This window comes from Typopeltis vanoorti, chromosome 16, assembly GCF_054136105.1.
Source record: "Typopeltis vanoorti isolate ZY-2024b chromosome 16, IOZ_Tvanoo_1.0, whole genome shotgun sequence".
Classification (NCBI taxonomy): domain Eukaryota; kingdom Metazoa; phylum Arthropoda; class Arachnida; order Uropygi; family Thelyphonidae; genus Typopeltis; species Typopeltis vanoorti.
The window spans coordinates 62599543-62887900 of record NC_143564.1 but is presented as its reverse complement, the minus strand read 5'-3'; the positions used below and the strand labels follow the sequence as shown (position 1 = coordinate 62887900).

The 288358-nt window shown below is 34.7% G+C and overlaps 1 protein-coding gene across 8 annotated transcripts; it reads left to right on the top strand.

The window, feature by feature from the left end:
- Positions 1 to 80721: 80721 nt before the first annotated feature.
- LOC150098069 (synaptotagmin-5-like) lies at positions 80722 to 252851 on the top strand. Of its 8 annotated transcripts, none has more exons than XM_090406699.1 (7): positions 80722 to 80761; positions 228317 to 228789; positions 229022 to 229233; positions 235956 to 236111; positions 241876 to 242142; positions 244195 to 244312; positions 245504 to 252851. In XM_090406699.1, exons 2-7 carry the CDS (start codon positions 228390 to 228392, stop codon positions 245815 to 245817), a joined length of 1467 nt encoding a protein of 488 aa, XP_090262825.1. In that variant the 5' UTR covers positions 80722 to 80761; positions 228317 to 228389; the 3' UTR covers positions 245818 to 252851. The 8 variants fall into 8 exon arrangements, with proteins under 8 accessions (XP_090262825.1, XP_090262827.1, XP_090262832.1 ...); XM_090406701.1 differs by lacking the exon at positions 80722 to 80761 and adding an exon at positions 171906 to 172118; XM_090406700.1 differs by lacking the exon at positions 80722 to 80761 and adding an exon at positions 184868 to 185052.
- Positions 252852 to 288358: the final 35507 nt, after the last annotated feature.

The following is a 288358-nucleotide window of genomic DNA, read 5'->3' as shown; positions in this document are numbered from 1 at the left end:
CTCAGATCTACTCGCTAATTAATAGAAATAGCAAACTCAGCAACAGAATCAAATTGCAGCTATACCAGATGACGATTCGTCCTATAATCACCTATGCCTCTCTGGCCTGGAGCCACACCTCTAATACTAACATTATTAAGATACAGCGAGTGCAGAATGAGTGCTTGAGAATGATTTTGAACGCCCCGTGGTATGTTAGAAACAGCCAACTCCACAGAGATACAAATATTCCCTATATTCTCTCTTATCTACAATCCTTAGCTTCCAAATTTTTTCTAAAGACGTCCACACATCCCAACGATTTGGTTCAACAAGCTGCAGCATACGAGCCAAGGGACATATTTAAATATAGAAGACCAAAAGCTATATTAGCCTCCTTTAGTGATGCATAATCTCCATGCCCCTTCAGGGCGAGCAATCTGCTCATAAATTTTACCCTCACTGTAACCACGACAGATAGCGGGGAATATGAAAAGCATTTTGCTTCACCCTTAAAGAATAAATGTCAATTGTCAATTGTGTCTTAGCGTATTAGCACGTGAGGGGTATAAAAGCGTGGCTTTTTGAACTCACTTCCATAGTGCATACTTATCACTTCAATTGTAAACTTGTGTCACCTACCACCATTAGTTTGTTAAAAATGGTAGAGCAACATGATATCCTGGAATCCATAGCTTGGAGAGCCATTGGCGATTAGAAGCTGGACAAACGCAGCAAGTTGTCGCTCAAGAGTGTTGTTTATATGAAAGCTTAATTTCGCGACTTTGGAATCGCTTTCTCGAGACGGAAAATGTTTGCCGAAGACAAGGTCAAGGTCGCCCATCATCAACAACTCCAATAGACGATCAGTATTTGTCATTACTTGCCAGAAGAAATTGAACATTTAACGCAACACAACTTCGAAGCGAACTTCCCGCAACAACAGGGAGGTTGGTATCGAAACATACAGTACGAAATAGTCTTCACGTCATAGATTTATATGCTCGAAGACCAATGGTTTGCATTCCACTTACTGCAAATCACAAAAGAGCCAGCCCAAACAATTGGACAAATGAGGATTGAGCTCGTGTACTTTTTTAGTGACGAGTCCAGGTTTAGTCTGCAACCAGATAATCAACGTATCTTGTTATGGCGTGAAAGTGGAACAAGAAATAATCGACAATTGGTTCGTGAAAGACGCTAACATCAAGGTGGGAGTTTGATGGTATGGGCTGGAATAAGTATAGGTGACCATGCTGATCTCTATTTTATCAGAAACGGTTCCTTAACAGCCCAAAAGTATCGCGATGAGATTTTGGAACCTACAGTTCGTCCATATGCTGCTGCAACTGTCCAAGAATTCATTTTTATGGATGACAATGCTCGTTCACAACCTGCAAATTTGGTACAAGAGTGTTTTGAGGAAGAAGGTATTGAACGAATGGACTGGCCTGCGCGTTTCTGCTCGTCTGGTGCCACCACGATCGCTCCAAGAGCTCGAAATTGCTTTCACAGAAGAGTGGAGAAATATTATTATTATTATTATTATTATTATTATTATTATTATTATTATTACGGGCAACTCCAAGGAGTCCTTAGACTCGAGGGAGGCCCTAAACATCATATCAAGAACAACTATTCGGCATTCGCGCAGTATCTATCATACTTTGCTTTGAACTCATTTAGTCATGGCACCCACAAAAAACTATGGCAGCTTATTCCACTCATTCATCACTCTCCAAGTAAAAAACCTAGTTCTAACACCCTTACTAACTACACTGGCCCCCTAGTTCTCCCATCACCAGACCTGTTCTGAAAAATTTCCTCTGATTTAATCTTGTAAAAACCCTAATTTGAATGTCTGATTCCTCCTTCTTCAACCCCTTCCCCTTCTTCAACCTGTTCTCGTAAGGTTCATTCTATAGACCAGCTATCATCTTGGTCACTCGCCTCTGGATCCTCTCTATCTCCTCCCCATCAAGAAGAAACCCAGGGGCCCAGATCTGGTACAGTAGTCAAGATGGGGTCTTATCAAGGCTCGATAAAGAGGAACAATAACTTGTTTATCTCTGCTCGTCAAAGTATTCTTCAGTAACCAAGTGATCTGATGAGCTGATTTAACCTCTTTTGCTTTGTGCCTCCTAAACTTCAACTCCCTATCCACCAACACACCCAAATCTCTGGCTTCGTCAACCTCCTGGAGTACAGTTCCACCAATGTGATATACTGCTGCTAATTTTTTCACCCCAAAATGCATAACCTTACACTTTGCTACATTAAACTGATATCCATTCTCATTAGCCCAGACCGCCAATCTCTCCAAATCATCATCCTGCAAAATTTTGATATCACTATTGCTCTACCCAGCTTTGCATCATAAACTGTTTGATCATGTTATCCGGTCCTGCATGCAATCAAGATGTACCGCAGTTTTAGCTGTTAATGGAGACCATACGCCCTATTAGAAATTACCAAAAGATTTTTTTTTTTTGGCTATTTTTGTTAAAATTATTTCATGCTAAAATGTACAATTTGTCAAATTTGTAATACATATCGATTATTTAAACAATATATTATCAATCCATAAGCAAGAAATATTTATTCATGTTTAAAGTGCCCAATAGTTATAATTATTTGCAGAAATTTATAATTATCCGACAGAAACTAAAAATTATTATTATTATTATTATTATTATTATTATTATTATTATTATTATTATTATTATTATAACGGTGTCTCCATGGAGTCAAAAGACTCGTCGTGGGAGAGCCTACATTGAAACACTAATCATTATTTACATAATACCTGTCATACTTCTTAAATTCATTCACAGACGAAGCATTTACAACCCTTCTGGCAAAGCATTCCACCCATTCACAACCCGTAAAAATATCCTCTAATTGTTTTCAGAACAGTGTGTGTGTGTGTGTATATATATATATATATATATATGTAGAAAGTATTTTTACCTTGGGTATAAATATGTTAAAGATACCAAGCAATTTTACACCTGGTTTTACTCCATTTCCCAAGTAAGCAAACAGACTAAAAGTCAAGTTTGCGCCTGCAATTGATGCAAGTCTAACTGATCCCACAGGTAGTGCAGGACCAGGGCAACTCGTGGCAAAGGTGGAACAAGCTCCGATCACTAATCTTAATATTTACCCTTAATGCCAAAACACATCTCCAAGAAGGGGATGTATGATGTTTTGTATTAAAGGCAAGGGGCCACTACCCAGACCGGTTTCGACCTTTATTGAGGTCTCGTCAGTGGGAGCTAGGCTTAGAAATACCAAGATTTAGTAATACAGGTCCTGCACTACCTGTGGGATTAGTTAGACTTGCATCAATTGCAGGCGCAAACTTGACTTTTAGTCTGTTTGCTTACTTGGGAAATGGAGTAAAACCAGGTTTAAAATTGCTTGGTATCTTTAACATATATATATATATATATATAATGGCGTAGCTAGAGCTGTTGCCGCCCGGGGCGGCCTCTGAGTTTGCTGCCCCTCTCAATACATACCAAAAATATTACACCAAAAGTCAAAACGACGTATAGGGAAATAAATTAAAACACTGTTTATTTTTGAAGTAAAACTTTAATTTCAACATTCTAAAATGTTATTTTCTTGCTTTTCTGTTAGCAAAATCGTCGATGACATTGGCGAAATCTATTTCATAGCAATTTTGGTAACTGTTAATCAATTTTATTAAAAACTCCTCTCACAACTAGCAACACTTACAGCAATTGTGAGGAAAATTCGCAGTAGTATTACAATATTTGGAACTGAGTTCTCGAGAGTATATTTTAGAATTAACTGCAAAAGTTCAAAAAGGTTCAAAGTGTCGCCCAGGGCGGACTTCCCCCTCCGCACCCCCTATATATATATATATATATATATATATATATATATATATATATATATATATATATATACAACCCCTAAAAATATTCACTAATTGTTTTGAGCAGTGTATATATATATATATATATATTTATATATATACACACACACACACATAGGGTGATTAAAATTAAAGTATTGCTGTTTGAGGACTTGTGGAGCGCCATTCACTAATTCAAATGCTGCTAAACTTCGCAGGAATACAGCCGTCATGCGGAAGCGATATCTGAGAAAAAAAAAAAGTACGTTCAAAATTCACCACCAGGGGCGTTGTAAACACCAAATTGATGAAATTTGCATATCACACAACTCAACAGGTCCAGGAGTGTTTAAAAAGATGGACACAGGATTTTACATTTCATTCTGGTTGTTAATACCGTCGACAGTGATACTAACCTTACCCTAACGTGTTTTGCTCATGAAACTATACTACCTAAAAAATTGCAGTGGTGTTCCTGCATCATCGCCTGAACATAGTCGACGAGATCCACTATCTCGATATGCTCTGTGACGAATGATTAGCCAGTTTGAAGAAACGGGATCGTTGGGAGTTAGACCTGGGAGAGGTCACAGACCAATCATTTCACAAGTGAATGTAGTTGCTACTGCCGTTGTGGAGCAGGCCATGAATAACGGTGTTCGTTTTGTTCCTGCGTGCTCTGCTGTATCAAGACACATGGATGTGCTTTACACAACTGTCAGGAAAATTTCTAAGGAAAATGTTTCATTTCGACCAATTCAAGATAACCCTTACACAGGAATTGAACCAGCAGGACTTTGAAAGTCGACTGACATCAGCTTTAACATCCCTTGCTCTAGTGGAGTTGGATGCTGCATGGCTCTGGATGATTTTGTGGTGGAGGTGAGGATCACATTCCCCTGAACGGAGCTGTGATTACCCAAAATTGCCGGGTATGGGCTACGACAAACCCGCATGTAATCAAACAAATTCCTTTGTATTCACCCAAACTTAATATCTGGTGGAAGCTTGACAGCTTCGTTTATCATTGCACATTCTTCTTTAATGACATTCTCGGTCAGATCCAGTGACTGCCTTGTGGTATTGCGATATGATAAACAATTTTGTTGTGCCACAGCTACAGCATCACCTGTACATGGATTCAGTAATTTTCATGCAGGATGCGGTCTCTCCACACATTGGTCGATCCGTACAGGGGGTTCTTTGAGAACATTTCACGACAGCCAGAATGGTCAGCAGTGCGTTTCCCATTGCACGCCTGCATCGTTCAACTGATCTGAACCTAGTGATTTCTGGCTCTGGAGGTTTCTTAAAGACAGGATTTATCGGGATCATCCTGATAATTGCCAGCGTTGAAAGACAATATAATGCAGCAAGTGCGAAACATCAGTCCCGACCAGCTGCGTTCTGCCGTTGAACACACTGTGCAAAGGATGCAGTTTGTGGCATACTGGGAAGGGCAGCACATTGAACAGTGCAGCCAGAGAATGCATAATGGAAGTGAATACAAATGTGTTATTTATGCTTGTGTCGCTTTCTCCTTCTTACAGACAAAAAATTACTCCATTTGGTACACTATACGGCGCCCCATGGTAGTGAACGTTTGAACTAATTTTTCCCTCAGATATCGCTTGTGCGTCATGCAAAAGTTTCCTGTAAAGTTTCGCAGCATTTGGATCACTGGGTGGCGCTCGACAAGGCCTTAAACTGGAATACTTTATATATATATATATATATATATATATATATATCATTGCTCCACTGCTGGATGAAGACCTTTCTGAGAAATCTGTCAGTGGCTTTTCCTCCCACTGTTGCTCAATCCAGAGGGATTTTGTTGGTCGTCATGGTTGTTCTACTTCTCGTAGTAGTCCAGTGCATTAATTCTTTTGTCCATCGTACTAATTATTTTCGAGTAATTAATGTGTTTTATTTCGAGTAATTAGAGTTTTAAATGTGTTCTTTCCATTTCCATTTTAGACGTTTCCTTGTTTATATTAGGTTAAAGATTTTGGTTTACAGTTTGTTCATTTTTATTATTTTTGTTTGAGCAGAGCTTTTAGGTTTAACATTAAGCTATTTATATTCCTAGCAATGTACACTTCACACACATTAGTTCTTTCGTTCGTCTTGACTTGAAATGAAGATAAGTATGTTATTTGAGAAGCTCAAATCCTTCCAGTTTTTCTTGATTACCTGCCAATCAAGAATTTTGAATATTTTTTCTACATATGTTGTGTATAGTTTAGTAGGGATTGTAGCATCGCCTCTTATTCCTCTTAGTATTTCCACAAGCGCGGATGTTTCCTTTAAAATAAATTGCTGCCACTGCATTAGTGTATGTGCTAATTTAATGGTTCCTACATATGGCTCCTCCACTTGTTTGATTCATGACAGCTTTCGACGGTATTGAGAAATACCTTGCCCAATAAATTTCCCAATATATGGCAAATTCTGTGCAAAAATATATATTTTTACAGAAGATTTGCCATGTGTTGGGAAATGTGTGTGTGTGTGTGTGTGTGTGTGTGTGTGTGTGTGTGTGTGTGTGTGTGTGTGTGTGTGTGTGTGTGTGTGTGTGTGTGTGTGTGTGTGTGTGTGTGTGTGTGTGTGTGTGTGTGTGTGTTCTCAATAAAATTGAGACTTTTCGACTCTGGCAGTCGCATGATATCTTCGGGATTTTTCAATGTACATTCCTGACTTAGATTGAAAAGTGAATTTTTTTTTTTTCGTATTTAAAAACAAAGCATCGTGACTCAAATATTGTGATTTTATTTTTATTTTTTTAACGAACTGTAATAACATTTTATTTATCATCATACAGAGTATTTACATGTATACAATAAAGTGTACTATTACATTTTATGTTCAGTACAAATGTAGCGTACAATGCTTTTTCTAAATATAAATTTACATAATTTTTTTTTCAATATCAATATCATAGCTTATTATTATACAGCATATTTACATATACACAATTATTATTATTATTATTTAATGCCAGTATCTTTATTATTGTCATACTGTACACTTTACTGACTGTTTTGTTACATAATCTGTATTCTTTGATTATAAAGATTACGTGTAGATGAGTGAGGCGATTTGATCCCACCTACTTCGAAGTTTGGGTTAGCTTTTATGAAGAGAGTGCGATTTAGCCTTCACTTTTTATGTTGTTGTTACTGTTTATATATGAGATGTAGGCATTGGATGCTGGTGATTTGTGATATATATATTAGTTTTAATGGTATATTAACTTTGTTAGTATATTTTCCAGAGTTCGTGTTTTAATTTCTTTAGTTATTTATGTGTTTTAAATTTCTTGGTAGGTTGTTGAGTTGCGTGGGTATCTGATGTGATCTCACAAAAGAGCCGTATGAGTTGTTGGAGGGTGTAGGGATGTAGAGAGTTGTTGTAGGTCGTGTTATACGATATGTGTCTCTGTTGTTTCGATAGGTGATGTTGAAGTAATTCTTTGTTAATATTATGTAATGTTTCAGGTTTTTTATGCTCAGGATTCTGTGTGTCGCCATGTGCTGGTCGGATATTGGCTATTGCGTGTAAGGTGTTCAAATCACTGTTGACACAATTTTCCTATGTAATGTTTCTAATTTTGTTAGGTGGCTGTTTGGTGTGTTTGCATAGACTGTTATACCCTACCTGAGTAGGGATTCGCAGATACCGTGATATAGGAGTTTTTTTATGTTGAGTGGAATAATGTCTTTAACTTGGAAGAGTTTTGCTGCGATGATCCGGGGTTTGGTATGTAGGTATTCTATATGTTTTGTCCATTTAAGATGGCAATCTACTTAGAGACCAAGATATTTTGCATGTGTTACCGGTTTGATTTCGGAACATTGGCAGGTTTTTTTTGTTGTTTTTGTTAATGCAGCGGTATGTGTGATAGTGTATCGATAGTGGTGCGGGGTGCATGATTCTTGGGTTGTGTATTATCAACATCTGTGTTTTGGTGCCGTTGATTACAATTGCGTTTTGGTAGAAGTATGTTGTGATTTCATTCAGGTCTTGTTGTGCTTTGGAGAAAGCCGTGTTGATGTCTGTGTGGATTGCTAGTAGTGCGGTGTCATTTGCGTACTGAAATATTTGACCTTATGGCCATGTTATGAACATCGTTAATGTATATGTTGAATAGAGTGGGTGATAATATGGCGCCTTGAGGAACACCGTGTTTTATTTGTTTATCCCGGATGTGATATGTACCTATTTTTGTTACTTTTGTTCTGTTTAAAGTTAGTTCTTGAATCATGTATGCAGTGTTCAAGTGTATCAAATGCTTTGGTTAAGTCAAGCAGTATAAGGAAGGCGTACTTGTTTTTGTCGAGAGCTTTGTTTATTGTGTCGGAAATTTCTTCTTCTTCTAATAATAATAATAACAATAATAATAAAAGAAAATAAATAAATACTCTACTGCCATTTAATTTCAACGGAAGTAAACTGAACTCTTGTAGCTTCCATTTTTTTGGTTTTTTGATAGTTGTGTGTAGATTCAGTATTATCAGTGAGATTTTCTCGTCATCTGCATCATCATTTTCCCTCACCGATGATACAGCCTCCCTGTAACTAATTTCTTTTTTTTTTTTTTTGAAGATTAATGGCAAGTGGTCTTCACTCAGTGAAGACACACTTCCTCCTCACTGACAACTTCTCAGCTGTGAGTGAGGAGGAGTGTGGAGTTTAGTTGCTGCTGATTTTCCAAAAAAAAAGTTGGAGCTACAAGAGTTCAGCTTACTTCTGTTAGGAATAAACTGCCATAAAGAATTTATTTTATTATTATTATTATTTTATGATTTGTATCAATTATTTACATAATTGTTTACATAATTATTTACATAATTGATACAATACAAGTCAAAACAAGATATCATATAAATAACAATTTGACTTGTGATACAGAACAATTCAGATTCTACCCAAGAATCTAAGAATAGTCCGTCAGGTAGCGTCGTAAAATATCGACTGTTCCAGATTGACAGATTTCGATATTTAATAATTCTTTCCAGTTCTTTATTGTTAATGTTGTTATCACTGGGTACTGCGATATCGATAATCCAAACCTGTTGATGTTCGATAATTGTGATGTCAGGTCTTTTGTGTTCCAAATGCCGATTAGTTTGTATTCTAAAATCCCAGAGAATTTTTGGTGTTTTGTTTTTTAGTACTATCGCTATTTTATGCTGCCACCAGTTATCAGGAGTAGGAAAGCCATATTTTTTGCATACATGTCAATGAATTATTTTGGCCACTTGATCATGGCGGTATTTATGGTTGGTTTGAGGTATCTTGCTGCATGTACTGATTAGATGTTCTACAGCCTCATCTTTATGATTGCATAATCTACATTTGCTGTTATTATTGGTGTTCAAAATTTTTGCTTTCATTGCATTACTTTGTAATGCCTGTTCTTAAGCTGCTAGAATAAATCCTTCTGATATACATTATAAATACACATTGAAATATCTCGAATTTGTGATTGAATGGCCAAAATGGAAAAATATTTTTATTCAAAGAAACACACATTTCCCAATATATGACAAATATTCTGGAAAAATGAATATTTCACATTATTTATTTATTTTAAATGTGGAATTGTGCAGGAATGGTGCAAGAATAACCCAGCAATCCTCCTCTAAAAAACAAACTTGGAACTTTTTTTTCTTTTATTTCAGGCCTGCAGCAGGCAGGATGGTGGGCTCACACCGAGCGATTCTACTGCATTACCTAAAGACATTTATAAGCATGTATATACAGTAGGGTCTAACCTACAACTTATTGGTTTGAGATAAGGTGTGATATCCACTTGACTAACGAGTATTAATGACATTCAATATCTTATTAGAGGATAACAAAATAAAGAATTTCATAGTCTCATGATATCATGATACTAGATCATTTGAAGGAAGACTTTTGTGAGTTCTTTTCTAGTCACGAATAACTTTTTCTATTTTTTTTTTCCATCTGCACACTCGGTTCCACAATTGGCGGAAGTAAACATGTTTTTTTATCCATGTTTTATGTCCATGCTTTAGACCTCCATACAACTAAGGAAAATCCACCAGAGAACACGTACCGATTTAGGATTTGAGACATCAGTTTACCTCGAGTTATTTATTATATCCTTGTTAAAGTTGCTGTATGCTCACCAGTAGAGTAATTTTCCTCGAATGATGAAGGGTATAGATAGGCTGTTTATCATGATGGCCACCAACATAGCGTTTCCTAGATGCTCAAAAAAAAAGTTAGAACTCGATTATGTCGGTCACTCCGTTTAGAGAATATAAACAAGTGAAGGTCTCTCTCTCTCTGTTTTAAAAAAGTATGAAGGGCTCTAGTTTCTGTGAGAAACAAAAAAAAAAAAAGAATGAGGGTTAACTCAATGTAAGTGGGGAAACTTATATTCGCCTGTATATGGACTTGGTGAAGTTTTTTTTTTCTCCCTCTCTCTATGTTTATAAGATCATGGCTAGAGGCTTCGCAGCTAAGTCGTTACGACGTCTTAAACATCTTAAGACATTTTATTGCAAACCCCCCAGATGTCTCAAATGGCCCAACCACCGGGATTACTGACTGACGTTAGCTTTACCATGTGTTAAACACGTCACAGACAGAACAACCATGATCTTGAAGCAATATAACGTGTAAATACCCTTCACCCCACTGTACAATGTCTCCACGATTTTATGGGCACCTAATCCACCACATCAGTCCTTAAAAACAACGGGCTGATGGGATGGTAGAACATGGATGTTTGGAAGGAAAGAACACATAAACTGAGCCATACGGTCCACACTAGAAGTGAATGTCATCGTATTCTTTGGTAGTAAACTAAAATGAGATACATTATGTAACAACTGTTGCATCCGAAAATTTAAGGAGGTATGTGGCATGATACGCATATTTACACATAAAATAAAATAAAAACCAATGCCTTATTCTAAACCATGTTGGTTCTTACATCATTAGGCAAATGCACCTCGAGGAGTTAAGATGTTAAGTTGAAACCTAAGATGTTAAGGAGTTAAGTTAAAACCTGACCATGGTTTTTTATTTATTTGTTTAGTGATGTAACATTAGTAATTAATTGATCATTCCATAAGGTACATGAAACAGATAAAGTTAATAAATATCTTAATTACGGTATCACTGGAATTATTTCGGAAATACTTTTAACAATAATTTCTTCATGTCTTGATCAATTTAATGAAAATTGATATTTCAGGTCACAGTTGAAATTTGTCGTTTCAACTGAACCGGTTTAGTGGCGAAATTACTACACAAGAACTCTATGAAGAAATGAACTTTTTTTTCATATATATGTTACAATTTGTTTGCATTTTTTTTCTTTACTGGTATTTCTGTATTTATGAGTGCTATCCAAATGTCCCAGGACTGGTCACAAAGGAGTGTATTTGGCTATTTGGTAGAATTTCAGGCATTAAATATTATATTACTCCACTACTGAGTGTCCGCATTACAGCTTGCTCTGCTTTCCTTTGAATATTATTTAATTGCTTAGTTATTTATTGCATCATGCAATATTCGAAATGGATGATGCGTTTTAGAAATGTTACAATGAATTGTAGAAGTGTGTAAATTGCATGTATTTTCCTGACCAGTTTTTTTGGTTGCTGGACGAAAAACATGAGTTTACAAGAGACTGGTTAACACCTCTATTTGAGATGTAATGATGGTCGTCTTAGACTGGATTTGATCCTAGGTAATACAACCAAAGGGCTTCGTCTTAAATCGACTGAGCTACGGAGGCTCTTGAGAAAATGTGTAGATGTGTAGTTGACAAATATCCTGATCCTAGACTACCTTATGATCTTACTTATTTTGCGCATCATGTCTGCAAATGCTTGTCCTCTTAACTCATGACATTCGTTCCGTTGTTAACTGTATTTTGCGAAATGTGTAAGTAATTACGACATCAGAAATTGTTCTTTCGTCCATACGCACATTATTTCTCTATTCTGGCCGAAGATCTGAATCTGATATATAAGATTTGTTTAATATTGTCTCAATTTGTTGTTTTGTTCGGACCATTTTTATCCTCAAAATTATGCTAAAATATTCACGCCTAATATAAACGAAAAACGGCTTTAATTTCATATACTAATATTTAATGATGTCACTAAAAATGCTATTCTAAATACACTTTTTATGATTGTCCCCTATAATTTCCATACTTATTTTTTTATCATCATCATTATATTTTAACTTCAGTTTTGTAATATTTTAATTATCGTATTTACACATTACTTGTCCATGATCTGAGAGACAGCAATATGTTCAAAATGTTCAAAGGATCTCTACCGTCATTAATTCTCGACTAAATAACAATGTTTTAATTGTTGCACGTAACGTGGTGAGAGAGACACATAAATGCACTATGGAGAGATTGGCGAGAATTCAAGAAATGACCACAATATGTTTCTCTTCCATGCCGGAGTATTTGATATAAGATACGGTACAAATTTGTATTCCACAGAGACTAGTAGGTAGCTAACAGAAATGGTTGGAGTAGGAATACTAATGCTCATTCCTTGTTCTCTCACACACAGCCATTAACAGGGAAAGATAGCTATTATCAAATAGACATATCAAGCGACGTACGTAGGGTATTCTTAATATACTGTAATGTAGTTAATATCAGACAAGCCGCTGTTGGCTAATACGATGTGCTCACTTTTGGAAAGGTTTGATTTATGTGAATTCCATCTACGAAAAGTTGTAAATATATCATTACGTTTTACTGCTACTATGGGTTAAGAGTTAGATCATTTGGTTCCCTAATCTAGAGAGCAAAATGGAACTTTTTTGTTTTCCTCAAACCAACTTTATGCCTTCAGTAAGCTGGGTAATGTTCTCACACCGAACGACGAAAAAACATCTCTCACGTAATTTCAATTCCACAGCGGATCTGCAGAAGTGATGAAATTGTGGCAAGCATTTTGTTTCAATTTTAACCATTTATGAAGAACCTTCGTTGTTATAAAAATATTTTATCACATCCGTCGAAACAAAAGGAATTATTTCCAACATTCCGATGATGTCATCATTTTATATTTCTCTTTCCTTCCAATGTTGTTTTATCCATATTGAAATATGCGTTTCTGAATCGCATTTATACATGAAATCATAAAACTACGCTTAATTGGTTACGTGAAAAATACACCTCCGTTTGAATTATTCATTATAAACTTTCGATGTTTCTTAAACTGCAGGTATATTGAAAGTTTCTTTATATAAACTGTCTACGTCTTATAACTTTCCAGTAAGTAGGTTACAAGCAGCAGAAGTTAAAACAAAATAAGGCCTACATGGCAGAGTAATACAGAGTTCAAACAGGATTGCATTTCAAATATGTAAAACATGATGAGAGGATGGATATGAAACTTTTGAATGCCACTTTTGAGAAAGTGCATGGGGTTGTCCATGATTTTAAAGATTCATTCCAATAATCAGACATCATCTATTTTCACCCCCTTCCTCCCTTTAGAATGGTGAAGTGCATCATTCTGTCTGTATTCCTGTAATCGTTGTTACCAGCACGCTAACTCTCTCTCTCTGCACTTATGGAGTTTATCACGCAAGAGTAGTTATGGGAATTCTAGTGAATTTCAGCCTGAATGGCTGCGGTTTTGAAAGCTCAAGGAGATACCAAACATTAGTATATCTACTTTCTAGGAAGATTCGCATGTCCTATATTTCTGTCGTATGCTGCTGTCAAATTATGTATAAAAAAAGTGCTTCAAAAGTTTTACTTAAATTTGCATATTGGCAGGTTCTACTCACTTGGAAGTAATCTGGTTGTTTCTGCGTGTGAATAGCTTGCGGCAATATTTTCCCCATTTTCACCAATTCATATTGGAAAGTGAGTGTTGCTTCTGACATGGTGGAATCTGTATACACACTCTGTAACGTTTTACTATGATGTTGGTCGTTTATTTCATAAATGCAACCACTAGTCTTGAGCATGGTTCATTGACGTATAAGGGCAAAGAATTATTCTATCATAAGTATTTTGGAACTGCAACGAAATGATACAGATCAATCATTTAATTTTTATTACAATGCAATTTATCCCTTTCAATTTTATTTTATAATAATACAGTGATTTTGGTGGTCTGTATTGTCCATTCGATTTCGATATTCCATCAGTGTTTTTTTTTTAATAAAAATATTTACTTATGTGTTCATTATTTAGTTTATATTACACATGAAAAAAAAGCCTAGTCCTTCAACGTTGTCTAGCATGTTATTGCGTTTTCAGTATCATCCAACACACCCAACCATTGGATACAGAGAGAAATAAGTTATAGTCTACAAGAAAAAAATGAATAAAACTGAATACTATTGCATTAAGTAACAGATTTAGTAACTAAGATAATTCTGTAGGTACGCATTCAACATGAAAATGCTGACAATTATTATTATTATTACATACCAAATTCCGAATCATCGCAGCAAAACTCTTCCAAGTAAAAGACATTATTCCATCCAACATAAAAAAAAACCTCTTATATCAAGGTATCTGCGAATCCCTACTCAGGTAGGGTATAACAGTCTATGCAAATACATCAAACAGCCACCTAACAAAATTAGAAACATTACACAGGAAAATTGTGTCAACAGTGATTTGGACACCTTACACGCAACAACCAACATCTGACGAGCACATGGCGACACAGAATCCTGAGCATTAAAAACCTGAAACACTACATGACATTAACAAGGAATTACTTCAACATCACCTATCGAACACAACAGAGACACATATCGTATAACACGACTTACAACAACTCTCTACATCCCTACAGCCTTCAACAACTCATACGGTTCTTTTGTGAGATCACATCAGATACCCACGCAACTCAACAGCCTACCAAGAAACTTAAAAGACACGTAGATAACTACAGAACATTAAAACACGAACTATGGAAAATATACCAAAAAGTTAAGATACCATTAACACTAATATACACATCACAAATCACCAGCATCCAATGCCTACAGCCATGCATAAACAGTAAGAACAACATTAATAGTGAATGCTAAATCCCACTCTCTTCATAAAAGCTAACCCAATCTTTGAAGTAGGTGGATTAACTTGCCTCACCCATCTACACGTAATCCTTATAATCAAATTCAGAAATGTAACAAAACAGTCAGTAAATTACATAACAATAAAGAAGATACTGATTATTATTTGATAATATCATTAATATAATATTACTATGCAACATGAAAAAAATAATGTAATAAATTATTCTTATTATTAAAAAATTATGTAAATAATGAGTTGCATTGTATTTTGTGAGAATGAGGAATATAATATTTGAATTGCACATGTGTAAATACTGTTGTATAATCACACTTTCTCAAACTTTGAAAAATAAAATAGTAAACTACATGTAATATTATATAACTTGTGTAACTCTGAACTATACAATTGTAAATCATTACTGCGATTGTTATTTTAAATGATAGCAAAAAAAAACTATGTCATCATCATTATTATTGAAATCTCATTATATGTAGCACTTAGTGCTGAACCTTGTAAAATAATATAATGAATGTTACTCAAGATGATCATTGTATATATGCATATATTTGAGAGATCAAAAAAAAAATGATTAAATCGGAAACTCTGTCCTGCATTTACGATCTTGAATCAGTCAATGCTCATTATGATAAATCTTTGAATGGCATCGGTAAATCGAACAATGAAACGGCCAAATCATCGAATGCTACTTTATGGTATGCTCTTGTATTACTAAGTAAACATTTTACTTGACAAATAAATTTAAAAAATGGTTTTGTTGATTCTATAAAGGATCGAAAGGCAGTTAACCCCCATAATTAATTAAACGCAATATTTTAATCATTTCATTTAATGACTGAAATATTATTTAAAATTAGCTGATAAGGCCTATAGGTAACAGTAGTCCTTATTAGCTGACTGATATTATTAATAATGTATCCATAAATTAGATATATTGAAAGTATTATCATTTCAGAAAGAAATACATAAACTACCTTTCTACACTCATTCTAGCACACGTTTGAGATGACGTAATCGTCATCCCAAACGCGTATTAGAAAGAGTGCAGGTACTGTGAAACGATTTTCCGCTAAACAAAGTGTGATGATTATCTGGAGTTCATCGGCAACATTCTCCGAACTGATCCAGTTATCCCTTAATTTAATCAACATTTGATTGGATAGCGAAAATTCTCTTTGGACACAGAACATTAATCGAATTTACGGATTAACAAATTTATAATGGAGTAACTCGATAACGGGATGATAAGGCTTATTTCACTATCAGGTAAAGATGTGTGAGCACTTGACCTGAATCTCGAGTCCGCCCTAGCACTACTTCGTTCGCCTTGTATTCACAGCGGCCGTGATTCCCGAGAGTTATAGGGTATTCCCACCTTATGTGACCGCTAATTCATAAGCAGTATAGAAATAGAAGACACGACACAACAGAAATAAAAGACATGAATTTTAATTGGGAAAAGATTTTTGGAAAATTTTGTTGTGTTTTTTCCTTTTTATTTAGGGATACCAGAGTCCCTTGGACCCCCTCTGTGTGAACGACTGTTATCAATTTATGTTTCTATATCCACAGAACTGTATTTCTTATTTTAAAAGATTGTATCCTTCGCTACGAATGTTAACACTACCTACCAGTTTGCACTCGTCAGGAATGATTGGACAACAGTTTTTGTGGAGTCGTGAATACAACTAATCAGCTTACATCTTCAAATGTTGTACTTCAAGGATTATTTCTGAAGTGTGATGCGTGATGAGAACAACCCTGTTACTCTTATTCTCTCCACGTTCATCGTACATGAAGAAAATTGGTTGTTTAGGATGCTTGCAAAGCTCTTGAACACTTCGGTTTCCTGATCGTGGTTTTACCCTTAACAAGTTCCTTAACTTTTAGAAGGGGTACCACTTCTCTGCATTCATATAACTCTCATTTTGACATCACCTACTAATTAAAGAAAGTGAATTTATTTGCTCATCACTTCAGAAACGTGCTCCCATTTACGGAACAACTGTGAAAAAAAAAAAAAAGAAAAGAAAACGAGAATTTCTAGATGCGTGTGTCAGAGAGAAAGAGAGAGAGAATTTTCTCTGATGTTTAAATTGACTTCATTCGGTACTTTCGAGAAAGTTTTCTTGACAGTTTCTTACTCTACCCTCGATTTACATTCCGTTTCCTATTTTTCTATCAATTTCGTTTTCTAGTTATCTGAATCATACTTATTTATCTGGCAAACTTTATCTCCTGTGAAGATAAATTTTCGCGGAGTAGAATATGAATGAAATGTATTTGCGTGAGAGATGGGGAACATTTCGAGTGACGAAACTTCATTCTGTTAAGCCACGAACTGACAAAAATATGATTGGGCTTACAAATGAAATTCGAAAAGCGTGTCTTGAATTATACACAATTTTATTGAATGGAATGAAAAGAAATGGTATTGTGAACGTCGAATAGTAAAAGAAAGGTTAAAATCTTTTGTGGAACAGTGACTGGTTATTGGTTATTCAGTGACAGCTAGCTTTGTCATCCTTTGTAGAAATACCTTAGTGAATACGGGAATGAAAGAAATGCATCATTTTTTTTATATTACGTGCGAGCTAAATAAATCATTTTATTTGTTATTATTTTTTTGTATTTAATTTACATAAAATATTTAATTTCAATAGCAGTGAAATGTTAGGATTGCACTCAATTTTATAGATTTATTCTTGAAATATTTTGATCAAACTGTATTTAATTTTAGAAGAAAATTTAATTGAATATAAAATTCTTATTTACACCACTATTCTTTTTGATGTATTTAGTCACCCGGTTTAGAGACCAAACATTGAACATTTTCAAACTCCAGCTCTCCGATGAGGAAGGTCTCTCGCCGGTCAAAGAAGACTGTCCACCAGCTTTAATGACTACTGTACAATGGGATTCGCACCTGTTGACTGGGAAGCGAAGATGCTAATTAATCTAAAGAGTAATAATCAATTACTCTAATAATATCCCAAGAAGTTACTATTTTGGCTTTGCATCTGTCCAACAATGTCCTAAATGGACGTCCGTCTTCGTTTTTTCTTGAGAAAATGAAACAGTTAAGAAGTTGTTTTGAATTTCTGATGATATATTAATACTCTCGAGCATCTTCGGTTTATGTTGTTGGATGAGTTTCGTGTTACTTTATTTCTCACACATTTTCAAGCAGTTTTTCTTGTTGATTTAATGTTCAGTTATCGCAGTTCCATGAAAGTGAAGAAGATACTGAAGTATTATCACTTTTCGACATGTTTACCATGTTTGCTCTTAAAATTTCTATTGGAAGCAGGATTAACATATTTTCAAGTTTCTGCCCTGCCGTTGGAATAACTGTGACTTGCTTTCAGACCTCAGTGATGATCGAACTCTCTTCAGTGTGTCGTTTTTACTGGCAAGCAATGCTACCACGCTTGCTTTTTTGCTGTCCAGGATCATTTGTTAAGATCTTCATCTACTACTTTCCGATAGCGAGACATTCGTGTAGAGCAGTCTCCCTTATGGTACCATGGGAAAGTTGCATATTAGTTCCAGTTGTTTATGAGAGATCTATCTCTTAGACTGCTGTGTCGACATGGTGTGATGATATAGACAGGCACTCAGTCCTTCTTCCTTCCATTAAACATTTCCAACCATATTTTAATCAAATGTTTTAACATATTTTAAGTAATAGATTTTTAATGATATGTCCCAGTAAGTCAATAAGAGTTCCATTAAGTGATAAAACTGCGGATTTATGTTTTCTTAAAAATGTTTTGTTTATAAAGATATTTTTAACAAATAAAAATATTTTATATTCTCCAATCTGATGCTACTCGCAGCAGACTGGAGAAATTTGAGTTGCAGTGTCTTACACGAGAAGGTGAAATTTATCTGGCATCTCAAGATTTTTCACAAACCCTGTGTCTGCAGCATGATTTGAAAAAAAAATCCATTCGTTAGAGATTGTGTACTATGTGCACCAACCAACCAGACATACGATTTTCATTTGTCGTCCACATGAATATTTGAAAACAGGAGCAAACTACAGTATTCTGAAACGAGCCCTAAGGTTGCATTGTGAAAGAGAAATGCGCACACTGCACAAATTGAAGTCTACTATACTAACTGGCTTCCACTTCATTCATTTTTGCACCATCAAATTCTGATGGTGTATCGTGTGTTTGTGTGTGTGTGTTTTGTGTGTGTATCTGAACTACTGCCAATAGAGTAACAAATTAACATACAATAATTTATGATTGTCATCATAAGATAAGCTCTGCTCAAGCTTCGAGCATAAACACAATTGCATTATACCTCATCTAGAACCAATATTCATGGATATCACTTGTAAAAAATATTCAATTTTTCTAAAAAAGTGTTTACCTACTGTATTGTAGATATAGAGTTTTAAATACGTTCGTAAAATTGCAAAATGCAGCACTGTTATGATCATTTATGCAAAAATAGTTACCTAGCATTTTGTGCTTTATCTGAATTGCATATTTATAAATATTCTGGATATACGACGATGATAATAAATTTATTGTAAAATAAATAAATAAATCAGCTAATGTCTTTTATTCTGTAATAAGGAGTAAGAGAGGACTTTATACCCTATCTAGCTTTTGGAGACTGAGTGGGCAGTTCAATCTCCAACGGTAGCTAATTAGAGATAGCTGACACATGTCTATCACTAATTATAGGCGGCTACTGATGAAGAACAAGTGTTGCTATCTCTTGGTGCCTACCCCTAACAGGATATATTATTGTCTGAAATAATGTGGGTACTACGGTCGATTTTCTTCAGTTTACGAGACGAAAAACCCAAATTTCTGGGAGGAAAAACCCACCTGACAGTGCCAGAGATCGACTAACCGATCGACGATAGGCTTAGAAAAAGTTCCTCCATCGGCGACTAGACTTGAACTTAGGTCTAAGTTCAAGCGGCCAAGCGCAGAAGACGCAAGCACCACTTGCACTAAACCTACACAGGCCTTCAAAATTTCTTGTATTGTATTATAAAATTATTATTATTGTATAATTACTGTAACATGTAATTTTATTTAGTACCGAAACCTGTACGATGGTGGTCTGAAAAGTTCTCGGCCTCGAGCATAGATGGCAACACTATCGGCACAGTTTTTTTGTTCTAGGTTGGTACATATATCTTAAGCATCGATATGAAATTCCAAGTCATTCTCTCAAGTGGTTTGTTTTATACAGCTGTCTGAAGCAAAAGTATTGTCTGTATCCCATGAAATGGATAAATTGAGTATCGTTCGGTTATAAAATTCTTTGTAAAAGAAGGTTTAATGCCAAAAGAAATTCATTCGAAGTTCACAAAAGTTTATGGGCATTCGTCTCCTTCGTTTTTGACAATTAAGAAATGGGCTGCCGAGTTTAAACGTGGTCGTACCTGCCTTGAAGATGATCCACGTGAAGAACCTCTAAAAAGTGTAACAACACCAGACATTATTGATCAAGTGCACCATATGATATTGGATGACCGGCGAGTCAAAGTGCGTGAAATTGCTGAGACTACAGGCATTTCAAAAGAACGTGTGGGATATATTTTGAATGAAGAATTACAAATGGAAAAGCTTTGTGCAAGATGGGTGCCGCGCTTGCTCACAGCAGATCAAAAACGCACTCGCATGAAAATTTCTGAACAGTGCTTGGAGCGTTTTAACAAGAATAAAACTGATTTTGTGCATCGTATTACTATCGATGAGATTTGGATTCACCAGAATCAAACAGCAGTCAAAACAGTGGACAGAAGCTGGTTGTTCAGCCCAAAAAACCCCATATCAAAGAAGAAATCGGTGTTTCGGGATGCTAAAGGCATTTTGTTTATTATTTATCTTGAAAAGGGTAAAACAATAACCGGGGAATATTATTACAATATTTTAACCAGACTAGACGAAAACATTCATGGAAAAAGATCCGGTTTGCAGAAGAAAAAAATCATATTTCATTAGGACAATGCACCTGACCACAAAAGTGTTTTGGCAATGGGAAAATTAAAGGATCAGCACTATGAATTGTTGGAACATCCGCCCCCCTATTCCCCAGATTTGGCTCCTTCTGACTTCTATCTCTTCCCCAAACTAAAACTCTTCCTCGCTGGTCAGCATTTTTCTTCGAATCAAGAGGATTGCAGCTGTAGAGTGGTATTTTGCATATCTTACTGATAACCACTACAGTCTTAACTGCATTAGTCTTAAGGGAGATTAGGTTGAAAAATAAAAATAATTTTTAAATTCTAAATTCGTTTTTTCATTGATAGGCCGAGAACTTTTCGGATCACCCTCGTATCATGATATTATGTTATGTTTCTCTTCCTTACGTGTGATGTAATTTCACTGGCAGAAAATTAGAAAAAGTGAAAAAGTAAATTTTAAAAATATTATTATTATCATTAATAGCAGTAGTATTTTAAGCTATTTTTCCTGATTTTTTAAAGCTATTCTTCTTCTTCAACCTTCTGGTTCTGTCCATTGCTGGACGAAGGTCTCCCCCGTAATTTTCTAGATCACTCGGTTTTATGCCTCTCCCATCCATCTCACTCCTGCAATTTGTTCCAGTTCATCTCTCCACCTTCTTCTCGGTCTTCCTCCTTGTCTTGCTCCATCCATTGGTCTCCACTCTGTTGTTTTTCTAGTCCATCTGCCGTCACTGCATCTGGCAATATGGCCAGCCCGCATCTCCACTTAGCCTGTTTAATGTATTTTACAATATCCATGACACCTGTTTGAGATCTTATCCAGATATTTGTCTTCCTATCTCTTAATGTTATTTTTAGCATACTTCTCTCCATGCGATGTTGTGTTGTTCTCAGCTTTTTGTTTAGAGCTTCTGTTAAAGTCCATGTTTTTCCTCCATATGTTAGGACAGGAAGTACGCACTGGTCGAAAACCTTCCTTTTTAGACTCATAGGGATGTCACTTCTGAATATATCTCTCATTTTCCCATAAGATATCTATCCAAGGTGAATTCTTCGTTCAATCTCTTTTATTTGGCACTCCTCAAAGGATAACAATTGGCCCAAATATACATATGAAGTAACTTCATAATATTAATCCATTTCAAAGAACGAATAATTTGTTTTCTTGCTTGTTTGCCAAATCAACCGTTTTCTCTTTAAAGCTTGTGAGTATGTTAATGTTTTCAGGGCCAAAACATTTATTCGCGTCTAAAATCTAGATGTTTTATTTATTTTAGTATCGAATTCCTATCAAACATTGGATGGAAGAGTTGTATCTACTGGTCAACGTTCACTTGCTCACGTATCCTCTAATGAGAAAAAAAAAGAAAAAAAAATCCCACACGCGCCTGTTCGTTTGTTTTCTGAGTGTTAGAAGAAGAATGCACGATGTCTTTCTTTCCTTTTTTTCCTTCTTTCGGGAAAGCGTAACTAAGGTTAATCTAGAAATAGCTACGATCAAGATCTTCGACACTACTGTCAATGTAGGAAGACAATTGCCATCGCTAAGGCGGAAATATTGTCAAGAAAGATAAAGAAAAACAAAAACGACCAAATGAGCATAACAACAAAACTGTGTTACTGCTTTAGTCATGAGGAGTGTAAAAGTACGTTGCAACTAATGACAGTAATAAAGTTTAGAATTAAACCTTAAAAAATTACAGAATGAAATCAAAGATTTCTGTGGTTACAAAAAACAATTATGCATCTTTGAATGAAACAGCAAATCAGTTAACTGTAAGATTTAAATAAATGATACGTAGGTATCATATGGTTGGAAAGACTAAGATTCGAATCTCTTTATGACTAACCTTTATTAGGTGTTTTCTGTGAAATGAGTTAGCTGGTCTCATACAAATGTTGAGGGATTACATCCTGTAGACTCGGGTTTTGTTTTTAGTCCTTCAAAACAAGCAAACTGGCCAGAAGAACACAAGCAATATATAGGCATAGAACACCACTGGAATAAGGATTAATCACCCTATTCCTTCGGATTTGGTTTCGAGTGCCTACACGGTAGAGTGTGGGTCTACACGTAAGCGTAAATCAGTACGAATTAACTGATCCATCTGGCGGAGCATCTACCGAAGCGTCTGTTTTATCTATTTTCTAACTAAACTAAATTAATCAGTAACAGCTCGTCATGAAGAGGAAAGTGGATTTAGTCCTAGACAGAATTGCAGCAATATTAATTCGGATCCCTGATTGGAATGAATTAAATAATTGCGATTTGCATTAAATTCTTTTCTGGTTATATTAATTTCGTATATCCTGTTAGCAGTGCTAACCCAAAGAGTTTTTTTTTTTTAATTTAAATCCGTTTTGTCGATTTCTCCGATCAAAGGGCATCTTCCACACCGACTGAGCTACATAGGCTCTTGTGTTGCACAATACTAATCGCTAAATGTGGGCCTTAAGAGGCAAAAACAGACATTATAATCACCCTGATCTGTTTAATAAAATACTCAAGCAATTAATATAATATATCAAAAAAAAAAAAAAGAATTAACAGTCCGTTTTATGTAAACTTCTTCCCAGCTAATTTACATATTCATTTTCTTCGTAATCATTTATTTATCGTATGGCTATTACATCGCAAGAAAAAGAAGCATATACAGTGTCGGTGACAACTATAACACTATGTGTATAATTAAAATATAAACACACACACACACACACACACACACACACATATATATATATATATATATATATATATATATATATATATAATCTAAACTCGACATCTCACTCCAGTAGAAATTACAAATACGAAAATTAAGATTCTCCTATCAGTTAGATATTACAAGTTTATATCTAAGTTATTAATCCAGTCAATAGTCGCAAGTGTTGGAACCAGGAAATCTTGTTCCTCTCCTTCGTATGCTCTCAGTGGGCATTCTTGGAGAATATGGCGAATGGCGTGCTTCTCACTTCCCCAGTCACATTGTGGGGGACGAATTTTCTAGCACTTGTAAAAAAGTCTGCTCATCGACCGTGGTTAGTCCTTAGTCGATTTAGAGTAATCCATGTTTTACGCGGAATGTCATATCCAGGTGGTTGTTCTTCAATGCACGGAAGGTTCTGCAGGTCTGGATCTTCAAACACCTCCCATTGGCATCTCCACTCTTGATTGATGTCAAAATTGTCCTCTAGCAGTCTTATAGCAGTACTAACAGGAGGATATCTCGATTTCAGTCTATTTATTAAATTTGAAGCTTCTCTATGCACTGGAAGATGGAGGTTTTCCTGGATCTTTCTACTCCCTACATAAGGCGTTGGCCCTACTTAACGGTGGGGGAGGAATATGGCTTAAAATAGGGAGCCATTCTATAAAAGTACTCTTGATTGTCCCTGAAATAAGACGTATGGTATTATTGAGCTGTTTTTTCAACCAAATGGGTGTGTGCGCTCTTAATTCACACGGGAGCTTCATATTCGGCGTTGGAAAATACAAGGCCGAGAGCTGAGCATTTAAGCGTCGTCGCAGAAGCTCCCCAAGATGTTCCTCCGGTCAATTTGTGAATTATATTGTTGCGAGTCTTAATTTTAGCCGATGTGTTCAAGAGGTGTTTTTTAAATGTCAGAGACCTATCAAGAGTTATTCCCAAATACTTTGGGTTACTGTTGTGTCGAAGAAGTTGTTCATTAAGGTAAACCTGAAGTTCTCTGTTGGCAAGTTTATTATTAAGGTAGAAGCAGCAGGTCTCAGAGATTAGTTGGTATTCGGTTGAAGACGCTAATTTCTGCAATATCTACCAAGAAAGTCCAGGTCAGTCGTCAGTGTTGTCTCTGTAGTTTCTATTCAGCCACTACTTGTTGCCCAATCATCTGCATATCCAAATTCTCTGGATATGCAGAATGATTCTTCGCAGTCAATAATTGCCATCTCTTCTTGTAGCGATTTATGGGGATTAGGTTGGGATTTCTCTCAAAATGATTTCAGAAAATTCGTGTATTTTAAGCAATACAAATGAAACGAAATATATCATACACGTTTCTTATGTTTTCATAATTTCATAAGTTAATAACTTTATGCAACATAAGAAATGTGTATGATATATTTCGTTTCATTTGAATTTTCATTTGTATCGAATCATCTGTTTTATTTTTTTTTTTTCACTATTCTAGCCTAACAACATCAGTGTATTAATAAGTAAACTCTTAAATGACAATCGGGTATTGAACTGAAAGTCTATAGCTGAAAATTTGTTAACTTTAATTCTAATGAATGAAAGCAAGACATGCTCTCATAATTCATGTCTATGAATTATTTATAATTTTTTTTTTTTTCAATGCAGATAACTTCAAACTGAAGACAGAATTCTAGTCCTTCCTTTACTTTGGTCACGCGTCAAAAAAGATTGGTTCTCCTACCAAAATATTGCCATCATTTCACCAACGGAGTTAATCCCAAGCGGAATCTCTATAAATAAACTCGTTTGGAAATAACAAACATCAGCTGATTTCAAGTTATTTGCTATAATCATTCTTTAATGTATTCAATAAAGACAGATTTGTTACTAACTAAAAGTGTATTTCTGGTATCATTAAAAGGGATCATCGTGAAAGCGATGAAGAAAAGAGATTTACGAGATGAGGAGTGGAGAAATCGTAAAAAGTGGAGTCTGAGAATAGACAGCTGTTGACAAGTAAAGAAGCCAGCAAAAAGAAAAAAAAAGGGATATGACGTGGACAAAGTTGTAGAGACATCCAATATTAAATGGAATCAGGCAATAACATGTGAAAGGAATCGAAAATAAATAGGCGAGAGAGCACTCCCGGGAAAGAGAGTCTACATTATTTGTATGTGTGTGTGTGTGTGCGTGCGTGCTTGTGTGAAAATGAACTAAGGTTATGACTTAAAGGACTTCGCAAAGGATTGATAGTAGGAGTTAGACGGGTCATTATTCAATTGGTCGACATTGTATATTTCTGCAATCTTTCTTTTCTTTACTATTTTTTTCTAAACATATTTCCGTTAAGCTTCACCAGAACTCCTAGACATGGCAAAATCAATAAAATATTCAAACATTCTGAGATAAACTCTATATAATGATCATCCCAAGAGGCTTACATCCTATATTCCTTATTGGTTTTTTCCAGGATCTCTGACGTACATTTTTAAAACTCTCTCTCTCTCTCTCTCTCTCTCTCTCTCTCTCTCTCTCTCGTACTCCCATAATGCAAATCTCTTAGTTTAGTTATCGGTTTCAGACATGAAATAATATACAAATCTAAAATAATACGGGATAAAAAAAATAATACGGGATTTACTATCCCCCTTAACTTAATATACAAATCTCTTGCTCTCCCAGATAAATGCGCTAAAGAAGTTTTTCTTTATTTATTTTATTTCTTTTCCCAATCATCGTCTTACTTATGGATGTAATATTTCGCAAGCTTATTTTCCACTGAAGAGTGGCATTCATACTTCGTTCTGAGAGCGTCCATTTATTTTTATGTATTAACTGGACATACAAGAGAAAGAATGCGTGTCAAATAGGGTTTATCCGCAATGTTCTCGTTCGCTTATTTTTTTTTTTTTGCAAGAAATGTTCAGCACCGTTACGTAATATTTTCATTTCTCCGTGCAGTTTGATCGTTCAACCTTCTATCTTTTAAACCCCGAAGGTATATTTATACTGAGATAGAAGATTTACCGATGGCAATTCTTATATGGCTCGTTAAACTTAAATTGTTTTGTTTTCCAGTGTTCAAGTTGAAGAGTTAAAACAGAAAGCGTCACGTAGTGGTGAATCACAGAACTATACGCTTTCACTTGGAAAATTTAACATCTGTACTGGTAAACTTTTCCAGTTTTATTATTATTATTATTATTATTATTATTATTATTATTATTATTATTATTATTATTATTATTATTATTATTATTATTATTCGTGACACCTCCAAGGAGTCCGAAGACTCATCGCGGGAGGACACCTACAACTGTCTCAACCACTACACCGAACCTCTACTGCGAATCATCTCCATCAACGCCATCTACCGCCCACCTCCACCACTACCACAACTAGTATTTTTTGTCTGTAAATTGCGTGTGTTCTGAAGCGGCCGATTTGTCTGTATATATAATGAATATAATTAGTAAATATATCCAGTGAACATAAATGCAACACTTCATACATTCCGTCTTTTAAAATAAATATTATTTCAGTGAAACAAGCAATGTGCATTAATTACTGAGAGTAGTTTCTCAATCTAGAGCGATATCTGAAGAATTTAATCGATGCTTCTTTGTCTTATTTATGGCAGAAATAGGAAACTTTGCATGAGATTACAAAGGACGATCAGGATGTAAGCTTGATTTGCTGATGCTCAAGTATGGAAGTAGAAACTGAAGCTCCGTGTAAGAGGATATACAGTCTCAGCTACGAACTGAGATCAATAAATTTAATTTAAGAGAGGAAGAGAGAGAGAGAGAGAGAGTAAAGATTACTGCATTTGTTGTCAAAGATAGTTTAATATTGGTACTGCTGCTGCGTATGTCAGAACTGACATTTTAGCAGGAAAAGTAAGGTAGATGTTATCTCTTATCTTAATACAATAGTGAGTTTTAATTAACTTTAAATATACAAATAAAACATATCTAATAAGATTGTCATAACGTCTTAACTCTAATAATGCTATTGTCGTCTTAGATTGTATCACTGAATACATCGAAAGTCAATATGCAACATCGACATTCTTTTATTATTTGTGATAGCTTTATAAGTTTTTAAAATCGTTTCAAATCTTTGATAGAAAAATTAGTTGCCTTTCTCAACTATCTTAACAGCAATATTATGTTCTAATTACTTACATATTTCTATCATTCAAGACGTTCGTTTAGTTTTCTAAACAAACATGCTTCTGTAAATCAGATCTGATGGATAACGAGGGTTCTCGTGTCCACGATTTTCAAGAAAATATGTGGAAGAAAAATAATATTTTTATGGTTAAGATATAATTTTGCCGGATATTTTTTCTGCCCTACAAACTTGTTGCTCTCCTAGGCATTACCTTGGTTGCTTATTGGGTTACGAGCCCTTCTCATATCCTTTGAAACTGACAACTTTGATGAGAGTCATTAAAAAAAAAATGAAACTTTTGGTGCTCATTTTGTTTTAGATGAAACAGTATACTTGGTTGTCAATTCCGCCTCCTTGTCCTTGATTGCCTGAGGAAGTTTCCAATTAACTGTGAGTAGTGGTTGCTTATAACGGTAGCTATTCGTTATAAGCAATCAACCAGCAAGGTCCCTTAAGAAGTTCAGAAAATGGACTGCATCGGTTTGTCCAGCGATGCAGTGATATGAAATGATTCTTGGGAAACGAAGTTATGAGTTTTCAATCTAAGCTTTTTTTGCAATATAATCTCAGAAGTGAATAAGAAACGCATACTGCAAACGCATTTTTTAACACATATAATTTTCACAAAACTGTTTAAAATTTGCTGCTGATTCTCTGAATTGCTGCCATTTTTAAATCAGTTAATATTTGGAGCATCATCCAAGGTTCATATTATGATTGAGTATTGCAATATATTAATACAGACAGACAATTCTTCGTGCCTTTAAGCAAGACAGAGCTTATGAAGCTCTGTCTTGCTTAAATTCAGTACAACATGTTACTGAATAATAACAGAATATTCTAAATCAAAATCCTCCGATATACGTTTACCATACGCATATGTAATGGTCATGCTTCCAAATGCAAGTGTTTTTTTATTACAAATTTCTGGTTTTTTTATTTTTATTTTTCATTTTTAAATCAGATAACGCCTTTTATTTCCCAATAGGGAGTAGGGGAGTCTGTTTTAACCCTATCTCACTTACGGATACTGAGTAGGCAGTTCATTCTCCACCAGTAGCCAATCAAAGATACCAAGACTATCACCAATTGTAAGGCTTATAAAACACCATTCAAATATAAAATAAAGCAATGTTTATTCAATCCTTTGTTACATACTACTGCAAATAATAATATCTGTACTTACCATCCTGACCTGCCCAAATTGGTTTTCATAACCATAAATGTAGGATAAGGCTTTTAATCTTATTCTTAAATATATACTTTCGTATGTTCTTCTGGGCTTTTTTACTAGCTCCGGGTTAAAAAGAACCGGATTCCATGAAAATAAACAAGTGCCACCTTCGTGTAAGACTAGTTAACTCATCTTCAGTCGAAATGCTGTTATAAAAGACGACATTCAAATTCAGGTTTTCTTTTCGACCGAAGAACAGACCGAGTTACTACGAAGGTTCTTCGGATATACTACATTACAAGATTATGTTTCTATTTAACATCAATTCTTTTCATTATTTTATTATTAAGAATTCAGTTGATTAGAAAGGTTTAACGATATATCATACCCAGTTAAAATATAAAATCTTAAATCGATCCTAAAAACCGATAATAAAGAATTTTTTATTTTTTGCAGTGCACATTTTATAGCTCCTGCGTAGTGCAATCAGGGAAGTATAGGAAAATGATGAAATCTTGATGAATACAGAAGAAATAGGAGAGAGAGATAGACAAGATTCTGCTCAGAGTTATATAAGACACGGGGAGATGTTAACGTCCAAAAGAGGTTAATTGATGAATTGAGTTAAATATCACCGCTAAACACAAAGGGAGAAACAGATATCCCGAGGGATGAGGTTGGAAAGGCAGTAAAACATCTGCAAAAACATAAAAGCTTCGAGAATGATGAGATCACTGGAGAGATAGTGGCGAGGTGATCATAAACGAACTATACCGGTTGTGTAACGTTGCAAGAGACGATGGCGAAGCACCAAAAGAATCGATAAGGTCAGTCCTAGTACCCATTCACAAAACAGAAAGCAAAATGGACTGCAAAACTACAGAAAAATTGCTCTAACAAGTCATGTGGGAAAGTACTTATGATGATATTAAGAGAAGGAATGAGGAAACTAATGGAAGAAAATCTAGAAGATGGGTAAGCAAGATTTAGAAGAGACAGAAGTACTGTGTAGCAAATATTAATGTTAAGTGTAATTGTGAGGAAAGCTCTATGTAAAAATAAAAATGTTTATCCACGTTTTGTTGACTTCCAGAAAGCATTTGACAGCATTGATCAGAAAGTGGCATGGGCTGAATTCGTATCTTATAGAGTGGACAGGAACCTGATATGTCTATTTCAGAACATTACTGACAAAGTAGAATCTGCTGTGAAAAGTTGTTGAGAAATAGGAAGATGGTTCGGGACAAGAAGAAGAACGAGACAAGGAGACTCAATATATTCAAGTATCTTTATCATGAAAAACAATGATATTCGAAGAGAAGAAGATGAAAAAAGCTAATAAAAGTCAACGGACAAGAGCTGGAAGAGATTAGGAACTTCGCATACCTAGGGAGATGACAGATGATTTTCACTGTAAAAAAAGAGATATCTTAGATAACAAAAGCTAAAGTAAACATATACAGGCAATGGAAAAATAAATCGGCGAGCTGTTGATTAAAGTTGAGACTGCTGGAAACATTCATATTTCCCAAGTGCTCTCTATGACTGTGAGACATGGGTAAAGGTGAAAGACTCTGTGAGACAATATTTGCTTTCGAAAGAACATGTTATAGAAAGAATCTAGTTTTGGACGGGTGCAAAAGGTAACAAATGAAGAACTGTAATTCAACGTAAACTGCAGAGAGAATATAATGCGGAAAATAATTCGAAGGAAACTAAAGATTTTAGACCTATATGCAGAACGGATAAATAACAGCAGAAAGATCAAAACTTCGATGTTTCGTACAATTGATGGTATACATAGAAGAAGATGGCCAAGGTGAGAGTGGGTAGATAATGAAAGAGTGGCGGGGAAAGAGTTTGCAGGTTTAATCACCTGGCAATGGAAAGAGTGAAATGCCAAAGAAAGGGGGAAACAACCATCATACACCAATGGGCATTAGACCCAGGTAGCGATGATGATGATTAATTTCATGACTTTTGCAAATAGTTAATGGATAGGTATCAGAATTTAATAGCTTCTGAATTGTTATTATTGTCTTACGGGTATGCTAAAATGCATATTGGTATTTTAAATAAGGTCAGCGAAAGAAAAAGAAATCACCTATTCTTTCTTTTCACACTTTTATGCTTGTATTTCTTACTCGCTTGCTTTGCCTTCTTCAGTTCACCACAGTAACTAACAATCAACTACTGCTACTGCCCTCTATGAGCTAATTTGATTTCGAACGAAAGACGCTGAAGGACTTAAAACAAGAAAGTAAGAAAAGCAAAACAACATCTTTCCAAAAAATAATAACGGAACAGATCATTACACCAAACTAAAACCATAAAAGGCTCCAGAGAATGACTTCAGAACTAGATTCGTGCACATGACCAGTAAGAAAGCAAAAATATTTACTAGAATGAACATTTACGAGGTACTGGAGATAGTTTAAAGAAAAAAGTACTTCAACTTAATTTACTTAGTATCAAAGAACGCACGTAATGGAATATACGAGCAACTGGAAAATGAAGAAAATAGAGCATCGCTATAAGTAAAGTATCCAGGCGGATCAGATTTGCATTGGTCTTTAACCCATAAAGCGATGAAGAATGTGAATTTACTTCTAATCCATTACTGGTTGTTGATATGAAACTTATAAAACATTTCAAGAAATTTTCGCATCCGCTTGCAGAAGATCCGAATAATCGTTTCGATTACACGCATTTTTAATACGAATTATGCTTCGTATTAAATAAAAGAAAATACATCTTTAAATAGAGAATAATGTTTTGTTTTCATTTTATTAAGAGTTCAGATGCTTTCACAAAAGTTTCGCTACTTCTTCAATTACATTCAAGATGGAAAAAAACATGGCAAATTGTCTTTAATACTTTTTCTATCACTCAAAAAAAGTGAAATGCAACCACGCACATGGATGATTGTTAATTGCGATTAATCTCTCGTGGTTCATATGTTATGAGTGGCGAATAACCCTTGATACTGAAAGGAAATTTTTGCCGGCTCCATGTGATACCGTTCACCAATTTGTTTTATTATTATTTGGAGAGTTATTATAACGCTTCTCCTCCTCCTTCAATGACGTGAATCGAATCCAGGTATATTCAATCTGGTTTGCTTGCCTGGTTAATCGAGTGGTTAGGATACTCGCTCTCCAACCAACATACTGTGGATACGAATCCGACACCGACCGTGGACATTTAGAATGTCTTTAGGTAGGAGATGAATTCCATTGCCGATTTGAGAATATTGATCCTCTTATTAAATGCCTGAAGTAACTTAAAGCGTTCCGTATTTAGCCTCTAGAGCAGGTTTTCCTAGATCATATAAAATATAAAATATATAAAAAAAACACCACTTTGCTCAACCAAGGCTGCATTGCAGGTTTAGAATTTTTAGTAGTCTGGAGTCACATAAAAAAAAGGATTACACTGCCTTTGAGGTAACTGATCAATAATTCTACTTTGTTGTTCAAGTACCTCATTTTCAGGATGGCTGGGAAATGATTCAGAGTATGACCAAGATCTAGGTGGATTGATGTATTAAGAAGTGCCTGAAGACCGAATCTGATCATATTGGAGCCCTGATACAACATTTATTTCGAGGAAAATTATTAGTAGAAAGTTAGTAATCATATCAGGAGTACATATCAGGGCATTTATTATTATTATTATTATTATTATTATTATTATTATTATTATTATTATTATTATTATTATTATTATAACAGAAAACTGGAAATACTATGATCCTTCCCGTCTTCAAAATGGCAATATTAATGAATGTCAAAACTATAGAGGCTTAGCCTTTTAAACACCAGATATGAAATATATTCACGTCTCTTAAAGACTAAATTAACCAAATATTATAAAAATAGTTTTGGAGAGGAACAAAACGGTTTACTTAAAGGCAGATCCTGCAGTGACGCCTTTTTCACTCTCAAGCTTCTGATAGAAAAAAGAAGAGAATTCAATTGAAAGACCCACATATTATTCATCGATTATAAAAAGGCTTTTGATAAACTCAATTTGTAATAAGCTGCTGTAAATTTTACAACATTCCAAAACCAGTTAATTAAAACAGTTTTCAATATATATATATATATATATATATATATATATATATATATATATATATATATATATATATATATATGTATAACCTAATTAAAATAAAGAGATAGTCGCACAAAAATCTGAATCACAGAGCATTAATGCAGGTGTCCGACAAGGATGTATTCTATCGCCACTCCTCTTTAATATCTATATTAATAATATTATAAGAGAGTGGAGGGAAACAATCGGTTTTGGCATTCACGTAAATAATTACACCAACATTGATACAGTTTTAATCGCCGACGTTCAGGTTCTAATTGAAGATAACGAAAATAGCAAAAACATACAATACAGAAATCTTCTCTTCCAAAACCGAATGGCATTTAAAGGCCGAGACGCAATGAGAAGCAAAATTTGCATCAACAATGATATTATAGAAAGGGTTAATACATTCAAATATCTAGGCTACCATCTTATGAAAGAGAAAAAGACAAGCAACATAAAATAATCAATGATATAGGAATAACAAATTAATCAGATATTCAATCCAAATTTAATAAGTAAAAAAACAAGAATAAGAATTCATAACTCAATAGCAAGACCTATCCTAATATATGGTTCAGAAGCCTGGACCATAACTCAAGTAGATAGAAAAATACGGTTGACCCTTGAAGAACGCGGATTGTACTGCACGGTTACACTTAAACGTTTTTTTTTTTTTTTTTTTTGAATAAATATTTTGGAAACAGTTTTGGGGATTTGTGACAATTACAAAAAACTCACAGACGAACCGCGTGGCTTAGAAATATCGAAAAAATTGGCCTAGTGGTTAGTGTATCCGCTCTCCAGCCAAAAGGCTGTGGGTTCGAATCCCACCGTTGGCAAGGATGTTTGTGATTGTCTATGGAAATACTAGGATAGTGGGCAGTAGATGGCATTGGTGTAGATGATGATGGTAGTTGGGGTTTGCTGTAGTTGTTGGATTGAGTAGTGGAGATGGAGAGTTGTGGAGTGAGTGCCGTCCCTCGATGAGTCTTCGGACTCTTTGGAGATGTCATGTCATAATAATAATATTGATGTAGATACTGACAGACAGACAGACGATTCATCTTGTAAACAGACGAGGTAAACTTACTGTATCGATAAATACACTGCAGTAAATGTATTTTCACTTCCTTATGATTTTCTTTAATGACATTTTCTTTTCTCTAGCTTACTTTATTGTAACAATGCAGTATATAACACATATAACATACAAAATATGTTTAATCGCCTGTTTATGTTATAAGTACGTCTTCTGGTCAACAGTAGGCTATTAGTAGTTAAGTGTTTGGGTTATACGCGGATTTTCGAACAAACAACGCGGGGAATCAGTACCCCTAACCCCCGCGTTGTTCAAGGGTCAACTGTATAATTCTTTTTTTTTTTTTTTTTACTGAACTGCGCAATGCTAGATAAATTTAATCAAATTCTATTTCATTTAAATAGAATTTAAATGAAATTTGTCAAACCAAATAATATCCTTATTTAGCGACGATCGGGACATTTATGACCACAAAAAAATTTGAAACAATACAAATTAAGATTAGTATCCTCCGTATACCAATTAACCTTAGTATTGTGAATTTTAAAATATATTTATTTATTTGACAGAAATGTTATATTTTGACATAAACATACAAAAATATAAAATGTGTTTCCTAGGAGATGCGAATCAAACAAAACTACGCTGAAAATTCAAATTCAAAAGCAAAGATATTTCTGAGCAACACTTCATAATCAAGCACAAAAATACAACAGTCCAAGAGGGAGGTGGGGGATATATTGCTTTTCTTTATAATGATTTCTAGGTATATTTTAAAAGTAGTATACCGGATGCTTCAAAATATGAATTTATTAAAATCAGCCTAACATGTTTTGATTCGTTTAATTATATATTATCGTAGTTGCAATGGCAAATTTAATTCTCCTCAGAATAGTCTTTCTACGTGAAAGTTACTGCGTATTTATTGATCAAGAGCAAACGTATTTACAGACATAAAATATGCCACCTGCGAATCTGGAAAGTGTGTGACAAATAAATAGATTTAATTAGAGTGGGGCCATGCAAGATGAGATGAAGGGACGCAATTCTTAGTATACCAAAGAACATTTATTTCCTTTCCGAATATTAAATTCTCAGTTAAACTATCTGAATCCATTACATAAATATATTCACTGGTACTTGAAATGATGCACATGTCCGTTTATTTCTATGACTGTGTTAGCAATCATGATAGGACAGTAATATAATCGCTGTTCTACCTTAAGCTACTTATCACAGAATAATTGAACAAGCCAAACGGAATAAAAATAAGGTGATCATGTAGTTTTTTTAGAGAAAGTTCCAAATAGACATTAACAGGACTTAGCCGTATAATTAATGGTTAAAATAAAGGAGACTTTATTAAATGTTTCTTGTGTCCCAGGACTGATTTAGAATTTTGTGTTTGCTAAAGAACGCGTTGTCACTTATGTGACTTCATTTATTGTAAAATTCGACAGTGTTTTAATGGGAATAATCATATAAAAAAGGAAACTAAATGATACCTCAGGACCTATGAAGATTACAATGCAATAACAGCGCCTCATCGCGAAATGTAACATTTCCGATGAGACGATGCACAAATTCATCTGACGGCGCATTGCAAAGTAATTCTGGAGCGACCACAACGCAAAATCCTTCATCGTGTGTCATAACACAAATACCTGATGCCAAATGAAACAAAGCAACAAAAACGCCTTTGGAAAATGTTGTCGCCAAAGTTTTCATGACTACAGAGTGTTGGGGGAGGGGGTAGGAGCAGGGCTTTCGTAACTCACTAAGAGCGGTAAGTTTGGAAAAAACTTGCATTAAAACCATAAAAAGACAATTTTTTAAAAATTATTTCCTTATAGTGCTTGCTTTGGAACCGCATATACCTTGACAACGATCTGTGGAAGGGAAGAACAAATTCAAGTTATTGCTAACTTTTAGAATAATCCGTTTCAGTCTGATTTTATATCTGGAGATGGTGTCCGATTAACCATCTAGTTGCAATCATCTTTGAGATAACTGGGAAGCTAGGCCTGTGTAATGTAACGATTGCCACTAATAATGATAACAAAAGCAAAATATATTTTGCTGAATTGACAATTGATATTTATGTCTTTAGTGGTGAAGCAAGATGCTTTTCATATTCCCCGCTATCTGTTGTGGTTACAGTGAAGGTAAAATTTATGAGCAGTTTGCTAGCCCTAAATGGGCATGGAGATTATGCATCGCTAAAGGAGGCTAATATAGCTTTGGGTCTTCTATATTTGAATATGTCCGTTGGATCGTATACTGCAGCTTGCTGAACCAAATCGTTGGGATGTGTGGACGTCTTTAGGAAAAACTTGGATGCCAAGGATTGTAGAAAAGAGAAAATATAAGGAATATTTGTATCTGTATGAAGTTGATTGTTTCTAACATACCACGGGGCGTTCAGAATCATTCTCAAGCACTTGTTCTGTACTCGTATCTTGATAATGTTAGTATTAGAGGTGTGGCTTCAGGCTGGAGAGGCACAGATGATTATTGGACGAATCGTCATCTGGTATAGTTGCAATTTGATTCTGTTGCTGAGCTTGCTATTTCTATTAATTAGCGGATAGATCTCAGTTTTTTTTTTGCCGAATAAATTTTCATTCCCTATTTATTCTAATTTTTGATCAGATTAAAAATGGTGTATTAAGAAAAATTTCTTAATACACCATTACTTAATTCATCATAAAAATTACATTTGCGATAATAATTACATAAAGGCTGTAATTAAACAAGATTACTATTGTATTTCATGAGACAAAAAGAAAGAAAGAAAGAAAGAAAGGTGAATAATTCTGCAATTTACTTGTAAACCATATTTAAAAAACCAGAAATAAAAATTCTTTTTTTTTTAATTTCTTTCCAGTTTAATCAAAAAATAGTTAAAAGCACATTTATTACAAAGAGAGGCTGAATTATGTCCAAATTCCAAAAAAAGCAAACAATAAGAAATACCAAATTACCTATATATATATTTCTTACTCTGCAGTCGTGGCAAATATCTACTTCAAGATACATAGGTTCGATTTTATGAGTAGTGCATTGGATTTAGAGATCAGGAAAGTTATTTTGACAATAAAACAGTTTATTCATCACTAAGTAAAGATACGATACACAATTTACAGATATTAAATTCACTGAATTTGTATAAGTAAGCTCTAACTAACAAGTCTCTAAAGTTATCCAATCATATCTCTCAACCATCTGAACATTTCTTTTTTAGGACCACGTGTCTAGAATTGTACCTCCCCCCCCCTCTTAACTGTATATACATTCCGATCGTCAACATATAATAAGAATATTATATGTTGACGATCGGAATTTCTACATTAATAAACTCAAGCATTTCGCAATAATTTGAGCTAGGCTTTTTCTTACATAGAATTAATTAATTCAGATGTTAGCTCAAGGCCCAAAGTCCTGCAACATTAGCTTTAACTTCATCAATTCAAACCACCGTCACAATCTAAGTTGGTTTCTGATTAAATAATGAAAAGTTCTTACTTTTCACGAAGTCTGGTCCTCTCAGGTTGAATCGAGCGATTATCTTTCTTATTCCCGTTAGACATTGTCACTGCACTAGAACATCCCTTTCGAAAATTGCGAGACTTCTTCCTTGTTATCAGCGGACAAATTAATTCCTACAGCTTGGACGTTTGACCTCTGGATCCTCTTAATACGACTTGCTTTAGCTGCATCGTTCTCCAGGCCTTTGCTTCTTCAATGAAAGTCTCCGATTGAGATAACGATTCATCACTCACCATTCTAGTGAGGCTTAGTTGCCGTTTCCGAACATCGTACTTTCCGCAGAACACCTCCACTTACGGTGACTTTGATACCGTCATGAGTCCGAACTCTCCCACCGGAACTCCACGTCACTTCCTTGTCCACGAACGGAAATCCACTCCGGAACGTACCCAAAATTCGAACTCCCAGGAACGGAAAAAAACAAAAAAAAAAAACCCCTTCTCGACGTAGCACACTGCTATTTATTTGGTTCCGTTGACCTTCGTCTTTTCTTATGTAGTAATCCCCTGGGACCCTTGATGCCATCAACACAAGTTCACAATCATTTTATCATTGGTAAAATCACCAATAAAAGTCTTAATGCAATTAAGCACGACCCGTGACCTTGTCAACCAATCTAACAAGGACCACATTTTGTTAATTGAAGTCAGTCATCATCCGAATTGTGCTAACAACTCTGGTATCACTTCTTAATTACCGATTCATTCACTTTAGGGTTTCTCTTTCGTATTTCTGAAGAAGAAATTCTAGTGTTTTGTTCGGACGAAGTTCATTCATAGTGAAAAAAATCGATTGTTAACTTCGTTGGTTGATTTTTAAGGTAATAGAAGACTGCAGCTTATTAATATTTCATTCGTAAACCAAAGATCTCGACACAACTATGTTGAAACAAGCCAATATCTGCTAACTTTTTCATTAACACCAAACGAAGTCCGCATCACTACGTACAAAATTGTTTCTTTTTCAGTGATATTTTTGTTTTCAGTTATAACTAAGGGATTACGAAAATCGGAAATATTATAGCAATTAGTATGTTTTACAAATATTTCTTTATTTCTTTGCATCTGTTATTTGCGAGACTTGACTGAATAATTAGTTCAAAACCATCGATAAATTAATAGAAGATGTTATCAGGCATCTTTAAAATTCTGAAGGGTAAATCTTTTATGAATTAATTAGTGATGAAATTCGCTGTTTGCGGTATGGTTAGTGTTATAGCCGAAGGAACGACGGCAATGAGATCAGTGCGCGGTCGGTTATTCACATTTGACGTCCATCGACGCCGTATGGCCATTTTTGCACAACACCATAGGACCTCAGAAGTGAACTCCTTGCTGAAAGAAGTGGTTCAGTCTTAGATGCTGTTCCACACTGAATTAATAAGACAATCAAACATCTGCAGCCGTGGTGGAATTCGAACCCACAGCTTATTAGTTGGAAAGCAGACGCATATACACTCGGTCAAATAGGCTGCAGACCAAGGTGTTATGTCTTTTAATTGCGTATGTTCTACTGGTCAGTTTGTTTTGCGGGTGGGGAAAGAACTGAAATATCTGGATTACCATATTGCGCCTTCGGGATGAGATCAATAACGTAATCTAATACTGAAGAGTGGGTCCCTTGTAAAGATGGCTTTTGATCGTGGCATTGATGGTCAGCAGAGAACTGAGTGAAACAAGCGGAAGCCGATGACACCTAGTAATTATTCCTGCATCACTATAAGAGGATTTCGGATCCAAATTTCAAGATCTGTGATGAAAATCTATTAGAAAAGCACGTGCTCTATTGCATAATTTTGACTGACAAATGGATTCTTTGTTTTCCCTTTCGTTAATCAAAATTATGAAATACTTTCTAATATAAGTTTCTTATTAATATTTGGAGAAAACGATCATATTTCCAACCCTTTAAGACTATCATTACAGTGACGCATCTTTTGCCAATTGGAATGAACCAAGTTATTGTTCTTCTAAGGAATTTCCATTAAAATTACGTTAAGGCACGGTCACGAAGGGAGCACGTTATACCTCTCACGATCTGATTGAACGTTCCCTTCCACTTATCAGCTTTCACTTTAGAACTTTGAACAAATCGAATTTTAGGGAATCGCACACGCCAAATTTTCACATTAGTTTAATATCCGTTGCGATATGTGCGTAATCTGGACGCCCTTAAAACGTTAAAATTAAGTTTCAAAATTCTCATTTGTGCTGTTTTCCTTCTTAAGACTTCTCAAGGATCGGGAACGGTGGCCACGTGATAAATGTAATATACGGGTTGCAAGCCCATATTAAGATAAATAAATCAAGGAGATGTTTTATTTGTCGGCCTGGTTGGCCGAGTAGTTAACGTATCAGCGAACAGGCAGTGGGCTGGAATCTCACTGTGGCATTGCGATGTTAATAGAGGTGGTAGGTTAATCCTGTGCGAGACCACTACGAGCGCGTCTTTTATGAGCCTCTTCAGGCTTCCAATATGTTCTTTGTGATCGTTAAAAGAGTTGGTTTCCGAATATCTACATCTTAGCTCACCCCTGTTATTAATGTACTGCAAATTTACATTTTTGTTCTTTGACTGGATTCACATTCGCAACAGATTCAACCGCTTTACTGTCCACTGTCGAACCTCTCTCTGAAGAATGAGTTCGATCGACAGTTCAAGATGATAGCAATTGTAAGACGTGATAGACGGAGTCTTATGGACAACCCTTTTCGTCACTTTCTTTCCGTATTTCATGAAGTTCGTGACATCGTTAACGGAGGGTGTTCCAACTGCTTAATTTTTAGCCATTCAATAAGCCGAACACTCAGTATATATTACTGAATTTATTCGATATAATTCCACGTTATCTCCGTAGCGCAATCGATTTCGAGGTTGCCTTTTGTGTGAAGAGATCGGGGTTCGAATCCCGTCTAGAGCTAGAAAAATCTTCATAAGGAATTTTCATTTGAATTTAAGTTAGACGGTCTCCTACGGAAGTGTGTGCTCTTTTAAGTGTTTGCAAATTTTGAGCTTTTGCCCAAACTCGAAAGAAATTTAATACTCTTCAGTTCTTTAAGTTTTGAACTTAAACACAGTTCAACACAAATAACCTTCTTCTTCTTCTTCTTCCTAACATGGAAGAAGAAGAAGCCAGTCTCATGCCATCTCTTTCTTGGTCTTCCGATTCTTCTTTTTCCACTTATTATATATCTGTATAATCTTTTCGGAGTCGTTGTTGTCCATTCGATTTGAATGTTCTAGCCATTTTTGTTTATACTTATGTAGTAATTAATTGGTTTTATTTTCAGGCATTGTAAGATTTCTTCATTTGTTTTGTGGTCCCACTTGGTATATCCAGTTGTTTTTCTGAGGAACTTCATTTCTGCTGTTCGGATTCGTTTTTCATCTTTCCTTTTTACGGTCCATGTTCCGCTTCCGTATAGTACAGTTGGTTTTGAGAAGACATTATATAGTCTGATTCTAGGGTGTTTTTGTACTAGGGATGGCTTAAATATATTATTTATTATGCCATTTACTTTGACAAAGTTTGATATTTTAGTGTCTGTCTTTTTCTTCTTCGTATGATAAATCACATCCCAAGTATCTGAAAATGTTTACTTGTTCCATATTTTATTATCTACCGCTATTTTACTTCTTATTAGGTTTTTTCCTTTGAATGCCATTACGTTTGTTTTTTCTTTAGATATTGTCATATCATATTGCTTTGAGATATCATTTAATGATTTTAATGATCTTTGTAAACCATCTTCTGATATAGCTAATACCATTTGATCATCTGCAAATAGTAGTGTATCTATCTTCATTTGCGGGGTCATTTGTATACCAAATTAGCTATACTGTTTCCAGATTGTTATATATATATATATATATATTGAAAAGCAGAGGTGAGAGGGTACATCCTTGTCGTACTCCTCTTGATATATCTTTCCATTCTGAGGTGTGTTCTAATTTAACTGCTGTTTTATTTCCTGTATATATTTCTTGAATGGATTGTAAAAGTTGGTTTGGTATGTTTTAAACAAGTTTTGTCTACTAATTTTGTCAAAGGCTTTTTCATAATCAATAAATGCCACGTGTGTTTATTTTTGAAATTCTCTTCTCTTTTCTATTAATACTTTTAAAGTAAAAATTGGATCTATGCAGGATTGGCCTTTTCGGAAACCATTTTGTTCTTCTAGTAGTTTGTCCTCTACAATGCTGTTTAGTTTCTCTTTTACTATTCCTACATATATTTATTATCCTGTATTCAGCAGACTAATCCCCCTATAGGTATTGCAATCGTCTTTATTTCCTTTTTTATAGATTGGGATGACCAGTGCTTTTTTCCAAGAGTTAGGGGTTTTTCCAGACATCCAAACCATATTAAAAAATTTCAGAAATCTTTCATTAAATTTTTCACCTGCATTTTTGTATAATTCTATGCTTATATTATCTTCTCCTGGTGTTTTCCTGTTTTTCATCTTCTTTATTATATTTTTCAGTTCTAACATTGTGATATTTTCTATTAGGTCATTCTTTGTTTTATAAAATTTTATTTCATTGTTCTCATCTGTCCATTGATTTTGGAAATAGGTCACACATTTATTTAAATCTATTGTTTGTACTTTTATCTTTTCTTTTATTTCTTTATTCATGTATTTGATTACTTTATAGGTTTTCGGTTGTGGCTTAAATAAATCCTTTTCTAGTTCTGTTACGAAATTGTTCCATCTTTCTCTATGTTTTTTTCCTTACTTCTCGTTTTGCAATTGCACTATTTATTTTATACTCTATTTCGGCTTCTATTGTTTTGGAATTTAGCCATTTCCAGTAACTGTCAGTTTTTTGTTTTTATTATATTTTCTACCTCTTGGTTCTAGTCTCGTAGTCCTCTTTTTCTAACCCATTTATTCCTAAGATTTCTTTTGCTGCTTTTGTAAGAATTTGTTCCAAATTTTGCCATTCATCTTCTCTGTCACTTGTTGATTCATGTGTGGTTTCTGTTTTTAACTTGTTGCATTTTTGATGTTGTTGTCTAACTTGAGGATCCTGTAATGAAGAAATTTTGTAGCTTGGCTGGTAAGAATTTTCAATTTTATGTGTTTTTAGCCACTTTGGTTTAAATGGAATTTTTGATTTAAACTAAATGATCAGAATTTAATTCAAACCTAGATATGCTCTTACGTCTAAAATTAACTCCGCTAATTTAAAATTTGCGATAACGTAGTCAATTACTGATTTGTATCCTCTGGCTGACCAAGTATATTTATGTATTTCCTTGGGTTTAAACACCGAATTCATTATTCTCCTATTATTATAAATGACAAAATCGCGCAATCTGCGACCATTTTGATTACATGTATCTTCGCCAAATTTACCTATGTTTGTTTTGTATTTTTTGTTTCCTATTCTGGCATTTAAATCTCCTGCTAGCAGTAAATAGTCAGTTTTGTTTGTTTTATCTATGGCATTCTGTAATTCTTTATAAAATATATTACTGTCTTCTTCTTTTCCCTCTTCTGGTGCATATGCACCAATTATTGTTATGTGGCCTCTTCATGTCTTGAGTCTAATTTCTATTAGTCTTTCATTCAAATAGTTGTAATATACAATATTGTTCTTTAGGGATTTATGTACCATAATCATTATACCTGCTTTTGCTCTTTCTTCTTTTTTTACCCCACTGTAGATTTGTATATAGTTGTTTGTTTCTTTTGTACCTTTTTTGTTTTTTCTTTGTTTCTGTTATTATACATATCTTTATGTTGTTTATGAAGTTCTTCTTCTTTGTGTGCAATGCTTCTCACATTCCACGTTGCAATCTTCATTATATGTTCCTTTTTCCAATTTCGTTTACCGTTTCCTGAATTGTGGTCTTTTCCCTGATAGTCCGTTCGGCTTTTCTTTGCATGAGACTTGAAAGTATTTTGAATTTCCCCAGGGCAGGTTACTAACCTGTCGCTGGGTAAGTCCAGTGGTAGGGCTGCTACCTAACGCCTCTGGATAGGCAGAGCTAACAACATTTACCCTGTTTGGGTGTTAGGGTTATATCGCCCATAATCGGTCGCCAGTGCCTCGTTTGTACTTTTAGAACAGGATGGACCACTGGAAGGTGAGGTTGACATTTGAGTGGGAGAGGCTATGTATTGCCCTTCACCACCCCTTCCACCCCACATAAATAACCCATCGTCGAATTAGAGATATTTTATATCCGTTTACTTATAACTGCGAATGAACTTAGATAAAATCTGCCAAGTACGAAAGTACATAAGACTCGGGCGAGGCAGTTCTGTTCCGTTGATCGCGGAAGGGGAATTATTTATTTCGATACTTTGCAACGGGTAAAATAATGTGTAGTGGAGGTGAGAATACAGTGATATTTTAGATGTAACATTATAAAGAAATCTTTTCTCTGTCTTGCTAAAAGTAAGTCATGTTTATCAATCTCATTTATGTTTTGTAATACTGTTACGACTACGATAGAAAATGACTTCTCTTTTGGGGGGAAAAATCTGGCTTTGTGGATGGGAGAAACAATTAAGGAAGAGAAGGACGAGTAGAATTGATTGAATCTGCTGCGATATTCACACTTTTAATTTCAAAATCTGCATCATCGATGAGGTAAAAACAAATGACCCAACGCTGAACCGTCTGGAAACGCACTTGTTTTAGATGCTGAAATTAAAAGCATTTGGAAATGAAACAAATCTTAAAATTGGGGGCGGGGAGGAGTATTAAGAATAATGGGCAAGATGTGGCACGTCATGCAGATGAATGGGATACTTCGTTACTCAGGGAAATGTCTGTGGCATCTTAACAGATTAAAATTTGAAAAAGTTTCACGTCGGTGGATAAAAATCATGGATGATTACTAATTCTAGGAGAATAAACCAAGAATAATGGAAGATAAGGAAGCAGGAATATTACCCTACCGAATACGAGTTCGTCCACAAACTGCAGTATGATGAGGGTAGTTGCAGTTGGTGAATTGAGTGGTGGAGACAGAGTTATAGAGTAGGTGGCCTCCCTCAATAAGCCTTTAGATTCCCTTTTTGGAGTACAAAAACTGGTCAAGTAATAATAATATTTCAGTTCTATTCCAATGTTAATAAGGATATCGATATTATGATCGTCTGATTTTATGATCGTCGAGTATTTGATAGAAATGACAATTTTTGCAACATCAAATTTAATAAAATTATCGCAATATTGGAACTAAAATCAGTAAAATCATTAAGGGAGGGAGAAGAAATATAAGCTTGAGAATGAAGATAATACAAAGGAGATTAACGATAGGACCTGAAAGACAATTCAGGATGATAGTTAATGAAAACTCAAAAATAAAATATGTCCACGTTATTATTTTAATAACATGTAGTAGGTGCTTTAAAAAATTCCATTTAGATTTTACGCCATGAATCAAAAAAGTAATACGTTTGCAACAAAACGGTATCCTATTTTCACTTTATTCTGCAACAATTAATAATTAATAACAATCACTCATTAGTGATTGTTATCGACTATCGAACAATATCAGGCAGAATAATAGCCCTTTTGCACACAGTATTTGTTACGTGCTCAGTTGTCTCTTGCAAGTGAATCCGTTTCTACTAGAACTCAAAATTTCTATTTAATTCTTCTGAACTGTTTAATTTTTCAACGTTTAAAGCTTTCCAACTACAAAGTGACCAACAGAGTGAGTTTCCAGTCTTATTTATTACTTTAACTTAGGAAGTAATATAATCGTTTAAAACTGACCAACAATCTCGAATTTGGATTACGGAATTAGGAAATAATTTGCATTATTTAAAATGTTCGCGCTAATAATAAAACTTTCCTAAATAGATAGCTTTAGTTATAGTATATAAGGGAATTATTTTTTATTTCCACTTAGAAAAAATGGTGAATTGATGGATCTACTTAATATGATGCGAAACGGTCTTTTTTTTTTTTAATGAAATCTAGAGAACAAATAATTTTTATTTTCAAACAGGTTACAATATGCTACTTGAAATATTGGTGATTAGAAAGTCAAGTGACTTCAGTGTAACCATCAATATTACGTGAGTTAACAGGCTGAATTGCTTATGCAGAAATATTCTAGCAATCCATCTGATTGGACAGATGGACTGTTGTGGATGCGATCGCAGGTTAATCAAAATATAACAAAGAAACTGAACATTTATCTCGACTTACTACCCACGCCTAAGGCTGATTAACTCCGCTTCGTTTGAATGAGCTTCATAAAAACGTAACCCGCATTTTCAACAAGATTCAAATGGGGGGGAAGAGTTAAGTCACTTAAAGGCATAGAAATAAAGGGAGGATCGTTGAAGATGAAATAACAACAAAAATATTTTAACATTCATAATATAAAAATAATATCAAATACTGTATCCCCTTTCGTTGCAATTATTTTGAATACAATCATAATTATTAACAAAGGCATTACGCAATTTCTTAGGTCTTGCTAAAATAAAAGGAGAAAGAAGAAAACATAGTGACAAACGAGGAGCTATTCTTATTTTTAAAGATATAAGAAGAAAGCACGTTCAGCCGTAAGTACACTTAGAAAGATTTTTTAAAATATTTCCAGTGATATTTGAGATTTTATAAATACTACGTTAGTTACAAATGCAATATTGTATTTTGTTGTATATCAAAGACAGTTCAGTAGAAAATTAATTACTGTCAGTTTATTGGTCATCTTTTTTACACACGTAAATATTTCTATTAGTTTATCTCATTCAGTTAAAAACACAGATCTAATGAGGATTATTCTGGTATAGCGTGATGATCTCATAAAAAATGTAATTGAAATCCAGAGCGTTGTCAGTAAACAATCTTAAATGCATTCGACATGCATCAGTTTTAAAAGTGTAGGTAGGCAGAAATCGTAGAAATGCAAGCAAATCAAGTTTATAAAACTTTCAAGTGATAATAATGGATCTTCTTGTCATATTTTAATGTGTATAAAATTGATACAAAGAAATTATGCATATCTGCCAGATTAATAATAGTAACACACACACACACACACACACACACACACACACACACACACACACACACACACACACACACACACACACACACACACACACACACACACACACACACACACACATGATGTCCAAATTATCATATGAGAGCTTCCGCGCTATTAAATGAAAGTGTGCAACAACAAATCTTCAATTTCTACGACTGCAAGAATCTCACGATGAAATGAGGAAAGACAACCGAAACAATGAGAAAAAGGCCAATATATAATGATGGGATGCAAAGTATATACTTAGTGGGGAATCTTTAAAGGAAGTAGAGGAGATGAGAGATCTAGGAGTGATGGTGGACAAGGACCTGAAATTTAATTAATGATAATGGCTACGATGCAGAGTACCCTGACATGCAGAAATAGAGAAGTTATGATGCCATTGTATAATGCCTTAATCAGGCCTCATATGGATGTGCACAGATGTGGTCACTGGGTTTTCATGGTGATGAGGATATGTTGGAAAGGGTCCACAAAAGATTCACAAAGGTAGTCAGTGGTCTTTGTAATGTGGAGTACGAGGACAGATTGAGAGAATGTAAGTTGCAGAGCCTTTTGAATAGAGATATGATTGAGACATATAAGCTAGTCAGGGATTGTTATCAGTTTGACAATGAAGAGATTTTTCATAGAATGGGAGAGAGGGGATAGAACAAGAGACCATCGCTTGAAACTGTATAAGGAGGGTGAGTAGAGGAGTGAGCAGAAAGTTCTTTACATGCAGAGTGGTTGGTGAGTGGAATGCATTGCTTGAGTGTGTTGTGGATGTAGACACATTGAATCGGTTTAAAGCACCGTTTGGATAAGCATTGTGTGCATACCTCCCATGATGAGAGTCTGACTACATCGACGTCAGATGTTAATAATAATAATAATAATAATAATGATAATAATAATAAAGTTGGTTTACAACCTGCAGAGGATGGAGATAGATAGCATATTGGTTAGATGGATCAGAGATTGGCTCTCACCAGCAAGTTGTGTATGATGCAGTGTTTCAAAAAAGGAGGATAACTAATGCATGCTCCAGGTTTCTGTTTTTGGGCCCCCACTGTTTAACTTGTTTGTAAATGAAGATATCGTGTGGACTGACTGGAGAACTTCAGTCGTTTGCTGATGATACAAAGTTGGAAGGAATTTTAAGTGGCACTGCTGATATTAATTCCCTTCAGGAAGATTTGAATAGACTTTTGACTTGAACAAAGGAGTAGGGTTGTAGTTTTAATATTAGTAAGTGCAAGGTATTGGTTGCATTTTGGAGTGTAGAAATATAAGGCTGTTTACTATATTGATGGCATTGTACTGCAGGATGTAGATGAGGTTTCAGATTTGGGAATAATAGCTCATAGTGGGCTGAACCTGAGAGGGTTTATTCCAAGAGTTTCAAATACCGCACATCATAGTTCTGCTATGATAAAAAACACTAACATGTAGGGATAAGGAGGTGGCTGTGCCACTGAATAAAGCACTGGTCAGAACACACTTGGATTTTCTCCCTTAAGATTAATACATTTATTCCAGTGATGCTCCAGAGCAATTATCACATCCCTGTAGTGGCTCTCAGTAAGATCTGCAAAATACCCCTCTACAGCTGCAATCACCTCTTGATTTGAAGAAAAACGCTGACCGGCGAGGAAGAGTTTTAGTTTTGGGAAGAGATAGAAGTCAGAGGGAGCCAAATCTTGAGAATATAGGATGGCTGTTTCAACAATTCATAGTGCAGAGCCCTTAATTTTCCCATTGCCAAACCTTTGTGGGCAGGAGCATTGTCCTGATGAAATATGATTTTTTTCTTCTGCAAACCAGGACTTTTCTCATGAATGTTTTCGTCTAGTCTGGTTAAAATATTGTAATAATATTCCCCAGTTATCGTTTTACCCTTTTCAAGATATTTATTAAACAAAATTAATTTAGCATTCCAAAACACCGATGGCATGTGAAAAAATGGGTACCTGCCTGTGAGCAAGGCAGGTACCCATTTTGCACAATAAATTTTCACATGCAGTTCTTCATGCAAAATACATTCTGGACGTTCTATTGAAACGCTCAGCAATTTCACGTATCTTGACTGGCCGATCATCCAATAACATATCGTGCATATGATCAATGATTTCTGGTGTTCTTACACTTTTTGGACATCCTTCACATGGATCATCCTCAAGACTAGTACGGCCACATTTAAACTCGGCAGCTCATTTCTTAAACGTCTATGAAATTTGAATGCATTTCTTTTCGAGTTAAATCTACTTTTACAAAGAATTTTATAACGCAACGATACTCAGTTTTATCCATTTCAAGGGATGACAACACTTTTGCTTCAGATAGCTGTATAAACCAAACTACTTGAGAGAATGACTTGCAATTTCACATGGATTCTTATGACAGATGTACCAACATAGAAAAAAACAATTTCTATGTGGGTACATAAAGAGATGTTAACCTAACTGAACACACTATTTTATTCGGTATAAAATGCCTTAGAAACGTTTCTTGGCATCGTAGCATATTATGTGTAAGATTTATAATGTCTCAAAGGTAACGATATTTCGATATTCTTATCTAAAGTGTGTATATACACATAGAGATTGTAACCTAACTGACCACTCTCACTTAATTAGTATAAGATGTCTTGCAAATGTTTCTTGGCATCGTAGCATAATATATGTAAGAATTATAACGTCTCAAAGGTAACGATATTTCGAAATTCTTATCAAAAGTGTGTATATACACATAGAGATTGTAATCTAATTCACCACTCTCACTTAATTAGTATAAGATGTCTTGCAAATGTTTCTTGGCATCGTAGCATATTATGTGTAAGAATTATAACGTCTCAAAGGTAACGATATTTCGATATTCTTATCTAAAGTGTGTATATACACATAGAGATTGTAACCTAACTGACCACTCTCACTTAATTAGTATAAGATGTCTTGCAAATGTTTCTTGGCATCGTAGCATAATATATGTAAGAATTATAACGTCTCAAAGGTAACGATATTTCGAAATTCTTATCAAAAGTGTGTATATACACATAGAGATTGTAATCTAACTCACCACTCTCACTTAATTAGTATAAGATGTCTTGCAAATGTTTCTTGGCATCGTAGCATATTATGTGTAAGAATTATAACGTCTCAAAGGTAACGATATTTCGATATTCTTATCTAAAGTGTGTATATACACATAGAAATTGTAACCTAACTGACCACTCTCACTTAATTAGTATAAGATGTCTTGCAAATGTTTCTTGGCATCGTAGCATAATATATGTAAGAATTATAACGTCTCAAAGGTAACGATATTTCGAAATTCTTATCAAAAGTGTGTATATACACATAGAGATTGTAACCTAACTGACCACTCTCACTTAATTAGTATAAGATGTCTTGCAAATGTTTCTTGGCATCGTAGCATATTATGTGTAAGAATTATAACGTCTCAAAGTTAACGATATTTCGATATTCTTATCTAAAGTGTGTATATACACATAGAAATTGTAACCTAACTGACCACTCTCACTTAATTAGTATAAGATGTCTTGCAAATGTTTCTTGGCATCGTAGCATAATATATGTAAGAATTATAACGTCTCAAAGGTAACGATATTTCGATATTCTTATCTAAAGTGTGTATATACACATAGAGATTGTAACCTAACTGACCACTCTCACTTAATTAGTATAAGATGTCTTGCAAATGTTTCTTGGCATCGTAGCATAATATATGTAAGAATTATAACGTCTCAAAGGTAACGATAATTCGATATTCTTATCTAAAGTGTGTATATACACATAGAGATTGTAACCTAACTGACCACTCTCACGTAATTAGTATAAGATGTCTTGCAAATGTTTCTTGGCATCGTAGCATATTATGTGTAAGAATTATAACGTCTCAAAGGTAACGATATTTCGATATTCTTATCTAAAGTGTGTATATACACATAGAAATTGTAACCTAACTGACCACTCTCACTTAATTAGTATAAGATGTCTTGCAAATGTTTCTTGGCATCGTAGCATAATATATGTAAGAATTATAACGTCTCAAAGGTAACGATATTTCGAAATTCTTATCAAAAGTGTGTATATACACATAGAGATTGTAACCTAACTGACCACTCTCACTTAATTAGTATAAGATGTCTTGCAAATGTTTCTTGGCATCGTAGCATATTATGTGTAAGAATTATAACGTCTCAAAGTTAACGATATTTCGATATTCTTATCTAAAGTGTGTATATACACATAGAAATTGTAACCTAACTGACCACTCTCACTTAATTAGTATAAGATGTCTTGCAAATGTTTCTTGGCATCGTAGCATAATATATGTAAGAATTATAACGTCTCAAAGGTAACGATATTTCGATATTCTTATCTAAAGTGTGTATATACACATAGAGATTGTAACCTAACTGACCACTCTCACTTAATTAGTATAAGATGTCTTGCAAATGTTTCTTGGCATCGTAGCATAATATATGTAAGAATTATAACGTCTCAAAGGTAACGATATTTCGATATTCTTATCTAAAGTGTGTATATACACATAGAGATTGTAACCTAACTGACCACTCTCACTTAATTAGTATAAGATGTCTTGCAAATGTTTCTTGGCATCGTAGCATATTATGTGTAAGAATTATAACGTCTCAAAGGTAACGATATTTCGATATTCTTATCTAAAGTGTGTATATACACATAGAGATTGTAACCTAACTGACCACACTCACTTAATTAGTATAAGATGTCTTGCAAATGTTTCTTGGCATCGTAGCATAATATATGTAAGAATCATAACGTCTCAAAGGTAACGATATTTCGAAATTCTTATCAAAAGTGTGTATATACACATAGAGATTGTAATCTAACTCACCACTCTCACTTAATTAGTATAAGATGTCTTGCAAATGTTTCTTCGCATCGTAGCATATTATGTGTAAGAATTATAACGTCTCAAAGGTAACGATATTTCGATATTCTTATCTAAAGTGTGTATATACACATAGAGATTGTAACCTAACTGACAACTCTCACTTAATTAGTATAAGATGTCTTGCAAATGTTTCTTGGCATCGTAGCATAATATATGTAAGAATTATAACGTCTCAAAGGTAACGATATTTGGATATTCTTATCTAAAGTGTGTATATACACATAGAGATTGTAACCTAACTGACCACTCTCACTTAATTAGTATAAGATGTCTTGCAAATGTTTCTTCGCATCGTAGCATATTATGTGTAAGAATTATAACGTCTCAAAGGTAACGATATTTCGAAATTCTTATCAAAAGTGTGTATATACACATAGAGATTGTAACCTAACTGACCACTCTCACTTAATTAATATAAGATGTCTTGCAAATGTTTCTTGGCATCGTAGCATATTATGTGTAAGAATTATAACGTCTCAGAGGTAACGATATTTCGATATTCTTATCTAAAGTGTGTATATACACATAGAGATTGTAACCTAACTGACCACTCTCACTTAATTAGTATAAGATGTCTTGCAAATGTTTCTTGGCATCGTAGCATAATATATGTAAGAATTATAACGTCTCAAAAGTAACGATATTTCGATATTCTTATCTAAAGTGTGTATATACACATAGAGATTGTAACCTAACTGACCACTCTCACTTAATTAGTATAAGATGTCTTGCAAATGTTTCTTGGCATCGTAGCATAATATATGTAAGAATTATAACGTCTCAAAAGTAACGATATTTCGATATTCTTATCTAAAGTGTGTATATACACATAGAGATTGTAACCTAACTGACCACTCTCACTTAATTAGTATAAGATGTCTTGCAAATGTTTCTTGGCATCGTAGCATAATATATGTAAGAATTATAACGTCTCAAAGGTAACGATATTTCGAAATTCTTATCAAAAGTGTGTATATACACATAGAGATTGTAATCTAACTCACCACTTTCACTTAATTAGTATAAGATGCCTTGCAAATGTTTCTTGGCATCGTAGCATAATATATGTAAGAATTATAACGTCTCAAAGGTAACGATATTTCGAAATTCTTATCTAAAGTGTGTATATACACATAGAGATTGTAACCTAACTGACCACTCTCACTTAATTAGTATAAGATGTCTTGCAAATGTTTCTTGGCATCGTAGCATAATATATGTAAGAATTATAACGTCTCAAAAGTAACGATATTTCGAAATTCTTATCTAAAGTGTGTATATACACATAGAGATTGTAACCTAACTGACCACTCTCACTTAATTAGTATAAGATGTCTTGCAAATGTTTCTTGGCATCGTAGCATATTATGTGTAAGAATTATAACGTCTCAGAGGTAACGATATTTCGATATTCTTATCTAAAGTGTGTATATACACATAGAGATTGTAACCTAACTGACCACTCTCACTTAATTAGTATAAGATGTCTTGCAAATGTTTCTTGGCATCGTAGCATAATATATGTAAGAATTATAACGTCTCAAAAGTAACGATATTTCGATATTCTTATCTAAAGTGTGTATATACACATAGAGATTGTAACCTAACTGACCACTCTCACTTAATTAGTATAAGATGTCTTGCAAATGTTTCTTGGCATCGTAGCATAATATATGTAAGAATTATAACGTCTCAAAAGTAACGATATTTCGAAATTCTTATCTAAAGTGTGTATATACACATAGAGATTGTAACCTAACTGACCACTCTCACTTAATTAGTATAAGATGTCTTGCAAATGTTTCTTGGCATCGTAGCATAATATATGTAAGAATTATAACGTCTCAAAGGTAACGATATTTCGAAATTCTTATCAAAAGTGTGTATATACACATAGAGATTGTAATCTAACTCACCACTTTCACGTAATTAGTATAAGATGTCTTGCAAATGTTTCTTGGCATCGTAGCATAATATATGTATGAATTATAACGTCTCAAAGGTAACGATATTTCGAAATTCTTATCAAAAGTGTGTATATACACATAGAGATTGTAATCTAACTCACCACTTTCACGTAATTAGTATAAGATGTCTTGCAAATGTTTCTTGGCATCGTAGCATAATATATGTAAGAATTATAACGTCTCAAAGGTAACGATATTTCGAAATTCTTATCAAAAGTGTGTATATACACATAGAGATTGTAATCTAACTCACCACTTTCACGTAATTAGTATAAGATGTCTTGCAAATGTTTCTTGGCATCGTAGCATATTATGTGTAAGAATTATAACGTCTCAAAGGTAACGATATTTCGATATTCTTATCTAAAGTGTGTATATACACATAGAGATTGTAACCTAACTGACCACTCTCACTTAATTAGTATAAGATGTCTTGCAAATGTTTCTTGGCATCGTAGCATAATATATGTAAGAATTATAACGTCTCAAAAGTAACGATATTTCGAAATTCTTATCTAAAGTGTGTATATACACATAGAGATTGTAACCTAACTGACCACTCTCACTTAATTAGTATAAGATGTCTTGCAAATGTTTCTTGGCATCGTAGCATATTATGTGTAAGAATTATAACGTCTCAGAGGTAACGATATTTCGATATTCTTATCTAAAGTGTGTATATACACATAGAGATTGTAACCTAACTGACCACTCTCACTTAATTAGTATAAGATGTCTTGCAAATGTTTCTTGGCATCGTAGCATAATATATGTAAGAATTATAACGTCTCAAAAGTAACGATATTTCGATATTCTTATCTAAAGTGTGTATATACACATAGAGATTGTAACCTAACTGACCACTCTCACTTAATTAATATAAGATGTCTTGCAAATGTTTCTTGGCATCGTAGCATATTATGTGTAAGAATTATAACGTCTCAGAGGTAACGATATTTCGATATTCTTATCTAAAGTGTGTATATACACATAGAGATTGTAACCTAACTGACCACTCTCACTTAATTAGTATAAGATGTCTTGCAAATGTTTCTTGGCATCGTAGCATAATATATGTAAGAATTATAACGTCTCAAAAGTAACGATATTTCGATATTCTTATCTAAAGTGTGTATATACACATAGAGATTGTAACCTAACTGACCACTCTCACTTAATTAGTATAAGATGTCTTGCAAATGTTTCTTGGCATCGTAGCATAATATATGTAAGAATTATAACGTCTCAAAGGTAACGATATTTCGATATTCTTATCTAAAGTGTGTATATACACATAGAGATTGTAACCTAACTGACCACTCTCACTTAATTAGTATAAGATGTCTTGCAAATGTTTCTTGGCATCGTAGCATAATATATGTAAGAATTATAACGTCTCAAAAGTAACGATATTTCGAAATTCTTATCTAAAGTGTGTATATACACATAGAGATTGTAACCTAACTGACCACTCTCACTTAATTAGTATAAGATGTCTTGCAAATGTTTCTTGGCATCGTAGCATAATATATGTAAGAATTATAACGTCTCAAAGGTAACGATAATATTTCGAAATTCTTATCAAAAGTGTGTATATACACATAGAGATTGTAATCTAACTCACCACTTTCACGTAATTAGTATAAGATGTCTTGCAAATGTTTCTTGGCATCGTAGCATAATATATGTAAGAATTATAACGTCTAAAAGGTAACGATATTTCGATATTCTTATCTAAAGTGTGTATAGTGTGAAACATCTAACTGAATACACTCATTTAATTAGTATAAGATGTCTTGCAAGTGTTTCTTTACATTGTAGCAGAGCATGTATGAGGATTATTAGTTCTGTGATCTAAATACATTTTGATATTGTTACCTAAGGATGTATATGTACAGAGCTATGAACCTAATAGACATTTATTTGAAGCATTGGTTATTTTTTAACTTTTGGTTGATATCAAATAGATTATGTGGGTGAATTATGTTGTCTCAAGACATTTATATTACATGGTATTGTGGCAGTCGTCGTCTTCTTTGCTTTCTTGAAGTTAAATTTTTATTTTATTACTAAGCCTATAATGAGTAACTTGATGTAGGGAATGAGAATTGTAATATGTTTATATTTTTTATGCTGCCAGTTGTGTTGGGTTTACAGAAGCAAGAGTTCTTTATTTTCGAGTTTTCCGGAACTGTTATCTAATTACATTCTGTGAATAATTACCTAAATTAACAGGCATTCAATCAGGAATACTTGAAGTATAAAAAGCCATCAAAAGCCTGAAATGTGGAAAGGCAGAAGTAGATGATATCTGACCAGAAATGCTCAAGTGTGGAGGCAGAAAAGTCTTGTAGTAGCTGCACTGCATAGTTCAGAAGGACTGGACAGAGAGACGAATTCCAGATGATGGAGTTGAGCTCTCATAGTACCCATATATAAAACGGAAAATAAACTGTATGTGAGAATTACAGAGGTATTTCTCTACTGAGAGCCCTAGAAAGATTTACCCAAGGAAACTTGAGAGATGGTTGAAAAGGACTGTGGAAGGGAAGCTTGGTGAAGAACAAGCTGGATTCAGGCCAAATAGAGGCTGTCAGGATCAGATCTTCACTTTACGACAAATAATCGAAAGCATGGGAATATAACAAAGATCTGTATTTAAGTTTTGTCGATTTGGAAAAGGCATATGACAAGGTGCCAAGAGAGAAGCTATTCAATACGCTGCAGTTATATGGTGTCAATGGGGCATTATATCAAGCAATACTTAGTCTTTATTTGAGTTGTGAGTCAGCAGTTAGAATTGAAGGAAGTACAGGAAGATGGTTTAATATTAAATCTGGTGTGAAACAAGGATGTACATTATCCCCTCTGTTATTCATTATCTATATGGAACACATTATGAAGGGAAGTGGTATTAAACATGATATCAAAATTGGAGATGTCAATGTCAGCTTTTTGCTTTATGCGGACGATGTTATACTTCTAAATAAATCTGCTACAAGTTTGCAAGATTCTGTGAAAGAACTGAATAGCTGTTGTAATAGATATGGTATGAAGGTCAGCAATAAAAAAACAAAGACAATGAAAATAGGCAGAAACATCGCAAATATCAAATGCATTGTTAATGGATTACCTATAGAACGAGTAAAACATTTCAGCTACTTTGGCACGATTTTTACCGAAGATGGTAAATTAAATATAGAAATAGACAACAGAATTAACAAAGCTGGTATGGTAGGAAATCAAATGAATAAATTTATATGGAATAAGAGAGAAATTAGTGAAAACATTAAATTAGCTGTACACTCCGCAGTGTTCAAACCAATTTTAACTTATGGATCTGAGAGCTTGGTCAGAAATAAAACACTTGACCAAAGACTAGAGACCACAGATACGAGAGTCCTGAGAAAGATGAGGGGCGAGAACAGATGGCATCAATGGCATCATCATATTAAAAATGAGGATATTAGAAAAGAACTTGACATTGTCAGCATTCAGGAATGTGTTAGCAGAGTTAATCTCAGGTGGTATGGGAGAGGAAAGATTAGAAAAATAAGTGTTCTCTGCTAGGTTGGCAGGAAAAAAGCCCAGAGGAAGACCAGGATATAGGTGGATTTATACAGTAAAAAGTACATTAGAATATAGAAATATAAGTCTGAAGTGTTGGAATCTTGACAGGTATCAGACTAATTTGGAGGAAAATTGTAGGTAGGAAGTTTGCAATGAGGTTGGTTTTTCATGTAGTACACCCTCTGTCCAAAACGAAACCGAACTTTCGAACATTGAAAACACTAAACGAGCTACTTGTTGTATCTTTTTATTATCGAAAGCGGCAACCTTCATTAGTGTTGTCTCAACTGTTGATGGCATTTGTTTCATTAGAAGCCGAGTTATAGTGCCAGGAGTGGCAGTGTGTTTTGACGAACGGTCGGAAAATGAGTTTCAAACAGGTAGTTGCGATTGACGGTGATGAATGCTTATCCCGTAGTCGAGTTTACGAGTGGTTTAAGAGATTTCAAAGTGGTCGTGAGACGCTTGAGGGCGACGAAAAGCTGGACTATCCAAAAACTGGACTGAGCGAAGTTAACATCCAAAATGTTCACGGCTTCATCAACGAAAACGTGAAATGGTCGGTGACGTTGATTGAAGATGAATTGGAGATTCCAAAATCAACTCTGCACAACATTTTGACCGAGCGTTTGAGCCTTCGTAAATTGAATTCGCGATTTGTTCCCCACAAGTTGACCGACGAGCAAAAAATGTATCGAATTGAACAATGCAAGGACCTCATTAAAACCGCTCGTAAGGACCCAAACTTCCCTGAAACGATTTCGGGCTCATACTCAAAACATTTGAGTCAAATGTTTTGAGTATGAGCCCAAAACAAAGCTCCAGAATGCTGAGTGGAGACCACCAGAAGAGGGGCATCCGAAAAAAAGTCGCTTAGAAGTCAAAAGTAAAGATAATGCTGATTTGTTTCTACGATTCCAAGGGCATTTTCCACAAAGAATTCGTTCCACCTGGCCAAATGGTCAATGGTTAGTTTTATCCCGAAGTTTTGAAGCCATTGATAGCGTGAATGCGTCGTGTACGGCATAAATATCGTGACGACCGAGCGTTCGTCACGATAATTTTTGACTGTTCGTCAAAACAGTCACTCTTGGCACTATAACTCGGCTTCTAATGAATCAAATGCCATAAACAGTTGATACAACACTAATGAAGGCTGCCGCTTTCGACAACAAAAAAAAGATACAACAGGTGGCGCCACTAGGCTCTTCTATTTTCGAAAAGTTCGGTTTCGTTTTGGACAGAGGGTGTACTATCATATCCTGTACATCCCTTTAGAGTACATGTCAGGAATTTGATGATGATGATAATGATGATGATGAATAATCTTTTTAATTCTTTCTCAGCACAGTTGACACTTTCCTTTCTTCTGTTTTTAGTTTTAACTGAGATACCCCCCCCCTCCTCGTGATGATCACAATTAACACGTTTTTGTTTCTTGCTAGATCAACCTTTTTTAATGAATCCAGTCAGTTCAATACTAGTTAAAAGATTAACTTAATGTATTAATCTATATCTTGTTACTGTTACTGCAATCTTTATTATCATCTCATTTAGTACCTTATTAATTAATTTATTTTTCCCCCACCGATTTACATTGAGCTCTTACGTCATCAGAATGTTGAAGACGGAGAGGATGGACTGCTTTAGAAGAAGCCGTGTTCAATTATTTCTAGTCTTAAAGAAACAGACACTCAAATAACTGACCGACGAACTGCAGATAATTAGAAGTAATATTTTTTCTAATCTTTGTATAATATCTAAAATATATTTTTACATGTTTTGTTTAGCTAGACGCATTCTTACATCAATGTACAGTAATTATTGTTTTATGTTGTTATTTTCGAGTTGTCAGACTTCCTACGATTGTTCTGAAAACTTCAGTACAACATCCACATTTGGATTGCGTTCTTACGAAATACTTTGTTTATAGCAACATTTTATAGCTACTTTGAGATTTATTCGTAATCAGAGTGAAAATGAAACAGATTCTCACACATAGGGGTGTAGTCGGGCCAGGGCGCGCTAGGGCGACGCCCTGGTACTTTTTTGAAACTATCAAAAATTTAAAATTCATTATAATAAATTATGAGAATTATAATAATGATACTTATAATGCATTTTCAGCTTTCTGTCAAAAAATAGCAGCTTGCCACTTTTGTCATTTTCGTTTCAGGAAACAAGGCAATCTCTCTGCCATATGGCCTTCTCAATAATAATAATAATAATAATAATAATAATAATAATAATAATAATAATAATAATAATGCACTTCGTGCTCTGGATATTTGTTTCCAAGGTAGAGCCCTGGCACTATTTCTTTTAGGACTACACCCCTGTGATGTACATTCAAGTGAGTCAAAATCTTAAGATTTCAACCAGCGTTCTCATCGATAGCAAAAGGTAAAATTTCAAATATGTGCTCTTTGATAGGTTCTGTATCTTTTTTTATGCTGATTTGTTTTGAAGTTTGTGCAGTTTATTTTTTATTTTATGGTTTATTTCCTTTTAAACGAATAAATTTAGCATTTATTCGTTTATGAAATATTCGTCATTTGTTTAAATATTTGATTCTTTTCTGTTTTAGTTTTTCTTCCGTTGATTTTACTTTTAATTTTTTTAAAAAAATAATTTGTTGTTAATTAGTGTATGTTTTGCCTTTCTGGTAGTTGCATTTCACTATTTTTTAAAAAAAATATTTTTACATTTTCAAACGTAGTATTAATCGGACTTTGATTTATATAATGTTCGCTAAATTATTTTCAATTTATGTCATTTTTTATTTCTTTTATTTCTCTCTCTCTCTCTCTCTCTCTCTCTCTCTTTCTCGCTCTCGAGAAATTTGAAAATATCCATAAATAAGCAGAATTATTCTGTTTTACTCCTGTACATGCTTACGAAGTGCACCCATAATTTTCTGGTCACTATAACACCTTTTAGATAAATTAATATGCATATAAATTAGTTTAATGAAATACGTCATACATCCAACATATGCCTTTCTCTAAGAAATACTGATAAACAGACGAAATCCAGACTTGAAATGCACTTCTAATTATTAATAGTGTTAAATGAAATATTAAAAGCAATTCGTGGAAGTAATGTAAGTCAGTAAGCGGGTGGTGACAATTTTTTGTTTGGAGAGTGGTGAAGGGATGGAATGAATAGCCAGAATTAGTTGAGTGCCCTGACGGTCAATGAGTTTAAGAAGTATGATAGATTTTGGGTGTATAATAATTAGTTTGGGTCACCTACGATGAGTCTCCAGATTTCTTCAAGATACCGTATAATAATAATTTTTTTTTCAATCAATATCAGTCAAACTTTATTATTATTCACACATAATATTTACAATATATACTTGCACAATAATCTGCACATAGGTATTTAAACGTACTGCTAACTTAATTTTTTTTAAAAGTAATAATATGGGTTTTTTTTTTGCATACAGTTGCATGCTCTGTATATCCATATATGTATATTTACATTACATATGCATGACATATGATATTTATTCTTTAATAGTAATAACAGTTGACCTTGAAGAACGCGGGTTTGAACAGCGCGGGTCCACTTATATGTTTTTTTTAAATAATAATATTGGAAAAATTTTTGGCGATTTGCGACAATTTAAAAAAACTCTCAGACGAACCGCATAGCTTAGAAATATCGAAAAATGTAAGAAAAAGTTAGGTATGTCATTAATGCATAAAATATATGTCGATTTATCATTCACTATCAGAAAATATACACAAATCTACTCTATAATATAAAATGATAAGCCTTTTTTGTAAAGTTTTTGTATCACGTTTTTTTCAAGTTATTTGAAACGTTTTGAAACTCAGGGGCTACCCTGAGTGTCGAGTCTTCAAAATTCGAGTCATCAGAATTCAAGGAGAACTGGTCTACCAGTCCGCAACTCGGTTGGGTTAGGCGCCGTAGGAGCCGGGGGGGGGGGGGGACCTCCTTTCGAGTCTTCAAAATTCGAGTCTTCAGAATTGAAGGAGAACCGGCCTACCAGTCAGGAAATCGGGGGCGCCGTAGGTGCCAGGGGGGGAGGAATCCCCTTTCGAGTTTTCAAAATTCGATTAATCAGAATTCAAGGAGAACCGGCCTACCAGTCCGGAACTCGGGGAGTTGGGCGCCCTAGGCACCAGGAGGGGATGGCGCCCCAATTCGAGTCTTCAAAATTCGAGTCATCAGCATTGAAGGAGAATTGGCCTACCAGTCCGGAACTCGGGGGGTTGGGAGCCGTAGGCGTCAGGGGGGAGAAGCCCCCTAGTCTATTATAAAAAGTTAACATTTATCAACACATACGCACACAAACACTTACAGGCCATACATGGCGCCATTCGCAATAGAGAGATATGCAAACAATTTAAAGATGCAGTATTAAATCCTATCGCATAAAATTAACTGCTATTAATGAGTTAAATTAATTAATTATCATGAAATTAAAAAACAATTAACGATTCATTCATTAGTGTATAGGCTAGGCTACCATAAACCAATCATATTGCTGCTTCTTCGTTATCAAAGCATGAATCGTTATACTTGTAAATAAATATGAATAATTTATTTTTCACAGTATCTTTTCATTTTTGATGTGTAGTGTTAGTAATATTGATGCGTCTGACAGATATACGATTCATCTTGTAAACAGAGGACGTAAACATACGGTATCGATGAATGCAGTACCATACTGTAAATGTATTTTCACTTCCTTACGACTTTCCTTAATAGCATTATCTTTTCTTTAGCTTACTTTATTGTAAGAATACAGTACGAGTATTTTCTACATATAACATATAAAATATGTGTTAATCGACTGTTTATGTTATCGGTAAGGCTTGCGGTCTAGAGTAAGCTATTAGCAGTTAAGTTTTTGGGGAGTCCAAAGTTATACGAGGATTTTCGAACAACGCAGGTGGTCAGCGGCCCTAACCCTTGCATTGTTCGATGGTCAACTATACTGGTAAGCTCTGTAATGAGATTGCTGCGCAAAACAGCTGGATATAATAGACTAGACTTCAAAGGAAATAGCGATATATTAAAGAAACTTGAGGTGATATCTGTTTTGGATTGTATCGATCTTTATGGAGAGAGAGAGAGAGAGAGAGATGGAGACAACATACAGAAAGAATGAGTAAAGGAAGACTCCCCAGGGAGAGAGAGAGAGATTGGAATGGATTGTCTTGGCAATCCATTCCAATCACGCACCACTCTATGAGAGAAAAGTCTACATCCCCCCCACCCTTTCTTAGCGGCAATCATTCTCAGCTTGCAAGGATGCCCTCCTTTCCCCATCTTCCATAAAACAAAAAATTCGATCAACTGAAATCCTGTATGATCCTTTCAAAAGTTTGTAAGTCTCAATCGTATCATCCCTCTTTGTCCTGTTTGTTGCAGAAAAAAAAGAGGGATGCAGTCTACAAATTCTCTATCTGTTTTCATAATCAGTATTCCACAATCTTTATATCATTTTTAACATTCTCCTTTACTCTCTCTCTCTCTCTCTCTCTCTCTCCCCCCCCCCCCCCACTGTATCAGAATCAGCACGAACCAGGAGAGGATACCTGCGCGCAATAGTCCAATGGCGTCTTATTCAAGCGTTGTAAGCCCTCACCAGGGGCTTCAGCAATTTTGCTGGCCTGGTTGGCCGAGTGGTTAGCGCATCCGCTCTCTAGCCAAAAGGCTGCGGGGTTCAAATCCCGCCGGGGGCATGGATGTTTTCGATTGTATGTAAAAATACTAGTGGTGGTAGTCGGCAGTATTTGCGTCTTATTCCAATGGCGTCTTATTCAAGCGTTGTAAGCCCTCACCAGGGGCTTCAGCAATTTTGCTGGCCTGGTTGGCCGAGTGGTTAGCGCATCCGCTCTCTAGCCAAAAGGCTGCGGGGTTCAAATCCCGCCGGGGGCATGGATGTTTTCGATTGTATGTAAAAATACTAGTGGTGGTAGTCGGCAGTATTTGCGTCTTATTCCAATGGCGTCTTATTCAAGCGTTGTAAGCCCTCACCAGGGGCTTCAGCAATTTTGCTGGCCTGGTTGGCCGAGTGGTTAGCGCATCCGCTCTCTAGCCAAAAGGCTGCGGGGTTCAAATCCCGCCGGGGGCATGGATGTTTTCGATTGTATGTAAAAATACTAGTGGTGGTAGTCGGCAGTATTTGGCGTTCGTGTAGATGATGCGGTTTGATGTAGTTGGTGGATTGAATGATGGAGATGGAGAGTTGTTGTAGAGTAGATGCTCTCCTTCGATGAGTCTTTGGACTCCTTGGAGGTGTCACATAATAATAATAATAATAATAATAATAATAATAATAATAATAATAATAATAATAAATAGGCAAAATGACTTCCTTATTTTAACACCCTAAGGTTCGTTTCAGCATTGCAGTTATTCTCTGAGTTGTGTTTACAATGTTTGCTATATAACCCTTGAACTTCAATTTCCTGTCTACCAAATCTCCAAGATTCCTAGCCTGGTCACTTTCTTCTAGCATAATCGCACCAATATAATACGACATTGGATATCTAGTCACACCTAAGTGCATGTCCTTACATGGATTTATTACCATTGATCTGATAGCAATTTTCACATATCCACAATTCCATCCTGTTGAAATCATTCTGCAAGTACTGCATATCAGCAGCAGCACTCCTGATTACCCCCCCCCCACACACACACACCTATCTTTGTATCATCATCATATAGCTGTATGTCGCATGTCAAATCCTTCCCAATGTTACTAATATATAGATTGAATAAGGATAGACCAAGGACTGATCCCTGGGGCACACCACTCGTTACCTTGAATCTTGAAGATTCACACCCGCATATACCACTTTTTTGATATCTGTCAGTCAGCGGTCCTCTTATGCATGCCAATAGATTATAATTCAATCCCGTATTCCACAATTTATGCAACAGTCTTTCATGCTGTATTCTGTCCAAGCCTTAGCAAAATCCAAACGTATCATCGTGTATCCATTCCTTTTGTCGAACTCAGTGGTAATATTTTTATTGAATGTGAGTAAGTTGCTAAAACATGACCTTCCCTTAGTAGAAATGCTGGTCATTGCAAAGTAGAGATTCTCTGTGAACCCAATTTCTAACTGTCATCCCTGACCAACTTTTTCAAAATCTTCACCACGACTCCTGAGATACTGATTGGTAGATAGTTGGATACATCGGTCTTTGCACCCTTCGTGCAATGGAGAAACTTCCCTGTTCTGAAACTCAAATTATATAGCCTGGTTAAAGGAATAGCCAGTTCAGCTGAACACTCTTTTAGTACCTGCTGATATCCCCTCAGTTCATATTGCAAAATACTTATTCAGTTTGTGCAACAGCTCTTGCACTTCCTCTTCATCCACATGAGTTTCCCCCCATACAGTGAAGAAGTAGCGATGAGTTCAATGTTGCCTATATGCTAGGTTGATAGCTTTAAGCAAAATGTCTACTCATTACTTGAACAATCACTTTGGCCTCGGTGACCAGCATACCATCTGTATTCAGTAGATTTATTCTTTGAAATTCATTTTTTTGTTTTACTTTCAACATAAAGACAGAATTTTTAGGGTTGTCTTTAACTTGCAGATTCCGTTTCCTTTCATACTCAGACTTAACTTTCCATACAACAGTTGTGACTCTTCTGGCCTGCTGCTTATAACTTTCATAACGTACATCATCCCCATGTACATCTTCCACACCATCCTTTTCTTAAATATCTTGCATAATAAGATTACACATCCATTTGACTCTATCCTATTTATTCTTCGAACTCTAGGAACACATTCTTATATCGCACTATAAGATTTTTTTAAACACTTCCCACTCACTTTCGACATCCTTCTCATCAGAAAACTGATTCCATGCCGCAGAACTCAGCATTCTCCTCTGGTGTTCACAATTTCCTGCTTTGTATTTGAGCGTGTAACCTTTTCGGAATGGAACATTCATAAATTTTGCCGCTTTCCAAATGAGTACCGCATGATCACATCACTGTCACAACCGAAGACAGAATAGTTATGTTTTAACAGGAAATCCTCCTCTGACACTTATAATCAGACCTAGCACAATCGTGTACCACGAATTGCTTGTGCCACATGTTGATTGAAAAAATTGCGTCGCAGCAGTTCAATAAATTGATCCTCATTCTTCTCAAGCGATTTCATAGCTACCCATTCAACGTTTGGTAAGTAAAGTCCCACATTATGAATTCGACAGTCTATTCAAATTACTCTGTTCGCATCTATCGTATTTGTTTGGTGATGCACTTCGTCACTAACAAACGATCCACCAGTTCAGTAACGAAACCCCATTATGTATTTTATTTGTTAGATTCCACCTGACACCAGATGGCTTCAAATTCACTGCCACATGAAAAACTGTTACTAGTATTGCAGTAATAGGCGTCAACTCTAACTGCATTCAAGTCGTCTGCTATCATTAGCAGCACCCTTCTCCTCTTCTATTCTGTATATCCTTCCTAAAAATACTGTACCCATTACACTGGATACCAGTTATTACGTCTGATTCTGATAGCCAAGTCTCCATAAAACGTACAATATGAGGTCCCAGTATATTAATCAAAGCAACAAACTCTATTCCTTTGTTTCTTCGTCAGTTATTATCTAATTCCTTACGTGTGCATACATCTTTACACATGCTGGATAGTTCCGAACTGGACGAACACAGAATCGTTCTTTCTTCATAATAATTTCTATAATAATAGCCATTACCATTCTTAACATAGTTACCCAACATTGTCGCTCTTACACATATTTTAAGGATTCCTCCAATCAGAATTCAGTTTTCCTGACTCTCTGTGTTAGGCTTATATCAATTAATAATTTTTCAAGAATCCTGATGCCAAAGGCATTCAAGTGTAAGCCTTCCCCTCTTATAACAAATCTAATCTTCAAACTCACTCCAGATATCCAAAAACTGGCATCCATTCCTTCTACACAGCCTACGCATCGAATCGTTTGTCATCATAGTCCTTCGTAAGTCATTTCCATTATACCTCGGTAATATACTCATGATTTTTACTTTCCCACTCTTCACTGTCGCTTCTTCCAACAACCTTCTCATATTCTCTCTCACACACTGAATTTATCGGTAGTTAAGTCATTGGTACTTGCTAGAGTTGTGACCTCTTTTGTTTCTGTTTTTCAATTGTTCGCGTAATATTTTTAATTTTTGCTCCGGGAAAACTTGAAGTTATAATCCGCTCATCAATGGCATGTTTTATGATCGAGTCACCATACCAAATAATATCCTTCTTTACTTGTCAGATTTTTGTTATTACGCACTAACTTGCCTGATTCCGTGCTTTGTTGTTTTCCATTTTGCTGCTGTACTTTTTTTATTCTTCCTATGTTCCTGTAAACGCCGGTCGACTTTCTGTAATTCCTTCTTCGTCTGTCTAATAATCTGCTTTAACCTAGAGATTTCGGAGGTTGAATTATTTCAATATCTTCTTCAATATCGTCTTTAGTGGAGAAAATCTTCTTAGTCACTACTTCGCTGTACTTGTTAGCGTTCGTTTCTTCTGCGTTTTGGCGCCATTTTACAGCTGTATTTAATGGCACACTATGGCAATAAAGATATGTTAGAAACACGAAAATCTACTGTAATATACTATAAAACTAATTTTCTGAGGAAAAAATACAATAAAACAGATAAAATGAAAATCACCAATTTTACACGACCGCTAAATTACACTGACCACTCACCATTATTATTATTATTATTTTATTCACATAATTGATACACAGTCAACACAAGATATCATATAAACAACAATTTGACTGGTGATACAGAACAATTCAGATTCTACCCAAGAATCTAAGAACAGTCCGCCAGGAAGCGTCGTAAAATATGGACTGTTCCAAGTAATGCCGTTTTTTGTAGGTCATATGGGTATTATTATTATTATCGTACTTCAAACAGAAATCCGTCTACAGTGACAACAACATGATGGGTAATTCATGTAGTGAATAATATTCTTGGATAATAGTTTCACGAGTAGACATTATATTTATCTAATACTAGATGTTCTAAAAGTTGTTCATATTTGTAAAGGGAGGAAACTCTGCAGCCAGAATGAAAATTAACACCCATAGTCACAGTACGAGAATAATTAATTCGGTGCTGAGAAGGTGGGGGGGGGGATCAAGTTTAAGGTGAATCATGTGAACCGTAAGCTAAATACGCCATTTATGGTGATGCATCTCACCTGGCGTATCTACGAGGTGAGACTGATAACCTGACGGATGCTTTAGTTTGTGTATGTAACCTATTTTCTTCCTTTCTTTAATTCTCTCACATCCATTATTTAATTATTTATTTATTTTAGTTTGCAAGAGTTTATTCGCATAGACTATTAAAATGAATGGCAGAAGTTCCCCCTAGGTATTTTTTAATTGAAAGAGATAAGGTTGGATTGTTCCGAAAGAGATAAGGTTGGACTGGTCTCAATACACATCGACCGAATTAAAGTCGAAGGGTATTCAGGCCAGTGTGTTATGTCTGTAATTGCGTATATTCTTCTGGCAGGTTTTTCGTGTTTTGCTTGGTAAAAATCCGATTTTACCAAGCAAAACAAATTTGCTTGGTAAAATCGGAAATAAAATAATGCCAAATCCGCATGAAAACAAGTCCATCTTCATACGATGCGATAAAAATAAGGAAAAGTTTCAGTAAATAACGAAATATCTTCCGATCCTTCTCTAATACGACGAAACATCACTCATACGGTTCATGAAAGTTCTTAAAAGAACTGGGAGATGGACTGAGTCCTTGGCTCTTTATCCCGTCATCTGAATGAAGAAAATCTGTGTTAATGGGGTGTTATTGAGCTAAAAGCTCTAGTCATGGCTGGGTAATGGCAATACCCGAGCCTAAGTTAAAACTTCATTGGCTACAGCATTGCCATTCGTTACCCTGGGAGTCCTAAAAATGACTTTTCAATCATCTCTACCGTTATTCTCTCATGTTTCCTGTCATCAAATAATTTATATTTTCTATATCTAAATATATGAAAGGTGTGCAGCAAGATTTGTACTTTCTCAAGCATAGAATGTACGTGTATTTACGTATATTTATTTTCTTTTATTTACACTTTATTTGGATAAATACTGTATTTTGTGAATAGTGAAACTGGGTTTATTTTCTCTTTTTCTTTACTGCCATCAAAATTCTAAATTTCAGAGAAATTCTAGTTTATCAGCATGACTAACGGTTTTATTATTTTCCACCACATTTTGTTCAAATTGGTTACTTATATTTACTGTGCGTTGTCTAAAAATTGTATGTGAAATAAAACAATTTACTTTTGCCATTAAATATACAGCTACTTCAACACTTATACATGCAACTTATCTAAATCAGTAATATTCTACTCCTAGAAGCCGCACATTTTTCTTACTATTCTATGTTCTGTGTATGGTTTCTTTTATCCACGTACTTTAGGTTGATATCTATTCTGTGAATTCTTAAGATACATTTCTTTTTCTTTTATTTTCGTGTTTTCTTCACTGTCATCTAAATTCGAAAATTTATTTTATGACTTCAAATCTTACATTTCAGCATTTCCAAATGATTATTTTATTTTGTATATCAACACAAACTAAAACAACGTAATAATGCTGTGTTTTTTATTATTCTGAAATAAGAATACATGCTCGTAAAGCTGAAACCATACATCACAAATTACTTGTATTATTATCAAATCATTCACATGCGAAAGTCGTGCATGAATCATGTTTATGTTGCCGAGACTCATTTATTTTTTATATATTCGCTACATTGAGGTAAGAACTCGAGTAACGGGAAGGTGAATTTTTGTTATTGTTATAGGCTTATTGTTATGGATATTAACTGCCTGAATGGGGACATTTTACTGTAGTATTCTAGATCGGAAGTAATCTTTGAAAAAGTTTACTCGAAATAAAATATGCATTAGTATTCATTGAACAGTTATTTAATATTCCATATTTTTTTTAATATTGAATAATATAACGTTCCCTTCTTTTGTTAGGAAGTTCAGTTCTTCCTCTGCTACCAACAAAACATCGATTTCTTTATGTGGATAGTAAAAGCAAATTCATATGTTTTTATAAACCTGTATAGTTCGCACACGCTTATCATAATGATAAAAAATGACCTAATTTTTTAATGTCTTATCTGTTAAAATTCCATTTAAAACAACAACAAAAAAAACTAATATCCAAGAAAAGCCCATTTATTCGCTATACTAATTACATAAGTGATCCGGCAAGATTTTAAATATTTCTTTTATGAAAATCTGAAATAATCATATTTGATAAATATCTTTTTTTCAAAGTAATAATACACATCTTTAAAAATTAGGTACTTTGTTGTCTCTTTTACTTTATTTCATAACATAAAGGCCTGTGCAGACTTTCCGAAATGGGTTTGCATCCACAGCGTTAGACTGCCCAAAGAAAGACCATTCTAAACTCGATTCTCGCCAACTAGAGGAATTCTTTTTAAGCATTTTATCGACCAGTTCCTGAATTAGTCGATCTCTGGAATGGTCAAGTAAGATTTTCATCTAGAAACTCGGGTTTTTACTCTTGCAACTCAAGAAAAATGAGAGTGGAACTCACTATTTCAAATAATAATATATAGTGTTAGGGTGAGAGACCACGAGATAGCAGCAGTATTATCTCTATTCCCCAAGTGCTAATTAAAATCACTAATGGTCTAAGGCCGAATAGCTGTGATTGGCTAAGGGTGGAGATGGCCACACTCCCGTTTCTAAAAGTTGTTAGGTCTAGCTAAACGGATAAGCCTATTCCCTTTGGAGAATAAAAAAAGACGTAAGTGTATTTATTTATTTTTTTACTTCCTAACATAATTGAATTTCCCCCTTTTCCTTAACATGCGATGAAAAACTTGAAATTGCATTAGAAATTGGCTCTTTCTAAAGATGACAAATTATTAGCTTATTTTCCCTCATTATTTGTACTTTTTGCAAATACTTTTCAACAAATAATATCTTTCCTAATTTACGTTCTTTTTAAGGAATATTTATCATCAAATGTAAGTCTTCCGAATTTTTATGATTCAGAATTATGTTTGTGGTTAATGTTTTCGACTTTTGTACCCTCTCTCTCTCTCTCTCTCTCTCTCATAGCAAATAAATCTAAATTACAAATATTTTGTTAACTACACAAATATTTCTGATTTCGTACTACTTCGGAATTTTCCCATAATGCTATTTTGCATTTTACTATCCCAAACCGATTATTTAGTCATCATTCATCTATTTATTTATTTATTTTTGTAATCTTATACAGAAAAATAAAATAAAAAATGCTGTTCAACTTACAATAATGAATGTATATTCATTGTTGACAACAAATACTAGTGTGGATGATGAATAATGGCTTTAATTGCTTTAATTAAAGGGAAATGAATACTATGACACACACACACACGCGCGCACGCACACACACATATTAATTTAAAAGCAGTATGGGGTTACTTTTTGCCACCTTTGTTTCTGAAATTTTTTATTTAGAATAAAATTTTATTTTCGCTTTTTTTCTGATTATTCAACATTCATGAAAAAAAAAGGTAGATTTTTATACGCTAATAGAACATTTCTACGTATTCATTTATTTCATTGATAATTTAAAAAATCATATGCTGAGGTAAATGGAATTCAGAGTGTTAAAGATTATTGATGCTCACACCCCAACAAGGATGTGGAATAAAGTAAAAAAAAAAACATTTCTCATTTTCCTGCAATGATTACAAAATTTATTTATGTAACAAAATGAAATGAAAAAGTCCTTCCCTCCTCCCTCTCTAAAATGGTTCTTCTTCTACCATTAGATGCGTGATTGCAAGTAAGCTACACGCTGTGTGGTTATACATTGCTTACATTCACTCAGTGAATCTTTCCTTTGATCGCCAATTAATCTGCTAAAGCGTTCCTGTGTGTGTGTGTGTGTGCGCGTGCGCGTGTGCGTGCGTGCGTGCGTGCGTAGGATGTTCCACACCTGCAAATGCAGGTGATTGATGGCTTGCGCTTTGCTTCCGTAATTTTAGTAGATCATTCTGGAGACTGTTAGTCCGTTTGGGGATTAAGCTCAAATTATAGTAAGAAAGTTTCCTTACAGAATACATTTATGTGATAAATTAGCGGACAGATTATGATCATGTGATCCTTCAAAACTCTGTTAATAAGTATTGATAAATTATTTCCATCGAAAGTACTAGTAACCATTTAACGAACTTTATGTTTTACACTCTTGTATAGTTTTTTTTTTTTTTTTTTGATAGGCACCATAACAACTGATATTTCCTATGTTGGTGTGTGTGGGAAGGAATCCTATTAATCTTCTTTCTTTTTCTTTTTTCCTCTCTTTATTTTTACCCTAATGTAAAGTAAGTTTAGACGTGTACAATCATTTAACCACTCTGGCACTAAATGGATATTCTTATAAATCAAACTTTACCCAATTTTTATCATTCCGTTTCATTTTGGCCATTGATGGAATGATAATGCATAGCATAGAACCTCATCCAGCCAAGCCAGTCCCAATTTCGTTAGTTGAAAAAAAAAAAAACCTAAAGCATACCAAACACACCATAGGAAGTCGGAATTACTTCTACTATAAAGCAGTTTATTAATACATTCATAATATTAACACAGTTCCGAAGAATAACATCACCATGATCCATCCGTGATTAATCACAAAAGTGTATTCTGTAACTTTTATACCATACTTTAAGGTTAATCCCCAAACCAACTACGAGACTCCAGAATCATCTGCTAAGAGTGCAAGCCATTCAGTCCCACGCATTTGCAGGCGTGAACTTCCTACGCACAGACAGGGACACTAGGGGATTAATTGGCGATCAAAGGAAGCACTCACCGAGGGAGTGAATGTAAAACTACATGGTACGTAATCATCTAATAATACTAGAAGAATACAACCATTTTGGAGGGGGCGGAATTCTTCATTTAATTTTATTATATAAATTAATTCAGTATGCGAGAAAAATAAGTAACTTTATCTTCTTTCGCAATTCTCTGTCGTTGTTGAAGTCAGCATGTTAATTAAGCTTTAACACTCCTACAAATTGCATCTGTTAGTTGGCCTAGCTGACAGTGACAGAAACTAGATATTCCTGTTGAAATTGCCTGCATTTATGGAGCGGTAGGTTTACATTTCAGGATGAAAATCTCGACTTTATGGAATATTTCATTATATATATTGATGTAATGAAATGAAATAACTCTACAGAATGGCTTTATTGTTTTATCCTCAAATGGGAGAGGGTGAATTATTAAACTGGCCATTACCTAATGCATTTCCTCCAGGTTTAGTGTGATGGTGACCCATCAGGAGGCTTCCCAACAACCTAGCAGATAACTTTGCAGCGCAGATAAGGCACTGAGTTCGTATTTCACAGTTGTGTGGATGTTTATGAAATTTTTAGATAGTAGACGATTTTTATCTCTGGGTATTGACTGCCATCCTGCTTTCTAAAGAGCTCAAGTGAACTGAAAAAATTCCGTGTTTAATCTCATGAAAGAGAAATGGAGGTGAAATAATCCATTGAGATAATCCATTTGTCCTGATTAAGAGAACTGGATTATCTAGCCTTTGCGCAGACCGCTCGGTAGTAATAATAATATTCTATTGATTTACAGTCATTTATGGGTGAGGTTGATATAAAAACCACATTATGGGAAAGAAAATGAGTATTTTCTCGTATGGAAGCATATTTGTATTTCACCCACCGAGTGTTCCAAACATTCTTTGATTAAATCGTTTCTAACGCCTATGATGAAAGACAAGCTGAATACTTGTGGTAATATTGAGGATCGAAAAAGACATCCATAAAGCACAATAGCAAATAAATTAGTCAATAAATGCATAAAGATAAAAATAACAATATTATAACCAAAACATAAAGCAAATTAACATTTTTACCAAAAAGTAAATATTACAGACGGACATAAAGAACATGAAGACCTTATTATGTAACTTCCATTATTTATTACTGAGTGGACAGTTTCTTCCCAGATCGTTTGCCATCCGAGATGACGAAAGAATCATTTTCTTTAAATTTCCATACCAGTAGAAGGATCATGGACCTCAATCAAATGTTAATAACAGCGGTTTAATAGTAATACTACTACTAATAATAATAAACTATTACTGGATTTTTTTAAATATCACATTTGCGCAAATATTGAAAATAATTATCAGAGAAATTATAGGGAATTAATACACAGCAAGGTTTAATATGAAATATTTTGTTTCCTTTGTCCTTCAGTATCTTCTTGAGTAGCTGGTAGAGGTAAAGCGAGTTTTCTAGCATTGTTACATATTGTAGGTACAACGTACTGAGTTTGTCAGCATCAGTTTTCTTCAGCTTTCGTATAACATTGCAATTATCCATTTGAAGTAGCTGAAAAAACCGTTCATGTGCTACTGTAGTTTGTTTTGAAATTACGGTCGAAGCATCTAAAGCTATGACGCAAGTGTTATATGACTGTTAATTGCGTGTATTCTTCTGTCAGATTTGCCTGTTTTGTGAGATGAAAACCCAACTTTTATATGCATAAAAGTCGCAAAGGAATACTTTCATTTTTGTAGGAACGAAAAACGGAATAGCAATACTTTTCAAAATTGGTTTACCATTTGCTGTGGCACTTATAGCTTTCGAATTAATTCGATAGGCTATTCAGTTTGTTCAGTGTTAAATATTTGCATTTTATTACATGTTTTTTCCATGACGATTTCTATAATTGTACGATTTGGGTTCATTGATACAGCAATGAACCCAAAGATTTATTGGGTAATGCATCATCAAATTAATCTGTTAATTTCACAAAGCGAATGACATGAAAAAGAGAAAATTCTTCAAGTTTCTGTGTTAGAAACTCACTGATATTAGGTGACATTAGCGACATTCTGACTTACATAACGACTACGTCGAAATCTTGAATAATTTCTCAATTATGAAAAAAGTGTTCAATCAGCTGTTCATAGGAGGAAATATGTTTTTATATTTCATAGATACACATTATACTCAATGTGTATCTATGTGTAATTATTTGAAATAAATCTAGATGAATACTAATTTTCTGTTATAAATCTAAATATCTCTAGTAATGATTGTCTCGTTTACTTGGGGTAGGTTTATATCTCAAAGAGAAAATAAAAACTATCAGTTGGTCCTGAGATTCCATTCTTAGTTTTAAAAAAATAGTAAATAAATTCCATAAAATAAATTCATCTTCAAAAATTCAAATGATGTGGAACAGTGATATCCAACGATGTTAGGTTTAGTTGATAAACTAAATATATAATATACAAATATAATTGATTACGAAGATAGACATTATTTCAGCTACGATTATTCAACAAACAAACAAATAAAAAAGCAAAGCTATTTTTGGCAACAGAGCACTCCCTTGTTATTTATCGAACTAGGTTCGATACAGACAAGCTAAATAAATGGGATGACATTAAATATCAATTATTGATGTGACATATCGGTGTGCATTTTTTGAAGGTAAGGATGATAATAGTACTTGAGCCGGGACTTGATCAGACTGAGATAGTGTGTAAGTATAATAGAATATGTTGAAGGTGAAGAATGGACAATTTGAAAGTAGAAATCCTTATCAGATGACCAACAGAATGCCTTTAAAACGACTGCATTTCATTCTACTTATATCACTTTCTGCAGACTTTCGTGAATACATTTCTTTGGATTGTAACTTGTTCAATTAACATGAAAACTAAAACTTTAAATGCTTCAAAAGTTTTCGAGGTTTCTTTGTTTTCGTAATTAGCTAGATAATTATCATGTTATAATTACTTGGTTATGTCGATCTTCGAATTTCACTTTTATAAACAAAGAATTTCTGTCGATCATATCCCTCAACTAATGAGGGCGTTCTCTGAAATGGGCATCTTTTGAGGACAGCCATTAAAACGGAAACTTATGATAAATATGTTATTTTAATGAAATTGTATACCCCGTTGTAAACTTCTCTTCGTATCCTTGATTGGCTAAATGATTGCTTACGATGGTGGCACTCGCTGCAAGCAATCAATTATACGATTGCTTAAGCAATTCGGAAAATGGATCTCATCAGTCTGTCCTCTATGATTCGAAATATCTTGGAAAACGAAATGATCAGCGTTTCCAAGCTATTTTTAGTAATATAGTTTCAGAATTGAAATAACGAATTTTTACTATATTCTACAATGCTTTGTTCACTTTCCATCTCTCTTTCTGTTGACGGTTTTTTTAAGTCAGATAGTATTGGTGTCGTGGTATCCATAGGTTCAAATAATTATGACGGAAGTAATGTCATGAAAAAAAATATGCCCAATTTGTCTATGGTTTCTTTAGAAACAGATACTTTTATGCGCAACTTTGCCACGTTAAATTCAGCACAATCATTACTCTGCATTGTGTTTTAAGGCTGTGTTTTAAAGAGGTCTTTTACAAATATAACTACATGTTATATTTGTTTACACATATAACATTTAGTTACAAATATAACTAAATGTTGCAGCTTTTCAGTGTTTTTGTTACTGTAATTCAAGCATCAAAATCGATGTTTATGAGATAAAGTGAAAATGTAATGACTTCACTTTAATTCTTTTGACGCATTTTGCTTATAAATATTGGGCTAGTCTAAGTGCTATACCGATTATAATACCAATGTCGAAGTACGAACTTTTAAATTAATTCCGATAAAGAAATAATAAACGTTTAACTTCATCATGGCCATTGTATGGAAAAGGTTCAATTTTTTTAACGAAAACGGAAATAAAAGAAAAACATTGAGCACTTTTAAATCACATAACACGATGATGTTTCATTATGCATTTGACTCGAATATCATGGCTCTGTGAATAATAAATAGTTCATATCCTTAATTTTGCTATAGACCACTAAGTTTTCGGAGCTTCTAACATTGTTATTATATTGACCAGCGCAAGTTATGTTAGGACAGGAGCTTTGTATGAAAAATTCAAACTATTTTCTTTCCTTAAGCCGCCTTATATTATGAATTCCCAGTAAGTTTGTTTTCTTTCCCTCGAAGTTTATCATAGCAGTTCAAGAATCAGCTGCTCCACGGACTAGTCTTTCCAATGCAGAATTTTGAAGAACGTTTTTCTGTATTTATTTTTTATTATTTATATTTTTTTTAAAGTGGAAACAAATGTTACCAAATGTTAAGAACAGAACCAATCGTAAACCATAGCGAAGCCATAAAAATGCACCAGAGAATAGCTTATAAAATATATTCCGTGCACAAGATCAGTCAGAACGCAAAAACATTTATAGGCAGAGACAAGTTACAAGGTACAAGACGTCTGATAGGAAAAAAATAAAAAAAAATACTTCAACTTAATTCATTTAGACACGGTTTGAAGAGCTCGTAATACAATGCACGCTCATCAGGGAACTCAAAGAAATAGAGCATTTGTATAAGTGCTCAGTTGGAGAAAAAGTTCATCTGCTATCTAATTCTTGCGAAGAGTCAGATTGCGAATGTACTTCTTACCCATAAGTGTTCGCTGATAAGTGCTTGTAAAATATTTCCACAAATTTTCAAATTCGTTGGCTAAAGATCTGAACTGATTTTTTCCTTAAACACATTTTAAATATCACCTTAATCGATTCACGTTCATTTCTGTACCAGTGAATGCAATTAAAAATAAAAGATGTTAGTAAACTTATACATGATATATTCCCTGAATATATTAACAAGTAATGCAATGTTTAAGATATAAGAATCAATTGTCATTTACTTGGTACGCAACACTTGTTTTGTCTAACTATTCAGGTAAAAAAAGTCATTTATTTAAAAAAAAATAAAGACATAACGTATTCACTGAGATAAAGAAACGAATACCATTAACTCGATTGAGAGATCTACATCTACTAGCACGCTGTCGCATTTCAAAGAATAAAGCTTCGGCATGATACTTTTGAAATATGACAGTCAGATGTCTCTAAGTACGTCTATTAATATTCAAGTCTACATACATAGTATTATATATTTATGATATATTTCAAATTTTCTTAAACTTTGCGTACAACTGACAAACCACTTTGACCCAGCAATATATAAATGCAAAAGAAATTCTTTTTATCACAGCATGTCATATCATTCTTCAATACCTTTAAAATTGAAAAAAAAACAACTTAAATATCACTTCAAACATCGTTCGGTATTATATAAGAACTACGTTAGTAGTTGATGTGATGATTTTATTATCATAATTTTAGAAAAAAATATTAATTTTTTAAAGCGAATTCTAGTCCTTAAAGACAAATTGCGTAAGTGAATATTTTGCAAAGATAATATCAAAATATTATCTTTGCAAAATATTCTAACTATTAATAACTATTAATTTAAATATTTAAACTATTATCGAGAGTAAACAGTACTTCTTTTAAGCATTCTGAGTGTTTGTCACAGTACAAATGAACATTGAGTATTCTACAAGAGGAGCTATTTGTTCAAATTTCTGACTTTAATTCAAGAATATTACGTTAATTGAAACTTCTATTTTTGCATTGCTTAGCTCACAGCAAAGCATATATATATATATATATATATATATATATATATATCCCTTATTTTTGACTAAAATATCTGTTTATTCAATCTCAATAGTTGCACTCCTAATAATAATTAACGCCCAAAACAGTAACCACACGATTACGACCCATTTACAAAGTTAATCACGTTTTCAAGACAATCCCTCCACTCACCGAAAGATAAAAACACCTGCGACCCATTAGTACTACAGATTAACAGCGGACTAAGAGTTAAGATAATTCAAGAACGTCATTCTATCTCATTTGGTGATTACGCATGGTAATTGTTCTAGCTCCTTCAGCATTTCAATTTATTTTACTTCTCCTCAAACCCTTGTGTTCACAATTTCGGCACATCTGCTCTTATTATTATTATTAATGCAATATTAATGAATTACCTTGATTAATTAATGCGCATCTCAGTAGACATAGTGTTGTTGAAAGCGACCCGATATACTTGTTAGTGGGATGATGAATGTATTGATTATGTTGCACGTGTACGAACAAATGTCACAGAGATTAAAAAAAATCATTGGCAAATATTGTTTTGTTATTTTGCTTATTTCAGAATTTAAGAATAAATTAGCATTAATTCCAACCCATTCTCAAATGATTATTCTTCAATGAATCAAAAATAGTTTCTGTTGATTTCATAATGCTGCACCTCTTCCACTATTATACTATAAAATACACAAGGTCTTTCTATCACGAAGCATTCTTAGAAGGTCGCACTAAAACGGAGAACAATGATTCCCTTGGGCATGCATGCATTGGTTCCAAAGAGTTTTTCACCTCCGAAGCACTCCATGAAGTTTTAAAGAAAATGTGACTTGAGAGCTTTTATTGAACCGATTGCTTCAAATGAACTTACTTTCAGAATCTTTAAAGCTAGGAGCAGGAAAAAGTAGCAGAGAACGATTTTCTGCCCAATAAAAAAAAAACGTTCGCTGCAAGCGATTTGCTTTTAAGCTTTTCTGAGAATCTGAAATACGTTTTACCGACCCTCTCATCGTATTCCGAAATTTGTTAAATTTACTGAAATTTCCATATTCAATAATGAGGTCTTTTACTACCTAGTTAAATGTACGACGTTGGTTAGATAGAATTTTATTCAATCACTAATCAAGTATTATACCTAAGTGATGATTATAGTCATCCAGATTGCGGATCATTTCTAATGTCTCCTCAGTGATTCTGAGACCTCGAAAGTTCAGAAAAGGTTGTTGTAGATGTAGTGTCCTCACTTGTTTTTACTACTCTCCAGATAAAATTTAATGTATGCGTCTTGTTTCTTTAAACTTCAAATAAAGAACGTCCAGAACTGCAGGCGGTGTTTGAAACAAGTGATCAAGATAAAAACTTGTGTAGAGGAGATACTGATCAATGATGCACTCTCAAAAGTTTTTTGAATGACAATATCAGTCTGAGAACGTTTGGATCACACATGGGTTTATTAAATAAGTTTCGTGTTTGTTGCTGCAACAGAGATGATTACTTCATTTGCTTGGAGTATGGGGAATAGCAAGTGATATGAAGTCATTAGCCTCTATATACAAGTAGCTCAGACATGAATATATTTCAAGCGCAAAGCTTTGTTTTGCTTACTTGGGAAAAGGATTAAAACCAAGTATAAAATTTCTTGGTATCTTTAACGTATAATACACCCAAGGTAAAAAAAAAAAAAAAAAAAAAAAAAAGAACTTTCTACATCTTCCTCTCATCCAGAGATTTTTATTAAGAAGATCAAGTACCTTTTTTCCACTAGTATATGGGATATATGACTTCTGTATTACTTCAACCTTGGTATCTCTCCTGGGTCTGGCTCTCACTGAAACTAGGTCCGCCGCTGAGATTATGGCTCTGGCTGGTGGTGGGGTGAGACTGCCACTGGGTAGAGCCAACGCTGAGAAGTTCTCGGTGATGGAGTGAGTCTATCACTGAGTGGAACAACGCTGAGTTGGACGGTCTTTCGGCCACTATGGAGTGGTCTAGGGATCGTCCTAATTTTTAGAGAGGTCTTTAGTTAAATACACCTCAATAAAGGTAAGGTCGAAAACAGTCTGGGTAGTGGCCCTTTCCATTATGCATTGTATTGTACACGCCTGAAAGGAGGTGTGTGCTTTGCATTATGGGATACATACTAAGGCAAATAATATGAAGTTATTAGCCTCTATATACAAGTAGCTCAGACATAAATGTATTTCACGCGCAAAACTTTGTTTTGCTTATGTGGGAAAATGATTAAAACCAAGTATGGAATTTCCTGGTATCTTTAACATATATATATATATATATATATATATATATATATATATATATATATATATATATATATATATATATATATATAATAAAAACTGTGATTTCATCTATCTACTGCATAATACCATACGCGTAGCGCAAAACCAAATCATTCACCATTATGAGTTGAAATGTTTACACGTTACTGCAGCACGATAGCAAACAACCAGTATGCAATATTTCCAAAAATGCGAATGAGAATGGAAGGGATTTTAACCCTACTTTAAGGAACGAGTCTTATTTTAATGTGATAAGAAAGGTTTAGTTGAGCCTCGTTATATTCCAAGGAATTGTGGCAGTGTTTTCCGACCCTGACTAATCGATTAATGATTGAGCCCACAAAACAGTCATTCTCAGCACCTTTTTCAAATTGCGTTCTCCCATCCCTTCCATCGTCTTCTCCTGGATTTTGCCGGAGACACTAAATCCTCGTCTTCTCTAGGCACATCCGACTGTTATTGCCCTGCACGTGACTGACATCCCTCCCTTCTCCGCTACCAAACCACGTGATGCAGACGGTGGTCGCACGCTACCGAAAGAGACGCCACTCTAGTTTCCCTCCTGCGTTCCTAGTAAAAGGCTCTCCTTCCACGCCGTGTCAGGAAAACCAGTGAGAAAACGTTATTTCCTTCCTCACAGGATGTTTTAGTCGTTTTGCACGTGTGGCGGAGAATTCCCGGCAATGTCGTACTAAGGTGTGTAAAACAGGTAAGATTTTGTATATTGCAATTGAAACAAGAGGTCGTATGACACCGTGGAGTTTTGCTATTTTGTAATGAATTTGTTGTCGAATTATCACGAAAAAAAGGAAATGAGTTATGCAAATGAAGTGAAAAATCGAAAGTACTGGTGATTATTATTCTGGATTTTGTTTTAGATAATGATTAAGCTGCTGGTAATGCTGTCGGGCTCATCAGTAAATTGTGTAGTGTTATTTTTCTAGATTTCTAGATCCTTCATTCACTGTCACTCAAAAAATGTAACATAACAAGTTCCTATTAATAACAAAATATTGGTCCCTAAAGAATATTATTTCTGAACCTAACTAAAGGACCAGTGCGAAATGGAAGGGCTATGGATATATTATTATCGCAAACATCATCGTCTCATTGCTTTCCAAGGAAGAAGAAGAATCACCAGTCAAATGTACAGTAATGTAGACCAATTTCCTAATATTTATCAGGTAAAGGTTTGCTTTAAATCAGCTTTGGATCCTATTCATCCCTTTGATAAGAGTGTATATAGGTTTTACGCTTCAAACATTGATTAGAAGTGTCATTAATATATCATTAATGATTTAGTCGACTAAGCATTCCTATATTCACCGTGAACTGGTTCTCAGATTTATATTTAATTCTGTTTTTGCAAGCCAAGGCGAAGATTATCTACTTTAATTTCAATCTAAAAGATATCGAAAGTTTTAAAACCATTCATTAAGAAACACTTCAAAAATTGGTTTAACATTTCCTGTCGACTTTCATCCCAAAGTCTAAAACATTCATGAACTCTCTAATTATTTTACAATCATAGAATGTTTTTTTTTTATAACCGTGTAATATTTTTTTACCAAGTTTAGCTTTGTTTTTCTGGTTATTGAACAACTCGTTAATTACAAACTTTGTAATTTACTTTTTCACCTCGCCAGCCAAGTTGTTAGATCAGCACTCATCACGCCCTCTACGTCGCGCACAACCAAATAAAAGCGTAATAATTTTTATTTATTCATTCTTGAAAATATTAATTATAGCGACATTGTATTTAAAAAAAAAAAAACACTCGTCCAGTATTGGTATTTTGAAGACACCCATAACTCGAAGTAAATAAAGACATTTTCCCGAGGGCAATACATCATTGCTAGAATGACGTGCTATCGGAGATTATATAAATCGATAACTTTAGGATTAGTGATCCAAGACACGAATGGACATTAGAGAACAACCTCGTCGTCAAAATATTGTTATGTTTAGACAGGACCCGGAAGCTTCCGATGATTTATTACATCAAAGTAGGGATGAATTCTAATATCACAGAAAGAATGATGAATAAGAGTGTCAAGTTTAGAACTTTGGATGGTATTCGCATTTATTGATTTTTCTAGAAAACTATACTTGCGTTTCTCTCAGTTGTGCTGACATGCTAAGGAGTTTGTTTTCATCTTATATAAAAAGACTGTCCCGTAAAAGTTTCTTTTGTTTTACTGCACAGGTATATTATCACGAAGATGTTCGCCCAGTTCCATCATAGATTTATGTCTAGTTTTCTTGTCTAAATATTAACTTTCTTGTTTTATTATATTATTTTCTAAATAACTGGATTCCAATGTTGCTTTGATAATGTGCAGAAGGAAATAATATGTTAATTAGATCTTTAAATACATTCTAACATGAAAAGATTCAAAATGCACACAGATAAGATGACGTCATCATCTCATTTTATGCTTAGAAAAGAAAAATAAATAAATAAAGCATCAAGAATAAATACGAGAAATGTATTTAAACATGTCAGTGCACGTTGAAGGATTAATTAATTTTTAATTAGTCTTGAACATAATTAATTAATTGGGTTCTGTTTTAATAAATATGTGTCTGTACATTTCAAGTTACCTTTGATTTGTTATAATGGTATTGCATCTTTCTCCGAGTTTCGCCCAATGAACTCCGATTATGTTTCTGGGTGTTATTGTAAGCACAGACCTTCAGAGCTAGATGCATAACTACTTCAGAATTTTATTATATTTTTTTTATAAATCTCCTGTAGGTTGAATCAGCACGTTATTTTTTTTTTTCAGTCACTCTTGCTGATCACGTATAGAAATACTGCACATCTTTTTATAGACCAAGAGGGATTCAGATTAAAGAGAAAACAAGGAAAGATATAGTAAGAGGATGAGAATAAGAAAGAAGCTCATGCGATTTAGAGGCTTAACTTCCTACCATGTTGCCCTAGTACTGCCCTGTATTTTATAAGATTTATTACATAGGAATCTATTTTTATTATACACATACTGGGCACTGGATTAGAAACCTTTATTTTACGTATAGGCGAGCAATGCCAATACTGCTCCTCTTCAATTCCCTGCGCATAGTTCGGTGAGATATGATTCCCGGAACAGCCTTCATTAAATACTTCGGTCAATTGCTGCACAGAGGAAGTTCTGTTTGTCCTTACAAGCCTTCTCAAACGGTGATCTCGTTGCTGACAGACTGTCTTAGGACCACAGTTAGGCTTGAATATATGTATTTCAAGATATTGTGATTTACGTAAGCAAGAAATTAAAGTCCTTACATACGATCCATTTCAACTTAGGAATTATTATTATTATTATTATTATTATTAACGGCCTTTCATCAAAACATAAATCTATCTACGGTGGTAACAGCATGAACACTACGAATGAAAACAAATTCATATTTATACCAGGATATACACTGACTGATCCAGTATCGAATTATATAATGTTGGTTATATTTTTAAAAATGAATGTTTTTTTGGGGATTGTAATGTAGCCAACGAATCTCAAAGGGATCATTATGCTATACTTGCTGTTCAAGTTTTTGGCGCACTGCTCTCAAAGAAAATGCATTTCGGAATTTACAAACTAGCGTTGCATTTTCTACAATCAAGACACGCATCAATTTTTAAATAACCAAGATCATGGGCCCTTCATTAGTTTTTAGACTACAGTAAACAAAATTTATTTGTGGAAGATACGAACCTCTATTTTTGAATTATAATTTCTACAGCAACATTTAAATATTATTTTATTAATTCAAGAAATAAAATCCATCTATTTGCGCCGTTGGATACGAATGGAAGTGGAATTATTTTTAAAGATGAGATGTGCAAGGCGATTATTTATATCTATATCCAAGAAAATGGACACAATGCATTTTTATTTTTATTTATTTATTTTTATCGAAAATAAAATCTTGGTCTGAAAAACAGGAAAGAACAAGTGTTGTATTTTGTATATTGACAATATACGCACTTAACAGAGCAAATTATGAAAGGTATATAGTATATTATCTATCTTTTAAATAGTATTTATATCTCAGTGGAGCTCAGTGGAAGTGACGTTTGCATCTTCTGGGCTAGGACGCACGAAGATAGACTTATAGTTTGAGTCTAGTCGCCAACTGGAGGAACTTTTTCTTAGCCTTAAGCGTTTTTCTAAGACCGGTTTCCGAGTTAGTGGACCTCTGGCACGGCAAGCGGGTTGTTTATCCCGAAAACTCGGATTTTTCATCCCGTAAACTCAAGAATATCGACCGTAGAACCCACATTATTTCAGACAGTGACATATTCTGTTAGGATTAAGTACCAAGAGAATAGCAGCAATTATTTGCCGGTCTCATTATCAGTGGCTGCCTGTAATTAGTGATAAACATGGGCCAGCCATCTCTGATTGGTTGCACGATAGAGATTGAACTGCCCACTCAGTCTCCAAAAGCTTGATAAGGTTTAAAAGCCTTGCCTACTCCCTGTAAGAGAATAAAAGGCGTTAGCTTATTATTATTTTATTTATTTTATAATAATATTATAATATCAGAATTATTCTTATATCAGAATATATCTGATATTATAATATCAGAATTATTAATATAATTCTGCATAAAAAAGGTAATAAACAAGACATCAGTAACTACAGACCTATCTGTCTATTAACACACACACATATAAAATATTCGCCAGAATCATCCTAAACCGAATACAAACCTCCATCAATGAAAACAGCTGCAAAGAACAGGCGGGTTTCAAAAAAGGCTTTTCAACAATAGATCACATTCAAACTATTACTCAGCTAACAGAAAGATGCAGAGAATACCAGATCCCACTTTGTTCTTCTTTTTATAGATTTTAAAAAGGCATTTGACACTGTTGAGCATAACGCAGTATTCCAAGCTTTAATAGAACAAGGCGTAGAAAAAGCATGCATCCAATTCATAAAAGACATCTACAAAGAAAGCACAACAAATATCACCCTTTTCAATCACCCGATTAAAATTATCTTAAGTAGAGGAGTACGTCAGGGTGATGTCTTATCACCTAATCTCTTCACATCTATTCTGGACAGCATCATTCGAAAAATTGATATGAAAGATGGAATAAACATTGATTGTGAAATATTAAATATCCTATTATTCGCCGATCATGTGGTATCAATATCTCACCCATCCAAACTCTTAGAATCAACGCTGAATAACATAAGCCGAAACTACCAAAATATTGGATTGGAAATACACCCTGACAAAACAAGATGGATGAAAAACAAATACTGTAAAGATCATACAATCACTCTAGAATCCCACACCATCGAAAAAGTTGAAGATTAGATCTACCTCGGCCAGTCCATAAAAATGAATAATGATATATCAAATGAAATAACAAGGAGAAAAAGAGCTGCTTGGATACCTTCAACAAAACAAAATCAACATTACCCACCAAAACATAGATATAGACATAAGAGCCCATCTTTTCAATAGTCACATCTTACCAGCATTTACTTATGGCAGTGAAACATGGAACACAGCTTTAACAGAAGAACGAAACTTAATAACAACTCAACGTGCAATAGAAAGAAGAATGTGCAGTGTAAACAAAATAGACCACGTAAGACACACAGAAATCAGGAAGAAGTCTGGACTCACAGAAGTAATAAAAACAATCTACAACAGCAAAAGAAGATGGGCAGGACATCTAGCTACAACGACATACAACAGATGGAGAGTCAGAGTGACAAATTTGTATCCGATATATACCAAAAGGAAACCTGGAAGACCAGCCTTAAGGTGAGAAGACCCAATGATTAAGAAAGTTGGAAGAAAATGGAGAGGAAAGGCCCAAGACAGGAATAGCTGGACTATTTACGACCTGCAGTCATGGAGAAATCCGGAATGAAACCACGGGTCCATCAAGGTAATCAAGGTAATTATAAAGGGTGTCCCAAAATTCACGCAAGATTTAAATTTAGCGCCATTTGTGCGGTAAAGTGTTGCCAACGAGAAAAAAAAGATAGTGTGACAGCTGACAGTTCACGGTTATTAAAAATGGAGTGCTACACGAAAGAACAACGCATTTTCATTTTTGAGCAATATTTTAAAAATAATGAAGGTTTGGCAGCTACAGTTCGCAATTTTCGTACAAAATATGGTCGGAATGGTGATTTAACTTCATCAACTGTAAAAAGATTAATTAAGAAATTCAAGGAAACCGAATCAATTGGTGATCTTATACACTCTAGCCGTCCTTCAACAAGTCGTTTAACAGAAAACATCGAAGCAGTTCGTGAGAGAGTGTTGCTGAGAGTCCAGGAACATCAATTCGGCACCGTGGTCTTCAATTGAGTATTTCGAGAAGCTCTCTACAGCGTATTCTCACGAAAGATGTGCATCTTTATGCCTTACAAAGTTCAATTGACTCAAGAACTGAAGCCTACTGACCACACACAGCGAAGAGAGTTCGTTGAATGGATTATGGAACGACAACAAGTGGATGCTTATTTTTCGAACAAAATCATCTTCAGCGATGAAGCTCATTTTCATCTTGATGGCTTCGTTAATCGACAAAATTGTCGCATTTGTGGTTCAGAAAATCCACGAGTGATTGTTGAGAAACAAATGCATCCACAACATGTCACTGTTTGGTGCGGATTTTGGGCTAGAGGCATGATCGGTCCATTCTTCTTCGTAAATGCGGCTGGTAATGCAATAACAGTTAATGATGCTCGCTATCGCGACATGATAATCCAGTTTTTTGTGCCTAAATTGCAAGATATGGATGTGGACAACATGTGGTTTCAACAAGACGGTGCCACATGCCATACAGCCCGAGAAACAATTCAATTACTGCAGGAGTCATTTCCTGGTCGTGTAATTTCCCGTTTTGGTGATCAGAATTGGCCACCCAGATCATGCGACTTAACGCCGTTGGACTTTTTCTTTGGGGTTTTTTGAAGTCTAAGGTTTATGCCAACAAGCCCACGACTACCCACGCCTTGAAGGAGGAAACTGAGCGCTGTATCAACGAAATTCAGCCACATTTGTGCAAAATGGTCATGGAAAATTTCGACAAAAGAGTGCGTATGTGCCAGCAAAGCCGTGGAGGCCATTTACCCGATATGCTATTCCATGCATAACCCTATACTGTATACTTTATGAATCAATAAGAAATTACAATTTTTAATTAAAAACCTGTGTTTTCTATCAAAATTACTTCTTGCGTGAATTTTGGGACACCCTGTAATATCAAGTTTAAAAAATGCATTTTATTGAATGTTACGGATGAATAATATTTAATTATTAGATTTGAAAATGAGAAAATGGAACAGTGATCAATGGTGATTATGGACGGCGAAAACTTTAATTTGCTCCTGTTGGGAACATTGGTGAATATTTTGTGTGAGGTCTCGCTCGAAACATTTTTTTTAATATGTGAAATCTTTCTTGTGGAATTCTGTAATATAGACAACCTTGCTTCAAGAAAGCCAGTATTGCAACGTTTATAATTACTATTATCTAAGTAATTGAGTCATAAAATCATAATTTGATTTATGCGATTTAAGTTCAAAACGCGTTTTAATTTGACTTGTGATCACATCATTTTAAGATTCTTACATTTGGTATATAATGATTAGAACTGCATGAAAATATCTCTTCTTCAATGTGATTGTGTTAAAATCCTTCGTACATATTTTGTATAGTTTTTTTAAGTGATCACCAGACGATACTCGAATCACTGACACCAATTCGCCACAGAATTTTTTTTTTCAATCTGAAGTATTAAAAAGGCTTTTTAACAATGATTCTGACGTCAGCAATCCATAGAAAAATTCCTCCGTTTTACATTATTCGTGTTTATTTAATTTTTTTTGTCTGCGTAAGTTTTTTTTTTTGTGGAAATAAATTCAGAATGTAATCCCATAAAGCATGTTTTTAATTCGGAGAATAATAAAGATAATTAAACTGTGTGAAAAAAATAAAGAAAACCAAATTAACTATTGAGTGTAATTTAGTTGCGTTACGTTTCCATACATTAAGTGAGAAAATGCTGGTAGAGAGAGAGAGAGAAGGAGAGAGAATAAATCGTTACTTATCAGTATCATGATAAACTCCCAGAAGTTGTTTTATACTTCAACATAAAAACATTAATTAATTTTTTCATATTTTCATGCGATGCAAGCTAAGAAGATGGAATTCGTGCATGCATCGATTCCTACTTTTTTTGAATGTTTTGTTCTGCATTGTCACAGTCAATCTAAAGCTTACTTCTTAGCGAACATTAACGAAAATTTCATTCCCGATGGGGATGAAGGAACGCACATCTAAAATCTGATTATGTCACTAAAAACTTCGTGTCCCTTTATTTATAGCGTGTGTTAGCATTATAAAAGGCCATCCATCCATTTCGCTCGGTGAGTGATATGAATGGTTGTTAGCGTGGATCCATTTAAAAATTATCCCGACAGTAATTATCTCGCCAAGCTTGTTACGAAGTTTGCATTAAATTAGTTTTGTGAATACTCGTTAACACAATTATGTATTAATTAATGGGAATTTTTATACACGTGGTTGCAATGAATGGGATACAGCGCTTTCTGACTCGAGAAAAAAATACTGAAGAGTTAAATGAAAGATGGAGTCGTATTAACGGAAGGTGATGTCTAACGAAAACTCTGCCATCTTTGAAGTTGTCAAGCAGAATAATTTTTTCTAATTACTTTATCAGACCTCTCTCTCTCTCTCGCTCTTTCACACACACACACACACACACACACAGAGGAAAGATCTTATTATCCTTTCACTTTCTGTTCTTTAATTCATATAAGCAACTGTTAATGATGCATTCTGAAAAAAAAGTTCTTAGTTTCAAATATTGGTTGTTTTCTCTGTGGTACTTCTGCTGGGATAGATCCGTATCTCGGTTAGTTACGGTGATACTCTTGATTTGGATTCGAATCCTCAGATGGAATTCGAACTCAAGTCGTCCAACAGAAAGACATCATCGTTACCGTCGTTTCTTACGAAAAATCAGGTTTGTCCTAGCAAAACCCATGCCAACCCCTGCAAAACAATTAACTGTCATAAATAAACTAAACAGGAAGCCTGTTTTATCCATAATTTAAAATTATCCAGTCTTGCTTCTATTTTAAGAAACATAATGAGGAAATAGAATTGGAATATAGATTAATACTAGTCAAGGTATTTGTTGACATACTTTCAGGCGCGTTTTTCCTCGAAACTATTGCTTCTTATTCAGCTGATGTATTACACGTATTAGATAACTTTAATTTGAAAATAGGTTAAACTGTTCTAACCAATATCTTTAGGTTAATTTATTTCATATTTTCTAGATGAAATCAAGTTTGAATTAACGTGAATAAAACGTGAAAATATATTCGTATGACTGAATTCATTCGCCCAAACAACGGCTATCGCATGTTTTTATTTCTAAGAAAAACTCGAAAAAGACAATTAATAGTGTATATTAATATATATTGAAAGCGAATATAAGCTGTCATAGCAAGATACATTCGTATAAAGTTTGTTTTCATTGGGGATAAACTGCTTTATGCATCCTGTCAAGTTAATAATTAGGTATAGCAATAAAAGCTAATGAATAAATTATTAATTATTCATACTAAATAGTTAGAATAAATATAAATATTTTAATTGCATAAGATAAAATAGATCTGGGTAGTTTCGTGTTAGCTTTTACAGACTTTAGATCTGCAAAAAAATAAAAGACTAGTTTATCAATTTTGCTATATGAACTTTTTTTCCCAGACTTATTCTTCGGCAGTTGCATATCATCTTTGAAAGAAGCAAGGGATTTTGCCAATTAAAAAAAAAAACAAACACAAGTCAACAGAATCGACGTAAAATACACACAAGTACGGATAACGCACGCTGTGGGAATACACTCAACCTCAGGGATGGTGAGCGGAAGAAAAAACTTCTGTTTACTGATGTATACAAAACGTGAAGACGAAAAGAATGCCTCCTACTCACTTTAGGGAATCAGAAAGGCATGCAGGATTTATTTATTTATGTATTTAAAGAGGAGAATAAAATATAAAGCATTTCTAAAATATAATGCAATAAAGTGATTAATTTAAGAAATTCTTTTTACCAAAATATCACTATTAGTATTTTAATAATAGGATGTGATATTTGCATTGAATATTAGTTTTATATTTTTGATTATTGTCAATATTTACTGAATAAAAAGCAGAAATATAAAATATTATTTACATGCTGTTTACTGTTTCATAAACTGTTTAAAATTGAATTTCTTTTAATCATAATATTTGAATAAATTCATTTGAAATAATAAAGTTATTGACATTCCCAGATTAAAGAATAAGTAAATTACTTACACCCCCTCCATTAAAAAGAATCAAAAATCTCTCTCGTAAAAAACCATAGTAAAGCTTTTTAATGAAGACTGATTTTTTTCTTATTTAACAGACCTCTTTTAAGCACTTTACATATTCAACTACATGCAATGGCAAAGTGCTTCCTTAGAACACGTGTGTCTAATTAATACCATAAGTTGTTTATGCGAACAGTCACGCACAAACTTTCTTCTTCGAAAGATGCCGTGTCGGTTTCCATGGTAACGGTTAGCGTCACAGAACAAGTAAAAATTCTACTCTGGAAATAGCCAAGGGGAATAGAAAACATTAACGTTACTGGATGAAGTTCGTTGGATAATTTCAGTCAAACGCAGATGGCTCATCCCGGTATCACTAAAAAGGGTATTGCTGCTTTTAGAGTCTACAGACTCACCAACAGACGTCTATTAAAGAAATAACCTTCAGAATAACCCACTCTCGAATGCAGCAAACTGTTCAATGCGAAAGAGTTTGGCTGTCTAACGCTTTCATTTATTCTTTGTCGATAGACGATTCTTGATAGATGCGATGAGATGGATGAGAATGAGAGAGCAACTCTGTACACTTGATCAATGGTAATGATGTTATTTGTATGCTGATGGAGTTCTTCATTATGAATAATCATGTAATTGGCTGAGTAGCTAATTAAGCGCTAGTGAATTACCTAATGAGAAATTAAGTCATTTGGTGTAGATAGATAATGGGAGTCCGATTTTCTCCCTAAAGTGTTGTGAATTATAATTACCATGAAGCCTTCATCTTCTTGAAATTATTTAGAACATCGCGTCAAACAAATCACTGTTTTTTAATAACCTTCGAAATAAGTGCTTTATTAATAGATTATCCAGAGGCGAATTTGAAAAAATAAAGCTGAGCTAATTCTCTGAAATCAGCTTGTGCCATTTCCTCACTGCTAATGTCTCTATGATCGCCATAATAGGACTGGTCGACAGGCCCAATTATACTGCTTCCTCTTTCTGTAGCAAGTTATCGGATAATGAGAGCTGTTATTTCTTACAACTATAGCCTTCTAATCGTACGTTAAATTTATCACTGCGAAATGAATATCTCTATGTTTAAGACAACGTAGGTCAAACCAGACAAAGGAATGCAACTAATAAACTGAAGTTTCAGGAACAGTATTGGGAGAGCTTACAATTCTTACTATATCTTTGCTAGAAGTTACATCAGTGGACACCAATATACTTCTAAGAAGCAATCCTATTGGTTCAAACGCATTTATCCTCTCTTTAGAATGTATGTTAAGCTTAATCTTGCCTGATGGTTTTTGTTAGTGTTCTTATTGATGGTCCGAGGCTAGAACTAAAAAGTTAAAAGGCACGTATATTCGCAGTTTACTTTAATTGGACACAGCAATATAAACAGCAAAAGTGGTGGAAGAGGGGGCGCTCCTTTACGGCTGAAGAAATTAAGGCTATGAACCCAGCGAATTACGTCCGTAAATTACTTTTTTTCCGGCAGATCCACCTGCCTTTTGGAATGAAAAACCGAGTTTTAGGAAGTAAATTTATAAAGTCCTTTTAAAGGTTCTACACGTCTTAGAGGTAAAGTCGAATGTGAAATAGATAAGGCCAAATTAGCTTACCAAATAACTTTTTAAGTCAAAGCCTTGCATCTTTTTTTAGCTTATCTAAAGTTAGTACATGAAGCTATGAACATAGATTTTTTTTCGATTAGGCTTATTTCCTGCCTAAAGATTTTATAAGAGAAACTAATTCATGCAAGAGCATTTCATTACTCTACTCAGCGACTTTTACAGATATTTGAACTTTATAATATTGATCGACGATGGTTGAGCAATGGGAAAATGCATACGACATCCTCCACAAAGATAATTACTGAGATTAATTTTTTTCTATTTTTTTTTTTTGTAAATAAATTTACTTATTTATTTAATTTCATATCTAAGAAGTAACTCATCTTTAGTTTTTTATAGATATAGAACGCCAAGTATTCGTTATTAATCCTGCGATCGACAAGCTCTTTTTAAGTGTGTGTGTGCCTACTTTTCACAATTGCTTATCTCATTAATAATAAAAATAAATAAAGTTAAATATTTCTCGGATGATATTGTGACAATGGCACGAATCTGACAATAAGTTCACTGATTTGCCAATATGCATTGTTGACCATCTTTGTGTAAAATTTTCAAACAAATTCGTCAGCAAGACAACCAGTTATAGTAATTTCAATAGGGCGTGTATACAAGGCTGGATTAAGTTGTTTGGAATTGAAAGACGCAACCATGGGATCGGTGTAATATATCTATTAATTGAGCATATTCATCTGGTTGGCTTTCCTGTTTGCTACATGAAAAATATAAAGAATTCAAATTCAAGTCATGATAAGCAACAAAAGGACATCGTCGAAATTTACTTTCTTAGTATTCGAATATTAATTTCGAATATTAAATAATTTCAGCCAGAAGTTCGTTGCAACAAGTGCGATTAATCTCTCATCAGTACATAATGAAATCCGGATTTGTTCTGGGAGCATAAAACGCAAATGAGTCTCGTGTGACATTTTAGAAAGGTTTATTTCCAATTCTAAATCAAGCCTAATTAATACTATTGGCATTATCTGCAGTTCAAATTCATTTCTTGTAACTTCCGAAGAAGTCTGATCACAGTGCTCTCTTTCGGTGAAAGTTGACAGAGATGGCGTTACCTTTACTGACGAAAGTTTGTTAGTCCACACTTACATAGACTTCCTAATGTCATTATGCGACAAAACCTATCGAGACTACACTGTGTGTCCAACTTAGCTAACAGCGTAACGAACAACATCCTAAAACGTGATGTCACAAGCGTCTTGCCCTCCTTTTCTTTCTATTGCCTGAACATTTTTTTGCTGCACGTTATTTCCTTTATAGCACTTGCCTTAACTCAAAAATAATAACATCCATACACTTGTAGCAGTCGCTCTCACTAAAGTTTCTTTCATATTTCCGTATTGCCATGGTTACTTCAGTTACGAATCAGGTCACACAACAAACATCTTCCACTGTAAGATTAATACCTCCGTAGAGCGGAAATACATCTCAAGGCCCTTAGAAATCCCTTACTATTACACTATTTTTCCGGTACAGAACGATGAGATAATGCAGACCATATGGGATTGAATTCCTTCACCTTTAAATAATAAAAGAGTTTCTATCCGAGAAAGAAAAAATGTTTATTCCATGAGAATATCAAACAGACAACCCCTGGGAGAAAACTGATCCCAAGCTGTGTTTGCGAACACGGTTCTGAATATCGGTACTGCGTTCTTGTGGCCTTCTGCCCAAGAGAGGGAAATATCTTTGGGGTAAAACTTTGATACACAATTATTTTGTTACAACCAAATGGAAGCCACCACCCTGCCCTGTGTTTTTAGATTAGCGTTTTCTAATAATGTTGTTTTATTAATGCTGTTTAAATATTTCCAGAATTTTCGACTCTGAAATTTTCAATGCCGATGATTGTTTTGTAATGATGCTGTTCCCTACCCTTTAGGGAGTTGAACGTTGTGAACTTCAAAGATTTAGTGGCGGTCCCAATCATCATGCTATTGGTAAAAATAAAGGTTAATCTATCACGAATTAGACAATATTTGTTTTTCTTATCCTTGGCTTGAATCTGGCTATGACTTAATAGAACTATTTGATTGAACCGTATGGGTTTTTTTTCTGCAAAAGAGAGCTTAGGGTGAACTGGGTAAACATTTTTATGATGAATTCATACATGAAAGGTTACATGACCATAACACTACAGTATCATGTGTGCATAAGTGAATAAGGAGAAAGAGGTAGCCTATTGATATGTTTCTTAAAGAGTTGGAGATTGTACTCGATGGTGAAATGGGGGAGATTGTTCCATGAGATAGCAAAGACCATGCTTGTATTTGCAGAAAAAGTATCTTTTATAAAGAATAATAACGCGGTGTTTCTGGGATTTCTTTTTAAGTAAAGTCATCTTTTAACTTTCCTAAGACCAGCTAATTCAACTCCGAAAAGGCATGGCGAATTCCATCAATAATTGGTGAAGTAGCTACCTAGATCTTCAACTGCAAACGAAGATCTCTAATAATATTATAAGTAGCTGGCATGCTCTACCATTACATTACAAACGCTAATTTCAACAGGATATTCAACCACCAGAACTCCTTATGAGAGAACTACTGAATGTATCGAAAGCACTTCTGTTTTATAAAATTAGATTATTTTATTATCTACCGTGTCCACTTCAGAAAAGTACCATTTATTTTAAGTGGAAAAAAACAAATTTTAAAAACGAACAGCATGTATTCCGGCTGCTTATATAATCCTTGACTCTGCGTTTGATGGTGGGAGACTAATTTTTTATCAGAAAACATTTTCTAGTTATTTCGATGATATTTACAAAGACCATTCATATCTCAGACAGATCATGAAAGACGTTTTAAATCCAATGACAGAAAACATCCATTTATTACGCATTTTCTGTTATTAATGGACTTTTCTGGTTCATAACTTACTCTTCTTTTCCGTATATATAGAACTGTTATGGACTCTTTTGCTTTCGTTTTTTTTTCCCCATGTGTGTGTGTGAGTGTGTGTTGTTATTTATTTACTTGTTTTTTTTTTTAAACCGAAATATTTAGAAGTAGTGTTCTGTGTGCACGAAAATGAACTCGTTACGTGGTAGGCGTGAAAAAAACTTTGCGGTAGTTTTAGTCTTTTTTCTAGACCTCATTCTTTCTTTTGGAGTTAATCTATTTTCTTGAGGATAACTGGAAAGTTTGAACTGTTTTTGTGTATAACCGTTGTTGTGTATAACGTTGGACGTGTTGATCGAAATGCATGAGGAAGAAAGAGAGCGAGAACTGGTTTGTTTGGTTTATTGCGATAGAGAGTGCAGCATTTTTTGATACAATGCTTGCTTATTTACCCCCCCCCCTCAAATACTGCTTCTAGTTATCGGTCTATATCTTGAAATGTGGCGATAGATGCCAATTTTTCAGTTATTTAGTTTGTTTACTCCTGCTTATTATTACTCCTATTAAAAAGTTTGGATGTAATAATAATAATAATAATTTCTAAAACTACTGTTAGATGAAGATGGGTCTGACATAGTTTTGCATCTTTATCAAGATTCTTTTTTAGTGTAGTATTTAAAAGAACGAAGCCTATTGGACTATTTAAATTCAGGAGAGAGAGAGAGAGAGAGAGAGACGATAAGATGTATTTTTTGTAATTATTTGTGATAGCGTTTAAATAAAAAAAAGTTTAAAAACAGTGTATTTGTAATAAGGGTTGTTTAAATCAGAAGGGCAGTATATGTATAGTAGTATGGATGCTAAATAACAAACTGAATAGGACTGTTTGGTTATCATTTAGTGGTAATTGAGAACAGAACAGAACATAGTTACGGATTTATACAGATGTTTGATACATTCTCCATAAAGATACGATATAGCATTTCCAAGAAATAGCCAGACATGTGGCTTTGAATATGTTGAAAACAGTGCCAAAGAATTGTGTTTCCGAATCTTTTTTATAGGACGCAAGAAACCTTTATAAGGGCATTTCTAGTGAAGATGACTGAAATGTCCTCATACGGAGGTGGTACGATATTTCTTCCTCGAAATCGTGTTTTTATCTAACTAAAAGAGAAACAGGGCAGAGAAAACACAAAATGAACAGACACAATACGCCGTTCTAGTTTCTTGAGCTATAATTCTGAGGCCTTTGATTTTTTTCTGAGTAAATCAGAATGTATTGGGCTGAGAGAGAAAGTGATTGTAATGTATATACTCGTAAGTAAAGTAGGGTAATTGGGAAAAATACCAGATCAAGTTATTAAGAAAGATTGGCTAAATATACATGAAAGTAATTGCACTTGACTAAAATGTACATAAAATAACTGTACCTAACATGTACATATATAACTGTACCTGACTTTATCAAACGAGGTGTAAGCTAGAACTTGTATTTGTTGTAAGAAAAATGATTCGATGCACTAGACATGAGATTTGGACAACTTAGGAGATTGTACATAGAGATAATATATATCGTCAAGGTAATCCAACTTCGGAAATTAAGCAAACGTGTAAAAAGTTCAGAAGGAGAGACAGTAAGCTGCCATGATGCCTAAATATATCTTTTTCTAAAAAAGAGTCAGAAGGAAAGGAAAATTTTCACATTATTGGATCTGTACATAGGCGGAGCAGAAATTAGTTCAGCTTCCAGGATAACATCCGAAGAGTAAAATCTCAACTAAGAAAAAAAAAAACGTAACGAAGTTAGCAAGTCCTTAACCTTTCACCATGACACGAAGACGTTAAAAAGTAGGAAAGAAGCAGCAAGTTAACTCAGTAGGAAAGAAAGAAATATGATAGACAGAAGACGAAGGTAATAGTAACAAGAAGATATTTTAGGATAGAGTGAAATTAAGAATCGCCAATAGCAGCGATATAGGAATGCGAGTCACACAATGAAGATCTCAACAAATCGATGGAGTCCGAACACGTTGGAGGAACAGTCAATAAAATAATTAAAGGAGCAGGCCAGACAGACTAAGTGAATTACATCAACGAAGAGACAACTTTAAGCCTGACTAATTTCGAATATTTACTGTAAACATTATTTTTAAATACTTCAGTGTTTCATTACGCGTTGGAACTGTAGTAGTGGATCGATGAACAGAATTTTTAGCATGGACTTGGAGATTTTATAATTTTTAATTATGAATATTTGATTTAGTAATCGGGAATTCTTGACGAGGTAGGATAAGGTAAGCGCTTACTGTTAACCCCTGGAACGTTTCTACGAATGTTTTGATCTTACCCATTCTATATTTCGTTATGTATAATGATCGGATTGTAAAGTACCATCTCAGCTATATTATAGCTCTGAAAATATGTAAATATATGTTTCTGTGCTTTTTACTTTGCTTTTAATGGTTTTAAAAAGTCGAAGAAATGTTATTTGTATTTATATGAGTTGCAGTTCGCTGTTTCATTGAAAAAATTAATATGTATAATTTCTAAACGTCCCCAGCTCCAAATGGACATACAATGATGAATATCTCTGCCCACTAAGACGTCCTGGCATTTTCATTTTATCGGTTGTCAGTGTAAGAAGTATTTGTATGTTTGCATGATTTTATTAGATAAAATGTATGAGAAATATATGAAGGAACAGAAGGAAAGTATGCACGAAAAAATTGAATTTTGAAACCCTCTACTGAGACCCCATTGGGAACTAAATAGTCCAGAACGTTTATTAACTTTCGGTTTCCATTTCAACTTTTATGCTATTGCTTACTATTTTACTGTAGCTGGTACGAGTGATAAATTCATTTTTATTCATTTATCTTATTCCCTCTTGCATACCTATTAATAATTCATGAGTCGAAAACTTTGACAAAGAAACAACAAAACTAGAAGGTCATGTTGCATGATCTGAGAGAGAGGAGATCCTCAGAGTATATGATAGCATCATTCTTCACTTTTATTTTTGACAAATGAGGGTATCACCTCCATAGAAGAATGGCAAGAAGACGAATGGTAAGATTCTGAAGAGTTGTAGACGCTAAAAATCAGTTATGCTACAGATATTTTTTCGATGAAAATTCGGGAGAGGCAGCATTCTCTGATCTCCACTGCATCACTCCTTCCGTGAAGGATAACGTGTCTCACCCAATATTCAGAAAAGAAAACTGTAGTTCAGTTTAATGGCATATCGTAAACTAAAAGTGCGAAAAAATTTCACGTTCGATTTTGTTCCCATAAATTATGTTCCCACTAATTCTGTCGGCTTAGAATGATAAACTACTACTTCTAATGAAAAACTTAGAATGATAAACTCATAAAAAGTAGCTTATTATTTGAATTTAGATTGTTGTATGAAGTTTGGATGTAATAATAATAATAATAATAATTTCTAAAACTACTGTTAGATGAAGATGGGTCTGACATAGTCAGACCCATCTTCATCTAACAATGAGATTTTTTCAGACAGTTTTGAAAATATGCAAAATTTGCATATTTTCAAAACTGTCTGAAAAAATCTTTTTGAAAACAATTCACTATTACATTACTACAGTAGGATAATACCATAAAGAGCAGCTGATGGGTTTTGGCATTTGTACAAAAATCTAACGAGTTAGCTGAATTTTGGTTTAAATCGAATTCGTGAAATCAAAAATCTGTGAAAATAGTTTAGATGAAGAAGTAATAACTTTCCCTGAGTTAATGGGATTTTTAGGATTTAGGATGTACACTAAGATTTTATAGACAACTTATTTTATTTGTTTTTTAGTTGGACGGGATGATTAGCAAAATTTGATAAACGATCGATCATATGAATTTTCTCTGGTCAGCTAAAATTTAATTTATTATCTTTACAAAATTTGCTCAATTTTGCTAATTTGGCAAAATTTTAGTTGATTCGTACTTTTTCTGAGCCTAATTAAATCGAGCTATTACTAGTATTGAAATTAGGCTCAGAAAAAGTACGAATGAATCTCGTAAGTCTACAGTACAGTAGATTAACAGTAAACCAAATCCCTTCCTAGATTCAGCTGTTGTAATGAATGGAATCATTCCACTAGAATGAACTCACGATAAGCATTTTTTAAAATAATTGAATGAACTCACGATAAGCATTTTTTAAATTGTCTGTAATCTTGTCTGTATTTTCCTTACTTTTTTGTATTTTCGTTCAAAAATAAAAAATGAACGAAAAGTCATTAGGATTGCTATTATTTAGTTCAACAAGAGTATGAGAAGCTAAACTATTACAGATAGAATATTTTATGTCTGTACAAAGAGTAGGAATTCTATTTATTTGGGCATAATTTCTCCTATTCTCCTAAATATTGTATCTCACTTGTGCTGATATTAATTATTATATTATTTACTATATTAGTTAATTAATTCACTAATTGACCTGATAAAATTTAGTCTTAAGGAAGTAGAATTAAAATCACTAAGTGTAGAACTGTAGGCAGGCTGGATCATTTTATGAAAGAGGGATTTTTAGTTAAATTCTAAGCGTTGTTTCAGTAGTAAACTATAGTTTATTAAATATTGTAGCATATAAATTTTATACACTTGTTCTGATTTTTTTCCCCAGAAAACTCTGTCACAAAAGTCTTTTAGGAGTACATAGGTCGATGCCACTTATTTTTCATACAATATGAAGGCTCACCTCAGATGTAAAAGTTCCATCTGCACTTCGCCAATGTACTGCTACATTCATGAAATAATTATATATAATTATGACAAGTAACGTTACTGTGGTTACGCTGTGGTGGTGACGCAATCTTGGAAAAACAGAATACCTGAATTAAAGGTCATGTTTTATTTTATGTATGCTGTTTTCAAATGATATTATTTTAGGCAACTGATTAACTCATTTCTGTTGAAGTTTCGTAATGGAGTACATGGATCTTAATTGATTTTTATGCAGACATGCTAACTTCAGGTAAACTTTTTTCTGGTAGAATGCGATACGGGGTTAGGGTGAATTATTTCTAAACTATTTTATGTCGGTACATTTTCGTTAGGCATGCTAACCTGCCTTTATTACGTCAAGCTTTTCTGAAAATGCATTAAATTTATTTTTATTTTATTTATTTATTTGTTTTGTAGGAAGAGTTTATTTTCTTTTATGTGCGGAGGGCGCTGCGACCAGTCGTAATTGCTCCATTAGGAGCGACATCATCATTCTTGATTTCGTATGCGAGACAAATCGGGACAGATTTTGTATTGGGGTTCTTTGTTAAGTATTTGAAGTTGCAACTTAATTTCTGATTGTTACTGCACGTTGCTTAGTTGTTTGTATTGATTTATCAACAATGCTTTTGAAAGTTTTCAAACAGTATTTTATTTTAGATGTACAGGAACAACTTAACGATGATTTAGCTTTAATATCAAGTTAACATTTTTGTTTTTATTTTTTAAGTTTGTTTTTTTTTGTAGGGTAGAAGAAACAAGGCCTAAGTAAAATGTGCAAATAACGAACACCTTGAATTAGTATAGAAAAATTAACGTAAACCAAAGCAGCCATGATCTGTCTCTCCAGATCTATTAAAAGCTCCTCATAAAAGATGGCATTCTGTAGTCATGTTTTGTAGATTTTAAGTCTGCAGATATAATCTGGATTGTCCTTCTTTAAGGACAATCCAGCTACTTACAACTCTAAAGGAATAAATTAGAATCGTAAACCTAACCTAACAAGCAAGTTTCATCTTTCTTGTTGAATTACACGAAGAGATGAGTGGTTCCCATTCATATTTCACTTCGATATAGCAGGTGATCTTAATGAAATAATCTTGTAATTTATATTATATTAGGATGACTTAAACGCATTACCGATTATGACATCTGCCTTAACAAAACCCAGAGTGTATTTTATCTATCTTCAGATACATTGGAGATATTTGAAAATATTCAGTTGTTCTAATATTTTGATATCTTTTACGAACTTTATTTCTAGCAGCATTTTTTTTTAAATGCTTTTTCTTCTACTGATATATTCATAATTAAGATGATCTGAGTTTCACGTAGTAGTTTTCCATCCATTTCTAAGCACCTTCTGATGTTTTACCAACATCGAAATTACTTCATTTGGTTTGAATTTAATCCAAATGGACTTTTGTTACTTTCCATTATAGCTATTTTATTCATATGCATATTAAATATGGGTCACGGAAAACAATTCTGTGATACTGATCTTCATTCCCCCCTGAAAAGAATTTCTTCTTCTTCAAGGAGAAAAAGTTGAACAAACATTGAAATGGATTAATTTTATGTCTCACTAGCCAATTAACTTACTACACTCAAACAGAACAAAGAGTATTATTTTTAACAGATATGGTTGCTACAGTGAGATTTGTACACGCAAATGATTGTCTTTAGGTAGTAAATGTTCAGTCTCGAAACGAAATGGCTTAAAGACTACTGTTTGTTTTCAGAACGAGGTACAATACGATCTTAGATCACTCCCTATACTGTTGTGCTATAGGTTCAGCCTTAAAAATGACTTGATGCATGCCGTTTTTATTTTATTTTAAACTGAATTCTCTTTCCAGGGGAGAACTATTTTTCAAATACTTAAACATTTGGTCAAATTCCGCCCCCAATTTCTAAACTCATGCCTGGTATTTTAGTTAATTTTTATTGGTATGTACCATCACGTTTATAACTATTTGAGTTTTCACATCTCTTAATAACTGGCATTAATTATTCCCTCTCTCTTTCATACTTTTTTTTTCCTTTTTATAAATATCTTTTTCTGTACGCATGAGTACAACGCTTCTATCCTTAATTAATTTGAACTTAATCAGTTTAGCTCTGTTTCTTGGTATTAATTATGTCTTAATTTCTTTACCCAGTAAATAAATTATATCGCTTGCAATTAATGCTTATACCTAAAATTTCCATTGTTTTATGTATTAGTATCTCTAGATGTTTCCAAGTTTCCTCCGTATTTCATTTATACTTTTCTGATATAACCAGTCAGTGTTAGGAACTTGTAGCAAAGAAATAATTTTTTAATTTTAAATTTCAATTTGATTTTATTTAATCCGGATATTTACAGTCCTTATATTGGTGGTTTGAACTAGATATGCACTTATCATGTGCAGCTAATAATTATTATTATTAGCTGCATAGGATATTAATAATTATATTTATGAATTTTGTTTTAATATCGGAATTATTATTTTGCTGATATATTTATTAGTTCTGATATAATAATAAAAAAACAAATTTTTTTTTTTAGAAAACTTATGCACTTATTTGTTTCAGACTTCGTTTCCCTTTTTCGATATCATATTCTGATATATTGTTTTCGTATGAAGATGGAAAAACTACAGCATGATTCCCCACAGAGGTTACCTACGCTGTTGTGAATGTCCAGTGGGTTTGGTTTGCTGTCTGTACTCTCTGAATAGCATTTCCTCTGTTGATAAAAGTTGGGTTGATACAATCGATTCTCGGTTACAGTTGCTTAGTTTGTAGAAAAACAGGGTGGAGCGCGAGAAAACAAGTTAGCATTTCAGTGGAAAGACTATATATTACGCTTCACCACCCCTCAACATGTTTCTCATAGATAAAAGCAAAATGAATGAGGAAAGAAAAGCACCATACTTTGTGACTTAGTTTCCTGGAAATCAAGGAGCAGAGTACGGAATCATTGATCAACTAAAATCCATTAACTAATTAAGCTAAGATTTACTGTCCTAAAAGTCGATTGGGCAGTCACCCACGTATTAATAAATATTCCAGTGTCACATCTTTATGCTAGAATGTTTCACTAGTTGCTTTATTTTCTCTCTCTCTCGTGTGTGTGTGTGTGTGTGTGTGTGTGTGTGTGTGTGTGTGTGTGTGTGTGTGTGTGTGTGTGTGTGTGTGTGTGTGTGTGTGTGTGTGTGTGTGTGTGTGTGTGTGTGTGTGTGTGTGTGTGTGTGTGTGTGTGTGTGTGTGTGTGTGTGTGTGTGATTTTAATGATATTTGAACTGAGATTAATATATGTTCAAAACTAGCCATTCTTCAACATATCTATAAGCTGTAGTCAAGCCCATTACGTGCAATTTAATTAACCCACCACCAAATGTTCATCAAAGAGCTGTAACATTCAGAAAGTTATGAACATTTCAAAATATGCAAATTAAAGGGCAATCCATAGTATATTTTTCGTACGTTTTCAGTGCATACGACAAACTACAATGCCTGTTATAGTACAAACACAACGTGTTTCCTGTTTGTGTTCATACCAATAAACTCAACTCCACAGGGATCATTTTTTGATAACTATAACTTAGTGCGACATATCAGGACGACAGACATCGCATAAAACATCGTTGCATATACGAATAGGAAAGACACCATGTTTAGAATCTTGTAACAGCAGAGCATTGTTGTCACCTTTTGTGAAATAAAATTGACCAACAGATATTAAGAACTCGTCTTTTATTTATATAATGTGACATGATCATAGCACTGCAATATGCCAGATAAAAATGCTGGTAAATATTTTTCGATTTAATCTCGTTTTTATCGAAATGATTTGTGAATGTCTTTTTATGAGGAAAAACCTTTGAACTTCAATTCATATCAGTACACTAAATTTTTAATTCTTATGGTTGAATGGTGTACACCTTAATATTATTAACTTAAGGGACAGGGTTTGAATCCTGCTCAGCATAATAATCATGTTGTGCACTTATATTGAGCAGGAATCAAACTCTGTCCCTTAAGTTAATAATTTTTATAAATATGTGGTCATTTCAAACTGAAATTTGAAATGATATTCATTACAGAAGTCATTTCAAATTTCGATTCCGATAAATTATATATATACTGGCCCCGGCGAACACACACATCTACAGACATAGGCCATTCCGGGAATAAGGATTGACCGATTTATTCCGTGGGATTTTCGGTTTAGATTCGTAGCGGTCACTTGGCTTAATACGTAAAGGGAAGAAGAAGATATATACAAAATTAATACCCAACTAAAGTTAGTCATAAACATTCATGCCTCATTGTGATCTGAATTCACAGTCCTGACGGTTAGAAAACGGAGACACAATCGACTTAACCAACCAAGAGCAGCAAACTGAAACAATATAAAATAATTGTAATACTGATTTTACTGATGAGAGAATAAAAGTTTATTCTTGAAGGAAATGAGATGCCAGAATTAAAAACAGTGGAACATTAGGTATCTCATAATGATTTCTTCGTTATGAGATACCTTTCCTTCAACTAAATGAAATTGCAACTGATAGTATGATGTCACTGCTTAAATCAGTTTATAACAATTAAGTCATGCGTTTACTAGTGTTATTGGTGTTGCCAAGATTTTTACCCCCTTCTGACTGATTAAAGTATCTTTCTTTATTCCTTCATATTGCATATTTTACAGAAAAGTTATTCATATGTATTTGGAATAACAGCCTCAAATGGCCTTGGTCATATAATAAAGCCATTAGGCCGGTAATCGCTAGGGCGGATATATTTTTATAGGTTGGATCTCTGATTATAATATGGATGCGGATATTTTAATATATGTCAATGAGGGTCGTCTCTTCTCTTTCTTTCTCTCTCTCTCTCTCTGAAGATGTTTACTTGTAGACAGATGATAGTTTAACATTATTTGTAACTGAAATTGGATGCATGTTGAATACTGCATATCAGAATTCTACATTTAGGTGACACGAGGTTGCTAGAGAAACATGGAAGCATAGTTGCGTTTGTTATTTACCAGCTTAGAGTATTCTTATTACAATACTTAATTTCCGAGATTGAAGTGACCGTGACCGTAATCAGATATTAATCAGAATTTATCCTGGATAAACTCCTCAGAGTTGTATAAAGCTCTTTATAAAAATTGGATGCGATCAGTTTCCTATACCTGAATAATAGTCCCTGGGAAAGTATGGAGAGAGAGAGAGAGAGAGAGAGAGAGACGCCACAATGAGTGACTTATGAATCGTAATACTTACGTACTCTTATCTCAGAAATTGTTTCATTGTGACAACCTTTATGAATATTATTTGGAATCTTTACTTTAAAAAGAAACGAAGAAACTAAAAGATAATAATGTGAAATTATTACTACCAGATTTGCTTTTGAGAGTTTTTGGAGTAGTAGAAAAGATTCTGGCGAATTAATGAACAGTGCGTGATGTGGAAGAACATAATTTGAATGACCGCTACACGTTCAAGAGGATGAAAAAAATTATGAGAATGACTTTAAAATATTTTGATTCAGATATACACCCTTCTTCACTGTGCCTGAAAAACGTTCTGTAAAGTTCACAAAGCATACCCCTAGGTGAGAATGGTTGAATTGGGGAATGCTTTTGTCAAGGCAAACTGACCAGAAACAATTAGAGATTTTGCAAACGATTTTCGGAACATCATCAATGGAGTATTGCAAGATACCAACTTATTATTTGCATTCTTATTTTACATTTTATTTAACCCGCATCCTTCTAAAGAATTTCCATTTTCATCTCGTAAAATGTACCGTTCCGATGAGATTAACATAGCTTTTATTGCACACAATTTTTTACCGGACCAACTTCATCCCTTTAAATTCCCAAAATTCATCACTTTTTCGAGCGATCAGAAAACAAAAGAAAAAGATACACTTATCCCAAGTGTCAAAAACGTTTTATGCAAAAATTCATATAAAAATGAATATATTCTTTTCGTCGTGAAGATTTAAATGATATTCAAAACGAAAAGTATTATTCATTATTCTTTTGTTATTATAGAATAATAGTCTACTATTATCGAAGAATAAAACATTCTTTAGTTTTCTGCAGTCATTGCTATTACGCACACTCCACACTCGATTAACAGCTGTTATAATTCTAAAGCTATTTTGATATTGATTTAATGCTTTCTGTTATAATTTGTATCACAGAAAACATAATTTGTCTTCATGTACTTGTTAAACAAAATCTATGCTGTTATATTTCAATTTGTCTCATGAAACAAGCAGACGAGTGACCAAAATTTGCACTGCACTGCACAACACTTTGAAGTATTGAAAAAGGTCGATTTTGACAGCATACATCTTGAGAAGCCAAGACATGAGAACTGAACAAAAAGAGACCTCTTGGACGACATTTTCTAAGATCATGAGGATTTTCCTATCCTGAAGAAATCTCCAGTTTTTCTTATATGAAAACAATTTATAACATACGTTTGGTTTACTTAATACAAATTCAATAATCAATTTCAAAATATTTTTTCAGGCTAATTAAAACTTTCTCTTGAAAATGATGATTGTAGAATTAAGAAAAATTTGTTTTGAAAAAATGATAATTAACGTAACTGGGAACAGAGAGAGAGAGAGAGAAAGATTAACATTTCTACCATTATTATATTAAGCTCATCACTATCTGGAATGCATATCTACTACACAAGCAATGCAGAAAAACCAACTCTTCCATGAAATCGATCTCTTGTTCCTGGTTACTTGCTTTTCTATTGTATACGCAACCTCATATTAAGAGGAAACCTTCACTGTGAATTCCATGAGAATCTTATCTTGAAGAATGTTAGCAAATCATCCATAAATCGATTAACCTAGAGTAAACATTCTACCAAAAATGTAATTAAGCACCAAACCGTAACAATACGCCACAAATTGATTTGTGAAAACGAACTTATTACCTGAAATATTATTATTCCCACCTTACTTCAAGTTAATTATTTATTGAAATTGTACAACGTTTGTTTGAAATGATGAGCGCATATGAATCAACTTTTAATGTAAAATACATTTCGGCAAAACGAGCCACAAAGAATGAAATGGTATATCAAATGAAATTTTTGCAGATACATCTGTAATGATATTAATGGGCTTAAGTCACGAAATCAATACCTCATTCTGTTTTTAAATCATCTTCCATCGGAGTAATTAGACTTCGGAAAAGCAATTGGAATCAGCTGTTGTCCTGTTATCTAACTGTTATCTTACAAAAGTTACGGGCAAAAGAAAAGTTCATCAGTCATTAAAATTTGCTAGCCGCAAATCATTAATTTTGAAAGAAAAAATTGTTCGAATTTTTTGTTAACATGAGTGGTTATCTAAAATATCCGACACAGATTTTCATTATAGACAGTCTACTGACGGTACTAAAGTGGCAACCATATCGGATATTTAGCAAAACTTGAACGCCACCTATCGTTAAAAGAAGATTATCTAACGACGTAATTTTTTTCCTCGACTGAATGACAGCGTCATTCAGTAGAGAGAGAACAGATGTCAAATATTAGCATCAGGACAATAATATGCGATGTCCTGCATCGATGACAGTCCAACAACTCTTAGATAAACCCAGCTGATCACGAACAGATGCAGCTCACTTCTAAATAGCCATCCCAGAAGTGCATCGATCAAATGAAAGATCGTTGATACACCGCTGTATATAACCAGAGAGTGAATGTTAGAAATTGCATTCCACTTTTTTGAATAACTCCGAATAACTAATACATGCTTTCATTTCTCGTAAGCATTATTTTAATACTTTTGCTAAGCAATATTTAGTTTGTCTTATCTGGTGTATATAAGAATTTTATTTTGCCTTCTGAACGCACATAATGAAGTCATTAAAGAGTATACGGTTCTTTGACATAATTTGTCGATTTTGCGTTAGAGGAGTTTATAATTTGTGATTAGCCCGATCCATTTTTTGCTCTTTTCACCCTTTGAAAATTTCTTTAGAGAAGGATTAAAATATTAAATTGTCCTACCCTCCTCCTTTATTAGTGATTCATTATGAGGCACCCAGTTTGATAACCCAAACTATATTACGTTACTTCATTCAGCCGACCATTGACACGAAACAATAGCGATATTTTATTTTATGAGACGGGTCATAAAATAAATCCTAACTGTTAATTTTATCTTGAATTTCATCCAGCCGCAAAGAAATGTATTGTTTTATACTGTGTTGAATTATTTTTCACTTTATCGGGCGAATGGTCCAATTTAATGCAAAACTGAGTCAGTTATCCAAATTTTAGAAAAAGGATCGCAAATGTCATGTTAAGTCTGATCTTACCCGACCCCAAAGCATCTCATAGGTGCTCATATTTTGAGAAATGCAACTAAATACGGATAAAGGAAGTAGATATTAAAATATGGCAGATGTATCAATAAATAAGGATGCAGTTTATTAGAGATTTTTTCCCTTCATCATACACAAAAGTCGTCTTAAAAATTTAGTAAACAACAGTAGAAAGTCGACTAAGGAAAAGGTGTTCGTCGTTTTCACTAACTATATTAATCGTATCGCGTCTTAAATTCCTTTCCAAAGTTACCATTTTAAAATACACGCAGGCATTTCGTGTCGTTTTTAGCATCCTCTAGGTAAAACATCAATTTCCCGTACCATTAGTTTCTTTATAGGACATTCAGAGAAGAAATAAAGAGGTAGATGAAGCACATCCATCCATACTAAAGTTTCCTTTTTTATTATCTCGATAGGGAGAAATTCTGGCTTGACCGTAAAACACTTTTGTGTTAGAATAGTTTCATCCGAAACAAAATGTTCAGCATAGAGCAAATTCATTTTATAACATTTCTGTGTTGGGCGTGCTCTTCTCCAACAGTTCGTTTAAAAGGACAAACAGCTAGCTATTTAATCTTTTATGTGTTGACAGCAGCAGATACTCTCCACAAATAACTAGACTGTCCTATTTCCCAAATGATACAGTTCAGTGGCTCGTTTTGCACAATATACTTAGTTGGTTTTGAGGATGCTACCTAGCTGGCCTAAACTTGAGGTTTTTTTCCCAGATGTGGCCATGTGTCATGAACTTGTGTGAATCTCTCTCTCTCTCTCTAATTAAATTTGCGTAAAGGGCATTTTTATGGAATTTACTCCAAATTAATCTTACTTATTAGTGGTCTCATAGTGTGTGTAATTCAACTCGAGCGAACAGAATGCTTGGTTGGATTGAGTCATAATTTTACTGCTCCATTAACAGTCATACTTGAATTAGAAACTTAGATGTATGTAAACGTCACTTACACAGCGTATATGCAAAATATTCGATCACGAGCATCACCAGTTGTTCTAAGCACCTATTTAATGCTGGTCAGTAATCGCAATAGTATTGACCACAATAGGAAAAAAAGGGTCTTTGGGAGTTCGATAAAGGGCTTATTGTGGGTGCCTATCTGGCTGTTGCCACGATTTTGAAAACAACAGAGTTGACAGGTTTCTCAAAAAAAGTGAGATATTCTGAGTATTTAATCAGTGGAAAAATAACCCGCATTGTTTCCCTAAGAGGCGTAACTGTGGTCCTATGACAGTCTGTTAGGAACGAGATTGCCATTATCTGAGAAGGCTTGTAAGGACAAACAGAACCTCCTGCGTGAAGCAATTGACCGAAGCATTTAATGAAGGCTGATCTCAAGGAACTATGCGCAGGGAATGGAAGATGAATCGTATTGGCAGTCACGTGAGTTTACGGAACCCACTGATTTCTGCGAAGTATCGGAAAGTTCGTCTACATTGGTGTCGGGAACACCGTGACTGGACACTGGAAAACTGGAAAAAAGGCATGTGATACGAGTCACAGTACACGTTGTTCTGTATCCATGTAGGCAGAGACTTTTGCAGGAGCAATATAAAGCATTATCACTAACTTTCTGTTGATAATTTCCCTTCAAATTAACCTGTCATCTCTCCAGATTCCAATGAATTCAGCTGGCTTTGTAAACACAACTCAAATTTTTGGAGGTGGCGTCATGGTGTGGAGAATTCTTTGTTTATACTGAACGGGTCCGCTGATATTGCTGGAAGGTCGAGTGTCTTCTAAGAACTGAACATTGTTGCCGGTGAAGTCCATTCTGCAATGTGGACGTTTTATTCAGCAGGTGACAATTGTTTTATGGAGACAACTACTGACCCATTGCGCAAGAATCGTTCATCAGTGGTTCAGTGAGCATGACAGCGACTTCTACCATCTTCCCTGGCCACCAATACAATGCCCGATCTGAATCCCATTGAGAATGTATGGGACATGTTAGTAAAACAGTTAGGGGAACAAACTCCTCTTCCATCAAATCTAAGCTAATTAAAGGACAGTTATGGTGAACTCCTGGTACGTTATAGACTTCAATGCAATCCACCACCTTGTCGAATATGTGCAAAACTGAATATGTGCTGTAATACGGGCTTAAGGAGGTCCGACACGGTATTATATAAAAGTTTCTAATTTATAAGATTTGTTTAGTAGGAATCGTTACTTCACTAATTTTTAAATTCGCTTTCTCGTTCTGTTGGTGTTCAGAACTTCCTAGTTAGAATAAATGATCTAAGCAGTTTTTTAATCCGCTCAGAAAATTTGTTCCCACTACGAGTGTTTTCCGCTTGTACAACTTTTTTTGACTGTTCCCACTCGCATAACAGTATTGAAATAGAAAGGAAGCAAAATAACAATTTCATTAAATTAAGGGGAATTAAATTCCCCTTAATTTAATTAACTTCGCCAGAAAAAATAAATAAAAAATAGCCGTTTGGCTTTTCATCTTAGTTATAATAATAATTTCATGTTTCGAACACCCTGTATAGATGCTTTTCTCACATAACTACAAAATATTCCAGGAAAGATGCTGTATCATATAATGAAAATTAACGAAATTCTCATAAAGAAGAAAGCTGCTAGGATAATCATCATCGCCACCAAATTCCTAATACGTATCCTCAAGGAGTGTAGAGGATACTATGACAGTACTACAGAATTAACTTTGCATTATTACTAACTTCCTGTTGATAATTTCCCTTCAAATTAGCCTGTCGATGCCGTATCATAAAATATACAAAGGTACTACGAACTGCATCAGTTTGCGTAGTTCGTTTGTTTTCCTTTGAATCTTTTTTTGGCCATCATGGAGCCAGACACCTGTTTTATCCTCTTTTTACTCCGATTCTGTTTAAGTGACCATACCACCTGACGCTGTTCCACATTCCTAAATTTTTAAAAATCTTATATTTGTCTTTGATGAACAAATAGATCACAAATTTTCCGGTACCCTTGGCTCCAGAGCTGTCTGACATTAACCTTTTGGTTAGACCAACGGAGATCCGACTCATTTCTTAAGCAAAATGGACAGTTATAAACGCTAATATTGAACGGTAAACGCTGTTTACTGTTCAATGAAAACGGATTATCCATTAAACAGATATTAAATGTAAATATACGTGTTTCAATGAAATTCATACATCGATTAATACAAATAAAAATGATATACGTTAATCAGTCGAGTACAGTATAAATTTTCTTTACTTACAAAGAATGTTGCAATAATACTGCTCCAAAATTAGAAAAATTGAGAATTTTACTGGGATTGTAGAGCTGATAACAAACGTCTGAAAGTTGAGGGCGCTCAAGTTTACTGCCCATTTCATAGTTGGCTGATTCTTCGTGGATCAGCGATGTTGAAAGGGCAACATCTGTAGTACCCGAAGTTAAAGCCACAGTATCGGACGTAAGGCTATTGCTCTGAACACAAATTCTTCTTAGTTATTATATAAATCAAGTGGATATTAAATCCAGCATTATTTCAAAGCTGAATGTAGAAACTATGAAAGTTTCGTAAAAAAAAAAAAGTCGACCAGAGAGCTTACAGGAATACACTGACCGGCACGAATTTCCCTATCACGGACCTTACAGAAGACATGATCGCTTGTCCAAGTGTGTCCATATATTCGCCTTTTATTGGTCCATTTTGATAAGGTTTCACTGGCTTGAGAACTGTTTCGAACTGGATGGATCTCCTCAGAGACAGGCAGAAACCTTAAGAGAGAGAAAAAACTCTCGTTCAATACTAAGGAACTCGAAGTTCGCTTAGTAAAATACACCTCTCCGACACTTCGAGTTCCTTAGTACTGAACGAGAGTTTTTGATTTCTTAAGGTTTCTGCCTGGTTTCTGAGAAGAACCAAACAGTTCGAAACAGCTCTCAAGTCAGTGAAACCTTATCAAAATGACCAATAAAAGACGAATGTATGCACACATGGGCACGCGATTATGTCTTCTAAATGGTCCATGCTAGAGCAACTAGTAAATGCCGGCGAGTGTATTCCCGTAAGCTCTCTGGCAACTTTTTTTACCAAACTTTCATAGTTTCTACATTTGGCTTTGAAATAATGCTGGCTTTATTTGATAAATCCACTTGATTTATATAATTTTGTATCGTCAAATTGAAGCCTTTTGGCTGTTTATTTTAGTAAAATCTTCTTAGTTATGTTTTCATCCGAGCGAAGTTGTTTAATGTGCTTGATCTTCCCTATGTTTGGATTTTTGGCTCGTTCTCTCTCTTCAAACTGAATTTTGATGGGATGTTTCTTTGTCAATGTTCATCATACACTTTGCCAGTTTTGTTTTTCTTTACGCCTACTTGCTGTCTCTTGGCAACAGTTTCCTTAACAACTTTTGCATACTCATGCGACTCATGAATAACTTATGTCTCCTCTGAGAGATTAAATCCTGTAAATCCTATTTTTAGATCGTCTGAATCTAAGGGTCCTTCTTTGTCCTCTGCTGTTGTCTTTCACGGTGTGCATGTAGCATAGAGGCAGCCTGCCTCACAGCCCGGCTTAATAAGGGCGCTCGTAATGCCATATTGCGGTAGGTGCCATCGCTGCTTGTTATCGTAGCAAGTGCGTAAAGAGGTTTTTCCAGGTTTAAACTGATTAAAAATTATTTGCGAACATCAGTGACCCAAGAAAGATTGGTTGATCTACATTCTCTATCCAAAAAGAAACCGCACTTTACGAAAATAGAAGAAACTAGTGGCGCCACCTGTTTTAACTTTTTTTTTGTCGAAAGCCGCAACCTTCATTAGTCATTGTCAACTGTTTATGACATTTGTTTCATTAGAAGACGAGTTATAGTGCCAAGAGAGACGAATGGTCGGTCGTCACGATATTCATGCCGTACGCTACGAATTCTTGCTATGAATCGCTTCAAAACTTTGAGATAAAACTTATCATTGACCGTTTGGCCAGGCTGAACGAATTCTTCGTGGATAATGCCATTGGAATCGTAGAAACAAATCACCATTGTCTTTACTTTTGACTTCTCCAAGAGACTTTTTTTTGGACGCCTCTCTTCTGCTGGTCTCCACTCAGCACTCTGGCGCTTTGTTTCGGGCTCATACTCAAACACGTTTCGTCACCAGTAACGATAGTTTTCAAAGAAGTTTGAATCCTTACGAGCGGTTTTAATGAGGTCCTTGAAGTGTTCAATTCGATACATTTTTTGGTCGTCTCTCAACTTGTGGGGAACAAATCTCGAATTCAATTTACGAAGGCGGTCCAAACTCTCGGTCAAAATGTTGTGCACAGTTGATTTTGGAATTTCCAATTCATATTCAATCAATCTCACGGACGATTTCTTCTTTTCATTGAAGAAATCACGCAAGTTTTGGGTGTTCATTTCGCTCAATCCAGTTTTGGGACTGCCCTGTTTTCGTCGTCTTGAAGTGTCTCACGACCACTTTGAAATCGCTTAAACCACTCGTAAACTTACGTACGGGATAAACATTCATTACCGTATGCTTTTTGAAGCATTTGATGCGTTTTGGTAAAACTTATACCAAGTCATAAAAGTCAATTGCAGCTCTCTGTTTGAAACTCATTTCCGACCGTTCGTCAAAACACACTGTCACTCTTGGCACTATAATTCGGCATCTAAGGAAATAAATGTCGTAAACAGTTGACACAACACTGATGAAGATTGCCGCTTTCGACAACAAAAATATACAACAGATGGCGACAATAGCTCCTTTTATTTTCGAAAAGTTCGGTTTCTTTTTGAAGAGAGGGTGTATATCGCTGGAGGCGGACATAGCTTATAATTTAAATTTAGAAGAGCTTATAACAGTTTTATTGCGCGATAGCCAGACCGGAATGACTGGCCGAGTGAGTAGTAGTATGGACGCAGCCTGAACCAGATCAAGATCAAGATAAGATAAGGAAATGTGACATGATTGGTTGTTCATTTGATGACGTCATTGTGTGTGAGAGGTCAGGTGTTTGGAATGTTTAGAATTTCCCTGGGAGTATATGTGTCAATGGATTCAGTTCTTGTGTTTTGGATCGCGGTGGAATTATGGGTAATGATATAGATAAGGATTCGTGTCGTGATTGGCGGGGAACTTCTGACCAGATCAAGATCAAGATAAGAGAAGGAATTGTGTCGTTGGTGTGTTGTTATTATCAGATGTAGATAAGTCACGTCATTTGTTAGTTGTAAATAAGTGACGTTATTGTGTTGAATGGAAAAGGGAGATATATTAGTGGATAAGGCTTCGTGTCATGATTGGTGGGACACTTTTAACCAGATCAAGATCAAGATAAGATAAGGAAAATCTCACGTGAATGTTTGTTATTATCAGATGTAGATAAGTGACGTAATTGTTAGTTGTAAATAAGTGACGTTATTGCTTTAAATAGAAAAGGAAGATATTATTAGTGGATAAGGCTTCGAGTCGTGATTGGTGGGATACTATGAACAAAATAGAGGTAGGGTGAATGGGGAAGCGACGTCCGTGTCGTAGATGTGTATTGTTAAGAGTTGTAAATAAGTAAATGGTTTGCATATGGCATTGTGGGTGATGGATAGTGATGAGATAAAGTTTGGACTGTTTGAAATTTAGCTGGGGCTCACCCTTCTGTCAGGAACATCACGTGGCGTGTTGGGTTCGCGCAATGAATTGTGGGTGTTTTAGAGATAAGGAGTCATGACGTTATGTGATTTGGAAATTTCTGGGGAACATATATCTCTGTCTTTGATTTCACATAGTGTTTTGGTTTAGCTATGGAATTCTGGGCGATGTTTTTAAGATTTTAAGATAAGATATCTTGGAATTTTCCAAGGGTGACACACATCCGTCATTGTCATCATGTTTCATCTTTGGTTGTCTATAGATGGGTGTACTAATTTTCCAATACATTTTCGGGTATTTCTTTCCTGTTAAAGGGTGTGAATTCTTAGAGTAGTTTTTTTTCTCATATTTGTCTACATTTAAGATCTTAAAATTCATTACTTTTCTAATTAACGTTATCTTTTTTACAAAATGTTTGGCTATTGGTATTTTTCTCTTTACAGTCAAGAGAAAAACTAAACAGCATTTAAAAAAATAATTTAAATAAATGGACAGTTAATAAATTACAAAAACTTTTGTTTGTATTCTAGAAATTCCAATGATAATTTCAATTACTTGCAGTCTTTCCATAATGGCTCTTCTAAATGTTAATATTCCAAATAAGATATTCCAAAATAGTGTATTTCATATTTACAGCACAACACAAACACTCACACATGAGTTCAAACAACAATATTTCTGTAAATAACCAGAAAATATAGTTCACTACATAGTTTAGATTTCCACCCATTTGGCTCTGTTCGTTTTCTTGAAGATGACTCATTAATTTCCGGTCTTAGTCTGTAGTTTAGTCTGTTTGTATTAATCACATCCTGTAATATATGAGTTGCGATATTGTTCAAAAGGTATCATTTTCCCACAGTTGGATGTTTCTCAAACACTTATATATGACTAACTGATTACCATTCAAATCATTGTGATGACACATATCCTAAACTTTTTCATTCCTGATTAAGGATTTTATACACTTATTGTTTTCAAGTAGATGACATGTTTGTTTGTTTACATTTTGTGTAGCTAGGAAACTGGAATTTATTTCAAATGAATATTAGTTCTAATATATACTTTGTAAATTTCTGTTACCTTTTATTTGACTGTAATATTATTAACAAATTGTATTTACTGAATCCAACGTACAGAAATTAAATAAAGTGAAAAAGATAGTATTTTTCCCCCTCATACTTCTGATTTAACATTTGTGGCTTTTGTAAGAGTTTCATAACGTGATGGGTTAAAATATCTGCAGTCTCTCTGTAAAATTCTTATCTTACTTTGCATGGGGAAAGGTAAAATTTGTATTTGTGTTATCTGGAGGGTACAAACCTTTTTTCTATACCAAACTTTAAGAGTTTAAGTCACGTTTTGGGTTAAATTATGTGCTGTCTCTCGGTATAACCACCAAATTCTAACAGATAAGATTTTCGAGTATGTGAACGAAATGTTTACAGATAACTCAAACAATGTCAATAGGTAGCATTAGACAAATTTCTAATTAATTAATTACTGGAAATCAGGTTTTCCATGTTGCTGGCATTAGTTTCACAGTAGTAGCGTTTTTTTACAATAATTAAATGGAATTGCATTAAGGTATAAAGTGATGGATTTAAATATCAAATTCTAAATTGAACAACTCAGTAAAAATTTCACAGCCGAAAACACAATAACAACAACACACATCTTTGTTCATTTAAGTTTTAAAAATGCATATTTTATTTTGCTGAAATATTATTTACAAAGAAAAAAAATCGAAACTTGTAATTAACTAAAATATTTCACAATATTTAGTTCACCCTCTTAACATTTTCCAAAGATTTCAAAACCTGGCAACATAAAACCAATGCAAAACGCGATGAAGACGAAAAGAGAGGCAGATGGAAGTATTACATAAGCTTTATTGATCATAAAATAGCCTATTTGTGAAGAACCACTCGACACTTACTGATTCCTTAGAATCATATTGTTAATTAAACAGAAAGGCAATAAAATACTATAATTCAGGGACGATTGGAGTTACATTTTATTCCCCATAAACATGCTCGAATTCATCCCAAGGAAGATGAGCGAGCTCACCACTTGCGGATATCTTTTAGTGATGTCACCTCAAACTGATTACCAATGAGATGAACGATCTCGCCAATTTGCGGATGTCCGAAATTGTTAGGATGGGAAAAAAATAGCATTACGTGGTGGAGGTGAAAAAAAAGCGTTTTTTTTTCCCTCCAAAGTTATCAGCATCAGTTGGAGGTGACATGACTAAAAGAAATCCGAAAAAGGCAAGCTCACGTATATCCCCTTGGATGAGCAGACATCTGGTGTAGGCTGGGGAGCCTTGCAGGGAAGACTACTATCAACCTCTCGACTACCCTCTCACCTCCACCATGTAATGTTATTTTGTTTTCATTCCTAATAATTTCGGACATCCGCAAATTGGTGAGATCGTTCATGTCATTGGTTATTAGTTTGAGGTGACATCGCTAAAAGATATCTGCAAATGACAAGCTCACTCATCTTCCTTGGGATGAATACGAGCATGTTTATGGGGAATAAAATGTAACTCCAATCGTCATGAATTATAGTATTTTATTGCCTTCCTGTTTAATTAACAATATGATTCTAAGGAATCAGTAAGTGTGGAGTGTTTCCTCACAAATAGTCTATTTTATGATCAATAGAACTTATGTGATACTTCCATCTGCCTCTCTTTTCGTCTTCATCGCGTGTTGCATTGGCTTTATGTTGGCAGGTTTTGAAATTTCGTTCACATACTCGAAAATCCGATCTGTTGGAATTTCGTGGTTTTACAGCGAGGCAGCAGATAATTTAACCCAAAACGTCACTTAAACTCTTAAATTTTGGTATAGAAAAAGATTTGTACTCTCCAGATAACACAAATACAAATTTTACCTTTCTTCACACAAAGTAAGATAAGAATTATTTTTACAGAGAGACTTCATATATTTTAACCCATTACGTTACCAAACTCTTACAAAAGCTTGGTGTAGAAAAGAATTGAAGATACATTTTTCTTTTCTTTTCAAATATTTGTACATGAGAAAATGTTTAAAAACATGTGACTGACAGTAGAAACTTTTTTTTTTCAAAACGTGACAACACATACAACGAAAAAAGAAAAAAGAAGACAGAGGTGATAGCTATTAATGTAATTGTGTCTTTTGAAATGAATCAAGTACAAATGAATTTTTTTCTTGTGAAATTTCTGTTGGTGGTTTTACATAGAGACTGCAGATAATTTAACCCAAAACGTGACTTAAACTGTTAAAGTTTGGTATAGAAAAAAGTTTTGTACTCTCCAGATAACACAAATACAAATTTTATCTCTCCCCACACAAAGTAAGATAAGAATTTTACAGAGAGACTGCAGATATTTTAACCCATCACGTCACCAAACTTTTACAAAATCTACAAATGTTAAATTAGAAGAATAAGAAAAAAACATAGCGTCTTTTTCACTTTAATTAATTTCTGTATGTTAGATTCAGTAAATACAATTTATTAATAATATTACAGTCAATTAAAAGGTAACATAGAAATTTACAAAGTATATATTAGAACTAATATTCATTTGAAATAAATTCCAGTTTCCTAGCTACACAAAATGTAAACAAACAAACATGTCATCTACTTGAAAACAATAAGTGTATAAAATCCTTATTCAGGAATGAATAAGTTTAGGATATGTGTCATCACAATGATGTGAATGCTAATCAGTTAGTCGTATGTAAGTGTTTGAGAAACATCCAACCGTGGGAAAATGATACCTTTTGAACAATACCGCAACTCATATATTACAGGATGTGATTAATACAAACAGACTAAACTACAGACTAAGACCGGAAATTAATGAGTCATCTTCAAGAAAACGAACAGAACGAAACGGATGGAAATCTAAATGATGAAGTCAAATATATTTTTGGCTACATCGTTTTGATTACAACAATATTTCTGGTTATTTACAGAAATATTGTTGTCTCAACTCATCTGTGAGTGTTTGTGTTGGGCTGTGGATATAAAATACAACTATTTTGAATATTCGCATTTAGAAGAGCCATTCTTGAAAGACTGTAAGTAATTGAAATTATCATTAGAATTTCTAGAATACATACAGAAGGTTTTGTAATCCATTAACTGTCCATTTATTTTAATTATTTTTTAAATGCCGTTTAGTTTTTCTCTTGACTGTAAAGAGAAAAATACCAATAGCCAAACATTTTGTAAAAAAGATAACGTTAATTAGAAAAGTAATGAAATTTAAGATCTTAAATGCAGACAAATCAAAATATTCGTATTAGTTATGTATATCAGAAAAAAAAGTGTGTGTTTGAGGGACAGCAGCATATAATTAAATCATTCAGAAAAGCCTAATCACTGCCACCACTAGACTCTACTCTAAGAATTCCCACCCTTTAACAGGAAAGAAATACCCGAAAATGTATTGTTGTCTATAGTACAGCCATCTATAGACAACCAAAGATGAAACATGACGAAAATAACGGATGTGTGTCACCCTGGGAAAATTCCAAGAGATCTTATCTTAAAAACATCGCCCACAATTCCATAGCTAAACCAAAACACTATGTGATATCACAGAGACAGATATATGTTCCCCAGAAATTTCTAAACACATGATGTCACGACTCCTTATCTCTAAAATTACCCACAATGCATTACGCGAACCAACACATCACGTGATGTCCCTGACAGAAGGGGGGCCCCAGCTAAATTCCAAACATTCCAATCTTTATCTTATCACTATCCATCACCCACAATGCCATATGCAAACCATTTGCTTATCTACAACTCGTAACAATACACATCCACGACACGGATGTCGCTTCCCCATTCACCCTACCTCTATTTTGTTCATAGTATCCCACCAATCACGACTCGAAGCCTTATCCGTTAATATATCTTTCTTTTCCATTCAAAACAATAATGTCACTTATTCACAACTAACAATTACGTCACTTATCTACATCTGATAATAACAAACATTCACGTCATGATCCCTTATGTTATCTTGATCTTGATCTGGTTAAAAGTGTTCCACAAATGACGACATGAAGCTTTATCCACTAATATATATTTCTTTTCCATTTAAAACAATAAAGTTATTTATTTACGACTAACAATACGTCACTTATTTACAACTAACAAATGATGTCACTTAACTATATCTGATAATAACAACACACCCACGATACGATTCCTTATCTTGTCTTGATCTTGATCTGGTCAGAAGTGCCCCACCAATCACGACACGAATCCTTATCTCTACCATCACCCATAATTCCATAAGCGAACCAAAACACAAGAACTGAAGCCATTGACATATATACTCCAAGGGAAATTCCAAACAGTCCAAACACATGACGTCACACACAATGACTTCATCAAATGAACAACCAATCATGTCACGTTTCCTTATCTTATCTTGATCTTGATCTGGTTCAGAGTGTATCCCATACTAATCGAATTGTTAGCGTATCCGCTCTCAAGTCAAGAGGCTGCGGGTTCAAATCCCACGTAGGCATGGATGTTTGTGATTGTCCTCTCCCGGTATGGACTCTGTCACCATGGGAGTAGTAGACCCAAAACCTACCGCAATGGGAGAGGCCGTCACCGTGCAGTGGGTAGAAAAATGGGTTGTTAATATTATTTTTGCCAGACTGTTGGCAGAGTGGTTAGCGTATTCACTCTCTAGCCAAAAGGCTGCGGGTTCGAATCCTGGCGTGAGCATGGATGTTTGTGATTGTCTTTGGAAATACTAGTGATGGTGGTCGGCAGTAGATGGCGTTGGTGTGGTTGCGGTCAGTTGGTGGGTTGGGTGGCAGAGGCAGAGTTGTGGAGCAGGTGCCCTCCCTGGATGAGTCTTTGGACTCCCTGGAGGTATCTAATAATATCAATAATAATATCCCCATAGAGCAAACATTTTATTAATATTATTATGTAATCATTTTGCATTAATGTTTCTCTTGTAATAAAAACAAAATAGCAAGATTTTTTAATATTTTTCTCTCATAATCCATCAGGGAGGATATTTAATTGTTTGCTTCAAGGCGCGATCTAATCTTGCTACGGCCCTGCGTGCATGGCCAATATAATGCAGTTTATTCTTCATTATACACGTGTTCCGAACAAAGGAGCTAGTCAGCCACAAGTTTAGCAAATGCATTCACATGAAAAGAAGCTCTGTCGTTATTTGAAGACGCTTTTCACCACAAACATACTTTAGGGAATGAAATTTCGAAACGCTTCTGAAAACTTTGAGGCCATCTTTCATTATATTCGCACTAATGTTTAATTAGTGTTCTTGATGAAATAACTTAGCAAGTTCAGTTAACATGTTACCAGACGTACTCCCCATCTTACACTCGTTGTAGAAACCATTCGATCATCATTTGATCATGCTCACTACGCATATTTTTCAGTTTTTCCAATAGTCATTTGCTTCTTGGAATTACTGTTTGCAAAGAATTTCAGTATTTCACCTCTTTTCTTCTTTATATCATAAACCGTTGACCAGACATTATCATGCGTATATCACACGATTTCCGCTGTGGAACACCATAATCACCATAATAGCTCATTACAACGCTTCTGCTCATCTTGTATCAATAGGGACTTGCCCTCGAAACCGCAACTACAACTGTGAACCGGACCTTGCTTTGAAATCATAGCTAGGGTTAAATGTCCAAAAAATAAGCTAACAACAGCTCAAAATGAAGGGATTACAATCAACAACTGCAGATGCCAACAATTAATGAAGCGTGACCACACCAACGCTATCTGTAGCCGCTAACTGAAATAGTCGGGGTCATGAAGATTTCAAGTGTGTGCTCGATCATTTCATTCAATCAATCGGCATTGAATTGAAGGAAAACTTTATATTACTCGTATGTAGAAATTCCATCACTCAGCCATATAAGTTAAAATAAGTTTGAATGATGCTTTCTTGTTTTTAAGTAGTTTAGAATATTCATTAATTTTTCTCATATTGCAGACATATTTATTGAGTTAACTCTCTTCCATATACCTTTTGTAATGTTATTGTCTGGTTCCATATTTACTCTGCCATTTTCAATCACTAAAATCGTGCTTCAATATTTTACTTATTCTATAGGTTCTCCATTTTCAGGATGCAGTTGACGTTTTCAATGTTATTTTCTACATATGAGAGAGAGGGAGATACACTTTGATAAATCAGAGCCTGTCTAGCTTATATAATTTTTTTCTTTATATATATATATATATATATATATATATATATATATATATATATATATATATATATATATATATATATATATATATATATATATATATATATATATATATATATATATATATATATATATATATATATATATATATATGGTTTTCACAATCTCTATCTCTAGTGAATTCATCTTATTCTTTTCAAAGTTTCTTTTCCATAATTTCTCGTCCTCTTTCAAGCATTCTTGCATACAGTGGCGCACCCAGGATTTAATCTTGGGGGAGGGGGCGAGTTGAACGGATAGAAATATTTTTATCCGTTTTATCCGATAAAACATATGATTGTTTCAAGACTATGAATCACTGCATCATATAATTCCACCATGGTCATGATGGCTTCATGGCGTTCCACCCACCCAGTCGGGCAAACTTGGCGTAGTTTCTGTCTCTTAGTATCCGGAGTATATTTATCAATGTTGTCAACAGGACGTCCTGTCTCTTACGGGTATTGAAGAAATTGTGTACCTTTTCGATTATACCAATTCAATTTCTTATTTCAGTCAGAGATACAACATTTCCAATTGCCAAATTCAAACTATGTGATGCACAATGAACATATAAAGCTTGTGGATATATAGCTGATATGTGAGATTGGACAGCATTAAACTTTCCGCTCATTGATACGGCACCGTCGTCACCTTGCCCACGTAAATATGACAAATCGATGCCATAATTATTTAAGCTTTCTAATATTTTGTCGGATAAGTTTTTTCCTGTAGTGCTTGTTATGGGAACAAATTGTAAAAATTGTTCACAAACTTTGTTGCCAGTTTCTTCGTCTATATACCTGGCACACAAGGAAAGATGTTCAGTGGTAGAAATGACACAAGTTTCATAGGCAAGAATTGAAAAACATTTCGCCGAATTAATTTTTTCGACCAAAAGGTTCTTCAAAATAATGATTTCATTACATGGATTTATAATTTGATTTTGTATGTTCCAGCTAATGTAGGTAGCGTTTTGGGCAGAATGTTTAAAATGTCCAGCCAAGTTTTTGTCGCCCGCATCGATTCTCGTTCTTAACAAAGCTCGAAAATTGCCTTCATTGGCGATTCGCTCCTGTTCAAATGAAAATTCTCCATAATCACGATGTTCTCTCAAGGGTATATTTTGCCGACCACATAAAATTACTGTTTTTATAATCAGCTCTAATCGTTTCCGATTAACTGCAGCTTGTGATGTACTATCTACATCAATTTGTCGATTGCTTGGAATACATTTTCCATCTTGAATATTTTTTAACCTTTCGTAAGTCATAACAGCCGTTATATGATATTTTGTTTTTTGATGATTATTAAATTTTTCAAGGGCTTTCTTCCAATTATTATAACCTTGCGTAACTAACTGCCCAGGTACTTCAGATTTAGATTTTCCAACATTAGCAGGTGCATAAAACACGCAATATTAACAGTACGCACTATTTTCGACTTGAGAGTACACAAGCGATGTGTATTGAAAACTTCGGTTGTGAATTGCAGCACAGGTTGCAGGAAAATTAAAATTTGGTTCTGGTTTCCACAATATCTAAATTATCGTCAGAATTAAATGTTTGTTCTTTCAAAAATGCGATGTCGTGAGAATTATTAATAACTAAGGAAGTACTTTCTTCTGGATGATTCGATGGTTTTGTCAGACCTACTACTGGGGAAACCGAATCAAAATCGGTATTGACAATATTAATAGCGCCAACGTTGCTACTAACATTTGAATCATCCTTTTTTGGTTTTTTTGAAAGAGTTCAATAAAATACTCTGCGTACGTTTTTCAGCCATAATTTGAAGCACAAAATCCAAATAAAACAAAACAAAATCTTTTACAAATTTAACTTTAACTTAACTTCAATGTTATTGAATAATTTATACGGTAAGGTTAAATGTTCAGAGATAGAAAGAAGTTTCAAGTTTAAGGGATGGTTTTCAACAAACTCAATGCAAAATAGCACAGAATACGAACGTATCGCACACGACCTATGAGTGAGCATCTGCAATGATTCGCCAATACATGATACCCGTGAACCTCTCTGGCCCAGCTCGGACAGCGTTTCTCACCCTTTCTAACCCCAAGGACAAGTAAAATGCCTAAAACAATTCTATGGACCACTAAGTTCTGTAATTTTTTTAAAAAACGTATGTGGGGATTACCACATTTGGGAAAAACTGTGCCATTTATAACATAACAAATCTAAAAGCATGTTTTGAATATATATGGAAACATAATTAACTTGGAGGTAAACAAGTAAAAGTGTATCATAATCGAACAAAGTTTTAATTTTTATTAAACAAATAAATAATATGATATAATTATTTACTATTTACGTTTAATGAGATGGATGAGCTTCTCGGCATTGCAGAGTTGCTGGATATCTGGCTCAATATTGGTCAACTTCAGTCGAAGATCGGCACACACACACTAAGACGAATTCTGTATTTTGTTTCTATTTGAAGGAGCGATGAAAATCCTTTCTCGCAAAGATAGGTTGTAGAAAACTATGACGACTTTCGATGCTTCTTCAGATAATTCGGGAAATTCACTTCTCAGTGAAGGAGAGATCCAGAATTGAGTCAAACCACGATCACGGAATTGGATTTTAAGCCCACTGTCACTTGAAAGCTCAATTAGCTGTTCTTTTTTCGATAACGAACGGTCGTTCTCGTGACTGCAAGCCTGAAATGGATCGTGAATCCACAGAAATTTCTTATAAAAGTTATTCCGAAAATATGTTTTCAAATTCTGTTTCAGAGTTTTGAGGTGGACACAAACCCTTTCCCAGTGGTTAAAATCTAAACTAATAAGTTTCGGGGCAATATACAAAATAACCAATTGTATTCACCTTTTGAATACTATCCGGGAAGCTCCAACCTTCCCGTCCGTTTCATCACGCCTTCGTAGTCGGACTACTGCTGATATTGATTTATATACACATCAAAAACTGTAAACAATTGTTGAATAATAACACAATAATGTAGGCATAATTACCGTAAAGGGAGAAAAGTCACAAATCAAAAACATTTGCCTACAAAATAACCAATTGTATTTACCTTTGAATGAGATCCACTGGTCGAGTGTCCAGCAAGTCAGCAAATCTTTCATTTTGTTCAGCGTATTAATATTATCGCATTGCAACTGATGGGAATTCTGTGTGTTTCTGTGGATTCGTTACAGACCTCTTTCTCTTCAGAAACGACACACAAAATGACATTACAAACTCGTTTTGTATTATCACTGTCATCGAAGCAATTTTTCCGTTTAAAGAAGGTACTAATGTACTTGTCTATAATTGAAATATCTTATTTACTCGAATATAACTTGCCCTCGCATATAACCGTATCCCTGATTTTACTTTCGAAAAAAGATATTAAAAAGTTTCTCATATACCTCGCAAATGAAGAAAAGCTGAAACATATTCAGAGTGGGGGATAGTAATTTGCTCCCCGGTAAATCCCCAATAGCCACTATATTGCAGAGGCAAGAAAAACAAGTACTTTTATTATGTCAGTGAATAAGGTGCCAGCAATCTGCATAATATATTTCTAAACGAATAGTGCAATTAGAGACAACTGGGATAAAACGACACTAATTAATCAATCACATGTCCTTTCATACAGAAACTATACTATTTAGACTCAAGCAAAACCATATGTTGCACCAGTAAACACAGTATCTAAACTAAAAATTATTGTTATTAATTAGATGTGTGTGAGTTCGCCTTCCCCAAAGCAGCAATAAAGTGCAACCGAAGGTGTTAAAACTTAGAAATATATATATAGTGAATGTTGTTATGGTAGTTTCACATATGGAATTCAGTTGAAGAGAGTTAGTATTTCAATTCAACTGGCAGCTTGCTTTTACCTTTCAGTCGCGCGATTTCCTAAAAAATATATAAATACTGGGGTTGGTTAACTCACAACACACTTTGTCCAAGTATTACTTAGCACTTCTAAAGATATATTGAGCCTTGGTTGAAGGAGGAACCTCTTCAACAATAAAAATCAATAAAAAACAAGCAATTGGTTGAAATGTGGTCATGTGGACGACACATATTCACTTCAAATCTGACAAAACAGCAAGGGAAAGTGGAAGCAATAAAACCATATTGTTTTTCACTTCACTCTTCTTTTATTACTCGTCATTCTGCCGCTACAAATTAAAATAGTGGCAGAATGTTCATTTCATGAACATTCTGCCGCTATTTTTTTATTTATTTTATTTTTTATTCTTTTATTTTAATAATTTTTACTTACTTATTCAATTTTAATTTGTTTTGTTTGGATAATTAAAATATATAGATTTATTTGGTTAATTTAAGTCTGCCTGTAAACCACCTGTCCCATCGTCGCGGACCACAGGTTGAGAACACTGCTATAGGGTACTCTCACCTTATGTGACCGCTAATTCATAAGTAGTATAGAAATAGAAGACACGACACAAGATAAATTTAAAAAAATGAATTTTAATTAGGAAAAGTAATTTGGAAAATTTATAGTGTATTTTAACTTTTTCTTTTTTTTTTTCGTTGGGGGGCCCTTGTCGCCCTCCTTGGGTGCGCCACTGCTTGCATATATCTCGTTTGGAACACTCTGGAGAGAAATCCTTCTGTAATGTTCTCGACGATGTTTCTTAAATTATGCTGTTCAGCCACGTTAAAATGTTTATACCTCCATGTATGAGCATTGGTTGAATCTAATCTACTCCATCAGCCTTTACACATTTCAAGTTTATGGTATTCTACCTAGAGTATTGCTATATATATATATATATATTTTTTTTTTTTAATTGAGGAGAATATATATATATATATATATATATATATATATATATATATATATATATATATATATATATATATATATATATATATTCTCCTCACATCTACAATATCTTCTGTTTTCATTTCACTTTTATTCTCATTATTTTTACAGTAAGTATTCATTCCTCCATTTCTAGTATTTTCCAATAGCCTCCAGCAAATTTTTCTACCTATCTGATATTGATTTTGTGTGTTCGTACCAAAGTCTTCCCATGACTTTTTTCTAGCCATTTTCTTAACATTGCTTCGCTTTCTTGCATCTTTTTCTTTGTATTCTCTGGCAAAGCACGTATGCTATCTTACTTCCCAGGAATTTGCGATACGATTTTTTCTCTTCCCTACATCCTCCTTAACTTCCTGAGTCTGATTTTTCTATCCTTGCGGACAACGTTATTCTCGATGATTCAATCAATATTTTCTTCAGAGTTTGCCATTGAGTTTCTATGAGTTTTTTTGTTTTCAAACGAGTTCATTTTTTCTTGAATAATATTTGTATAATTCAGTCTACCGTTCACCTACGAAAACTGCTGGACTTCGATTCCTTTAAAAACTTTTGTATATATTTTCTATTCAATAAGAAGTTTTACTTTTTTCTTGATAATAAAAGTAAATAGTGATCACTTTCAATTTCAAATCCCCACTATACTCTTGTCCTACATTAGCATCAAGACATCGCCATCAACAATAACATAGTCAATGAGCCTTTTTTTTTTTTTTTTGTCTTCTCTCGATGCGAATTTGTGCACATCATTATGTTTAAACATCGTAAATTTCTTAAACAGAAATCCAGTAAATGATTTCCATTATTATAAGTTTGTTTTTTTATGCGAAATTTCAAAGCATTTCTATATGTCTGTTATTGATTCCTAACTCTTCTGCTCTGTTGGATAAATTTCCAAATTTTCCTTTTTCCTTCATGTCAGGCTTTCTCTAATGACTCAAAAAGTCCATCCACGGTTTCTTTGGTAGAACCTCTTTTTTTGTGGCAACAGGCACCAATAAGATTGATTTTATAATTCCTTTTTTGCTGTTTATCCACATCGTTCTACTTGAAATTGTCTGCTATTCAAGTAAATGTTCATGATTATTGTTGAATACGAACACTATAATTACTTCTTTCTTTCCCTGATCGCTATTGTCTGAATGAAGCAAATTGAAGTTAGTATTTAGAAGTATCTCACACGTTTTTGTTTTCTTTGTTTCGGGAAAACCAATTATTGTACTTCTGCCAGTTCCACTTCTTACGGTTGATACTTTTTATGATGATGATGATGCTTACCTGAAATTCTGCTGAAATGGGGTTTGAGTTTGTTCCAGTAGCTGACGTCTTTGCTGTTTGTCTTAGCTACCTGATGAAAATGGTGCCCTTTCTTGTTAACTGAAAAGGGCACCACTTATCAAGATATGACATTTCCTCATGTTGTAGTACTGTCATTGTCTTTTGGTTCAAGCCTATACAGAATACATTTGGTCCGCGAAATTTCTAACTGCCAACTTGCCCTCGTTCGTCCAGTGTCTATGTAGATACCTACCTACGGGACATACTATAAGGTGAGGATTTGACATTAAGTCAGGAGTCCCTGTGAATTAGTTTTATTGCTTTTACTGTTAAGCAACTTAAAAATAAATGGAACAATAACGAGCATTACACCACGTGGTGAAAATATTTTGTTTGTATTGTTATGGTCATTGAAAACAAAATGAACATAATTAGACACTTTACTATTATCTTCTGAGTACTGAGTATGTATCTTAAAAATAAATAATTTTGACTAAAGTAACACTTATTTAAACAAAGAAAAAGTAAAGTTTTTACAACTAAGAAAATGATAACTATTTTTTCTACTTCACAAGGAGAGAGAGAGAGAGATTTTTGAATAAGGAAATATATTCATCATAGCCATTAATCATTTTAAGTCATTTAAGATCAATTTTAGTAAACCCTAAGCAAAATAAATTCCGTAAATTAGTAGTAGCGAGAAGGTTTCGAAATTTCACTTTATTCGGAGAGAATTGGATGTTTTTGAAATCGACCTTCATTTAGAATGACCAGGATTCGAATTCTGTCTTTATAAGGACTCTTCAACTAAAAGTGATTCAGCAGGTTTCATCCCAGGAATCTCCGCTCTAGAGGGGAAACTCATTTTTCATCGAACAAAATAGACAATTCAGCCGAAGAACACACACTCATATGTATAATAAAATTATAATTAATTATTATTGGAGTCTTATTATCTCGGAGTCACACACACACACACACACACACACACACACACACACACACACACACACACACACACACACACACACAGAGGTTTTTTTTCTTTTTTTATTGTAAACAGCAATCTTATGTAGAGGATTAACCGGTTTTTGGTTCAGTCAGGCAGAGAGGTTACATGCTCATACTCTTGTTGAGGTATGTTACATCGAAATATCAGTTATAAGGTAAATTACATTTTTTTTTTTAAATTTAAGCCATTAACAGTTATTTTGACATGATACTGTATAAGAACATAAAATCTGACATGCATGTGGAAGAACCTAACAGTTACTATAGGACAATATTATCTATTTACATGATTGTGACAGCTGATTAAAATTTGCAATGTTAAGCACCAAAAACTTTCTTCCCCCTTTTTTGGGGGGGGATGATGTCACTTCTATGCTGGAAAGTGGACAATGATGTAGTCGTCCTGCTCAGCTGGGAGTTGATTCCGTGAATTCCAGTCTGGGTGGAAAAGATCTAAGGTGTTGTTTTGCCTGTGGTGGTGATGCTCGTGTAGGATCCGACTTCTCACCTTTTGTTGGAAGGCTGTGATGAGTTGGTCAGTTGCCTCTCTCTGTGAAGTTACTGTGCTGTCTGGTCTTGTATGTTTGATGTAGAAGTTGTATATTACCGCTTTCGTGGTGATGAAGAGGTAATTGCCGAATGAATGGTTGACTCCGCATGGACGAGATTAAAATATTCCTCATCTGTATGAAGACTGCCACCACACACACATAGATAGATAGATGGATAGATAGATAGAAAGAGAGAGAGAGAGAAAGAGGGGGTATAAATAAAAAATTCTCTGCTTGTGCAATTGCATTTTCCTATATATAAGAGGAGGAACGTTTTCTGGCTTCCGAATAAAACATTGAAAACATAAACTGCTTTTTGTTGTGGTGGTAGCTGTTTGTATTGTTTATGTCTCTTTGTACACATCTCAGGATCTTTATAAATGCAGAAATATATTCATTTGTATCTCAATCGAGCTAGATAAAGATTTAAATTTCGGAGAATCTAAATGACTTTCAACTATACTATAAATAAACTCCTTCTAGAACGGCTGAGCCGAAATCACTAAATTCTCACAATGTAGTGTATCTAAACATAAGTTTTAACAAAAGAAAACAAGCGTTTGAATAAGATATGATAGGTTAGTCGAAGAGAGAACGAACGCTTTGACAACGCACACTGTGCATGCTTGCCTTTGTGAGTTTTCTGCCACATTACCTTCCACTGCACAAGCAGGTGCAGCTGGCACGACGTGTTCGAAAGACGGATATAGGACCGGATGCTACTTCGGCAGCTTCTCAGATATTTCTCTTTTTTGTTCACTTTGCAAGAGGTTGGTTTCTGTGTGCATCAGCAGGTGTCTCTCGTTACCTAGCCTTATGATATCCAAATACATAACTCTACATAACGGCTCCTGAATACAGCAATGTATTCAATATTAAATATTTTCCAATCTATTAGAGTGTACATATTTTAACATGAAGAAGTTTTTACTCCAAAATGGGAATATTTTGTTGCTCTGTGAATGAATAGAAATATAATTATTTAAATGATCTATTTTATATGGAAACAAATACACACTTCAGATTACAACAGCGTTATCATTTAAATTTTGACTGTTTTGTGATGGCAAAAATCGTCCGATGTTATTTCTGGACCAAATGGGATGAAATAGTGTGTAGCGTTTTTCTCAAAATTGATTAAAATGAATTTTATATGAACAGGTTAAGACAGGGAACTGACAATTGAAAAGAAAATTTCAGAGTGCTTGTATAGCTTCATAACTGTGATGACGTCTTATGGATTCTATTCTAGTTGCCAATTAGAAGAACGTTTAAAGCTTTTATTCAGCTAATTCCAGAGTTAAACTTTGAGGAAGGCTGTTTTTATACAGGAAGAAACTTCAGTTTTTAACTCTGAAATTCAAAAAAATAGAACATCCAGTAATACTAGTTAGTATTAATAACGCGAGATGAGGAAGTTTTCTATATTCTCGAATAACAACATGGCCAGGAATGCGCTAAACTGCCAGAATGTTAAAGAACCGAGATTGACTGTCAACCGATTTCCAAATATTTAAGGTTAAAGTGTGCCTTTTACTTCATTTTGCGAATGAATTCTAAAATGAATTGTAATTTGAATTCTCAAAAATGTAGATTATATAAAAAAAAAAGAGTCGTGCTTATGTGGGTAATATACATTTACAATGAATGTATTTTAATATAAATTAAATGAGGTTTGCCAAAGAAAAGAGACTATACGGCGGTGAAATAAATTCGCCTTGAATATATTTCACCGACAAATCAAAAATTCGAGGAAAAAATTCCTCGAATTTTTGCGCTACACAAACATGCGAGGAATTGGACAATACAAATTACTTACTCTAACTTCTAGTTTCCATTGTCTCCTAAACGTAGTCCGATTGGGCAGGTATACAGCGATCCCAGTGGTTTTTTTTCATGATTCCTTCGAAGGATGCATGAAATCATGCATCCTTCGAAGTCATTAAGTGTGACTGTGTTGAGCACCTCCTCAATTTCGCCTTGGGGAACCCAAAAAAGTAACAGGAGGAATAGGTTACGCGATTCTTTGCTTCTTTTAAGGAGCAAAAATTCTGTTGGAGAAGAAAATCGCCGAACTATTAAAACACGACGTTACATAAACGCACGTAACCCAAGAACGCAGCCTCTCAGCTTGCCGGCTGTTTGCATACTGATTCACAAAAAGGTAATGCTCGCCCCTTATAGCGGCAGAAGACCGTACTCTACAATCGGTTCGCTCACGCTATTCAAATTCCCCGAACGTTTGGGAAACACATCGTATGTCTCTTTATATTTGAATTCCAGGCAGTATAGAGTTACTTTAGAGTATTAGTACATTGGGTATAAGTCTTTTAATTTAGAGATTATCGCTCTTTCATGGTAGAAATAAATGACTGACGAATATCTGGAAGAGAAACATCACTCAATATCACATATTTAAGAGAAACGTGGATAAAAAGTCCGATTTTACTGAAATCCTGTAAGAAAGGAAATTATGACAATGAGCAGTTATAAACAAAACAGTTAATAAAAAAAACATTTGAAAAAGTCTTGCATTCTTTTAAAAAGAAATTAACTTAACGCTGTTTACAAAAACTGGTAAATAAATGTAATAAATAATTACAGTAATATTAATGTCCTACTGTGCCGTGATAGCTGATTAATTATGCACCCTGACAGCAATAATGACTATCCTCACGCACCATACTTTCACGAGATAGTACTTTCCCTATTTACCGTAGGTCTTCCCCCAGTAACTACATCTAATACAAGTTATAAATATCTGTATTTTATGGGGAATCCCTTCAAGTTTTTCGTAAAGAAACCTTCGGGATCTGCAGATGAGAGTTTAAGACACAATGCTGTGTACAATATGATTTTTATTGGGTAAACGTTTTATCAATCCCCACAGATGCCAATGATGATAAGTCATTTGAACCTTCGACGAGAACTCACTGCAATGAATGTACCGAAAAACATTTAATTGCAAAACTCCCAAGCGATACTGAAGAAACTAAATATCAACAGTGACTACAATTACTTTCGCTTGGAAATTTATCACAAGGAAAGTTTTGCCAATTTGAAGAAAAAACGTCATGAATAACAAATATTGAAAAGGAGAGAAATTTATGCCACGCTATTGGATTCAAGAATAAGTCTTCTACCTTATTCGCCAGTTTATGTTCCCTCTGACTTCTTTTTATTCTCAAATATAATAAAAAACACTTTACCGCTTTTAGCACGTAAGAAGATATCCTGAAGAAATGTGACAATCTTTTTAAACACCTTGAGGGAAACTGCTTCTTGCAGTTGTTTCGAAAGAAATAAAAAAGATTGGAATTCATGAATGTTACGAAGGTTACTTCTATTTAAAGTTTTTTTCCTAATATTTATGCATTTTAAAATATCAAAGTCGGCTGTAAAACTGCACAGTACTCACTAAGTGAAAGAATCCCATCACATTCTGTATTAGATGATGCATATGACGTCGCATGTGACGTCACATAAGTTGCAAGATGGTGGTTTTTCTTTCCTAATAAAATAAAGTGGTCGTATTTAGTAGGATATCATTCGACCTCTGTAACTGTGCTTAAGGTTTAAAACGAGTAGAAAACGAACAAATATTGGGGATTTCTGATACCAAAAATTATTTCTTACTTTTAATAAAACTATCTACTGAAAGTTTCTAATAAAAGTACAAAAACTATGAATTGCGTGCACTGATTTCCGTTTTCATAGAAACATAATTACTTCCAAGTAATTATGCAAAACTGATTTATCAAATTAATTCTTGCTTCCAGTAATAGAATGATTAACACAGTAATTATGCACACACTTCCTCTGGCGTGATCTCATTTGCCCTACATTCCATTCTGTAAAGTTCGAATTTGTTCTTAAAGCGACGCAGTTGCATTTAGATATTACTTTATTAGCGTAAAACATTAATTGCCTAGAGCTACTAGTGAAATTAATATCGCAAAGGTCAAGCAGTTAACATTATCTGCCTGATGTCGCGCTATGTTGTTCACATGATCACCATTGAAGAGCTTGTTTATGGAGCAGCTCGTCGGCTTGCTAGACGAAGATAACTAAAAATAACTATTCATATTGTTCATGAACGTTATTGTGAAATCCACCTTTCAGACACCCATACTGTAGCAACTTCCAGCGGAGATATGTGCACTGGTGCATGCGGTATGTTAATGATATGAGATAAAACTGTTACACAAACGGTATTGTTCATCGCACTTTGAGCGTGTTAACCTTACTAATGAATATATAATTTATTAACTTATGTTAAGTTGTTTTATAAGAACTTAGGGTAACTTTTTAAGTTAAAGAAATGGTAAGACAGTAAGATAAACATAAATCATTATTAATATAAAAATTGTCCGCGCGGTGAGCCTAGTGGCTTTGCGCTTCGCAACCATATGCGTGGGGAAGGAGTGTCCTAGATTTATCTTAAGTTTTAATTATGGAAGTGTTGATTGCAATTCTCTTGTTAAGTCCATTACATGCACAGTGTAGAAAACAGTACCACAATACTACGACTATTATTTTAACTTGTGTTTTTTGTTTGGAGCTGTCTATGTCGATAATAACTGTATTTCGATTGTCACCTCGTTGAACTGTAAGGCCATTTTGGACATAAACCTTTATCAGAATCATCTGGAACATAAAGTTTTCTCAAATTGTGCTATCAGCCAGCGGAGAGATTTCAATTTAATATTTTTTATATTTCATTGAGTTTCTTACTTTTTTCCTTTTTGGCCTCGTATTTGATCATAAGTTATAAAGATCGATTTCTAGTCTACTTAGCCATATCAAATGTATTTTTACACAGCTGATGACAATTATTGATGCGTGGAGCCAAAGCTACTAAGAATCTTTCCATAAAATCACTTAAGTGTGACGAAATCCGACCAAAATATAAGTTTTTAAAAATCAACTTACTGGCCAATCTACAGGTGTAAGCAGGATATTACCTGATGAATCATCTGCTGGTAATGGCGTATAGATGCAGCAAAAAGTCATTCCCTAGTTAGAGTGACCCTGATAACACCACCGTGGTTCCAGTGATGCCACAAAGGGTTTTGCACGGTTTTGAGATCTACTGTGAAATATGAAGAAAAATTGCTTTTGGCGTAAACGCCACGAAATCAAGCAATAATCCAAAAAAGTATGAAGCTGCTGATTTGCAAATTTTGTATGCTGGTGACGATATCACTGTGTAGCTAAATAAATAATCAAAACAGGGCTTTCAGATTGAACTATAAATAAGATTTATTCATTGCAATTTGCATATTAGAAAATAAAACAGGACTGACAATTTCTGTGCCTACATAAATATTAAAATTACTAAAACACGAAAAAACAAATCCGTATTGTTCTCTCGGCCGTGATCGTTAACAGCTTACACGTTAAAATATCCGACATTTCTCCTTCCATGATAAGTTTTGTTTTTTCTTCGGCAGCTTGCGATTTATCTCTAATAACACCAAAAGGCTGATAAGAGGTTACACGTTATCTGAGAGAAATCTTTAAATCTCCTTTAATTGTGTGTGTGTGTGTGTGTGTGTGTGTGTGTGTGTGTGTGTGTGTGTGTGTGTGTGTGTGTGTGTGTGTTCATAGATCTTTTTTTATCTGATTAAAAGAACGATCCGATAAAAGAACATAATCTTTTCAGCTCCTTATACATGGAGTTGATCAAGTGGTGTGTTTAAAACCATTGGGCCTTCAGTAAATAACATCCTTTTGCACGCGCACGTTGAAAATTATAGTGGCATTGCAATTAGAACATAATAAGCTAGATTATACAAATGCATATCTTCATCTCTCTTTTTTTTATTTCCAGAACAAGACTGTTTGTACCAGCTTCATTTAAAAGTTTATTGTTGTTATTCCCTACCGTATAATTAGCGTATTTGGAACTTACTCCTTCGCAGCGTTTATAATTCTTTAACTTGCAAGCTTGACAGATGAAATATTAAATAGTGTATGATAATTTAAAACAACGGAAAATGGAGGTTAGTTTAGTTTTCTTAAATTATGGTTAGAAATAAAAGAAAAGGAGTAATGTGAAAATCTTTATTTTTTCAGTGTTCAAACAAACAGAACAGACCTACTTACCCAAAGGGAGATAAAGAATGTATGATATTAGGGTGTACGTCTGGAGATCTCTCTGAAGAATGGAAAGAAAGAAAATAGTAGTACAAAAAACTACTGAAGTCAACGGTGCAAAGTACAGTCCAATTTGCATATCAAGTAAAGGGCAGATTGGTTAGAGATAGAATACGAAATTGGATTGATGGTGAGAATATGAATCTTTGCAGAGAGCAGTGAGTTGTGAAAGAAAGTTCTGGTTATTGCCCTATTTTGTTACGAGGTAAGATGGGCACTGGATGGGGAAGTTGGTTATATGGTGATTTTTCTATATTTTCAGAAGAAGCTATAATACCGCATGACAAACTCTTTTCTAAATTAAGAAATATGGGAATGGATAGTGAAATGGTAACTTTGTTAGAGGAGCGGTTGGCTTCTATAAATCAGTAAGTCTGGTTTGCTTGATCGATATTTCAAACGAGGGTGGTGGCAAATATTACAGTATCACAGATTTCTGTTCCAATTTTTTAAATTTAAATATCGATGTCGTTAAATTTAAATATTCAAATAGCCGCTGATGTCAAATTTAAATATGAATGATGTAATTTAAGGTTTTAGAAGAGATATTCAATAGTTTTCATGTGATTTTAAACTATAGAGAGTAATGGAAAAAAAAGCTTCAATGGGATGTTGCCACAAAAATACCTTGAATAGTTTGGTTGTTCGGATAGATTAAGCGTACATTCAGTTCATTTCGGTTGTTCTGCAAAGTATAAAGTTATGCTGTTTTCGCCACCCGTTGCTCCAGGAGATTAATCCTGTTTTACTTGTTTCTGACAACAACAATGGAGTGAATTTTCCTTCTTAGATACTCTTCAAATCATAATTGTATGTAATGGAGTGAGACCAATTCTCTAGCTTTTAACAATTTCAGTTCCATAATTCGCTTAGCAGATTGCGATCTGCTACGTTCATTTATGAGAGCATCTACGCTTAGCAGATTACGCTGTCATGAATAAAAATGGGTGCCTATTCAACCAATGCGTTCATTTATGAGAGCATGTACGTTTTAAGTCGTGAATGAAACCAATTGAGACCTAAATGTTTAAAATTCATGTAAACCATGTTCACATTCGGTACAGCATTGATATGCATTACCATACACAGAATGGTAATGCATATCATTATCTGTGTAAATATATCACCTGTCTTAGTTTAGCTATTTCTGGACCATGTAAGCTATGCAAACCACACTTATACTACCATTTAGCAGTTCATTCCAAGTTATATTATAAGAACTAAATACGAATCTAAATAACCAGAGATTTTTAATAGTTTAAAATTACATTTATCACAAAACAATCTCAAGAAGAGATCGTTTTAGAATAAATTCAATTTTAGTTAAAGCCCAGGTGAAGATATAAAATTTTTGATACAGAAATAAAAAAAGTTTCTTAAAATAACTTTTTTCTACTCCCAGAGTAATATTTGCAGATCACTATTCATACTGCAAAGTACGTCAATAATATACAAGTGTAAATTAGATAAATCAAAACAAATTAGGAACGCCGGTACCTGTGATCCCAGTATAATGCAGAGCACCCTTTCATCAGCGTGTGACTCGAATTCATGAAACTGCTTTAAATCAGTGCCAAATACAGATGTAACTTTACAAGAGTTGAATTGTATTCGATGTGATTCTAGCATGGGCAAGTTACTGTGTACGATTTATCTCTAGCTCAGAAAATATAAATCAGTATGAAATTCACGTTACCACCAAGCAAAGATTAGTGCAACTGATGCATTAATCTGTCTCCGTCAGAAACTAAAGCTCCCTGCCTAAGCTTCTTACCTGGTATTTGTTCTGATGATGGATGTCCTGGAAATCTCCGAGTATAGGCTGTTTTCGGTAATATTTCTCTACCACGATATGATCGTTTCAGTCCTCTACAACCGCATGAAAATTCTATTCTTTAATTAAATTACAAATCACTATGGAATAAACCTAACAATTTTATGCTTATTAAGAATGGCAAACACTTTGTCATTGTTTTGAATTTCAGTTGCTTACATAACATGAACTTCGTTCCTATTATAAATAAATAAGAGAGTCCTTAAATGAAATGTTTAATCTATTACTTATTGCATGGATTATTTGCTACAACGCCTGTCTTTATGATTACGTTATTGATGGTCTTAAAGAAAAGAACCCAATATCATTGACACCTTACACTTCAGCAATCAAAATGTACGGATGTAATTGATAAATAGCATTCTCCAGGTTAAAGTAAACGATGCTCAGTTATCTTATTATTTAAATACATTTCTTTTAGACAGTAAGATTATTTACTTAAGAGTGTTTTTGTCTCCTTTATTTACTACCGTCTTATACAAAAAATAGCAAACAAAATGGACAATATATTTCGCCTTGTAATATGAATTCGGCTAATGCGATTTTATTCAGATGTTGTCATATAAACAGAACGCTGAAAATTGCATATGATGTAGTCTTAAGAAAGAAAAATACTAAATCTTCTACTTGAGTATTTATGAAAATGGATTTTTCAAGCAATGGAATAGAGTAGCGTTTCGTATACTAAAAATATTCAGCACAAGTGAAGGAGTGATGAATATTAGGCGTGCAAACAAACAACAACACTAGCTAAATGACTTGAGAGAAATGAGGATGTTGAATTGTTTCTATTTCTACAAATTATCCTACATCTAGCGACACACACACACACACACACACACACACAATCTGATTTAGAACAGAAGGAAGGACCGGAGGCTAAACAGTGTATATTATTATATATTAGTGTAGTTTATTATGTGAAGGAACACATTATGTATGTAAATTATATCTGGGTCCTCATTAATTATATCTCGATGTCCTGAAATATTACAAGAGAGAGAGAGAGAGAGAATGCAAATATTTCAACAAATATCGGTATGCGCATTACAATATCTACGCGAAAATATTAAAATACTATTCTATTAACAGAATCAGAATTTATGAGTACATACATAATTGCTTTACATAATCAATTAAAAGTAATTAACGAAATTATTCAATGCAGTTATAAATGGAATTTTAAAATAAGAATTCTAATAAATTTTACTTTTCATACTAGTTTAATGGAGTGCGAAACACTTTCGCCTGAAAGACTTAAGTTCAGTAAATTAATCTAACATACAGAGCGGTGCAATGAAATATTTTGAATCTATAGAAATTACCAGAGAAGCAGATCACGTGTTAGGAACTGAAATGCTGTGATGCTGCGAAACAACCTCGTGCTAAAGACTGTTAACGCTGAACGCCAAATCTTATCCAGTAAGGCATCGTACTGGATAAGATTCGGTTGTGATCATTTCCATGTTGGAGTATTAAGGTTTTAAATCGGAATTGCATTGTTTCCTGAAATCGTCTTTCATATTTAAATGAGATCCTGGTAACCTGGATTTCTCACCTAATAAAGGATCAAATTCGGCGACATGCTCAGTTAGTCCCGATTTTTATATTGTAAGTTTGTGATATATCCTTAGTGCTCTTTCCTTTCTCACAACACAATTAAACCTTTCCGAAGTACTTGGATCCACACGGATACGAACTGTTCGAAATTACTGAACCAATTTATTTTCAGTATCACATTATTTAAGCGATTCTTTCAGTAATTCAAAATGTCTCCTTAAATTACTTCGTGGCCTTGTCTCATACTTGAGCTGCGAAATCATCTATTAGATAGATATCTTCAGTTCTATCATTAATAAAAATGATTCTTTTATTTGATATTATTAAATGTGTGTTTATTATTTGTTTTGGTTGAAGACGTATGTATACAAACTGAAGAATTTATTCTGAGATCGATAATTGATGTAATTGTAATGTGCATTGTCTAGCGTAGTGATTTTTAATCTAACTGCTAAATAATAAAATAAAAAAATTAGAATTTTTAATTGTCCGTTTAATTAGCATTCTATGATCTTTTACTTATGATGGCGAACATTGTACATTAATGAAGTTATTTACGCGAGTTTTCCTTCGTTTTTTTAATTCTTTTCCTTACGCCGACTCATTGTATTTGATTATGGAAACAAATAATAGTTATTACAGGAAGAGTTCAAATAGAAAGGATCCTTTTAACTTGATTTTTTTTTGTGAAATCTTAATTACACTACTAATGGCATTCAAACTATTACTGAAGAATGTTCTGATTAGAAGCTGCTCAACCACACGAAACTTTCTATGAAAGAAGTAAAACAACTTAATTGAGGATTAATGAGCACATTGCATATGATCATACGTCTTCTAAGCCTGTTAATGTCAAACTATTTACGGAACTCAGCATAAACTATTCATATGGAAGTCGGAAACTTAAAACGCTCTTTCTTTTTCCAGTACTTAAAATGCCACACTAAAATCGGGATGTTTCTTTTAGTAAAGTGCATATTCAACGATGTTTCTAGCAACCGTTCACATTATTGGGTAAATTATTGAAACTCGTTCTCCTCTTTGATGCTCTTTTATGTTTTTAGCTTATCTTTCAGCAGCATTCGATACTCAGTCCTTTCGTAACTGACTGCGAAACGCTGATTGCTTTTCTCAAATTCAAGTCACACGAAACAACGACTTGCATACCGATATTGTTATTAGGGTATACAATGTTTCTTTCTTTCTTAGCAAGGGATAAAATAGAGAGAGAGAGAGAGAGAGAGAGAGAGAGAGAGAGAGAGAGAGAGAGAGAGAGAGAGAACAACATGGAATTTGTTGAAAGAATTACAGTAGTTTTTCCTTCTAACAGTAAAAATATTCTTTTAATGAGCACATGTTTTTCTTTTCCTTCGAATTTCACAAATAACTCGTGAGGTATTTTTCTTTCATACCTCTTAGAATTTTTCCGTTAATATCCTTACATCGTTACATTAAATGATTTCTATAAAAATGATAATTTAAACTTAAATTTTTAATTTAAATTAAAATGATAACGTAGAATTGATGTTTTTTTCTTAAAACTACAGCGACTCTCACTATCTCAATCATTCTGTTTTCTCGTCAAGTATAATTGCCAAACTGTGAAGGATACCTTCGATGTCTCTCTATATCATAAAACAGTTGTTTTGTTTTGTTTGTAAAAACTCTGTTACATTTCTATAGTGTGTGTAAAGCAGAGACATTAATTTTATAAACTTTTCATACCCAGAAAGTAATTTATATTTCTTTGCTTTCAATGTTAAATATGCTAGAAAATTAACCTTTCAGACAGGATACGTAGTTCAGTAGATTTGGATGAAGTCATGTGATTAGAAACATCAGGGGTTCGAATCCTGTCTAGGAAGCAGAACCTTTATTAGAAATTTCGGCTCAGTTTTAGCTGGTGTTACGAATATGGAAGAGTTTTTCTTTTTCCACCCGAAAGCTCGGGTTTTTTTTTGTCTTTCGTAAACATAATATTATGTTTACGAAAGCCACTTTCAGCCAATCTGAAAGTCCTATAGGTACTATGGATGATTACTGTTATTAACTGATGACAGTTTTATCATTGCGTCACAAACTGCAGACAAAATATTTGAACATGACTAAAATAATGAGTCCACTTATTTATCTTTTTAAACATGGTTATAGTATTAGCTTCTTGTCATCATTTTTCATATTTCCCCGTACGAACTTCTCTCGACGTTCGTAGGGGTGTGGAAGGGGGAAGGCATGTTACATAATGTATTCAAGTAGCAATATCTCCTTGGCATTTGCATAGTTCTTTCCTTATCACTATTGTGCGTGCTACTAAGGAGACATCTCGATCATTATCAACTGGTTTTCGGATCATTCCTAATAATCCTTTAGCGAATCCTGGAAGACAATTCTTTCCTGTGAGACATTAGCAATAAGCGTCGTTTTGATGTGAAAATCCTACAGTAAACAAGAACTCCCATTGAAACGTCATTCAATGCATAATTTATAATAATTACACACTGTCTTGTGGGATAATTTGCAAAGATCACGTACGAGATTGATCGTCTCTGTGACCTCCTTTAATTTCTCCAAGAACAAACAGCTCCTGTAATCTAGATCGCGTTGAAGAGATTTATAAGAACAGAAAAAATATTAAGAAAGCGAAGACAACTTAGAAAATTAATATTTAGCAAAGAGTTTTCGTTAATTAAAACCATTATTGTAATTGAGAAAATGCCTTTGTTTTTCGTGAATTTGTTTCGATCTATTCGAACTAATTCAATAATTTTTGCACCCCGCAGAGATCCACGGATGCTGGTATACACTGAATAACCTATTTATTTATCAATATCCAACAGGACAGTGTCCTATAATAAGGAGCACTGTCCTGTCCTGTTGGAGTGGTGTCCTGATTATGGTGAGTTCATATACACGCCTTTTCATTCCTTCTTCTACCGGCTATTATGTAACCAATTGTAGGACGTTTATTGGATTTTAAGATCCCATAGATTACTTTACGATCCTACATTACTTTGATGCTTTCTGATTATCACATCTTTTCAGGTATATTGTGCCTTGCTGTCTTAACAGAATAACCGTTTCAGAGATATTCCTATCAACCTTTGGCTCCCACTATCAACTCCTGTTTGCAGTTAATCAAGTCACGAACTACATTAACAGGCGCACAGTTGAATACAGACACTATCTTTCCAGAAGCAATCTACTATCTATTTATAGCTGGTATAGCTAGTATGACACATATCATTAGTCGAATTACTGATGGATTCCAATTTAGCATGGAGTTTGTATTTCGTCTCAGATATTAAGTAACAGAGGTACAGCACTAATCGCCTGTTTTGCATGGTGATAACATCGTTTATATTTCAACTGATGTGACACAACTACAGATTAGAAGCGATTACAAGTTTATTTCACAAGGACGTACCAAGGACGGATTCATTGAAGAAATTTGCGCTTTAGCTGAATATGATTACAGTGCTGAAATCTCAATAGTAGCATCAGCGCAAAAGTACATCGCTCTTACCAACCCAATGGAAATTATCTTACGAGAATATTTATTTTGCAGTTTAGAGTACAATAAATGTTCTGAATGTAAGAAAATAAAGATTATCACTTAAAAAGGAAAGAATCCTGATTCTGTTTCCATTTAATACAGAATCCAGTAACGATTTGGCTGCTTCATTTGGTGTTTTATTTTTCCATCTTCCATTTATTTTTTATTAAATACATAATTCTTTGTTCTACTGATTTCAGCAGTTGAGAAGAAAGCTCTGCATATCATATCACCATGAAATTATATGAAAATATTGTTTTCCATTGAGAGAAAAGGTGATTTGTTAAGAGCAATTTGCTGTGGTGGTTAGTCAAATGGAATGCGTACCCGCTCCCAACCATCAGGTTGTGAGTTCGGATCCCGCCATGCCATGGGATTTGTGATTGTCTTTAGATGCATTTCATCGCCCGGTAGAAGACGTCCAAACTGCTTATTGTAAATATCAAGTGGCTTGAAAAAGTTCCATATTTATCTCAAGGTTTCTGGATTAACCCATACTTAGTCGACTACGGTTGGACAAGTGTATGATAGTTTCCTATATTTTACATGGGTGAGCTTTGTTATTAAAAAAAAAAAAAACTCGGAATTTTGTATTGTGCATATATTTGTTCAAGTATAAACTTGCCGATTTTTTTCATGATCACGTAATAAAGACGTATAAAAATGTGTCTTTATTAGCGTAAATGCAGCAGAAAAAAAAAAAAAATCAAAAATCAGCTAACGCCTTTTTATTCCCGTATATACGGGAGTAGGCGAGGCCATTTAGCCCTATCTAACTTTTGGAGACTGAGTGGGCAGTTCAATCTCCACTGGTACCCAATCAGAGACAGATGGCCCAAGGCTATCACTAATTAAGCGGTACGCAGTGAAGAGAGACGGCTCAAATGTGCCGCCATCTCGTGGTCTCTAATCCTAACACAATATATTTAATGTCTGAAATAATGTGGGTTCTACGGTCGATTTTCTTGAGTTTACAGGACGAAAAACCCGAGTTTCCGGGAGGAAAAACCTGTTTGCCCGTGCCAGAGATCGACTAACTCGGGAACCGGTCGAAAAAAGGCTTAGAAAAATTTCCTCTAGTCGCCGACTAGACTCGAAACCAAGACTTCCTTCGTGCGGCCTAGCGCGATGGTGTGCAAACGCCACATCCACTGAGCTACACATGCAGCAGAAGGAAAGAATATTTTTTTCAAAATAACTGTACATAATTATTTACGTTTAATTAATTGTACGTGCTGTGAGAGGCCATTGTACCGAACATGTTAGTTGACAATGGAATGAGAAATTAGATGCAGTTAAACATAATTAATATAGAATTAATGTAATTTTAATATGACGCACTCCCAAGTTTTGCCACTATTCCTCTCGACCAGACATCGCCTTTGTGTTTGCATCGCCTCATTACGGAGGAGATGCAAACACAGCGTTTGAAGTGCAAATGTTTACCCGATCACAAAGGTTGTTCCATGACAACACAAGCGGAATCCACTTTATAAGTTGAGATACATCCACAACTAAAATTACGGCTGGTATTGCGTCGCATTTGGAACTTTCTATACCATAAACACGAAAGATTTTTCGTGTTTATGGTATAGAAAAAAAGGACCATTGTTAACGTTAAAATTTACATTTAGCCGTACGACTCATACTAAACCCCTTTTGGTGTTGCAATTTGACAATGCCATTATGGGATGATCTTATACATGCTGTGATGATAAAAATATACGTAAACAAACTTTTCCATGTTTCTATAATTTTTGCATAAAGCTGCTGTAAACTCTGGGCAAGACAGCAGTTGGACTGGAATTAATTTGTAAGAGTAATTGTTCATTTCATATTAGCCTCCCTTTTATCATCTTATTATTAAAGTTATTAAACTTATGCAAATGCATTTACATCAGTTTAATACCTGCCAGAATTCAGACTGCGAACGTGTTGTGATGAAATCAGACCAATGGCATTTATGTTTGTCATAAGTGAAAAATAACAGTTGTTATATATTTTGATTAACTCCTGTAACTCCTTTGGTGATAGAAAGAACCTGCCTATTGAAAACTGAGTGGTAAGCGAATAGCTAACACTTATGAAAATAATTTTATGCTCAATAAATTGTTCTTGTGGATACTGCAGGCTTCTTTCTTACTTTTGAATTATAACGAGAATATATTGAATAATACTCTCGCAAGTAAAGTGCAACTGGAATGGTGCCGTTATATCACGTGACAGATCTAGCGTGCAGATCTCATTCATGAACAATTACATGGCAAATGGGCAACATGCAATGGGATTCTTCACAGCAAAGCAATCACCTTCTCTTGTCATCCAAAAAGAATAATGAACTGCATCGGAAATAGCAGAGCTGACTGATAAGGTGTTGCATGTTGGGAAAAGGGCATTGTCTATCGGTAAAACCTGCACGAGGGTCAATATATGAAGTTGTCCAAACGTAATTAGTAACAAAAGCGAAAATAAATGACACATCAACACGCATGTTTATGTTCAGCTATACGATAACAGTGCGCAGTTTATATAATATTTACGACTCCTTTTTATCTAGTTTCGTAAGTAGGTGTTTATCACAACTGGTGCGCCCACTCAAAATCACCACAATCAATTATTTACAGTTCAGGTGATGGGACCAATATATTGGAATACTTTACGGGAAGGTTAAAGGTCAGATGTCTACTAAAATATTGCATTGCTGTTTGCTGGCCAGTAGAAACACATAAGATTTCTTTAAGGAAACTGTTTCATATGAAAATATTGGAACTTTTTATGATGGTCGTAAACGAGAGTATTTTCTTAACCAATGCACACAACCAGAGTGAGTGGGAGGAGACTTGAACAGGAAGAAAACATTTTAACGTTTCATTAAAAAGAATCCGTCATAAGTTTTCAAAAAATAAAAACATTGCTATTCAAAAACAAGTAAACAGAACTGGTTGGTAGCTGGATGTGTCTTAATAAAACTCATTAATTGAAAATATTTGTAACTAATATACATAATCAGAACGTGAATATCTTGTGAAAGAAAGTAATGGAATCAGTGAAGACTAGATCATTAATCTAATTTTTCACTGAATTCGAAAAAATAGTTCAAGTGTGAGACACTGGATGGTAAACTAAGCATAATTATTTTCTGACAAATAGATTGAATATATGAGATGTGGAAGCCGAACAATAAATGTCAATAGAATGAGAAGTATAAATAGGGGATGCAAAATGGAAATCCGCAGCACAAACCCTCAGAACAATCGAAGAATTGTCATCAGGATAAAAAGTGATTCTAGGATTCGTATTGAACAAAGTTCTTCTGATATCTTTCTGACGAAACATCCAAGTGTAGGAACTTAGGTGGAACATTTATTCAAGGAACTAAGGATATGACAACAGTGTATTATTTTTGTCAGTTACGTTAATTCTCTTGGCACGTTTTCTTGTTTTAGGGAAAGAAAATCGATATTTGAGAAAGTACAAAAGCTTTTTACCATCCCGTGATTTGCCTTCAGTTGAAAACCCATTTTATACTGTGAATGGTGAAATAGCTGGGCATTACTGGCAAAATACATCTAGAAGTTCAAGCAAAATTAAGAAGAAATTGGCTTTTCATACAGGAAATGATGTTATAAAACCACTGAGATCAAAGCAGAAATGAAACCGTGCAGTACAAAATAGTGTCGAAAGTTTTAAAGTACCCAGGAGGCATCACTGCCATTTGGACAACATGCAAGTTCCTGTTTTTGTTCCTAATCGGTTTATGTGTGTTGGTAACTACTGTACACTGCTCGGAATAAAGTCAACGAACATTCCCATGAGCAACATGTAACGAGTCAAGTGTATACAGCCAGTATAAATTGGAGGAATATGATGCTCCCAAGTCTGTGCAATTGTGTTTCGAAGATGCGTTGTGATAGGATGCAATGTTGCAGTCAAACCTGTGGACAAATTGTTGAAACACTGGGCCATCTCAGCCCACATTGAGATGGAAGCGCAGGGAGTCAACTTCAAGTGCTACCCGCAGTGGACAACCCACCTCGCTCACCGAACATGAGGTGCTACCATGGATAATTATGTAAATGACCCCATTCCTCGGCTGACACGTTGAATGCAGCGTTTCGGGCATCGGCTGAAACACGAATCTGCACAAAAACATTCAGAACCGAGACTCACAACATGGGTTTCCATGTTAGGATCGTAACATGCAAAGTCCCGAACCAACATGCAGCATCTTCTTTAGTGTTGCAGAGAACGTGTACAGTGAGAAGTGGAAGCTTAGAAAGCTGTAATCTGGAGTCACGCTAAATTCTCTACAGAACAGATGGAATGGGGTGGGCGTGGCGAATTCCAGTGAACGTCTCTTACCAGAGTGTATAAGCACAAGTAGGAAATTCGGAAGTGGTGATGTGATGGAATTTTACTGTTTTTCCTGGTTTGCATTGGACTTCTGTTTGTGGTGCCACGAACACTGAACTCCGTGAGGTATCTGAACATTCTGAACAATGCAATACTTCCTATTTTGTGGCATTTCTATGGAAATGACCACTGTCTCTTTCAGTAAGACAATGCACTATCTCATAAGGCTGCTGCCTGTAACCACGTTGTTTGTCGACATGAACGTCACGATATTTGACTGGTCTTCACGGAGCCCTGATTTTAACCTATTGAACACCCATCTGTGGAATGAACTGGAGCATCAGGTGAAATCGAGGGACCAACACCCAACAACAGTCCAGGACCTCGTCACATACCTACAGAAATAATGGTCCAAAATTCCCATTGACGCTATCGTACACTTGTGAAAAGCACGCCACGTAGGAATGATGCAATGATCGCAGCAAAAGGAGATCCTACATATTATTAAGGTGGATGCCATGGCTGCTTGTTCCTCATACTATGCTGTTCGTTGACTGCTTGGAAAGAAGTCAACGGACAGTATTGTAAAATGAAAACGAAGCTGTAGATCACGATGAGTTCCAGCGATATGGGTGTCCTATACTGGACATTTTTGTCACCATTCTAGAGACCTAAGGTTTAGGGGAAGGACGAACATTTAATGTACTTTAGTGGAATTTAAATAATCTGCAATTGGTAATAAATATATTTCATACTTTTAAAATTATGAAAAAGTGTGAAAAAATTGTTGCATTGGTTCAGCGCTAGTATTTGGCTTCCAAGAGTTTAAACAAAAATCCAGAGTTAGAAACTATAATCGCTAAGATCATTCCATTGATACTAATTTCAAAGATAATGCAACATCGTAAAATGACTCTGTGAAAAGACATCTACATCCAGTGTTGTTATCCAGACTACACGAAGGACAAAAAACATCTGCAATATGTACAAAGGATTACTGGCGGGATGAAGAGTATTTGGCTAGTAATTAGGATTAGCTCGCATTTTGGCAGGTACGGAAATAGTATGTGTGATGCTATGTGAGGGAATACGGTGGTGATAGCAAATGGCTTGACATCTTTACCTGCTGGGTCAGTGCGGCTGCAGAAGAGAACACCTGTGGCAGTTTGGAATATTAAAATATCCAATATAAAAATGGCTCTTTGATTGGCAAACTGTCAAAAGCCGAAAAAAAAGAAACTCAAAAACATTCTTAATAGTTAGATACATTAAGAGAGCGATGCAGACACATTTTAGAAAACGAAACCTAAAATGGAGGAATTCTAGGATGGATGATCTACACCAGTGTTTCTCAAAGTGTGGTACGCGTACCCCCTAGGGTACGCGAAAGGTCTTCAGGGGGTACAAGGCAACTTTCGGCTATGCATCATTAACGCATGGAATCATTATATTTCTCAACAAAGAGTGCAATTAGAGACAACTGGGATAAAAACCGCACTAAGTAATGAATCACATCGCCCTCCAGCAGAAACTGCTGTATAGACTCAAGCAAAACCATATGTTGCCGGTGCAATATATGGTTTTGCTTGACACCACCCCGTAATAAACGTGTTAAAACTACTGTAAGAAATATATATTGAATGTGTTTCAGATATTATGGAATTCGGTTGAAGAGAATTAGCATTTCAACTCAACTGTTGAAATGCCAATTTGTCTTCGGTTCGCGCAATCTTTTGTTAATACCGCACCAATCATATGCACTTCTTCATAGCTGCTCTAGATATCTCAAGTCTTGTAAATTACTGGTAAGTTTTGTTTGAAATAATGGGAAAGAAGATGAAGTTATTTGGGTAGATGACTTTGAGGATGCACACAAGGAAACTATTCTCGATGCCTAAAGTAGCGATAGCGAGTAGGAGCTTCTTGGTAAGTGACACCATTTGAAGTTTTCTTTTTCTGAAAACTTTAGTTTCTGAAAATTCCCGCATATATTTCGCATTACGATTTTTTAGCTTTAATTTTTGGGAAGAAGCTAAAAAAAATACGGTAATTTTTTTTAGCTTTTAACTTCTTAAGTATGGATCATTGGATTTATAAAACCCACAAAAGAGAGCAATATAGCAAACACAAGTAGCTGTAAGCAATAAGAAAACGTTTATATTGTATCTGGATCAAATGAAATTGATAAGGGTGTGTCGTTTGACATCTTTAGAGAACCAATTAGGAAGAAGATGAAAACTCTTCGTAAGTATGATATGAATTACTTGAAATGTGGATTTTCATGGTCGGGAAATGAAGAGGATCCTAATCCAAATTTTGTTCTATTAAAAATAAATCATATTTTTTGTTTACATGAATATATAAATTCAAATAAAATAGACATTTACAAAGAAATATACTTTATTTATTTACTATTTGTACGCGGATATCTGAAGTTTGAGAAACACTGATCTACACATACCGACCACTGAATTAGAAACCTTCATGCAGATAAAAGTAAACGTCAGTTACGCAGCATATATGCAAAACACTTGGTCACATGCTTCTCCATATGTTCTAGGCAACTATTCAAGAATACTGCTGGTTCATCATCATCATCATCAAGAACCATGGGCTCACTGCCCGTTGATGTCTGATGCCTGTTTCACTATCTTCTTCCACCTTTCTTTGTCCAGTGCACAGTGTCGCAGTTTTTGTGCACCCATTCCACACCAGTCTTTTATATCGTCTATCCATTCTCTGTATGGTCTACCTCTTCTGTTTAAGCCATCCAAAATACCAAACATAAATGTCTTTATCGTCCGGTCCTCACTCATTCTACAGGTGTGTCCAAATAATTGCAGCTTCCGTTTTATAATCTTCTGCATTAGATTCTGTTTTGGTTGTATCTTCTGATAGAGCTCTTCATTGGTGATTTGTACCCATTGTATTCTTAGAATCTTCCCATAACAAGTTCTTTCAAATGCCAAAATTCTTTTTCTTGATTCCTTATTTATTACCCACGTTTCTGATCCGTACAGTACACCACTAAAGCTGCATGTTTCCAATACTCTTAGTTTTGTTTGCAGACTGATCACTTTACTTTTCCAGATGTTATCCATGGCCTTCAGATTTGTTTCTTCCCTCTGCAATCCTGATCTTTATTTCTTTTTTACAGTCCAAGTCATATGTCAGTTTACTTCCCAAATATGTGAATTGTTCTACATTTTCTATATCAGTTCCATCCACTTGTATCTTTTGTTTCATGTTCTTCTCACCAAATATCATTGTCTTTGTTTTTTCAGAGTTCCTAACAAGTCCGAATTTCTTCCCTTCCTCATTTAACAGTTTCAGTGTTTTTTGTAGTTCGATTTCGTCTTCTTCAATAATAACAATGTCATCTGCAAATCTCAGATTGTTAATTCTCATTCCATGTACAGATATTCCTTAGTGTTGAATCACAACGGAAAAAACAGATCTTTCAAACTTCGATAAAGGGCTTATTGTGGGTGCTCGTTTGGTTGGAACCACGATTTTTACAACAGTAGAGCCGAATGGATTTTCAGAAGGTGAGGTATCCCGTGTGTGTATTTATTCATTGGAAAAATAACCCACGTTGCTTGTCTAAAAGGCGTAACTGTGATTCTGTGACTGTCTGTCAGGAACGAGATCGCCGTCGCCTGAGAAAGCTTGTACTGGCAAACAGAACCTGTGTGCAGCAATTAAACGAAGAATTTAATGAAGGCTTTTCCCAACCTATATCTCACCCAACTATGCGCAGAGAATTGCAAAGGACCGGTATTAGCAGTCGCGTGAGTATATGGAAACCACTGATTTCTGAGAAGAACCGAACATTTCGTCTACAGTGGTGCCAAAAACACCGTAACTGGACAATTGAAAGTTGAAAAAAGTCATATGATCCGACGAGTCATGTACATCTTATTCTGTATCGATTGTAGGCAGAGAGTTTGACGAGTAGCCCATGAAGCAGTGAACTCTGAACTCTGTACACACAACTCAAGGTTCTGGAGGTGACCTCATGATGGTACGGCCTCATGTCCGTACCATCACAACCTCATTGTTGTGATGGTACGGAACGGGTGGTCTGATATTGCTGGAAGATCGGGTGTTCTCTAAAGAATATCTGAACATCATTGCCGATCAAGTCCACTCAACAACGGTGACTTTTTATCCACCAGGCGACTGTTTCTTCATGGACGACGATGCTACTGTCCATCTCACAAGAATTATTCAGCAGTGGTTCAGCGGGCATGACAGCGAGTTCCACCATCTTCCTTGGCCATCTAAGGTTCAGGATCTCAACCGGATTGAGAATGTAGGGCACATGTTAAAAACAGATGAGGGAGCAAATTCCTCTTCCGTCAAATCTGAGCCAGTTAAAGGATTGTCTCGAGTTTAGTGTATTGTAGATGTATAGCAATCCAACACCTTCTGGGATCCATGACAAACTGCATATGTGCTGTCATTCGGGTTAAAGGAAATCCTACATAGTATTAAATAAAAGCTTTTAATTCAGTGACCTGTATGTGTATAGTACTGTAGATCTCTGGAGATTAATATTTTTATGTCTTTGGGGCTATATTAACCAATATAATAATCCCCTGTCATTGAAGAACAAGTGGATTTTATTGGAACAAATAATATTTAATCGGAACCCAATCGCGTTGTTTAAGGAAATTATAAAACCCACCACTAGATGGCAATATATCACTCTCGTATCACACTATGAATCGACTCACGTCAGATTAATAGCATCTGTTTATGATGAAATGTTGGGATCAACTTATCATCACCCATACTAGACAGACGGTTAATAAATAAATAATTTATTATTATTATTATTATTATTTTGTTTTTTTGTTATTACTTAATTTTGCTCAAAATGTTCTGAAAGTGAACATCATTCTTCAGTTTCGTTTTAAATCTGAGTATTCTATTTTGAGATGACAAATCCCCAGAGAATATATATCCTTTTATCTATTTTATAGAGACATTATATGTATTAATTTTCCTGAGCAATGTAGAATAGATCAATTTTTGGTGAGGACCCGGATCAAGCATATCAACCATTTCCATGGAGATATGATTACCGGAGTTGCAAATCCTTCTGCAGAAAGGGTTAAAATTACACCTAGTTACTTAAGGAATTATAAGAACATGAAAGAAACTTTTTTGCTTTATATAAAATATTTTTTGAAGTATATAGTATTTTTAAGTCGGGAATTTTGTGATTTGAAGGTATTAAAATGTCTCACGAAGCTATAAATAAGAAACCTAAATAAAAAATGAATTTTCTTCATTACAATCATGAATATGATTTATAATTCAAAATTAAGATCTAGAAGGAAGTAATTTCTGAAATAGCTCCTAATTAAAGGGCCTAGAATAGTTGCTATCTAAAGCTAGAAAAGGTCATATTTCGTTTCATTGAATTTGTAATCTATTAAAAATAATCTACAGAAATTTTAGTGCGACATGCGATAAAAAGTTTTGGAGTGACCAATGTAGTTGGTATAAATTACTTCGCTAGTTGTAGGTTGAGTGAAAACCATTAGGTAATTCTCCATTTATGTCGCTGCTGTAGCTTGCATTATAGAGAAGTGATAATATGTAAAGTGCAATTGCGTTTTGAACTGCTCGCGAATTCTTTTCATATAAGTCACAAAGCATAACATCATATGCCTTTATGTTACCTTATACTTCCAAATGGAAGAAAATGCCAGAGAAAAGAAACAGCGTTCGTTGAACACGCTTGTTCAAACTCTAAAACCAGCCTGTGGAGATAAGCAACATAGAAAATCGTCATATGACTCATTAATTTCTTCACCATGACAATGCTCCCGCTCACTTTGCTTTGTCTTCGTAGGAAGTTTTAACCAAAGTGGATCTCCAAACGTCTTACTCCACCAGACCTGGCACCGTGTGAATTGCTTTTTTTCTCTTCAAAAACTCAAATTTTGAAAGGGGAAAGGATTCGATGACATTACTAAAATAAAAATAAACACAAATAAGCACATTGAAGTATTTAAGTTTTAGTTGCTGAAGCTCCCAATCGAAATAATAATAACAGACGATCCATTGTAGACTATAAGTCGCATTTAAATTTCAGAAGTCGTATTTTTTTTTTTTTTCACTTTCTTGTAGAAGTTGTTGAAGTCATTTTTGCATCTTAAGCACTGCTTTGTATTCATGTTATTTCATAAATCGCCCCACACGTGATTCACTTTTCCCTGAGAGACTTCTATCTTAATTTTAATACCACGTATGTTGGGAAACAATAATCCTCCTTAGAATAACATTCCTATATCTCAGAATTTGGAACTCGTGTCACGGCTTCATGTAAATGTCTCAAAGTAAATGCAAATTTTTTTCTACCAGCTCACGTACAATACAAACAACAACAGAAAAAAAAAACTACCGTACAAGCGAAATAGAATTTCACATTTCACGGGTGATTTTCTTTCTTTACAGAACCTTCCTAAGGTGGTTTCTGGTGGCTTACAGTAAAGTCTAATATCGTCTGCAGTACATTCAAATAAACAGCTGAGAATGACACATTCAAGCACTTTTCATTTATACATCGTTGGTTTAGGAATTGAACTGCATTTTACCTCGTCTCATGAGAAAAAGTTGACAACCAGAATGGATTTCGAAAGTGACTGATACCCGAGAAAAAATTGAAGCATTTTCAATTTCCACAGCTGTTTCCAATATCAAAATGAATGCTGCTATTTCCATACATATCGGTGTTTATATCTTCAGTGCAGAAGCATTGTGAATTATTAAATGTCGACATGCACTTTTCTTGATCTTTAGTTTGTTGGTTCTTTCGATTCCGTGTCATTTGCTGTGGCTTTTGGATTCGTTTTAATATTCACAAGAGAAAGACGCAATATCTTCAACGTTTTGTTTATTACAGTTGTGTGTTCTCTCTTTCACTACTGAATGTGCACGAACCTTGAAACCAAAAACCCAAATCGTTATTTTACTGAAGTATTTGACCTTGATTAATCAAGTTGTCTTGAATTATCCGCGCGAGAGTTGCCGCTCTCTACTGACTTCGTTCACCAAAGAAAAACAGACGGTAGTGAATCGATTTTTGGTGGACTGAAGATGTGGCAAAGCAGAGAGCGTTTTGCCACACGGAATATACAAATAGACTGATACTTTCAAAGAACAGACAGACAATCAAGTATCACAGTCTCAGCAAAGATATTTAATGTTTTCAAAGAGAATGGTATTATAGAATGCTTCTAGTTAAATTTTACACTTTATTATATTTAATTTTTTAATTTAATTAAATTAAAAAAATAATTAAATTAAATATTACATTAAATATTTTAATTCGTTAAATATTATCATTCATTTTTGTCATCTTTATTAACCTGCATACATGCTTATAATCCACTGTAAAGTTCTAGTTAGACACTTAGCCTGTAGATGGCGATAGTTGCTACTTAAATATTGGATTATGAATCGATATATCAGCTAGTTGACAGTAGTTTTGTTGTTTGTAATCAAATGTTGGTGGTATTAAGCCAGTCATCGCTCAAGCCTCTGGGGGAAAACCGTTCAATAAATAGAAATAAATAAATAAATAAATCGTGGGTTCAGAACAGATGGGATAAACGTTCGAATCTCCTAATTTAATGTGCGTTTGAGACAACCGATCAATGAGTATTTTTGCACGTAGAATTTATATCTTTCGAGATATTTTCAGAAAGACGTTACAAATATTTTAACGTAACTTTAACAATAAAAATATTTCTGTATTGAAGCCATGCTTTTATAGATAGCAATATATTTTATACTGATCACTCCTGGCAGTACTTCCTTCGCAGCGTAGGACGGCCAATAATTATTACACTCTTATAGTATCTGGGAAAATGCTCCCTAAAGTGATAACACGAATTTTAAGAGTTCGATTAACTATGCCTTCAAAACCTTGATTTTCAAGTAGTAACGATAAGCAAAGTTCCTGGAGGTATTTTTGTAAATGTGAAAACATCTGAATGCCCACGCAATTTATTTTACTGATAATGTCTATCCCACTTCTCTTATCGCCATTTTCTCGCATGTGCTATTCAGGATCTGTATCTTGGAGAGCACATAATATTAGGTGTAATGGACGCACTTCACTCCTTGACATGTTAATAAAGATTTGTGCTCTGAGATATTCTCGTTGTGTTGTGATAAGAGATGAGTAATTCCTGATAATGGTACTACTGAGAGCCTAAAGGATATTATCGCAATCAGTCTGATATTTAGGTATGTAGGAAAATGTCATTTGACATGTCACTAAAAACAATAAATATTATTAAAATGTAACGATTCATGTCAGCTGAAATGCCGATGTTTATTGTCAATGTACAGTTGGCTATTTGTTATTACGAAATGCGACCATTAATCGCACTCATTGTGATCCATAGTGAATATTTATGATCATATTTTGTAATAACAGCAGCGAAACACAATTTTTTTTATGATTCGAAGACAAGTACTGTACTGTAGTGAGTCACTGACTGCACTTTCAAGAAAAGTCATTAGGATTAAAATTCAGCATGCCGTAATTCCGGTTCTAAGTTGATTGTTATCAGTCCGCCACTTTTATTTATAGAAGTATTAAGCAGGGCATAACTTACCACATTTAAAGATTTAATTGCAGTTAATGAAAGAAATAGTTTGAAAATAGCAAAAAAAAAGGTTGGATGCAATTTAGGAGCAGCTGTTTGGCTGACATGCAAATTACCTTCGAGTGAAACTACAGTGGGCGGCAGCAAACAAAGAAACCCACTAATTGTGATAAATGATGTCAGTATAGTTCTGCTTCTAAATTGCACTGAACCTCAAGCTTGCCGCACTTTTTACATATCAGTCTTCTGCTATCAAGTGCTACTGTAACAACGCAATAAGAGACGCCTGGTATTTCCATGCAGCGAGTATTATTAGTCTTTTCAAACAAAAAAAAAAGATCATTAAAACTTTTATCGCTAAAGAAGATAAGTGATGGTGGACACAAAATGAGGGAGAATGAAGAACGAGTCAGGAAGAGGAGTGAGATTTTTAGTCTTCAACAAATGATAAATCAGATCATCTCAGCATTTATTGGAAATTCTGTAGTTGAATATATTGGTATTCATCGTTTTTATATGGCTCCCACCAACAAAAAGCATTTTTGTATAGCACATTAGTAGTGTGCTATACAAAATCCTAGGCCTGCCCACACGTCAAGTGGGCAGGCCTAGGATTTGTATAGTATTTTGATCAATCGTCGAAGCAATCTCCACGGTGCAAAAGAACCATTTTGTTCCAATCAAAGATTAAGGAGTGCGCGAAATAAACTTACCTCAAGCAATACCAGTTTCTTGGGAAGAAATAATGAATTTCTTTCGCTCTTTCTTTATTTTTCTTTTTCTTTCTTTCTTTTTTTTTTGTTTTTTGAACATCAAGGGATGTTCAGCTACTACGAATAGAGTAATAACAAAAGCAAAGCTTATACAGATCGGTGGGTAACTGTTTGCAATTCTTAGAATTGCAAACAGTTACTCACTAATAATTCTACCAAATGCAGCCAACAGAGCGTAATTATAGATAGGGTGATGATTACGCGCTTGATTCGAGCTCAGAAATTTCATTTTATTTCATTAGCAACTTCGAACAAATTTCATTTGTTCGAAGTTGCTATTCTGGGATGATGCTAAATGGTAATCACTGCATCGTGACTTGTGCAAGGCACTCCAACCAGATATTCACAAATATTAAAAATAATTAAAATATACGTATAAAATGGAAAAAAGTAATCGTCAATAGTTCTGCACAGAATACTGTCTTCCCATTTCTTGCTATAACAATGTTATAGCAAGAAATGGGAAGTGTAGTGTTACCATCACTATGACAACAACAACCACGTCAAGTGAAAATGGTGTTTCTAAGAACTAAAAATTGGACAAATATTGAAATCATCTGATCTAATCCAAATTAGGCCCATTTTCTAATAGAACTGGTATACTGACATCATTAAGTATCGCAACAAGAGCCTTTTTTGTTTTATACCCGAAGAAGCTTTATTTATTGTCATTTTAACGTAATGTATTATGCATTATCTCATAATACATAACATAGACGTAACGTTTCAAATCTTTTGCTAATACAGAAAGTTTATAGGATATAACTAACATATTACATTACTTCTGTGGTTTAATTTCTACAGATTTCTTTTTTTTCTTTTCAGTAATTAAGAAAATTATATTGATAAAGTTCTGAACGGCGTAAATAATACATGCACTGAAGGAATTTACATGTCAAACTTTATGCTATTAACTACGGTGTAATGATTTTCGTTATTCACTAGTAGAGCTAATCTAACACTGAATTTTCTCCTCTTTATTGATACAACGTCCACTTTAAAATTCAATGTTTTCATAACTGCTTTATCAATCAGAATAGAGTCGACATAATGATCCTTCAAAACAAGTGTTTCACCATTATCAAGTTTCTATAGATAGCAAACACCTGTATTCTACTGGTGATTAAAACCATGTGTTATCTCGGTAGAACAAGATCTGTTTGTTCGCTGCGTCATGCTTGAGGAACTTATCATTCATCGGAAATAGTCGGAAGAGCCATAGGCAACCGCTCTTTTAATTACCAGACGGATAGGCTTTGGCAAATTATGCTGTAGTGGTTTGTAGGAAGATATTGGAATTCGAAGAGGATTTCGTTGTAGCTTGTTAATATGCTTTATTAGCAGAGCTTTGTGGTTGGTTTATTATTGTACTTTGAGAATTTGACAAGATAATTCTTATTCATTAGTTACTGGGTAGGTGAGTTAGACACGTGGCTAAATCTTTACCCGATAGTTATTGGTAGCGTGTTTTGCCTGCAACCATTCTATCATCCACAGAGCAAATCTCTCCTAATTATTCATGGATGGCTGTATTTTAATATCAGTTTTCTTAATGCGAGGATTTTGTAAAAATTAATTAATTCTTTCACATGAAGGAGCTAAAAACAGGTAATTAAATTGAGAATTTAATTGGAAACTTACTAAAGTCCATCTTAACTAAGGATAAAGATGGCTAATTTGTCTACATTTGCGATTCAAAAAACGTTTTCGGGTGGGAAAGCCTCTTCACGTCTGTACTGAGATCGGCTAAGTCACCTTAGGTAGAAAATCCAATTATGAAAGTTCTTCCAGACACGAATCAAAGCCAGATCTTTCCAACCCAAATTTCTTTATTGAAACTAACTGAACTATAAGAATGTTAGATACTGCTGCCGAATTGCAAGTAATTTTTTTAAAGAATATGTTTGAAAACAGCAAAATATATTTCTATATAGTTAATACTTTTTCTGGCTTGATTATCTTTGTTAATTGATTAAAAAAATAAATAAAATGAAATAGAGAAAAACTTCCCTTTGCAGCACAGTACCTCGTGATATAAGCCGAAAACGTCGAAAACTAAGCAGATTTAAAGAGTATGACAAAGTTTAGGACAGCCTATGTGGCTCAGTGGAGGTGGCGTTTGCACTGTTCAGCGCTAGGTCGTCCAAAGAATGACCTAGGTTCGATTCCAGTGAGAACTATAGGAACTTTATCTAATCTAAGCTTTTCTCCGATCTCTCTTCACTGGACGACGCTTATAACTAGTAATATTGTTGCGCCTGCCATCTCTGATTGGTTTACTAGTGAAGACTGAACAGCCCACACAGTCTTCAAAATTTAAACAGGGCTAAAACGGTCTCGCCTACTCTCTGTAATACAATAAAAGGCATTAGCTGGTACAAAACGTAGGGCAGCAATTTGACTCCAATTTTCTCTTTAGAAGGGTGACTGACTTTCACATCAGTTAAATTTTGATAAGTGATTATTTCACGGGACGGAAATAAAAATAATATTAACTATGGACAGATTATAGAGACAAATTATATGGGTTAAAATTTTACATTCAAACATAACCTATAGTTTCTCATAATCAAATCAGGACCACGGCAAATGTCTGTGGTAGACCCATCAGTGAAATTTATATAGACACACCAACAAAGGTTCACTTTTCTTTATATATGAAATTCAAAGAAAAGTGCATTGAGAAATATTTTGAATTCAAAGATCACATTATGAATATTTTCTCTGATCCCTATCGTGTTATCGTGTGATTACATGACTTCAGAAATTCTAAAATATGCTTCTGAAATTCCTATGTATATGAAGCCAGAATTTTCCATACGAAACCAGAAAAACGAATCGTTGTAGTGATGTTAGCGTGTTCTGTGCTTCTACTATGAAAGAGAGTTAAGGCCACTTTCGATCTGGATGCAGGAATGCTTGGCCAAAATAGAACGTTTAGCATCCTCTCGATGCACTCTTAGGGAAGACAGCGTTAAAATACGCTTATCTCAGCATCTTGCCTTCATAACTCTTGAAATGCGTTGTGTTCATCCCCAACTTGCATTTTTGAAGTGGTTTATTATCGTAGAATTCAATGATGGTGTCACTTTCGTCGAGCCATATTTGTTCCGTTAGTTAAGAGTCAATTTTTAAAGACAATTCGAATCTAGAATAAGTAAGGCGTTGTTATAGTTTTGTCAAGGTCATTGGATATCTGTCAGTATTGGAGTTTTTAAGTAGTAGGGATTTTCTCCAAACCTTGGAGAACCGATTAGAGACAACGTCTTATTCGTAACCATAACTTGTCATAATCTTCTATACTTTGTCTCGTGATACACCTACAAGTTTTACCGTTTTGGTTACGGGAGTTCGTGCAAGCCCCACTCCAATGATCATATCTTTTTGGAGGTCACTGAGGTCAGGCATTTTGCACACTAACTGCACAACAACAATCAGAGAAACAACGTCATCCGAGATGTGACAATGCAGTATGGTATCGACTATCACATAGCAGTGCTACAGTCAATGCTGAATTAGCTGTTATGCAGTTAGCGTGCAAAACGTCAGACCCCAGTGATCTCCAAAAAGGTATGATCACTGGAATGCGGCTTGCAGGAGCTACCATAACCAAAACGGCAGAAATCGTACGCGTATCACTAGTTGCATATCGAAGACTATGGCAAGGTATGGAAATGAACAAAGCGTTGTGTCCAACGGTTCTCCAAGATTCGACCACATTTTCCACTTGCGGCATCACTGGCACAGTTGGGACACATTTTGCAGGAAGAATGGTCCCAAATTCCATTATCTTATATACACTGCTTGCATCAGTCTATTTCACTTTGAATTCATGGTGTTCTAACAGCCAGAGGTGGGCTTACAGCTTATTAATAAAAAAATTTGTAGCTATTTCTATTATTTTGATGTTCCCCTTCCCGTAGGTTCTGATACCAGGTAATTTTATACAGTGAGCTGATACATTTCTTTTTAATTTCAATCTGGTTATGATTCCAATTTCGAAAGACAAATGGTAAGAACCAATGTCATCTCTGTTAATGTGTAGATTAACGGTAAAAACGTTAGAGACTGAAGATATATATTATAAACTGATGATTGTCAAAATCCCAAGAGAAATTAATGAGTAAAATCTCAAAGTTTGCTAATAAAATAATTTATTAGGAATTTTCGATATACTTTATGTAGAATGAATGATTTGTAGCCGTTAAAGTACCTTTATGAACATAATTTACAATGAAAAGGAATTTTTCATACCCCAAAATTCTTTTGTCACTAATCCACATAACAGCCTACACGTATATCCGAAGTAATGCAATAGCCAAGCAAAGTGATCGGTGAATGTTTCACATGGGTGAAATTAAAATTTTAATTACATCCTTGGACTCACATAAAAAGAAGGACTACGAAGAAATAATCGCTTTAAATTAAGTCACATATAATCACCATAAACTGTACACATATGAACTTCCACACACGAGAAGACCTCTTACGACATTTAACACGACAGTGCCGTGTGTGGGCCAGAGAGTAAAGAGAAGAATGGAATCTGTTAAACTGTTTCATGAAGGGTTGGAGATTATATTCGTTGGATAAAACAGTGCGATGAAGTTTGTTACAATGGACAGAGATTTAAGGAATGAGGTAAGAAGATGAATAATTAATTCATCTTCTTACCTCATTCAGCTCCTAATTGAGTTAGGAGCTGAACTGTACATGCACGAGTGGGGAGGCTGAGCAGTTTTGATAAACACCTTGAACAAAAACGATATCAAAGCAACCGATAGAACCACAAGAAATAGCTTAGCTTCAAACCCTTTAACCCCCATGTTTCATCAAATTGTAATAATTCGTTCTTTTTCTTTTAAGCTATATAAGAAGAGTTGCTTTAATATAATTTTTGTTCTAGGTGTTTAACAGAACTTTTCATCCCCCCCCTATGTTAACCAGCAGATATCGTATTCTTCCATGATTAGTAGGAAGTAGAGGAATAGTGGAAGCCTATTCAGCAGAAGAGCGTCCATGAAAATACTTGAGGATATGAATGTGACATGTTTATGTGAGGATAGGCTAAATGTGAAAGTCAGCCCAAGAAGAGAAAATTAATTTTGTTCGGTGACAAATGTGAGAGAGAGTGAGATATCGTCTTTGTCCTCCGAAATAACAGGATTTTTCGATTACATTAAAATTGACTAATTTATCTTTATCCCACTTGAGTATGGGCAGATGATTGGTGTTTAAGGCATTGTCCGTAGAAGAGCTTGAAGTCTGAATCATCTGTGGGCTATAAAGTTTCATAAATGATTTTGTATAAAAGTAAAGCAATCTTAATACGTTGAAAAGCAAGCGTAAAATAGATTCTTCGTACTTAGGATTATCTGAGTTTGTATGACTGCATTCTAAAAAGGCATAGCAGCCGAAGAGGTGGTGCTTCAAGTGAGACATCTTTACGATATTCACACCTACAGAGCGACAGTTTTTATTATTTTGCAAATATGGCTGTAGATGGAGTCAGGAAGGAAGGATGATTGCTGTGCGATAAACTAAAACTTGAACACTGCCTATAAGTGCTTACATTTAACTACAGCTCACAGCCTTTGAAGGTGCGATGGCTAAGGCAAAGAGATGTTCTTGAAGGCCGGCTCTAGAAAAATTGCAGATGATTGACATTTCCCGGTTGACACCACTGTGACTTCTTTGCTTAGGAAGCCTGGTTGGCTTAAAAAACCTGCTCTCTACAACAAGGCTTCCGACGTTAATCTCGCTGAATCTCATCCAAAATGTTTCTTTGTTTGTGGAAAGGACCTCACGAAAAAAATTCAAATATCAACCATAGATACTAAATTTTATTAAATCTATTCTTTTCCAAATGTTCAATTTGTCTATAATATGTCGCCTTGAATTATTTGAATACTTTATTTTAAATTCATTTAAATAATATCATTTAATACTTTTGTTTTAATACTTTATTTACCTTTTTCTTTCTAAGTTGCTGTTGGGATTTTTTCCATTTTTAAATCTTATAGTGGCAGGCAATCTTAAGGCCGTATGAGTGTAGGCTGCCTCACAGAACTGTATAAGCAGAAAGGCTATTTTAAGCTAATCATATTAGTTGTTATTCCCACTTCCATCCTATAAATTTTCATAGCCATCGTTCCGCTGATCTGAATAACTCTTACCTAATATTCTATCAAGAGCTGGAAACAATGCTATCAGTCCAAACTAGAAAATCTGCAGGACATCATTGAAAACTATGAGATCATCTCACTTCCGAGAAATATACGAGTGCGTGGTGGGGAATACGAAGGAGAAGTTATTACGTCTATGTAACCAATCACGCGATAGCTGACCGCTGCATGAAATTGACAAGTTCTAAAGCACCCCCCTTCAACATCGGTAATTTAGCACCACCACTACCACCACCGAAGCTTTGCAGCTGTCATTAGGGATAACATTTATAATTAATTTACAGCTACTAAACGGCTCGTGCATAAGATTATCTTCTTGATTAGTACGCAAACAAGTCTTTATTTGTCCCACTGCTATCGTAAACTGGCGCAGTTTGCGTTTAGGAGAGTGCTTGAAAGTATTTTAACAACCGGTCATAAAACTAGCAATGTCACTGAGTATGGTAAGTGATGGCTGCGGAAATAAATACCCAGTAGGAATTATTTAAAAACGTTCATTCCGGGTAACATTAAAGCAAAGTATTGGATTTATAATCAGATATATACATGGATTTTATACATTTTTTTAAAATTTATGGTAGATAATCATTGTGAATAATAACACATGTCCAACTAAAGACGAAAGCCATATATCAAAGAGAGAGAGAGAGAGAGAGAGAGAGAGAGAGAGAATTTGGCAGCTTTCTGTTTGGACGCACACTATGTGTGATGGTAGACGGTTCCTTATCCTCTCACCACCCATCTAATGCTGGGGTTCCAGATGGTTCTGTTCTCTCACCGATCCTCTTCCTTCTATATATCAATGACCTACTTCAGTGACCCCCAACCTAATGCACAGCTTTGCAGACGATAGCACATTACACTCCTTTTCAATTGACAAATCCTACTCTACACAACTCACTTCAACCCACAGAACATCAACCACAACTGCCCTCAATTCTGATCTCCAAGCCATCCTCCATTGGGGCTCAGATAACACGTCAGTTTCAATAGTAAAACCCAGTTCTGTCTTATTTCTCACAAAAAAGAACCATTTTCCCCCAGCATTGTGTTTGATGACACTCAAATTTCCATACAAGATGAGATTTCTCTTCTTGGAATTATCCTGACATCAAGTCTCTCCTAGCATAACTACATCACAATCATTACATTCCCAGCTTCCAAAAAACTAGGATTTCTCTTCCGCTCAAGACGTTACTTCACCTCTAAACAGCTGTTAACTTATACAAATCACAAATCCTCTCAGCTACCGAATACTGCTCTCACATTTGGAGTGGGGATAAAAATTCCCTCAAAATGTTTGACTCGGTACAGAGGAGAACAATAAGATTGATAATTGACTCATTTCTTATCAACTCACTCCCTCAACTTTCATACAGACGTTTGGTATTTGCAGTTTTTGTATTCTACAAATATTTCCATGGCAAATATTCATCTGAAACAACATCAATAATTCTCCCACTCTGTACTAAGTCCATTGGAACACGTACAGCTGCCGCCCAACATCCTTTCACAGTACAACTCGAAACCCACAGAAAAAGTTTCTTTTCCTCCTCCTTCATCCATGCTACTGCGGTACTGTGGAACAGTCTTCCCTTAATGTATTTCCCAAGGAATATAATATACAGGCCTTTAAATCAAATGGAAACAAATTTCTCCTTTCCCAACTCACCCATATACGGTACTAACGTGCTATAGGTTGATCAAACAACCTCTCGTGTATGGGCCCAGCATAAAAAAAGCCATATATCAGAGAGAGAGAGAGATGCGTGAGTTTAAATAAACAATTACGTAAAATCCGAGGTATTGCAACATTTATTGTTAAAATAGAGAACCAAGCCATGAGTCGATGATTATGTTAATCCTCCACAAATTTATTGCATCGGTTCTTTCCATGCATTTCTCCCCGATTATCAGATAAGCCAGTCACAGTATGAATGGGATATTTCGAGCTTTCGCGAAAATTGGTTAACAGAGACTATAGCGAATGTCTGGATTTTGGATATCTATTCTTTATGTGCTTATTAAATAGTAATCCGTAAGGTCAACTATAATCCTAAAATAAATAATCAATATCTATAACATCAAGCTTGCAAACAATGCTTGAATTTTCCTATTAATTGGTAACCTAGTGTTGTAAAGATAGTTGGAATAATGCTATCTCTTACAGCTACCTATAAACCTTCATTGTGCAAACGTCTTGTAATTACAGTTCCTGGAATGCAGTAAAGCCTTCGTATAGCACCAAGCTCATTAAGGGCGCCCGTGGTATGGTGGCACTCATAAGCATTAGTGCGTGTAATCTCGGGTAACGAATCAGCACGTCGTTGAGGCAGGATGTCGGGAATGATAATTTAACAGACAAGAGAGTGAGATACAGCACGACTGGAGAGAGAGAGAGAGAGAGAGAGAGAGAGAGAAGAGTTCATCGAGTTCAGAACACAAGGGTAGTAGACTGATAAGGAAGAAAAGGTGGAGGCTTTATAACTTTCTTTGTGAGCAATGTTTATACTGTTTATTATGTGGACGAAGCCCTCATAAACATCATTAGAACAGGGTGGATGTTTTAATGTAGACAGTCAAAGGATAAGGTGTGGATTTATCTTTTCTTTTATTATCCTGTGGTAACACCAGATATATGCTAGTGATATTATTTAGCTTGTGGTGAGGGTTTGATTTATTGTGATGCAATAAATCAAAAATGCCAATAGATAGAAGAAGAATAAAATCATTATTCAAATATCAGTCTTTAAGACTAACTGAAATAAAGAGCCAAAAGGCTTCACTTCGGCGATGCAAAATTATTTAAAAGTCATTAAGACATTGAGAAGTTTTAGTCCAAGCTTTTATGTTGTTCTTTCAATTTGTTTGTAGATGCATCTGATTAATCAGTTTTATTATTGATTGTAAAATGTTTTGATGGTCAATAAGTTTTCTTAGAGAATCACCATATACTGCGCTACACGATTTAGAAAAAGTAGTGTAAAATTAAAATTCCTACTCCAAAATTGTAAGAGATTGTATTAAATATATTTTTGATTACACTTTTATCATCGCTTTTTTTATCCATCAAGCAGCGTTTCCTTCGATTGCGATTCTCATGTCCTCTCGCGTAATTTCTTTATTTGAGTACACTCTAGATGCTTAATAAAGAAGCATTTAGAATAATCCGTGACCTAGAATAATCAAAAACATCTAGATAATAGGGGGGAAAAATCTTTTCACCAAAAAGGGTTTTTATTCAACACTTATGTTCTTATACAAGTGCGATGATGGTCTTACATGATGATGAGGAACGATGATTATAATCTAGAGTAGCAGAAAATTATGTTACGTTTGGAAATAAAGCACAAAAAAAGATTATTAATCGCATGGTCTTTCCTCCATCTTTGTGACAATAAAAGAATGTTTTGCATGCGGTAATATTTATTTATGTTAAGAAGTTGTGCAGTAGTTGTACATATAAGTTTAATAAGATGAAAAATGATTTCGAAGCCTTTAAAATTGTCACAGTCGTTGAAAGAGCATACACCTCCAGAGCTATACAAATAAAATTTATAAATTGTTCATTCTTCAAGATCCAGACTGCAAAAGAAACTGGAAACAACGCATCACTTTGTAAAAACTATTCTTTGTTTTAACATGTGTGTTATAGTGAGATAATGGAGGTGAGCAAAAATAAAACAATAAGACATCGAAACTTTTTTATTTTGTTGTTGTTTTTAAATTGTTCATGGCTACGTGTCTCGGTGAACTCAAGGGATTTTCAACGGAGAAAAGCCATTTAGGTTCACTAGCAGCATCGGAGAGAAGATCAATATCTTAACCTGATGTATCAGTGCAGTTTGAACAACGTATCTTAAATAAAATTCTATGAAACAATCAAAATAGAACCTTAAGAAACAAGCTGTATATACCTAGAACTGAAGAACAACCATTGCTCTCTACAGATTGTTGAGCAAACTAGAAAGAAAGAGAGAGAGAAAGAGAGAGAGAAAAGTTTCCGTGGGAGTGGAGGGAAGTTTCTACTGAAATTGACGTTTTTGCTGTGCTTTTATATGATGAAAAGCACGAGAGAAATGGCGACACCTGTACTCACAGAATCATCTACAGAGTGCATAACAGAAATGGACATTCCTAAAGTCGTAAAGTTGGTGATGAGATTTTGATAATAAAAAAATAGTTCAAAAATACATCTTTCGATCCTTTGCGAAACCATTCGATCATTTGCGTCCCGTTGTGGACAATGCGATATCAGCTATTGATCCTGAACAAAGGCCAACATATTGAACTCCACCTCCACTGATCATCCGGATCTCCTTGATAGTCCCTTGCAGCATGTCATTTCTTTGTGCTGTTTTTCCTATTACATTGTTGATGAAATGAGAGAAATACACATCATCGAATAACTTCGTTTGTCATTGAGTCTGAATCATTTCACAATCACATATCGTCCGGTTCACATTAATGTGAATTTCTCTCGCTCACAGCGCCATAATTCTACTAATGTACTTTTTGAACTATTTTTATTATCAAAATGTTTTCTGCATGATCTGGTTAGGGTACCCACCGAACTAGGTTTGAAGGTATTTTATCTGCCAGTTCTCTCTCTACAGATTGCTGCTAATAGCGGTAGTTTAATTTGAACACTCCGTATGTATAATTTCATGTCTTCACTACACCTTCTGCTATAATGTGTTATTTTTAATAGATTATCACTGCCAATAATGTCGAAATTATATAAGCCTCATTAATGTTAAATAGAGCAGCTAATCAAATCTACGTAGTCTGTTATGTCTATAAAATGATCCATTTTCTGGGAGATTTATATATTTTGTGTGATGAAAACTCCTAGTTTCAGGAGAAAACATTTAGCCTCAGTAGTAGACCATGCAGACCTCAAGGAAACTTTCATTGCGACCAAGACGAGAGTCGACCAGAGGCAGTTATACACTGCTTGGAAAGAAGTTAACGGACACCCTCATGGGCAAGGTGTATCGTGCCATGTAACTAGTCACGTGTTTGTAGCCGGTATGAATTGGGAGGATGTGATGCTGCCAAATCAGTGCAACTGTGTCCTGGTAAAATGGATACGAGAAGGGGACTGGCGGAGTTTAAAAGATGGCTTGTGATAGGATGCCATGTTGCAGGCCATTTGTTCGACAAATTGTTGACAAATTGGGAAATCCCGGGGGTTACTAATTAGTAATACGTACTGAGAAGGAAAAGCAGGGAGTCAACTGCAAGGTGCTACTCGCAGTGAACGACTCACCACACTCACCAAACGTGACCTTACGATCCTATGAAGGATAGTATATAAAACAGCCAGTTTTTGGCTGAGACGTGGAATGCGGAGTTCTGAGCATCGACATGAATAACAATCTGCACAAAAACATGCAGAATGGAGGCTCACCACATGGGTTTTCACACTCAACAGACTTTATTACATGCCTACAGGAAGAATAGTCCAAAATTCCTATTGATCGATATCGTACGCTTGTGGAAAGTATTCCCGTAGGATTGATGCAGCCATCGCAACGAAAGGAGATCCTTCATTTTATTAACGTGGGCGCTATGGCTGTTTGTTCTTCACACTATGGTGTCGGTTGACTTCATCAAATAAGTGTATTTTAAAAAAAATCTTCAGGACTTTCTATATCTATGGAAACTCTAAATTATTTTTTTTATCATATGACAGTTGCATTTTAATGATGTTATGTTTCCAAATGGTGTATAGTTTAGTTCGAAGCATACATGCGTCTGCTTTCTATATCATTATTTTTCCATTGATGCCCTTAGACATATCCGGTTACGTTCGATTGTTTGCTTCCATGCTCCTCTATACTGATGATGTTATATGAGACGCATAACTTTTATTTCAGTTCTCACTGTCTAATCACAGTGAGATCACAAACAAATATGCATCTTCGATTCCCGCCGTGGGCATGGACTGTCCTTAAGTGGAAGATTAATTCCATCGGCAGTGTGAGACCACTGCCTCACTTACTTCCGTGCTTTATCTCTACAGAACAGAGTTTTCGAACCAGGTAAAAATGAATAAAAATAGATATATATACAGGGTGTTCGGGATAAATTTGACATATTTATAATTAATTATATTTTTCCGTAAGTTACATGTATTAACACACACTTCTCTTCATTTAAAAGTTTGGACCCTTCTTCATTCATATACAAGATATCAGAAAGGATGGATAGCTGGAACCCACCTGAATCATGGAAGAGAATAACTTGTATCATGATGATTCGTGCCCGCCATCAAAATAAGGATATTACGACTGCTGCCCAATGCTCAATGAATACAGTAAAAACAATCAGGCATGAACTAGAGACTTGCAATGGTGACTACGAGGATGTAGCAAGAAGAAAGATCCCTAGCAGACGATCTGATTGCGTTCGTACAGCAGAATTCCTCGCAAATCTGCAGGAACAGGTGTTGAAGAACCCTGGCATTGGAATTCGGGCTTTGTTCGTGGAGTTGCTAACTGTAGTCAAGCCCTGGATAACAACGGTAGCCAATGGTAGGCCGTATGTATGGCAGCAGGATTCGGCCCCTTGCCACACCTCTGGGAAAAGTCAAAAATGGTTGTCTGAAAATTTCTACGACTTCACCAGTCCAAATGTTTGGCCTCCAAACTCCCCAGAACCTTAACCCCATGGATTATTTTGTATGGGGCGCAGTTGAAAAAGACACCAATCGCACTTCCAGTAATACAAAAGCCCAGTTAATGGATAAAATTAAAACAGTTTTTGCGGCCCTTCCCAGGGAGACTGTAGCATCAGCTTGTTCGAGGTTCCGAAGCAGAATTGAAGCTGTGATCGATGCTAATGGTGGTTATTTTGAGTAAATCTTGTTGATAGTATTGTAATTAACTCTGCCTGTAATGTTTTTTTGTCAATTCATTAAATTTAATAGATACAAAGAAGATTTTCTTTTTCCTTACGAAACTGTCAAATTTATCCCGAACACCCTGTATATAAATTAACAAAAATAAATAATAAAAATAATAATCCTCAGCTCATCCATAATGCGTGTACACCATAGATTTACAAACTCTCATGGGTGGGAGCTAGATACTTTTTATTTATTTTTTGTGACAATGACATTATTATAGTCATACGTTGAATACACCACAAAGTTCTCTTCAGAGCGTCATATGAAGTTCGGTTCTATATAAACTGTATGGTAGGTCTGAGACATAGAATAGCTGAGTTGATTTACTATATCCATCCATCTTTTCATTGGACATCAACAGATGCTGTATGGTTACTCCGATGCTTGATGATATGCTACACGGGTCGTCACCAGGTGGACATTGTATGCTTTCTGGAGGCTTCAACTCCCTGAAGATCAGGATCTCTTTTTTATAGGAACTTTACCTTCTATTACTGTTTTGAGAACTTCCACTACTTCTATCCTTTCAATGTGTCCAAAGTATTTCAACTTTCTTCTATCAATATCTTTAAGGAGCCTTAAAGTTTTACTGAACTTTTCTAACACCCATCCATTTGAACGCCTTTCAGTATATGATGTCCTCAACAGCCGTCTGTAGCACCACATCTCAAAAGCAGCTATTCTTTTCTTATCTGACTTTTGTTTTAGGTTCCAAGTCTCACATCCATAAGTTGCTGTTGGAAAAACGCTACATCCGGAATCCTCAAAGTTGTTCCTGTGGAAATATATCCTTCCTTCAAGATTTTAGAAAAAGTCTCTGACTGTTGTTTTAGTCATTCCTAATCTTCTTCTGACGTCTTCCTAACAGCGACTCGAACTTGCTGACTTCCTCAATTCTTTCTACATTAATGTACACTTGTTTCTCAAGAGCTTCCCTGTTTGAATTTCCTTTGAGAACCATAATCTTTGCCTTGCTAAGATTGAGTTGAAGTCCTCTGTTCTTATTGATCTCATTAACTTTGTTAAGGATTGGTTCCAGTTCTTTCTTGTCATTACAAAGGAATATTGTAATCAGTAATCTGAGGTATACGACGTACCTCAGATTACTGATCAATCTATTGTTACCACCTATCCTAATTCCAGCCAGTGTTACACGCATGACATCATCAGCATACACACTAAACAGGTGAGGAGAAAGTAGGCATCCTGGCCTAACTCTCTTTAGAACCTGAAACCAATCAGTTAATACTACACCTGTTCCTCCCGTGGCTTCTTGCTCATTGTACCAACCGAATAGTGTGTTGTTTTATATATTCTGTATGATGAAGTTATTTATGGATAGTTATTGTTGTTCAGTGTTTTCTAGAAAAGAAGGTATCTTGTTATGATAATGCAAAATTTATAAGCTTTTGAGATGTGGTGCTACAGAAGGCTGTTGAGGACATCATATACTGAAAGACATTAAAATGGATGGGTGTTAGAAAAGTTCAGTAGAACTTTAAGGCTCCTTAAAGATATTGACAGAAGAAAGTTGAAATACTTTGGACACATTTGAAAGGATTGAAGTAATGGAAGTTCTCAAAACAGTAATAGAAGGTAAAGTTCCTATAAAAAAGAGATTCTGATCTTCAGAGAGTTAAAGCCTCCAGAAAGCATACAATGTCCCCCTGGCGACGACCCATGTAGCACATCATCAAGCATCGGAGTAGCCATACGGCATCTGTTGATGTGGATAGTACATTTTTAAATACCTCTCGGGTATGTGATTAAATCCAGGAGCCGTTTTAAAGCTAATGTTGGAGATGGCCATATCAAAACTTTTTTGTGTATCCGATGTTTGGTGCTTGGCTTTCCAAGATCGATTGGGTATGATTCGTCTTAAACTTATCTGTTTCTTGAAAGTATCATTAAATATGTCCGCTAGTTATTTGTTGCTAAACTGTGTTTGACATCATTCTGGATAATACTTTTTGATGCACTGAAAGATGTTGTTTTATTGACTGTGTCATTTATTATTATCCAAATGCCTTTAATTTTTCCTTCATCCGATTTTATTTTATTCTTTTATCTTTGTCTTATAAGACAACGAAACAATGCTTAGAATAACGGAAACGATAGCCCATAAAATGTGACGAGAACTCAATCAACGTCCACCGACCCTACATAATCTCCGAGTGTTGGAAGCTTCACAACATAAAAATTAGGTCACAACTCCGACCAATAAGCGATAACACAAACACTTCAAAGGCAGAACCACCAAGCCCACACGACATAGCATCCACTTCCTCGATGAGTTCAGACGACGACCTACACGGTCGAAACGGCTCGCACACCGTCAATCTCCCCGGATCCCTTTTCCCATAAACCCCTCCCCTTCCTCTAATAAAGAGTTTCTATTTTCATCCCCCTTTTTCATCTTTTTCCCACCCTACAAAAAAGCGCTCCGCCCACCCTTAAAAATAATATATGCATATATTATACAAAAGCACCCCCCCACTCCCCTTTCGACACCATAACAGCAGAAGTATGCGCACCGCAGAAAGAAGACAGGCAATAACATCCAAGAAAAAGGTATGTGCGAATTTTCTTCTATTAGGCTACATATATTTGTCTCTAAAAATACATCGGAAATGCCCTAAGAATTCTTGAGTAAAAAGCCAATGACATTAAAAAGGGGCACTCCCAAACGAAAGCACGCAAAACAGCCGTAAAAAGAATGGTTTTTAAGAGGAGTAACATGGGAGTTTTCCCAGAAATAATACCTATAAGATAAGACAGTTTTTATTAAGTTGGATACTATATCTAAGTCTGTTTACTTCATAAATATTTTGCAGTTTTTAAACCCATGTTATATAAGTTCTTGTCTTTTTTTAATTCTGGAATGGTCCCAAAGAGTTTTATAAACATATATTGGACTTTACTTCGAAGAACGACTCTTTTTTATATTGTTGGTCTTATTTGTTGGCTGGCTTTGATGATTTTTTTTCTTTTTGTTTGCTATTTGCTATAATGCAAGTTCCGGATGATGTTTTCTTCTGTTTGCAATCCGTTGAATAGATTTTCTATTTTTACTAGTAATTTCGGTGTTCACAGATTTCGCTAAATTTTAAACTACAGTAGTTAAGTTCTCTGCGTCATTTTCCTGAATTCCTTCGATTGCGCAGTTTCTTTGTAAACTGCTTGGTGTGATCTCCAGTGTTTTTTTCTTTTATTCTGCCGTTCTGCTCTTAGATCGTTGTTCTCTTTTCTTTAAGTGCGATTGCGTTTCAGTAAGTGATTTTATGTTTTCTTTCATTTCTTTAACCGAGTTTAAACACTTCTTACACGCCTTCGTTATTGAATTTTAGGAATTCTTCGTGCGTCATCACTAAATGTTCTTTTATTTCTTGTTTATGTCTATTAAATCTTCTTTTAGGGCTGCAATTTCTTGAGTTGTTGACTGCATCAGTTGTACAAGTAGAGATCAGATCATGCTTAATTCTTTATGAGATAATTTTGATTATATTCGCCATTTTGGACAATTTGTTTACTGAGTGATTTTTAAATCACTTGAGACTTAATACTCGCTTTGAATATTTGTTTGTTCTCTGCAAGAGCTATAGAGCCACCGGACTTAACTTTTAAGGAGTTCAGCTTTCCATGTGGTGTCAATAACGCAGAGCAATCACAGCACAAGTTTCTGTTATGATCACCATGATCGCTATGAATTGGAAGGTTGTTATGTCAGTAATTGCATAATACTTCTTCCATTTTGTGAGGAATTCATGTATTTTAACTGTAATAGTTTTTTTTGTTGAGTTCAGTACGATTAAGAGAAAAAGAAAATCGTACTTGAGATTATATATGGTTTCTTTCTGCTTGAACTATTTCCAAGGAAGTAAGGTCACGTGAGCTGTCAGCTCAATGTAGAGTCTGAGGGCAAAAGACAGAGGAGCGTGCCGATAAGAAGTTCGTAAAATCACAGATTTCCATTTTTTTTTAGCAAATGGAATATGGATTACCTTAATTTAATATTCGAATAAATTACCAGCAAGATAATACCGATTATTTATGCTTTAACTGCAAATTAGTAGGACGAACAAAATTCACTTTGGAACACAAGAAGTTCACAGTGGGAAAAAAGTGACATCTTTTTTCATAATAAAAAGAAGAGAAAAAAAAGAAAGAAGAAAATAATGCGTAATGTATAGATTTTTTTTTGTTTGCAAGGGTGGCGACGGCACTCTTATGAAGCCACTTCTGTCTGTAGATGAAATCGGCGTTGACATTTTGAAAACTTGTTTTCTGTTAGATCCTGATTGCAAATGAGAGAGAGAGAGAGAGAGAGAGAGAGTACGTATAAATGTGAAAATATTTATCTGAAGAATAATTATATTTTATTGAGAGGGTTAAGAACTACCTAAAGGAACTCAACTGATTTTGGAGTAATTCTCGAGAAAGATTATGAGGTTTTTATCGTTTAACATAACCTTAATCGACATTTTTTTAGACATTCTCAGAGGATTTTAGATATTTTTTCTGTAAAATAGTAGCGTCGTATGCAGAAAGATTAGTTTAAAAAAATAACATACTCATATACTGTGATCAAGAATTGTCGTACAAAGTTAGAACTCACCTTTATATTTTGAAAAACAAATTAACTAATTCCAAAATAATCAAATTAACCCCTCTCTGAGAATTTGTGAAAAAAAGTAGTAAATGAATATTAACAGAAACAGATCATTATCATTTTCATTTTCTCTAAAATCATTTGAGTCACTCTCGGTATGGTTGAAAAGATTTTGTTACGCTATAATTGTGTTGAACTTGCTAAACTATATTTGCTTCCTTAGTAATATTAACGATATTATTAGAATATTTTAATAAATGTGAGGGTTTGTCTTTTTTGTTTTATACCTTCTCTATTTCTCTATCGATAATTCTTTCTCGATGCAGTATTCATTAAATTCTCCATCCATATTTTCATTTCACTGCCAAGTGTTAATATTGCCTAAGGAAAAGAGAAAGAGAGAGAGAGAGAGAGAGAGAGAGAGGAGGAGGAGGAGAAAGAGGAGGAGGTGGAGGAATGCACTTTATCATCTCCGTGACATGGAACTCAATGCTAGATATGATGACACTTCTCCAAGAAGGTTCTTTAATGAAAGATAAGAAACGCCATGTTAAAACTGTCGACACCCTTAAGGCAATTTGTCATTTAGAACTATATAATTGCATTATGGGAATTCATAGAGACGTAGCGTAGCTCTCTGTCTTCTCCTCAAGAAGGTCGTCCATTCATTCGTGACAGAACCCGATAGAGGTGTCCACTTCATCTCTGTCTTCTCACGTCACTCAACGCTTTAATTTGCAGAGCGATGCTAACGGTGAACCTACAACTTAATATCTCCTGTCAGCAATGAAGTCTCTCCTATTTTGGCAACACTCCATCAGCTTAGTGAGTACGTGTGGATGAGAAGAAAAACGTTCGTTATTATTATCCGACTTTCATCTCACAAATTGTGTGGAATGGAAAAGCTAATGTGCGTGGGTGTCTTCCAACTTCGTTTTCTTTTTATCGTTCTTGTTTTCTTTAATTGGTAATTTTTCACCACTTTGTTTGCTGACCACTTCCTTTAACTTTTCACTTCATTTTTCATAAGAATTTAACTACTCTCTCTCTCTCTCTCTCATCTTTCAATCTTTGTTGCCAACTTCTCCCGCTTCTCTTCTTGACCTGGTCGGGTTATTTACTCTGACATTTGACATAACGATACCGAAAAGGCAGCCAGTTCTCGTGGGAGGTTTCCAACCCGTTCTACGTCTGCGTTATCTGATCACCTCTGAAGCTTTTAATAGGTTTCTTGGGAATAACCGACATCATGAAACGACACCTGTGACTTCGCGTGACATTTGTGATGACTATTGGGAAATTACTATTTCTTTTCAAATAAGAATGTGAATCAGAAATGTAAGAACTCTAATTTGACTTTCTTATTCTGAAAGAAGTTTAAATTGAAAAGAAAGAAAGAAATGAAATATCTTCTCGCGAACTAATTTCACAATCCATGTTAGTAAAAGAAGAAAAAGGATAGAGGCTATTACAGACTAAAAGGTCTGTTATAAATTCATTCTGGTCGTATCCATTTATTTATTTCAGTAATTATTCCAGTAAATAAGACAACGTTTTCTAGAACATGGATAGGACAATCTTGATTGTTTAACGATGTAAAAGCAATCTTTGTTGTATTTTTTTGGAAATTTTGTAGAAAATTCATCCTTTTTGTTTCATCGCCAATACTGGCATCGTTTTCATAGCATCACTTCTTATAAATGTACGTTTTTTCTTTGATTCAATGAAAATTGAATCAAAATGCACAAATATGAATTCTACCCTGATCATTCGAAAACTATACTCAAGAGAGTTGCGTGCTTGCTTTTATTGGTTTATCACAGAGTGCCGAAGATCTCCAAAGCTACTGATACGCGGTTCATTACTGGGACCTGAAATCAAATATTTGTAAAAAAAATTCATCAAAGCTGACTTGGCGAGATGGATTATTATGTAATTTGTGCACGGAAAACGCTTTTCAAAATCAGCACTTGGAAGTTATAATTGAAGCTGAATGACGTCATTAGATGAGTTCTCTCTTTTTTTTTTTTTTTTTCGTATATTCATAAGACTTTGGCCGCTGTCGGAATGTATCCAGGTGACAGCGACACTGCCGAAAGAAGAACAGCAGAAGCAAGGAGAGAGGTGACCTTCACAACGCGAAGCGCCCTTACTTACGGCGTCAAATATTGATTCGACCATTCCTACAGGAATCTTAGAAAGGTGTACTAGGAATGAGCAACTTACTTCGGTGTCAAAGATTCCATTTGAGATTGCAAAAGTAAATCCAGTTATGTATAGCACACCAGAAAAACAGTAACGATGCAGGGTTTATTATTAAGGGTTTTTAAGGGGGAATTGCATATTTGTGAACCTAATTTTTTTTCTAACTGCAGAAGTTGGAATAACTTTATATTGAACTTAGACTAGAAAATAAGTTAAAGCATAAAAAGTAATACTTCAAAGAGTTCTCTCAGAGGGCCTCAGTTGATTAATACAATATACATTCTTATTTCCTTTTCTCCAAAGAATAATAACAAATTTAACTCATTTATTTCGTTGACAAGTGCATAGAAGATTGTACATCAGAGATTTATCAGTTTATTGTGGCAAAAATATCAATATTAAGGAAATCTCTCGTGATTTTTAAAGTACTTATTGCGTTAGTTATATAAAATATTTAATGAAATGATGTAAAAGGGCATAATAAAATTTTTCAAAGCAAGAGGGCACACGTTTGCATAAAACACACCAAATCACTGCACCAAATCATCATTATACAGAAAACTGTCATTAGGAATTTACAGCACCTTTAATTAGATTTGAACTTCTGTGTGTTCGTTGTTCGGGTTGAAACTATTCGTATTGCGTGAAAGAAAGTATTGGATTGTGGAAACAATCTGCTTTTTCTAGTTTGTATGCTGACTGAAATTTCAGCATGCAAGACTAAAATGAACACAGTCGGTACACGAATTCTTTTTTGGTTCGTTTCTAATCATCTGATAAACAAGTAGTCTGTTGGAAATTCTCTTTAATTACTTCTCTTCAAAGAGGATTATTTTTCCTAGTTAATTAAGTTACATTTTTACTTCTTAACCGCATTTGTTTTAATTGAGTTATCAGTGATTCAGTGCCTTTGTCAAAATCCTATCGAGTTTTGTTTTAATCTTATCTAAGTTTAGAGATAAAATTATAAAAAAACTAGAGACACGGGGGGGGGGACAGAATGTTTTTGCTTTATTTTATCTGAAAATTATACTCATTGTATGGATTTTCTATCTGGGGATTCGTTCGTCACTTTTATTTTTAGTTACTGATTTCGTTTGGCTTTTCGGAGTTATGGAACAAAAACTCAAACTATCGCATTAATTAACAGTGACTGAAAGAATTGTTTTTCTTTTATTCCATGACTTGCCAGATGTTTAGAATAACCTTTCGTCGATACTATTTGCGTAAGTTTTCTTTTTGTAAATGAATTTGGTCTTTGTGATTGAAACAAGTCACTCTGCTAGCGTCGATGAAATAGATGCACCCTTTACTAGTTTTTTATATAATGTATTTCGCTGTCATAGTACTTTGTGGATATTTTTATATTTGGTTACTTAAACGTGTAAGACTAACAAGCTAAGTTACTTTTAATATCTATTTATTTATTTCTTAAGCTGTCATTTTTACTTATACATCTGCAACTTAATTAAAAAGACATTTTTTGAACTAGCTGACTATGCTTAGTACGATAAGAGTGGGATTTTTGTATTACTTTGATATAATGAATTGTTACTGAGTGAAAACTAGTATTAAATTAATTTTTCTATTAGTAAATCGAAGGTTTATTTAACTCAACTTAGCAATTTAAACAGTTTTTTTTTCCTGTTAAATTTCAGTATGTCATATGGATTTTTAACCTCCCCCCCTCCCCAGTTGCTTACTCTTTTATATTGCGAGATAGGAAGCTATTCAGGAAACATTTTAGATTAACCGCGGCATTGTAAGCTAAAGCATTTTATCAAATCACTTTTTTTTTTTTGTGTGTGTGTGTGTGTGTGTGTGATCTGTTGAAGAACGCCCGACACGTCAACTCTCAATACACAGTTCTTCCAGTTGGAGTGAACATGCTTTTATTGGTAGCGTCTGTCTTGGTGCCGTGTTGGCCGCGCACACAAGGACAATTCGTACATTCTAGCTTGCTTTTTTAGCGGTTTTTGGCTGAAGGTCTACAGGCAGACGTTTCTCACCGACTTGCCGTATTAACTACGCTATCATTTTTAAAGGAGGGGATGGAATCTGACATTAAACTTTCTTGCAAGTTTACATACTTGAATGTGATCAGCTAATTCATTTTTTGGTTACGTACTGAACAATAGTAATACGACTAATAATAATAACATAATGTAGTAGCTTTTGGTTACAGGGAAGCGTAAAGCATAGAAGGAATAGTATGCGCGCGCGCACACACACACACACACATTGCTTAACAGATTGTTACATAATACACGCTTTCAACGAATTTTATCTTTAACCGTCTAAGTTCTAAGCTTCTCCTTGGAAGTTTTTTTTTCCCCTATAAATATATTTTCCATTACAGTATTCGATATAGTGTAAGGATGTTTGTAGGTCACGCTGATAATTTCCAATGCAAGAAAAAAATTAAATAAAATGAAATACATGTTACTGTTTTACTTCGGGTGCAGCAATATTTTTGTTTGTAAGTTTTATCCCATGAAGCTCTCTTTTTTAAGCTTTTAACACAATGCAAAGTCACATTTACTAAAAATAGCGAGTTCAAACCAAAGCGTAGCATTTGCAGTGAGTATTTTGGACATTGACGATGACAACGGATTTGCATGACTCTGTTTACTAACAATAATCTGAACATGTTGGTTAATTGAACTTTGTAATGTCATCATTTTGTAAACAAAGGGATACACTTTCAGTTCGATGCAATTTCGTTGAAAGTACTTTGATACGAAATAGCTATTTGCTGCAAGAAAGTAGAATGATACGCTTCGTACACCAGAATATGATTGTGCGTGACTTCCTCAAAGATCCCATTAGTTCTTCTTCTTCTCTCTTCCATCATCTGTGTGGATGATGATGAGGCCGAATGAACTCTTTCCACTTCTGTCTGTCCCGGGAGAGTCCGAACAATTCTGTCCAGTTTGGTGTCGCTTGTTGTGATTTGGTTTTCAGTTCCTCTTTTATTTTGTCTATCCATCTAATTCTGGGCCGCCCTTTGGATCTTTTACCTTCCATCATTGTATTCAGGGCTTTAGATGGTAGTCTTTCTGTTCCCATTCTGGTCACATGGCCAAACCATCGCAGTCTTCTTTCTTGGATTTTGTCTATTATTGTTATTTCTTGTTTTAGTCGTTTCCTTATGTCTTCGTTTCTTAGTCAATCCAGCAGAGATACTCCAAGTAATCTTCTTAGCCAACCCATTTCAGTAATTAATAATTTTTCTCTTCAACCTTATTGAGATTCCAGCATTCACTTCCATAGAGGAGTATTGGGAGGACCATTGTCTCATAGATTCTTACTTTTGCTACTTGTTTGATGTCTCTTGACTTCCATATTTTATTACGTCGTCCAAAAGTTTGGGATGCTTGACTGATTCGTCTGTTTATATCTTTATAATTTCACCATTGTACTCAATAACTCCTCCAGATAGGTGAAGTTTTCTACCTGCTCTAGATTTTTACTATCAATTTCAATTTTCAGATTGGTGCTTCTTTTTCCTATTTGCATAATTTTTGTTTTGTCTATATTTATGTTTAATCCGGATTTTATACACTCCTCCTTTGTTTTATCAGAAATTCGCTGTAGATTTTCTTCTGTGCTTGCAAGTAATGCAATGTTCTGCAAATTTTAAATTTGTCACATTTTTCCCGTATATTTTGATTCCGGAGTCTTCATTGTTTAAGGCCTTATTGGTTGCTTCTTCCAGTGTAAGAGTGAACAGGTCTCGTGACAGATTGCATCCCTGTCTTACTCCGCTCTCTGTGTGGAACCAATTGGTTAAGGTGTCCTCCATTCGTACTGCACTTTAAGATTTCTCATATAGATTCTTTATTATTCTTATGGTTTTGTTGGGAATTCCAAATTCTTCCATAGTTTTCCATAGTTCTCTTCTACGGAGTGAATCAAATGCCTAACGAAAGTCTATGAAATTTATGCAGCAACTTTGGTTGTACTCTAGTGTATTTTCTGTTAGCTGTCTTAAGGTGAATAGGTGATCAATTGTGCATCGCCCTGGTCTGAAACCGGCTTGTTCTTCTCCTAGTGCCAGTTCTATACATGGCTTAATTTGTTTTTGGAGTACTTTCATAAAAACCTTCCTTGGAATACTCAGACGCTAATGCCTCTGTAATTATTGCATTCTGTTTTATCTCCTTTTTCTGTATATAGGAGTTATGGCTGATTTGGTCCAATCAGTAGGCACTGCTTCGTTTTTGTAGATCCTTTCAAATAATGTTTTTAATGGTTCCAAAAGTTGTTCCTTTCCTCCTTTTAAGAATTCTGCGTGTATTTAATCAATACCAGGTGCTTTCCTAGTTCTGAGTTTTTCTATGCTGTGCTATTATTTCTTTGGTAAAGATATTTGTTTCCTCTTCCATTTTAGTGGCTGGAATCGTAATATCCTGGGAGCTGTTTTTATTATATAAATATTTGAAGTATTCTTCCCATCTGGCCATTCTTTTTGTTTTATTTTCAATTAGTTGTCCCTCTTTGTTTTTGATCATTATAATTTTTGTTGTCCGTGGATTCCTAATTTGGTCTATTTGTTTATATAATCCATGAAGATTATTTTCTTTTGATAGCTTTTCTGCCATTTTGCATTTTTCTTCTAACCAGTTATTCTTCTCTCTTTTAACTAGTTTTCTAATTTCTCTGGTTAATCTATTATATTCACATCTGTTATAGTTCTGTTTTAGTTTAATGCTTTTTCTTTGATCGCTTAACCTTTTTACTTCATTCGAGATCCAATCCTTTTTACTTTCTCTTTCTGCGTAACCTGTTGTCTTTTCTGCCGAATTTAATATTATTTTCTTTAATTTTCACCAATGTTCTTCGATGTTTATATTCTGTTTTGATAGTTCCTTCAGGTTTTTATTTAGTTCTAGTTGATATTTTCTTAGAATAGTGTTGTCTTGTAGTTTTTTTTTACATTCAGTCTCCTTTTGACTTTAAAAGTGCTTCCAGATTTTAACTTTATTCTTAGGCTTGCTAATACTAGCTTATGGTCTGATACACAATCTGCAGAAAAGGATCTGCAATTCAGGATACTTGATTTCCATCTTTGGTTTACAATAATATAGTCTATCATATTCTTGGTTTGTCTGTCTAGTGATATCCATGTCCATTTTCTTTGGGATTTTGGATGTTTAAAGAGTGTTGGTTATTGTTATTCTATTATTTGAGCAGAAGTTTAGCAGTCTTTCGCCACGTTCATTGCTTTCTCCATACCCGAACTTTCCGATTACTCTTGGCCAGGTATCCCAGTCTTTGCCTACTTTTGCATTTATCTCCTCCATTCCAATTAGGAGATCTTGACTTAATGTCTACTGTATTGCTTTTTGCAAATCTATATAGAACTCCTCAATGTCTTCTTCTGATGATGTGGAAGTTGGTGTTGGTGAGTATTCTTGAATAATAGTTAGTGATCCGATTGATGTTTTAAATCTTGCTTTAATTATCCTAGGTGAGATAGGATTGTAGGACAACAGAGAGTTTTGAGCCTTTGGTTTTAATATAAGTGCTACTCCTTGGTGTTTGTTGTCCTCCCTGCCCGAAGTTAAGATTTTGTACTGTCCATGATGGAATTCTCCTTTTCCAGTCCATCTGGTTTCGCAGAGTCCAATCACTTTCCATCGGTAGTTGCCTAATTCATGCAGTAGTATTTCCAAAACATCACCTAAAAAACATAACAAGTTTATTAGGTGATGTTTTGTTCCAATAGCATATTTTTCGCCTTCACTATCTTGGTTCCCTAATAGTGGGTGCGACTCCTGTTTGATCGGGCAACGGTCGAGCCGGCATGTATCTTTAAGTTGGTTAGAGTTCATTCGGTTTCAATGGTTAAGTTTTCATCAAGTGTCAACCACTCCTTGACCTGAATTCAGCTGTTTTTTTTTTTAGTAGATAGTGGAAACTACAGTTTGAGAGGAAAGATTCACCCCCTAGCCCTCGAGTTGCTCTAATAGCACTGGGGGAAGGAGTAAGAAGTAAGAGAGAGTGCAGGGAAAGAAGAGTAGAAGATCAGTCTCCAGATATGATATACCAAGTGTATATTGTAAGAAGAAAGTTCAGGTCTAGCTTGGGTATCTCCGGTTTGCCATGCCCGTACTCACCAATGTGAGCCCCTGAGAAAATTTAGTTGATTAGTTGATTAGTCCCATTAGTTGATTAACTACAACTTTGTGACGAAATAAAACTTTTGAAATATATTTTGCAAACAGAAAGATATAGTAATAATAGTTAGAGTTGCAGCACAGAGTAGAGCCTACATAGCTCAAGTAGGTTTTGACGAAGTCGTTTGTTTGGAAAGAACTAAGTTCGATTCCCGTCTATGAGACGCGAAGAAGCCTCATTATCAGGGATTTTAAAATAAGGGTCAGTTAGCCAGTCTCAAGCTGAGGAGGTGGTTGCTTCCATCCGAAAATTAGGGTTTTTTTCCTCCCCATAACCAGACAGACCAACTTGGAGAACATACAGTTTACATAAATTTTTTCGTCCCATAACCAACTGGTGGAACACATACACTTTACATACAAAATATAATCTAACCGCCCTATTCGAGAATTGTGATCATGAAACCCGATATCGGTCGTTGGCCTAAAGGATATCGGTCGTTGGCCTAACATTATGGACTTAATACTTTCAAAGCCTGAAAATTTTCTCGATAACCGAAGAGTTCGCAACAGGTTCCCAGGATAAGCAGTGCATCTTCTGGTGCTTAAAATTATGAACGATGATCAAACAGATTGAGCTACTGTATCTCGTATGTCGAAACTCATTTTTCGGTTCATAATATAACATCATTCTGCTCCTTGGAGCACTATTATCCATTAATAAAACTGTCTGTTGAATAAAATCAATCCTTTTATGCAACAATTAGCATATCTGCTGCAGTCTAAATGTATGGATTACCAAACTCTCATGTTAGAATAATTATATTAATGCACTTATACAATCAGCATAAGATTAGGTAATGTTAATTTTGAAAAGTATGCAGTGCCGACAAAAATGATGGTGTGCATGTTTTCACCATCTGTGACGATGCGCTTCAGAAACTACTTCCGCTTACCAAACAGCAGCTTGAAACGTCTAGATCACGTACGGATTCTCATCGGCGGTCTTTCACGCCTCAACTACCCCAAATACAATGGAAAGTTCGCTCGAATGAACTTAATTCTGCACGCCTTTTATCAAACTTTGACGCCTTTCTTCACTGTAGAATAATTTATATTTCTATTATACGTTTGATACTGTTTTTAAAGGTCTAGACTTCCGATGAAACTTATTTTTATAAAAAGAATAGATCTAAGACTCATCACTTCATTGATATCATATCGATGTTCATTTGTCACAAATATTTCTTAATTACTGAATCTCATTGTTGACAATTACATATTTTAGCTACTTCAATACTAGCTGGTCTAATAAGGGAGGTTCCAGGATGTTCATCCTGGAAAGTGTGTATTTTTCTCCAATTAAGCATGTAAGCAGGAAGGAATATAAGCAGTTTGATACATTAGTCTACTTAGTTGTTTTACTTTTCAGATTCCGAAACATGAAATGCACTTCAACCCGGATAATTCTATCCAAACACAGCGTAACAGATAAATCCGTTATCCTAATTAATCATAAACATGCCCCTTGTGTCATAACCCTGTTACCGAGGTACAAACTATTTTATCTAATCGAAGCAAACTGAAAGTCTGTCAGTGCTTTAAGAAAAAAAAGAGAGATTGGAAGTTAATGATAATCAAAGAATCTTACGAGATTTTATTAAAATAATAAGACAAAAAGTTTAATTATAAACTGAAAAAAAGTAAAGTAAAAAATCTTAAAAAATAAAGTAATGATAAAAACTATGTTAATTTGCAAACCAAATATTTACGTATTTGATAATCTGTAAAACAAACATTCTCCTTTGCAAATTAATAAAAAGCAAGAAAATGCGTATGTGGAACCGACACTTGACGACATGTGAAAAATGTCCACTTAGAAAACTGGATGATAAGAATATGTGCGTGCAATTAACTGGTTTAAAATGTGCTTGTTTCTATTGATTTTCTGTGGAATATGCTTAGCGTTTTTATGAATACAGAAAGAACTGCGTAATCTGTTCAAGAAGAAAAAAAAAAGGAAGAACAGTCATTGCACTGGCAACGCACTTAATTCTACTTAAGTGCACTGGGCAACGCACTTAAGTAGAATTAAAGCTAGTGACTTATTCACTAATTAAAATACAAGGACAAAACAAGAAAACGCAAACTGAAATGTAAAGAAAAGAATTCTAACCGTTAAAAAAAGCAGATTAACACGCGCCCACACCCTTCCGTTAGTTACAACACGTGTACCGGATATACACGTTTTGTATATCCGGTATATAAACAAACGAATATAAACAAACGAATATAAACAAACTTAAAATGGATTAACTTTCAAAAACGTATCAAGTGTTTACCACTAGCTGCACTCCTAAGAATTGATAACTGGGTAGATAAAGACTACGCAAAAAAAACCAAAAATGCTTAATCTTTATTTTCGTTTAGTTGAGCGAGTAGTTTGACTTTGTAGAGCCATTTCTAGTCAGCCACGTCGATTTATTGCAGAGGAGAAAATTACTTAACATGTTCGTGCCATGAAGACATCGTGAACTTCCTTAATTGTAGAGAATTCCCTAAAGAACTTGTAAGTCTTTAGTAATTAAATTTTATGTTAATTAGTTGGTCAGACCATTACCTGATAATTAAATGTTAGGTTTCGTGTGTTAGTAATTCGATAGTCGGATAGATTACATTTAAGTTTAACAAGGCTATCGGAAAAGTGGGGTTACTAGTTGATCAAATATTTAAATCATACAACTCCTAGATTAACCTCCGGCAAATAAGCATAAAATACAGATTTCAAGCAAGCTGAAGAAGGCGCTAGCTGTATAATCTCACTAAGGGGTCTTTTTTGAATCCATGTTGTACTTCATCTGTAAATAAGACTTCAACAATTGTTTGATTTTTTTATATCTGTCCACACAAGAAAGGTCACATGATCTATAGTACATCAGTGTCGTGTGGGCAAGAGGAATAGAAGAAAGGAGGAATCTGCTCACATTTTTCTTGAACAGCTGAGGGTTGTGATCTTTGCGGAAGGCAGAGTGAGGAAGACTGTTCCAAAGGACAGAAGTAGATGGAATGAACGAGGAGGCGGTGAAGTCGGTTCGGTGAGTTTCAAGATGGACTGTACAAGGGTGTTGGTTAGCAGTGGCTCTTGTTTTAATGATTTCGGAGGAGAGTGGAGCAGGGGCGGCTCGTGCATAGGCACTGCGGAACTGCAGCACCCCCAATTTTTCTCGTTATATAAATATATTTATTAATTTATTCATATTTGCTTGTAATATTTCATTTTATCATCAACAATCCTATACAATTCTCTTATTTTGTATAAAAAATAATAAAAATTCATCTTGTAGCACTTAGGAGGGCGAAGGACGCTAGCAGCACTGTGTTTATCACAGTATTGCTACGCGGGCAAGCATATGCACGTCATAGTGAGATGCAAGCTATTAGCGTAATGCGGCACTGTCCGTTGCGCAGTTCCACTGTTGTTTATATGCAGTTTGCGCCAGTAGTAGAGTGTTCGTAGTGCTTATCGTGCTTACTCCGTCTCTTTAAATATTTCGCCATTACAATTAAAGACATAATATTTGTTATAGTTTTTATTTTAGAACATTATTGGGGTTATGATAATGTCTTTTATTTTTAAGTAATTTTGAATTATACTAAACTGTATAAATTTATCGATAATAACCAATATTTTTTCATGTTTATTTTATTTTTTTAAATTTTGACCATAATTTTGATATTTTATCCAAACACGTATACACTGTACTTACAGTGTGTATGTATATTTCGAGAGTTGCAGCACCCCATGATTTCAAGCTACGAGCCGCCACTGGAGTTTAGTAATAATAGAGGATAATTCAGCAGAGCACTGTGCATGAAAGTATCTGTAGAAGAGGCACAAGGCAGAAACTAAAGATCTGTGAGAAAGTGATTGAAGTGGGTATGTGAAGGCAGTGGTGTAGCTAGAGCTTTTGCCGCTCGGGGTGGTCCCTGAGTTTGTCGCCCCTCTCAAAAAACACCAAAAATACTACAAAAAAAGTCAACGACGTATGGGGAAATAAATTAAAACACTATGTTTACTTTTGAAGTAAAACTTTAATTTCAACATTCTAAAATGTTATTTTTCTTGCTCTTCTGTTAGCAAAATCGTCGATGACATTGGCGAAGTATATTTCATAGTAATATAGGTAATTCTTAATCAGTTTTATTTAGAAAAACTCCTCTCACAACTAGCAAGACTTTGTGAAGAAAATTCGCAGTAGTATTACAATATTTGGGAATGAGTTCTCGAGACTGTATTTTAGAATTAACTACAAAAATTGAAAAAGGTTCAAAGTGCCGCCCGGGGGCGGACCGCCCCTCTCCTCTCCTCCCTAGCGACGCCTCTGTGTGAGGGAGAGAGATCATTAATTAGACAGACTGCCCTCTTCTGGATAGAATAGAGCAATCTTAAACAGGATTTTGGTGCACCACCTCAAATATGGAAGCAATATTTCATGGAGTTGGGCTTTGTATAGAGCTAGCAGCTGTGAAGGTGTGAAGTAGTGTCTTGTGCGAAAAAGTACACCAAGTTTTATTGGTGGCTGAAGAAGCTATTGTTGAAACCTGTTTGTGCCAGGAAAGATCGGAGGTGCAGGTCAGACCAAGAAGAAAAATATGATCATGTTTGGATATCTCAGTATTACTGAAAGTAAGGGGGGGGGAGGATGCGAGAGATCAGACAGGACTGAGTTTTGGTGGCATCGAAGTTTACAAGGTTGTCCTTGCCCCACTAGAATATAGCTAGGAGATTTAAATTCAGGTTGCTGGTCGTGATAGATCTTGAAGATTCTAATACTTGAGAACTGCAAAGTTTGTCGATTGAAAAGGAGGAATAGAGTGCATTGTCGTCAGCAAAGCTATGGATAGGATTAGAAGAGGAAGAGAATGGGTGAAAGAACAGAACTCTGGGGTACTCCTGCACTGGTGTGGAAATCTGAGGAGAGTAAACCATCCACCATGACACGTAGTGAGCGACCAGTGAGAACGTTGGCGATCCAGTTGCAGAGTAAAGACGTCGGAGTATAGGGTGGAAGTTTGTTAAATAGGCCCCTGTGCCAAACCCGATAAATTGGCCTTCTCTTTAGGCAAGGTAACTACAGTACCATCAGAATGTGAGAGTGGTGGAAACCCAGGTGGGTAGAAGTCGTGCCAGATGGCCTTGACAAGTGACCAGAAGGAGCAACTGCCATTTGGGCAGGAGGAAAATTTGCAGCATTCGACCTTTTAAAAGTCTGACTTGGACTTGGGGATTATTCTTTTACAACTGTTGCGAACTGCAGTGTAGGCAGAGTGGGAATCTATAGTTCTGGTCTTTAGCCATTCGTGGTAAGCAGAGATTTTTTTTCTTTTACAGCATTAGCAAACGTTTTTGAGAACCAAGGCTTGGACGGTGGCTGGAGTGGAATCAGGGATGAAAACCTTCATTCCTGTGAGAATGATTTCTGTTATTCGGTCTATACAGGTGTTTTCATCAAACAGTATAGTCATACCATGGGGAGGAATAGAAGTCACCGAGATCTTCCCAATTGTCACCCTTGTAATGCTAAAGGATAGGTGACTGTGAACTGGTGGATGAAGGTAGTTTTGAGACAAAGGAGACTTTTATGAGGTTGTGGTCCGTGTTATCAAGAAGAAAACCGACAACCACAGTATACTCGGAAGGGGAGTTTGTTAGGAAGAGGTTAAGTATATTGACAATTTGAAGGGGATTGTCAGGTGTTCTGCTCGGAAGATTGATGATCTGAGATAGTTCGTTGCTGATGGCGAATACCTCAGCATCCCTGCCTGCTTGGTCGGTGAAAGCGAAGAAGGCGGGGGGGAGGAGTCAATGTGAGTTGTGGACATTGAAGTTCCCAATAAGGATAATCCCACTTTTGGGCTATTTCGACTGCAGAAAGTCGAGATTTAGTGAGAGATAGTTGAAGAGGTCAGAGAGGTTGGGGGGGGGGATGCAAAATAGTCTCAGAGGGAAAAAAAGCTTGAGCATTTTTATCAACTATTGCGATAACTCCGAATGAAATTATACTTTGAGAAGACCATTCATCCATTGATTCATGAAATATGTCAGTCATGCATCAGGAGTGACGCGTTTGCTAACTCACTGACAAAAATTGTCCAGCAAGATTCCCAATGCGATCCGACAATAGCTTCTACATCGCTTTAATCTTCTAGTGACGTAAACGTCTCATTCTGGAGTGAATGCATTATTGGCAGAACGACAGACACTCCGCACTGTTATGAAAGTCTCTTTACAGTCTCCTTTGTGTGCGTTTCAATATTGCAACATGAATATCTACGAGTTTCCTAGGAAACAGTTTCCACTTTTGCATGCATATGCTATACTTCCGGGTTCTTCAATCTGTTCAAACAAGCGCTTTATATGTTGAGCATCTCTGCAAATTCGTCTAGTGGTTTCATGATTTTTAATTTCTGTCGTGAATTCCTAGACCAGTATTCTTTACAGGAGACTACCGACTCCACATTTACCTTTTTATTATCCAAAAGAGAAATCAATATTATGGTCGTAAGGATTGTTTTTCTGTTTTGAACACAGAATAAGACAGATCAAAAATGATGTAGGGTAAATTTTTAACTGGAAGAATCACTTCTCTGGAATTCATTATTTTATTGTCATTTGCTTATTCAAAATATGAAAATTATCTTCTTAAACGAAGAATTCAAAACTGTTTGTTGTTGCTTCATGTAGAACCCTGCTTATTAGATTTAGACGATATGATTTTCCAAGATATCAATTTAAAAAGAGAGAGAGAGATAGACAGAGAGAGAGGGAGAGTTGATATTTTGCGCTTGTATTTTATGGAACGACCATTGGTCAAATATATACAGATGGATTAGGAATTAGAATAATTAGCACTAGTAAATGAGGTTCATGGTTTAGCGTGTTTTGTGAATTATATGAGTTCTCGGACTCAGTTGTCATTTTTACGAAAGGGTAAGCCTCATTCTTTAGAAAGAAATATCCTCCGATTCCCATTCGACACACAGGTGGATAGGAACTAGAAATCCTCATACGTGCTTGGCATCCTTGCCGTAATCTGAACCAGAGAAGCATTCAGAAAAGAGGTACATAACTTACAACAGTGCATAACTTACAGGCGTTATGCACTGTTGCAAATGGATTGAAAATGAGGTTTGCTAAGCGAAAGAAAGCGAGTTTGGCTCACACATCCGGAAGAGTACTGAAAAATAAATGAAACCATGTGACTGGAAAAAAAGTGAAAGATTAGAAAATCCAGTCAACAGCGATTTCATTATTCCTTTACTTATTTTGCTTTTATAATCCTTTTAGAACATCCAGGTTAGAGATTAGCATTAGTTTCCAAGCAACAACTTGTTATCCCATCTCATGGACGTCATTCACCCACTTGTTTAATCTATCCAGGCGGTTGTCAATTGTCGATGTGACGTCAACATCACCAAGAGATGAAAATACAGAATAAGCTTTCTGTAGGAATGCCAATTATTGAGTGATATTCAAATTAATGAAATTCTTATACTAAAAAGAAAGCATTGCACGTCGTTTTTTATCTTAAATGCTTATCAGACGACTGCCATGATGATGAAATTTTATTAAAAAAAAATAAATAAAAATATTTGTCTGCACTATGAAGAGCAGCGCTCGTCATTGTGCCGTACCAGACAACCTCATTATAGAAGTTCAGTTAAGGATTAAGGCTGAAAATCCATCAAATATTTGACCGAAGATTTATCTCAGATCTCGAACACTAAGAAAATAAATTAATTACTTTATCCAAAAGGGCAGAGTGAGCCTCGATGGAATCAAATAACACCCAATATGTCTACATAATGCGTTGAAATAATAATGAAACGTGCGCCCTTGATTTTTAAAACTACAATAGATTCGAATCTTCTTACGGCATGAAGAATCCTTTTAAGGACTTTTCCATTTGAAGATGAATGATCCAATCTTACTATGGAGATAATAGGATTTTTATTTTTGGAAATCTGAAGACAAGTCCTACTATCCTTTTCAAAAGAAATCGACTAATGATGTTAGTCGATTTCTTTTGAATTTCAATTTTTTCAATTCTACATTTACTTTAGAAATTTTATTCACAATATACTTATGAAGGAGTACTTGCTGACTTTATATTTTCACACTCTTTAACTAACATTGAACTCATGGACTCCAAACGTTTTCATGATTAAACTGAAAATGAAAACTTCAACCGATATTTTGTTTATTTTGTTTGATTTTAGTTGTTCTTAGTAATATGCGCGAGCACATATTAATATTAACATGTCCTTTGTTCCCTGAGGCATGTTTTGAAGGGTTCAAATCTACTATCTATGCATTTTAGATGTTCTTAAAATCGACGATCTTTTAGCAATTGAAGAAGAGCTTTTATAAAACGATATTATACGGAACCCTAGCACTGTGGATTATCCTGGAGGATTCATTGTAAAAAGGAATTATGTCTTGTAGAAAAGCTATAAATTATGTGCAATAGTTGTAGCAAGTTACACATGTGCTGACTGGTGGATTAGATTAGAGCAATATAGGAGACAAACATCTGATTGAGTCTCTCTATTAGTTATTAGGTTTCTAGTAGAGATTTTGAGTTTGCTGAATGAAAATCAAATTTTCTATTATTTTCAATGAAATTTCTGACCCTTTCGTATCACATTTGCAAAACGAAGTCAGATTTTTTTTTTATCTTCTCTCCCCTCCTTAATTTGCTCTTGAAAATGTTTTAATCCACGGAAGCTACTATCTCCGATCGAATCTATGAAAGTTTCTAATATAATGTGTTGGAAGGGAAACAACCGAAAGATTTTGATTCATCGTCTGCTAACTAGCATTGTTTTTTTATTTCTCCCAAATAGAAGTTCCAATATTAGCATAAGAAAGAGTGGAGAAAATGAGTTCTGCTATATACACAGTACCTAGTAAGTATCTCCATTGGCAACATTATTTCAATCTAAATGTTTTTTTTATTTTATTTTATTTTGAAGTATTGATTTCCTCCATTGTTTGCGGGGCGTTGAACAAACTATCTCACATACCTTTCCGAACAAAACTTCTCTAGTCTCGATATTTGTTCGAAATCTTAAAGGACACGTTCCGATCAGACAGTTTGTGATGCGTATCTCGTGCAGGCGGGTTACTCCCACTATTGGAACTTCTCCTCCTCCTCTTCTCTTTGTATTCTATCCTTCAACGCACAAAGAATAGGGAGAGGAGCGCGAGTTGAGTGAGAAAACCAAGAATTTGCAGTGGCAGTTCCCTTGGGTGTCGTTTTAGAATGGTGGTAATTTTTTCCAGTTTCTATGACACGGAAGCTTTATTTTGATTTCTTTATTATTTTCTTTTTTTATATAAGCAATTTTTTTTTCTTCAGTCAACCGTTTTAATTTTCGAACTTCCGCAGAAGCCAATCAGGCAGAATTTTTTTTCCCGTATAGAAATGTGAATTATACGTTAAAAGCTTCCAAGATGAAGCCAAGAGTTTCTGATATCTTACTGAATTTTTGAAATGCTTTCTATACGTTTTCTTTGCCTAAATTTACAGTAAATACTTTTCTCCTTCTTTGCTTACCTGAAGAGAGCATTTTCAACTCATTAATTTGTTTTTAAATTCCTTAAAGATGAACTTGAGTCTCGCGATAATTACTGTAACAAAGTATATATTATGCTATCAGAACTTGTCCCTTCAATACGAGCAGTAATTTTTGTTATTACATGGTGTGTATACATATATATTATTCAAGGCCTTGGAATGGCAAATTACGGTAAGTCCAGTCTTCTGTATTGTGTAACTCCAAACATAGCTTATTTTATTATATTAAGTTTGTAAATAAAAGATCTGTTTGTAATTTTGTCGGCAACTCTACCAATAAACCAACAAAGAGAATTACAGTCGCTTGTTCTTTTTAATGTTACTATATTCGTATTCGTTATATTTTATTATGTTGCGTAAATGCTTCATCATATTCTCTATGAGAAAAGCGGTGTTTTTTTTTTTTGTTTTTTTTTGGATGGGGGAGTTGTTTATCGATAAACAGATAATTGCGAGCCTGTTTTTCCCAAAGGATCATACAAGAGAAAGATTGGTGTACTTTACCAACGTACTCGTTTTCTCATCATTAATTTAGGAATAAAGTAAATATGTCGGACCAAGTGCGATAGTTCGCTGGCAATGTGCCAGTAAGAATTCTAACATTGATAGTAGCTGCGGGGAGGAGGCGGAGGAGGAGGAAGGCACTTACTGTGACACCTTCTGACAATGCCGATACTTCACAAAGAATAATTTCACTTGAATTTCAAAACTCTACTTTACAAGTGAATTTGTTGTTTCTCTTATAAAAGAAAGTTGCAAAAAACAGATGGGCGACTATAAATTGAACTTGTTTTGTATCCGCAGTGATCCATTGGATTTTTTATTTGTATTAATGTGATTTCCGAATGCGATCTGCATAGAAAGTACTGATGCTAAAAATTGTTTAGCTAAAGAACTATTGGACACATAATTCATGCACATTTTTTTTCAACACGATTGGCAGTTTGAGATATTCACAAATAAATAAAATAAGAAACTGAAAGCATAAATTAGTGAAGAAACGATATGAAAGTAAGAGTCAACTTGCATGTAATGCAAGTTGACTCTTACTTATGACCTTATTTCGAGAGAAAGAATAAAGAATATTTTTTATTATTTTAAACCAAATAAGCAAACAAATGTTCGCGTTTGGAAGTAAAGTTCTTCAAGCGAACAACAGCTTAGGAAATTTCATGAAGAGACATGCTTTTGATTATAAATTTCACTGGCTTATAGATGTTTACAAGCGACGATTCTCATTGGAGACAAAGCAGAAACTCAGAATACGTGTATAGAGGTCAAGTCTGAGAGTTATTCAAGGTTGTTTTTTCATTACTCACGATACTAATAGTGATCAGATCACTTAGAGACAAATATGTTTCAGATGTGAGCTAATAACCCCCTGCAGAATCGAAAATACTTCTAAAGAGGAAAGGCTCATTCATATTCCTTTAAGAACTGAGCGGCGCTTCCTTCCTCTTTCCAATAATTATACTTCAAAAAATGATTGTAAGGATTGGATGAGGAGTTTACTGTTGTGCTGTTGTAAAAGTAAGTTAAAACCGATATTGTCAACGATCCAAATATGGATTAGCATATGAGAATGTTTGATGCTTATCGATTACAGTTTTGTTTACCCTGGTGCCTCTAACTCGGTTGGTATAGAGGAGTCCTGGGGTTGAAAAGATGCGGGTTCGAATCCCGTCTATGGTTTGAAGAATCTTTATCAAGTCTTCTTAATTAAATGTCGAGTTATTCGGTCTCTAAATCGGGTTTTTCTTCCTTAGAAATAGGCAAACGTGATCCTATTATTTTTTTTTACAGCTTACATTTTCGTGGAAATTTCGTGTGTGTGTGTGTGTGTGCAGAGTCCAGTAATAATGCTGGATTAATAAATGATTGCATAGAAATGTCAATAAATATTTATATTTTGAAATTTTAAGAATATTAATTTGTGATACTCTTTAAGTGTACTTAACTGAACTGTTCAATTTTTTTTTCTGCTTAAAATAAATAAAAGAGAACGAACTTTTAGTTGAAATCTATTGCGTTGGACAATTGTTTTATTTGAGTTTCAAAGTTAACTGAATTAGTTTTATTTTAATTTCAGAATGTTTGGCATTCACTTCTTTCCTTACTCTACTCCGCGAATAAACACAAATCAAACGATAAGAACGTATTACATATTCATGAAAGAAAGACATCGAGTCAGAATAAGAATTAAAATTTAAAAACAAGCTCCGATCAATAATGAAGAATCCAGTGATAAGAAAAGTCGTCTTGCAATGAAAGAAAAACAGGCTTTTTCTTTCTTTCTTTTTATAAACAAAGTCAAATGGACGAATACTTTAAACATAATTAAAAAATTATTTTAATTTATTTATACAATATGGTCTTTTAGCTTTTCTATAACTTTAATGAAATATTATCACTTAAATCTTTAATTATCTCTAAGCTTAACCGTTTCAAAAACAAAAATCCCTTTCATTTCCACGCCACCTGCGTGTTTATTCCAAAGTACAAAAAAAAGTGAAAAGAAAAAAGTGTTTAAAGAAACGATCCTAAATTGAATTACGTCACCTTGTAAATGATTACCTTTTTCCGAGAGCGACCTCTTTTAATGAGAACGTTTTTGCATTGTTATAAGTAACAGTAGAGTAAACAAAACTCCAGTTAAGGCAGTGACTAATTAATCAATGCGATGACACATCTTCTCGTAAGTATCCAACAAACATAAATCTTATAGCTGTGTTCGAAATGATCGATCATAAATGTGTTTGTTTGTGTATAGCGTTAGTGAATGCAATCAATTATCAGCTTTATGTAACTGCCTTCTCCTCTTTCTATTTCACTGTAGGGAAAAATAATAATTAAAAAAAAAAAAAACGAATTACAACCCACTATCAGAACTTCGTAAGCAGTGTTTTTTTCAACTGCATGCATAAGTAATTAGTTCACCCCAGCTTTTTTTCTCGTTAAAAACAAATTATTAGAGAAAAGGATACTGGCCGATTGATTATTGTCAGCCAATAGAGGACGTGGGATTCTTCACCATGACAACGTATGGGTTGACGGTGCACTCCTGATCTAAACAGAACGTCTTCTGAAGTCAGTTACACATCTCAGTAGGTTTATAGAACTAGACTCCCATCCTAGCGATCATCACTCGTTGTGAGACTATATGTAGTGATATTTTATCCATAAATATCACTACATATCACTTCTAAAGTGATATAAATATTCCTTAAGAGTCGTTGAGACGGAATTTGAACCCAAATCTTCCTCCTAAGATCACGTCATTCGTTCGACTGCACTGTAGAAGCTACCAGTTAGAAAAAAAAAAGAGAATTTGAAAACGATAAGTGATAGATGTCCATGCGTTTAGCCTAGTGGCTTTACGCTTCGCAACCATATGCCTGAGGAAGGAGTGTCCTAGGTTCGATTCCCTCCCACGACGTGAGGAGCTTAAGGATCTTCCTCAGCCATAGCCGATCTTGGGCGTGGGCAGCAGGGTTTTTTCCACCAGTACATGTGGGGTTTTTCATCCCGTAAGCAGACAAACCGACCCAGTGAACACACAGGCTACAGTCATAACGGGAAACCACCTTGCTCATAATCATTTCCCTAGTATGGTTGCATATAGCTATCCTCACCAGCCGTATAGCTGAGGAAATAGAATACAATTGAAGTGATAGATAAAAAAAAAGAAGACATGACATAAAAAGGCTAATTTAAAATCAGTTACAGAACTATGAATTCCAGTAATTGGTCTAATGTAATCCACAGAATTTTAAATAATAGCGAAGATCTTATATGTTCTTCATGGCTTAGGGTCTCGCTAACATTTCATGTTAAGCGTGAAGGAACGAAACACGAGTAGAAGTACACTTTTATAAACCACCAATCCACGTTGATGTCACGAGTAAATATTTCATATCCCGAGAGATGATGTTTGTCTCTGATTCATGCAAGTGGCGCCTTCAGTGGCCAGAATTATAAATGCAGTTCCATTGTTGAGAGACACTTTCAGCAAAGTGCACTTACTTTATGTACGATGGCATTTAGTTTTATGTCTCACTGCAACACGTACCGAGTTACTGTATACTAAAGAAATATTGCTTGACTTTTTTTAAGAAACTACTTTGTTGAATACTCTTCTGTTCATCATTTATGCTTCATCATTTCTGGTGTGTTAACCACATTTCTTTCTCAATTCTCAGTAGAAGTTTAATCCTGTTTCGTGAAAATGGGATATTTATTCACAAAATAGCTCATCACTGTTGATTATAAATTCTACTTTCTTCCTTTCTTATATCGGTTACCTAGCAGCCGAATATCTAAATTTAGTAGAAGTACATATTCATGCGAAATATACTAGCATTTCTTTCTTTTTTATTTGTTTCAGTGTGGCATTTAGAAATATGGAATTACGAAGTTTTTTTCTTTTATATTTGCTAGCTAGTTTTAACATCTGTTAAAATTCCTCCAGAAAAAGAAACATAATCCTTAAAATAATGATTATCTGTTTAATGTCACTGGTAAATTATTTAAAAGAATCTAAAGTTTATATAAGATCCTTTAACATCTAGTTTACGTTAGGTCAAAAAAAAGAGAACTTCTGGATATATATTTATTAAAGACAGTTCATATCATGGACGATTTGATTTTCCAATTACAAATCTAATGTTCGCATGAGTAACATCTGCTATGATACAGCGATGGGTTCCAATCACATGGCTCTATAGCAGGTTTCTATGGAATTTCTGAGTAGTACGTAAACTACCTATCTTGAAAAACGTGTGTAATTTTTTTAGAAGACAACAATCAACCCATCCTTATTCACCTTACACACTCTGACGTAACAAATAGAAAGGACATTTCCCCCTGTTGTGTTAGTGTCATCACTGTTTTATTTGTTCTTGTATTTCTCCATTATTACGTTTCATCTCCTCAGAATCAATAGACCTTCACAGTGAAATGGGGATGCCTCTGGGCCATATCGAAAGAAAGATAGGTTTCCTCTGTTTGGAAATACCCGGATTTCAAATCCCCCAAGGCGGTGAAAACTATTTTCTTGACCTTTTCAACCAAGGTTGATTCAGATTATCTCAAATAGAAGTGATAGGGTTTTTCTCTCGTAGAAAGTTAAATTTTTTTTTTCTTCAAAATAATCTGTCCAGATAACATAATACTGACAAACATAATACTGACATCTGGTGGTATTAGCAGCCTTCATAATTATGTTCACATAATACAACCTTACTCTCTTAAAACTTTCCGATTAATTGTCAGTAATGGCAGATAATAAACGCAAAGCATAGCTCAACTCGAATATTTATCTATTGGCTCTTTGCATTGAAATATAATTCATTTTAATGAATAGAATAGCCATTCATAGAACGAATCATTACGACAATATCAAGAGATTTATAGTCAGTTTTATTACTCGTGTAGAAAGTGGGTTATTTTTGCAGTTGAATGTCGCATCTGTAAATACGAATGTAAACCGAAAACTATTCATGAGAAATACAGAATTTGTCGAGTTAATAATAAAGTTGTAGAAGTATTGTCATTTGATTTAGAAATCAACAATCGGTGCACGTGAAGCTGATAATATGAGTGTCTTGACAATCAATAAAAGTAGAGACTGATTCTGTCGATTCATCCCATCTACCAACTGAGTGGCTTTAAGGAACGGTAGCTGAGAATACACTTTACAAACCAGTAGACCACTGCTGGACTTAAAATGGAAGGAACATGCGATCTTGTCTTAAACATCACATAAACATTAAAATCGAGTTAAAATTAAATTCATCTAATAGTGAGAAAAAACGCTTAAAGGCAAGATGGTTGTTTTGTTCTACATAGTGATTCCGACCACACGATAAATGAATGATGCCACAATTAAATACCTCAGTCTGTTTTATCTCCAGTTATGTAGCAAAAAAGACTGTATAGACAGTAATTAGACAAATTATTTCTATATGCAATAAAATAGTTTTTTGGCATGACGAATAAGTCATTGTGACGTCATTTTCTGTACCATTATAACAACAATAGGTTCTGCGTGCTCACAGTGATTGGTAGTTACATCCGGTGTTGAAATGATCACTAATAGATATAGATAATAGTATCTACTACAACAACAATCATACCTATAAATATCTGTAATAGTTTCTATAATAATAATAGATATTATCAATAAAAGTGACATATGAATACTGTTTGTTAAAGTTAACTACCAGTATGTCCTTTGTGCAAAAAGTATGTAATTCACAATGACGGCTTTAAAGCTGTGTCCTCCCACTCCGATGATTTCATTTAGCTCATTTATTTACTGCGCCGGCGCGTTGCGGTCTTCGCAGCTGCAGTCTCGTTATGAAATTTGAAATTTTAGTCATTTATGGTGTTTCTGCGCTCTGTATTAGAATAAACAGATATGTCCGGTAGGAACTATTTAATCAATAGGGTTAAGGGACTTAGAGAATAGGATGCAGTAAACAGGTGATAAATAAAGCTTCATGCGCACCACTGTGCATATTAAGGTGACATGCACTGAGGGTGTTATTAAATAACTAAAGAACAATTGGCATGTAGAAAGTAATTGTATTTTATTTTACAGACAACGAAACCTCTCCTCTGTATTTTGCAACCTTCAGGTGGCTTTCACGATTATTGAACAAATGCAACCATAATCTATTCTCAGAACGAAAGCTAACCATGGCCGATGGAAGATATCTCTCTGGAGCTCCAGACCCAACATCTAATGGTGAAAGGAAAATAATACAAGCACTTGAAGAATTTCGCTTAACTTATCTATGGAACAAATCTATAAGTACTGCCTATAAACATTATAATAAATTTTTTAATAGGAAAACATTACTACGCGATCAGTTAGATGTGTGTGGAAAGTTTCGATTTGACTTTATTTTCGAGGTAGGTGGAAGAGTAATCGTGGTGGAATACGATGGCAAGCATCATTTTGAACCCGTTCAATTCTCTACGAAAACTAAGGAACGGCTTGATTATACCAGGGAACACGATATTCACAAAACTAACTTCTGTCTCATAGCTCGATGCAGTATGTTGAGGATCCCTTATAGGACCACTGAATACAACGAAATTAGATTGTGTTTAATGGAGTTCATAATGAAGGCAGTCAATTGCAACCATTGTTTAATATGGCTCGCTGATAACAAACTGTACGATTTTTATATCGATCTTGCACTTTCTATAGGGAAAGAACCCATTTCGGAGACATTTGGGGAAAGTGCAACATCGAACAAGACCGAAGTTCAGAATCGTACATCTAAACACGAACTTTCCGGCAACGAAACTGTAATTATTACAGGAGAGGTGAAAAGAGTTTTCCAAGATACCCAGAAGGTGGGATGCGTTCAGAAAGTACTACAAGAATTAAACATTACATTCGAGACAGAAAAGAAGTATAAGAAATTAACGTACGAATTCTACGTGTCAAAGTATCATTTGTTGATTAAGTATCCTAGTAATGATTCGGAGGGGTACGATATTAATTCTCCAATTAACAGGAAATATACCAAAGAAGGAAGGGATTTGATCTCTAAGTCTGAACCCAAAATGTTATTTAATGTACTGAAGCTTAGCAGATTTCCGAAGGAAGAATATGTTTTGATTAAAGAAAAGCTTTTAGAGATGCTACTGCGGCTCGAAGTAGGTCTGTGTGATGGTCATAACAACGGGAACTCAAGTGGACCGAAAGAAGTCGTTCCTAAAACAGTTATGAGGAAGGGTCTTGAGGATATTAGTGATATAAGATGCCGAGCGGAAAACAAGTCAAATGTGAATTCCAGAAGTGCGGCTTTATCCAGACGATCTCAAAAAACTTTAACAAGCGTGAACGACCAACCAATAAAGGAGTCCATGGTGAAGAATAGAAGATACCATAAAGGAGTTAAAGAAAACACATTCCCTCTGAAAAGTTTTACGGGTGTTCCAACTGACGAAATGATTGATAGGATGTCTAAATTAAAACTTAAATGAATTAAAATTTAAGTTTTAAAAATTTTAATTTTTAAAACTTAAATTGAATTAAAAACAAAATTCAATTTCATCCTCTTAAGCTCTCGTCAACAGATGTTTTTTTTTCTCATTCTTATTCTGTGATTTAAATTCTTTGCGATGTTCTACGTACTCAATACTTTTGCAATTCTTGTTAACTCAAGCATACGAAGTGTTGCTATTAAATAACGAGGCTGGTTTCAAAAATGTGGTTTATTATTAAAATTGTACAACTTAATTGTTTTCCCCTTCAACATACTCCCCTCCTCTATCTATGCACCGTTGCATACGAATTTTCTATTGTTGGAAGTAGTGCTGCAAGTCATCAGGTGTTATCTGCTTCAATAGCGCTGCCGTTTTCTCCTTCATCTCATCAACTGACTGAAAATGGGAGCCCTTCAATGCCGATTTCAACTTTGGAAAAAGGTAAAAGTCGCATGGAGCTAAGTCCGGAGAGTCAGAGGGTCAGACAATTAACTAACATTATTACCTTGAGGTTGTGGCCAAGCTGAGAGAACGAGTGAGGAAGAAGAGACCCGATCTGTGGATGAACAACGCTTGGATTCTCCATCAGGACAACGCTCCAGCCCACAGCACACAGTCTGTAAAGTTGTATCTGGCTGATAAGAAGATACCAGTGTTGGACCATCCACCGTACTCTCGAGACTTAGCTCCATGCGACGTTTACCTTTTGACTTCCAATGACTTCCAACAATGGAAAACTCGTATGCAACGGTGTATAGATAGAGGAGGGGAGTATGTTGAAGGAGCTAACAATTAAGTTGTACAATTGTAATAATAAACTACATTTTTGCAACCAGTCTCGTTATTTAATAGCCACACCTCGTATGATAAACATTGCAAAATATGCCACGTACAAATACAGTACATATTAAAATAATAAGGATTATTACTGTTGATGTTATTTAATGAACAAACATGAAATTACGTATGAGTACAGGTTTGCTAACAAGCAAATTTCTGAGCCAGTTTGCAAACTCGAAATGGTGTTTTGCTTGAATTTCGTCTAACTTATAAGGATGCTCAAAAAACAGAAATATGTGATACAGATCCATTTGATCTCATTTTTGAGATCACATATCCTTGCTATGACTGTTTGAAATTAAATAACGTTCAATGGTTCAAGTAAGTCCTATGATGTAGCATTTTACGTAGCATTTAAAAGTTTATAAATATGTAATATAATACTTATTTTGAAATTATGCAATTTATCTTAATTTGACAATGCCGCTGTTATATTTCTTGTATTATTCTATGGGACCAATTCATCCAATGTTTTTTTTTAAATTAATGTTTTACTCTTGTTTCGATAATAAAATTAATAAAATTTAAGAGTTGTTTATTCGGAGTTTGTACCGTCAGTGTGTTAAAGTGTATTTCTTCACACCAATACAACCACTCACTCACCTACCCACCCACACACACACGTACATTTTTTTATCTAGGAGCTGAAGAACATATCAGACTATAATTCCGTGAATATAAATGACTTCACTATCATTCTTATCCTGGCAATTGTTTGCTTCACGCAGTGTAATCCATTGTTGGCTACGAGAACATCATGAATTGTTGTCTGTTCGATAGAAGTTATTCAGAGTGCGTTCTGTTTTTTTAAAAAATAACTTTTATATGTATTCATGGAAGTTCATTAGTATAATAAACTACACATAAGGATTATATTAGTTGTGACTAAAGCACTTCAAAAAATTAAGCCACACTTGAGCGAATAACAATTGCATTAAACAATTACCTTAAGAAGATCAGGATAAGAACTGCGATCTAATTAATGCAATTGTTTGTTGCTACAAGTCATGGAAGCACTCGATTTTTGCCCTTTTGTTGGAAAGACCGAGATTTGAATTCCGTCTAAGACACGAAGAACCATTATGAGGGCTTCTCGACTGAATGTGAATTAGCTGGTCTCGCTTGAGTTGCTTCGACCTTGTCTTAAAGGCAAGTCTTCCTTTGACTGCATCAAGGAGAGTATAATTTATTATAATTTAGCAGTTGCACTGAAATATTCTATTGTAATATTAGATGGTTTTACTTGAAATACGTTAATTTTCAACTGTGAAAAATATTCTTTTCGAAAATTACAATTTCTGTTTATGAGAGGTAAGATTAGAAAATTTTCGATTATAAAATTTAAAAGATTCTTTGTTGCATTACAATAAAATGATGAGTTCCACCTTTATGTACGAGTACACTGAAGAGATGTACAATAATTACATTCAGGGGGGATTCTTAGAATTTAATTTTGGTTCTTTCTATTTACGTTTCTCGTTATTATTAATGCTGCTGTGTTTTCATTGATTTTTAGGAACTTTCAAATGCGTATCAAAACATGACAGCAACATAAATCGATCGGAGAAATAAATGAAACAAAAAAAATAGTGCCACCTACAGTCATTTTTTGGAAATTGTTAATTACCTATATTTATATTTCTTCTAAATGCAAACATAAATAGAAAATTCCTGTAGTGAATTACAATCTATACTTCCTGCATTATCACTATTCACACAATAAATTCTCTCTCTCTCTCTCTCTCTCTCTCTCTGTGTGTGTGTGTGTGTGTGTGTGTGTAAGATATACAACTATTCTCAATGCTCATAGGTCATTAATTTTTATTTTTCAAACGTGCTGGCTTTTAGGATTTTTCTTTCTGTTTTTCTTTTTCTTTTCGCATCTCGCATCTAAAGGGAGTCAGTATATTTTAGTAATTTTTAGCATTATTGAAACTACTTAACCAGCACCTTTAATATCCCGGTATTCTCCCCATATTCATTGAAGATGAACATCGACGAGGACAAATCTACTGAGATTCACGCACTTGAATTCAATATTATGAGCGACACGTCTTATTATCTTTAACGGAAGTTTTATTCTCTGAAGAGACAGCACGAGAATTCAGAAGTAAGATCAAACTAAGAGCACGACGATAGAATAAAAATGCAGTTGTAAAATATTAACAAGAATGCCTACATTTAAAAATAGGTATTTTAAAAGAATAAAGTTCAGAGTTAATGAGTTTATTAAGTTTAGAAACTTTCATAAAAATATATAATGCATAAGTAATTATTAGAAAACGTGACTACATTGTTAGCATTAATTACATTTTAGGATGACTAAAGCGACCTCATGCGTTAAATATTTTATTGAGTGAAATTAACAGTCCATGGTTAGTGTTAATTGTCTGTATTGCAATTTTTTTGCATTGAATCTATTGCAGATGCGAACTTGTGGAACAACTGTAGTTAGCTAGGCAAAACTAGTTTAATAATGAGGAATTTATACTACGAAACATGTAAATGAACACATATAGTGACGATGTTTAAAATCATCGACGTGGATATTTGAACAGGAATACAGCGACCACTGCCAAAAAATAAATAAATAAATAAATAAATAATGATGAAAATAAATAATGTAAATTGAGTTCAATTTTTTTAATGCAGTTTCATTTTAGGATATGTATATCTACTTCTGACCAATTCTTGTCACAAGCGAACAAGAAAGTTGAAGAATAATTTTATAAATAAAGTATTATTAAGAAAATATATTTTTGTTCCTCTGAAGAAATGGGAAGTGTATTAAAATAAATCTAGAAGAGAAGCGCTGAAAGAGTAAGAAAAGGCTTACGATGCTTTTATCCGCAAATAATGAGATTATGACTCTCTCTCTCTCTCTCTCTCTCTCTCTCTCTCTCTCTCTCTCTCTCTCTCTCTCTCCCTCCCTCGCTCTCGCTCTAAGTAACATGGCTAATTTATGCTGGAAACTACATTCATGCAGATCACTTTCTTAGCTCCATTAAGTCGATATCTCTAAGAAGATGGCTAGCTTTTGTGCTTCGTGTAGATATCAAGTTTCTCTATGAAATTTCATATCTGCGTAAAGCCCGTATGAGATGTCCATTATTATTGTTAACCGACAAGCTTATTTTTCCAGTAAAATTTAATATCTCAAGAAAATATTAAGAGAAGTTTTGATTTATGACTTATTTCCGTCACTTAATTATGCAGTTTTTTTCTGTTTTCTTTTCTTCTTTTATTAATACCCTAACACAAAGCTGTCTTCTTCTCAAAAGATGAATTCAAGTATTTTATTTTTTTAGGTAAGCAACATAGTCGGATAGTATTAAATTTTAATTATATTCTTAATACCGAAATTTGGGGCCTAAACTCTTTGACTTTTGCAGTGAAATTTATTAATGTTTGCTAAGATATTAAAAACATTTTCTTTTTTATATCAATTCCATACTATTAAAGTACAGCATAGCACTTTTTCAACCCGCTTGAAGCTACCAATAAGCGGAGTTGCGGTCATGCACTGAGCGATGAAATTCTTTACCATCTAAAATACTCACAAACGCGCATGTCACAGCGTTATACGAACCTTCTGCCTGTTGGTTGACCAGCGGAGACACTAATCACTCAGCCAAAAAGCAGGCTAATTTCCGATCGAAATATTTCATGGAACTAGATAATTAATTAAAAAAAAGCTCATTATCGATTTTGATTCTAGTCACCGACTAGAAAAAACTTTTCCTAATTTTTTTCTTTTTTTCCTTTTTTGATTCCTGAATTACTCCTTGACACAAGTTGCTCTTTGACTTCTGGAAGAAACTCTGATTTTTAATTGTCCATAGAACACAACAGCTATACGCTGATGACCCTAATTCTACCACCGTTCCAAAATTCCACCGAAATCTGCAGCAATGCAAATGAAAAATACAAATCTTCTCAATTTCCAAAGAAAAATTACTGCTAAAAGACCGTTGTCAACAATCTTTGGAAAATGAAAAGTATTTAGAAGAGATCATTTATTTATTCATTTATTTATAATATTATCTAGCGATATGCATTCCCACTTCTTTTTTTCTCTCTTTAAATATAGTCACATCCAATAGAAATTTATATGTCGGGTGCACAAAAGCCATCTATTACCTCATTTGTACCCAATAAAAACATCTGCAATATTAATTAAAAAAAAACAAGGGGGAGAATATAAACTTATTTTTATTAAACAAAAAAGATTTTATTTTGTCGACTCTGAAGCTATTCACCAAATGGCAAAATCTACTCGTCACAGGCGAGTAAGTCGACTCATTTGTCGAGCCCTGATTAAAGACATTCACGAAATGCATCTTAGCTGGAGCAAATAACATCTAAAGAAGGACATAACTAAAAGGCAACTCCTTCACGTAAGATGTACTGGCTTCCTATGTTAATTTTCTACTTAATTATTATTCGAAAGTTTGGGATTTTGAACCACCACCACCATCTCGAGAAATTACCACCAGAAAGAGAAAATACCTGTTTATACATCTTATCTTTTCCACATTAAAACACATCTTGTATATCAAACGACGTCACTTCATAATTTTTGGATATTCAGCATTAAAAAAAAGGATAAAATTGGTCATGTACTCACTGCTTAATAGCCATAGAGAAATGCACTTTTCCAAATCATTCGTTTTTCGTTGAAAAATAAGGAATTTAGTCTTAAAATAAGGTTGTAAAATTAAAACCATGAAAAATAAAAGGACGAACATCGTCTTATTTTGCGTGTATTCCATAAGTTTTACTCTGAGAACCCGGATGAAAGTCAGATAAGTAAAGCGCTGAAAACTATAAAATGTCAGAGATGCAAACAAAGATAATTGACATATCAGAGTTAGATTCTAGTTTGATTTTATAAGAAAAACGTAACTACACAGCATCGACTTCCTTTTATTTGGCTTTCTCAGACAATAGTCTCCTACAAAGCCAATCAAGAGTTCTTGCCCGCTTAGGTTAGAGCTAGTCAGGAGGAGAATGAAAGCAATTTGTCCACAAAAATATACTTACGTTCTCTGAAGAACAGCTTGTAATACAAAAACGAAAATAACGTATTCTTATTGTTTGCAACCTATGACTTTACGGTACCTTAGTGGTATCATTTTCATTCTCTCTTTCTCTCTGAAAGTAGCAGTGTGGCTGTAATGTTGTAGACGATCATGGCAAAATTAAGAAGACTAGGGTTTTGTATCATAATACCTTAAAATCAACTTTTATAAATAAATTCGATTTATTTCAACTAAAAATAGCAAGAATCGTATTTTATGTAATATTCTAAAATACCTTTTACCGATTCAGTTTTAAATTTAAAATCGCATTCGAATTCCTTCTAGAACAGAAGAAATATTTATAAGAATTTTCACCTAAAAGGCGAATTAGTCAGTCTTATAGGTACACGAGAGGGATTTGTTTCAGCCCAAGCCTCCATGGCAGAAATTCATCATCGAAGACAATGCAAACTAAGCAGATAGGGTTGGTCACAATATGAAGAAAGTATGGCTATAGAAATACGGATGAGATAAATAACAGTATATTAATATCGTAAAAGGTAATTGTCATTTCTAATATATGATTTGGTAATCGAATATACAAAGAATTTTCCTACAATATTTTTACAAATACTTTCTTGTGTTCTTTCATTTTTTTCTTTATGGTTTCTTCACAAATTATAACTTGAGGTTGACTATGAACTAAACATTCAGCCTGTCTCGTAACCGAAATCAATTCAAATGAAACAGATATAATCACATTCAAAGAATGGGCTGTTTCCTCAATTCGTATTAACTACTTAGCTACCACTCCAGAGCAACCGCCCTCTGGAATATCTTACAGAAGATGGCTCGCTACCGCAATTGTTCACAGGGTTAACCTGTGCAAGGAAAGGAAGAAGATTTAGCTATGTTTAATTAGCAGCTATCACTAGAGAACTCGCTAGTAAACATACCGAATAACGAAGCACTACAATATCCCTTTGTTGTAGTCGGTGAAATGAATAAGAGGATTGCACTCATATGCTGGTACAATAAAGGATTCATTTTTATATAGAAGAAACAAAACGATCTCGGAGAGAGATTATTTTTAACTAATAACAGAGTGTTTTAATTTGTGGTGTGATGCACTTAATATACAAATGAGTAGAACAAAGTATAAAGAAATGAGTGCCTTTTAGATTAACAACATGAATATATGGATACACGAAACAAAAATAAAATGAAATTAATTTTATTTAATTTCTAAATAAATTATAAACAATAAGTTTGCAAACAATAAGAATATATTTTCGTTTTAAGAATATATTTTCGTTTTTGCATTACAAGCTGTTCTTCAGAGAACCTAAATTCCGTCTGCATCTCTTTGTGCTACCATGTAGTGGTCTCTAATCAGATACATTTGAAAGCCATGACCGACTTCTCATATTTCGCATTTATAAAGGGGTCATTATACTGCAGCGAGTACATTTTATGCTGCACTGTCCTTTAGTGATCTTTGGGTACATAGGAATTGTCTAGATCAAGGTTTCCCAAACTTTTCTTTTTCCGTGGCCGGGTTATTTTAATACTTTATCTTCGTGACCCACTAAAATTTTTATGGCCAATAGGTAAAATAAAACAGATTTGAATGTTCATAGAGTTTTCATTTATTATTATTATAATAAAGAAGCATTTACTCGTACAAAAAATATAAAGAAATTAAACTAATACCAAGTAATTTATTAATGAGAAGTGTTATGCTGTTGTTTGTTAACTAGACTTCAGGTTTGGGGGAAAAGATGATAACTTTATTTTTAAATCCGGTTCGACTTCCAATCGGTTTCTATATTTATTTTTTAGAAAAATCAGTGTTGAAAAGCTTGTTTCACACTTATAGGTTGTGACAAAAGGCATTAGAAATTTTATTGCTTTTTCTGCTAAAACTAGACAGCCCAAAATCCATGAGTGATTGAGCTACTTTACCGCGAACAAAGAGACTGTGAAATGGCGATGACGACGCGAACAGAGCGCGTTTTTCGTCTCTATTAATTAAATTATTTATTCATTAGTCCCGATTAAACGCTATTTACTTGTATTTTAGAGTTTTGTGATAAAAAAAAACAACTCAAAAACGAAACACGGTTTTCGAGAGTGTTTTTTTACGCGACCCGGCATTTAGCTTTCGTGACCTGGTGCAGGGTCGTGACCCACCATTTGGAAAACGCTGGTCTAGACAAACAAGAATGGACATGGCGTTAGTACTTAATATATGATAGCGGGTGCATATGAAATATTAAGAGACATTTAAGATGAATGTTTGGTTGCTTGTTGTTTGGGATCTTCTCGGAAAGGATGATGCAAGAAACATAAATAACCTAATATATGAGGGCAGAACATTACTAATAAACGAGAACGAAGAGGATATGCAGAACATAATTAATAAACTAACAGTGAGTTGTGATCATTTTAAACTAAAATAAATGCACAGTAAACGAAACAGTTACAACTATATATATTAAGCGATAGACTCTATCCTTCGCTTAATATATATAGTTGTTTCCGAGACAAGGACTATTGGAAAGAAATGGGGGGGGGGGATTAAAGGCTTTGGAGAATGATGCAAATTAGCTAGATAGAAAAGATCGTAATGAAACAAGTACTTGAAAGAGCAAACCAAATAGAAGATTGCTGAATGATATCAGGAAGAGGGAAATAAAATTCTTAAGGACATTCCAAAAAACAAGTGGGAATGACCCTTGTGATCAACACAGAAAAACTACATCGAAAAAGAGGAAGAGGTCGACCGAGACATCGTAATACGAAGGCAAACGGCAAAAGTACATGCACATCTTTAGAGATGCATACGATAATAATGTGGAAAACTATGGTTGCAACCTCAGAATCGGAAACGTCACCTGAATGAATGAAAGGAGAGATTCGAATTCAGTTTACTGACGATCACTCTGATTTTTTAACCCTTTTTACATTTTACTTTCAACCCTTTTTACTTTTAATCCTTTTTACATTTTACTTTTAACCCTTTTTACAGTTTACTTTTTGCTACTCTTCATGAAGAGTTTGCTACTCTCAGATCGAAAGAATTTTTTTTTATCCTAGAAACTTTTCTTTTTGTCTTCCTGAATAAGATAAAGCTCATGAACGCATGCAGTAAATATATTAAACTGTTTTCATGGCATTAATCACTTGTTGTTAACTCTAAATAACCCACAAAGCTTTCCTCATGGCGCTGAAGTTAATGCTAGTCACCGCAACAGTTTGTGCGTAACACCGGTGATAATGGTTTAATTAGAATTACGAGCTGCAACGAAGAATATCTGGGACAATTTAGCGTATTATGGTATTATGTTTGTTAGTTGCAACTGTTCATCGGCTATTTTGTCTGTCTTTCGGTATAAAAAATCCTAGAGGTAATAAAGAGTTACCTTTTTTTCCTTTCTGTTTTTAATGTTATCGAAAACCCTAAATTACTTTTCATAATCACAAGTATCTATTAACAACTTGTGGGAAAGCGCCCCAAGCTGATTTTTTTTTTTTTCAATTTTTCGTTTTCTCCATAGAAAGAAAAAAACTGCAAATTCTAAATTTTTACCTTTTCTTATATATAATTATAAATTATGTAAAATTAATAAAAAAATTATATAAAAGGTACATCTAAATATTAAGTCTGAATAAAAAAAATAATGTTTATATAAGAAAATGATTCCAACACCATTTTCAAACCTTACGTCATTTCTCTGATTATAAAATTGTTATCAAATATTACAAATAAAGTGGTTTTAGTATTTATAAGTTTAAATAAAACAGTTGAAAATCATATATATGTTGCCGTTTATGATCTATCAGTCATACACTATTCAGTTTTCATTGAAACTGCGTTTAAAGAAATAAACACTTTGGTGAACTTTTCAGAAGTTGAAGAATAGAAACTTTGATGTTCATGATGAATTTGTATACGTTTCTGGAGTTAATCTACTAAAATGCACAATCCCAGGTAATCCTATATGCTCAGATTATTACTACCATGCCAGGTTTAACGATCCACTGCTAATGGACCCATTGTAGCTACTTTCCTTAATAAGGTCTCTTGCATGCATTTAATTGTTTTATACAGGAAACTAATGAAGACATATTTTTCCATAAGGGCAATTACTTCAAATTTTTTGAAAAAGAGAAATAATTGAAGAAAATAAATTTAGTTAAATAGCTCAAGCATTATGTAGCTAATGTTATCCATTATCTAGATAATGGTTGAGCTAATTTTAAACTCCATTTGCTTCCTTTAAGGATGCAGGTAATGACGTCACAATATAAAGATGCACAAAAAATTTAGATATTTAAATTCTATTATGAAAGTGAATGCATTGATTAATCTGACAAAATAACAGTTCTGCGTGCTGAATAATAATATTTAAGCTGCATTAGCACATAAAAAGATTTTTTTATCGAAATCAATCTGAATAAATCTAAAAATATATATCGCCTGAATGAAAATATCTCGAACATTTGAAATATTACGCAGTGGAGCAAAAAAAATAGGGTAGTGACTATAAAAAAAATGTCCAAAGATTACACACGTCAATGGACCAGGCGGAAAAAGTACTAACCCGATATTATATTATCTTTATCTTATAATGCAAAACTGCTGGAACAGTAGCGACATCTATATGATGACAATGTTTTTTCATGTTTTTTTGATAACAGAATTTTCTTCGTATTATCATTCGATATATTTTGATGGAACGTTATCAAATATTCTCTCTTGAACTTGACGAAAGGATTTGAGATTGTTCGCCTCACTACGGAACAAGACAACGATAGACCGGCGAAATATTTTAGACACATATTACCATATCAACTTAAACTAGGTGTCGAATGAATATGTTAATGATTTTCTCAAGCAAAAGTCTTTGACGTAACCTTAGCTCAGAAAGCCTTCTTTCGATGCGTACTATCATATCAGAGCACTGCGAGGATTTATTCTGGCTCCGTGGAAAAATTTGATTATATTACTACGTAAACAGGTAAAATAGTTTTATAAATGCATATATTGTTACTTACCCACATGTATGCTATCATGTTGGCACGTGACCAACTACCGAATTGTAACTGACAAATGATTCCCAATATACTTCATGGTATTTATGTTTCGGAAAAAATAGTGTTTTTTTTTCTTTTGGTTTCAATTAATTTATAATCAATTAGTGAGCATACAAAGCGAGTGCCCACCTATTTGACAATCTGGAAATGTGACTCGGTTGCCACACAATGTAAATCTAATCATTGAAGCCTCATAATGTATCGCGAGTGTTGACGCTAATAAAATTGCCCAATTTATTCAAACGAATGAATTACTGTTTTCTAATTACGTATTTATTTGTTTGTAATTATGATTGTATTTACTCAAGAAAATGATTTCATGTGAATGAATCTGATGAAGTAATGAAAGACAGTTGGGGAGATTATTGTCTCAAAGAAGGAATACTATTTATTGATTTCAAAAGAAACAGAAAGAGAAAACAGCAGATTTAACGGTATGAAAGAAAAACTCTTTACACAATAAAGAATATAACAGATGGTGACTGTTTTCTCCAGTGTTAACCTTATATCATTTGAAAAAAAAATATTTCGACTCAATAAAGTCTCTTGTTGGTATACTAACACTAATTATTGAACAAACGTAAAATATTCTCAGTCACAAAGGCCATTATTTAATGATGAACAGAAATATAAACCAAAAATGAAATGCATGCTCCAGGGAAAGACAATATTCTAGATTATGAAAGACGATCTCAACTGAGGATAGTTTGGAAAAGTAAAACGTAGAAATTAATCTAAAAATGACTATGTTATTAGAGAGCAAAATGAGAGAGGGAACAACAAAATACTAAAATGATATTTCAACAATAAAATATAAAATGTTTAGCATCGTAATAATGAATGAGGAACTGGTAAAAGGAGATAAGAGAGATATTGTTAAAAAGTGTTGCATGTCGGGAAAAAAATCTAAACGAGCTCCAACAATGACTATGAAAGACAGCAGGATACGAGACGATAAGATGCCATAAATAGAATGCTAATCATAAGGATGGGTGATTGCGATGATAAAAGTGCTTGATAACGCATCGTAGATTTGGTAGAACAAATGTTTTGTAAAAAAAACCTAAAGAAAGTTCCTAAAATGTAGAGAAGTGTTGAATTATTAGAAACATGATATAAAAACAGTGGAAATGTGATAAGACATCATTAAAAGATAACGGGTATTTAAAATTTATCCAAAGTTAGCAACAAATGCAAAGAAAATAACTTAGATATCTGATATTCTTTCTGAAATAATTAAAGAACAAGGTGGTTCTTAGTTGCTTTCTTTGTCCAATAATATTCTCTTCTTGTTGGTTTAAGGGGTTTGCTTCTTTTGAGGGACGAAAACACCGAGTTTCCTGGATTCAAATCCCTCCATCTCTACCTCCATATGAGACCGATTAATTCGCCTTTGATTGAAATGTTCTTATAAAGGTTAATAGCATCATAGATGGGAATCGAACCCAGGTCTTTTCAATCGAAGGGTTCCGTGCAAATACGGAGATTCCATGTGAAGTTATAAAACTGCTTAAAATATTTAATCATCATCTGTGTGAAAGGAATGAAAGAGGTCTCGATAAAATTTTAAGCTAATGCATTACTTTGGATTAATAATTAGTGTTAGTATAAAAGCTGAAACTCTTCATGGAGTTGAAAAATATTTTTTTTTCTTTTTTTCTTTCTCTGTCTTTCTCTTTTTTTTTTTTTTTTCAAACAACTTAATATCAACACTAGAGAAAAAACAGTCACCTTGGTCTATTGTTCCGCGATATTATAGTTTGCTTTTGGGAATATTATTAAGGGCTTCCCCATTAAATGCATTTCCTCATATAGCCTGTAGATGCGAGTATTAAGGAGTAGAGCATAATGAAAAATGATGATATTACTGGATTCTCTCTATAAAAAAAAAAAAAAAATTGAACGGCTAATGTTTCTGATCTTCTTGTAAGAAATTTAAGGATTTACGTCCGGATGCTCCTTCTGATTTCCAACCTTATTTTAATCTACCATAAACTTGATATTTGTCTGACTGATAATATAATGTTTGGGAGATGGCATTGTAATTATGGCTGAAAAAGAAACCTCATGTAAGGGAATAAAGCATAACATAAAATGTTCGTTGACGGAAATGGGATTCAGAAGCGCGATTTATGGATGCACAATTCTTCGAGGCAATGAGTTGAGCTCCAGGTGGAAAAAAGGCATCCCTTTTTATTCATAACTGTCATTTGTACATTCATAAATGTTTAAATGTATGATTCTAACATTTCCATTGTTAAAAATATAGAGGTAATCGGAACTAGACAGTAAGGACATTTTAATACATTCTTAGATGTATTGAAATGTCCTTACTGTCTAGTTCCCGATTACAAGTAAAGAATATAATCATTTGAATATCCCTTTGATAGGAAGCATGCACCGTTTTTATCGAGTTTAGTATTTGGCCAATGATATTCTCCCTTGACTTTCAGAGAAATTGTCTACAGATTCTTCCTGAAATGGAAGCTATTTTTTTTTTTTTTTCAAATCCTTATGCGGAAACGGCAGAGTGGTTTATTTTCGGGAGCCTTGGTTTCTCTTCTGAAAAACAGAAAAATATAGCCTTCGAACCTCACTTAATATGCACAATATAGCCGTCTGAATATTACGCTTAGTGGGTTGGTGCGTTTCTAAATGACACTGTTTTGAGATTTATACACTTTCAGCTTTCTCGTTCTGAACATTCCGTATCCAAATGAACTCACCAATCATATATAAGTTACTGAACTCTCACAAGTACCGAACTACCTACAGTGACCGGCTTAGCTTTTCTCTAAATAACATCTGATGAAATTAACCATTATATTTATATTCGGTAAACAGTACTTGGATCAATAACATGAAACCCAGCCAATAAATGATAATTTTTTACATAATTCTTATTCCTGGCGCATGTTTTAATAGTCGGTAACATTTCAGAATTGTCGCAGTGATTACGAACAGTACTAAATAACACAAAAAATAATTTTAAACTATTAATTTTCAATCAGGGGCTCACTTTAGTGAGTACGGGTGTGGCAAACCCGAGGTACCTGATGCGGGACCATGCCTTACTTCATGTAATATACATCTGTTATATTATCTGTAGACTGGTCCCTCCTCTTCCTCCCTTGATTCTTTCTTTCTTCTTTTCTTGCTCCTTCCCTCGAATGCTATTAGAGTATTCGAGGGGAATCTTTCCTATTTTTCTATGTCATTTCGTCTTGTGCTAACAGGACATTATCAAACGCTGTAACATGATCAGGCCATTAAAAATGTTCATACCGCATCGTCCGTCGCGCGGATTACCAAGGGACGCGTTCGGGTTTTAGGCAGAGGGACCCTTTCGAAAAATATGTTACAGTCTCCCTTAGACACCACTCCTCAGCACTCTGCTAGAGGAAACTTCATCAATGGGCCCGGTACCCGTTTGGGGAGGTGTTTAGGGGCAGCGCAAAGAAATGGTTCTGCAAAAGGACGGAAATGGCAACGACAACGACATCAGACTATGGCTTTAGGCAACTGGAACATCTTCTCTCTGACAGGGAAGGAGTTGGAACCGGTTGAGGAAGCCAAGCGCTACCGGCTAGACTTAGTCGGGCTTTCTTCAACCAAGAGGAGAGGCTCTGGAACTGTCGACCTGGATAAGGGGTGGAAGCTCTACTACTCTGGTGTGAGCCCGACAATGTCTGCTCAGGTGGGTGTGGGGATACTCACAAGCCCCCAGCTGTCAGACCGTGTTGCTGAGTGAATCCCATTGGGGGGACGGGTATGTGTGTTAAGGCTTCAGATGAAAAACCATGATTTGGCTGTGGTGCAAGCCTATGCACCTAATCTGGAGTCAGAATACTCTGCCTTCCTAGAGGAAGTGGATGCTGCTTTTGACAGGGTGGCAGACATGGAATCAGTCCTGCTAATGGGCGACTTCAATGCACATGTTGGAACAGATGACCAGACATGGAGGGGTGTGGTTGGGAGGAACGGTTCCCCTGACCTTAACGCGAATGGGTTGAAATTATTGGACTTCTGCTGTACTAACAGCTTGTCCATAATGAATACCTTCTTCCAGCACCGAGAAGTCCATAAGTATACCTGGTACAGGGATACACTAGAACAAAGGTCTCTGATTGACTTCTTTATAGTCTCAGCAGACCTATTTTCCTCAGTGTTGGACGTTCGTGTGAGAAGAGGGGAAGAGCTGTCAACCGACCACCACCTTGTTGTGTGCACTCTGTGGCTTCAGAAACCAGATGCTACCATCAACGCTGGTAGGCCTAAGCAGCTATACCGCGTGAAATGGGAGGCATTGGAAAATGAGACTGTGAGGAAGAATTTTACAGATGACATTTCCTCCAGGTTCAAAGAGATTCCCAAGCATACTGCAGATGTTGAGGAGGAATGAAAGCTGTTCAGAACAGCTGTCACTGCCCCTGCACTCTCATGGTGTGGCAGAAAGCGGCTCGGCGTGGCAACGGGCAGTGAGAAAAGGACACCTTGGTGGAACCAAGAAGTCCAAAAAACTGTCCGGGCAAAAAAGGAGTCCTACCTAACATGGCTTAGAGTCAGGTCACCTGAGATGCGTTTGCGGTATGCTGAGGCACGAAAAGCTGCTGCTAAGGCAGTAAAGACAGCAAAGCAGAAGGCTTGGGAATCCTTTGGAGAAAGATTAGATTCATCCTATGCAAATGCAAACAAAGTATTCTGGCAGACCATCCGCCGCCTTCGAGGGAGAAAATCGTGCACAGCAATGGTAATTAAAGCCTCTGATGGTGCACTTTTAACAACCGAGAAGGATATCCTCCACAGATGGAGGGAATACTTTGAGAGCCTTCTTAACCTGGGTAGCCCAGCAGTTGTGGACATCCGAGAGGTGCAGATCGGGGCAATGACTAGTCTCACAGAAGAAGAGGTCCATTTAGCAATAAAATCGCTAAAATCGGGTAAGGCTGCTGGCGATGATGAAATTCAGCCCGAAATGCTAAAAGCCTTAAATCGAGACGGTGTTCTCTGGCTGACTCGAGTGTGTCAGGCTGCTTGGATATCTGGGCGAGCATCAAAGCAATGGCAGACAGGCATAATAATACCAGTCTTTAAGAAGGGAGACCAGAAGGATTGCAGTAACTATCGTGGCATCTCTCTGCTCAGCCTGCCTGGGAAAGTGTATGCTAAGTGCTTGGAAAGACGGTGCAGGAGCATAGTTAAGTCAAAGTTCCAGGAAGAACAATGTGGCTTTCGTCCTGGTAGAAGCACAACTGACCAAATCTTCACTTTAAGGCAAGTCTTTGAGAAATCTTGGGAATATGCCAAGAATGTCTACACATGTTTTGTGGACTTGGAGAAGGCATATGACCGGGTTCCTCGGGATAAGCTTTGGCAGGTAGTACAAGAGTATGGAGTGGATGGTCAACTATTAGCTGCCATCAAGTCCCCGTATGAATGCCCAGAGTTTTGTGTCAGGGTAAACAGCACAAAGTCTGAACCTTTCACAGTCTCCGTTGGCCTCCGCCAAGGGTGTGTTTTGTCACCCCTCCTTTTCATAATATTTATGGACTGGATTGATAGGCACAGCCGAGGCAGTAAGTGTGTCAGAATTGGAAAATGTAGTGGACTTCTGCTTTTTGCAGATGACCTAGTTATGCTTAGCGCTTCCACAGATGACCCTGGATAGGTTTGTAGCTGTTTGTGCAGCTACAAACAGCTACAATGAAGATCAGTGTGACCAAAACGGAAACATTTGTGGTCTCAAGACAACCATCCCAGTGCACTCTACATGTAAGTGGAGTCCCAATGAGGCAAGTGGAGAAGTTTAAATACCTTGGGTCCATATTCGCGAATGATGGAAAGTGGGACGTAAAGCTAGATACTTGAATTGACTTAGCAAGCTCAATATTGCGGGAGCTTGGCCGTTCGGTAGTATTGAAGAGGGAGTTAAGCCAGAAGGCAAAGCTGGCTGTCTTCAATACAGTCTGTCCCCATCCTCACCTTATGGTCATGAGAGTTGGGTAATGACCGAAAGAATGCGGACACGAATCCAAGCGGCTGAAATGAGATTCCTTAGAGGGGTTGCGGGGCTGACAAAACTCGACAGAGTCAGAAGCTCTTCAATTCGGGAAACCCTCAATACTCAACCGCTACTTCTCCGTGTTGAGAGATCACAGTTACGCTGGTACGGGCACCTGGTCAGAATGCAACAAGAGAGGCTCCCTCAGCAGGCCCTCTTTGCCAAGCCAGAGGGTGGGAGGCCACGTGGAAGGCCAAGGACTCGCTGGATAGATTATATCCAAAACCTTGGGTGGACACGTTTGGGAATCCCAACTGAACACCTGAGCTTGGTGGCAGAGGATCGTGACCATTGGAAGCTCCTCTTGCAGCTGTTTCCCCCACAACCCAATTAGGAAGAGTGAGCCTTGAAGATGTAATTTTCAATCCTAGCGTCAGTGCCAATAGCGATCAATATCATTCCATCACCGCATTTGCTTCTAAAGGCATTATTTAATATTAATATTAAACACTGAAGTTTAATTAGTAAAGGAGAGAAAGTTGTTTATTTTTATTCTGACTATCATTCAGTGTAATTTTGTAAGTACAGGAAAAAAAGAGAGAGAGAGAGAGAGAGAGAGAAAGAGATAAGAGAAACGATTGAAAAATTAATGACCATCAAATGTGTGCTAACATAAAAATGTCGTTGCAGAGATGAACAAAAAATTAATTGCGTCTCAAGAAATGAAGATAAGAAAAAAAAAGGGGGGGGGGAAGCTAATTTTATTCGGGATCCCCAGTATCCGTAAAATAATTATCGAGAAAAAAAAAAGTTTCTTTTACTCAATTGAAATTAGTTTGCCATGAGGAGATAAGTGCGGGCATTAAGAAGAACTAGGCAAGGTAGCGCGTGAAAATTATTCTCGATGAAGTATTGGTTGAAGACTAATACCACACGGCTGCCATTAAGTAAAAAAACTGCGTTTATAATTCCCGAAATTTATAACGAGTTTTTGAATTCAAACACGCCCTGGTTGTGTATCTCATTTTCTTGCAAATGGAAACAATGGCGCTCAACCTTTCGTGACAAAAGGTCGTTAAAGGTGTTCAGCTGTGACGTCAGCAAGAGATGGAAACTAGTTTACTGTAAATTAACCCAAACGGTATACTGCGTGACACGATTCAGACTACAGAATGTTACGAAAATAGCTTGAAAGTGTTCTATGCAACCAACCACTTCTGGTTACAACCTTATCGTTATAATGGCAGTTGCGAAAGAGGAACAGCAGGTGGTTGAAGTTACTTGTTGGTAAGCTCTGCACAATAAATCATAAAAGCAGAATTTAACGGGACTTTAATTAACGATTAATCTATAGAGGAGTATAAAGTTGTATACCAATCAGCATGTATCCAGCTGGAGTATCTTCCTTATAACGTGAAGAATCAGTTCGTCATGTGGACGACTTGAGTCTGCCCCTAAGCCAAAGATGTACGTAGTTCACAATTTCAAATAGTGAAATGTTGTGATTGACTGGAAATTAATCACTGTTATTAGACCTACAATATGTAACCTATCTAAAAGAATATCACTGTGTGCTTTCTTTCTGATCAATCATTTCAAATTAAGCGCGACGGAAGGGTTATTTATTATTATTTTTTTTCAACTACGTTAAGCAGTTGAGTCATTTTTCCATTTTAGTACATTATCTCTGTTCACATAAAAAATAATTAATTGAATATTGACTTATATTCCTATCTCTTTAAATGATAAAACTGTAGAAAATGTACAGATTTAATTTAATTGATATATTTTTAAACCACGAACTCTAAATTTTTGTGAATATAAACATCTTCAATTTATTCGGATAATCTCTCCCTCGACATGGAGAGGGATAGAAATCCCTTTCTTCTGATTTTTAAAAATAAAAAAATAAAACGCTTAACTTGCTCAGAAAGTAAATTAAAAAAAAAAACGTTAATATCTTCATTTTCAAGAATTACAATCAGAATGAAAAGTGAAATACTTGAGCTCTTACAAACCTCAGAACATCGTATAACAAACCTCAGAGCAACTATCCTTCTAATTGCTAATAGAAACACACCAGTGTTTTGTTTTTTCTGTTTCTTCATTCAAAATAAGAGTAACTTTCTGTGGCGAAGATGCACGTGCTCATATCAACCTCAACTGCCATTTCTAAATCTTTCAAAAAAAAAGATGGGAGTGGTGTGTAGGGCCAGCACAAGAGTGCCATTGCCAATCTAAACTTTGTCCTCTCATTTCCTCAAATTATTTTACACGACGCTTACTGAAATGGTTGTTTCATAAAAATCAATCCAACTGTCTCGATTCAGTTTTGTTTGGAACCATTACAACAAAGATTATTGTTCATACAAGCACACAATCTGAGTTAATCTTTAAAAAAATTAAGATAAATACATAAAAATACCTCATGAAGAACTCCAGAGTTACATCACGTGACGAGAAAGTACTTTCGTAATTTTCTGTTAATTTTAAACGACAAAACTTCTTTTCAAAGACAAACAACGAAGTAATTCACAAATCTCATCAACATTCGGGAAACCAAAACAAAACGTATTATTGTTACAGACCTAAGATAGCGTGAGAGGAAACAATTATGCTTTAGATGCGTGCGCACATTGACAATTACCCCTTGGGTGCAAACATCGTCGAGAGGAGTTGAAACTTCAGCCTCTTAAAAAAAATTCCCAAGCTGTTTGTCGATAATGGAATTGTGTACGTTGTTATATGCTTATGACAAACAAAACAACCACTTAATAAGCATAAGAATCGCCTTGTACGGTGGTGGAATAAACGGCGCTAAAAGTGAACATCAAAAGGTTTTCTCAGAACTGAAATTAAACACCTTTAGGAAAATTGATGAGTAGGACAGGAAAAACAGTCAACGTTTTCAAAACCATATCGATTTCCAATAATTTAGTTCCCACAAGTACCCGCATCGCATTGTTCATCAGAATGGCGTTCGCGCAGCTTCTAAAACAGAACAGTGGAGCCCTTTTTGGAAACGTCTGAAGGAAAATGATGTCACTACTGCTAACAAAGGAGTTTTATACTGTATTTATAATGGAGTCTTTTCAATATTTAAGAGAACTGCAATTACCGGAAATAAGTGTGCAGAATCACTCGACAGCGAAAAGGAGTTGGAAATAATCTTAACTTAGCAACTGCCTCCCGCATCTCTCTTTCTCTACTCTTTTCAAGATTTGCGTAATGGAGTTGCATCGGGTGCCTAAATACTGTCGGATATCTGAGAAAGCGCTCTGTGGCAATTTCACCAGGATGGGATTTCTACACTCCTATCAAGTGATATTCAGATCAACGCATTTCATTCAGCATGGAATCTAAGACGAGTGCATGACTTAGCATACAAATAGGTCAAAAATATATTTCTGGATTTTCTCTCTTAAAGTGAAATCTCGGAAACTGTGCAGCAGTAGCGTCTTGGCAATACTGAGAATGGTGTGATAAACAGAAAACGTCAACCCAAGCATTAGGTACGTGAACAGAAATGATCCATGGCAGAAGATTGAAGGATCAACAGTATCGTAAAGTCAAATACGAGTAAATGTGTTCAGATAGGTGAGCGGCACAACCAAGGACTAAGAGGGAGTGTATCTGATACATCACGGCTAGTCATTGGAGATAAAAGCAGACTTTTATGCTCCACTGTTCAACAAAACTGTGTACTTATGCATTCGTTGTACATTTAGTGTTTCTGATCGGATTAGCAATATGGCTTTTCTTTATTCCTTCAAATGAATCGTGAAAAGGATTATATTTCTGCATTACATTGAACCATTAAATAATAAGTTTTTTGGCTCTTAGATTATCCTAAAGCAAGGGTATCAAACTGGCGGCCCGCCGGCAACATGCGGTCCCCAAAGCAATTTCTTGCGACCCATGAAGCCTCAAGGAAAGATGAAAAAAAAGGATGGTTGCTTTTTATAATAAAACAGAAATACCGTATTTACTCGAATATAATTCGCCCTCGCGTATCACTCACACGCCTGATTTTACTTTAAGAAAATAAAAAAAAAAAACCGTTTTGCATATACATCGCACACGAAAATAAAGTTTAACCACTTTCAGGTCGGGGCGATAACTCGCTCCCTGCGGTAAACAGCATGCCCTCCCCAACTGCCACTATATTGCGAGGAAAACAAGTAGTTTTATTTTACCACTGAATAAAGTACAGAGATGTTTGCTGTCTGTGTAATATATTTCTCAACATGTGTAATATAGTTCTTTAGTGCGATTAGACAACTGGGATGAACACGGCACTAACTAATGAATCACATGTCTCCTCTCACATTAACCATGCTGTTTAGACTCAAGCAAAACCATATGTTGCACTAGCAAACACGGTGTGTCTCAGTGCAACAAAATTTCAGCTAACGCTTTTTATTCCCATGATATAAATGTAATAAAAATATTCTTTATTTTTTTTAGTTGTCATAATCATTATACTATTATTTTATGTCTTGTAATAACTTAGAATAAATAAAATTTTTGTTATTAATTTTCCAATTTATTTATACTCATTCTTTCACTTCCCTTCGATTCTAATTAGTGAAGGTTTTTTTAGTCGAAATTGTTTTGCGGCCCACTTGAGATACACTTTTATAGCAAATGGCCCTCAGTACAATTGAGTTTGGTACTCCTGCCCTAAAAGAATTAAAGCAATTACCTGTAAAATGTATATGTTTTCTAGCAGATTTTCGTGTGAGATGTAAAATTTAAAATTGTAGGCGGAAACACCCTCTAGTCACATTGATCTGGTCATATGAGACTTAGCTCATTCCAACCAAAAATGATACCGACTGGACTACAGAATACGGAAATATGAGGTATCACGCACATTTACTTGTCGTAAGGAAGGTCATCCTAAAAGTAATATCACGTTCTTTGCAGCGCAGTTTTACCCTTTGGAAGTTTCAAACAATTGCTTGCAACTTCATTAATTTCTGTAATTACTGAAGTTTGTTTGTTTGTCATGTGAGGTTCCCCCAATTTCCCCATCCATTTCTCTTAGGACCGATTGAATTTGTGCCCTCCACTGAGGGACTTCCAAGTACTCGTATGTATTTTTGTCTGTAGATGCGTGTGTCGGGGACGGTTTAAGTGTTCTGAGAGACGAAAAACCCTGGTTTCCCGGGAGAAAAAATCCTCTACCACCGTCTGAGACTGGCAAACTCACCTTTAGTCGAAATAGACCAGATAAAGATTTCTCACGTCATAGATGGGAATTGGACCCCGTTCTTTCCAACCAAAGGGCTTCGTCTATACCGACTGAGCTACTCAGGTCCTTCAGTTACTGAAGCTAACGTCATTAGATTCTTTTTTTGTATTCAGTATTTGAAGAAATAAATACGTCAAAACATAATTTAAAAAAAAGAATTGTTTTAAACTCTTTAAAATATTCGTTTTGCATCTTTAATCTTAAAAATCTTAATCTTTGAATTTATGGAATGACTCTATTCCTCGTATGACTACTCCTTACAGTGTTATTCTGATCTCCCAAGAGTGTAACATCAATTGAGAATGACTCCTGACTGAATCAAAAACTCTGCTGTGAAGCTAAATAATCGATGCGTTAAATGCAACAACAAAAAAAAAAAAAAAAAAAAAAACGAAACTACATCTCTTAGAACTAATGTTTCCATTCGTTATTCAGGTTAATATCCAAGGCATGAAGATACCATACTTATTACTAACTTTCCCAGATAATTATCAGTCGCGCGGTACAAGAAGCGCATACAAATTCCAGGACCAAATTATTGAGTATATTTAAATGGTTCCATAATTAGTAGTCCCACATCCAAATTAGTAGCATAAACCAGTTACAATATTTCAAGAAAAACATTCCTTTTCAGACATTTTTCAGAAATCCATCACATTCTTTAACTTGATATGAAAGTGAAATAGACGCTACCGTCTTGTCAATGTCAATTTATGAATGACACTCAGATGTCACAAAGGCTTTTAGCAGATTCATTGTTTCATTTTAGAGTACTTCCCTCTTCTTTATCCTAGCTTCTATTTCTTCCATTATTTTCTTAGCCAAAGCTTACGCAACCTCTCTGCTCCTTAAGTGATTCATCTTAAAAGGACAAATCTTCACGCCAAGTTCAGTAAGGAACTTCCATTCTTGGCATCCCATATGTTATTCACAGCAGATATTACGCAAACATGAAGGCTACCGTTTCCAAGGTAACAGCTTCCATTTTCTAGAGACAACAATGAAAGCTATATTTACTGCTCCTAACCGTAGCTTCTGAAATATTCTAAGTACGCTCTTTTTTTAAAAGAAAAACTCTTCTATGCGAAAAAGTTTTGATAAAATCACGACTGGGGAGGTGAAGAAGGGAGACATTTCCGTGAGGTGCATGTGTGCGACGCATCTCGATATCAACTCTGTTAATAAAGCTTTTTACGGGACGAAACGGCTAGAGGTTATTAAATAATAAGAAGCAGCACTGTGTCGTTCTGATGGGTCATGCGATAATAAGGAATGATGGATGCATTTCCGAGTGGAGTTCATATAAGTGTGGCTACTACTTTCTCTTTGTGCTGTCTTATCCAATTTTAAATTTCAAATTATTCTCCGAATAAAAAAAGAAAGAAGTAGCAACCATTCTTCGTATAAGTTGATCCTATGGAGAAGAATGTTTCCTAGGAATGTCTGTAGATTTGTCTACTTCTTTTAATCATAAAACACACAGTTAACTCATTAAATAGAATTTATAGCTGAAAGGATTTTTTACAATATATCTGTATTAACGGGGTGTGGAAAGTGAGTCATGTAGCATTACATTACAGTAGCATTACTACCGAAGGAAACTTAATAAACGTTTTAAGAATTGTAGAGAATAGTAAGAAAGTGTGTATTATATTTCCAAAACACGTTCAGCGGGATAAAAAGGGTTAAATGAACCACACAATATTCAATTTCGATTTATAATGGAATTGGTATCTGTGTATGGTGTATGCACGAACGAATTTTCGTGCGATATTGGCAAGTGGACTACAAAACCACTTTGATTAAAAATATTTTAGGTCGCCTCCCAAGAAGTTGAGGCTTTTCTTATGAATGATAAAGACTCTGATACTTTTGCAATTGGCATGATTACTTGTGATTATTTGCTTTATTGTACTGCCTGAAAAAGTGTGTGTGTGTGCGCGTGTGCGCACGCACGCACGCACACACACACAGACGCACGCACGCACGCACGCACGCACACACACACACACACACAGTTTTTACTATTTGTAAAAAGAGCAAAATATAAAAAAAAATTAATTTACTTCTTATTGTAAAGATTATCATAGATTCCTTGTGTCGCTATCTATTTTCCAAGGCGTTTCTTTAGTTAATATATATGTTAATATATAGTGCTCCTAAGTACACGATCTTCTACCTCTCCTTGTTTATATTTGGTTTCATTAACATCTGTAAACAAAAATACTATATTAAAAAAGATAAATGAAAGAATTATTCTGACACTTGCTCTGATCAAGAGTAATGCTAATATATATACGGTATTTATTACGGTTGCCTACTTAATATGTAGTACCGATATCACCAGTGAGCCTTGTATATTAGGTGTCGTTAACCTTTATCATTAACAACAATTTACGAGACACAAAAATGAAAAGCCAAATGGATTTTCTAAACAAACACTAATGGTGTTAGAAAATCCATTTGGCTTTTTTCTTTCTTTCATTTAGGATTCCATTTCACACAGGAATTATATTAATTTGTTCCAAGACAGTTCTGAGAAAGACATATAATTAAACTTTGTTCTTTGTGTTTATTTTTATGCAAGTTGGAGTTAATTAAAACTAAATTTAAAACCTTTGTAGTAAAAAGAAGAGACCATTAGCAGTGACACGTGGGTTTGCCTTTGATAATACAATACAGCTGGATGGACAATAACGTTTGACCTTTTGTCAATAATATGAAAAACGAATCGTTTTTTATCAAATCTGGTACAATAATTATAAAAATGATAATAATTTAGAATGGACATATTTTACTTAATCTGTTTTTTTTTTTTAAAAATTATATTCCGATATATCAAATTATTCTGATGTTATTTGTTATACATTTTGAAAGATGGACGTCAAGGAGATAAAAACTGAAAATACTATTAAAACATCACAGAATAATTCAACAATTATAATGAACAAGAAGAATATAAAAAAACACAGATAGATGAGAAATGTATGCCTTTCTCCTTTTCTTTTTATAATAGTGTCATTCTTTTATGAACAGCATTGCGTCTGCTTTTGTTAAAATCAACAGTAGATTTTTTCTACGCAACAATTCTTCCACCAATATTTTTCCTTCTTTGTTATTAATGCCAAACGAAAAAATTCCCATTTTAAATGCAGCTAATTCAACAGAGTTTACTTTGCATTCGGTTTTATCGTGCTGTCTTGCAACTGTCTAATTTCAAGAGCGACAAAGTTACCTTCTTTGAGTTTGGCATTATTCAGAGCATGATTTGAAAGACCTGGATTGGTTCGAATCCCGTTAATACATGAAGAACTTCATATTTTCAAATAATGAAAGTGAAGTAGCTGATCTGATATGAAGGTGGCAGTGGTTTTCTGCTTTCCCAAAAGTTGGAGCCTTCGATCTTTCGGCTGTAGCCCCGACTGCCAACAACAGCATTATTCAGATATCCGTTTTAAGTTTGTAATTTTTTAAGTGACTCCTATCAACGAAAAATTGTGCACCTATAATAGTCCATGGGCAGGATAAAGATTTTTGTTATTTTTATTTAAAATAAAAATAAGAATTTAAAATAAAAATAGAGGTTTTGAAGCATTTTGCATAGCAAAACAAAATTGTCGCAACACTGTTTTTCCATCTCGCATATTACCAGATAAGCAAATGCAACAGGAATACTAATCTCAATTGTATGCAATCTGAGACTGATACATAACATGCAGGTTTCCATAAACATGCATATGCTGTTATAATATGATTACTCCTCTGTACCTTGTACTTTTATTAGAAACTGTAAAATAAAAAAAGTGCATCACGTGATGCAATGTTTTTTCATTCCAAATATACGAGCATCTCACAATGGTTGTGTAAAACTAGTTTCCAGTCATGTTATCAAATCTCATCGACGTGTCCACTTCAATGTAAATATATATACGTCTATAAGTAAAAGACAATCTCCATGAGAAAAGTTATTCTGTTTCAAAGTTCCAGAATCCAATCGATATCGTAAAAACAGAGGAATCGACTAGTTGGGCGAGAACTCAACAAATCAAGGAGATGGGGAGGATCTCATTATACGCTAGAAAATAACAAACAAGCTTAGGTTGCCGCACGTAGGACTTTCTAAAGATAGGTTGCATGTCAAAGAAGGAAAACAAAGGACCAAAATTTTCGTATAAGCCGAAACAGGATTTTCGATTGGCAATTTCCTTCCACCTGAATCCTTACGAAGCGGTGTTAGATCACGTGAGTTCGAACATACAGGAAAATTGATCTGCTGCCAGCTGGGGTAATGGAGTTCGGGGTAAACTTGTGCACTTCCGCCTCGTGTCTCCGGAATCTTCAGATAACACTGCGTTTTATGTTTCCTTTCTTGGGCGCGAGCTTCGTGGAAAGTGATAAAGCCGCAGTTTTCATCCATCAGACACAACAGATATGAAGGTCTCGTAGTGCACGTTTGGGGGTATTAAAGATGAGAGGGTGGAAGTCATACGTTCCTGTGAATGTCTCGGAGAACTACCTTATTTGATGGCGAAAGATATTCTAATTTAAAATATGGTCTGAGTGTGTCACGGCGAGATGAATAATAAGGTTGGCAAGGAATTCTGATTGAATTTTCTTTGTTAACAGATAGAGAAATTCAAATCTGCAGTGCTGGATTTTGAAAGAAAGAATTATCTTAATTGTGATATTCTCCAGAAATTTCAAAGTCAACGATGGAAATAGTTAAGAGCTAAAAGTAATTCATGATTACCAAAGCAGGAAATTGTTGGCAGCTGTAACTCATCGATTTCTCTGGATTTTGTGCAAGTAATTGATCCCAAGTCAAAAATATTTTTCTAAAAACATTTATAGTACTTTTTTTTTCTTGTTGGGTGAATTATATCCTCTTTACCCCTCTATCTTTTACTTTATCAACATGCAATATGTTTTCATTTATGAAGATACCGCTTATGCAAACCTGTATTTCCAGCATATTTTTTGCGATGTCAAGAGGGCGATACCACATTTGCCCTTTGGTTCGGGGGCTTTTTCATGTGAAGATTAATTAGAAGATTAATTATCGGGATCTCTCAGTTTTGTATTATTAGTAGTATTATACACTTGTACAAAAGTCGCTGCGTTGTGATTTTCAGTTACTATATGGAGGTGTCACAGAATAATAATGATAATATGACCAGGTATATTGTGTTGCGATCCATTTGTATGATAATCTCATTAGGAATACATTACAGGATTATTATTATTATTATCATATATTTAAGTTCTCATCATTTCATAATTCAATGTGATCACGAAATCAAAATGAAAACCGAACTCAAAGGTAATAGGAGCACATCATTAGTAGTATTGGGAACCCACTCCAGTGATGTATTAAATAGATAATTGCTTCATGATGATGAGCACGTTATTTTTAATCCAGTTCTATAGTGAACTTTGGTAATCACGAACTGCTCATTCTTACTTCCCACTTTTGAAATTTTAGTAACTGCTGCTAGCATTGTTCTCTAATTAGATGCAGAAGGTTGCATCAGATGTTTCCATGTCGTTCCCATTTGTCTAATTGTTACTATTCTTGTTCTCCTGGCAACGGTCAGAAACACAGTAAGAGTGTACTCTATTAACTTTGGATACTGTCTTCATTAACAACACCCACAAGTGTGATGAAACTACCTTCGCGTTTTAAAAGAGAAAAGGAAGTCTGTTTAGAAATGGGTATCAGGTTGCCTGGAAAAGATGCATAGAATAAAATATATCTTTTCCAGGCAACCTGATTAACGCATGCGCAGTATCGCTTTCTGGAATAAGACTGCTAACATTACATTCTTAGACGTAGTTTATCATAATGATGTCCAATTTAAGGAACTTTCTTTCATTATTTCTTGATGGCGAAAATAAGTAACTATTATTAATTAGTAAGATAATTTAAGATTGCTTTATTCTTCATTTAATAAGTAACCATTTTGTTGCAGACATCTTCACTTCAAGAAGGAAGTATCGCACTTCCAATGCCGTCTCCGTGATAACTTGCTACGATAACTTATTATGGTGACTTCTGAAGAAGTCCACGTATCCGGCAGTTACTACACTGCTGTTTACGTGTGCGTGTCGTTATTGATTGTGATGCTTCTGGGGCTCCTGTTCTACGTGTTGTGTTCCAGGCGGTATCAACTCAACTGGTACGAGAAGACTCAGCTGGCTGCAGTAGAAGAAACCAAGAGAAGTCCTGTAACAGATTCTCCCGAAAGTAGCATGGAGACCATTCAAGCACCTCAACAGCCTACGAGTCCACAGCAGAGTTCGGTATTGCATTTTTTCCGATCTGCAAGTATGGGACACTTTGAAGATCCAGCTCCTGAACAGCGATCAAAGGAATTCTGGGTTCCTTTGGGAGTTAAACGCCAAGCAAGTGTTTGCCAGGAAGCTTTATTTGATCGTGGTGCAGGTATGACAGATGCATAAGTCGATCGATAACTTCCCTATTTTTCTTGCATGCATTTAGCATAAGTTATTATTATTATCTAAGACAACTATTCGTTAACAAGGTTAATAACGAGTTTCTCCAACTGGATAACCTGAAATTCTTATGTTGATAAATTAATGTATCTGTTATTATTTTATCTTACTTTGTAATGCTACCGGTTATAAATAAATTAACTTCGAATGTCTTTTCCAAGACGATAGCCAACCAGGCACCCCCAGCACTCCAGTTGGTGTAGCGGTGCCACCTTTCGTTTTGAGCCAGGGAGGATCAAAAGATAAAGGAGTGTCATCTGTAGTCAAATACGTTCAGCCCGGATCGGGTTCGCCCCAAGTTCGTCCTAAGCTCACTTCCATGTACAGTAAATTAGATCACACCAAGATTGATGCATCAATGTACCAAGAAGAGGTAATTTAAAGCATTTCTTTGAGTTGTCCTTCAGTTTAATTTTTAGAGGAAACTGTATTAGTTTATAGTCATTTACCAGTTCTTACTTCACCTATAAGCATATTGTATAGCAATATCAATGGCAGATAACAGAAAGATGATAAATTTATGCCAGTGACCTTTATAAAAATCTCACGGAAGTGTACTAGGACTTTACATCCTGTGTACTCTTACTGATATCCCGGATTTTTTTTTTTTCGTGAAATAAAAAATGCAGCACATAAAAATCTTTGTACATTATGTTTCAAGGATGAATTAGCTTTTAATTTCCTCAAAATATTTCAGGATTTTAAAAAATTAATAACAATAAAAAAGACATAAGATTTTTAATAACTAACATTCTCTACTCAATTGTTTTTATTCGCCTCATTTCTGTGCAGTTTGCTTCTGATGAAATGCAAGTAAAACAGGTAAAATGGATGGGGGATCGTAATAAGTGAAGAGATAATATTATACTAAACGCATTCTAACTTCAGGTCATGATTAGGTGGATCGATTTATTGAATTCCTAACAATTACTGAAATTATGATAATTCTTAAGACTTCTCATTTACTATTAAAATGTTGGATTCTGTTGCCTTAAGTTATGTAAAAAAACCTGAGTTTGATTGGAACATAATGCGTATGTGCACATACTGTGGAGATCAAATATGTATGGAAGGAAGAATATGAATCTTATTAGGTCAGCGAGGAGATCATAATGATAGTGACGAATAGTAGAGGAAACTTTGTTATGTTTAAAATAATTTACCAGCCAACGAGAAAAAAAATATCCTTATTTGTGGCTTGTTACTGAAGAATAATTTCTTATTCTGAGAAATGCACCAAATCCTTTGGAATGTCATTATGTAAAACGAGAGAGGTTGCTCGTGTGCTGTTCGTTTCAAGTAAACATGATGCTATGTTTGAAATTTTGAGATTAAGATCAATGGGGAACTCCCATTGATCTTAATGCGCCTAATTCACCTGTCATATAATTTGCACGAATGTTCTGAAAAGCTGTGAACTGACAACCGTGTATTACATTCAGAAGAACGATAAAAAATGAAAGTTGGTATTAATAATTCACATCCGGGCATTATCGGAGGACGTGACTCGATCTAATCTGCATATTTCATCCATTGAAAAAAAAGCAAAGCAATATTCGACATATATCAAAGCCAAAAGTGATCACGTGTGCTAAGCTCGTTCAGAACTTGTCTGTTCTTATTACTAAATTTAAAATCTGTCATTCTGTGATTGTCTGTCGTTTGTACAATGGAACCAAAGACAAACTTAGCCACTAGTATTCCTGATTTACTTTGCAACTTGCAGCTCATATACCTGACTTCATCATGCTCAATTTATTAAATATAGTACCAAAGACGACCAGTACAGAAAATCATTTATATTCATTACACTTGATTCCTCCGTAATTTGTTTGATAGTTTAATCCAATCATTCACGCGCGTGCGTGTGATTCATTTCCCATATGAAATCAAATGTTCATCACATTGATATGCAGAGCTGCTTTTGAAGTTCTACTGGAAGCCAGTTAATTGCAACTAGAAATTGGAAACTTCTCGCCGATAATAGAATGAGCTGTAACAACTAGGATACTTCAATTGTCTGTTAGATGTTGTTAAGCTGAAAGTATCTATAATACGAGGCGTTTACACTTCGTGAAAGCTTTCCAGATGCTCCTTAAATTATTACGTACAACTACTGTCCATTCTGGTGAGCTTCTATCATCAGCTTCGTTTGCTTCGAGATGTGCAATTGTAAAGTTATTCCTGCTTTTCATCTCTGAATAAGCTTCAGCACCAATTTTAGATCTACAAGTGATACATTACTCTTGAATGTAATGATAAAAGGGAAAACAATAAACGTATCAAATTTTCCATTTAGCAATATTAGGACAGAGAATGAATGACATATGTAAGACAAATTTGTTCATATTACACATAATTATACTAAATTGACAAAATTGAATTATTTCGTTCAATGCTAACTGATAGAGAAAGATTTAGACAATTAAAATGTATTTTCTTGTTAGTCCTATATGTGAATGGAAATTAATATGTTTATTTATAAAATTAATTTGCTCTAAATTTTAATTCACACGAGGCAGTTTCTAAGTGGTCCTTATCAACTCTTGAAATATTTTATTTTGATTTCGCTTCCTTTTACTAATGTTTTTTTTTCTTTTAATTTCTTTCTATTCGTCTGTCTTTCTTTATGTTTACAATTGTGAAATTGTAGGCAGTATCTGACCGGCAATTTAATCCATGTCGCATTATGCATTTGAACAATTTTAGAACAAATTATATGCTTTAGCTGCTTAGGCATAATTTTTGTACTGGTAAGTTAAATATTAAAATAAATTATTATAATTAAACCTAACGAATGTGTTTGTGTATGTGAAAAGATTACATTTTAAAATTTTAAATGTTTTTAATAAAATCTTAAGAATTGTAATTCTTAATTCTAAAGAATCTTAATAAAAATCTTAAGAATTCTAATTCCAACAGCTATAAATTTTGCATAATTATATCCGTTAATATACTAACTTTCATATCAGTAAATTATATTTGTATCTGTTAATGAATGTGAATTTTGTTCTTACAAAAAGTCAGTCATTTATTTAAAAAAATAGTCCGCAGTGAATTCTGGCGTACAAAAGGAATATAAATATTCATTTATAATTTAGGAAGACAGAATTAACTGGAAATAAATGGATAAAATGAACAGCAAAAACGTTTATCATTACGACTGAAATAAGTGCTTTGGATCGACTTTATTTGCTGCTTTGAAATCGTCTGGACAGTATCAGAGCTGCCCCCTTACTGACGGAGTCTGATTGTACTCTAGATGGTACCTTAACAAAGGGTGTCCACTTAAGACATATTACATTGTTCTAACATGAAATTAGTTCTCGGAGACAAACTTCACTAAATAATCACTTAAAAGCATTCCGAACCGAATTCTTTGATCGAGGCTTTTACCTTTATTTGTAATTGTGTTGGCTGTAAGGAATGGGATTTCCTGAAGTGGAAACAAGGAACGTAAAGCAGGCATTTGTGATCTTATTTCTCTCAGACAAGTGCGGGACTAGAAATAGAAGCGATCGACATTGGCCTGAAAGACATCAACAAAGAACTGGAATGTTGAAAGACTACATAACTTTGTTAACCTGCGCTTCTTTTACAACAAAATAGTCCTTGGGTTGAGGCTATTTGTTGTCTCTAAGATTGCGAGTTACTACTGAAACAGAGAAGACATTATTGCTTAAAGATACGTATTCAGGGAGATTATTAAAAGAACAGGTAAGACCACAGTAATAACTTTTAATTAATAAAGATACAGATATTTCATTCTAAAACTAATAGTACATCTTCAGTGTCACACAAACAGTTATAGGAATGGAATACAAGTAACGAACTGAAGATGTACACTGAAGATGTACTATTAGTTTTAATATGAAATATCTGTACCTTTATTAATTAAAAGTTATTACTGTGGTCTTACGTGTTCTTTTAATAATTATACTATGCCACAGGTACCTCTAAAAATAAGAATCATCATAATTCAGGGAAATGGTGCTTCAACAGATTAAAAGCGGAAAATTATATTAAAAAATCTTAACTGACCTCCGCCGCTCAAAAAAGGTCATGAATTGCTTGTTTGGAATTTAACGATGTATGTAATTTTAATAGTAAATTGATATTATATGTGGTTCCGTACCTCGTTAGCAAGGTAAACAGTTAGTCAGGTTAACTGTTGTGATAGAACTGATATTAAATCGTACAACACGGAGAAATTATGCGATGTTATTGTAAATGAAATCTTATAAAAAATTTAGACAAAAGACGGAACTCTGTAATGTTAACATTACGTTTATTTCTGATGTGCTAAATGCATTATTTCTCTCTATTTCAACTATTTTGAAAAGAATAATATTTTCTCTTCAACTAGACGATTTCCCTTCAATTCTCGATACGGGTTCAGTCTGGTTGATTAGGGGTTTAAGAGCAATTAATGCATCCGACTTGCCACTCCTCTGTTACATCTCCTAAGGGCGAATACTTTTCATTCCTGCAGATATGTGTGTGTTCACGGCTTGATTTCTTTTGAGGGACAAAAATTCCGAGTTCCTGAGAGAAAAACCTTTCACCTCTGTATAAGTTAGGCTAACTCACCTTTCATTTAAAAGCCCTGATAAAGATTCTTCGCGTTGAAAGTTTATTTTTCACTTGGTTAGAGTATCATAAATTTAGTTTAATCCTTTATCCAAGTGTGAGCAAACAAAATTTGCGCCGGAAAGTATCTTCAGGACTGGGGTAAGGTGGTACAACACCAGGAGAACTCGTTGCAAAGGTGGAGGAAGCTACCAACACTTCTATCTCAGTATCTCCCATAATGCAAAACACATCTCCTTGCAGATGTCTAATGTCATGCATTAAGGGAAGGGCCACAACCCAGACTAGTTTCGACCTTTATTGAGGTCTCTTCAGTGGGAGCCAGGCCCAAGTGGAGATACCAGGCAGAAGCATTAGCAGGTCATCTCCACCTTTGCAAGGAGTGCCCTGGTGTTGTACCACCTTACCCCAGTCCTGAAGATACTTTCAGGCGCAAACTTTGTTTGCTCACACTTGGATAAAGAATTAAACTAAATTTATTATAAAGATTCTTCGCGTTAAAGACGGAATTCGAACCCAGGTTTAACGAGCTAAGAGGAAACCAAGTGAGCTACGAACTAGATAGATGATTTACAAATATTAATATCCAGATCCATATATTTCGTTAAATACGATTTTGACGGTTTCAAGGAAAACTATGAAGAAAATATGTAGGTCACTGGAAAATCTTTCCGGGGAAGGGAGGAAGGGAGTTGAGTCTACTGGCTTGAACCTTGAATAGTCACTTGCTTGGCCAAGGGGATCAAGAGTAGCCTCCAGATACAGTTATCGTCTTTACAATATATTCTCAGGTGGTGTGTGAATAAGCGGATTAAAAACCAAAGTTAGCGGGAGTAAAAATATGAAAATGGCCTTCAAGATTAGCCTTCAGAGGAGGAAGCTATTTCGCAGAAAGATTCCTAATCCAAAACTTGTTTCTCATTGGGAACATTTCACAGATTCTCCCAATCAGAAACAAGGTTTGAATCAAGGCCTTTATCAGCCAAAGAGTACTTGTGACGTTTATTCTTCCGAGTATGCTATCCAGGAGAAATTATCATGATTAATTAAACCTTGAGCCTTATGTTAATTTTGAAATAGTCCATATATGGCAGAAAACGTTATTCTTTATCTTCGAAATAGTGTATAAATATGTCTAAAACATTAAATGCAAACCATGTTACAATGTTTTCAAATATAAACGAAAACATTAGAAAATTGAAATGAAACAGAAACAATGAGTCACATTTGTAATGATAAAATCCGATGTCAACTTGTATTTTGTTGTTCTTTGTGAGTGCTACTCAAACTAAAGACATCGTAAAACATGCTACGCTAGCACTGCTTGAAAAAGTGATTTTTGTCATTCATCAAATGGAATAAGATCCCAGCAAAATGGTTCCCATATGTCAAAAGAATGTAAGTATTTCAGCGTAACAATATTTTCTCATTTCCTGGATAGGCATTTCGCCTTTTATGGCACTATTTATGTGCATCGTACATCTTTAATGGGTCTACTTTGCAATCATCTCCCACAAGCTAAGGTGATTGATAAGCGAGTGCTTTCTTTACGAACTATGAAAACGCATTTGCTTCTCTTTTGTTCAGGCACTCATAATCACCGTGGAGATTACTTCTTCGTCTGAAGGACCACGTCGCTCTCTTCGTAAGGAGATTAATGCCAGTTATTTGTCATAATGGGGTTGTCACAAGGGATCACATTTGATCGTTTTAATATTTAGGAGAACATTTCAGCTAAATAATTTACAACAGCAGTTCTCTGAATGCTAAGCCTTACGAATATATAAGTTGGTATGTTTTCAAATTACTCTACTCAATTTCCAGTAGTTTAGTTTATTTAATGAAGTAATTTCAATAATCCAGTTCGATCAAAGCGTCTATTTATGTGATTAGCTGCTGTTTGGAACAACATACAGTTTATGTGCTTAGTTATTTACGACACAGTTAATCTGCTCGTGTCTGAGTGGCCTTGTAGTAACTTCCGTCACACAAAATCAGCATAAGATGTCATAGATCTAGTGTCCTATTAAATGAACTTTTTTTCTACGACTTTTGTCAATCTTTATGTCAGACAATCCCTTAGTAGATTTTGATAGAAAAGTAGGATTCCCTTCCCCATCTACGTAGAAGGTCTGGCTCTTAACTGTGCAATTCACAACAGTTATCCAATAGAATGTATATATACCTCTAGTTATGATTAAGAACACTAGATGGCGACGTTCGTATTTTCGTCTCATTTCATTTAGCAAGCCATCAATAATGCTCTCAATTATCATGATAGCGACAAATGAAGACCGATCAATCTATTAATTTACTAAATTTAGTGTGTTTCTTATTCATTTTATCTAATGAAAAGGCATCGGAAGGTTTATTTATTTATTTATAGAATAAATCTGCTATTCAGAGTTGCTACTTTATTGTATTCAATTTCCATCGATGCTTTTCTTATATGTAGTTAATTGTCCTAGATTGTCTTTTAATTTATTTTACTTAATACCTTATTAGGAAGCAGATGAATCCACCGTTCAAGAAGACTCACGAGGAACAATCCACATGTCGATTTGTTACAGCACTCAGTTTTGTCTGCTTTGTGTTCGTTTGATACAAGCACGCGATCTTATGGCCAGGGACTTCAGCGGCACAGCAGACCCCTATGCTAAGGTAAGATTTTCGATGAGAAACAGAAACGAAGCTTCTCTACCATGAATGTGTCCCGGTTATTTCAATATTATGCAAGCTATATCCGGTTAAATATTTTATCATAACAATCTGCCACTTTTATTCGACATTAGCCGAGTGTTAACTCTCGAAACAGGAGTTAGAACAAGTCATGTCTTTTCTCGTTATTCTTGTAATAAGAGTGGTCAGTGCTTTCTTAGAGCACTTGGATTTAAGTGTCACTGAAGGGAGTTTTCGTACTGGTCTGCTTAGGATAGAATTAAAGTGGTAGATGGCTGCACAATAACAATGTCTAACTCAAAATTAAATTTGATAGTAGTAATATTTAGGATACTTAGTCAAATTCACATTTAATTCTATCAATCGGTACAGAGAAAGTGAACTTGATTTAATTTTGGTTTAGCAGCAACCAAACAACATATAGTCTGTTCACCTCCATATGATACGTTATGCTTTCATGCTTCTATGGCAACAGTGAATTCTGTTTGCGCGTGCCAATTAGAAGAGTGATAAAATAGGTGATAATTAATTCTGTTAATTCTTCTTTAGTTTTTGCTTTATGTACACATCCTGGCATTTCATATGAACCCAAATAAATATCTTTGAGATCTACTGCGAGATTATTTGAATTTTCATATTAAATAGTCACATCATAGACCTTCCTATTCTAAAATGCTCTTTCCAGTATTTTGCTTAAAGTAATTTGCCAAATCACTTTAGTCAGAACAGACGCCACTCCGCTTATCAAATAAGATTTATTTATTTCATGTGAATCATTAAAGAGTTAGTTGAGTGATCGGTTAGTTTGATTTTCCCCAAAGCAACTAAGCCGGTGAGCCTACTGTACAATATCTGGTTATTTTAATAGTCTATATCGGGCCTTTTCAAGTGAAATTGAGTAAACCGGTCTCATACGTCGGTGTAAAGGTTTCTATGGTTTTTACTCCTCACACAAGCAAACTGGTCCCCTGAACAAGCCTACAGACACAAAATATTTATTGCTTCTCAAGGAAAACAACAGGAAATCATATTGTTATGTTATTATTCCCTAATAATATAGCATCCCTACCCATCAATCATTAGGATGTGAGGAGAAAGAGAAGAAGAAAAACAGGAACAGAAAAGGGAGGGTTGATGACTATCTAGTTATTTAAAAAAGTTATTGGTTTTACTAATGATCAGCATGGCTTCTTGAATCACGAGTCAATAGAAGGAAGGAAAATGTGCGTGGACTGCTATCGCATTTGTTCCCCAACCCCCATCTTTGTTCCAAGCTGGGCTCACTAATAATTAGAGGAGAGCGAGCACAATCGATAGGACATAAAGAAAGAAACGGTTGATGGTCGCGGGAGGACGACAGAGCATTCCAATAGACAATGGTGACAAGTAGGAGAGACAATAAACACACACCACCGACTCAGAGTCACGGTCGATGTGACGTGAAGAAAAATCAAATAGCGCTAACATCGAAAGTGGTTTTACGGATGGGATAAGATACTTTTCTTCACCGCTCAATCTATCTTCATGCATTGTTCCGGAAGGAAAGGATGCCGTGTTTAAGATTTTTGCTAGTTAGGATAACTGCAAAGAGAATAATATAGAGAGAGTAGGAGAGAGAGAGAGAGAGAGAGAGAGAGAGAGAGAGAGGGAAATTAAAATTAGAACTGATTTGTGTTTGAGAGTTTGGTACTTCTTTAAAAAGATTGTTAACTATGAGGAATTGTTACTCGCACTAAGAATACTTCTTTAAATAAGTAGAAGTATTTGTGGAAAGAAAACTACGCGGCATTCGGATTCGAAGCTAACATAGATCGAGTCGAAATATTACAGTAATATATAATGATGTCAATAATGTGGCGACCAAAAATATCTCCAGTATATCTCCTATGTTTTTTTTTTAATTTATTTATTTATAGATTAATCTCGTTACAGTACAAAATGATAAAGGTGATCTTTTGGGGACAAAGAGACAATATCGACCTTATATACACTGCAATGTCAGAACACAAAATACTGACATCAAACATTTATGTCGCTACGCAGCTTTGCTGAAACATTATTTCGATGCCAACTACAGGACAGTCAGAAATACGTACCGTATAACAAGACCTCAGACAACTAATTATATCACATATAAATACAATAATCACTGCGGAAAGGCCACGCGAAACTTCTACATCCCAGACATGATAAACAGATTACCTTTTGAATACAGAAACCTTACAAACTACAATAGCCTGAAAAGAGCTCTAAGGACATACTACGAAGAAGAAACACGCACCCAAAATACCATACAAACTTAATGAAACACAATATATTCGCTCAGGCTTCCAGTTCAGCGACGCATCAAGACATTCCAAGTTATTGTGTGTGTGTGTGTGTGTGTGTGTGTGTGTGTGTGTGTGTGTGTGTGTGTGTGTGTGTGTGTGTGTGTGTGTGTGTGTGTGTGTGTGTGTGTGTGTGTGTGTGTGTGTGTGTGTGTGTGTGTGTGTGTGTGTGTGTGTGTGTGTGTGTGTGTGTGTGTGTGTGTGTGTGTGTGTGTGTGTGTGTGTGTGTGTGTGTGTGTGTGTTCTACCACGTTCTATTCATTATTCTACCACGAATAATCACACGAATAATCAGTGGAATAATCTCTAGATTATTCCACCGATAACAAATCACTGGAATTTGCTAAATAATTCAAATGATGAAGTTGCCAGAAGGATTAGTTTTTCTAGGTTTTAAATTAAAAGAAATGATTTCAATGCACTACAGGAATAGGGAAGAAACCTTTCGTTTTTTTAATGTCTCTGTTGATGACAATACATCAATAACTGAAATTCCTTTATGATTATTCCAAATAGTTCACTATACTGCAACTGAGGATAGCAGTGATGAAAACTGCTAAAACCAGAAATAAAAACAGTCAGGAAACCCTTTGAGAGAATCCACGCCTATGACTACTGTGGATCTGACAAGAAATTAGAAGTTAATCGATTTTTCATTGAGAATGACTCTCAATAATAATTTGATTTAAATTCAATGACACACACGCATGCACACAATCCTGGCTTTTTTTGTTTAAAAATTAACAGAATTGAACAATAAAATGGATTACGACATGACGAATAAAAATGGGAAATAATTAGCTGCTTCAGTATCGGTAATTTTAAATTTGCTTTAATTTTATTCTAAACTATAATTTCGTCCTACGGATATAGCAGACATTACTTACAATGAAGGTCAGAAAGCTACCCCAAGCAGAAATCGACGTCAGCGCATGAGTAAATACAGCAGTTAATAAAAAGGGAATTCAGGCCAACTGCAGTCGATAATTTTCTCCGACGTAAAATTAAAGTCAAGTCGGTTCTTGATTCTTTTCCAGGTGCTATCATTCCCCTTACTTCAATAATTTTATATCTAATTATTCTATTGTATGCATTAGTTTGACTTTCTGCATTTATTTCCCACGTTCTACGAATTTCTATATATTTCACTCTCTCTCTCTCTCTCTCTCTCTCTCTCTCTCTCTCTCTCTCTCTCTCTCTCTCTCTCTCCATTCATTTTTGCAAATATCCACCATTCATTTCACTGTCCATTTAGCTGATATCAAAATTCATTTGTTTTCTCCACTTGGCTTGAAACGAAATAAATTTTAAATTCTTTATCCCTTTTCATTTTCTGAAATTTAAATGCACCCCTTAGTTGCACCCATCCAATCTCTTTGTAGCCCGGAGTTCTAATTATTCGGTTTCCACTTCAAACGATCATTAGGCTCACTGAATTTTCTTTCATTCTATCTCGACTACGAAAGAATGAAAAGAAAACAGATTCTGAGATAATGAGAACGCTTGAAGGAGGCAGAGTAACATGCACACACACACACAGAGAGGAAGTAACCACATTTTTCATCCTTCATAACCTTCGGCTTGGTTTGTATTCTCACACATATAAACAAATTACTTAAATAAGTTCAGTTTATTAGTATACGTTACAACGAGTTAGTTGTGGGCTAAAACAGCCTCCTAAATATTGTCGAAAGCCTTCCTAAAAGCTATTCAGAAAGATTTTTAATGCAGTTTTAATATTTTCCAAAAATATGAAACAGCCAAAAATTATATAAGCATGAAAAATTATTAAAGTGTTAGAAAATGTGAAAGACTGTGAACCCTAAGATGTTAGTATCGCGGATAACTAAGGACCGATACGTCAGTCTCCTCCTGGTAATAACGATACTTTTTCAAATAACTTCAGGTCTCCAGTAAGCAGGGTAGAGGAATTCAATCAAGTGATGAAGATCATTGACGACCATGTCCAAAAATCCATGCCACATTGAGACTCGAACCTACAGTAGCGAACAAATTAATTCCAACAAGCCGAATTTCCGTCAAGTTTTTGGTTTTTGTTTCAGTGCTGGTTTCGGTTTTACTTCAATATTTTAGTTGAGTGCTATGTTTTAACTGTCTCTACGAGGTTTATTAATAGTGTGGAACGTTTTTAATGGTGTAATTAAGTTGACATTCTAGTGTTTTATTCATTTTTTGTAGCTATAAAATGGATATATCTCCACGAATGCTTTCAAAAATATGTACTCGTTTTCAGCACACACACACATCCATGGCTCAAATACAAATTGCTAATGATTGTGGTGTTGGTTTGGGTACTGTTAATGCAATTGTAAAGAGGTTTATGGAAAATGAAAAGGAAAATATGGGCGAAAAAGGAAACTACACTTACTAGTCAGAAAAAGCAAAATGAGTCCAAGATTGTCTGCTGTAGATTTAAATATAGACTTGGCAGCTAGTGGGATTAATGTTTCTGACATAACAGTTCACCACAGATTGTTGGAAGCCCACAGACAAAAAAAAGAAACAATTGTTGATGAAGGCTATGCAGAAAAAGGAGTTGCAGTGGACAAAAGGAGATCATATTCGTTGGACAAAGAAATGGCTCAGATGAGAGCCATTTCTCCTGTTCCCCTTCAACAACCTCCTAATCACGCAGCTGAAGAGATGTTCTGGAGTTGTTTTACACATGACGGTCCAGGACCACTTGTGTCTGGTGACAAGATGATAAAAAGTGACCAACACAAAAATATCAGAGAAAAGAGTGGTCCCACAGATCCAGAAAGACAAAGAACTCATCTTCGTACATGATCTCACGCCATGCCACACTTCAAAAAAGTAAAAGAGTTCCTCAAAAATCACAACATCCAGTTGCTTCAGTGGCCTGGTAACTCTCCGGTCATTAACCCAATAGATCACTTGTGGGCCATAGTGAAAAGAGACTTGGAAAATTAAATTTTGATACAAAGGATAACTCAGTACAATCCATTATAAAAGTATAATTTCGGGATTCAGAAATAAGAAAAACGTGATCTAAATTAGTAGAGTCCATGCCTAAGCGAATTAATGAACTTATGAGGAACACAGGAGTGCCTACATTATTAGGTAAAGTTGAAGTTTAATTTTTATACTTAGTTTCTTGCGAAATTAAAATTTTTCTTTAAAATGTGAGTGTTCGTATTAATTTGTTCGCTACTGCACAACACCAGATGAATGGAGAGTAGACAGGCAAAATCAGCCATAGTTTCATCCTAACCTTGGTTTAAATTGTCTTGTTTATATCAAACTGCAGTATATTTTACTAAAAATTCCAACTGAGAAATATCATATCAGAACTTTCTTTTGAGAATTTCCGCTGTACCTTAACTCAACACTTTTTCCATCTGAGTTGACATTCATTTCAACTCCGATTTTTTTTTCAGATTCGTCTTCTTCCCGATAGACGAAATTTCCGTCAAAGCAGCATCCACAGAAAGACGCTATGCCCACAGTTTGCTGAGGAATTCGTGTTTGAAGTTATTCCTACAGAGTTGGGTCAGCGCACTCTGGAAATTCTAATCTACGACTATGACGAATACTCTCGTCATCAGTGTATGGGTGGAGTGGAAGTTCCTCTACAGTCCTTAGACCTCAGTACAGAACATGTGTTGTGCAAACCCATAGTACAACTCGAAGACGCTGATGACAAAGTAAGGATTTGTTTATTGCGTCATATTGTTAACTGTTATTATTTGAAACTCATCATTTAAGATGCTTTATGTACATTGAATTGTAATGTTTTAGATTCACTTGAAATATATTTCTTCCTGTGTTGTCTCGAAATTTCACTTTCCTTATTTTTCTTTCATTTATTATTTCATTTCAGTTAGTTAAAACTGTCTCAAACTTAGTAAAGCTAAGTAGTTGAAACTAGCCAAGTTGTAACTATTTTCTGATACTCTCAACATGTGGAGCTGTAGAATAAAGCTGAAAACTATATTAGGAATTATCTTTGAAACATGCAATCACCAGTGAATTTCGAAATACGTAGCCGTTACTGTTAATAAAAATCAAAACATAACTCCCAACGTTAAACATGAGAGCATTATATTTTTACGAAAACTTTTAGAATGGTGTTTTATAAATTTTTTGAGAATTTTTTTCGAGGAACTTCAACGAAAATTTTCATAAAATTTATCGGAAAGAATTATGAAAACGACCTGCTACTGCAAATATTTTAATGAAGAAAACATATGACATAATATCACAAACAGCAGCATATACACGACTGTTCAAGAAATAAGTTAGTTTAAGAAAAAAAACTTAGTTTTCTCATTCACTCAATTTATAAATGTCTGTCTGCTCTCGTAAATCCTCACAAGTTTCCGAGAAAAGTTAGGACTCCAGAAATACGTTTATATATATATAAACAAAACACTATTTCAGATGGCCTTGCAAGTACAGGATGATCAAAATTAAAGTATTCTTGTTTAAGGCCTTGTAGAGCGCCACCCAGTGATCGAAATTCTGCTAAACTTTGCAGAAATACATTGTACATCATGCGGAAGCGATATCAGAGAAAAAAACGTACTACTTAACAATTGCAATGCTGTTGCTGCACTCCGCGAATTTCTTCGCCTGAACAAATGCTGAGGAGATCCACGATCTCCATGCTTTGCGACGAAGGATTAGTCATTTTGAAGAAACGGGATCGTTGGTAGTAAGACTTGGCAGAGGTCGCAAACCAATCAATTGACAAATGAATTGAGCGAATTGATTCACAAGTCAATTCACAAGTGAAATTGCTACTGTTGTTGTGTGCAGCAGGCCATGAAGAACAGTTTTATTCCTGCAGTGCACGTGCTGTATCAAGACATATGGTTATTCCTTACACAACTATATGGAAAATTCTACAGAAGATTCTGCATTTTTACCCATTCACGATAATCCTGACACAGGAGTTACTCCCGCAGGACTTTGAAAGTCGACTGATATTCTCTTTAACATTCCTCGCTCAAGTGGAGTAGGATGCTGCGTGGCCATGAATGATTTTGTGGGATGATGAGGTGAACGGAGCTGTGAATATCCACATTTTCCGGACATGGGCTACAAAAAAGCCTCATGCAATCAAATAAATTCCTTTGGATTCAGCCAAAGTTACTTCTGACGCGAGTTTACAGCTTCGTTTATCATCGGACCATTCTTCTTTGAGGACATTCGCCAGTCAGGTTCTGTGACTTGCCAAGAGGTATCGCAATATGATAAACAATTATTTTTATGCCACAGCTATAGCAGCTCTTTGAAAGTAATTCCACTTCTGGATGATGTTACGTTGGATGTACTATTCAACGCACATAACATACTGTTTTTTCCCCTTCATTATTATTCAAATTAAACTGCATTTTGATTGCAAATGATGTGATCCAAACATCCTCAATGAAATTGAAATACTTTTTTAAAGAAGGCCTTTTGAACAAAATTAAGTACATTTTACTAGCACAGACCAATCCTTGAAGACAATCAAGAGTTTTGCCAAGAAAGCTCACAGATAAATTCTTTTTTATGTGAGCTTCGCGATGGCCCATTGTTATAACTAAATAATAATAATAATAATAAAAATCTTCCTAACATTTATTAGCGCTTATATTTATTGTGTCTGAATCTAAACGTGAAGTTCAATCTTAAAAATTCAGTTTTGTCAAATGAAATGTTTATTGGACTGTCATAATTTTTTTCATTGTTAACTTTTCTTTCTTTCACAGCCTGATCTAGGAGACTTGATGTTTTCGCTTGGATACCTCCCTAGCGCGGAACGTCTGACAGTCGTCATACTTAAGGGTCGCAACCTAAAACCAGTGGACGAGACGAAAAACATATCCGGTTAGTGTTTAGTTTAGTCAATTTAAGACTCTGTAGTAAATTTATAAATTATTCTTACTATCCTTTCTGTTTTTCCTGAAAGTTAGAAAATATCAGAAACAAACTGTACATGCTATTAGATGCGTTTTGTAAAAATGTTTAAACAGGGCAGATTGATTTCGATAGCAGACCATTTTTACTGAGCAAAATAGTTATATTAAATTATAAGTGGCAATCTATCTTTCGTTAAAAAAATGAAATAAAATTTAACTGTAAAAAAACAAAAACAAAAATAGAAAGTCCTTGATAGATGGCAGCACTAACTATTGCATTGCAATTGTGCTTTGAAGCACAATTACAATACCAGCTATTAATATTTCAATTGTTATGTGTACAATAAAATTTTCGGCACGGAATCACATGCACGTGGATTATTTGTTAATGAACACTTTCTGGTCAGTGATTTTATCCAATATTTTCCTGACACGATAGCGACATTTAAAATTTCCTAATTTCTTTTTTTAGGACGTTTATTTCTTGGAGATATAAACAACTACATATTATGGGTTGAGTGCACAACATGAATCCCAATTATTACACCGAGTCCGAAAGTTTGAAAACTTTATATGGGAAAGTTAAAGGGTATCCACCAGGAATGAATTTTCCATTTAATCCGTTTCTAGGCCCTACTTGACCATTAATTCTCGTAATCCAGTTACTGTATGTGCATCTGGCACAGTAAGATGTCTTCAGTGCTATGAAAAATGAGGATTAAATAGAATTTGCACCCAAACAGAAATAATTCTTGAATTATCGTGTGTCATGGAGGAGTCTAGCCCTTCTTTTGATGACGAAAGTTTTTAAATATATTAAATGAACTTAGTGGTAAACATTTCCGGTAAATGTCAGCGACAGACGTATTTTGGATGAAGAAAGTTTCCATGCTAGTCATCACACACACACGCGCGCACGCACTCATGCACACATAATTGCTGTTACTATACATTTGAAATTGTTCTATTGATGCATGTTATGAAATAGATATAATAACTTCAACTTCGCGATCCTGTATACGTCACAATGGAAGGCCGACTCTACTAGCAAAAGATAATGTTTTTTTTTATTTTAAAATTGGATTTGAGTTGCTTTTTTTAGAAATTCATCAGCACAAATACTTTTTTATTTTTTAAGCATGGCTTATTTCTTTTACAGATCCCTACGTCAAGGTGTCTCTATCGCATGGTGGACACCGCTTGAAAAAAAAGAAAACATCAACCCAAAGATCCACTATCAATCCTGTATTTAACGAACCGCTGATCTTCAATGTCCCCAAAGAGATGCTGAAGACCTCAGTCCTCGAATTCAACGTTATGAACGACAACATCATTGGTCCGAACGAACCTTTGGGTCGAGTCGTGATTGCACCCGATTCCAAAGGTGATGAGGCTGCTCACTTAAGAAATATGATCTCCTCGAAGACGGCTGTGGCGATGTGGCACGTCTTAATGCCTCCTGGACCAAGCTGATAAGTGTACCGAACATCAATTGGCCCTGTTTATGGAGATTAGCGGACTAATCAACCCGTGATGACACAACTAGTCAATGAAGATCAAACCGAATGCTTTTACTGTTTAGATAGCTTATTGTTAACTTGCAATATAAATTTACAAACGTAGACTAGAGTACTACATTCAAAAGCTTATTTCCAATATTATTCCAACTTCATCCTATCCGACGTATTTTATCTGTGAAAAACTTAAGGGTGGAGGATGAAAACCAAAGGCGCATACACATGTACAGACATGTATTCAAAATACAGAACGGATATTTTTATTTAAACTCAGTGATATTTGGAAGAAATACGAAAATTTAAATGTCAAAAACTTTGTACTCAAACACACCATTAGTACTTCTTTGGACTAACATCGCTCGAGTTGCATAAGCATGTGCGTATCATACATTAAAGGCATTTGTATTACGAATAGCAGATTATTTTGAAGGTTGATATGCTATTTAATTTTAAAGAAATGTTCCAGGGATAGTTTATAAAACGAATTTAAAACGAAAAATCAATACTTTGGGTTCTTGAATTTTTTTAACGAAGATCTGAAAATTGTAATTGTTGAAGTAAATCGAAAAACTAATATTAAAGAGAACGAAATTTAGTTTGATTACCAGAACCATTTTTAGTTGTTTATTTTCCATCATTCGTGAGCCTCCGTAACTCAGTCGATATTAACGATGCCATTTGGTTGAAAAGAAGCGGGTTAGAATTCCGTCTAGGATGCGCAAAGTCTCTATAAGGAATGTCCAGTTGAAGATGAGTTAACTAGCCTCATGTAGAAGTTGCGGGGATTTTTCTTCCTTGAAACTCGGGTTTTTCCTCTACATGAAATTCTTACAGTAGTAAACGTAAAAAAATGTAATTAAATAAATCACAAAAATCCAATGAAATTCGCCAACGTAGTTATAAGTTTTCAAAAATTTGGTGATTTTTGGCATTAGATTATCTTACTTAGTTGAGTTCTGCTGTCGAATACTGTTTTCCGGTGCTAATATCGGATACACTATACCTTGTTGAATACATATGTGCTGCTAAGTTACGCTGTTCTACAGGATACTGTTATGCTGTGCTAAATTATGCTGCCATCGTATACATTATGCCCTATAGAATACAGCTATGCTGCTAAGTTAGACACTCCTAGTAGGACAATTGTACTATATAAAGCTGAGTTGTGCTTTATCATTTTATTCCCAGATAAATAATCATCAATACGTAGATTCGAGATGTTTTTTAAATAGAGATATCGGTCAAATTAATATCAGTATGTGCCTCTTGGACACAAGACACCTTAACTGTCCGCTTGGGTATTATAACTATAAAATCAGAACTGTTGCACGTAATGTATAGTTACAACAATATCAACTTATATGAAACTGAGAAGCGATGTTTATGTGATTTTCACCTATGAAAGCTTATGAACACGTATAGTATATCATGAGTATAATGGGTGAGTTTAGGATTTTTTTCTGTGTTTATCAATTTTATATATTTTTTGTATTTTTATGTATGTAAAAAGTTATATTTATTATACTTACATAAACATAGAATTAAAAAGCGCACAAAAAATTAAAATATGCTTTGAATTATATAACCAGATAGGAAGCTGTTATATCTTTTACATTTAATTTAATACGGATTGTAGGCAAGGCACATAGTGATGTTTTATAAATAACATTTTGATGTTAATCCCAGCACGAAAGGTTTTAAACCGCTTATATTAGCATTATGGATAGATGCTTAGAGATTCCTGCCCTATAATGACTAAATAAGACACTTTTAAACCCTTTTGTAGGCTTCCAATTTCATTCTTTTTATGCTTTCAATTTTTACCTTTTTTTTACGCTACCAATTGTTAATAGTAGGATGGAATTTATTGTCATTTAATATAAAATAAGTCTGCGTAAAAAACGTCTAAAGCGTCTTCTGTCGGATTGGAAATTTCAGACAAAAATCCACCATTAAATATTGCTAGCATCGGAACACCAAGAGATATTCAAAATATGGGAACCTCCGAAAAGGAAAAAAAAAAAACATTTTGAAAAAGGTATAGCTCTCCAAGGGACTTTATCTTCTCTTTGACCATATTTTAGTCAATTCATGAAGATATTCGTTCTGTACTGTTATTAAAAGAAAATATATTAATAAAAATATTTACCACATGAAATGAAAACTGAAGCAGGCAAGTATCGATTGTTATTTTTTATTTGAATTATGGCTGAAGCAGCTAATACTGAGAAGCTAGTTTATTATTATGTCTGTTAATTGCGTGTGTTCCTCTGACTGAGCTTCAAATTATCGCATAACTTCTCTTTTTTAGAGATTATTTGATAACTAGCCATGGACTTCTACGAATCCTTTGAAATTCGTACAAATTCTCAAAGAAATCCTCATCCTCTCTTTGTTCTCTGTGTTCTCCTTCCTCTATGTGCTTATTTGCGTATTATCTTCGGTGTATTCTTTCCGTTTATCTCTTTCATCTCCTAGGAGATGGATAGATTTCCTTGATTGGGGGGGGTCATAGTATTTTAATGTAGCTGGTATGCCACTCCTCTGCTGCGTCTGGTGCGTGCGATTTGGGCCCGTAGACATATGCGTGTTCAGAGTTTATTAGAACATCCTCCCCCTCGTATGTGAGTGGATGTTCTAATAAACGCTCCCCTATTCACAGACAGGATTCGAACCTGGGTTATTCCAATCAAGGGATATCGTCGAAACCGATTGAAATCTAGAGGCTCCCTTTAGTGTGTACCAACGCCATTTTAAATAACAATTAGCTATTTTCTTTACTTCCCATTATTGTTGTTAATACTGTAGTTTTACCGACATGTGCTTATTAAAAAATAGTAATTTAAATAACTTTATTGACTAGTTTTATTTTTCTGTAATTCTTACAGCAAAATAAAAAACCTTACAATAGTTCACAATAAAAGCAAACGTGTTTCTTTTACAAAAGTAATAATATTTGCCTGACAATTCTTATTCATTTAAATATTTTGATTAACATTTCACGTAATCTTAAGTCATTTCACATAGGCAGAAATGGAACGAAACATTAAATGTAACATTTAAGATCAAATAAAGTTTATACCATTCCAGCAATTCATGGGGGGAAAAAATTGTTACCAAACTGAATCTCTTTTGCATTCACTTCCACCGATTTCCGATTGATCTTTCCTTCAGGTGTTCGCTTTACTGCAAGCACTTGACGTCAGAAACGTTAGCTCATTGCTCTCGCGATAACAGGCCTCGAGCACTGACGTCACACTTCTGACAGTTCGGAAATATAAGGCTTACTCGCTTCAAGAGTTTCAAATAAGGGTGATCGTTGTCCTTGATCCGTATTATACACCTCAGTCGTTTGGAATAAATTATTTATAAGAAGATTATTAAGGTGATGAATTTATTTAACTTGAAGTGGTTGAACATTTCATTTCGTCTGCTAAGCACACAACAACAATTATTAATTTGAATGAATATAGTTGAACTGCCTTTTTTTTCGATTATTGCAGATAGTTGATGGGTTTTATCCTATTATTTAAATTAATTAATTCAAATTATATTAATTCAAATTATAATTCAAATTATGTACAGCATAATTTTTACAATCCGACACTGAACAAAACGTCACTTTATAGAAAATTCTAGAAAATGATCAGCTAATTATAGCACATTATACACGCATCACTTTTGTTCTAAGGCGAAAGAAATAAATGACATAAAAGGCCGTCATAACTAAGAGTTCACAAGGGTAGGTAAAACAGATTAATTCAATACTGGTTATAAGCAATTAGGCAGTGAAAAGTGATCCATTGAGAAGAAATGAACAGAAACAAAGAGTAAAACTAAAACTAAACGGACAGTTGCAAAAATTCCTGAGATTTATTGATTGTGATGATTATTATCCTCGTAAATGGACCACAATCAATAAATCTCAGGAATTTTTGCAACTGTCCGTTTAGTTTTAGTTTTACTCTTTGTTTCTGTTCATTTCTGTTCATGCGTATCAAGGATTTAGGCCTAGTATGGCCTGATCCGGCCTTAGAAGTCATCGTTGAATCGTTTAAGAGGACGTCCTGATTTTCTTTCTCTTAATGCCTTGTACTTTAAGGCTTGTTTTGGTAATCTTTCTGTTTTCATTCTTTGAACGTGTTCCATCCATTTATGTTTATATTTTTTAATTTTTTCAATTACTGGTTCTTGGTTTAATTCTTTCATAATTTCTTCATTTCTTTTGTGACCAAATAGGGTATACTTTGCAGTTTTTCTCATAAACTTCATTTTTGCTGTTATTAATCTTTGTTTGTCTTTTTGTTTTATTGTCCAGATTTCGCTTCCATACATTAAGACTGGTAGGGCTAATGTATTGTCTACTTTTAGCCTGGTTTGTTTTTGAACTAGGTTTGGTTTAAATATAGGGCTAATTACACCTGTTATTTTTAAATATTTTGCAATTTTTACGTTTATATCTTTTTCATTTTCATATGTGATCATACATCCTAGGTAGTTAAACGAATTCAACTGTTCTAAGATCTTGTTATCTATTGCTATTTTAGTTCTTGCTAGATTTTGTTCTTTAAAGGCTATAGTTTTTGATTTTTCCGTTGATATTATCATACCATAATCTTTGGATAACTCAACGAGGATAATTAAAAAGTTAAAGAATTAAAAGTTATTTTCTGCAAAAATCTAGCAAGTTACGTATCATAGAACTGAATTTAAAATGCGTGGAAGTGCTTTTCCAGTATCAGTCCGTTTATCGAATGGCATCGGTGTTAGAAATTTCAGCTTTTGAAGTTTTAATGCCAAATTAGAATGAAAAATTAATCTCCTCATAGAATGCGTTGAACGATAAACTACATAGCAAAATTTTAAAGTCCATCTCTCTCTCTCCCCTTTCGTCGTCAGCACAGCAACTCATAGTTGCATTAATAACGTAGCGAGTATTTGTGCGGAGAAAGGAGAACGCTTTATCTGCTCACTAGCCTGTAAAATATCCACGTCCAATTTCAAATGGCGCCACTGAAGCAAGTGATGTGCTCGATGGTGTTTATCAAAACAAAGCTTACGGAGAATTTCACTTTATTCGCATAATTCATCGTAAACCACTTGACAACAGTAATCAATACTGGATAGACTACAGATAGGCAGAAACGATCGTAGCACTAAGTAGTATTCAGGCTATTTACCAGTTGATCATTTGATTTAAATCATAGTCGAGACAATAATGTTTGCTTTACCGAAAGAGCGCCGCCAATTTGCTGCGATTAAGGCAGATACGGCAGACGTATGGAGTCGATAATGCATCACTAAGTCGGTCGCATTGAGAGATGGGACAATACAAATTCATTCATGATTCAACGTCTGGTATTTGCATTTTCATTAGAGAGAAATTACTGATCGTGGCATTGAATTCTACATTATCAAGTATGCAGAAGCTTATTAAAGTCAAAATGCATTGCTTAGATTAAGGAGAATAAGTCAGTAAAAAGTATGATCAAAGTGTTGATTTTCTAGGTATTATTCCCATTATATTATATATTGATCATTATTTCTAAAAGAAATTTAATTATTTCTTAAATACGCATTTGTTTTTCTAACTCGCCATAAATCATACATACATACTTTCAGAGAAACGTATTCTATTCAATAAATTAAAAATTACATGAAGATAATTGCCTTTTTTGCTTTTTTTTGTTACAATAGGTATTCTCGAATACAATGTGAGATAATGTTACCAATAGTCCATTGTTAGTTTGCTTTCTAAATAAACAATGGTTTATTGTTGATAGTTTTCTGAAATGAACAATGGTTTATTGTTCATTTGTTTCCTGAGATGAGGAATAGTCCATTGTTGACATTTTCTGAAATGAAACGTATTCCATTATTGATATGTTTTGTGAAATGAACAGTATTCTATTATTTATTGCGCATTCTCACCAAGTTAGATAATTATCAATGAACAGGTATTGTTTCATCAAATGAAGTCTTACAGAAGACTACTATATTACTTTTAAAAGAAGCATTTCGAAACGTCAATAAAATTCTAAAGACAGGAATATCCTGCATATAAAAAAACTATTTCTGACACAGAGCTCATAATTATCTTTAGTATGACAAACTTCAAAAATATTTTTTTAAAAAAATTTCAGCTATTGTATCTTTCAGAGAATTACTTTTATAAATTAAAATCAATGGTTATAAGCGATTATAATATTGCATGAAATAAATGTAATAATTAAATACAGTATTCATGGGATAAACTTAGACTTTTCACTAAGACTTGGACATAGGATTAAATTTTTATACAACTTCAGATGCGAATTATGAAAAATCTCTTTATCGTTGTAATTGCGTATATATATATTTTTTTTCACAAACGAATCACAACATATCACAATGTTCTACTGAGTGATGGAATAACAAAATAGATAAGAGCAAAATTACGTCTGGGTTTCGAAGACTGGAAGTAACTTTGCTTAAAATAGTATTTTAGTATATATACTAATACAGTAGCTAAATTGTTCAGCTGCAGAAATATCATTCCGGCCCATTTTGAGCACCGATTTTTATCTAAAAGCACCTCTCTTGCACATTTTATTTTCTTCCTATTATGAGAAAATAAATTTTTCTAAGACAAGATGATCATTGTGTGAACTGCTGCCATCTTTTGGCAGATAATGGTATTAAAGATTACATATAAATATATAGCAATAATTTATCATGGTGTGCATCAGTATTTGTAATTAAAAAGGAGAGATCTATTTTAAAATAAAAAAAGAGACGTGAATTTCCATATATCGATGTTTACAGCATATAAATTTATTGAATGTTCGTATTTGTTCGAGTTGAAATATGTGTATCTTTGTAATATATTTACTAACAAATCTATATATAGCATTGACATACATATCATTGTGCAAATTATTTACTGTTGCCATGAATGTAAAATCAGATGTATTTATTGCACTCGTTATTAATAAAGTAAGAGACTGGCTATATATGGCAATGACAAAATTTAATGAGATCCAATAGGCTTTCACTTGTACACATGAGACTCCCTCAGATATTAACACATTTGGGGGAGATAAAATTATGTACAAATAATAGTCATCGTATTTGTACACCTATACATTAAAAACTTCGCCGTTGACTATGTGGGTTCGAATTCCACCGAAGTTACTAATGTGTTGTGGTTTTTATTTTCATCAATTTTAATTTATTTTAATTTTAAACTAGTGTGTTATTTCAAAATGCTTATTAATCATCTTAACTTTCAGGTGAAGAATGGACGATGTCTTGATATCTTTTTATAGACTTCGAAAAATTTAAATCAAAGGGGTAAAAGTAGACTTGAAAATCATTGAACGAGAAGGAAATCTCGTCAAAAAACTTTTCAAAAGTCTATTAGCATTGTAGTGTACGTATTTAAAGGGAAAAAGAAAAGGTGATATTATGTATATTTAGATACTTCCTTAGTATTTGTATGTGAATTTCACCTTCTTCAGAAGAAGAAGCGTTCTTGATTCGGTTCTAATTGTTGAACAGAACTCTTTTTGAGCCTATTTCAAACAGTAGCAGAGTTAGTCTATCTATCGTTTAAGATTAACAGGGATATCATTTTCCAGAAACTCGGGATTTTAATGCTTCAACCAAAAATTCCACTACAGTATTCAGATTGCTTTGCGAAGTAATTCCAGTTAGGATTAGGAACACAAAATGGCGATAATTGTTCACTCTTACTCTTACCACTGGTCTCAAGTCTACAGATCGCTGTAGGCAATGAAATAAACTCAACTATCCAAGTTGACGAAGGGTACGGAGCGAACGTTAGAGTAAAAAGAGTTCCAACTCCGTTTCGTAATAAAGCAGCTTTATGGGATTTTTTTTTTTTTTTGATTATGTAAATCTGTCTATCTCTGATTTAAAAAGTTTAATTTATATAAGGAAGAAAGAAAAATAAGTGCGATAGAATGATATTTCGATATGTTTCCTCACAAAGAAATGCATTTACTATTGTTCTGTAGCCCAAACGTATGTTTTGTTATTTATCTTCGAAGAGCAAATAAACCCAGAGTTTAAATAGAAAATATTTACATGAGATTTTTGCGAAACTGCGTTATTATAATGCGGTTCAATACTCACAGTGATGAAAGTGGAATTCCATTACATGCTCAGAGGGTTATCTCGAGGTAGTTGGAGTTTTCTGTATTATTCATTACGATAATAAAAGGGCTTTGAATGCTTCGCATGTAAACTCGCTGCTCTCGAGCAAGTTTATCGCTTTGAAATCTATCTTACTGGCTTATAAATGGATTACAACGAGCAACGTATTGAGAGAATAACAAATAGGAATGCGATATTTTCCTGATTATTATTTTTTATCACTCCGAACTCTAACTGTGATTTATCGTTTCAACCTCCAAGTTGCTCACACAAATCTACAATAGCGCGATTAAGAAATTAACAACTAAACTATAAAATTGTTTATTTTGTTTAATAAATAATGAATCAATTCCAATTGTGTTGGTTGGTTTTTCGAACATCCGGCATAATTCTTGATGCGTATCCATCTTCACTTTGAATGCTTCCCCGCGTATTTCCCCCCTATCCTCATGAAGAAAGTAGTGATATTTCATGAATGAGCTACAAAACTAAGGCTAATAATGCAACGACAACATCGTAGGTAGCTGTAGTTTCATCCAGTCTCTGGAGGATGCAATCCGACTCAAACACCAGTAACCTTTTACCTAAATCCGGCTTACTTAAAAGATTACATTAAATTACATTCCAGTGTGATGACTGCAAGTTTGCTGCTGCTGTTGCAGTTGCCAATCATCGCGATGGCGGGCAATGCGAAATTTGGTTTCCGAAAGTAGAAGTGTAGACAAGTAGGCTTTCTCCATACTTTAAATAAAATTATTTGAATATGTGCATTCTGGAAAAGAATCTTTACAGAAGTGCCATACATTTGAGTACACTGGAATCAGAATTTAATTTACAAAAATCCGATTTTACAATAACGGGATTGACATGACAAAACGAAAGTAGCATCTAACAAAGCTGCTGCAAATGCAAGATGCTTTGCATTTCTCGAGAATACAAGTTTTCCAGATGTGAGCCATTCGTTCCTTATTAACATCTGAAAAATATATTTTTTAAAATTATGGCTATAGCCAAATATATTCTTGATAAAATTTTCAGGGAGGGGATTGCAGTCTAATGAAGTTCCAAGCACCTTTCAAAGGGATATTTCCAAACATTCAATAATTCACCGACCTCGTTAGCCAACAGTAGTAAGGGTATCCACTCTCCCACCAATAGGGCTATGGGTTCGAATCCTGCCGTCGGCGTGGATGATCGTAATTGTCTTTAGATGGCAGATAAATTTTTATCTCTTTGTGTGCGACCACCAACCTGATGAAGCCTGGAGATGCTCGAAAGAGCACCATGTGTCTAGAACGAGGTCTCCGGATTGTGCCAAAAAATAAAAAAAATACTTAACTCAATCACTATATGAACTTACAAAAACTTTCATATGTGGAAGTCACATAAAAATCAACGTAATTTAAAGTTTTATAAACTGAGTATTGAATTACAATAGCAATAAATTTTCCTTTCGTTTTAGTGTCCTGTTAAATGTTTATCCTTTATATCAAAATAATACTTCGTTTATCCCAGTTTTTCTAATTTTATTAAGAGCAAAATGGTAACTAAGTGTTTAAAGAACTTACTTAAAACAGTTTATTGGTTAAGATTTTCTGTCGACACGAAAGTAAAAGTAAGTAATACTGCATTCACCACCATCATCTGATATCCTCACACGAGGAAGCAGTTCATAAATCAGCCACGTGTCATTAACTCATTTCCGGTTAGTTGGTGTTATTACCGAACCTCGTGTTTACTAGCTATTAATGTACTTTATCGAGTTTCCTCAGTTATGAAATTGAGGAGAATAAATGCATTTGAAGTACTTAGGTACACTTATAATCCAAAAGTTATTGTAGCATAATTCAAGCATAAACAAGTACTCTGCTACGAAAGGTTAATTTTTCCTTCGGTTGGGAGAACAAGCCTTCCTTCTTTCTCTCTCTCTCTCTCTCTCTCTCTCTCTCTCTCTCTCTCTCTCTCTCTCTCTCTCCCTCTTTGATCGATGCTTGTGATAAGTTCCACAACGTACGCCTTTCCCATCTGGCGCAACATTTTGACACTTTGGAGCGATCTTGATGAATGTCTTCAGGCAGCTCTTGTGTTTGAAGGCCAGAAAACACTTTCTTTATATTTATGACGAACTGTTTGATTTTATCAAACATTATTTTAACACTTTTATGTTGAAAGTATAATAGACTATTTTTTTTTAACATTTTACAAATATTACATAAATTACTAGGATAGTGATAGGCGCAAATATCCAGCGATCCCACTGAATATAAAATATCAAATAGGCGAAGTATTACATTGAAGAAAATCTCTGACACAGTGAACAGAGGCTACTTGTTTTTCTCTAGAAAATGTAAAAATAAAGCGAGGGGAAAATATAAATCCCCGATTGTCATACTCGGTAACACAAAGTACAAAAACTCACGGTTAGACGTGTAGGGACCTTCCATACGTGTTTTGAAGGATCGCAGTCTGGTGCTTCTGGTAGAAATCAATTAACCAGAGAAATTAGAGATAGCGTAACGTTAGCACTGGACGTGAAGCATCGAAAATATCAGTAACGAGTTTTTTTCTTGTGAGATAAACAATTACGCCAGTGAAGGAGTGCAACTAATTCAATATCAGCCACTTCAGTCTAATTGCAGCGCCTCTAGTGAGAAACAGTGACCAGAGCAGTTTTAATGCTTATCATAACAAGATGGCGAGGCATGTATAAGAAATATCAATCAGCTATAAGAAATATCTCATTTCTGGTGTCTTGAGACTATTCTATTATCCCAAGAAATACGGGGATTTTGGAAGTAGTGTTGAAAAGAATGTTTCTTACTGCTTTTGTATGTTTTTCAAATGTTCTGAATCAGTTAATTGTAGCTGCTATGACTTTGTGGGGTGATCGTTACATAAGTTTCATTTAAAATTGAACGAGAATCGAGATGATTAATATTAGTTAGTAAATTTAAACGATTACACTTTTCCCAGGTAGCATGATACCCACCACATCGAAAACTCCCACGGTTACTACAATGAACAGTTGATAAATTTTCAGCAACAAAGGCAGCAAAAACGCAGAATGAGGATTAAGGGAGTTTTTAGCGGCGTTCGTCGTTCGCTAGTTGCATTTTTTTTGCTTCTTTCCGGAAGGAAAAACTTGAATTTCCAAGAGAGGAGAAAATCCTCTCACCTCTGTATAATATTAACCGGCCGACTGATGAGAATGTTTTTAGAAATGCACAAGCAAATACTGCAATCATGTGAAAGAACAGCCCTACAAATCAGTAGAATTATTCTCACGGAATAAGTTTTGGTTTTAATTGTGCAATTCAGAAAATTCGACTGTAGAACGCAGTATACAAATAATGATACTCATTAGTATTAGGAACATAAAATGGCGGCAGTTATCTGTTATTGTATCATTGCATTCCATCTATCCACTCAGATGCACCGGTAATGACTAAAGTGAAGATCGGCCACCAACTGATTTCTAAACGTTATGGTTTAGAAATCCTTTATGGTTTACATCCTGTAAAGTATTTAAGATTGATATTTCATATTTCAATTTATAATGAATTCTGTTTCCTCTCATATATATGCAGGTTGTGGATTCGATTCAGTCTTTTATACTTATATATGTGTGAGATTTTTTTTTAGTTTATTTCGTTTACTAATGAACCGTAATTTAAAACTTCACTTCAGTTTAATCAGCTGACACATTTTAAAACCAAAAAACAACAACTTTCAATTTAGAAAATCAATCTGTTGTGTTAGTATTTAATAGCAATCATGCTTGATTTAGAGATTTTAGGTTACGTACAACGAACAAAGTAAATTTAATTATGTCACGAATAAATAAATAAATAAAAGTACTATAATTAAATCAAGACAATAGTAATCTAATTAATACTTTTGAGGATTTCCATATGTAGCATATGGAAATATTGATACTCTATATATGGGAGTATGTGTGAATTACTTGCATTCTTCCTATGTACTTGGTGGCTGATAAAATAATCCAAAGGATCCCCCCCCCTTTCGATCAGTTTATGACTTAGATGATTTACACGAGAAATTCGGTTACTAGTGTTAAATAACGTTTTGTATTTTAAGACCTTCGTTTTCTCTGTCCCAGACCAGACAAACCAATCTTTAGATCACACTGGATTTACAAATCGAATTCACAGAATAATTTGCCATGGCTAGATGACTTATAGCTTCGTCAACGTTTCAATCCTTTATGTGTAGCTCCGAGCTTCTTAAAGATTTGAAATTTTGCTTACCATTTTAAAGTGACCTGCAGTATAATTTTGTCTGCAGTATGCGCGGGCGATTATTCCCCGAAAATTATTTTTTCTTTGCATGGTCGCGTGTTGCGTTCATTTCCATGCGGCTGTCATATAATTCCGGAGGGTCGTCAGTTTAATTTCGGAACTCTTCGTAACTGCCGATGGCGGTAAACAGGTAAACGGTAAATAATGGCAAACTCTGAACATTTTCATCCTTCCTTTCAAAAGTGCCTTGATGCAGCAGAGAGAGAGAGAGAGAGAGAGAGAGAGAGAGAGAGAGAGAGAGAGAGAGAGAAGCTGGTCAACTCTCCATTAATACAACCTTTTCTTATCTCAAATAACACAATTCCCATTGCTTGTTAGAAAACGAAGTTCATCAAGACAGTCGCCTGGCAACACAACTTCGGAAAGGTCAGAGAGGTTACCTTGAAAGCAGAATCACACACACACACCCACACCCACACACACACAAAGTTCGTAGTGCACAGTTTTAAAGATACAGAAGGTTTAATACTTTTGATATTTGTAGGCTAATTTGCTATTCGTCACATATTTAATATTAATATTACTATTTTTTATCGACATTATTTTACTTTTTATTTAACTTCAACTATAAAGATCTATTTGTTATTTTTGTATCCTACTTAGCGCCCTCTCTAGTTCAATACCGAAAACAAATATGGAATCTATTTATAATTGCTTTTAGTAATTTTTATTCAAAATTCACAATCTATTTGTTGCAACTATTTAGCTAATCAGTTTCAAACTTTCTGATTCTCGTTCTAAACATGCACGTGAAAATTCCACGCGAAGAAGGCAGTGACATAAAGGTTGTTTCATTAGAACAATGAGTGACGTATTCTTCAAGGCATCCGGGTAATTACTGTCAGACGAACGAAAGAGACTGATTATGATTACAATGCGAATAGCACGCGATATTTTCGACGTGGAGATAGCAGGGATTAAGACGCTAATTCGAATTAATTACTTAAATAATACCTCGGAAATGTTTGAAACGCTTTAAGCCACCACGAATTCTAGTAATTAGTCGTACGTGATGAAGAGTTTCAACCAAGAGTCGAGTCTCCATCGATTAATCCATTCCTTAGCCTATTAAGTCTGCAAACCACGCATTTCAGTTAATTACAAGACAGTTGCAGCTCTTTATCAACGTCTGTTGTGCAGAAGAGAAGTCGCCAACGCGTCCTTTGTGTTGTGTCACTGAAGGTCTTTTGTTTTCTCTAAATAATGCTTATTTGAAATCATTCGCTAGAGTGGACTTCAGATTAAAGAGGAAATTTCATGCGATCTCTAACGACTTACCTATAGACACATAAATGTCTGGTATACAGCGGATTCGAAATAGGAAGAGATCGCCATTTAATATTAACAGTTATTCAACTGTAAATATTAAAAGATATCAAATCAGTTCCTTGCAAGTAAGGAACTATTTTCTCTAGGTGAATCCAGAGGAAAATATATGAAAGCAAATTATTGTGCCAAAGTAATTAAAGAAACGTCATGGCAACACTTCCATAAACTATAGGGAGGATAAATATCAGAAAAGTGGCAAAATATACTGAAGGTCATTGAAGAAGGTTAGAAATGGAAAAAAGTGATGATAAAGGTGACATAAAACCTGAGGATATTGTTGATGTCTGGAGTAAACAGTGAGAGCACACTGGTAGAAAAGGAATGCAATCAAGAGGACATATCAATACATGAATACAAAAAGTTATCAAAACCAGAAATGTGGAAAGTCAGCTGGAGCAGATGATATTCGTCTCTACTCATTTTCAACCATGAAGGTATCAAAATTTCACAGCGACTATTCATATTCGTACTGGTCGCATTCGGAATAATTGAAGTAGAGCTTTCATAGTACTCAAAAAAGGAATGAAACGCAAGGGAATTTCCCTAGATTTATGGCATACTTGAGAAAAAATTAAGAAAATGTGTGAAAGTGAAACATGGAGAAGAACAAGTTGGGTGCAGACCAAATAGAGGTTGTCAGGATGCGAATTTCACTTTAAGCCAAAGTTGGGAAATGACGGGAGTATAACAAGCTTGTGTACTCAAGTAGTTTTGTAGATCTGGAAAAGGCATATTACACAGAAAAGCTTTTCAAAACACTACAATTATATGGGGAGAATGGACCATTATACAGAGCAATACACAGTCTATATGTAAGTTATCAATAAGCAATTAGACCTGAAAGAAATACAGCAAGACGGTTTAGTGTAAATCAGGTGTAAGACAAGGATGCACATTATAGAAAAAAACATAGGAGAAAAGGAGAAGAAATGATAGGAGATGTGATAGAAGAAAAAGAGGAGATATGATAGAAGCATTTAGGTTGCTTAAGGTGTTTTATAGGATCGATGCAGGGGAAATCTTTCAGTACTTGGCTAGAGGAACTAGAACATCCATGGAAATTAGATAAAGGTGTGGTTAGTAGGGGGTGTGAGAACTAGAATTTTTGCTTGGACAGTTGTAAATGAGTGGAATGGGTTGCCAGAGTCAGTTGTGAGTGTTTTGTCTGTTAACACGTTCATCGCCAAGCTGAAAATTGGAATTTCGTGTGGTGGCCAAATTTTTTTAAATTTTTATTTAGGTAGCGACGTCCACGCGATAACGCGTGATCGGCCAAACGGTGAGAACTCGCAGCACGTGATATCGCGTGATTAGCAATGAACGTGTTAACGGGTTCAAGGAGAGGTATGATGGATTGTGGATAGATTGGATCTCCCGCGATGAGTATTCGCACTCCACGGAGGTACTACAATAATAATAATGTTATCTACTCTTCTTCTTCATTTATATGGATCAAATTATGAAAGAAAGCGGTATTAAACCTGATATTAGAATGGAAGTTTTCAAACTTAGTCCTTTTCGTTATGCATATGATGTTATACTCTTAAAGAATTGTTCCTTAAACATGTAGTAGCTAACAAATCTTTATACGAAGTTTGTTTTACTCGAAAAATATCTACATGAATTTTAACAAGTAATTTTAAAATACTCTGTACTTAGTTCCAATAACGAAACAAAAACTCTATCTTGAATACTCTTGTCATAAGTTTATCTTGCTGGTGATCGTGAAGATGAAGAAACAAATTACAGCCAAGTTTGATAATAAAGTGAAGTACAAACACTTAACAACATTATTGACAAGATTCGTTTCCAATTGGAGAGATACCTTTTCATGCTCACTCAATTAGGTCTCTTTCTCTCTCTCTCTCTCTCTCTCTCTCTCTCTCTCTCTCTCTCTCTCTCTCTCTCTCTTTCTTTCTTTCTTTCTTTCTTTCTTTCTTTCTTTCTCTCATACAAAAGGATATCTTTGAAGTTGTAAACACGTTAGATTGGCATAATTTCTGCACGATAAGCTCTAAAACATTTCTACGAAATCAAAAATATTTCAATGAAATGCAAAAACTGTGCTCAAAAGAGATAAACTGAATTTGTTTTCTTTTTCACCTTATTAGCATATTCACTTACTTTATTGAGAGTATGATGCATACGAATTTAGCTTTATAACAATGCAAATTCTTTTAGACGTAGTTACCTGCATGAGAACACAGATAGAAAACGCAGAATAAATATTCCTTCAAGAATACATCCCCCTCCCCGAATTCTTTGAAAGAAAAACCATCTTCAACTAACCGTTAACGTGATTACTTCACAGCGTAGAGAACACGTATTGCTTTCTAATGTTTTCCATTTCTGTACTTAAGAGTTGATCGACTGATTCGCTATTTATCGATCAGTCCAAGAAAATTCCATTTAATTTAGTTGTTACCAAGAACGCAGTTCTAGTAGAACCACCCCCATCATGATTGAATACTAACGTATTGGTCTGCGTATTTTATTCATGAGAATAATCGCATCAAAGTTTCTGTTTAGTGTTTGTTTTCGCTTCATATTTCATATTTTAAGATGACAATGCGATACGATTGTATTAAAACAGCGCCCTCTAGTAACGGAAGTAATCAGAAATGGAATGAGAACGATATGCCTTTGGTTAATGCAGATATTTTCAAATTAGATTTATGTTTGTAGTAAGTAAACACAAAGCAAGAAGAGAAATAAAACACGTCAATAAATTGTAAATTCCAACAATATACTGTTGAAGATGAGTTGGGAGAATTGCTGAATAAAAAATAAAAGCAGTGAAAATGGAATATCACAATACACGACTATAAAATAAAATAAAATAGTGCTCACTGTGTATTGCTTTTTGAGAATTCTGGATTAAATAAATATCACGTGATCTTATCATTACGCAAATCTAGAAACGAATGCAAAATACCCGATTTGTACATAAAGCACACCCTTGCAATCCGTATCCAATATGTGGATAATATCATTATGCAAAGTGTTCTCTAGCTACAGAATACATCGGTCGGTGAATGGAAATTACCACTGTGCGCATGCGCATTAATCGGAGGAACTCTACCTATTGCACTTTTAGGAACTAAATTCGTAGAGAAAAAAATATATAACAAAATAATTCTAGTGAATGCGATAAATAGAGAAAGAATCAAAAATTACCTGTAATCATCCATCAAAAAGATAAAATGCCGATTTTAATCAAATTGCATTTACGTTTTTTTTTTTTTTTTTCCTCAGAAAGACCTAGGTTTGGTAAGGACGCAAAACGTTTCTCAGCTGTAGGAGAGAGTTAGCTGACTCATATGAAGATTGATTTCTTCTTCCAAAAGAAGAGTAGCATATATACACCGGAGAAGATATATATCCACATTATTTCATTGGTTAGTTCTTTATTATTATAAACAACGAAAACAGTTAATCTTATAAAATCTTGAGATCTGCCAGGTTGGCCTGGTTAGCCTGTTTGGTTGATATCTTCATTTGGTTTAAATTTAAGCTTTGGAATCATAAACAAGAGCGTATTGGATCCACCCACTGACTGTAGAAAACGGACAATTTCAGTGCCTTCTGACTTTGCAAAATTTCTGTGCTGAAAATGAATTCCTTGTTTTTACTCTCATTGATCAATCGCATTAAATAGCATCACTGTGTTCTGGTGTCTATTTCATTAAGATACGCCAGAGAAGACTGTCTCTCAAACCTATATTAAAAAGATCACGCTTGGTAGTAACCAACTAAAAAAAAATAACAGATCCATTCTGGAATTATCGAGGTTAGAACTTAAAAACTTGCATTTAGATAATTTCAGTCTAGGATAGACTGAATATCCGTCTAAATATCCTGTAGAAGCAGCGATGTTTTGTTGCTCTTCTTTGTCACCTCTTTACTGGATGTAAGTTCAACAAAGAATTCGGATAACCGAATAAGCGACTTGCAGGTTATGGAGTTAACCATTTTCATAGTCTCTTTTCTGAAAACCGGGAACAACAACAATAAAAGTTATACAGTACCCAATCCGTCGAATATAAAGGTCGTCTGTGTAAGTTTCTGTTCTTGTTCAAAAATGGAAGCAGACGATACACTAACTTTGCTTCAATTGTTCGTCCCTCTTTATACTGACGAAATCACTAAAATATCTCTGTTTATATTTATGGAGGCATTTTAATAATTCATATATTTCGTTACTCGTTTGGCACTCTTAAAACAAAATTTTAACACGTCTTCAAGTCTTTTCGTCGTCCTCAAGCGTCTCACGAGCACTTTGAAATCGCTTACCATTCATAAACTTGAGTACGGGATAAGCATTCGTCACTTTTTGAAGCATTTGATGCGTTTTCGGTAAACCTTTTACCAAATACACAAAAGTCCATCGCAGCTCTCTATTTGAAACTCATTTTCCGACCGTTCGTCAAAAACACACCGTCATTCTTGGCACTATAACTCGGCGTCTAATGAAACAAATGTCCTAAACAGTTGACACAACACTAATGTAGGTTGCCGCTTTCGACAACAAAAAGATACAACAGATGGCGCCACTAGTGTCGTCTATTTTAGAAAAGTTCGGTTTCTTTTTGGACAGAGGGTGTATGACTAGTTAACGCGTGCTTCGACGGCCACACTTGTCATATCCGATTTACAGTCACATTATAAATGTCTTCATATTTGTAACAATTGATGACCGTTTATTTAAAATAAATAACTTATAATAAATCAATAAATAAATTTATTTAGCATGCAGAAAACTGCTCAAAACTTACATTATGACGAGTAGCATTGAGTTAGTTTCGTAAGATGGATCTCATCGTACGGATCTCATTGATCCCAAATAAGATTATTTACTCCTAATTGAACACGTTGTGTGTATACATATAAATAAAAAAAAATCAATTCTTTTATTTTAAAAAATCATGATCTTATTATCTGCCAGATGCCATGTTCCCGTAGAGTACTCAATGTCAATATAAACAAATTCTCAAAACAAATACATGTTCTTGTTTTCTTTTTAGTAACTTAAAGAACAATGCGGAATCTTCATTCTTGAAGGTCCAAACATTTGCAATGAGGTTGAACTATTTCTGTCCATCACATGCAGTATGTACTAAGGCCAGCTTGTCTATTTAACAGGATGAAAAACTCCCCGTAGTTTTGGCGAAAACACCTTACCATCACCATCTAAGACTGGCTAATTCAGCCTTTGTCGAAAACACCCACCCACTGTTGATGGGACTCGTTCAATGATCTTCCAACCAAATGGTGACAGACAGTGTTGTTAGTGGTGTTTTCTACTTCATAATCTGTAAACTCTGAGAGGTAGAAGAACTATATCAATAGCGGTAGCCAGCAATCAATGATGATCACCTGTGTTTTGGAATCTCGTCTGTCTCTCTGTCTGTTAATATTCTATCTTCTTCAGCGAGTATATTTTCCGTGAAAATCTGAAAAGAAAAAAGAAATTCCGGTTATTCAACTGGATCCCTCAGATGTGATCACCCATACGAAAGAACACCAATACAAAACTGTCAGCGCACCGTTTCCTCCCCTCCTAACGGGCAAATATCCACTGCACAAGTGTACCCCATCACACATCATGAGAAGAATGCTTCGTGAAATTTGTAATGATTCAACTCCAAGATCTATGAAATATACAAGGGGGGGGGGAGCTGGGGAGTTCTGATAAACACCTAGAACAAAAATGATGTTAAAACATCCACAAGAAACGAACATTTCTTAAAACCCTTTAACCCATGTTTCATCAAATTGTAATATTTGTTTCTTTTTTTTAGGATATATATATATATAAGAAGACGTCAATTCCTTCATGGTGATTATCACAACCTTTCAGCACACCTCGTAAGAGAACAAACCCATTTCCTTGAGATCTCCGCTTTTTCCTATAAGTGGCATCACTTTTTATGATATTTCGCAGTTGCCTATTCACGTATGATATAAATTAAAATCAGTACATATAAGAATTAGGCCCAGACGAAGTCTTTGGTTGAAAAGAGGTGGGTTGGACTCTCATATAGGACGTGATGGACCTTTATTAAGGCTTTTCAAATGGAGAGGAATTAGCCAGTTTCATACGAAGATAGCACGGTTTCGCTTTCCGGAAACTCTGGTTTTTCGTCCCGACAACCAGAAAAAGTGACCAGTAGAACGCACGCAATTTATAGACAAAATAATACTTATAGGCATAAGGGTCTCACTACCTTATCCAAGAATTGCGGTTACGAAATCCAAGGATATGTGGAAGCTCGTGGACGATTAAGTATCTGTTAGAGCCACTGACTTCAGTAGCTATAAAAGTGACCCTTAGATTCAATAGGGTCAGAGAAAGGAAACATATATAAAGAGAAAGATCGCAAGAGAGAGGGAGAGAGAGAGAGAGAGAGAGAGAGAGAGAGAGAGAGAGAGAGAGAGAGAGAGAGAGAGAGAGAGAGAGAGAGAGAGAGACTGCAGTTTGACCAGCTGACTTTGTTGACTCACTCGCTGAGCACCTCTAAAACGGGTTAAATTTTCACTCTATAAAGGAAAGTTCCAAAAATGGGAAAAACTAAAAACACCTAAAACCAATGTACACCGAATAAAAATAAATGTGAACACCAAACATTCTATGAAATTAAAGTATAACATAGGATAAAACCAAAGTGAACAAAGGCCGCCTCCCTCCTCCTTGATTTGATTTGATACTGTCGATATCAAATCGAATGAAACTATTTACAATGAATACTGCTGAGAATTCATAGATCTGTATTATTTCATAAACAAATTACGACGAATTAACGTTGTTCATCAACGGATGAAGAACTCTGATTGGTTTACAAGTTTGTATTGAATTACGTAGAATTTATTCTAGAAATTAATGAGAAATAAACTCAATGAGACCAACGTTTATACCACTGGCAACTTAATGAAATGTTACTCAACCCATAAAGAAAATAGAAAATAGAATACAGTCCGTTAATGATAATCCTGATATTTACGAAAAAAAAATGAATTTTTATTGTCTAGTGGTAACATTCTATAATGATTTATGCAAATTATTTAAATTCTTTTTGTTGCCTAACACTCCCGAAAATGTTTACTTTTCCCTGGGTGTAGATATAGGCCTTTTGCTGAGTACGTCTAACGTTAGAGTATAACGAAATATGCCTTGGAGTCTTTCTAGTGACTGTTGTGAATAATATTTCCACTCTATAACGCTAGTTTTTCAGGGGAAAAAATATCAATTCATTCTCGTCTCAGACTAAAATCGAATCTAGTACCGATTCTCCAAATCCCTACAAACTCAAGCCGAGTCTAACATTCGTAGATATTTGTCATTGGCAAGTAGAGATTTTAATCTGAAACTCACGTTTTAAACCCTGCAACTCAGAAAAAATCGATCGCAGAATTCATTCTGTTGCAGACAGTTACTCCAGTTGGAATTGGGAATACAAAACAGCAGCAGTGCCTGTCATACTCTCGTTACCCATAAAGATTATAAATTATCGATAGGCATAAACTCAATTTCAAAAGTTATGTCTGACCATGTTCCAAAGCATAGCATGTAAAAGTGACGCTTTATAAAGTATGACCTTCTGTACCGTATCTAAGTGAAATATGGACCAGAAAAGCTGTTGAAAGGAAAAACAAACAGAAAAATTAAATTCCTATGAAGGGCAGTAGGTTATATACTGTCTGAAAAAACTCAGAAAGTCGTAAAGAATTAAAATACCGGTAATATAAGGAAAAATATGCAGTTGGCCGAGTAATTAATTTACAACCAACAGGCCGTGGATTGGCCCAATCTTAGATATTTATGATCGTTTTTAGACGAGATATTAATTTCATGGCCCGATGGGATCCCATTGTCCCAGTTTTCTGGAGACTTGAAGTTTTTTTGTTTGTTTTTTAATTTCCACGTTTGATCTCAAGGGTAGGGTTTGCGACAAATGAAATACAATAAATGAATGTAAAATAGAATATCATAAAAGAGTTATGACTTACAAATGGTTCACACTTATTACTCTCATTACCAATATTTCATCCTAATGCATCGTATTTTTCTCACGGTTACCACATTCATTTTTCACATTTCACGCATGGGAAACACCGTACGTACGTATTAGAAGATAACAATTTGTCAACGCTTATGCTGCCATCTAGTATTCAATTATGAAATTACATTAACGCTAGTAGTTCCTTCCTAATGAAAACCTATAATTAGCTTATTAAAACATGCAGATATGTGAAACAAGTAAATTATTTAACACCAACGTTTAGATTAACTCTAGTGTTTAAGTAATTAAAGTGAAATACCAAATTCTGAAATTAAAATTGTTGATTCTACTTTGTAAGTCTTTTGAAACGTGATTATTATCAGATTTGTAATAATGGTAAAATAAAACTAAGATCACACTAAATTACTAATTAAAAAAAACTCCAAACTACATCGTTCACATCGTAAGAACAAAATTATTTTATCAGAACAAAAAATCAAAAAAAAGTGCTATAAATTACATTAATAACGAATATGAAAAGTCATAAAAATTATTTATTTGTACAGTAATAGACAGTTGAAATTAATTAAAATAATCGATGTACCAATTATTACGTTAGCATTAATTGCAAAATAAAAATAATTTAAAACTTATAATTTGTTTATAATGTATTACCAGAATGTTTTGCAGAACTGCTCATTGACTGATCCGATGCAGATTTAATGTCCTATTAGTGCTCCTTCTTATGTTAAGACGAAGACGGCAGCTTGGCTAATTAAAAATATAGAATATAACTTAGATTTGTTTCCGTAACAATTTCTTTCATTTTTCTGATAAGCTAAAATTTAGTTCTGATGGATCATCTGCTTGACTGGCGAATTAAGTTTATAGTTTTAGGAGACGATAGTAAGTAAAAGTGTGTATTTAAGTATAAAGTATAAAGACTTGATTTTCCCTGGAAAATTAAAATTACTTACTTTTATCCTTTATTCTTTATTCATTGCTATTTATTCATAGGTCTGTGTTCAATTCTGGTTTATCAGGTGCTGCCATCTGTTATCTAATCACTGAGCTATAACAGAAAATCTTTGATTTATTATTGCAGCGATGCATATTTTAAACTATATTTAATTCATTTTTTTTTTAATTTATATCTATTTATACTTGCTGTTCTTTATCTACAGGTAAAATTCGAGGGAATAAAAAAAGAATCTGACTTCTTATATAATAATGTATTCTAAACGAAATAAAGTCATTAAAGTGGAATAAAAATATAACGCAACATTATCTTTACTTTTATTGGTAGATATCAATAAACAAACACAAAGATAATCCACATATGATAATAAGAATAATCTCTCGAATTCATTCCTTTCAAGAGTCAATTGTTATGAGAGACATATTGATTGGAAGATTTTGTTCCCATCAAATAGATTTTTAAATTAACGGTTTACTATTTTTTCCTCTCCTCCTTAACAACATCCTATGTTGTGTGGAATTCGACTTCATTGCATCAGGTTTGAGTGGCTTTCTATGTGAAAACATCTGGATTTCCATACTCTGATAGCTGCATTGATAATTAATGAGATGTTTCTGCACAAAGTAGTTCTTATATTGCCACATAGAGGTCGCTGGTCTTTTCGATGTCTGTATTTACGTCCGAATGAAGGATTGATAAAACTAAAAACTTAAGTAGGTTCAGTATTATTTGCATATCTGGTTTTATAAAAGCAAATAATCGTATCAAGATGTGTAGATTTTTTTTTCATTCTTTCATATTTACATTTTACTTTTTTTATGGTCGCAACAACACTGGGCGTTTGTCGCTTAAGTCCCGTCTAGTGCAGGTAAGTATTTATTCAGGCTGTACAGAAAGCTATATGAGGATGTTTACTCATAATGCTTGAGGAGATATTGACTCGTTATATTGCACGATACGCCTTGCCCATGCGGTGTCCGTTGACTTCTTTCCAAGCAGTGTATATAATTCCAAGAATAAAGGAAGTTAGTTTATTTTGTTAACGTAGCCTATGAAAGGAGGAAAGAAAATATCTTAAAATATTTGGCTAACTAATCTGGAAGTTATAAATGATAATGTATATATATTTTTTTTCTACTGTGTTATTGATTGAATGGTTGCTTGCTTTTTTCACAAATACAGATTTATAAAGATAACAACGAAACAGTCTGGAAAAGATTTTGTATTTTATGTTTTTGTGTGTTTGCGGTTAATTATATCATTGAACGCTAGGAAGTAAGCATAGAAACTGAAGAGCGACCTTCCTCCAGACTACAATAACATTTTATTTCTAAATGAGAAAATCTTGTCTGCTTCTCCTTGTACCTCTCTCTCCCATAAACCTCTCAAGTAAAAGAACTACTTCAAAGAAACAGTCCTGATTATTTCTTTAAGCTAATCAGAAGAGTTTAATATCATAATATAACTACTATTACTTCTCCTTCTGATCTCATTATCTTCTCCTTCATTAGATGCTTGAATTTCTTTCCCTATATACAACATGATGAAATTAACGAAATGAAAAATCAACGAAGCTGGCCAATTACGATGAATGCCTTTTAAGCCATTACTATGGCGCATCCGTTAATGAAAGATGTATCGACTAGAAACACTTAAATCAATGATTTAAGTGTTTCTAGTCGATTTGTATACGGTTCGTCTTCCTTGCAACGAAACCCACTAAATCTAAAAATGCTAAAAGCAGCAAACATTTTCACCAACTGTAGCTATAATTCCATTTTCCCCTCATACACTTCACATTAGAATTTATTTTAACATGGCACTAACGTAATCATGAGCGAATTTTAGCACCATTCTCATAATAGAGAAAAAGATTACTTAACAAGCCCCTACCAACATCGCGCATCAGTCCTTCACAGAACAACATTGAGAATGGGTTCGAATCCGGACGTAGGTTTTGATGTATTTGAGAATACATTTAGCTAGTAGATGGTTTATTGATGAATTGAAAAAGTTTCATACTTGTACTACAGATGAGGATTTTTGGATCATCTGTGTCATCCATGGTACTCATGTATGATAGCCCTGCAGTTTCTTTTTTATATTTAAAAGGAAAATGATTATTTATTCATATTTTCCTGCATAATAATATCATATCCTATCATAAACATAGTTGTACGAAAACGGCACAACATGAAAATGATTGGTAGGTTGCAACCTTTTTTTTTATTACAATACACAGTTTCAAAACTCCACCTCTTATCCCTCCCGACGCTTCAGTCCCTAACCTCCAAATCAATAGAATGACACTACTAGGCCATGTTAAAAATGCCACAAGCTCCACTCCAAAAGCCTTCCTACATCACCTTCGCTATCCGATATCCATATTGCATGTTAAATTGTTCTGGAAGCGTTAACTGTTTCTCTTTCGACATGCGTAGATGAAGGAACCAAAACAGGAGTATTACACCAGTCCAGTCAAAGATTTAGGCCTCTTTATAACCTTGAACGGAAGGACGCTGGTCAGTTCAAAGCATCCCAAGGTCGCATCTCGAGTATATAACTAAACAGTGGGGTATATGGAGGTGAATAGTCTATGGAAAGTCACTGCTCACCACACCTTAAAGTTTAAAGTTTAAATCATGCGAGTTTTATGAATGCACGTGGAACAGTTCCGGGAAATTTACAGCAACAAACAGACAATCAGAACAACTAAGCCTTGCACGAGGCTCCACTGTCATAATATCTGGACGGATCATAAAAGTTCACGTTCCATCAGAGTTTTCAATGCATCACCACAAGCAACTTTACCCACGCACGGACGCCTTCCATTAGCTTATTGCTTGCTAGCCGGTGTGTCTCAGCAAACATTTAACTGCACCAGACGCAGATGTAAGACTTGAGCAAGACGAAAGTTCTTTGCAGATTTGTGGATTCTTTGCAGAAAAATAGAAACAGAGAAAAACATACGTGTCTTGATATCATTATTTGCTTTTATAGAAACAAATATGTAAATAATTCGTGACCTGCATAGGATTTTAGTTTTGTAATCCCTTCAGCCAATGTAAATATAGTTCAAGAAAGATAGCAGTGCCATCTATGAGCTATTGTGAGAACTATTTTAAGTCGAAACATCTGATGAATTATTAGTGCAAGTACTATCGCATGGAAATCCAGATACGTTCGCTTAAAAAAGAATGAAAAAAAGCACGCCTGAAAGTTTTATTCCGCAAAACTACAAATGCGGTAAAGGAGAAAGAAAAGAGGAAATTTACAATTTTAAATAAATTTAAATTTTTATTTTTATTTTTTTAATTAAAAATTTCATTTTATAGGAATAATATTGCACAACAAATATAGGCATCAAGAAATTTAGGCGATCTTTAACTTCATAAAAATATTTTTGCTTTATTAAATGCTTTTGGTGTATTAAACATAATCATTGTTCTTATATTTGTGTCGTCTCGCATGCTTTTGCAGCTTTCAGAGACAAATATATGTTATTCTTATAAAACAATAGAATAACTTTCTGTTACTTTATTGATTCTCATCATCATCATCATACGTATCAAGGATTTAGGCCTAGTATGGCCTGTTCCGGCCTTAGAAGTCATCGTTGAATTGTTTAAGAGGACGTCCTGGTTTTCTTTTTCCTAATGGCTTGTACTTTAAGAATTGTTTTGGTAATCTTTCTGTTTTCATTCTTTGAACGTGTTCCATCCATTTATATTTATATTGTTTAATTTTTTCAATTACTGGTTCTTGGTTTAATTCTTTCATAATATCTTCGTTTCTTTTGTGATCAAATATCACAAAAGAAACGAAGGTATACTTTGCAGTTTTTCTCATAAACTTCATTTCTGCTGTTGTTAATCTTTGTTTGTCTTTTTGTTTTATTGTCCAGATTTCGCTTCCATACATTAAGACTGGTAGGGCTAATGTATTGTATACTTTTAGTTTCGTTTGTTATTGAACTAGATTTGGTTTAAATATAGAGTTAATTACTCCTGTTATTTTTAAATATTTTGCAATTTTTACGTTTATATCTTTTTCATTTTCATATGTGATCATACATCCTAGGTAGTTAAATGAATTCACCTGTTCTAAGATCTTGTTATCTATTACTATTTTAGTTCTTGCTGGATCTTGTCCTTTAAAGGCCATAGTTTTTGATTTTTCTGTTGATATTATCATACCATAATCGTTGGATATCTCATTTAGATTTAAAATAGCTTTCTGTAAGTTATCTTCAGAATTTGTAATTATTATTTGGTCGTCTGTTTAGTGTAGGTGAAAGTTTAATTCCTTGATGTAAATTTTTACACCATTTTATTATTATTTCATTTAAGTAGATATTAAAAAGAGTTGCTGAGAGGGGACATCCCTGTCAGACCCCTTGGTTTATCTCTCTTGTATATGATAGCTCGTGATTTAATCTTATTTGTATTTGATTATTTTCATATATACTTGTGACAGATTTTAGGATATTATTTGGTATTTGTCTTTCTTTTAATATGTTAAATAATATATTTCTTTTAACTTTGTCAAATGCTTTTTTAAAGTCAATAAATGCAATATGTGTTTCTAAATTATATTCTCTTCTTTTCTCTATTATTAATTTTAGGCAGAAGGCTGGGTCTATACATGATCGTCCTTTTCTAAATCCATTTTGTACCTCTAGAATGAAGTTTTCGGAATATTTCATTAGTTTGTTATTTAAGATTCTTCTGTATATTTTGTAACATGAATTTAGTATACTGATACCTCTATAGTTTTTAGGGTCATCTCTATTACCTCTCTTAAAGATAGGAATCACAATTGCTTTTTTCCATTCTATTGGAGGGATACCAGTTGAGTAAATTTTATTTAAAAATAATAAGAGTCTTCCTTTGAATCTTGTTCCTGCGTATTTATATAGTTCTGAACCTAGCTTATCTTCTCCAGGTGATTTTCCGTTTCTTGTTTCTTTCAGGCTGATTTCTAATTCTTCTTCAGTTATTTCCTTTTCATTTTCGTTAATTGTTTGCCAGTTGTCTTTTTTAAAATATTTGTCTGTCCACAGTTCTGTGTAGTAATTCAGAAATTCTTCTAATTTCAATTCAGTGTTTAATTTTATGTTTTCTTTGGTATCTGCATTTAGGTGTTTCAAAATCTTATATACATTGGGTCTTATTTTATATAAATCATGTTCTAAATTAGAAACAAATTTATTCCATGATTCTCTATGTCTTTTTCTGACTTCTCTTTTAGCTATGGCTCTTATTCTTTTATATTCTATTTCATCTTCTAATCTTTTACTGCTTAACCATTTGTGATAGGCTTCTTTTTTCTTTTTGATTATTTCTTTGATTGTATCATCCCAGATCTTCAGTTTTTTTCTTTTATTGAATTTTTTGGTCTTTCCTAAGCTGTCATTTGCTGCTGCATTTAGTATCGTTTTTATATTAAGCCATTCTATTTCTATTTCTTCATTTTGTTTTATTTTATCTAGATACTGGTTAATTCTTTGATCATATAGCCATTGTGCATTTGTTTCATTCAATAGTCTAGTTTTATAAACAAATGTTTCAATTTTTCTTTCTGTTCTTGTTACTTGTAGCCATTTAGGTTTTAATCTTAATTTTATTTTACAAGGAAGTGGTCACTGCTTATTTCATATCCTCTGTGAACTCTAACATCTGGTGAAAATTTTGATGTCTTTTCATTTAATATGAAGTAATCTAATATTGATTTGCATCCTCTTGCTGCCCAAGTATATTTATGTATGTCTTTATGTTTATAGAAGGAATTCATTATTTTTAGGTTATTATAAACTACAAAGTCAATCAATTTTTTACCATTTCTGTTCAGAGTGTGTTCTCCATATATTCCTATATTATTATTAATTTTCGTGTTTCCAATTCTTGCATTTAAGTCTCCTGCTAAAATTACGTAATCATTTTTATTTATTTTATTATATATGTTTTGTAGCTGATTATAAAAATCAATATTATCCTGTTCTCTTCCTTCTTCTGGGGCATTAAACCAATTATTGTTAAATAGCCTCTATCTAAGGTTGTTTTGGTAATCTTTCTGTTTTCATTCTTTGAACGTGTTCCATCCATTTATGTTTATATTTTTTAATTTTTTCTATTACTGGTTCTTGGTTTAATTCTTTCATAATTTCTTCGTTTCTTTTGTGATCAAATAGGGTATACTTTGCAGTTTTTCTCATAAACTTCATTTCTGCTGTTGTTAATCTTTGTTTGTCTTTTTGTTTTATTGTCCAGATTTCGCTTCCATACATTAAGACTGGTAGGGCTAATGTATTGTATACTTTTAGCCTGGTTTGTGTTTGAACTAGGTTTGGTTTAAATATAGAGTTAATTACACCTGTTATTTTTACTATTTTGCAATTTTCACGTTTATATCTTTTTCGTTTTCATATGTGATCGTACATCCTAGGTAGTTAAATGAATTCACCTGTTCTAAGATCTTGTTATCTATTACTATTTTAGTTCATGCTGGATCTTGTCCTTTAAAGGCCATAGTTTTTGATTTTTCCGTTGATATTATCATACCATAAACTTTGGCTATCTCATTTAGATCTAAAATAGTTTTCTGTAAGTTATCTTCAGAATTTATAATTATTATTTGGTCGTCGACAAAAAGTAGAATGTTTGAGTTCACTGTAGGTGAAAGTTTAATTCCTTGACGTAAATTTTTATTCCTTTTATTATTATTTCCTTTAAGTAAATATTAAAAAGAGTTGTTGAGAGGGAACATTCCTGTCGGACCCCTTGGTTTTTCTCTCTTGTATATGATAGCTCGTGATTTAATCTTATTTGTATTTGATTATTTTCATATATACTTGTGATAGTTTTTAGGATATTATTTGGTATTTGTCTTTCTTTTAATATGTTAAATAATTATGTTTCTTTTACCTTTGTCAAATGCTTTTTCAAAGTCAAAAAACGCAATATGTGTTTCTAAATTATATTCTCTTCTTTTCTCTATGATTAATTTTGGACAAAAGACCGGGTCTATACATTATCGTTCCTTTCTAAATCCATTCTTTACTTCTAAAATAGTTTTCGGAATATTTAATTAGTTTGCTATTTAAGATTCCGCTATATATTTTGTAACAGGAATTTAGTATACTGATACCTCTATAGTTCTTAGGGTCATCTCTATTACCTTTTTTAAAAATAGGAATCACAATTGCTTTTTTCCATTCTATTGGGGGGATACCAGTTGAATAAATTTCATTTAAAAATAACAAGAGTCTTTCTTTGGGTCTTGTTCCTGCGTATTTATATAGTTCTGAACCTAGCTTATCTTCTCCAGGTGATTTTCCGTTTCTTGTTTCGTTCAGGCTGACTTCTAATTCTTCTTTAGTTATTTCCTTTTTATTTTCGTTAATTGTTTGCCAGTTGTCTTTTTTAAAATATTTGTCTGTCCGCAATTCTGTGTAGTAATTTAGAAATTCTTCTAATTTCCATTCGATATTTAATTTTATGTTTTCTTTGGTATCTGCATTGAAGTGTTTCAAAATCTTATATACATTGGATACATTTAAGTGTTTCAAAATTTTAGATACAAATTTGTTCCATGATTCTCTATGTCTTTTTCTGACTTCTATTTTAGCTACGGCTCTTATTCTTTTATATTCTACTAGGAGGGGGGGGGGGTTTCCCCCCTTTGATTTCCCGACTGGTAGGCCGGTTCTCCTTGAATTCTGATGATTCGAATTTTGAAGACTTGAAAGGGATCCCCCCCCCCCCCCGAGTTCCGGACTGGTAGGCCGGTTCTCCTTGAATTCTGATGACTCGAATTTTGAAGACTTGACACTCAGGGTAGCCCCTGAGTTTCAAATCGTTTCAAATAACTTGACAAAAAACGTGAAGCAAAAACGTTACAAAAAGCTTATCATTTTATATTATAAAGTAGATTTCATCTTCTAATCTTTTACTGCTTAACCATTTGTGATAGGCTTGTGTTTTCATTTTGATTATTTCTTTGATTGTATCATCCCAGATCTTCAGTTTTTTTCCTTTTATTGAATTCTTTGGTCTTTCCTAAGCTTTCATTTGCTGCTGCATTTAGTATCGTTTTTATATTAAGCCATTCTATTTCTATCTCTTCATTTTGTTTTATTTTATCTAGATACTGGTTAATTCTTTGTTCATATAGCCATTGTACATTTGTGTCATTCAATAGTCTAGTTTTATAAACAAATGTTTCAATTTTTCTTTCTGTTCTTGTTACTTGTAGCCATTTAGGTGGTAATCTGAATTTTATTTTAACAAGGAAGTGGTCACTGCTTATTTCATATCCTCTGTGAACTCTAACATCTGGTGAAAATTTTGATGTCTTTTCATTTAATATGAAGTAATCTAATATTGATTTGCATCCTCTTGCTGCCCAAGTATATTTATGTATGTCTTTATGTTTATAGAAGGAATTCATTATTTTTAGGTTATTATAAACTACAAAGTCAATCAATATTTTACTATTCCTGTTTAGAGTATGTTCTCCATGTATTCCTATATTATTATTAATTTTCGTGTTTCCAATTCTTGATTTTTAAGTCTCCTGCTAAAATTACGTAATCATTTTTATTTATTTTATTATATATGTTTTGTAGCTGATTATAAAAATCAATATTATCCTGTTCTCTTCCTTCTTCTGGAGCACATAAACCAATTATTGTTAAATAGCCTCTATCTATTTTTATTCTAACTTCTGTTATTCTTTCATTCCATGATTTATAATGTTTTAACTGTTTTGAAAGGGAGTCATGAATCCAAATCATGACTCCTGCTTGTGCTCTTTGGTCTCTGTCAACTCCCCTGTATATCACATTAAAATTTTCGGTTCTCATAGTTCCTTTTAATTTCTTTTTTTTTTTTCAGTGATTACTGCTATTTTAAAATTTCCTTCATTTAATATTTGGGTCTAAATCTATTTCTTTATGTGCTATTTCTCTTACATTCCAGTTTGCTATGTGTATTATATTTTGTCGTTTCCATTTTTGTTTTACCTTTTCCATTCCAGGGTGGTTTTCCATAGATTCAATCCAATTATCTTTTTCTGTTATCTTGCAAGTAGAATTATGTTCTCCATGTCAGGGGACTAGCCTGACGATGGAATAGTTTAGTGGTAGGGCTGCTACCTTAAAAGGCTTCTGAACTAGCCTTCTTCCAAATTTAAACCCATAGGAGGAATAGGGTATATTGAAGGGGGGAAAGAGTAGATTATGGTAGGATTTATAGAGAGGGCATAGTTGTAAGGCCAGAAATGAAAAGATCCCATGGTCCTCGAGTACTCTAATAGCGTAAGGGTCATAAAATAAGAAGAGTTGGCTGATAAGTCCTTATAGGAAAGATTAAAGTGAGTGGATCTTCCTTAAAGTAGAAGAAGAGGATATATCCAAATAGGGGTCCATGGGAATGCCACTTTCCTTACAATCAAGATGATTTCCCCTTATGGCCCTGTTGGTCCACGAGTCCTCATTCAATATATTCGGACCATCCCACCATACACACACGCACGCATGCACACACACACACATGGTGGGCTCCCCTATCCGCCACCCAGGGGACGCGCACTCTAGGAGTTACAGGGTCTCTACGAGAGCACTGGTTATTACGAAAATAAACATTAATGTAGACGACATTTCTATCATATTTTCATCTGTTTTGATAGTCACAGGACCGCAGAACATTTATGGCTCAAAGGGTGAAGCTTGACGCTTTTTATATTCCCTGTTGTCTGTTTCGGAAGCACTGATGGGAGAGGTTTGTGAGCTATTTTAGCTCGCCCTGAATGGGAAGAGGTGGTTATGTGTCGTCGTTGGGTGTTAAGATGGCTTTTGGTCTTTTGTGTTTCCAGTGGTTATTACCGTCGTAGTTTCCGGCTTGCTGTATTAATTGGTTAGGATGCTTAGACACCACCGTGAAGTATTTTTCTGCTGGGGAGCGTAGTAGTGAGGAGATGTGGGGAATATTTATGTCCCTGTGGATCTGGGCATTCCTTACGAACCACGGGGCGTCCAGGATCATTCGTAGGCACTTGTTTTGTAGTCTCTGTAGCTTGATGGTATTTGTCTTGGAGGTATGGCTCCAGGCTGGGGAGGCGTATGTAATTGTGGGGTGGATCACTGGCTTGTAGAGTAGCATTTTTTCCTTGTGTTTAGTTTGCTATGTCTATTAATCAAGGGGTACATCTGGGCGATGACTTTCGATGTTTTGGTGCATGTGCTCTTGATGTGGCTGTTGAAAGATAATCTTTTGTCGATGAGTATTCCAAGGTATTTAGTTTCCGTTTTCCAGGGAATATTTGTGTTGAACAGGGTGACGTCTCCTTTGAGGGATGCTCGTCTTCTTGAGAAGAGTAGAGTTGAGCTTTTCTGGGAGTTTACTTGTAGTCGCCAGTCTGCAAACAATTGTTCTAAATTTTGGATGGTGTCTTGTAGTTTTATGGTTACCAGATGTGGTTGGCGGAATCTGGCTAATATTGCCGTGTCGTCTGCGTAGAGAGAAATGGTGGATGTGAGAGGATTTTGAGGGATGTCTGCCATGTAGATGTTGAACAGAATAGGAGCCAGCAATGATCCTTGGGGAACTTCAGCCAGGATTTGTCGTTGGTTGAGACTGTATCGCTTATTTTAACTTGCATCTTCCAGTTCGTGAGGTATGACTTGATGAGGTGTATCATGTTTAGTGGAATGTTTGAGATGATAAGTTTGTAAAGCAGATCCTGGTGCCAGATCTTGTCGAAGGCCTTTGAGATGTCTAGGAAGACTGCTCCGGTGTGCTGATTCCAATTGAAGCCTGTGGTGATGTGTTCTACCAACCTGTGGATCTGTTGGGTGGTGCTATGGTTTTAACGGAAGCCAAATTGTTCTTGTGGAATAATGTTTCATTTGTTGCCATGTTCTTGGAATCTGATGAGAATAATTTTCTCTGCTATTTTTCCAAGATTGGATAGCAGGCTGATGGAACGGTAATTTTCCGGTAGGTGTGGGTCTTTGCCTGGCTTGTGAATTGGGATGATGTCGGCTATTTTCCATGACTGGGAGAAGTGCTGCCATTTTAGGATAGAGTTTATGATGTTTGCCAGATGTGCTATGGCCTTGCCAGGTAGTGCTTTGATGACTTTGTTCGTGATGCCGTCGGGTCCTGGAGCTTTTTTTTTGTTCTTGAAGTGGTTGATGATGCCAGTTATTCTTGTGGGTGTAGTAAGGGCTTGGATTGTTGTCAGGGCGATTTATTGAGAGCCTGACTTTGCGATGAATCTTGTATATGTGGTGGCTGCAGTTTAGGTTCTCGTATGCAGGGTTGCATTGTTTTTCTAGGTTTCTTGCTATGGCTTCTGCTTTGTTGGCGTCTGTGTACACTAAGCGTTGTTCTGCTTGAAGATGGGGGGGGGGAGATATTTGCGCTTGTTCCTGAGGCCATTTAGGAATTTCCAGATAGAGTGATCAGCTGTGGAGATGAATTGGAGCTTGTATTCCCATTGTAGATTCCTGTGATATTGGAGCTTCTCGGACTGATTTGTTTAGTTTGTTGAGGATTGTTTTGTCTTGGGAACACGTGTGTTGTTGTATCTTTTTCTTTGTCTGTTCTATTTTTTCCCCTAATCAAGTTCATGATTTCTTCAGGTAGGCGGTTTTGTTTGTGGGTGGTCACGGTTACTGTAGCTGTTGTTATGGCCTTCTTGATTTGGTTGGTGAGGTTGTTTATTGCTGTGTCTATTTCTTCCTTGGATTTTATGCAGGGAACTAGACCAATATGTTCTGGCAGCACTTTCCTAAATTTTTCCCCAGACTATGCAGGATTGGGAGGGGGTGGTTGATCTTTGTTTCCTAGGTAAAGTAGAATTGGGTTGTGATCTGATGATAATTTGTTCAGTGCTTGAAGGCTGTACTGGTATCTGATGTCGTGTAGGATAGCGATATCTTAGGATGTCAGCTGTGCCCGTTGGGCTGTGGTGAGTTGGTTCGGTGGGTCCTCTTACTAAGGCGTTGTTTAGTCCTGTGTAGCTGAAGAGGATACGACCATTTTTGTTTGTGGTATGACATCAACTGCTGTAATTATAGGGTATATGTTTGGTTTGAGATTATAATATAACTTCCATACTTCACTCATTGATATGTACGACATCTAAAGTAAATAGCTCGGCTAAATTGGATTTAATTCAGTTGATCTGGTGCTGCCATCTCTTATACAATAATTGAACTACAAGTATATTCGAATGAAAAAAAAGTAACTTGAGCTTTTATTACTGAAAGTTGAATTAAAAAAAAAAGCAATTATAAGATCCTCCAAAAATTGAAATCAGTAAGAACATCTTTGTAGAAGTTTCAGTGCAGAAAAGCGTCTGTTATGAGAGATAAAAATATTCAAATTCCTTGGTGTGTATATCGACTGGGCAATGTTACCACCATCAAATGGAATATTAAATTAACGGTTCCTTTTATTCCCCCCTATTTACGTACATTCTCTCTCTCTCTCTCTCTCTCTCTTGTAGTTTTGTGCGATTAGAGTTCCATGCGTTGCCCTCCATTTGAAAACATCTGGAATTACCATATGGTAGTAGCCGCACTAAAAATTCATCAGAAATTTCTGTTTATAGTAGCTCTTACAATACCACCTAGAGGGCACTGCTGTCTTTTGTGATCTATATTTATTACGTTGACTGAAGGGATTGACAAAACTAAACACCCAAGTAGGTCAGAAATTATTTACATATTTGTTTTTATAAAGCAAATATTCGTATCAAGATACATGCTTTTTTTCCCCTTTCTGTTTATCCTGAAAAGAATCCACATTTCACCGTGACAGCATAACAGGAGTCTTGCTCAAGTCTTACATTTCTGTCTGGTGCCGTCAAATGTTTGCTGAGACACACCGGCTAGCAAGCAATAAGCTAATAGAAGGCGTCCGTGCGTGGGTAAAGATGCTTGAGGTGATGCATCGAACACACCGAGAGAAAGTGAACTTTTATGCTCCTTCCGGATATAATGACAGGGGAGCCTGAGGCAAGGATTACTTGTTCTGATTGTTTCTTTGCAGTAAATTCCCCGAAAATGTTCCAGATGCATTCATAGAGTCCGTGACTCTTAAATTTTAACGAGTGCTGATTCGGGACTGTCCACAGACTTACAGGGTGTTCGGGATAAATTTGACAGTTTCGTAAGGAAAAAGAAAATCTTCTTTGTATCTATTAAATTTAATGAATTGACAAAAAAACATTACAGGCAGAGTTAATTACAATACTATCAACAAGATTTACTCAAAATAACCACCATTAGCATCGATCACAGCTTCAATTCTGCTTCGGAACCTCGAACAAGCTGATGCTACAGTCTCCCTGGGAAGGGCCGCAAAAACTGTTTTAATTTTATCCATTAACTGGGCTTTTGTATTACTGGAAGTGCGATTGGTGTCTTTTTCAACTGCGCCCCATACAAAATAATCCATGGGGTTAAGGTCTGGGGAGTTTGGAGGCCAAACATTTGGACTGGTGAAGTCGTAGAAATTTTCAGACAACCATTTTTGACTTTTCCCAGAGGTGTGGCAAGGGGCCGAATCCTGCTGCCATACATACGGCCTACCATTGGCTACCCTTGTTATCCAGGGCTTGACTACAGTTAGCAACTCCACGAACAAAGCCCGAATTCCAATGCCAGGGTTCTTCAACACCTGTTCCTGCAGATTTGCGAGGAATTCTGCTGTACGAACGCAATCAGATCGTCTGCTAGGGATCTTTCTTCTTGCTACATCCTCGTAGTCACCATTGCAAGTCTCTAGTTCATGCCTGATTGTTTTTACTGTATTCAGGGAGCATTGGGCAGCAGTCGTAATATTCTTATTTTGATGGCGGGCACGAATCATCATGATACAAGTTATTCTCTTCCATGATTCAGGTGGGTTCCAGCTATCCATCCTTTCTGACATCTTGTATATGAATGAAGAAGGGTCCAAACTTTTAAATGAAGAGAAGTGTGTGTTAATACATGTAACTTACGGAAAAATATAATTAATTATAAATATGTCAAATTTATCCCGAACACCCTGTAGATGGTCCTATTTACCCCCACATACGCCACTGTTTGGTTATGTACTCGAGATGCGACCTTAGTATGGATTGAATTGATCCATGTCCTTCTTTGCGCCGTTCAAGGTTATTGGCTAGGCTATGAAGATGACTAAACTTTGACTGTTATATGAGAAGACAATTTATTGAATTGCAAATATAAATAAAGATACTTTAAATATTCTATTTCTTATCACTTTATTATAAATCAAATGATTATATATAACATTTTCTTTGAAATTAAAAATTGTAAAGCAAAATCGGTATTACAACTAACTAGAAATATAAATCAATCTAAAAAACGCTTTAAGAGATCAGTATAAAGTTGGTAATGATAAAATAACATAATCATTTTGTTTGAAATCATTTCAAATAATCGTGCCAGCTGATGAAGTTTCATCGAGTCTATATGAGAATACTGGTCAAGTAGAAGATAAATTATAGCTTGTAGAACAATATTTACTGAAAGTCATAGAAGATAAGTATATACTTTCTGTACTAAATAACTTGGTAGTTGATAAGACTGGAAGTATGGATGATATCTCTGGTTTGGTTACCTTGATGGACTTGTGATTTCAGTCAGGATTTCTCCAGGACTGCAGGCCGTAAGGAGTCCAGCTGTTACTGTCTTGGGCCTTTCTTTTCCACTTTCTTCCAACTTTCTTAATCATTGGGTCTTCCCACCTTAAGGCTGGTCTTCCAAGTTTCCTTTTGGTATCTCTCGGATACAAATTTGTCACTCTGACTGTCCATCTGTTGTAATTCGTTCTAGCTAGATGTCCAGCCGATCTTCTTTTGCTCTTGTAGGTTGATTTTATTATATCTTTGAGTCCAGACTTCTTCCTGATTTCTGTGTGTCTTACGTGGTCTATTTTGTTTATATTACACATTCTTCTTTCTATTGCACGTTGAGTTGTTACTAAGCTTCGTTCTTCTTTTAAAGTAGCTGTGCTCCATGTTTCACTGCCATAAGTTAATACTGGCAGGATGTGACTCTTATGTCTATATCTATGTTTTGGTTGGTGATTGTTGATTTTATTTTGTTGAAGGCTATCCAAGCAGCACTTTTTCTCCTTGCTATTTCATTTGATAAGTCGTTAATGATTTTATCGACTGGCCGAGGCAGATGTAATCTTCAACTTTTTCAATGGTGTGTGATTCTAGAGTGATTGTATAATCTTTACAGTATTCGCTTTTCATCCATCTTGTTTTGTTCGGATGTATTTCCAATCCATTTTTTTGGCAGTTTTGGCTTATGTCATTCAGCATTGATTCCAATAGTTCAGGGAAGTGGGATATTAATCATCGTGGGCGAATAATAGGATATTTAACATTTCACCACCAATGTTTATTCCACCTTTAACGTCAGTTTTTCAAAGGATGCTGTCCGGAGTAGATATGAAGAGATTAGGAGATAAGTCCTCACTCTGACGTACTCCTCTTCGTAAGTTAATTTTAATCGGGTGATTGAAAAGAGCGATATTTGTTGTGCCTTCTTTGTAGATATCTTTTATCAGCTGGATATGTGCGATTTCTACTCCTTGTTCTGTTAAAGCTTGGAAACACTGCGTTATGTTCAACAGTGTCAAATGCCTTTTTAAAATCTATAAAAAGAAAACAAAGTGGAATCTGGTATTCTCTGCATCTTTCTGTTAGCTGAGTAACAGTTTGAAAGTGATCTATTGTTGAAAAGCCTTTTTTGAAACCGGCCTGTTTTTTGCAGCTATTTTCGTTGATGGAGGTTGGTATTCTATTTAGGATGACTCTGGCGAATATTTTATACGTGTGATAACAGACAGATGGGTCTATCATTACTAATGTCTTCTTTATTACCTTTTAATGCAGAATTATGGTCGTTGATGTTTTCCATTCAGTAAGTGCTTTCCTTATTTGTATATATCGAGTAAATATTTCTGATAGAAAAGAGTACTTGTCCACCCATTTTAATTCATCAGATTTTATACCGTCAATTCTTGGTGATCGGGCATTTTTATATGGTGGGTAGCCATTTTGATTTCTTCAGGTAGGAAAGATGGTATTTCCAAATTTTCCAAATTTTTTTCTGGTACTGGAGCTGTGATTACTTGTTTCGATGAGTAAAGGTTCTCATGAAACGACTTTATTATTTTTTCCATATCACCTTTGTGTCTGTTTCCTTGATTGTCTATGAAGGCTGATGGTAGTGGTTGTTTTAGACTTATTTATTTTTCTACTTTTTTTAGGCTACAGCGGAACCTAGCTGCTTCTGCCAATTTTGTCATTCTAGTCATTCTATATATATATTATAGACATCTTTGATATTCTGCCTCAGTTGTTTACAGATAATTTTATATTCTAAACGGTCTTTTACTGTATCCTTCAGTATTCTTTTTTTCAATAGTTCTATCGTTTTTACTGATATGCGTTTTCTGGTAATTTTTTGCAGTTCAATAAATGATTATTAAAGTTTGTTAAATCTTCGTCGATGTCGTTTTTTAATTTCCAGTCGGTTTCTTCCACATTTTTTTCTAAATTATTCTGGGTTTATCTATTTTGTGCGTTTTTTATGGTTGGACTCTTCTCATATGCGTTCCTCATTTTTTTAATGTATTTTGAGGATGGCTCTTATTGGGCGATGGTCTGAATGAATATTGCAGTAGGTTTTTCCAATAACTTCAGTATTTTTAGTATTATTTTGCAATTTGTTAGAATCTAATCAATTTCATTTCTTGTCTCCCCATTTGGGGATTGCCAAGTCCATCTTTTTCCAGTTCTCTTTTTAAAGAAACTATTTATAATGTACAGCCTTTCTGCTTCAACAAATTCTGCCAGGAGTTCGCCTCGTTCATTTCTCTCTCCTTTCTCTCACGATCCAATGTATTTGTATTTTTTTTTCAATAGATACTGTACCAATCTTTCCATTGAAATCCCGACGCACTATAGTGTATGTTGTTTTGTTCTGTAATGTTTCTCGTAGGTGTTCATAGAAGTTTTCTATTTCTTCTTTGTCAGCTATTGAAGTAGGTGCATATGCTACTATTATTTTTATTGTTACTGATTTTCCTATTTTTAATTTTAGTGTTCTTAGTCGTTCAGAATGGATTGTGCAAGAAATAACATTTTTAGTTAGCTTTTCATTTATGATGAAGCCAAACTCTTCCGGCCCTTGTAGCGTTATCTGAAGCTTCCAGGAAAGTTTAGTTGCCATTGTTTCGTTTTGCTTTTAATTTAGAGCTTTTCGGGTTTCACAAATAGGAAGGACATCAAACTTTACGTTTTTCAGTTCTCGAAACAGGAAATAAATATGGGAATCAGAAGACAGAGTTCGATTGTTGAACGAACCAATAAATAGGGTCGAATTTCCACTTGGTGGTCTACTTTCCTCTGCGGGATTTTTAGCACCCTGCTCTTGCAGATTTCTCACAAACAACTTTGATGGGAGTGCAAAGAGCTGCGCAGGATTGGGAGCCTTTATCTTCTTCTACTTGTTGGCATCGTTACAGTGGTCTACAGCACTTCTCCTGACCATGGTTCTGAAGTGCGCCTTTGCTCCACTGCTCCTTATTCATTATTCGGAGCTGCCCGTTTGGGCTTCCCTCATCCGCCACCTGAGGGACGCGCTTGGTAGGGGTGGGGGTCTCTCTCTTGAAAGGCATAGAAGGCAAGGAAATACTTTCTATACTAAATAACTTTAGTTGATAAGATTGGAAGCATGGATGATATCTCTGCTTTGGTTAAAAACAGATAAAAGACTAGACAAAGGTTCCTCACGTCACTAAAGGGAATCGAACCCAGGTCTTTCCGACCAAAGGGCTTCGTGGATAGAATTATGAAGCGATAATGTTCTTAGCGTGTTTTTAACCAGGAAATACTTGACAGGAATCAGTTGTTGAGCACGGGACAGTATGGTTTTGTTCATTCAGAGAAGATCGGCTAAGACAAATCTGTTTAGCGTTTTATGAATAGGCTACGATATAAATAGATCTGGGTTATGGCTATGATGTGATTTAATTGGATTTTAGCAAAGCTTTTGATCGGATTCCACATAAAAACCTATCAACTGAAATGTACAAAACCGTATTGATGGTCGTCTAGAGAGGTGGCTGAGAAATTCATTAACTGATAGACGACAGGATTAGTGTTGAGAGGAGCGTTTTCAATGAGGCGAATCTTCATTGAATCAGTTTTTTGAGGGGAGGTACCGCAGGGTTTAGGGTTATGATAGATGTTTTAATATATCTTCCTATGTGATTTAGGATCAAATATTAAGAGTAAACTTTTTATCTTTCCTGATGATATAAAGTAGGCAGAGGTGTTTGTTCCGATGACATCATTTTTGAGGATGATCTTAAATTCTTCGAAAAGTGACAGACAAATGGAGTTTTAAATAATATGAACAAATGCATTATAACAACTTCTGGAAGAAGATAAAAAGTTAATGAGTACAAGGATAAGAAGATAATATTAGATTTATATAATTGAGTGAGCAGGCTTTGGAAAAAAAGTTAATGAGTACAAAGATTTCGGTATTTTGACTGACAGAAAAGTCTGAATATAGGAATCATTTTGGTAAAACAACTAGTAAAACTCAGCACATTGTAGATTGAAATAAACGAAATTTCACCTGTAAGAGAAAGTAAGCAATGATACCGTTATGGAAGTCTTGAGACAGACCAATGTTAGATTATGGCTCCCAGCTTTACACACCAACATTTGTAATAGATGTTAAGAAAACTGAGGATATTCAGAGAAGACTAATTTTGTGGGGGTTTTGTATCATAATAATTATAAAACTCTCTTGAATAATGGAAGTTTTATGGATTAATCTAACAGGAGACAGAGAGAAGAACTACTAGAGGACATAATAAAAAGAAACGAAGAAGAACAAATATACAAATTTCATTTTTTAGTGTTCGGTTCTAAAATAGGTGGAATGGCCTTCATCAGTGGGCCTTCAACACTATAGAATCATTGAATTTATGTATCTTTAAGAAAGAATTAAATAAATGTTTTACCCACATGTTGTTGTCATGACAGCGAAAGTTTAAACATTCTGTATTGGTATGTTTTTCTGTATGAATATGGATGAAAAATAAATAAATAAACGTGTGCGAGAATAAAAAATGAACAGCTCACTTGATTTCAGTTAGGTGCCGCAAACTGTGGTTCTGGGGTTGGTTTTCCATCATGTACTCCGATTTTTCCTCACAAACAAACAAGCCTTGAACACATTTTGGTTTTACTCACATGATTTTCAGTATTGGAGTTCATGTTGTAATCCCCTCCTGGATGGACATAAATTTCTTTGCTGGTAGAAGAAAGATAATTCGTTATGTCTCGTGCATGCGATTGTAACAGTTTGTCTTATCAATTCTACAATTAATATGCACTTCTACTTTCTTTCTGTTGAAAGCAATACATGAAGAAATATTTCATTTATGTTTCTAATAAAACTGAATCATTCTTTAAGCTATTCGTGGGCAGTCATAAGCACTTTAGGGTCTACTAAAAGCCATAGAAGAAGAAAAGGAACTGTTATTACTAGAATAACTATTTATGTTACGTATCTTCTTTCGCATTTTCTTAAAAAGAAAATGCGAAAAAACGAAAATACTTAAAAACTTTCTTAAAAAAAGTTTTTTTTACAGAGTC

Coding starts and splice junctions, on each gene's coding strand:
- LOC150098069 (XM_090406699.1), top strand. CDS start 228,390: ATGGTGACTTCTGAAGAAGTCCACGTATCCGGCAGTTACTACACTGCT. Junction 228,790..229,021: donor TTTATTTGATCGTGGTGCAG/GTATGACAGATG, acceptor GTCTTTTCCAAG/ACGATAGCCAACCAGGCACC. Junction 229,234..235,955: donor CATCAATGTACCAAGAAGAG/GTAATTTAAAGC, acceptor ATACCTTATTAG/GAAGCAGATGAATCCACCGT.